Below are 288,358 nucleotides of genomic sequence, written 5' to 3'. Positions count from 1 at the left end.
ATTCTCAAAAATTTTATACTATTGGTAGTTACTTTAAATGGAGTTTCTCTTTGTAACTCTTAACTGTTGGATTTTGTTAGTGATGTATAAAAATGCTGATGATTTATGTAGATTTATTTTGTATTCTGCAAATTTGCTAAAGTTGTAATAGCTTTTTAGTAGATTCTCTGGGGTTCTCTAAGTATACTATCATATCATCTGCAAAGAGTGATAATTTGGTTTCCTTATTACCTACTCTAATTCTTTTAATGTCATTTTCATCTCTTATTGCCAAAGCTAGCATTTCTAATACAATGATTGAATAGTAATGGTGATAGAGGGCAACCTTGTTTCACTCCTGATCTTACTGGGAATGGTTCCAGTTTATTCCCATTACATATGATGCTTACTGATGGTTTTAGATAGCTATTACTATTTTAAGGAAGAATCCATTTATTCCTTAACTTTGTAATGAAAAAAACCTCTACTCTTAAGGAACTAAAAGGTCAGGTAACTGAGAAGTACATTTCTAGTCAGCTAGGTTCTGCAGTAGATGGAATGCTCAGCCTAGAGTTAGGAAAATTCAAGTTCAAATCTAACCTCAGACATTTATAAGCAATGTAATTCTGGACAAATCACCTAACTGCTCCTTGCCTCAGTTTCCTCATCCATAAAATGGGGATCAGAATAAGAATCTTACTGTTGTGAGGATTACATGAAATATTTGTAAAGTACCTGGTATACAGTAAGTGCCATAGAAATTTTAGCTATTATTAATAGTGTCTAATCATCTTTCAGTTGAAAGATAGGTAAAGGAAGCTAACTACCTTACTACTATGGAAACAGGTGAGAGGAGCACAGAGAAGAGTAAGCAACAGTATAGTGTTTGAGTCCTTTGTCTGAAATTTCAATTAGAGAATAGAATCCTGTTACAAACTCTTGATATCTGGGATAAAAATGAGAGTGATCCAGTGGAGAACTTCCTTCTATCAAACAATCAAAGCACTAGTCAATCTGTCAGTCTATAAATAACATTAAAGAATGATTGAGACCTTGCAAAGATGACACAGAGCCCTGAACCTGTTCGTCTCTGGGGATTTAAATAGACTCCTTAATGATTAGAAGAAAAGAAACAATAGAAAAGTTTTAAGTGCATCCTCTGTCCTCAATTTCTTTGTATTATATTTACTGTAGTAGGATTCCCAGGAGACTGTAATTGAAGCCTTCCATACATGTCTTTGCACATATTCATCATTTAATAAATATTTGTTGAATTGAATTATATTGATTTAAAAGATGGAAAAAATAGCATTTAAAAGGGGACAGAATACCAGTTATAAGTGAACCAGATGGTAGACCATATGGAGAGGTTACAGATCATTAGATTAGATGTATCTTCTTGAAGATTAGGAAAGTATACCAAAACTGGCCCAGCTTGAGTAGTACCTCTCTCAAGATGGAAGGAGTTTGAATCCAAAGGTTTCCCCTTTCCTGATTACAGTTTAGTGTGAAAGATCCAAGGGATAAAGGCCATTTCTAGAGTCTGTTTCATAAGAGGTTAAATATAGCAATAGGTATCTTGGGTCACACATAGATTCTTATTGGGTCTGAGGCATGAGGGTAAAAAACTAACAAATCAAGGTTCAACTCCTAAGATTATTCATTCATTGATCACAGTCAAAAAGTGGAGACATTACAAATATAGTCAGATAACCCCATTAATATAATGTATGTCAGTTTTTTTTTGATCAAAAAGCATTTTGACAAAGTACTATGATATGACTAATATGGAAATATGTTTTACATGACTATATGTATATAACCTATATCAAATTTTTACCATTTTAAGGAAGGGCAGAGAAGGGAAGAAAAACAAATAGAATTCAAAATTTTCTTAAAATTAATGTTAAAATTGTTTACATTCAACTGGAAAAAATAAAATACTATCAAAAAAGAAATACTATGGCAAGGAATTGAAAATTGATTGGATGCCCATCAGTTGGGGAATAGCTGAATAAATTATGGTAAATGAATATAATGGAATATTACTGTTCTATAAGAAATGATGAGCAGGATGAACATATTTAGTCTATATCAGATTACTTGCTGTCTTGGGGAAGAGGAAGGTAAGAAAGAGGGGGAGAAAAATTTGAAACACACAGTAATGAAAAACTGTAATGAAAGTTTCCAGAGTTTCTCAGGGAGAGAGTCATTCCACAGAAAAAGTCTGAGTTCAGATACTAGTACTGTCATACATTAGTTATATCCCATGAAGAAGTTTCATGGCCTCTATTAATTGGTGTGTCCTTAAGGGAGACACAATTCTTTTTCTTACTTTTTTCTTCCCCACTACTTAGCACAATACGTGATATATAGTGGGTGCTTAATAAATGTTTGTTGAATTGAATTGAAAGTCTTTGCTTTACAAAAATCTACCCAGAAAATAGGACATCTAGGTGATAAAATGGATGGGCCTGGAGTCAGGAAGTTGTTGCTGTTCTGTTATTCAGTTGTGTCTGATTCTTTAAAATCTGACACTGCTTCTGTTTCTTTTCCCTCTATTTGCCAGGAAATGATGAGACCAGTTGTCAAAATCCTCATTTTTTAAATATTAAGCTTCAAGCCAGCTTTAACATTCTCCCTTTTCACCCTCATTTTCTTAATTCTTCTTCATTTTTTGATGCGAGAGTGGTATTATTTGCATATTTGAGATTGTTGATATTTCTTCATGGCAACCTTAATTACAGTTTTTATTCATTCATTCTGGAATTTGTAATGATGTACTTTACACATAAATTAAATAAATATGGTAACAGTATACAGCTTTGTCATACTCCTTTTCCATTCTTAATCCAATCAATACCTCCATTTAGATTCTATTTCTTCTTGACCCAGCTACAAGTTCTTTAGGAAACAAGGAAGATCATTTGACGCTCCCATTTCTTTTAATACTTGCCACATTTTGTTGTGATCTACACAGTCAAAAGCTTTAGTGTAATCAATGAAGCAGGTGTAGATGTTTTTCTGTCATTCCCTTGATTTCTCCATAATCCAGTGAATATTGGCATTTTGGTCACCAGTTCCTCTGCCTGTTCAAAAACCAGTTGCTCTTCTGGTAATTCTCAGTTCACATATTGCTGAAGTCTAGTTTGTAGAATCCTAAGTATAATTTTTTTTTGGTGTACAAAATGAGTGCAATTGTTAAGTAATTTGGACATTTATTAGCATTATTCCTCGTTAGGATTAGGATGTAAACTGATCTTTTCCAATCCAGTGGTCACTTTTGAATTTTCCAAATTTGTTGATATATTGAATGCAGCACTTAAAAAAAAAAAATCATCTTTAGGATTTTAAATAGTTCAGTTGGAATTCCATCACTTCCACCAGTTTTATTGTTGGTAATGCTCCATTTGACTTCATTCTCCAGCATGTCTGGATCTAGATCAGTAAACACACAGTTGTTGTGATCTTACCTACTGGTGATGTTAAAATCTTTCTTACATAGTCCTTAAGTATATTCTTCTATCTCTTCTTAATCTCTTCTGCTTCTATTAAGTCCTTACCATTTTTTGTCTTTTATCATGACCCTTTTTGCATGAAAATTTCTCTTCATTTCTCTAATTTTCCTGAAAAGATGTCTTGTTTTTCCCCATTCTTTTGTTTTTTTCTATTCCTTTATAAAACCTTCTCAACTTCCTTTCTATTCTCTGGAATTCTGCATTCAGTTGAGTATATCTTTTCCTTTTCTCCATTCTCTTTCCTTTTCCTTCTTTCCTCAGTTTTCTGTAAAGTCTCATTGGATAGCCATTTTGCTTTCTTGCTCTTCTTTTGGGGAGAGGAGGATTTTTTTTGTTGTTGTTGCTGTTGTCTCCTGTATTCTATTGAAAACTTCTGCCCATAGTTCTTCCCGCACTCTATTAGACCTATTCCCTTACATCTACTTATCACTTTTACTTCATACTCACTGACTAAAGGTCATATCTATATAGTCTGATGGTTTTTCATATTTTTCTTCAGTTTGTCTGAATTTTGCAATAAGAAGCTCATGACCTGAGTCACAGTTAGCTACAGGTCTTGCTTTAACTGATTGTACAGAGCTTTCCTACTTTTAGCTGTAAATAATCAATCTGATTTATATATTGACCATCTGTTGATATCCATATGTAGAATTACCTTTTGAATTATTAAAAAAGAATGTTTGCTATGACCATTATGTTATCTTGACAAAACTCTATAAGACTCTTCCCTGCTTTATTTTGTACTCCAATGCCAAACTGCCTGTTATTCCAATTATCTTTTGATTTCTTAATTTGGCGTTCCAATCCCCTATGATGAATGTGACATCTTTTTTTTTGGTGTTATTTGTAGAAGACTGACCAACTTTGATTTCTTTGACATCAGTCTTGATGTTTAAGTATCACAATTTCCTTTTTTCAACAGACATATCTAAAGCTGAGCTTCCTTTCAGCTTTGATCCAGCTACTCTATTAGTATTGAAGTTACTTGTAATTGTCCTCTTTTCTTCCCCAGTATTATTGGGCACTTTCTGACCAGAGGAACTCATTCTCAAATGTCACCTTTTTTTATTATTTTAATACTAGTTTTCCTGACTTTAGGCCCAGCACTCTGTTTGCTAAGCCATCTAGCTGCCTGATGTGATTCATAAGAAACACTTATTAATACTTTTTCATACCTTCATTTGATGGGGGTGAATCCTGAAACTATCCTCTGGAAGAGGCACAAGGGCGGATGACATAAACTGAGATCTTTTGGGGGAAACCAGATGTGTATCCCCTTCAGGGAGCTCCCAGACCCTGGGAAAATTCTTCAAACTCCCAGTTAAGGGGTTTAGTTCAATTGCAGTTCTTGGTCAATCACCCTCCATTGAATTGCCACAAACAAATCTCAGTAGCTCAAAACTTCCAGTTAAGTAATCTCATTCAATTTTAAATTGAATTGAAAATCAGTCTCTCAGAAGTTGGCCCCCATCTCAGGGCCAAAGATCAAAGCAAACCCTAATATATCTAGGGCTACATGCCCAGATATCTTTGCAAAAGTCTGAAACAGGATTCTGCCCTGCCAGGACTTTTGCCCACTTTTGAATATATTGTCTTCTCAGAGCCCATAAATCACTTTTGCCACCCAGATTTTGGGTTTGCAAATTCTTTTGCATTGGGCCTGCAACTCCGACCAAAGGGGATCTCCCTCCCCAGTTCTTGCACCTCTTCACTACGACTAACCTCATCATTTGCACCTCATTTGAAGGAAGGAAGGAAGGAAGGAAGATAAAGAGTTATTATGATGCCAGGGATACCCAAGACTCAAAACCAGAAGAAGAAATAAATTACAAAATATTTGTAAGTAAAGCCTCAAAGAAAATTCCAGCTAGGCCACAAGATCAATTAGAGTAGTAGAAAAAGTAAATAGTAGTAGTTTTTTTTTTTTTTTTTTTTTTTTTTTAAGAATTAAAAATGGAGGCAACTAAGTCATGCAGGAAACAGAGATCAGTCCTGAAAAGAGGAAGATTTGTCCTCAGATATTTACTAGTCATATGACCCTGGACAAATCACTTAATCCAAATTGCCTCTAAAAACAAAAAAGAGATTAAAATTAAATGAGAATGCTGAAAAGAAAGAAATTGAAAAAGAAATAAGAGCTCAGAGGAAAAAGGATTAGGACAAGAGGCATAAAACCTTGCTTAAGTAAAGAAGGCCTTAAAAATTAGAATGGACCAAACTGAAATTAATGACTTCATGAGAAAACAAAAAAATATTAAAAATAAAGTCTAAAGATTGAATAAAGAATAATAAAGTAAAGAAAATATAGGGTAAGAAGAAAGCTTTAGAAAAACTTCAATGCTCATATAAATTTATATGAACTGAGTGAAGTGAGCAGAACAAGGAGAATGATTTGTACTATATCTCTATTTTTAAAATGAACACTTCTGAAAGATTTAAAAACTTTGATCAATACAGTAATCAACCATGATTTCAAAGATCTCTTGATGAAGAATGTTGTCTATCTTATGACAGAAAAGTGATGGACTAATATGAAGAATGAGAAAAACACTTTTGGACATGGCCAATGTGAAAATTTGTTTTACTTTACTGTGCTCATTTCTTTTTCCTTTCTATAAAAAGCAACTGAGGCTAAGTAACTTGTCCATGGTCATATAGCTGAGAAGTGTTAAGTGTTTGAGGCTGCTCAGGTACTCTTGACTCCAGGGCTGATGTTCTATCCACTGAGCCATCTAATTGCCCCTATGCTTATTTCTTATAAGAGTTTTTTTTTTATTTCTTTCTCTCCTTCCTTATGTGAGAGGGAAGTAGAAAAAAAGAAGAAATAAATACTTGATAAGTTTTAAAAAAAACAGTGATGTAAAAAGGTAGGGAGGAATAAGAAAGGAAGGAAGGAAAGATGAAAAGAAGAAAAAAGAAAAGAAAGAGAGAAAAAGAAAGAATGAAGTGATTTCTCAAAATCTGGTATAGAGTTTTTAAATTGCTGTCATTTCTTTGTCCTTTACTCTCCTTTTCAGCTTGGCTGAGAGCCTGTAAGGTCCTTTTATCCTGAATCAACCAGACAATTACACTCACACACTTGAAATTCACTCACGCGTGCTTCAATAGTTTGTTTTGTTTTTTATGATGGATAACTTACATGTTAGTACTGAGCTTGGTATTCAAGGGCATACAAGGTCACTGACTCAAATTCCAATCACATTCCAAATCCATGAGCAAAACCCTTTCGTGGTACTTATTTATGGTTATGACGAAGTTAACTTAAATGTCTGTTTGAAAAAATGTGCTTAGCTTTGTTCAGAATTGTCCATCCTTTGTAAGGTGCATAGTCTTTTCAAGAATATCATTTCTAAAGCAAACTTCAACAACAATACTACATGATAATCAATTCTGATGGACGTGGCCATCTCCAGCAGTGAGATGAACCAAATCACTTCCATTTGTTCAATAATGAAGAGAACCAGCTACACCCAGTGAAAGAACTCTGGGGAATGAGTATGAACCACTATATAGCATTTCCAATCCCTCTGTTTTTGTCTGCCTGCATTTTTAATTTCAATGTACAATATTTCAAAGTCCGATTCTTTTTGTGCAGCAAAATAACTATATGGACATGTATACATATATTGTATTTAACATTACTTTAAGATATTTAACATGTATTGGTCTATCTGCCATCTGGGGGAGGAGGTAGGGGGAAGGAGGGGAAAAATTGGAACAAAAGGTTTGACAATTGTCAATGCTGAAAAATTACTCATGCATATATCTTGTAAAGAAAAAGCTATAATAAAAAAAAAGAAAAAAAATAAAGTAGTGGCAATCAAAACCATTTCGTACTGGATAAGAAACAGAGCAGTTGATCAGTGACATAGGTTAGGGTCACAAGATACAATAGTCAATGACTCTATTAATCAAGTGTTTCATAAATTCAAAGTTCTCCAGATTCTGGTATAAGAACTCAGTATTTGACAAAAGGTGCTAAGAAAATTAGAAAATAGTATGGCAGAAACTAGGTATTGACCCACACCTAATACTCTATACTAAGATTAGGTCAAAATAGGTTCATGATTTAGATATAAAGAATGATGCTATAGGCAAATTAGAAGAACAAAAGATAATCTACCTCTCAGATCTGTGGAGAAGGAAAGAATTTGTGGCCAAAGAAGAACTAGAATACATTATGAAATGCAAAATGGATAATTTTGATTATATTAAATTAAAAAGTTTTTATACAAACAAAATGCAGGCAAGATTTAAAGGGAAGCAATAAACCGGGCAAATTTTTTATGGCTAAGGGTACTGATAAAAGCCTCATTTCTAAAATATATAGAGAATTGACTCAAATTTATAAAAATACAAGCTATTCTCCAATTGATAAATGATCAAAAGATATGAACAATTTTCAGATGAAGAAATTAAAACCATTTCTAGTCATATGAAAAAATGCTCTAAATCACTATCGATCAGAGAAATGCAAATTAAGATAACTGTGAGGTACCATTACATACTGCTCAGATTGGCCAAAATGACAGGAAAATATAATGATGAATGTTGGAAGGGTTGTGGGAAAACTGGGACACTAATGCATTATTGGTGGAGTTGTGAACTGATTCAACCATTCTGCAGAGCAATATAGAATTATGCCCAAAGAATTATCAAATTGTCCATACTCTTTGATCCAGCAGCAACTCTACTGGAACTGAATCTCAAAGAAATATTAAAAAGGGAAAAATATGTACAAAAATGTTTGTAGGAGCCCTTTTTGTAGTGGCAGTAACTGGAGACTAAATAGATGCCCATCAATTGGAGAATAGTTGAATAAATTATGATATATGAATGTTCTAGAATATTATTGTTCTATAAGAAACAATCAGCAGGATGATTTCAGAGAGGCCTGGAGAGACTTATATGAACTGATGCCAAGTGAAATAAGTAGAACTAGGAGAACATTATATGCAGCAACAACAAGATTATGTGATGATCAGTTCTGATGGACTTAGATGTTTTCAATACCAAGATAATTCAGGTCAATTCCAATGGTCTTGTGAGGGAAAGGACCATCTGTACTCTGAGAGGGGACTGTGGGAACTGAGTGTGGATCACAACATAGTATTTTCACTTTTTTATTGTTGTTTGCTTGTTTTCTTTCTCATTTTTTTTTCCATTTTTGATCTGATTTTTCTTGTGCAACATGATAATTGTAGAAATATGTATAGAAGAATTGCACATTTAACATATATTAAATTACTTGTTGTCTAAGGAAAAGGGGAAAGGGAGGGAGAAAAAAATGTGGAACACAAGATTTTGCAAGGATGAAGTTGAAAGCTATGCATGTTTTGAAAATAAAAAGCTTTAAAAAGCCCAAACCAACCAAACAAAAATCTCAAAAAACAAACAAAAAAATTTCTACTTGATTGGGGTTTTTGAAATTTGGCAATATTTCTAGGTGTTTTCCACAAAGGATCTCTTTGTAGTTATGATCTGTGGGATTTTTTTCTATTCTAATTTCCCCTCATGTTCTATTACTCCAGAACAATTTTCTTGGATTATTGTGTCAAGTTTCTTTTTTTTTTTTTTTTGGTCACAGCTTTTAAGCAAGCCAATTATTCTTGTATTTTCTCTTCTTGATCTGTTCTCCAGATCTATCATTTTTCTTCTAAGATGTTTCACATTGTGTTCTATTTTTTCATTCTTTAGAATCTGTTTTGTTATTTCTTGGTCTCTTCATTGGCTTTCCCTTGTCTAATTCTAATTTTCAAAGAGTTTTCATCTTTGAGACTCTATATCCCCTTTTCTAGTTGTTTTAACTTTTTTTTCATAATCTTGTTTTTCTTGAATGGTTTTTAAATTTTTTTTTCCTCAATATCTCTCATTTAATTTTTAAATTCTTTTTTCAGTTCTTCTATAAATTCTTTCTGGGCAGACGGCCATTTCACATTACTCTTTGGGGTAGAAGCTCTTTTTACTTCAGTGTCCTTCTCTGAAGATGAACTCTTGTCTTCCCTGTTCCCGTTATAAGTTTCTGTGGTAAGGTTCTTTCTTCTTTGCAGGTTCATTTTTTAAAAATAAGAAGTATTATTGTAAGAACTTCTAATCATGCCATGGGGAATGATGCCTCAAACTTCATTTCATCTCTCCCCTCAGATCTGGAATCCTGAACCAATAGCTTGCCCCTCCTGCAAGTGCTTGCAGCATCCCTTCCCCACTGCTTCTACATTCATCAGGTGGGCTGGTTCCTTCTTGTGCACCCGTAGCATTTAGCAGGATAGCTGGGTCTTGCATTCCTGGTCATCTGAGATTCCTTCTGTCTTCCTTGATTTAAACCCAGGACTCCACAAACAGTCCAGGAGGTGAAAGTTTCTGTGGTCCCTGCTGAGGCTCCAGCTAAACCCATCTCACCCTAGAGTGTTTCTGTGGAACTAGCCTGGAGGTGTTTGCATTTAACACAGTTAATCCCCAACCCCTAATCTTTCTTCAGATCTTCTCAGGGTTGTACCTTGAGGAAATCTCTTCTGCTCCAAGGCTTCTGTATTTTTCACTAATCTATGTTCACCTTGAGGTGCAAATTTATTCTATTTGTTGGGGAAATTGGAAGAGCTTGAAATTTACCAATTTGTGGAAGAGCATAGGATAGTTTACCTCTCAGACCTGTGGAAGAGGAAGGAATTTATGACCAAAGAAGAACTAGAGATCACTACTGACTACAAAATAGAAAATTTTGATTATGTCAAATTGAAAAGTTTTTGTACAAACAAAACTAATGCAAACAAAATTAGAAGGGAAACAATAAACTGAGAAAACATTTTTACAGTCAAAGCTCTGAGATACCACTACATACCTGTCAGATTGGCTAGAATGACAGGGAAAGATAATGTGGAATGTTGGAGGGGATGTAGGAGAACAGGGATACTAATACATTGTTGGTGGAACTGTGAATACATGCAGCCATTCTGGAGAGCAATTTGGAACTATGCTCAAAAAGTTATCAAACTGTGCATACCCTTTGATCCAGCTGTGTTTCTACTGGGCTTATCCCCCAAAGAGATACTAAAGAAGGGAAAGGGACCTATATGTGCCAAAATGTTTGTGGCAGCCCTGTTTGTAGTGGCTAGAAGCTGGAAAATGAATGGATGCCCATCAATTGGAGAATGGTCAAGTAAATTGTGGTATATGAATGTTATGGAATATTATTGTTCTGTAAGGAATGACCAGCAGGATAAATACAGAGAGGCTTGGAGAGACTTACATGAACTGATGCTGAGTGAAATGAGCAGAACCAGGAGATCATTATATACCTCAACAATGATACTGTATGAGGATGTATTCTGATGGAAGTGGATTTCTTCGACAAAGAGATCTAACTCAGTTTCAATTGATCAACGATGGACAGAAGCAGCTACACCCAAAGAAAGAACATTGGGAAATGAATGTAAACTGTTTGCATTTTTGTTTTTCTTCCCAGGTTATTTATACCTTCTAAATCCAATTCTTCCTGTGCAACAAGAGAACTGTTTGGTTCTGCACACATATATTGTGTCTAGGATACACTGCGACATATTTAACTTGTATAGGACTGCTTGCCGTCTGGGGGAGGAAGTAAAGGGAGGGGGAAAAGTCAGAACAGAAGTGAGTGCAAGGGATAATGTTGTAAAAAAAAAAAAATTACCCAGGCATAGGCTCTGTCAATAAAAAGTTATAATAAAAAAAGAAAGAAAAAAAAAGAAATTTACCAATTTACTCTGCCATCTTCCCAGAATCCCCCCCCCCCCACACACACTGATGTTCTTAAGCAGAAATAATAAAACAATAGCTGAGACATATGAGATACATGTCTCACACTCTTAGCCAAATTGTACATCTAAATTCAGGAAAAATTATCAAATTAATAATGTCCCTCTTCCTCTATGCTACTATTCACCATCCCTGTGATTTCTTAAGTAAAAATACTTGAATGGCCACCATTTTTTTTATCTCTACTCTCCCCCATTAGAAAGTAAAGTCCTTGAGGGTTGTGGTTATCTCATTTCTGTAGTTGATTGGCAAATAGTAAAACACTTAAAAATGATTTTGCTTTCATTCATTCATTCAAGATGCTTTTTTCCCCTCACAATCACTACCCTCTGCTGTAAAGTAAGGGACAGTTAGGTGGATAATGCATCAAGTCTGGAGTCAGAAAAACATCTTTCTGAGTTCAAATTGAGTTTCAGACACTGTATACTTTTAAAAAATCATTTAACTCTATTACCCTCAGTTTCCTCATTTGTAAAGTGACCTAGAGAAGGAAATGGCAAACCACTTCAGCATCTTTGCTAGGAAAACCCCAAATAGGGTTACAAAGAGTCAGATATGATTGAACAATAACAAGCTGTAAGTAGAGAAAGTACTATTATCCCTATTTTATAAACTGAGAAAACTGAAATTCTATACTTGTATATACACTAAAAGATTATGTTCCTCCAGAGGGCAAATGTTAACCCTGAGTACTATGCTATATCTTTAGCACTATATACAAGGGTATGCTGGAACTAGTTCTGACCATATTGAAAAGCAGAGTATTAAATTTTCAAAGTGAGCAGTTATGGCTTGGCAAAATACTATGAATCGGGACTTTATTGATTGTTTTATTGTCTAGATTTAAAACGATGGACCAAATGTTACTGCAGATTATACTTAAAAGTATGTCATACATTTTGGAAGCTAATTGTTAAACATTTACCAGCATACCTCCACTGTTTTCATCATATCAAAGTTTATGGGCCCTCATTGTGTGCTTATCATTGTTAGCCATTAGATCAATTAATTTTTAATATTTACTGAGCAGCCCTGAATGGGCTTGGCAAACTCTCAAAAAAGGTTTGATACCCCAAACCTCCACTTTTGATATCTACCTGTCACCTAGTTTCAAGAAGCTGTAGCTTGTCCAGTAAAACCATCTCCATAGACAGGCTAACTCCAGCTGAGGGTAACCAAAAAGTCTCAAGCCATTTGTGAATTAGGGGAATGTCTACATTAAGCATGTGAAAATTTCTCCTGGTAGAATAGGCAGATAAGAACAATTTTTTCCAATAGCCATGAAGGCTGCTGAAGCAGGAGCTTAATCAGACATCATGGATGCTAAAGTAATCTACTGCATTCTGGGCCATTGCCAATTATCCTGACTTTTGTCTTGCTTTTGGACTTCAAAGATTAGAAGAGAGAGTGAAGCTGATGACTTTGTGCAACTCTGCCCCCTTTGAACCCAATTCATGTGCAAGTCAAGATATCACCCCATGGTGTCATTGGTCCTCATCAAAATGAAGGATAAGTAACAACACCATTTATTAAAATGGAAAACTAAAAATAGTAGCTAAGAACATTTCGTGCCTCCCAACTTGGGGCACAATCGCTAATGTACACAATATCGATGGGAAGAGTGGTTATATCATAGAAGATATGAGTAGTGAGTATATATAGAGGTATTTATAGAGAGAATGGCAATTAAGACTCATGTATAGAAGACACTTTGACCAAGATTTATAGGACCTGGAAATCTTTTTCTCTCCTTGTGGAATCTTCATGAAGTTTCTTTTAGGTATAGAAGCTCTGCTGGAAATGTTACTCAACTGGATTCTCAGGGTCTATCTCTCTTCAATGTTTGAGTCATGATTGTACTCTAATACTCTTTTGAGTAAATAATCAGCTCTCTTCTTGCTGCCATTTATCACAATGGCAATAAAAAGTAATATAAAATATTATTTAATAATAAATAAAAGTAAAATTTTAATTTTTTTTTTTAAGCTAAGTGACACAGTAGGTAGACTTCCAGGTCTGGAGTCAGAAAGACTCATCTTTCTGAGTTAAAACTTGATCTCAGACATTTACTAGCTGTGTGATCTTAGGCAAGTCCCTTAACCCTGTTCGCTGCCATTTCCTCATGTATATAATGAGCTAGAAAAGGAAATGACAAACCACTCCAGTATCACTGTCAAGGAAATCTCAAATGGGGTCATGAAGACCTCAAAATGACTGAAATGACTAGACAACAAAATCTCAACAAGGTCTGATCCATATGGAAACCAATAGAAAACATTTCTTGATTGAAGCATCCAAACATAGATATTAAAGTAATTTCTGAAAAGGACCTTTTATCACTTTAGATGTCTTTGATGACTCAATCATATACTTAAGGATCTTGTACAAAACAGCAGACAAGTTTGGAACTTGGAGGCTTTGAGCACTTGGTAGCTTAGTGGTAACCTCCAGCCAAGGTTCTGAGAGAAAATCACTTAGGGAATGGAAAAGAATAGTCATGGTTTTTGCTTCCACAATATCCTTAACTGGAGAAAGATGTTGAAATTTCAAAAAGTTCTAGGCTGTAACCCTTGTATTGACCTCTAATTACATTTCCATGACAGCATCAGCAGGCAGCAGTGTCTGCACTGGGAACTAAAGAATAGATCACATCTGATAAGGAAAGGATGATTCAGGACTCTACAAGGAGCCCAGAAGAAAAGCTATATAGTATGCCTATGATGAATTTCATAAAAGGGAGAAAAGAACTTCTTGCAATCAAGAATTGTGATTTATCACTTTGTCATATGTTTTTTTTTTTTAAAGTTTAATCCCACTTTTCCCTAAACCATGTAAGTACCAGTGGAAGTGTGTGTGTCATGACTTGGTGATAGTGGAGACAATGTTTTATATTAGTTATACTACCATGGTAATGCCATTTCTAAAAACTAATTAAAATTAGATGACTAATTGATATCAACTTATAATCATAAGGAAAGCATTTTGTTGGAAGGCTGTGAGCTATAGCATTTGGAAAAAAAAAAAACAGCCTCTTCAATTCCTCCTCTTCAAATCCTCTGAGAGGTGAAGAAGCAGTCTTTCTCTGGGAATCTGGGAATCTGACCTAGTCTAAGTGAGGGCTGGGGGAATAAATCCAGAGTCTGTGCTACACTAGAAAAATTGGAAAGGAATTTGGCAGAATTAGATTTATAACAATATCTTTTACCATATGCAAAAATAATGAATGAAAAAATAATTTGCTACATATTAAACAATATGATAAATATTGTGAATGTAGGTATAAAAACAAAGACAGGGCCTGTCCTCAAGGAGCAATACATATAGGGGCAAGTTGTCAAGGGAGAGATATTTTAGTCTGGAAAGTTATAGGGTTGAGGAATAGAGTCATAGCAGATTAAATTAACATATTTTTTTAGGAGCAATGAAAAAGTTGATTTTATTATGGTTCAAAAATTCAAAAAGTGTGTGTGTGTGATAGAGACATGATCTTTATCTTCATGAAAGGTAGTGATGTCCAAAAGAATTAATTGGAATTTCAATTAATTAATTCCCATTCTTTGACAAGAGGAAGAATTCTAACTTGCATAAGTTACAAAAGTGAAGGCAGATTTGGACTGTTAAGAAGAAGACATATTAAATAATTTGAGGTATCCTAAGATTGAGATCCCCATCATGAGAGCTTTTTAAGCATAAACTAGTTAACTACTTCTCATCCATAAAATGATTTGCTCTTCATGTAGGAGTTAGCCTACTTTCTTTCCAACTCTAAAATTTTATGAAAATAGAAGTGAGAAGCTCCTTCCTTTAACAGAGGAGGACATATGCTCAGAGAGGTTAAGAATTGCCCAAATTCATAAATAGTACAGCCAGGAAGCAAATCCAGTTCTTTTGATTCTACATCCTCTGGTCTTTCCATTATATCCCCATTACTGTTGTTCAAATTACGTAAAATCCCTGAAATATTCACATATAGTGCCAAAATTCTATTCCCTGGAAGCATACTCAGAATAGTATTATGACCCATTTTGTAAAGTCTGACTGATATACTAATAAAAAAATGCTGAAATCATGAACCGACTGTCCAGAAAAACCTTTTGTATTGTCACTATTATTGTTGTACTAAGGATAGAGAATGTACATGTGATTTCTTTGGTATATGAAACTCCACTGGAGGTTTTCTTATCAGTGATACTGGAGTGCTTTGTCATTTCCATATCCAGCTCATTTTATAAAGGAGGAAACTGAGGCAAAGAGAATTAAGGGACCTGCCCAGGATCACACATCTACTAAGTGTCTGAGACCAGATTTGAACTCAGAAAGATGAATCTTCGTGGCTCCAGACCTAGCTCTCTATCTGCTGTGCCACCTGTCTGCATGCAGCCTACAGGTTGATACTAAAAGCAGTCACAATACTTCAAAGCATTGATCCAAATCAAAATGTAATTGGAAAGTAGTTAACAAAACAAATATAAATGTAAAAGAACGCAGTTAATGTTTAATACATGGTATTCTAGGTCAATATCCCATCTGTAATAATTTATGTATGGTTTCTATTTGATTCCATTGGCCGAGAGTTTTGAGAAGATAAGTTCACATTGCCACTTGAGGACAGTTACCATATCTCATTTTGTTCCTTGCAAAAAGGGACTGCTCAATACCTTTTTGTTGAATAAATGTTTGGGGCTTTTTCCTCACAAGTTTTCTAGGGAAGAATTTCTTGGAGGCAAGTACTGTTTCACTGTTTCCCTGTTACCTTCGGATCCCAAGCTCTGGTTCATTGTGCATTGTAAGACTGAAACAGGTCTTGGACTGAAAACATGGTTTTTGAGGCTGGATCTATAATCACCATACTCTGCTGCCTTTGGATTTTACGAATCCTCATAAAAGTATCTCATATCCAATGGTCAGCCAAGTAAAACCTGTGTTTAGATGTTTTTGTTTATAAACAATTTTGAAGCATGGCTTAAACATTGGAACTGATCAAGCAAATACTGGAAAGAAAGAGTCATTTTAAAGACCATAAACTAGTTCCATCAAACACAAGAGCTAGTGCTTCTTTTCATCAAGGAAGTCTGTCTCATATGTTATTTTACCTAAATTTTTTTCTATTCTCTAGAAAAGCAAATATATTAAGAGCATACAATCCATTAGGGGGTTATTCTCTGCTTTAGATATAATCCTATCAACAGCAGACTAGAAGAGAAAGCATATAATGTTCTCTTTGAATTATTTTTTTGGCAACCTGAGATTCAAGTTCAAGTTTCTTGGCATACCACTGGGCATTGAATCTGAATTAATTATTGTGTCCAATTTCCTTCATTTGGCCCCTAAGACAGGTACAAACAAGCCAGCCACGGTTAGTTACTGTAGAGATTGTATCAAGGAAAGTGGAGAAGGCTACAATTTCTAGCTGACCTTAACTTTCTGACCAAAAGACAGAGAAGGGTAGAGACAAGTACACATAAACAGGAAATTGTTAGGCACATTTAATACCATGCTGAAGTTTGGTTGAAGCTTTCCTGGCAAGGATTAAAACATTTCCCAATGAAGTCTACTTTCATGATTGAAAGAACTTTGAATCTCAGGGCAGCAGGAGTTAGGCAGGTATGCTTCATAATGGGGAACAGAGGCCCCTCCGTTTATGATGGGGAAGGTAGGCCACAGGCCAGGTTTTGTGTGTGTGCTCATCAGGTTGCCTCCCATTCTGCTGTTAAAAAAAAAAAAAAAGTTCTTTGTGACAGATGTGCGATTCATCACCCACAACAAGTGACTCATTGAAACTGGGACTGTATCTGACCTTTCTTTGGCTCCAGATACTTCAGAAACTTAAGGACTTGGATACCATAACCCCAAATATTTGGATTCCTTTATTCATCCCATCCTATGTATTCTGAGAACTTTGAGCTCAATCACAGGTTGATATTTGTTTCTGTTCTGATTGCACAAAAACTCAATCAAGAAACATTTATTCAGAGTTTATTCAGTGATAGAGTGCAGGGCCTAGAATCAAGAAGGTCCATCTTCTTGAGTTCAAATCTGATCTCACATATTTAATTAGATGTATGATCCAAAGCAACTTACTTAACTCATTTGTAAAATAAGATAGAGAAGAAAATGACAAACCATTCTAATATTTTTGTCAAAAAAAACCAAAGAGGGTCATGAAAAGTTGGACATGACTGAGACAACTGAACAACATGGGCTAGGTACAATGATAGGCATTTGGTATTCAAAAATGATAGTGAAATAATTCTTGCTTATTATCCCATTTGTTTCTTGTGAGAAAAATATTCATTCAACATATTTGCAAGGAACTGAATGACATATATAATACCTGCCCTCAAGGACCTTATAATCTAATGGGATACTTTATCCCAGCCAGGTTTAGATCCTGTATGCATTTCCTATCTTGTATTCTAACCTAAACTTTAGTAATGACCTATAACTACTGTTCCAATTAGCTATGAGGCTGTTCATCAGAATGGTTTACAAGAATGTTAATTAGACATTTTGTATTTCACCCCAGCTTTCCACTATCCAGATAACTTTTGATGCTTCAATTAGTAAAGCCAAGCCTGAATTAATCCTCTTGTCACTATCATTCAGGAAAGAGATAAATTCTCTCTTTTCTTTACAAGCTTATTCCCTCAATTTTTTCTTGCTTTATTGCTATAGTTAACTGCAATGCAGAGTAAAACATGGTGTCATAAGAAGCAAAAGTCAAATACCATGAAGATTTGGAAGAGGTGGAAGAGATCATATAAAGTTTATAGATTACTTTGTTTTATTTTTTATTAATCATGTTGTGAAAGAAAAATCAAAACATAAGCGAAAAAACATTGGAAAGAAAAAATAAACTAAAAAATGAATATATTACGCTTCAATCTGCATTCAGTTTCCATAGTTCTTTCTCTGAATGCAGATGGCATTTTCTATCCTAAGTATATTGGAATTAGTCAGGAGGACCCAAGTTCCAATATAGTCTTGGACATTCACTAGCTGTGTGAACTTGGACAAGTCACTTAATCCCAACTTCCTCAAAAAAAAAAAAAAAAAAAAAAAAAAAGCTAACTCTTGGATCACTGTAATGCTGAGAAGAGCTAAAACCTGTTGTAGTTGTTCACCACACTGGAAAGATCACTTTAGAGACTTCTCTCTCTCTCTCTCTTTTTCAATCTACTAGTCACAAAGAGGCTCTTTTGCTGACACTTGGAATTTTTATGACAGGAGGGAAGTGAACCTATGCCCTAACTCTGATACTAATGGCAACCTCTCAATCGTGGTAGTTCCAGCATGTGCTTGTCTTGATTGAACCTTAATCTGAATCTCAAGGTATGGCATACTTTTTGACTGTTTTCTAGGAACTTCTGACCATCTTACAACATCATAAGTCTGCTTTCAAAACTGGGAAAATCTATGCTGGGGCTGATCTTCAGTCACCTGTGCTAAAGAAAAGAAGCATAAATCAGAAGAATCAACTTAGTAGCTGTTTAATATTCTTTTATATTAAATGATTGATAGTTATTGAACCTTTGTTTCTATATTTGGCTCCCTCAGGCATATAAGCAACAGAGGAATAACCTGGTCAAAAGATATGGATAGAGAGGCAGCTAGGTGGTAAAGTGGATAGAGCACCAGCCCTAAAGTCAGGAAGACCTGAGTTCAAATTTGACCTCAGACACTTAACATTTCCTAGCTGTGTGACCCTGGGCAAGTCACTTAACCCCAAATGCCTCAGGGGGAAAAAAAGGATAGTTTAGTTCCTTGCATAATTAAAAACAAATACAGAAAAATACAAAAAAAAATACAAAAAAACCAAAACAAAACACAGAAATTTAAATTGCTTTAAAGCTCTACCAACAGTGCATCTATATGTCTTTCTTCCTAGAGACCTTCCAAATACTCAAGCTTCCCATCTTTTGTCATTTTTGCAGCTGGTTTATTGTGAGGTAAAATGACTTTAATTTGCATATTTTTGTGTATGTTTTTTGCTGTCATTTATAGCTTGCAAATCTTTTGAAAACATCTTCTATCATTTCATTGCTTCTCTATTGCAGAATACCTCCTGATATCTACATGAAACAATTGCTGATTTATTTCAAATGTCAGATGCAAGCTGATGTAATTTGATGCTACTATTTCCTCTAAACTTCCATTAAAATAATCATTTATTTGATTTGTGCAAAATCTTTAAAATTTCATGTGTTTAAAATGAACTGTTTCATCTTTTGTGATATCCTACGTTCCTTATTAACAATAATTTTTACTACACTATTTTCCCCTTGGAATTGGGAGGGAGGGAAGAGTGATAGAAGAAGTAAAGGAGAAGCAGCGTAGTATGTAATAGTAGACAGAGATTTGTTCTGAAAACATTTAGTCTTGGGTTCAAGGTCCACTTCCTACACATACTGCTGTATGATCCTGGATAAGCCACTTCACCTTTAAGCAACTGAGAATCTCAGTGACAGAAAAGATGCTGAACTGCCTTAGAAGGCAGAAGCTCCCAATACCAGAGAAATTATGGATTGTACTCTGCTGCTAGAGAAAGGTGGCAGGTGATAAAAATTCAAAAAGGAAAAGATGCAGAAGAGTGTCAATGAACCATGAACAATGAATAGAAGAGCACAGAAGGAGCTTCAGGAGAAATGAACAAGGAGAAATGAAATTAACACACTGAATTTATTGAACGCTTTAAGGAAAAAAGGGACAAGTTGCAAGGTTATGTCTTGTCTAATTCTCTTTTTCTGTTCTTTGTATGTAGAAATACTCCTGTTTGCTAGTGTTTCTCAAGTTCGGAATATTTTTTAAAAAAATTTTAAGGAAGAATTCTCCTCCTTCCCCTTCTCATCTTCTAGCTGTTCCTTCAGTTGTCTGTCAGATGCATCAGGAATCCCAAAGATGGAGCCTGCCCTGAACCTGAGTACTTCTAATATTGCTTTGACTCCACCCTGATCTAGACCAGACCAGGACAGAAGAACAGATCCAGTCTGTAGTGTAAAACTTTTAGACCAGAAAGAATATTGAAATTCTTGACTCCCCAGTTCTTAAAGATGAATTCTAGTTGAAGGTGGGGAATGGGCAATGTCTGTGCAAAATAATCTTGGAGGCCTAGTGTTATTCCAAAGCCAATATGTGATGCTGGGTCATCCACTTTTCCCTTAGACATTGTCCTTATTTCAGATATATCAATTTATGTAATTGCTCTGCTATTAAAAAGCTCCTTTATGGAGAGATTCTTTGTATTTGTGTCCTCTACCTAATATAGTGCCTTAAATATGGTAGGTACCTAAAAATACTTATAAATTGACTGAACAGACACCAAAGGTCACTCAGAGATCCATGATTCTGGTATGATGTATTTCCTACGCAGAATCCCATCAAATAAATAGTTTTTCATTATTCTTCATTCTGCAGTCTAATGTGCTATGTAGGGAGCACCAAGGTGTGGGTGCTATAATGTACAGACATGATGGGAGGGCTCCCTTTTTTGTACTTACCCACATACTTTCACCTGTCATGACACCTCCTGGACTGGTTTATTCCTTCCAGCCAAACCAAATATATAACTGACACAGACACTCTCTCTTGAACACCTCCCTGTCCTGAATCTCCTACAAAAGGCATATTCTCTCTCTCTCTTTTTATTTTCATGTTCAAACTGCCAATTAATCATCAGTCTTGAATCTACTTCCTAATGTCCTAGTATTCCAGGTGGAATTGCAAACCCTTCCCATTAACAACAGCTGGTGGCAAAAGGAAGTCTGGGACAGCCATATCTCTTTATCTTTTCCTGCACTCTAAAGCCCTACAATGATCCAAGTTTCTGACAATGTAAATTTTCAGTGTGACATGGTAATCAAAAAACCTAAAAAACTGGAAGTCCCAATATCCAGAATTAGGAAGTGATAGTCCCACTGTTCTCATCCTGGTCAGACCACAATTGGAATCCTGTATTCTCTTGTGGGCATCACATTTTTAGAAGAGATATCATCAAGTTGGAGTGCATCCAGAGGAAGGAAATCAGGTGAGGGAGAGGACTGAAAGCATGTCCAAAAAGAAAACGATCAGTTCGAGGAATTGTGAATTTTTGATCTGAGGAAGTGAAGGTTGGGGGGGTGAGGGGGGAAGGATAGACATGATTACCATGTTCAGATATTTGAAAGCATGAACTTAGAGATTCCGAAGCTGTATATTTAGAAAGATGTCGCAGTTGGGCTCTTCTCTAGGGTTAATGGGAACCTGTATGTAGATAAAATGGGAAAAGCAGAATTAGCTTACCAAACAAAGCTTAAATAATTTTGAAATAATAAAGGAAAACAGGATGCTTAGAATTTTGTGTCTGGCTTTATCTACAGTGTCCTGGTCTTCCGAAAAGACATCTTTAGTTTAGCCATGTTGCATTGAGGGAATATGAAGACTAAGGGTTATATTCAGACTAAGTAAGAGTAAGTCTTCCTCTTTTGCTTCTATAGGTTAATAGAGCTAAATGGCCTTAGCCCTATGGAAAATGGAGAGAGAGCCCTGGACGTTTCTCTGAAGCTACTATTTTTGATGCAACAGTGCACGGTGAAAGGGAAGCAGTGCAGTAGTTACCCAAGTGGGCTTTGGGCAGTGGTATGGTATGGTGGAAAGAGCATTAACTCTGGGCACAAAGGAACTGGGTTTGAGTTTCTCTTCTGATATTTTCTACTTGTGTGATATTGGACTAGTCACTTAATTCTGATACCCCACCACCAGTCTCAGTTTTGTAATCTGACAGGATTACAAGTAAAAAAGTAAAATGACAGGAAAGGGATTTAGAGCTCTGCTCTGTGTATGACCCATTCTTCACTTATCCCCTAAGGGATCTTACCTCTTTCTCCTGCCCTCTTCCCTTCCAAGTCTTATGGTCATAAAAAGAGTTATTTCCACTTATTCATAGTATAAAGTGGAGAAAAAAATCTCTGGCTTCTACAATCGTGATCCTAAAAAGCCAGCTCTGCAAATTAACTGAGATTAAAACCATGAGAAGATTAAAGCTCAGACAAGTGCTTCCTTTCAAAGAAATTGACAAATTAAATCTTCCTGAAATTGTTAGGAAGAAAAGAGTATCATTTGAAAAGGCAACAAAATCCTCCCCCTGTCCTGGCTGACACCTGGGCTTTGTTGCTGTGATATGGCCGCCTCAGTGTCTCTGGTTCAGTGTCATTTTATTTTCAGATGGAGAGGTAATTTGCTGGTATTTGGTTGCAGTTAAGGAACAGAAGCAAAACTGCTCACGAAAGAGGCAGGGTGAGGTGGGGTGGGGGAAGAAGGGGGGAGCAATGACGCATTTTCTTTTCAAGTTAACCACAAATATCCTTTACTGTACAAAGCCTTCCTGCCTAAAACTCTTTCCCACTGCTTTCAGTTTCTGCTGCTTCTGCTTTGTGAAATAAATCTTAAAGGTCAGTGAGGGATTGTTGGTTTCTCCTCATTTGGGCTTTGGGCCACTGGCTTTGATTCTCCCAAAGCACCTGGAAAGTGGACTTCAGTGAGATGTCAGGAAAGGGTGTTGGAGTTGTGGTTATTTTGGATTTGGAGGATTTGGGTTCAAATTTTTACTCTGATGGTGGCTCCAATATTTTATTTTGTTGAAATTCATTTTTCTTAGCTGCCAAGGGAAGAGATTTGGACCTGATATCTTGGATAACTTATTGAATTTAGAGTTAGAAAGAATCTCAAAAATCACTTGGCTCTTGTTTGCCCAACAGAAGAAAGTGAGACAGGTAGGTAGTGAACAGTGGTGATAAAATGACAGCAAAGAGGAGTGTTGGGACACAAAACCAGATCTTCCAAGTGCAGCTCCCCTCTCTTTCTTTCTTTGTTTCTTCCTTCCCTCTATCCCTTCTTTCCTTCTCTCTATCCCTTCCTTCCTTCCTCCCTTCCTTCCCTCTTTCCTTCCATCCTTCCTTCTTTCCTTCCCTCTTTCCTTCCTCCCTTTCTTTCCTCTTTCCTTCCTTCCTTCCTTTCTTCTCTCCTTCCTTCCTCCCTTCCTTCCCTCTTTTTTTCCTTCCTTCCTTTCTTCTTTCCTCTCTTCCTTCCCTCCTTCATTCCTTCCCTTCTCCCTTCCCTTCCTCCCTCCCTCCCTCCTTCCTTTCTTCCTTCCCTTTCTCCTTCCTTCCTTCCCTCCCTCCCTTCTTCCTTCCTTTTGTGAAGGATAGAAAATCCTATCCAAAAGTGATTACTCAGAAACTTCTGGAAGTAAAAAGCAGAAAAGTTGTTTATTTAATTAATTCTCATGAGAATGAGCAATTCCACCTCGAGGAAGGAAAGAGAGAGCTCACGGTAGAAGGACTAAAGAAGGAGATAAGGTATACAGTTTTTATAGGTTTTAGTTACAAAGGATTACATCATGAGTTGGAGAACATTAAGAGATAGGTGCCCCCCTACCCTTAATTGGATGTTATTCGTGCCAAAAACAGCAGATTCCCTAGTTCTGGTAGGAACCATACATCAGGCAACTAGTTGTCTAAACACTGATAATTTGAACAGCTATGTCATCATGATAGGTTAAATACATATATCTAAAATCTAAGTACATATTGGCTACTACTCAACATACTTATGCAGGTCACAGAGACCTAGAGAAACTAAAATATAGAAGAGGAATTTAAACATTCTTGGAAAGTTCTTCACCTTATCTCTACTACACATACACACACACATACACATCCTTCCTTCCTTCCTTTCTTTCTTTCCTTCCTTCCTTCCTTTTAAATTAAAGCTTTTTATTTTCAAAGCATATGCATCAATAATTTTCAACACTGACTCTTGCAAAACCTTGTGTTCCAAATTGTTTTCCCTCCCTTCTCCCCATCCCCTCACCTATATGGCAAGCAATCCAATATATGTTAATTATGTGCAATTTCTTTATACATATTTCCATAATTATCAATGGAATTTTTTCTACTGCACCAAGATATCCCTCAGGGTTCCTGACAGCACTAGATTCTGATATATGTGTTTCCCAATTAATCTTGAGAAACCATTTTAGGGCCAAAGGACATAGGGAACTCTGGTACTCCCTTTTCTCCTTGCTTTGGACCCAATCATGTAGTTGGACCGGGTTGAATCCTGATCCTCTACTTTAATGAAGAGGGTTACATTGCCTTTTCTTTTGCTAACAGAATGACTTAAACAGAATTCAGTAATGATATAATTACTGTTATAATCTGTAGTAAGGCTGATGTTAACCATAGTGTTTCAGAGCATAAAATAGTTTGCCAGTTGGATATTTTACATTTTATCTCAGTTCTTTATTGTCCAAACAATTTATGGCATATGTCTGCTGGTAAAATGACCAGGTCTGACATAATCCTCTTGTCAGTGGCCATTCTTTTCAGGGACACTATAAGGTCATTGTTGGGGGATTTCCTTCTCTGCCACCATTCAATTCTGACTTCATGGGAGCGATATAGATCTTCCTACTCACAAGGTTAGCCAGACCTTTGCAAATAATTCTAACAGTATTTTGCCTAAGAAAGCTGTTTTAGTGTAATAAACCCACTTTTTGCCAAAACCACACCATTTGGGTTTGAGAATTCTTCTGCAAAGCCTGTAACCGGCCAGGGGACCCCACTGCTATCAGGGGATCTCTTAACCCTTACTTCTTACATCTCAACAGTAGCACCCACATTTCAATTGCTTTTGCTCCCTACACAGCCCATAGAAGTACAGAGTGAAGAATAATGAAAAGCTATTTGATGGGATTTTGCCTTTTCTGCTTTTTGTTTTTTTTTTTTCCTAAATAGGTGATTGAGCATAATCTCACACAAAGAGTCAGATATGACTGAAGAGGAACAATAATGCTCGAGGTAAGGATGATATACGTGGGCCTTTTCTTTTCATCAAAAGAAAAAGTAGAAAAGGCAGCCAAACGACTCAGGAACAAAGTCACCTACTTATTAACTCACTACTCCTGGAATGGTGGTGAGATGGGGAAAGTACATAATCCATATATAACCCTCACAGGGTCTGGTTTACTAGAGACAAGCACAATTTACAACACAGTAAAATGAAAGCAAAGAGTTTAAGGTAAAAGATGTCTTTTGGTTTTTGTTGATGTAGTAAGGAAAGAGAAAATAAAGGACTATGGAGTACTTGCTTCATAAAACAAAAAACATCTCCCCAATTAAGGAAATAATCCTACAACTTTCCAAAGAAAAGGCACCATAATTGTGATACAGGAACTAGCAACTCACGTGAGTAAACCAGTAACAGTACAGTATCCTTCCCTATACCTATGGATACCCTCTCCCAATGAAGGTATTTTTATCTGAATATTGTATTCCTGGGTAATAGCAGCAACTGGTTTTGCAGAATTCAAAGTTTGTTGTGTTATATGCTTGCTGTACATTTCCACATTTCCCTAGAGAGAGCTAAAAAACAAACAAACAAATGCAACCATTAATAATAATCTGAGGTCAAATCATGAGGAGGTTTAGCTGGGAAACAGGTCATCTATGAATAAGAATTCCCAGTGCTCTCTTGTGATGATATGACATCACAGGGAGCAAGAATTAGGATTGGAAGATAAAGCTTTTGTCAGACCATTGATTACTTCATAAGCACCCAGTCTATTATAGCACCAAACCACTAAGCTTGGTGTCTGAAGGGTTATAAAACAAACCAAAAAAACAAACAAACCAACAAACTGTAAGATATGGTCCCTCCCCTGGGAAAGTTTATAACTTGAATATTGAATTAAACATCCACATATAAAAAGATTTATTTAAAAAAAATACTTGTTCAGTCATTTCAATTGTGTCCAACTCTCTGTGATCCCATTTGGGATTTTCTTGGCAAAGATGTTGTATAGTTTACCATCTCCTTCTCTGGCTCATTTTACTGAGGCAAATAGGAATAAATGATTTGCCCAGGTCACACAGCTAGGAAGTGTCTGAGGCCAGATTTGAACTTGGGTTTTCTTGATTTCAGATCCAATATGTGCCACCCAGATGCTCTCCACATGCTGAAGTATCTGGTATACCCAAGGCTGCCAAGGAATACTAGAAAAATTGTCAATCTCATTTCTCAAGGACAGACTCTAATAAAGAAAATGCACAATATGATACAAAATAATGTAAGGCAATATCAAATGATTAGTACCATTCAGAAGTAGAAAGTAACTCAGGCTAAGATGGTTAGGCAATATTTCAGGAAAGAACTGAGACTTGAGCTGGATGTTGATAGATGAATAGCATCAAGACATTCCAGGGGAAAGTGTTCCAGATGAAGTGTAAGGCTTGTGTAAAGGTAGGGGATGTAAAATAGCTGACACATAAGCATGTAAGGTATTTTCAAGGCACAATGAGTAAGTGGGTCAGTTTAGCTGAAGCAGGTTTGTGTAGGAGAGCAATGAACAATGATGTTGGAAAAGTGAATTAGGGCAAGATTGTTGACTGCTACATTAAACTTGGATTTTTATTCTGTAACTAATGGGGAAACTGAGGGTCTCAGAATAAGAGATTGCCATCATCAAGTACATGTATTTCAGGCACAAGTGTGGAAGAATTTTGATTTGCATTTGTGGATGGAGTTACTACACTGATGAGATTACACATTCATCTAAGTACTTGTGAAAATTGGCAAAAGTGTGCTACGTGAATTGGAGGCAAGAAGACCATGACCACAGTCCAGGCATTCAGTTCAATTCAACAAATATTTGCTAAATGACTATTGTCTGCAAGGCATTTTATTAGTTTCTAAAAGGAAGCAAGGATTGAATTAACCGTGACCTATTCCCTCATGGAGATTGCAGTATAATCAAGGGCCTGAAAAAGGATACAAAGTAAAGGATAAATTGGAGAGACATTAAGAAAGAAAAATAAATGGGATTTATCAGTTAATTGGATGTGATGGGGTGACTGGATGAGTCAAGGATAAGAATTCAGATTTTAAGATTAGGTGGCTTGGAAATACTAGTTTCTCTCAGGTCAACAAATTAACAACCACCTTCTAAGCACCTAAAATGTTGGGGGGTATAAAGAAAAGAGAAAATACTGCCCTGGAGAGGCTTACAGTTTAATGGGAATCGGGAATGACATGCAAACAACGAAGTACAAACCAGGCTATATAGGATAAACTGGAGATAATCTCAGAACAATTAGAGGCAGTAAAATAGGAAGACCAGGAAAAACTTCTTGCAGAAGGTGGAATTTTAGTTGACACTTGAAGGAATCCAGGAAAGTTTGGAGGCTTAGAGGATCAGAAAGAGAAAGATGAGAGTTCAATTTTAGTTAGCCTGACTTTGAAGTGATGGTAAAACATTCATGTTCATCATGAATTCATCATGTTCATCATTAGCTATTCTATTTATGGAACAGCTACTGGTTCAGGATGCTATGAGTGACTAAAAGGGTCCCATGACCTCCGATGGAGGGAAGGACTCAGAAGGTATTGCTAAAGATGTGGCCATTGCTGACCTTGTGATACAGTCATTATCACCCAGTCTCTTGGGGTAACCTTTGCCCAACATCTTGGGCAGCTTGTCTGGACAGATATAAGATGCATAAGATCTTCTCGGGTCAGTAAAATGGCTCCTTGCATATCAGCTCTCCTCTCAGATATTTCTCTTTAACTGTAACAACTGACTCAGAGATGGTCTTTCTCCACAGTGTAATTGTGGAGACACTTTGGAGACAATGTAATTCCCATATTCTCTTTGAACCATACATTGTTATGGGAGCAACCTGCTAGTGGCTGCTGGATGTTATGGGAGCCACCTGCCAGTGGCTGCTGGGGGATCCAACCCAGACTAGCAGAATGGATCCCTTCCTGTGAGAGGATGATAATGATACCTCTCTCCCCTTCCCTTTTGCCTCCCATTTATTTTATTCCCAATCCACAAGAAACATCTGTGTCAATAAAGGCTGATTTGCAATTCCTTCAGGGGTGTTGTGATTTACAGCTGTGGGGGCTTTGGGAGAACAGACCTGCCCCTTCACACTTATTGTACTTAACAGTACACAATAAAGGAGGCTTTGTGATCCTATGCTTTGCTGCGGCTCCAGCATTGGACAGACCTTCTTTCCACAATGATCAGAATACCTGCTTTATTTTTGCATTGGTGAGTCTCTTTTTCCCTGTTGGTTGCTGTCTGTACCAGAAGACCAGCTGACTTGGTCCTTACAATGGTGACAGAAATCCCATTCAGGCTGGCTCTATCCTAGTTCTCTCTTTTGCCTTCATGCTGCTTCTATTTAGCTGACCTATCCTGTGATCCCAATCCTCTGTGTGGATCTGACTATTTCCATCAGCATTGCCTCTGGTGCCCTCCTTCTGCCCCATGGACTTAGGAAAATAAACCTAGCAGAGACTTCAGTGGCCCACACTAGAGAGAAGAGTTACTGAGCAAACTCTGGGCTCTTATTATTGTGGGTTCTGTCCTAGTGTGCACTATGTGGGTGGCTTGCACATGATAAACCCTCCCCCAGGCATGTGACATATTGCTCACACAGGAGGAGGTCCAGAGAATCTCGTGGTACTGTGGCCTCTCACTTTCTGCCTTCACCTGTTCTCACCTTCCCCACATTAGGCCATGTATAACATGCATGCTAACTACCACCTCGCCACACTCTCAGAATACATAGCAACCTCCAATCCCTCAACACTATACACGTCAGTGCTCTGGCTACTTCCTGTAATTTTAATTAAATGCTTTTAAGTGCTCTTGTGAAATCAAAATATTCTCCTTCCAAGCCTCCACCCCTTATCCCTATAATGGCCAGAGATGGGGAAGAAGTCCCGTGGAAGGGGAAACACATAAGAATTGACCTTTCCTAATAATATAAGGAGTCATCCAATGCAAGATGACCTCTTTCTGTCTGTCCATGGTAAAGGCTATCCTTGCAGATCTTTTACAAAAATCCAAAGTAGGAATTGTGAAGACCAGTTAACAATATAATAGGAAGATCCATCTAATACTCCTGCAGTCTGTTGAACCTCGGTCATGGAATGAGGGAGACTCAGCTCCTCTGAAGAAGCTTTCAAAGACACCTTCATAGGACAAGCCAACCTCTTACATTCTTTCACTCAGCTCTCCTATAATCCCTAACAATTTATAGAGAATGTGGCAGGAAATTAATGTTACTTCCACTGTCCTATAATCACTTCTTTAAGGGGTACTAGCTCATATTTAGAGATTCATCCTCATTTAAGAAACAGATGTGATTATTCTCATTTTGCAGAGAGGAAAACTAAAACTCTGGGAAGTTATGACTTATCGAAAATCTGTCAGTGGGTAAACCTCTGAATTAGGCTTATTAGACTAGATAGAAGCATCACTTAGGATTGCTGGGGGGATGAAAATGGATAACTGAATAAAAGCAAGACTACTCATTCCTTATTTTGTTTCTGTTTTCTATGCCATGGAGAATAATGTTAGGGTTAAAAAAACAGATGAAAATGATTCATAAAGTGTTAAAACTCAAGATAAGTAGGAGATAATAAAAAGGCACCCCACTTCCCTTGATCAGTACAAACTACCAGGTAAATAAGTCCTGTATATCTCAGGATATTGAAAGAATGGTTATAGATGATTATTGAGTCATTGTTAAATGATCTCTGAAAGATTGTGGTGTGGAATTCTTGTTCTTCTTTAAAATAATAATGGTTCTCTCTGGGAGAAAGCAGGTTTCTTGGGGAGGTTTTTCTGGAGCAGCCTTAGTTGCAGTTGAAAGTAATAATCACTCAAAATGCAGCCAGCTGGTAAAAATGCAAATGTTTATTTTCTCCTCCCAAAATAGCCTGGTTAATTGAGGCCTATCTCTCTGCTTGGTTCCAAGAGCTCTTGCAGCTTTGTCCTTCGCTTCTGCTTCTGCTTTCTTCAGCCTCCAGCCAGCACAAAGATGGAATGAATTTCTTGTCTCCTTCACTTGGGGCTCGACTAGCTTTCTGGAGAGCCTTTCAGACCAGCTTGGTCTCAGTGGGGGAAGTGCAGGAGTCCAGCCACCTACCACAGTGGTGTGAGATGAAGATGAATCTGTTTGCACTCCGAGAGAGTGCTTCTCCTCAACTGAACTGATGCTCCCTTCTCAATCTTCAGCTGAACTCCCTGACTGGGCTCACTGAAGTTCTATTTATACTCCTTTTCCGAGAGAGGGATTGTGGGATGTGAGAGAAAGGGATTATGGGTTTCTTTCCAGATTGTTCTCTGGCCCTGAGAGCTTCAAGGGAGGTGTGAATTCACAAAGTTACAAAGTTTACTTTGTGACTTTCCCATACTTGTGAACTCCAATGAGTACTTAAAAACTTCTTGCTTATATAAGCTCTCTAAAGGTGTGAACACAATCATTGTTTCTATTAGTTCTACTTAGTACCTTGTTTCAGGTTCTGGCCCAAAACATCTCTTTGTAAAATCAGATCAATGATACTGAACCATGCTAAATTAGATAATTATTGTCTCTATCAACTCCAATGACTTAACAGTTTGTAAAGATTCCAACATTGTGGAGAATGAAAGAAGTGCTGCTGAAATAGAAAAAGCCAAATTTCATTTTTAAGGTGGAGAGTTGTGTCTTCAAGCAAAATTTTAGAGACCAGATTGATTTTTATTCTTGGAAAAATTTTAGAATATTTCATTAAAAAGATGATTTGTGAATATCTAGAAAAGGAAGCAGTGATAATATGACTCTGACAAAAACAAGACATAAACAAATCTCATTTCTATTTTTTTAAAGGTTACTAGACTGGTTGATTTGTTCTTGTTGTTTAGTCATTTCAATTTCAACCCTTCATGACCCCATTTGGGTTTTTCTTGGCAAAAATATTGGAATGGTTTGCCATTTCTTCCCCTGCACATTTTACAGATAAAAGAAACTGGGGCAAACAGAGTCAAGTGAATTGCTCAAGATCACACAGCTAGTAAGTGTCTGAAGTCAAATTTGAACTCAGGAAGGTGAATCTTCCTAGCTTCAGGTCTAGTGCTCTATCTACTCTGCCAATATCAACTTGAAAGGATGACTCTAGTGAAGTGTTCAAAGGATCTTCTCTCTGCTCCACATTGTTTAACATTTTAATCAATTCCTTGAATAAAACCACAGATGGCATGCTTATCATATCATTGATGGCAGAAAGGTGGGAGAAAGGCCTGTCATGTTGGATGATATCACTGTACCAAATTTAATAAAACTAAACTTAACGTAGATAATGTAAGTTTTATATTTGATTTTAAAAGTCAATTTTACAAGTACAAAGTGGAGGAGGACAGAAAGAGATATTTAGTGGTGGCTTGCTAGGTATAGTATCTAAAAAGAAACAGTAGCTCTGTTCCACTCTGCTCTAATCAGACAACACCTGAAATTAATTCTAGCTCCACATTATATAAAGAACAATGTCTGTTAAGATAAAGGGAGTGAAGGGCTCTCAAACATGACCTACAAGGATGAGCCGAAAAATTTGTTACTGATTTTTCAGTAGTTAATCATGTCCAACTCTTGTGATTCCATTTGTGGTTTTCTTGCCATTGCCTTCTCCAGCTCATTTTATAGATGAGGAAACTGAGGTAAACATAGTAATGACTTCAAAGGTTCCATTAATTTACTTTAGCAACTCCTGCAATAACCATTATTGTTATTGGTTTCTTTAATTAACAAAGGATAGAATTATCTTTTTTTTTTCTTTGCTGAGGCAATTAGAGTTAAGTGTCTTGCCCAGAGTCATACGGCTAGGGAGTATTAAATGTCTGAGGCTGAATTTGAACTCAGGTCCAACTGATTTCAGGTCTGGTGCTCTACCCACTGTGCCATCTAGCTGCTCCAAAGCATAGAATTATTAACAACTACCTTGTTTTGTAGAGTAAGAGAGAGAGAGTCAAAAAACAGAGAGACAGAGAGACAAATAAAAAGTCAGAGAAACAGAGACAAAGAAAAAGAGTGAGAGAAAGAGAGAGAGAGTGAGAGAGAGAGAGAGAGAGAGAGAGACTCCAGTAGGTGTCTGGATAACTGGAATCTCTTATCGGTGTCACATCATGTCACTGTGCTATGATTAAACTTTGTTCCTTTACTCTTCACCCATATGTTCCTTTTATCCAGGTGATTTGTAAAATACTCCGATGATAATATCATTTCTGTTTTTATTTATATTCATCCAAATACTTCTCCCTTCTAATAATATTAACACAAATAACTATCATTTATATAGCACCTATTATTTGCCAGGCCCTGTGCTAATAAGTGGTTTACAAATATTATTTCATTTGATGTTCACAACAAACCTATTAGATCAGTTCTATTAATATCCTTGCCTTTGAGGAAACTGTTTAACTGAGTTGCCCAAAATCACACAAATAGTATCTGAGGTGGGATTTAACTTCAGACTTTCATGATTCTAGACCCAGCACTATGCTCAATGGTACCTCGCTGCCTCTGATTCCTAAGTTTCCTCACTTGATGATACCTTCATATAATATTACTAGCCATTCTGTCCCTTTTGAATAAGATATACCCTTTCCACTTATTCTATCCTATCTATTCCACTATTCTATCCTATATTCCACTTATGGGTCACATGCCATCAATTCTCTGCAACACCTATGAAGTCAAATTTGCTTTGTGTTAGGATCTGTCAACCAGCAGTTACTGATTAAATGCCTACCAGATGCCAGACACAGTGCTAGGCCCTAGGGCTAAATGAGAAGAAATAGTTCCTGCCCTTGAGGAGTTTACATTCATTCAATTGGCAAAATCAAGATGTACATATATAAGTAAACAAGATATATATTTTTGGTTAGAAAGAGACATTAATAGAGGAATCATATTTCACATAGAAAGTTGGCACTTAGCTGAGCTTTGAAGGAAATTAGGTATTCTAAAAGGTAGAAGTATGAGGGAGCACCTGCCCATTATGGGAGGATAGACTGAACAAAGGCGTATAGATGAAAAATAGAGTATCAGGTATGAAAAGCAACAGTGAGAAGGTCAGGAAAGTGCAGGAAAGGGAGCAACATATAAATAAGGATGGAAAAATAGATTGGAACCTGGTTGTGAACAGTATACAGATCAAAGTTTTTATTTTAAAGGTAATAGGGAAACTGGTATTTATTAATCCCAGGATTCTCATCATTTTTAGAAAATCACTAGTCAACTGTATGGAAGATGGATATGAAAAGGAAAGGATTTCTGGAACGAGACTAATATTAGGAAGTTATGGAATAATCCAGAGAAATAATGAAGGCCTGAACTGGGATAGTGTTAATGTGTATACAGGGGAGATTGATGCTAGAAATAGTGTGTAAGTAAAATTAATGAGAATTGGCAATTGATTGGGTAGGTTGGGTGAAAGAGAATGACAAGTTGAGGATAACTTTGAGGCTGTGAATCTGGATTGTGGCATTCTTGACAACAACAAAAAAAGAGATTTCTGATTCACTTTGCTATGCTTTTGAGTGCATGAACATCTGAGTTCATAGATTTTATTGCTGGTTCCTTAATTGTATTTTGTTTTTTGTACATTACTGAGCATTTCTACTGCTTTATCCTAACCCTAATAGTGTAGCTTCTCTCTCTGACTGCTAGATTGGTAGTTGAATGTGAATTCCCTAAAATGGAGCTCTCTCCTCCATTAGTGCTGATGAGGAGAAGGGAGAACTCTAGGCTTTTGATTCTTGCCAGTCTCCTCAGTCTTCAAGTTTTTTGTATCTCTTGGGTTCCTTTGAGCTCTGCAGATGCACTGGGGGGCTTCTGGTTTCTAGCTTTGAGAGAGAAGGTGGACAATGTCCACCCCATTTTAGATTTCGAAAATGAGAATAAGATTCTGAGAACACTGAACTAGCAATTTCTATAACATCTCTATCCTCAGCTTGCTACTCTAGAGAAATTGGGGAGTTTCCCCTTTGGTGAGATCTGAAACTCTTTCTTGACTGAGATGAATTATCTTGTTCCTGAAGGGAGAGCTCTTTCACTCTGTATTGCTTGATATATATTCTTGTATTTATACTTTTTCACTTTCTGTTTTTCTTTGCTTCTTACTATGTTTGTTCATTGTGGAACTTATATAGTAGGAAAGAAGTCAAGCCTTATACGTAGAGCTTGAGGGTCCTCATTGTCCTTGACCTCTCTGCAGCCTTTGACACTATTTTTCCCTTTCTTTTTCTCCATACTCTCTTTTTTCTAGATTTTGGGACACCATTCTCTCCTGGTTCTCTTCCTACCTATTCAATCACTTCTTCTCTTAATCCTCTTCCAGATCACTCTCTTTAACCATTAGTATCCCTCAGGATTCTGTTGTGGATCCTCTTATCTTCTTTCTCTCTTTATTCTTTTTTACTTGGTAATCAAATCAGCTATCATGAATTTAATTGTCATCTCTGTGAAAATGATTCTCAAATATACCTTTCCTATCCCAATCACTCTACTGATCTCCAAAATCTCATTTCCACATGCATTTCAGACCTTTCTAACTGGATGTTCAGTAGACATCTTAAACTCAATATGTCCAAAACAGAACTTATCTTTCTTTTTGAAAAATAGTATTTTATTTTTCTATGCAAAAAGAGCTTTCAACATTTATCTTTGCAAAACTGTATTCCAAAAATTTCTCCCTCCTTTCCCCCATCTTCCTCAAGATAGCAAGCAATTTGATATAGGTTAGATATGTAAAATTCTTCTAAACATATTTTCATATTCATCATGCTGTACAAGAAAAATCAGATCAAAAGAGAAAAAACCATAAGAATGGGGAAAAAGCAAAGAAACAATAACAAAAAGGTGAAAAGGCTATGATTTGATTCACATTCAGTCTCCATAGTTCTCTTTTTGGATGTGGATGGCACTTTTCATCCCAAGTCTAGTGGAATGGCTTTGAAATACTACATTATTGATAAGAGCCAAGTCCATCACAGCTGATCATCACAAAATCTTCTTGTTGAGGACTGGTGAGACTTACATGAACTGATGCTAAGTGAAATGAGCAGAACCAGGAGATCATTATACACTTCGACAACGATATTGTATGAGGACATATTTTGATGGAAGTGGATTTCTTTGACAAAGAGACCTAACTGAGTTTCAATTGATAAATGAAGAACAGAAGCAGCTACACCCAAAGAAAGAACACTGGGAAACGAATGTGAACTATCTGCATTTTTGTTTTTCTTCCCGGATTATTTTTACCTTCTGAATCCAATTCTCCCTGTGCAACAAGAGAACTGTTCAGTTCTGCAAACATATATTGTATCTAGGATATACTGTAACATATCTAACATATATAGGACTGCTTGCCATCTAGGGGAGGGGGTGGAGGGAGGGAGGGGAAAAATCAGAACAGAAATGAGTGCAAGGGATAATGTTGTAAAAAAAAAATTACCCTGGCATGGATTCTGTCAATATTAAGTTATTATTAAATAAAATTTTAAAAAAATCTTCTTGTTGCTATGTACAATGTTCTCTTGCTTCTGCTTACTTCACTTAGCATCAATTCATGTAAGTCTCTCCCAGGCCTTTCTGAAATCATCCCGCTGATCATTTCTTATAGATCAATAATATTCCATTACATTCATATACCATAAATTGATCAGACATTTCCCAACTGATGGGCATCCACTCAGTTTCCAATTCCTTGCCACTATACACAGGGCTGCTACAAATATTTTTGTGCATATGGGTCCTTTTCCTTTTCCTATTTTTTGATCTCTATGGGATACAGATCCAATAGAGACACTGCTGAATCAAAAGTATGCATAGTTTTCCAGTCCTCTGGGCATAAAATTCACATCAACCCTTCCCACCCCCCCCCCCAAAAAAAAAAAAAAAAAAAAACTTCCATCATTCCTGATTTTCCTATTATTGTACAGGGTAATAACATGCTTCTGTCATTCAACTCTTAAGTTGTCCTGAATTCCTCACTATCTTTCATTCCATATTCAAACTGTTTCTAAGGCTTGCTGATTTTTCATTTCATACCTTGATTATGCCATATCTGCTGGTCATTCTATCTACTTCCAGTCTCTCTCCACTCCAATCTATTGTTCATTCAACCACTAAAGTGATTTTTCCTAAAATGTAGGTCCAACAACCATCTCTGCTCCTACATAATAAATTTTAGTGGCTTCCTAGTGTCTTCAAAAGCAAATATAAAATGCTCTGGTAGGTACTCAAAATTCTTCATAGCTACCCTCCTTCTTGTCTTTCCGGTCTTTCCCTTTCCTTACTTTCTACCAAGTACTCTGAGATCCAACTGACATTGGCTTTCTGGCTGTTCCATGAATAAAACATTCCATATCTCAGCTCCAGAAATTTTCTCTGACTGTCCCTCCTCTCTGGAATGCTTTCCCTCCTCTATTTGACTACTGATCTCCCTGTTTTCCTTTAAGTTCCAATTAAAATCCCACCTTCTATAGGAAGCCTTCCCTAATACCTCTTAATTCCAGTGTTCTCCCTCTTTTAATTACTTTCTAATCATCTTATATATAGCTTCTGTTATTTGCATGTTGTCTACTCCAGTAAATTCTGAGCTCCTGTCTTTTGCTTCTTCTGAACTTAGTACAATTGGCACATTATGGTGCTTAATAAATGTTTATTGATTGATTACCATTAATGAATAAGGATCAGAAATTTAGTTTGAACCTGAAAACTGTATCTCCTAGATTAGCAATTTTAAGAGAGTAGATGAATATAATTCTAACCCAGTATCCTTCTCTCTCTAAGAGATGAACAGTCAAACTTTCAGCCCCAACCTCTTCCATCCCTCTTGGAATGAATTAAAATCTCCTTTGGAGAAAATTGGGGGAAGAAGCTAGAGATGTTTATTCTGCCTCCCATCCTCACACTACATATGAAGAACAGCCTTGCTATATACACATAAACAATTTTCTTCGTCTTCTTTTTATGTTCAAATCCTTTATGATTAGATTTAGAAGATTCCAGGAAAATATATTTTTGCCAGTTCTTTAACTGTATATCCTTTCAGAAAACTATTGTTCAGTGAGTAACCTGAGCAAAAAGACATGGAACAAAGAAATCTTTGTAAAAGCATTATTTTATAACTTTGTGCATCTGATTTTCTTTCCAGGATGCTCATCACATAAAAGGGCATATTTATAAACTGTATTGCTAGGATTAATTAATTTTCATAAATATCAACTACCAATTTTGTCTTACCTTTGGCAGAAAAGGGTTCATTTTGTACTTTTTTCTGACTTGTTTTTGAACATCCTTTTTATGCTTTAATTTATGGATCCATGAGGACAAAGAAATTAAAAAAAATATTACCTATATTTTTTCTATATTACCCCAGGTGTTTGGCATTTAAAGCACTTCACAATCTAACTTCAACTTATTTTTTGCAGATTGATTTCCCGTTATTCCTTCTCATGTACTCTGTGTTCCAACCAAACTGATCTACTGAGTGTTCCCACTACCTAATAATCCAGTTTTCATTTATATGGCTTTGAACAAACTGTCCTTCAAGTCTGGAATGCTCTCAACCTATATTTCTACCTCTTGAAATCTTTAGTTTTTTAAAGGGCTCTACTAAACTTCCATTTCCTATACAATTCTGACTCTATCCACTTTAAATTACTTCTGTCTTCATTTTGATTTACCTTGACTGTGTAACACCAGTGGGTGGTTTTAGATTAGTGGGAAGGCACTCTATTATAAACTATTTCTTCCCACTGACAAGGGCAGAATAGATTATATCTATCTCTACCTTGCTCCTCTTCTGTTTTTACTTTGGAGGCTGATGATTTTATTAGCCACATCCGGTTACAACAGCTAGATTATTTTTAGTCTAAGGACAATATAATGACCCTCAACTTCTGAACTCCATTATTTTATGATTTAGGGAATTTACAGCAGATGAAAAATTATTAGTACAATCATGATAGCTCTGAGCCCCCAGTAAAAACTAATATTCAGATAGAACTTTGAGTCTTTTTTAATTTAAATTTTTGTGTTATCACACACAATATATCTCTGGGTTGAAACAAAGTCAGGGTAAAGGAAATACATAGATAAAAGAAGCAAGCAGAAAGCAGTGTCTCTTCCTAGATAGGGATGGGATAAGAGAAGATTAAGGAGATAACTAGAGAATGAGCAGGCTTTTTTTTTTTTTTTTTTTTTGAGACATCCCTTAGTCCTTAAAATCTTTAAGACAGTTAGTTGAAGTGGACAGAGTGCTGGGTCTAGAATCAGGAAGGCTTATTAACTAGCTGTGTAGCTCTAGACAAGTCACAAAAACAGCTAATAACAGTCCCAGTCTCCCAGAAATATTGTGCTGAACAAATGAGGTAATTGTAAGGTATTCAGCATATGGCAGGCATTATGCAAATATTAGTTATTTATTTAAAATTAGCCATTTATTTAATATTAGATTATTATTGAAAAAGTAAATACAATGAGTTGCTTTGATCTCAATTTTCTGGCTAGAGATGCACCTAAGGACCTAATGGCCATTATCTTTTCTTATCAAAAAAATTCAGCTTCCCTCTTCAATTTCTTTTTGTTTGTTGCCACTATCATTTCTTCCCTGCTAGTTTATTCTGGCCTGGGGCATCTCCCCACAATCATTGCTGTTATTGCTGCTGCTGTTCAGCTTTGGTAATCTCTGATAATTTTCTCGGTCTATTCTCTTCTAGACTTTGTGTGTCTGGGGTAGGGAGAGGGATTCATTCATCTGTTTTTCATTTTAAAGATCCTGATAAGCCAAATTGCTCAAGAATATTAAGGAGCTCTTGTTCCTCTTGACTTCAAACCCTAGAATGCCAGTCAGTTTTAAACTCAACTATTAACTGCGCCACCCATATTTATGCATATGTGTCTGTTACAGGTACAGTATAATTTTTTCAGGGCAGAGACTCTTTAGTATTCTTTGAATTTGTATTTTACTTTTTTTTATTCTTGGTGTCTAGTATAGTGTCTGATATGTAGTAAATTCTTTTTTTTTAATTTTATTTTATTTAATAATAACTTTGTATTGACAGAATCCATGCCAGGATAATTTTTATACAACATTATCCCTTGCAATCGCTTATGCTTCATTTTTTTCCCCTCCCTCCCTCCACCCCCCCCCAAGATGGCAAGCAGTCCTATATATGTTAAATATGTTGCAGTATATCCTAGATACAATACATATTTGCAGAACCGAACAGTTCTCCCGCTGCACAGGGAGAATTGGATTCAGAAGGTAAAAATAACTCGGGAAGAAAATCAAAAATGCAAATAGTTCACATTCATTTCCCAGTATTCCTTCTTTGGGTGTAGCTGTTTCTGTCCATCATTTATCCATTGAAACTCAGTTAAGTCTCTTTGTCATAGAAATCCACTTCCATCAGAATACATCCTCATACAATATCGTTGTCGAAGTGTATAATGATCTCCTGGTTCTGCTCATCTCACTTAGCATCAGTCCATGTAGGTCTCTCCAAGCCTCTCTGTATTCATCCTGCTGGTCATTCCTTACAGAGCAATAATATTCCATAACATTCATATACCACAATTTACCCAGCCATTCTCCAATTGATGGGCATCCATTCATTTTCCAGTTTCTAGCCACTTATGTAGTAAATTCTCAACAAATGTTTGTTAAATGAATGAATAAGTACATACATAAGTATTTCTATATACATGTTCACACAAACATATTACCTATTTGTATGCATAATCTATATACATATTGTTATATTCTATGTACACCCAAATAATATTGTTTGCAATATCATATAACACATTATAATCAAATTCTGCTGTGACACTATGAATCTCATTGTAAACTGACTAAACTCCTTGACTACATGGCACTAGAATTAATTTCTGGACTCCCTCTTCTTGTTTCAGCGGCTGCTTCCCCAGTGGTGGTGACTCCATTCTTCATATCTATGTTATTTTGGAACTCCTGCCTAGTAGTGTGACATAAAATAAGATTTGCCAAAAATGTAATGAAACCTTAGAGGATAATCGAGTAAACTAAATCACCCTGTTCAATTTGCAGCTGAGCACAATAAGGCCTAAAAAGTGGAAATGGATTACCCACAGCCACATAGATAGCAATTACCAAAGCTGAGATTCAAACTTAGCTCTGTTAACTCCAAATTGAGTGAATTTTTTTCATATAATTCCCCTATTCTATTTATTAGATTAAAAATTTTTTTCCTTTAAGACAAAAAGAGAAACTGATCCTAGGAAATCATTTTTAAAATCTATGTTTAACTGGGAAATATTTAATGAAATAAATAAAAATGATCTTTTAAAAAGATAGTCCTTGCTCTCACAAGCAAAAATTTACTTTCAAATAGGGAGTATGAGTCAGGCTAGATGTGATAAACTTTCACAGATCAGAAGCAGAGGCTTCCAGAGTTTTCAGTCAGATGTCCTGTTGAAGTCTGAACTTCAAGAGATTATGGACAGAAAACAATATGAAGCTTTTGAACCTGAAAATCCTGATCTGTTAAATGGAAAAGATAATAGCATTTTCTATGACATAATGTATGAAAAATACATTGCAAGTCTTAATGTGTTCTATAAATGTGAGCTTTATTTTCAAAAATAAAGGAACAAAGATGCAAATATATAAGTAGATAAAAATTAAAAATCTATCAAAAAAACTTCCCAAGTTTTTTGGAGAGAAATCTTCATTCAGTCCTATTCTTTGCATCTTCTACCTTTAGAGCACTTATATAGTTTTGTTGTTTTTCATTTTTCAATCATGTCTGATTCTTTGTGATCCTATTTGGGGCTTTCTTGCAAAGATACTGGAGTAGTTTGCCATTTTCTTCTCCAAACTCATTTTATAAACAAGGAAACTCAGGCAAAAAGAATGAAATAACTTGCCCAGGGTCACACAGTTAGTAAGTGGCTGAGGACAGATTTGAATTTATATCTTCCTAACTTCAGGCGTGGTGCTTTATCCACTATGCTACCAAATTGCCCTTTATGTATTGCTCCAAAATGAAATATAACAGTACAACTATGATCCTACACAGGAAGAATTTCAGTCTTTTCAAATTCTCTCAGAAAAACATGTCTGTAATAGTGTGTGTAGGGGGTTTGATTGTTTTTGTGTCATGAACTCTTTTGGAAGCCTGGTGAAGCCTATGGAACCCTTCTCAGAATATTTTTAAGTGTATAAAATAAAATACACAGGTTTATAAAGGTTATACTAAAATTAACCTTTTTTTTTTCCATTTAAGTTCACACATCCCCTGAAACCTATCCAGAGTTAAGAATCCTTATTGTATAGACATAAAGGTAGAGATTTGGGGTTGAACTAAATTGCTTTTGTTGTTGTTGCTGCTGCTGTTCATATTCTGTGTCTATCACCCAGTTCCTTTCCCTGGGCTGTCTGGTCTATTGGATGGGGAACTTGCCTGTCAACGATATCAACTTTGTCCTTTTACCGAGCTGATGTCCTTGGACGTGACCTCTTGACTTACCCAATTTCCCTGGTTTTATAGATTTCTCTGAACTTGATCTCGGGACCACCTGATTTATGCTACCTTTCAATCCTCCTTCTCTCTAGTCTCACTATTACTCCTTGTTCTTCCTTTAGCCCTACCCTGCAATTGTCTGATGCAACACAATGAGAAATAAAATTGGGAATAGTTAATTTCAGGCCTTGAAAGGCCTTAATCATCAAATTAAGATGAAATTGAGCTAATTTTTCTACGATTATGAAAACATGAAAATGGCCTAACATTCAATGATTCTTTTCAGTATCTAACACAACGTTTTTGTGTTTAGTTGGTTTTCTTTAAATGTTGAATGAGCAAATGAACAAATTCTAATGAGCATTTGCTTACAATTGACTACTATTACCAATTAAGGAATTATTGAAGGAGGTAGCATAATTCCCCTTAATTCCCTTCCTTTCTTGATCATCTTCAGTTTACCTTTGCAGCTTGTTTGGATTATTTCTTGTCTCCCCTCATTAGAATTTGTGCTTTCAGGGAGCAGGGAATGTTTTTTGTCTTTTATTGTAAACTCAGCACTTAGTACAATGTCTGGCACATGTTCAGTCCTGTCCAACGCTTTGTGACCCATTATGGGATTTTCTTGGAAAAGATATTGGAGTGGTTTGCTATTTCCTCCTCTGGTGGATCAAGCTAACAGATGTTAAATAACTTGGCCAATGTCATATTTGAACTCAGTACTTCCTGACTCTCGGCCCAGTGCTCTATCCACTGAGCCACCTAGCTGCCTCCTCTATACTTGGCACATTGTAGGTGTTTAATAAATGTTTATTGACTGATGATAACATCATTGTGATTATTACCAGTAATAACAATACCTTCATACCTTACAAAGTATTATAAAAATTAATTTTTCACCATTTTATAATATAAACTGCTTGAAATCAGGAAGTTTCACTTTTACCTTTGAATTCTGAGGGCTTATTTCAGTGCCTTAGCTATAGGATCAGGAGTTTAGTATAGGGAATTCACAGATGAGAAAATTCACTCTCCTGCTGCAGAAAAGTTCAATACCTTCCCGGAAATTTAGAAAGTTTGAGCTTGTGAATTGTTCAGTATGTGTTAAGAGATGAAATTTTGGCTTTGAATGTAGTAGGTAATTAATAAATACTTGTTGATTAATTGGATAGATGACCCCTAAGGTCCCTCCCAGCTCTAGGGTTAATGTTCTAAATGCACCATAGTTACATTTTATGGAATGAAAACATATGCATTGTTAAACAGCATTATTAAAACACATCCCTCACTGTGTTCTCCAGCACATGATATGACCTTGCTTACTCCTATCAGGCCCAGTTCTGCCAAGTGGTCAGAACATTTATGAATTAATGCCTTGAGAGCCAAGCATTAATTTGTTCATGCGTAATCTTACTGAGGAAAAAAATTCCTTCACACCCATATGGCGTAAAGGGAATACTTGTACATTCCAGGTCCCAACCCCTGCCATGTTGTGGAAAAGGTGTTAGTCATTTATCACGTCACATACCAGATCTTAATCACAGGCTTCTATGCTACACCATGGTGCCCTAGTAGTCATTATTAGTGGGCTGATTGGCAAAATGGATTTAAGAAAGACTGTGTTTCCCCTCCCTTCTGCCAAGAAATACAACATTCTGCATACCAGAGCCAGAAAATCTTGTTTTAAAGGAACAATAAGAAACGTGATATAAATATACAGAGTGTCCCAAAAATTGTAGTGCAGTTTTAACTTTCAATACTCTAAATAGAAATTTGTATTTATTAAATTAATAGATTCAATAATAATATAGTAATAGTTATTATTATTAGACACATTTGTTCCAATAAACATATTATTTTCATATTGATATGTATACATAATATTTATTTATTGGAATAGACCTGTAATTGCAAGAATAAAGGGATATCCTAGTGAGGGAACTACCTCTACCAATGCAGATCAGTATCAAACTTTAAATTTAGAGTTTTAGAATCGCCTAGGCCATTGACTTGCTCAGGGCTACAAAATCAGTATGTGTCAAAGGCTGGACTTGAAGTGAGTTTTTTTGGCAAGACTAGCTCTCTATCTACTTTTTTATGCTGCCTCAATATCATGGGTATATATGTATGTGAGTTTAATACAGAAAAATTCAGTCCAGGAGAGTTATTTTCAGTTCATACAGCTATCCAGAATCTTGCCCTTTCAAGGTCAAAGGCAATGCATGGCTGTATTGGGAATAGTAAGTGAACACACCAAAGAGATAGCTGAAAGAAGGGTAGATAAAGAGGAAGGGAAGCAAAATGACAAATGGGGTAAGTAGAGAAAAGCATGCATACTGGTGGACATATTTGTTAGACCACAGCTTTAAAAAAACTTATCTGTAAGGTGGTGAGGGTCAATCAGCCTCTGAAGAAGGAGAACTTCTTCTTGTTCATTGTGAAAACAGAAGAAGAAATCTCCAGTTGTTCTTTTTCAAATCACACATCCTGCTATTATAGGACCCACTTGAAGGAATGAGTTTCATTTTTTCATTTTTGTCTTTATTCTTTACTCTTACTCTGATCCTTTCTCTTGGCTACCTTTTTCTTTCTACTTTTCTACCTTCTTTCCTAGTCCACTGAAAATCACTATCAGCAAAATATTTATTGAGCACCACTTATCATAGAATAATGGGTGTTGGAATTCAAAGTGACCTTAAAGGTGGCTGAGTTTGCCTTCTTATTTTGCATGTGAGAAACCAGAAACTCAGAGAGTTATACAGCTCTCATTTGTTATGGGGGCAAGAGTTGGGTTTTTCCTTGTTTCTAAATCCAGCACTCTTGTAGCTACACAGTGCCAGACCCCCTCAAATGTTCCTAAAAAAGCAGTCTGTACATGGTGTTTCACAAAACTGTGACCAAAAAGTGGTGTGCTGGGAACCAAAAATGATATGCTGGGAACTGACAGAGAATGGCTCCCACAAATCTCCCTGGTGATAGCAGCACTGATGTTTCTCCTATTGCTGATGATGTCTTGTGTTTATGGTTGGTGAATTGTCTTATCTGCCACATTGGAATACTAAAGCCACTCTATTTTCTACTTTGGGATCGGATTACTGCTTCTGGATCCAGGATGGAGATATGAACTACTCCTGCCTCCCCTCATATTCCAGGCTTCAGTGGGAGAAAGCCAGGATAAATAAACTCAGAAAGAGTTGAGTTCAAATCCAACCTCATCTACTTTCTAGCTGTGTGACCCTGAGCAAGTCACTTAAGCAATATTAGTGTCAGTTCCTTTAGCTGTAAATTGGAAATAACATTAGCACCTACTTCTCAGGATTGTTAGGATCAAATGAGATAGTGTTTGTAAAATGTATAGTGCAATACCTGGTACATTGTAGGGGCTATATAAATTTATTCCTTTCCTTCGCCCTCTCCCATCATTGGAGATAAGAGACTGATTCATCTCCAGTGCCCTGTACTAAGAAGCAGGGATGACTGAGAAGAAGCCATCAATTAATTCATCAACAAGCTTTTAATATATTCCAGATACTGTACAAAGTGCTAAGGAGACTAAGATAAAAACCAAAAAGTTTTTTTTAATGTTTTTTTTTTAATTGAAGCTTTTTATTTTCAAAACATGCAAGGAAAATCTATACTTTATAAGCTAAGATAGCATGTACACACATGAAAGTATAAAAGTAAGTATTTGGGAAATATGAAAAATAAATATAAAGTATTTTGTGGGGAGAGATCCAAGAAGCTGGGGAGGGAGAAATTGAGAAAAGCCCCAGGTAGAAGTAGTTTTAAGCTGAGTTTTGAGGGAAAGAAGAGATTCTAAGAGACAGAGGAGAGGAGGATGTGAGACAGGAGATGGAATTGCATATGTTGAGAAAAGCAAGAAGGCCAGTCTGGGGTGGAAGGGACCAAAGAATATACAATGGGTACTGATTTGTGAAACTGGAAGATGCAACCAGATTATGATAGGCTTCAAATGTCAAACAAAAGAGTTTATATTTTATTTTTAGAGTAAGAGAGAGCCAGTGAAGTTTAGTGAATGGGGAGTGACATGGCAGACCTGGATTTAGAAATATCACCTTTTCAGTTCTATGAAGGATGGATTGGAGAGAAAAGTGACGGTAATCTAAGAGATCAATTAGGAAGAAATTGTACTAGTTCCAAGGGAGAGATATGAGGGTCTGAATAAGGGAATAGAATGAGTAGACAAAAGAAAACAGAAGCAAAAGATATTATGGAAGTGTTATAGCAACTGACTCAAGCATTTATTATGCATCTTCTATATCCTGGGCATTTTGCTAAGTGCTAGGGATATAAAGGAAGGCCAAAGAAAAAAACAAAAATAAAAACCACAATATAGTCCCTGCTCTCAAAGAGCTCACAGTCTAATAGAGACAACATGTAAACTACTATGTGCAAATAAGACACAGGCATAAATATGTGGAGTGACAGAGAGTGAGAAGTCAAGGATGACATTGAGGTTGCAAGTCTGGGTGACTAATGAGTTTTGTTTGGATATGTTAAGTTTGAGGTGGCCATGGGACATATAATTCAAAGTGTCTGATGGGGTGGAGGTTACATTTATTAAGTATATACTATGTGCCAGGCATTGTGCTAAAGGCTTTTATAAATATTATCTCATAGGCAGTTGTTGACATAGAATGGTGACTCAGAGAGCTGATAAGGTCAACAAGAGGCAGAGAGTGCAGAGAGAGAGAGAAGAGCTCCCAAAATAGGATTTAGAGATTACATCCACATTTAGGGAATGGGAGATGAGTGATGATCCAGCAAAGGAGGCTGGAGAGAAAAAAACCAGCCAGATAAAAAACAAACCAAGAAACAGTAGTGCCATCCATTAAGACCCACAGGGAAGAGAATAGTAAAGAAGAAAGGGAATTTCAACATGTGAAATGCTGCAGAGAAGAAAAGGATCCTATTGTTCAAAGGGGCCATGGCCCATATCACACAGCCAATAGACAGGAAAATGGCTAAGTGAGGTAAGAGCAATTTTTCTTCCCTCTCTCCCTGCTGAGTGAGCTCCTTCATTTCCTTGAAGGACTGCGCAGCTCAAGCAGAGAAAAGAAATAAAACTTGGTCAGAGAGATGCTGTTCCTACACCCAAGGACCACCAATCTTCCCTCTGTCCCATTTTGAGTTAAACAAGCTACTCATCTATAGCTATAATTTCAATAATATTGAGTAAGAATACATTTTTGCCTCTCCGGATGCTGTGGAGATTGCTGCCTATTTGGTAATTACAGTTTTGTAAAAAGCCATGAATGTCCTAGAAGTATGAGGTTAATAATGAGGTAGCTTTTTGGTTATTGCTACATTTATACATAACCTTTATTTAAAGAGAAGACAGATTGTTGTTCAGTCGTGTCCCACTCTTTGTGACCACATTTGAGGTTTTCTTGGCAAAGGTAATAGAATAGTTTGCCATTTCCTTCTCCAGCTCATTTTACAGATGATTAAATTGAGGTAAACAAGATTAAGTGGTTTGTCCAGGATTACATAGCTAATAAGCTTCTGAGGTTAGATTTGAACTCAGGTCTCTCTGACTTTAAGCCAACCTGCCTGTTAGAGAACAAATAACCACACTAATTAGGAACTACAATGTACTGAAAAACAAACAAGATATATTTACCCATCTTCTTGGTTAGGACAAATAAAATATACCTTAGACAAATAATAATAGTAATAGCTGATATATTTGTGATCCTTTACTGTTATAAAGTGTTTTCTCAGTATATCCTCACAACAATATTAAAATTTAATTTTTCACTACTTTACAGATGAAGAAATTGGGGTTTATAGAAGCTAGATGACTTATCCAAAGTCATACTGCTAGTAAGTAGTGAAGCTTGGTCTGACTTTTAAGTACTTTACTTTTTTTTTTTTTTAAATAGCATTGATTTTAGATTGGTTTTAGAAAATTATGTTTGGACTGAATATGGATCACAATACAGTATTTTCATCTTTTTTGTTGCTGGTTTTTTTCTTGCTTTTTTCTCATTTTTTTTCTCTTTGATTTTATTTTTCTTGTGAAGTATGAAAAATATGGAAATATGTTTAGGACACTTGCACATGTTTAACCTGTATTGGATTACTTGCTGTCTACAGAAGGGCATGCCAGGAAGGAAGGGAGAAAAAACTGAAACAAAAAGTTTTGCAAAGGTGGATATTGAAAATTACATTTTCTTGTATTTTAAAAATAAAAGCATATTATTAAAATTTTAAAAAAGAAAAATATGGTTGGCTTAATTTTTATACAACATGCTTTAATGGGGATGGATTCGCTAATAGAAAAATGAGTAGTTTCTGGTCAACTGGGATGGTACATCCAGTCTCATGCTATTTTACCATATATAACAATTAAAAAGATTAAATAGGATATAGAATTGAGAAATGAAGCTCAAAAGATTATATCCTTGCCTAACTTCTAAGACATATGCAGACTGAGGTCAACTACAACCTCTCCAAGAAAGCAATACAAAGATTCATTAAATGCAATCAGCTTTCAAAATAACCAGCTTCCCCCCATAAGTTTCCTCTTTCCTTTGTTTCATATTTGGCACTAATTCTGTCCACATGATATGTGATCACATAAACAAGGTTAAGTGACCACACAGCTAGTAAATACTTCAAGATGGATTTGAACTCAGATATCTCTCATTTCAGGCCTGACATTTATCCACTGCACCATCTGCCTGACTATTATAATACAGATAACCACACTAATTAAGAAGCATGATATAGTGTGAAATAAAATAAAACAAACAAACAAAAAACCAACCAAGATGTATTTACTCATCTTCTTGGTTAGGGCAAATCAAATGTATCTTAGATTGCAATTAGGGAAGAAGACTCCTCTTTGTTCCCTTTAGCAAAACTTAAATCAAAAAACAGATCTGTTGAAAATCTGTTGTGTAAATCCCTCAACTTCTCTGAGCCTCAGTTTCCTCATCTATAAAATGTGAGTGTTCTATTATATGACCCCTGATATCTATGAAAACTACAACCTAAAATTTTAGGTTTCAAATACGGGCAGATTAAACTACAAAATGTCAGGTGGCACCAGTCTGTTATTGGATCTTGAATGGTGACTTTTCTTATCTTAAGAACACATAGAATTCCTTTTTTGCCTTACTCAATGTCCAAGTCACATGAGAGAATGTGTTGGCTAAAGAATTTTCCAAAAGTCAACTCCAATTACCCTTGCTGGCAACCTTCAGTCTTCTGAGAAGGGGCAAGACTGTGGTTTGCAAGGGGAGAGTGCTCAAGTAATACACATAGTTTTGGCATTTTCATATCTCAGTTATTGTTAGTGGCCATCTTTGCCTAAGTAAAATCACAACCTTTTTCTTGGGGTGGGGGGGAGAAAGAGAGAGAGAGAGAAAGAGAGAGAGAGAGATAGAGGAGGAGAGGAAAGAAAATGAGAGGAGAAACAGAAAGATGGAGAAAAGAAGAACCATGGAGGGGAAAGAAGGGGAAGGGAGAAAGAGAGAAAGAAAGAAAAGGATAAGGAGAGGAAAGAAGATGAGAGGAGAGACAGAGAGAGAGAGACAGATAGAGAAGAGCCATGGAGAGGAGAGACGGACATGGGGGGAGAGAAGGAGAGAGAATCAGGATAAGTTAAGAGCAACAGCAATAAACAAGGCAACAGTCAAGGTCAAACACTGTTCTCTGACTGGGTAAAAAGAACACCATCATTCTTCTGGCAAATACAAGTCAAAGTAAAGGAAAGTAATCAGGGAAGAAGCCAACTAGACTTAAAATGAAACATGGGCAGTTCATCAAGTCCATTGACATCTGAAAATCCAGTGTTTATATAAGGTTGCTTGGAAGAAAGTCCACATCAATTAGGATTGGTCTTATGCTGAGTGTCTTGATGAAAGCATAATAACTAGCTGGCTTGGGATTGGTGTGACATTCTCTTTTCATTCATTTCATAAGAGCTAGAAGCCTATTAGAACTTGTTTACTTCAATCAACCAACAAAGACTATACCATCATATTTTAATCACAGTGTCAAATCATTCCTTTATTGTTGTTTTCAGGGCTGACTGACTACATAGAAAGCTCTTTTCTCATCTGCTGATGTTTAGCCAATGCATGCAAATACATTTTTTCCTTTTTTTTCTTCCTTTTTTTTCAAGGAAGGAAAGGAGAAAGTCTGGCTCTATGATTACAATGAAATAAAATTGGGAAGTAAAATTACCCATAAGGAAGTTCACTCTGATTAAGAGGAAACTCCCTCTATCAATGTAGGTTAGCACCTGACTTTAAGGTTGAATCTTAGAACAGTAGTCACCAAACTTTTAATTGCCCATTCCCATCAATAAAAATGTTTTGAACAAATAGCCCTGCTTAGTGTATATTTCCTTATTTATAAGTAAAATACATGTATGAATGTACTAATAATTAGGGCAAATAGGTAGCACACTGGACAGTGTGATGGACTTGAAGTCAAAAAGATGTGAATTCAAACACTGTCTCAAGTACTTACTAGCTGTATGACCCTGGGCCAATCATTTAATCCTTGTCTGATTCAATTTCCTCAATTGTAAAATGGGGATAGTAATATTTCACCTATCCTACAAGGTTGTGAGTCTCAAATGAGCTAATATTTTAAAACACTTAGCATTGTGCCTAGCATAAGTAGGCATTATATGTTTGTTCTCAACCTCCTCCTAAAATTAAGTACATAACAAAAGAAATTTTAAAAAGATGATCTAGAGATGAAATATTTGTCTCTAGAGACAATAAGAAACTGCTAGAATTATTAAATAGGGGAATGACATGATCATGTTTGTATTTTAGGAAAATTACTTTGGATGGATTGGAGAAGGAAAAAGCATTTTCCATGATCCCATTTAGGATTTTCTTGGCAGAAACACTGAAGTAGCTTGCCATTTCCTTTCTCTGCCTCATTTTGCAAAGGAGGAAATTGAGGTAAACAGTTTTAAGTTAAGCTCAGGATCACACAGTTAAGTATCTGGGACCAGATTTGAATTTAAGACTCCAAATCTGGCACTCTATCCACTGCACAACTTATTTGTTCAGGAGACTAATAAAGAGATAATTATGATAGTTTCAAACAAGACATGATAGAGATCTGAAAGAGGGTAATGGATATATGATTGGTGGGAAGGGGAACAGATGTGAGGGAGGTGGAGGTAAAATGGACAAGTTTTGGCAACTGATTGGAAATATGGATATGGGGGAGCAATCCTATCCAGTTTCAATACCAAAATATGCAAGTAGTCTCACTGGTGGAAAAGTTACTTCCAATGCTGTCAATCAACCCATCTGACCTGTCCCTGACCATGCTGTGAGACTCTAACCCATATCCTCCTAGAAATTGCCTGCTAGGATCCATTCCACATGCCAGATAATGTTGACACTGTATATTTTATCCTGACATCCCAAGGATATAAGATTGAATATATCTTTTCCTTTCCTCTTCCCCACCTCTCGCCTCATAATCAACTTATCTTAAAGCCTACTTCCATTTTCCACTCCCCTAGTATCTGTAATACTCATTTTCAGGTTTTTTTTGAATAATACCAATACTAATACTAATACTAAAAAGAAGGATTTTTGTTTCCAAGAGAAGTTTAGAGACATTAAAGGAACTTGGAAATATCCTACAGTAAATCCAGCTTATTCTTCTCCTTCATTTAATTCTAGATCCAACCCATTGTCCATTGCCACTATTGATCCTGGTATTCTGGGTTAGGCCCAAGTCAGGCTAGTCCAATAATTCAGGCTCAGAATTAGGTGCTCACAGAATATGGAAATGCAATAAAAAGTTCATATAAGTGAGATAATTTTTTTAAAAAATGATATAATCTAGACAAACTGCTCCCCACTTCTACCTTTACATTTAACACAGCAATTCACCATCTTAGTCAGAAGGCGTTTGTGTGGGATAGTGACAATTTCATTAAAACTTGCTGATTTTTGCTGTTATTCAGACATTTTTTCAGTCCTGTCTGACTTTTTGTGACCCCGCTTGGGGTTTTCTTGGCAAAGATATTAAAGTGGTTTTTATTTCTTTCTCCAGCTCATTTTACAGATGAAAAACTGAGGCAAATGGGGTTAAGGAGCTTGCCCAGGGTCACCCAGCTAGGAGGTGTCTAAACCAGATTTGAACTTAAGAAGATTCGAGTCTTCTTGACTCTTATCTATTGTGCCACCTAGCTGCCCCAACTCAATTTCCTCATCTGTAAAAGAGAAGTTTGTGCTAGGTGGTGTCTGAGTTCCCATTCAACTCTAAATTTATGATCTTATGATGCTCAGAACCTGCTAAATATAGAATGGAAACAATCCCTACTTATAAGGAAAGACAAGTACATAGATACCCAAAACATATACAATTAAAAAAACAGAATACATGCAGATAAACACAAGTTAATTAGGAGAAAGGGTACAAGCACTTGAGAGGATCAGGAAAAACTTCATGTGACAGGGGAGCCTTGATCTGTAAATGAAGGCGAGAACTGGATCCTTCGAAGTAGAACTGAGAAGAGAGGGCATTCTATGCAGAGGTTATGGTTAGTGCAAAGGCAGAATGCCATGTGTGAAAAACAAAAAGAAATTAAGTAATATATTATTTGTTCCCAATTGAATATAATGTTTCAATATAATCACAAAGTACATATGAGAAAATATTGTATCATAAGTATGGAAAAAGATTGAGGCAAGGTGATGAAGAGATCTAAAAGCTAATCAGGTATGTTTATATTGAATACCAGAGGGAGCTACTAGATTCTATTGACAACCTGACTTATTATCAGAAACCAGGAGAATATTGTTGGTATAGTTCACTCATATTTGAACAAAATATTTGGCAAAGTCTCTTATGCTATTTTTGTGGATAAGAGACTTATGGGCTAGACAATAGGATCATAGATTAAGAATTTGAAGAGAATTTTATAGGCTGTTAAATGCAACCTCTTTGATTTATAGAAGCACATAAAGGCTAAGTTACTTATCTAAACTCACACAACTAGTAAGTGTCTGAGGAAGGATTTGAATCCAGATGTTCCATATGTGAAGTCCAGTGCCCTTTTCATTATGGCATTCTGTTCTTAGGTAGAAGTATTTGAAAGACTAGACCCAAAGAATAGTCATCAGTGGTTTGATGTCAAGTTAGAAAGATTTGTGTAATAGAATGCTGCCCAGAGTTTTTGATTTTGTTATGATTAACATTTTTGTTAATGATTTAGAGAAAAGCAAAATGATATGCTTATTAAATCTGCAAATGATTCAAAGCTAGAAGAGATAGCTACCAAGTTGGGAAACAAAATGATACAAAAAGGTCTTGAAGTGCCGGAACATTAGGCCAAATTTAATTAGATATGATCATATGAGAGAAATATAAAGTATTATATTAAGATACAGGAAGTTAACTTCATAATACATAGTGGTTTGTTTGAAAAAGACCTGGGGATTTTCAAGGACTCACTATGAGTCAAAGGTGTGATATGACAGCTAAATAAAACAAAACAACACAACAACAACTTAATACACAGAAAACTGCAAATTGTATAACTGTTTTCAGATTACCTGCCTATCTTTCCTAGAACTCCCCCTTCCTCAACTCTTTTGCTTGCACCAAAAAATGCTAAAATAACCTCCTATCTTCCTATCCTTTCAGGAAACTTCCTTTTTCTCCTTTCTTCTCACTTTTATCCCTATAAGAAGTGGTCAAAGGGAAGAATCTTGAATATATTCTCCTTGACTTAAACCTTGTGAGGAAAGTCTGGACTAAGGTTAAGTAATTCTCCAGTGGTTCTCATCAACATCCATGGGCTTGAAACATTATGATTTTCAACATCATCAACCAGATCATCTAAAACAATCAGTGGAATACAGTTTGCTTTCAACTGTCAGGGCTTTTCATGCAGAGAGAAGCTGATAGAACCATTGCCAGAAACTTGATGGAGCTGAACAAAGAAACCAGTGGGTGGGTGTGCACAAGAGAGGAAAAGTTCTGCCTGAGTGGCAAGCAAACACTAGAAAGATTAATTTTATAAGCTCACCTTTTAGATCAGATAAAAGGCAGCTTGACTTTTTAAAGACAATATTCATTTTTATCAGTTTAATAAACAGCTCTTAGAAACATCGATGCTAATCTTTAATGGGCAGAAACAAAAATGCTTTATTAACTGTTTAATCTAAATTGTTTATTAATCTTATTCAGATTTACTACTTAAATTGGACAAGATCTTTTATTAAGTCATTTGAAAATGGAGTTCTTTACAATGTGGCAGAATGAACCAGTTTATAAAATAACTCTTAAGCTCAGACCTAGTTAGTTTTTATCTAAATTGAAACTTCCTGAAACAGCAAATTAATAAGGACAGTCTGCTTTGGACCCTGAAGAGAAACAGATTCCTTAAACAAGATCAATCAGTGAACAAATGTTTATTAAATATTTGCTTTGTACCAAGTTACTGAGCTGGATATTCAAGTACAAAGAATGAATTAACTCATACAGCCAAATAACTTAGCTAGTCTATCAAACAGATGTGGAAGTTATTCAATGTTATCTATGATGTTCTAATAGACATGTAATACTTTCCATTCCAGTGACATATCACAATTTTTCAGTGAATGCTTACTTTAAGCAAGGATCTATGCTGGAAATAGAGTTGAGAACATGGAAGAAAGCAGAAAGATATAAAATGTAGTCTTTGGGAGCAGCCAGTTATCAAAAATGCATAGATGGCCCTGTGATGGATGGTACTGTGTGTAGAAGTGTTTGTGATGAAAAGAAAGATATTACTATCTAAAAATGTTGCTCAAATTTATTCTAGATAAATAATAAATGGGGAAATAGGGGTCTTATTTATGGATTTCAGGGTTTATGTTAAATGGCACAGAAGATAGAGTGTTGGATTTACAATAGGGAAAACCCAGAGTTCAAATCCTGCCTCTGATACTTATTAGCTGTATATGTCTGGGCTAATCATAATTTCTCTGTGCCCTAATTTCTTCATCTGTAAAATAGGGACAACAACAAGTCCTACTTTACAAGTTGTTTTGTGGACTAAATGTGATAATTCTTGTTTTGTTGAATTGTTTCAGTTGCATTCACTTATTCGTGATACCATTGGGCTTTTCTTGGCAGATACCAGAGTGGTTTGTCCTTTCCTTCTCCAGTTCATTTTACAGATATAGAACTGAAGTAAACAGTTAAGTGATTTACCCATTGTAACACAGCTAGTTAGTATATAAGACCAGATTTAACTCCTTCAAGAAGAGTGTTCCTGACTCCAGATTCTGTACTCTATTCATTATGCCATATTAATTTTTAAAAATCCCTTTGCAAACGTAAAAGCCTATATAGAAGCTAGATGTTGTTATTCTAGCTAACCCACTGAATTTCTGGGTACCCTATATTTGAGTCATTTAACCTTTCTATCCATTGTTTATAAAATAGAGGAAATAAAAACTCCACTTCAGTGATGGCACTAGACAATTCTCAAAAGACCTCAAGAAATCCATTTATCTCTGCTTTCTATTTAGAGGCAGGGGTATGGATGCTTAATGTTATATTTGCATTTTCAGTCCTGAGAGCCAGAAGTATGGTGAAAGGACAATAAATTGCTTGTGACCTGGGTTCAAGTCTTGTTTCTGATACATACTCTATGTGTGATCCTGGATAAATCATATAATTTGTCAATGCTCTAAGCAACTTTCTAACTTTGTTGGTTGCTCTGACTCTTAAACTTTGAGTTTAAGAAAGTGTTGAACTGAATTGGTAAAATGGAGTTTCCTCACTTAGGAATTCCTTATAGGAATGAAATTAGTCTTAGTCTCCATTCTCTATTCCAGAAAGAGGGTAGATACTGATTTTAACAACTTTCCCTTTATTAACCAGTAGCATACAAAATGAAGTTTTGTTCATACCTGTCACTTCACTGGTATAGGGAATACTCAATGAAGAAACTTCCACTAATAACATCAATCAGCAAGTAAGAAAATTAGATTGTTAGGGCAGCTAAGTGGCACAGTGGATAGAACACCAGTCTTTTTTTTTTTCTTTTTTTTAATTTAAATTTTATTTTATTTAATAATAACTTTGTATTGACAGAATCCATGCCAGGGTAATTTTTTTTACAACATTATCCCTTGCATTCGCTTATGTTTCGTTTTTTCTCCTCCCTCCCTCCACCCCCCCCCAAGATGGCAAGCAGTCCTATATATGTTAAATATGTTGAAGATATCCTAGATACAATACATATTTGCAGAACCGAACAGTTCTCCCGCTGCACAGGGAGAATTGGATTCAGAAGGTAAAAATAACTCGGGAAGAAAATCAAAAATGCAAATAGTTCACATTCATTTCCCAGTGTTCCTTCTTTGGGTGTAGCTGTTTCTGTCCATCATTTATCCATTGAAACTCAGTTAAGTCTCTTTGTCATAGAAATCCACTTCCATCAGAATACATCCTCATACAATATCATTGTCGAAGTGTATAATGATCTCCTGGTTCTGCTCATCTCACTTAGCATCAGTCCATGTAGGTCTCTCCAAGCCTCTCTGTATTCATCCTGCTGGTCATTTCTTACAGAGCAATAATATTCCATAACATTCATATACCACAATTTACCCAGCCATTCTCCAATTGATGGGCATCCATTCATTTTCCAGTTTCTAGCCACTACAAACAGGGCTGCTACAAACATTTTGGCACATACAGGTCCCTTTCCCTTTTTTAGTATCTCTTTGGGGTATAAGCCCAATAGAAACACTGCTGGATCAAAGGGTATGCACAGTTTGATAACTTTTTGGGCATAATTCCAGATCGCTCTCCAGAATGGCTGGATTCGTTCACAACTCCACCAACAATGCATCAGTGTCCCCGTTTTCCCGCATCCCCTCCAACATTCATCATTATTTTTTCCTGTCATCTTAGCCAATCTGACAGGTGTGTAGTGATATCTCAGAGTTGTCTTAATTTGCATTTCTCGGATCAATAGTGATTTGGAACACTCTTTCATGTGAGTGGTAATAGTTTCAATTTCTTCATCTGAAAATTGTCTGTTCATATCCTTTGAACATTTATCATTGGAGAATTACCATTGGACCATTACCATTGGAGAATGGCTTGATTATAAATTTGAGTCAGTTCTCTATATATTTTGGAAATGAGGCCTTTATCAGAACCTTTAATTGTAAATATGTTTTCCCAGTTTGTTGCTTCCCTACTAATCTTGTTTGCATTCATTCTGTTTGTATAAAGGCTTTTTAATTTGATATAATCAAAATTTTCTATTTTGTGATTGGTAATGGTCTCTAGTTCATCTTTGGTCACAAATTTCTTTCTTCTCCACAAGTCTGAGAGATAAACTATCCTATGTTCCTCTAATTTATTTATAATCTCATTCTTTATGCCTAGGTCATGGACCCATTTTGATCTTATCTTGGTATGTGGTATGCAGTGTGGGTCCTTGCCTAATTTCTGCCATACTAATTTCCAGTTATCCCAGCAGTTTTTATCAAATAATGAAATCTTATCCCAAAAGTTAGAATCTTTGGGTTTGTCATAGAACACCAGTCTTAGTCAAGAAGATCTTGAGTTCAAATTCAGCCTCAGACATTTATTAGCTGTGTGACACTGAGCAAGTTATATAGTTCCAATTGCCTCCCCAGTCCCTACAAAAAGAAAATTAAAAAGGATATTAGAGAGTTGCTGGGGGAACAGAGATTAGATGACTTATCCATGGTCACCTAGCCTATCTGTGTCCATCAGAGGAAGCACTTAAACTCAGGCTTCTTCTAAGCCTGATTTTCCCATGTATGATTCCAAGCTGTTTCTCAGTATAATATTCACAATATTTTAATGGATTGAAATGTAAGTACTTTGAATGATGTTTTTAGTTTTCATTTTTAAAACAATGTACTTTCCCATAGTTGGTCGGTCAGTTGTTGTCCTTCAATTTTGAAGAGGACCAAAATGACAACATTATGTTAGTGTCGGGTTGCAGTGTGTCCAACTGGCTGATCAGATCAATATGGGTCCGGAGTACTCTGCCACAGTCATACACAAATAGTCCATAAGAACATTTGGGATATCTTTTCAAATTTTGCACATCTTGTGTTTCTTTTGGGCTAGGAATTCTTTGAATAATGATCTCAATATTTTTTTTTCTTGTGTCTTCTAGATGCTTTGGGGATACAAAGATACCTAAAACATGATTACTGCTTCCAAGAACCTTACAATCCAGTGGATTTGTTTCCAATCTTTAACCTGATATTAAATGCTAATTTCTAGGGGCAATATGATCACTATTAGCATTTATTTTGTCCCTTTCCTAAAGTTCTACTCTAATGATACTCTAATGATAAAAATGAAGTTGACCTTGAGTTCTTGAAGGCTATGTCAGTAAGAAGGTCTTTGGGTATATGAGGATGTCTTTGAGTATGTGCCCAGATATTCTCTTTGTGTCTTACTATTCAAAGAACATCATGATTTTGTATAGAAAGGCTTAAAATCAGAAAGCTGAGCACCAAATGGTGAATTTTAAAAAATTATAGTTATTGGTATCTACTAGGGATCAGAAGGGTTGTATTCTGTTTGGTGGAGAGAATACCCACATTGATGAGAACACAGATTCTTGAAGTATTTAAATTCTACTACCTTCTTTTTTTTTTTTTTTTGAAAGCCTTGATTTTTTTTTTTTTTTTTGAAAACCATGATTTTGACTCCAATAATGTGCTGGGCTTTAGTGGCAAAAAAAGAGACAAGATTCCCTCTCAATACTTGGCCTTTGAAGTAGTATCCCATAAGTGGGAAAAGGAAACATCTATAATTGGAGTCATTCTGTCCTTTCTCTTTCCATTGAGATCTCTGAAATAGTTCTATTAACCAACCCACTAATCAATCCACAAGCATGTATTAAGCACTAACTAAACTAAACTGAGGTATACAAAAAAAGTCCCCATCTTCAAGGAGTTTACATTCTAGTGGAAGACAACAGCTGCATAAATAGGTACATATTCAATGAGAGTCCATTAAATTCAACAAACATTTACTAAGTGTCTGTTAGTATGTATGTAACACTGTCCTAGGTGCTGTAGATACACACGTAAAGATCAAAATAATCTCTTTCTAATGTATTTATATAATAGCTGGCACAGCTATCATATGAAGTTTTGCAATATTTTATATGCATTTTTTCATCCAATCCTCATAACTCTGAACAAAAAGTACTATATGTATTATTAGCTTTTTTTAATTGATAAGGAAAGAAACTTAAGCAGATTAGTTGACCTGCACAATTAATAAGTTTCAGAATCAGAATTGGAACGTGAGGAAAGGAGAGCCCTGAAATATGGGTAAAACATATTAAATCTGTGAAAACAATTATTTTTCCATTCTTATTGCTTTAAATAATACTACTACTACAAGAGGAAGAATCTGCCTATTTGTAATTCTTTTCCCCAGTGTTTCATATCTGTGAGATCAAATGTCTGAACCTCTCTGGCTATGGTGAAGTGACATGAAAGAGTAAATCATGAGCACTAAGCAGGCTGAGGAACTGAACTCCATTTGGTAGGAATTGTGGTGAAAAGACTATGAACCAAGCACTTCTTGGGACTGGGATAGTCTAAATTGGGTGACAAGAAAGAGATTGCTGAGTGATGGTGATAAGAGAGAGAGTGGCAATGGGGAGCAAGGAATATTCCAACTGCTCCACCTAGACCAATGAGTTATGAGTAAGGAGAATAGCCAGGGATGCATTGTCTTCTGGAGGAAACTAGATCTTAGTGAGGGCCAGAAGATGGACAGAATAACAAAGGAAAGAGTTTAAAATGAAAACAAGTTGGTTAATTTTTGAGCAGAGAATCCAGAGGTCACACATGGTAAAAAGGATGGATAAATCTGAAGGGGGCATTTTGAGGAGATTATTGAAAGGAGGGGAATATGTGGAGGTGCAGAATGAGGTTTATACTTCAGAAGTCTGGAATCAGAAATCACTGGAATGAGGAGAGTGGGAGAAGGTAGGATTATGTTATAACCATGGAAGAATGAGTCTAACCAAAGAATCTGTGATTAAAGAGAATCTGTTGAGGAAGACAGGTTATCAGATTATTTGAGGTCCTTCCTGGATATCTGAACTTGTGGCAAATGGTAAGGTTTTGCCCCATGATACCCCAACTCACAGCATGCAGTAACTAAATTGGAGAAATAGAGTCAAGAGGGAGAAGGTGAAAGGTACCGTGACTGGAAGGAGTAGTTGGAGAAATGGACTCTGGAAAACTAGAGAAGGTCCTAAGGTGAAGATTAGATCCTGACAGAGCTCACTTTTGGAAAGGTCTTGGAAGGAAAAAAGAGGCCAAAGGTCAGGAGCTGGATTCCAGGTTGATGTGGGACTCTCTGTGAGAGATTTCCTGGACATGTCTTGGAGGGAAGACAAAGGGGATTGGGGTAGCAGATACTGCACTGACTGGAATATCAATAAGATCTGGAAGGAAAACAGAAGGTAGGGTATGTGGCCAATTGCCAGGTAACAATAGGTTCATAAGATTACCTGGAAGAATCTGCATGGGAGGCAGGAGTCAGAGAAGTCCTGGAGGAGATCATTTTCCAAATACTGTTATAATGGACAGTGTACTTGTTTTAGAACCAAGCATACCTGAGTCTCAACCTAATAGTACCTTGTATAGACTTGAGCAAGTCATTTGGACTAGATGCCTTCTGAGGTTCACTATATCTCAAGGAATTATTAAGACCCTATGAATGTTTTTGAGATTGTTTCTTGTTATTTTACCATTTGTCTTGATTAAATATTATATTATTTAAATCAGTATACATTGCTTGGTCTGTTAATATGATACAAACTAAATTCACTAGATCAGTTAGCAAGAAACATAGTAAAGGTAGGGAGAGATGATTTCACTAGAATAGATTAATAATAACAAAACATTTATAGAGATTTCAAGGTTTGTAAAGGTCTTCACATACATTATTATATTTAGCCATTTAAAAATCTCACAGTGAATCCTAATTTGTATGAATCTAGAGAAGAATAGTATAAAGGACTGCATGTTGTACTACTATTTCTAATCCAAGAAAGGTTTCAATAGTTTACACTTAAAGAAAAGTTTAAACAAGTGTTTTTTGTTGTTCTTGTTTTTTTTTTTAGCATTTTTTTTCATTTTATCTGGAAAGGTAAGAGTATAGCTTTCCCATTTTGTTTAACAAAGAACAAACCCTGGGAAAGCTCAAAATCTAGTAAAACTAGCAAAAATCAGGCTCTTTCTCCCTGGCAGGGTGTGTGTGTGTGATTGAATATGAATTAGCCACCAATATTCCAGGCAAGTAACCAATATTCCAATCAATGAGTCATCATGAGTCCCCTGGTGCAAGCTTCTCACTCTCTTCTCTAATAAATTTAGATGAGAACTCTATAAAAACCCAACAAACTTTATAAATTGAGATGCCCCATTTCCTCTGGGACTCCACCTGAGTGGGCCTAATTCCATCCAAGGCTCCAATGAGCTTAAACTGTTTTCGCCATTCTTCCTGATTGCCCATCATAATGTAAGTATGTCTTCCCAATAAATCTGGCTTGCCTTACTGTGCTGTGTTCTCTATTTTTCATTTTACTGAATTACTGGATTGCCAAACTTTCCCAAGTCTTCATTAAGAAAAACTTCTATGACAAAGTAGATCATAGGAAAGAAGTCTAAGGAAGTAGCAGGTAATAAAGAAGTTGGACCCTTGCAGCTCCAGTTGATATGCCTTCATGGTATACTTTCATTTTTTTGTTTGAAACATTTATAGAACATCAGACACCACCATATCAAATATTAACACATTACAAAGCCAATTATAAATGTTTTTTGAATAGTTACAGCCAGGTTCCAAACCTTTGGGATTTATCAAGATCCTTAAAAGACTAAAAGACAATTTGAAAAAGCAAGCGTGATTATTTTAGGAAACTATTTTATGAGGGCTTAAGGTGATGCTTTTCTTCCTCCAGTGGGTCCCATGACAATCCCAATATTCAGGGTAATCATCCTATTTTTGATTCCTTAATTGCTGTATAACCTTTTATATAAGTAATATACCCCTGCCCCTTGTCTCTCTTAAAAATATGCTTCAATGGATTATTTTCTCTAAGGAGTTTGTCCCTGAAAGTTTAGATTCTCTTAAAGCTTGAATCTCAATAGATTCAACCCATGTCCTAAACATTCAAGGAAACTAGGATAGCAAGTGCAAAGGGTTTTTCCAAATTAGAAATGAAAAGCCTTGGTATCCAGAGTTTTCTAAATGAAGACTATTCATAATTTGTGATTATTTGCATACCATGGATACTCACTAGTTCAATAGAAATCCATTCAAGCTTTACTTGAAGGTCAAGGTTACACAAAGGTTTACATTGCAAGATCTAAAAAAAGAGTTGTGACATATAGACTTTAATTATGCTATAGCAGAAACAAAAAACACCTCTGTGAATACTTGAACCTTGTATTTCTTGCATCAGCAATCATTTATTATTCTAACCTTTCAAAGCCAATTATTTTCTAGACTTTTCAAAGAACTCTCATTTATCCTCACAGAAAAATGGGCCTACTAGAGTACAGATCAGAGTTTCTCTTTAAAATGCCATTATTACTGCTTAAAAATGAGTTATACTAGAATGGATTTTGTGTGTTTTATTTTGAGAGGAAAAAAAATCGATGAGTTCACAAATGTATATGGTGGCTCACATGGGAACAAATACTAGCCATATAGATCTTTCTGATTCTACAAGCATGTTTACATTTCTATTAAGCCTAAGTAGTTTGGTTTGGAAACATGCCTAGTTTTAGATTTATTTTTTCAAGGCTGATGTAGGCTTGCTGAACCCAATTCTCACATCTTTTACTAAAGGAAATCTCCAGCTCTGGTGTCACTAATGCTTAATTATAATTTCTCTCACACTGCCTGTTCATCCACTAGTGAACACTTTGCAGCTTTACCACCTGGTTACTGTTGTTATGCTCCCTCTTTGTAGCTCGATCAGACATTAAAATCAAATTAATGCAGACAAGTGGAAAATCAGAAGTGAATGGTATTTGTTACCTTTCTCAAATATAAAACGTACAGAATAAAAGTCACCAATGGATTTAACCTTGAAGAATGCTGATTTGGAGGAAATAGACAGTAAGCTTGCTAGTGTTCAAATCAAACTCCTGTTAAACTTTTCAGAAAAATTTCCTGGGACATAAATTATTGTCCTAAGGCTTAGATCAGTAACCAGAGTTGAAATTTGACATTTCCCAGGAGGGCTTATGAAATGACTTCATTGTTTCCCCATAGTATCCTTTGAACATAAGATCTAGTGTGTATCTTTTCCCAGGACATTCCATTTCTTAATTCTCAGTTAGGCAAACAGGAACACCTCAGAACTTTGATTTCCAAAGAGAAAATAATGGTACCTCTAACTAGCATCTATGTTGGGGAATCAGCCCATTCAGTTTTCAGACAATTCTCTTATGAATTTCTTCCTCATATTGAACTGAAATCAGTTTTTTTCCTAAACCATTGGTAAATGTTCTATCAACGGAATCATAAAGCCTTAATGTAATCTCTTTGAAATACTTTTAAAGATCCAATATTTAAAGGGTACAGTGATTGTCTCCAATGAGAAAGTGATAATTTTTCTGGGTCTTACTAGATGGTTCCTCATGAGTCACTGTGAGAAAAATATTCATATAAATCAACAAATAAATTCAATATATCTATTATATATATACACACATGTATATATGTATATATAATATCATTTAATTCTCATGACAACTCTGGGAGATAGATGACATCATTATCCCATTTTACAGATAGGGAAACTGAGACTGGCAGGTTAAGGAACTTTTCCAGGGCCATGAAACAATCTGAAGCTGGATTTGAATTCAGGTCTCCCTGACTTTAGTCCAGCACTCTACCCACCGAACTACCTAACGTGCACAATCTGCTGGACAACCTGATAGTGAGCCTCTCCATGCTCAAGTTCTAACTGTTTCTGCTTAACAGCTCTTTGAGGACAGTTATTTGAGACAGCTATTCCCCTCCCTGCTCTGAAATGCCTACTAATCCAAGACTGCAACCCTCCCTTGTTCCTTTTTTTTTTTTTACTTCCCCACACCCCCAAATACACACAAGGAAAAAGAAACTAAACAAACTCCTATCTGTCATCTCTCTGCTCAGGTTCTTGTAAATACAATAAGTTTCTATGCAGCAATGCAGTGTTCTGGGCTTTTGAGACATTTATAAACAACATGTTAAGCATTAAGTAAATGTTAAGCCAAGATTTATTATAAAGGACATAATTGTGTTTTTCCTGAGTTATCAGCCTGGGGCAGAGTGCTCAGGATAGGACAACCAATTTTTGGTGGCTATTCCCTTCAGTGGGCACACCCTGGTGAATTGGTGGGTGGCCTCTGAGCTATGTTTGCTTAAGTGGCTGTTTACTAAATCCCTTGCAGCATGTGAAAACATGGATAAGGGACTGGGGCAGTTATTTACTTCTTTAATGCTTCCTCCTGGGAATTGCTATGTTTTCTATGGAGGGTTGCTGTTATTTGTTGTTGCTTTTCATTTTGTGGGGTAGCATTGGGTCAGTAAACATTTTCTTAAAACAACTCAGAAAATGAGTCAAAGCACGTTCAAAAATGATGACTTAAAAACAAGCTGTCTTGGTTCATCATGTCCAAAAAGCCACAGATATATTGCTTATAGTTCAACTGACTAGGAATTGATGCCCATTCTTTATAATTATGAGTAGCTTCTTTTAGAAGGAGGCTTTAGTGTGAATTCAGACAGTTCTTTCAAATATTTATTTTTGGTACCTCAGTAAAGGGGTATTTGGGTCTCTTCAAGCTAATATATGACACTGCTGCATTATAGCTGTCTTTGTTCAGTGGGGCAATGTGTATGACATAATGATGCTTCAGAGAAAATAAATCAGGAGATCACAAGGGTTAAATATGTTAGCTAACTTAATGTAAGGCATCATATCACTTATTTATGTTCTTTTTCCCCAACTATCTTCTTTTATTAATAAATTAATATGTCTAGGATCATTCACCCTGAATATCCAATTTTTTCTGATTTTGAAAATTAAGCAAGATATGTCCTGGTTAGTACTGGATATACTGGATGTTTGTAGGCTTAAGAGAGAAATAGTATAGTATAATGAATAGATAATTAAAATCAGAAAAACCTATTTTCAGGTTCTACTTACTAAGTGTGTGATTGCTAGCAAGTCATTCAACCCTGAAGTGCTTCAGTCATCTCTCTAAGAATTTAATTTTATAAAGTTGCTGTTCTGTATTAGTGAAGGGACTTTCCATACTGGGAAATATCTCATTTTGGTGAAATCAAAGATCTAGACCTGCACCTTATCTTCCCATCAAAAAAGCAAAACAAAGCAACTATAAGCACTTGCCTATGGGAAAATTTGTTGAGAATTCCCAAACTTAATTAGGACAAAAGAGAAGAATAAGGTGTACCCATCCTGATTCCTGTTAGAACAAGGGACCATGAGCCAGTATGTATTGCTGTGGCTTATACCTTCTTAGCCTGCTTTTTAATTTTTTTTTTTTTTTTGCTTTGGGGATTGATTTTAGCCAGCAATTTTTGGACATGTGTTTATTAAATACATTATTTTTTTAAAACCCTTAGTCTACTGTATCAGATATAGAATGATAACCTGGGCAGAATTTATGTTAAATAGGATGAAACTTGCTTGGCTGCCATGGAATCTGAGTCACCAATAAGGCTTAGTGAATGAATAGAGAACCAGTCTTGCAATCAACAAGACTTGAGTTCTAGTCTGGCCAATGATACCTGCTGGCTGTGTGACTGAATACAAGCCACTTAAATTCTCAGGACCCAAGGCTATTCTCTAGAACAATCAATACAGAAATATATTGGTCAGGGAATCCATTCACTGGGAGCTTCTTTTACCATTAAAAATGTAGGTCTGGCCTCAAATTAACCCGCAAGTAGGTCTTGTTGTCTCTTCTGCTACAAAACATTTTGTTTATTTTTCTGGTGATTAGGATGAGTCATCTACAACTAGTGAAAAAGGATCATATTCTAAGCAATCAGAAGTATCTCTGCCAGAGAAACTAATGCCTAGTTTTCCCCCCAAAAAACTGCTGGCTAATTGCCATCTTAGATCTGCACTTTGCTTGTGAAGAAATAAATAGACAAGGGAAGGTACATAGAACTGGTCAAAGGAGATCAAAAAAAAAAAAAAAAGGTTTGAGATTGAAGAAGACCCTTATTGAATGGATGGAGAGAAAGGATAAATTATGAAAATTTGCTTCAGTCCTGTGATTTCACTGATATTAGAAACACCCAGTAAAAGAAATTTTCTCTTTCAATGCAGATAAGCAAGCTTTCTTGAAAACAAAAGTTAAATAATTTCTCAGGATTACCTCATCAGGATGTGACTAAGGTGGAACTTGATTTCAGGTCTTCCTGAGTCTCTCCAAAGTTACTAATGATCTCTTGGTTGTTAAATACAATGATTTTTCCTCAGTCCTTATTCTTCTTCACTTCTAATAGGGCCTTTGACACTGTTGATCACTTTCTCCTTAGTGTTTTCTCTAGGTTTTGGGGACACCTCTATCTCCTGGTTCTCTTCCTACCTACCTGATGAATCCTCCTCCAGATCATACCATACCCTCTAATTGTAGGTGTCCTTCAGGTTTCTATCCTGGCTCTTTTTCTCTTTTCCCTTTGTAATACTTCACTTGGTGATTTAATTATTTATCTCTATGTGGATTTAATTATTATCTCTATGATGATGATTCTTAAATCTACTTATTCTTCCCAAACAGTGCTGATTTTCAATCTCACATTTCTAGCCGCATTCCAGACATCCTAAATTAGATGTCCAATGGACATCTTAAACTCCAGCTATTCAGAATGACCCATTATCTTTCCCACTAAGCTTGCTATCTTTCCTATTATTTTACAGGGACTTATGGGGAATTTAAGAAGGACTAGCACCTCTGGTGTTAGAGGTTGTAGAGCCCTTTTCAGGGCTTCTTATTCACCTTTGGTGTCTACTCTGGCACTCAGCTCTCACTTGTGACTCCAAGAAGCTGTAGCATGTACAGTAGCAATAACCAAATACATTGTCTTGGCAAAATCAGTTTGAGGGTAATTAATGGTTCTCAAACCTGTCAGTGAGATAGAAGGGTGAAGACATCCCCCTGGAGAAATGGGAGAATGAGAACCATTTATTCCAATGATCATGAAGGCAGCAGAAACAGACATTATGGAGCACTCAGAGTTTAGCTAGACACCATGGTCATTCACTGCATCCTGGGCATCAGTAGTTGTCTAGACTTTTGTCTTTGGACTTCTATGACTTTGGAGGAGAAGGCGTGGCTGATAACGTTGTAAACTCTACCTCCCTTAAATCTACTTCACACACAATACAAGGCGGCACCCATGGTGCTAGTTCTCTTCAAAAAGGAAGAGCAAAACATTAAGTTTAGAGTGTGGAATTTTAGTTGAGACTTAAAGGAAACCAGGAAGGTTAGTAGTTGAACCAGAAGAAGGAGAGCATCTCGGCTTAGGGGATAGCCAGAGAAAATATCTGAAGCATCCTTTCAGTCCCTCAGGCTTGAGACTTCCTCACTATCTCTCCTCATATCTGATTTGTTGCCAAGGCCTGTGGATTTCATCTTTGCAACATCTCTTGAATATGTCCCTTTATTTTATCTGCCATTTCTAACCCTCAGACGCAGACCTCTCATCACCTCATGTCTGGATTGTTGCAATAGCTTTCTGGTGGGTCTGGCTGTCTCAAATCTTCCTTATTCCAATCCATCCTCCATTTAGCCACTAAAATTATTTTCCTAAAGCATATGTCCAATCATGTCACATGTCCCTCAATTAATAAGCTCCTGTGCTTACAGGAACTTAATAAGCTCCTATTGCTTCCAAGAGCAAATACAAAATGCTTTTTCATTCAAAGCCCTTTATAACCTAGTCCTTTCCTACTTTTCCAGTCTTCTTACACCTTATTCCCCAGAACATGGTCTTTGTCCCAGTGATACCATTCTCTTGACTATTCAACAAACAAGATACTCCATCCATCTACTTCAGGTATTTTCTCTGGCTGTCCCCTAAGCTTGGAATGCTCTCCTTCCCCTGGTTTTATTACTAACCTCTCTGGTTTCCTTTAAGTCTCAACTAAAATTCCATTCTCTAAATGAAGCCTTCCTTATTAGCCCCTCATAATTCTAGCATCTCCCTCTGCTATTATTTATGATCTAAACTATATACAGTTTATTCCATATGAACTGCATATTGTCTCCCCATTAGATTGTAGACTTCTTATGGGCTTATTATCTTTTGCCTCTTCCTGTATCCTCAATATTTAGTGCAATGCCTGGCACATAATAGATGTTTAGTAAATGTTTATTGATTGATTGAATTAAATAAGAAATTAAAATTGAGAAAAGTAGCAAAATAGGTATCAAAAGAGAAAGTATCATGTTAGGAAAAGAATACTGGACTTGGAATCAGATAACTTGGATTCAAGCCAGTAGTTTTGCTACCTCAGATGTGTGACCTTAATCAAGTCACTTTACCTTAAGAAAAATGTTAGGATTTAAACTAGAATCTCTGTAAAATCTCCTCTAATTCTGATAGTCTATGATTCTGAATTTGAACAAAAATGGTAAAATTTCTGTTTCCCTTTTTTTGAGACTTCCAGAACACTATTTTTTGGCATCATAACTATCATTAGTCATTTGGAATTTAACTATCTCTTTTGTATCACAAAGAATTCTGTTTATATATATTTTCTGTGCAATCTGAAGTTTAAGAAAGGAAAAATACTGGATTTTTGTGAAGATGGTTTTTTTTAACCGATAATTCATATACATATTAGAATAAGTAGTTGATACTATCGTAAAACTTTGCTATGTAAGACATCTAATTGTAACTATTCCTTTTCTAATCCAATTCTCCTTCTCACCTTATGCACCATCTCTAGGAGGCCATGTATGCCTTGAGATCAACTCCATGAATGCTCCATGGGATATTAGAGCATCTCAAGGCAGGAAGAGGGGAGAAAGTGTCTATTACTTAGAGACTACATTAGAATTATAGACTCTCAACATTGGAAAGAATGGGTTTTCTTTATAACATCCCTAACAGATGGTTATCAAGTCCCTGCTTAATCATTTCCAGTAATGGGCACTCAGTTCCTGTAGGGCAGCCTATTCCATTTTTCACTATTTTGAACCTTTGTAAAATTCCTTTATGAGAAGATAAAATCTGCCTCCTGGGGTCTTCCACTGTCCTGTGACTCTGGGCTCTTGACTCTGCTCTGTGAAATTAAAGAAAACAAAACAAATCTCTCTTTTATATGTTTGAAGCTTTTCATATGTCTGAAAAGAGCTACTTTGAACTGCCTACATCTTCTGTTGTCTAGGTTTAATATATCCAGTTGCTTCAATCCTCTTTCATGTCAATACATTCTATTATTTATCAATATATTTTATTATTTGTTAGTCAAGCACTGGACTCTTGTAGGTCAGGAACTCTAAGTCCTAGCCAGAGCTTGCTCTGATAATAATCTGTTTGGGAAAAGCTAATTGAACCTCACTATGTTCTTGTTTCTTGTTCATACAATAAACTGTTCTAATGGTCCCTGGCAGGAGACAAATTTGGAAAGATTGACAGATGAGCTACCTACCAAAAAACCACAATGATGAAGTAATTTAGAGAGTTGACTAGTGAATCAATATAGTATATTGGAAAGAAAGTTGGATTTGGGGATCAGATGACCTTAGTCCTAAGCCAGGCTCTGCTGCTAAGTTCTTGGGAGATTTGGGATGAGTTTCTTAACCTGTTAGCCTTGATTCATAAAATAAGGGGTTTGGGGTCTACCAGCACTTAGCTAAGTTCTATCATTCTGTGAGTCAATGTATGACCCTGAGAAGTCCATTGTTTGTGAGGTTCTTGGGAAGGTTTTGAGTGAAAGGGTAACCATGAATGGGAGAGAAGGAAAGGGTAGTTGTTGGTGATTTATACTATTATCCAAACATTAGTAGGAGTTGAAGCCCAATATCTTTGGGGTCTCCATGGGGCCTTCATGAAACCAAGAATTGAACTCTGTGACATCATAATATCCAGAGTATGGCTCTCTCTCTACTCATGAGAAAAGTGGGGTTTAGTAGGAGTTTCAGCTATTGGTAGACTACAGGTGTGACTCTACCAGAGGAAGTTCGAAGGCACTAGCCAGCCATGCCATCCTATGGGGTGAGTGATTTCTATAAGTCCACAACAGAAACTACTGGCATTTAAAGGAAGAGGAGGAAAAAGAGTTAAACATTCAAATAATTCTTTTAAGACTGAGCAACCATTAGAATCATAAGACTCTATTCAACTGGCAATCAAGATGTTTAAATATAACATAAAGTCTTCTGAGTAACTGGGGCAAAAGGGCATGAATCTACATGGAACTATCTACACAAGCCTTTGGAAGGAGATACTCAAAAACATGATTGAGTTGTCCCCCCCAAAGCAAGCCAATCAAATTCACTTTTGCCATTAAGCAAAATTTCCATTAGGCAGGAGGAGCTCTTCTGGTCAAAGAATGGAGAGATATGGTAAAATATAAAATTTTGGTTAGATAGTTATGCAAAAATTACATGTTACTCTAGGGGTCACATTTATATAGCATTTTCATGTTTACAAAGTACAATCCATGCATCACCTCACTTGATCCTTACAAAAGCCCTTTAAACCGGTGTTATGACTATTCCCATTTACAGAGAATGAAACTGAGGCTCAGAGAAGTTAAATGATTTGCCCAGAGTTCTATAGTTAATAAGTGTCTGAAGTAAGTTTCAATCATGGATCTTTCTGAGTATTAATACAGTACTTGAATATCTACAATAGGTTGTCTCTTTGATGCTGAAGTGGTTCTGTTTTGCTACTTAATAGTCACTTTTCTCAGGAGGTTTATATGTATGTGTGGGGTGTGTGTGTGTGTGTGTGTGTGTGTGTGTGTGTTTTAAATAGGCCCTTCCCAGAACAGCTAGAAAGAATAAGATTGGGGGAGGAAGAGGAAAGAAAAAAAGTAACGTAATTATTTAAATGAAATATAATATCAGAAGGTAGCCCGAGAGACACAAAACAAAACATACAGGGTAGAAGAATAAACCTGAATGCATGTTAGCTACAAAGAATGGTTCTAAAGTTATTTAGAAATGACAAGATTAAAAAGCAAAAGGTCACTCCTAGAAACTGTAGAAGAGAGGAACTTAATTGTTAGCTTGTAAGTTAATAAGAACGGGCATTTAGCTGGAACTATCCAGAGTTTCTCCTTTAAGAAATTCCTGCCAATGAAATCATCACTCAGGATGCACACAATTCTGTTTTCTTACCCTGCCTTGGGGTTTTGGCTTCCAAAGTATTTGTTTTTTCCTGGAGTCTTGTGGCACTAAAAGGATCTGAGTGACGACAAAGGGCTGTTCTGTTTACCAAGCAGGGAGGGAATGCTTGGCCTGTGCCAGGTCCTGACTCATCTCTGTTTGGAATCCTTGAGGGTTAAGGTGGACAGCAGTTCTGATGTGCAAGGGCCCCCAGAGGAGGATTGTCAGTCTGCTCCATCACTCATAGATTAGCTCCAAGGATTACTTTTTATTGTAATGTTCACTCACTGGAATACAGACAGCTCCCAACTAGCATTTGACAAGTAGAGATTACTTAGCCCTTGTGGACCCCAAGGGCAGACAGATATAGAAAAAGAGAGAGAGTGCGAAGGTGAGGGGGACAGCAAGAGAGAGTGAGTGAATGACAGAGACAGAGAGAGAGAGAGAGAGAGAGAGAGAGAGAGAGAGAAAGAGAGAGAGAGAATAAGAGAAAGAGAGAGAATAGAAGAGAGAGAGAAAGAATAGGAGAGAGAAAGAGAGAGAATAGGAGAGAATGGGAGAAAGGGAAGAGGAGGAAAAAGAGAAGGACAGAGGGAAGGAGGGAAGACAGACAGATAAAGAGAAAGAGACAGACACACTGGAAGAGAGAAAGATAGAGACAGAGATTGGATTTCCATCTTCAGGAAGAAATTTTTAAAAAGTCTCTGGCCTTAAGAATGCTGTAAACAAATATATCAAGGTAATAAATCCAATATTCTCAAAACAAGTAAATATATCTAGAAGGCTTGACAAAAATAAGATGCACGTATATGTTAGCTTTATACTCTATATTCATCTCTTATTTGAGGAGAAGAATACTATTTTCAGAACTCTCTCAATCTATGTTTCTTCTCCATAGTCCCTGGAAATGGGAATATCATTCAAGAAACAAGCAAAAAACTTTTCAGAATGATTTATTTTTAAATATGATGATTGAAAATTGAACTGACTTCAAATCAGATTTTTTTTTCCAAAGAAAAGATTCTTAAAACATCCTTAATGGAATGTTTTAATTCTATTCTATTTATGTTTACGGACTATATAATTGTTTGTTTGTTGTTGTAAGCTCCTTCATTTACAGTCTCTTCATTTGAAGATGAGGCAACTGCGGTCTCTGGGGGAGGAGGGGATAGTAGTTTGTTTGGGTCACACAGATACCTAGATGCAGCAATAACCCAAATCCAAAGGAGTCAGCAATGCTTTCACTACCCCCCAGGGAGTAGTTATGATGAGATGAATTTGTTGATTCACAATTGATCTAGTGTAATATTTTCAATCCCAAGGGGATTTAAATTTAAGATAAAGGAGATTCACTTATCAGCTATGATGGCGATAAAGAGCAAACAGGTATTCTATGTAGGTCATAAGATCAAAGATTTATGAGCTAGAAGGAATTTTAGAGTTATTGGATTCAACTTCTTTGTTTAATACATTAGAAAAACCAAAACACAAAAATGTTGAGCACCAGCTAGTTAGCTCTGTGACACAGTGGAGAGTGCCAGGCCTAGAGTTAGAAGAATTCATCTTCCTGAGTTCAAATTTGGCCTGAAGTACTTGATAGACCCTAGGTAAGTCAGATCACTCTGCCTCAATTTCCTCAACTGTAAAATGAACTGAAGAAGGAAATGGCATACCACAGATGAATAAAAAAATTATGATACTCAAATGCATCTTCAATCTTATTAATTTGGAAACCCTTTCCAATGATGCAATTTACAACCCAGTTATGCTTATCCATCTTGTCCATCTTTTTCAATAAGTTCATGATGAAGGGTTCACTCAACATATTGGAGGCCTTTCTTGATTTCTAATATTGTGAGAATATTAGCTGAACATGTTGGTTATTCCTCTTTTTTTACATATGACAAATCTATCTTATTTTCCTATCTTGTAATTCCTTGGTAATATCTTTTTTTTTTTCCCCTGAGGCAATTGGGGTTAAGTGACTTGCCCAGAGTCACACAACTAAATGTCTGAGGTCAAATTTGAACTCGGGTCCTCCTGACTTCAGGCTGGTGCTCTATCCACTGTGCCACTTAGCTGCCCCTTGGTAATATCTTTTACTGGTGTTTTTCCACAAAATTCTTCATTGATTATGTGTTGTAGTCTGCTCACAAACATCATGTGCCTCTCCACTGCCCTCTATATGATATTCATTTTAAATTCTTTGGTGATTCCTGTATTCCTAGTCTCATTAACATTTGCTTTTGTGAGAATCTTAGGGTCATTAAAAAAGCCTCGCAATTTTCTGGAGATGATCCAGCTGGGTCTTTTTGTTATGTTCACTTATGAACCAAATTTTCATAATCCACCTATATTGTCAAGTTAACTAAATTCCAGAAACTCTGTAATTGCTAATTATAAATATAAAGCAAAAATAGCAAAAAGCAAACCCTAGATCTAAGCAAAGAATTCATTCTTAGTGGGATGGACAGATTATGGATAGAAAATTCTTGCTGGCAGCTCCCTCATCAATACAATCATAGATTCAGTCCAAATTTTACATACATTCATATGCTTTACATACATCATCTCATTTGAACCTCAACAACCATATAAAGTAGGCATTATGTATTACAGAGGTGGTTACTTCTGCTTTACGGATGAAGAAACTGAAATTCAGGGAAATAAAATATTAATTGAGAGGAGGAAGGGCAGCTAGATGGCACAATGGATAAAGTACCAACTCTGAAGTCAGGAGGACATGAGTTCAAATTTGGCCTTATTATACTTACTAGCAGTTTGACTCTATGTAAGTCACTTAACACCAAATGTGCCACACACAATCAAATAGATAAATGATAGGAGGAATTTGAATGAATCTACCTAGTGTGACATTCTGCCTCTCAGTAGCTCTTTTGCCATAAATGTACAAAAGATAATTCTTTATGAATTTTCAATCATTAAAGTTTTATTAAGTTAAGCATTATTGTGTCCATATACACATGTACATACACAAATATATATATATATATATATATACACACACACACACACATAATATATGAATATGAATAAGTATATGCTCACATTTTAACTAGGCAGGTGTGGGGCTATTACACATAGCAAGTGACCTACCCACATTACCTAACACCTCTTTTATGCTGTTTCCTTGACTAACTCTTCCCTGTTATGGTTTCTTCTTTATTTTGAATTTCTATGTATCCTATGCATGGCTTTAGAAATGTTCCCTAGTATGATGCCATATAGAGAACCATAGCTTCATGTATTTTTAGGGCTTAAAATGATAAAAAGAAAACCTCTCCCTCATTCTAATAAAGTTCAAAAAGTTTAAATCTAAGTTCACTGACAGAGCTCTTGGCAGAGCTGAGATCAGAATTCCTATTTCCTGGTCCTGAGTTCCTTCCATTTTGCCACATTGCTTTCTGAGATTTCTCAGAAGCTTTCTGATAAGGCTTTCCAAACTATTGGTTGCTATATAAAGGGCATGGCAGTGTCTTCAAGTACATCTTGTTTCTATAACTAGTTTTTAAGCTGCTACAAAACAGGTACTGTGTCTTCTGCTATTACCTACATTGCCTAACAAAATCAGAGTTTAACTAATGCTTATTGAATCAGAATAAGAGCAAGCTAGCATGAGCCCCAAAGTTAACAGACCAAAGGAAACCAGGCTTGCTTTATTTATGGTACTAGTCATTTCAAGCTATCACAGAACCTCAGAGATAGAAAAAGCTTCAGTGTTCATCCAATCCAATCTGACCAGAAATGTTCTTGACAACATCTTTGTCAAGTGGTCATCCACTTGATGAGGACCTTCAGTGAAGGGGAACTCACTACTTTCTGAGATAACTCATTTCATTTCTGGCTGGTTCTTATTAATCATTGGTAAGTTTTCCCTTCCATTCATTGCTTTCAGTTCTGCTTTGCAGGGCCAACCAAAAAAATAAAACAAGACAAAACAAAACCCCCAAACAAAAAAACAAAACAAAACAAAAAACTAGTCCCTCTTGTATATCATGGCCCTTTAAATATTTAAGCTAGTCAGAAATATCAAACATTTCCATCTATTTCCTCGTATATATCAATGATTCAGGTGAATCTCTTGCAGGTTGATAGTTTTTTTTAAACCTACTATAAGGCTTTGTAATATATAGTGTATAATGTACACATTGCATGCAACAGAAGGTACTTCCATATGTTTTTGGTTTTCCAGACAGATCCTATTTGGAAAAAAAAAAATACAACATTTTTTCAAAGGTTGCCAAGAACTCTCACTCATGGCACATAGTTTAAACACACTGTTGTAATATTTTTCAGCTTTAGCATTCATTTCAAAAGTTGTGTAATTGGTTGAGCAATTTCTTCACATCCTATGGTATTAAACTGTTGGAATGATTGCGAAAATGGACAAAGATGGAATTTATTTTCAGACTCTGTAGTTGAGGTTGAGAACTTTCAAATCCCTCTCTCCCTCAGGTTAAAGGAGTTTTTCAAAGTTTCTCTTCCACTGGGAAGAGGTAGATCTTGTACAAAACAGCAGTGAAGAGGAAGAAAGAAAAAAAAAAAAAAGATAACCTCTTTTCTCCCTTCCTTCCAAACTACTTTATAGATGTCCTGAGGTTTTTCAGTCATAGTTACTCTAGTGAATTTCTAATTAATCATTTCTGTCCCCTGAGGCCTCTATGATCCTAGCCACAAAAAGTCTTGCCTTCTCATACTCTTCCCTACCTCCACCCAAACGCTCACTCACTCATCCAGAGTTTGTGCAATGGAGCCCAAGTGACAAATGAAGCCTGTGAAGGCTGAAAAGAAGTGGAGAGCCTCAGACTAGCCCATATTATCTGAGGTGGAGCCACCAAGGGCAAAACTGAAATTTTCCTGCTGACCCTTCTATGACTTGTGAGTACCCCTACAAGAAATAAGCTAGTCTCTTTGATTAAAGGGAGCAAGTTCAGCCACAGATACAGTTGGGAAAAAGGAAATGGGAAGTTTTTTCCCTATTTCCCAACATTCAGGATCTTTAATGGGAACTCTTGATTACTTGGAATTCCATCATATAATAGCACAGTCTCATTCAGATATGAATAGTACACTCATCCTACTGATTTTCTTCCTCTGTTAAAATGATTATTCCTGGGCTACATTCTCTCAATATATGTTCTCCATTGATGACAAAGGGGCAATATTAATGTTAGGAATGGCAGACCTTCACTGGTAAGTCATCAGAGTAGGCACTTTATTGTTGTTGAATTGTTTCAGTCATGTCCAACACTTTAAGTGCCCCATTTGGAGTTTTCTATACAAAGATAATGGAATGATTTGCCATTTCCTTCCCTAGCTCATTTTACAAATGAAGAAAGTGAGTTCCTTCACACTTAACAGGATTGTGACTTGTCCAGAGTCACATAACTAGCAAGGCAGGTACAATACTATAATAGCACACACAACTCTACTCTTCTTTAATCATCTTTAGGACTGAGTGGTGAGGGAAAATATTTTTATTGTTTAATCTTTCCCTGTCCAAAAAGAAGAATCCCCCTAATGACATCATGGACAAACGGTCGAGTATATTTTAAATTTAAATGAGATAAGTTGTGGTCCACCAGACAGAATCATCCTCTAACCTGTAGGTAAGCAGCAGCTGAACAGAACAGGTTAGACACAGGAAAGTCATGAATCAAAGAGAAGCTTAATTGCAAAATGAAGACTACAGCTTGCAATCAAGGATGCAAGAGCCCCATTTTCAGTGAGATGATCCATTTCAGGGTAGGAAGATCTCAATATTTATACTTATGACTACGCAGAGCTTCATGACTAAAAACAATTCTGGAATTTTTCTGTGGCTAAGATCATCCTGAGGGGGAGTGAAAAGGACTGGTTTTATGCCAAGCTCAGGACACAGATTGCTTACTGGGACTTAGCTCTGGAAAATAGGTATCTCCTTATATCTTAACATTTCTTCCTTTTGTCAAAAGAAAGGGAGTTTGAAAGAACCCTGCCATTCTAGATGATAAAGGAGAGCCAGATATAAGCCAAAATTCCATGAGAGGCCAATTGAGGACAATGCTTACCTTCAAAAAAGTTGAGAAAGGGGTCTACTTCTCTTGTTCTAAAAGAAGCGATTTCTAGATAATTCTGATGATACCATTTAGTACAATTTAGGAAAGTTTTCTCTCCTATCTTAAAACTTCAGAGAATTTTAGCATATATAGCATTTGCTATTTCTATCCTTATCTAAATACTGTACATTTATGGAGCATTCAACTATAAAATGAACTCTTCTGCCTTTTAAAATTATTAGATACTTTTAAAAATTCACTTTTTTTATCATTATAAATACAATTTATGTGTAAAATACTTAATCCATTTTTCAGAATGTATTACTAAAATATATTCAAAGCCCTGAATTTCCATGATAGTTAAGTTGTGGAAGCCAGTCAAATGCATCTATATATATATATAATTTTTAGAGAAAACAGTCTAATCTTATTGCTTTTCTCAAAATTTACTATTCTATTTAACTAAAAACATTTAACATTACTTTGTCTTATCATGTTGACTATTTCTCCCTTAGGAGGATATCATCCCTATATTTTAATTTGACCACAAATTCAGTTTAAAATTGTAAGATGTCCATTTTTGTATCCTATTATGGCAATTCAGAGATGTTCCAGTATGTCTATTATTTAATAGATTTAGCATTGTATTTACAAAATTTCTTGATTATAGAAATTTGCTCTAAAAAGGAAAAGAGAGAGACATAGTTATAACAATGTCCTGTATCATTACAGAGGGAAAAACTTCCTTGGCTTTGATTTCAGTTATGAGTCAGAAATGACTAATCTGTAGTCACAGGGTGTTAAAGGCAAGGTTCAGGATTAAACAGTGGAAAATATCTTTTTTCAGAAAGGAAATCACATAATGGGGAAATAGAGTCAGGAGGATCCTACTTAGACTATGCCCCAGTTGTTCCTAAACTTTTCCTAGGCACAGACATCTCCCTTTAGCAGTTCCCAGTCTGCATCACATGCCATTTTGTACTGCTGGCTTCATGACAATTTAGTCCCTGTCATCAAAACTCAAATAATAATTCACAATCCCAAGAATTTTTACATAGCAAATTCTCACTAACCACAACTTAAGGCCTGAATATCTCTCCTGATGTTTCCCTAACAATTAACATTTCATTAATCCTTTACTTATAAATTAAAATTACCCATATTCTGGGGTTTTAGACATAAAGCAAATACCTGATAATTGACTCATCATTAATATATTAAAGCAACATCTTTAAACCACTCTATATACTTTCATAATAGCCAAGAATTTTCAAATGAAAAGTTATTATTATGTGTTATTATCTGCTTTATAACAAATTATACCTCATTAAATATTTAACAATATTCAACTATCTATTTATTACATCTTTGAAAAGCCTAATTCATTATAGCAGCATTCAGATTAAAAAATTGTTTTGTCTGACAGCATTTTTATTATAATAGTCTCTCAAATTTCACAAAATAAGAGACTTTAGAAATACAATAATAACACAAATAATATCATATATTAAAACACAAGACAAAACTTCAGATACATCAATTGAATTTCCAAATTATCCCATATAGAAATCATTGATCTTTTTACCTTTGACATTTTATCAGGTATGAAACAATTACATTCGATTAATAAATAATAATAACATGATGCTTAGCTTATGCCTATCACTGTGTTAAGCACTTTATAATCATTTTATTTTTTTTTTTTTTTTGATCTTCACAACAATTCTGGCAAGTGTGTGCCATTATTACTTTTCCCTTTATGGATCAGGAAACTGGACCAAACAGACAAAAGATAACTTGCCTAAGCTTACACTGATAACAGATTTCTGCAAGTAGTATGTAATTTAAATTTCTCATTTTTCCAGCATTTTTCAATATCTATATTTGGGAAATGTGATCTAGTATGAGAGGGTCTTTGGCCTGGGGGAATTACAGGAGTCTCTTTGGTTTAAACAATTGCTAAAGAAGGGTTAACAAAAGGTTGCTATAAGACACAAATCATTTACCTCTTTTTTTTTCTTTCTTCACTCTGGAATTACTCCTAAACCAGCAATCTTCTTTAATTTCCCTAGCCATTAATCTTGCCATTTATTTTTTAAAACTTTTAGAATTTAATTCTTATTTTTTCTTAAATTCTACAGAGTGGTACTCCACAACTTATTAAGATATTTCAAAAGTGAATAAGTTTTCTCCTCTGCAATCTTAAAATCATTAATTTTCAAATTCCTTAATCAGCTAAGATTTTTTTTTTTAGCAGTTCTACAACTTTGATTATCTGACAACTTTATTTCTTTAATTCCAATACAACCAAAGCTGAAATGACAGAGGAAAGTGTCTTGCAGATTTGTTTTCTTTTTTCCCTTTTCTTAAAACCTAATCTCCTGAGGAAAGCCTAAAGTAGAAGCTAGTCTTGCTTACTGGGACAGTAGTTTCAAGTATGAGAGTTCATTAATCTTTCCCGGTGTTCTAAACTCTCTGGCTAGAGCCCTTAGAATTTTTTTTTCTGGCTGGTTACATTTTAAATCTTTCAAGGTAACAGAATCTACACAGACATTTTATATGACAAAGACAAAAAACAAAGCAACAAGATAGATACAAACAGACACAAACAGTTCCTAACAAATTATGCAGTCACAATCCATAATTGGGCATGCATTTACCAGCTTAATAGAGACATGGAGCTAACTAAATACTCTCTTACCCTATGGGATATGTGTGGGTGTGGGGAGAGGGACTGAGGCTAGAAAAGAGTAGAAAAAGCCTCCTGGTATGCAGAAGCTGAGCCAAAAAGAGTAAGAAGGAGCAGTTTGTAAGGGGAACAGAGGGTGCAGATATCTTCATCAAAGAGACCTGAAACAAAATGGAAACCTTAGACAAATCCAGTCACTGAAGGGCCCCAGAGTCCCCCACCAAAAAAAAAAAAAAAAAAATTGGAAAGCTCATCCAAGGCAGCTTCGAAGCTCAGAGATTGGAGCAGGACCCAAGGACAAGAGGACCCTCAGATTTGGGGGTAGTAGGTAGCAGTGTCTCAGGAGAAATAAATCTCTGGGAGTGCCTGGTCCATTCCTCTTAGTACCAAAGAGTCCAATGGTCCAATTCCCTTTCTAATCTCACTTCTGATACTATTTAATATCAACTGAATGAAAATGGCTTCTTGCCTGTGGGTGGTTGCAGCTGAACAGAGCAAGCTAAAAACAGGTGAAACAGGAATCAAATATAAGTTTAAATCAAACTGAAGGAAAGGGTTTGCAAGCAAGGACATGTGTACCAGAACCCTGCTTTTAGTGGGAAGGGGGGACCTGCTTTAGTGTAAGTGTATCTCAATACTTATATTTATGGCTACATAGTGAGCTGTAGCCCTGACAATGAGGGGTAACAACAACAGTGAGACAAGTTTGATTCCTAGCAAAGCTTCATGACCAGAAATAATTCTGGAATTTTGCTGTGGCTAAGATCATCCAAAGGATGAGCACAAAAGATTGTCGTTACGCCAAGTTCAGAGAACAGCTTGCTTGCTGGATCTTAGCTATGGAAAACAGAGTATCTCCTAATATGTTAACACATATTCACAACAAAATTTATATTACCTCATCCAACCACCATTTCATAAACCAAAGGCCTTGATTACATAGTGACCATCCAACAAGAAATGAACACTGGACTCGGTTCAGTGGGCAACTAATTTGATGGTTAGAAAGGATGTATCCAAATTTTTCTTTCAAGTATTTTAATAATTATAGAATTATGGAACCTCAATATTAAAAAGAACCTCAAAGACTAAACCACAGATGAATAAGGATCTCCCAAGCACTATATCTGACAAATTGTAACTCAGCCTTTGAAGACTTCAGTAAAAGAGAGCTTAGTGCTTCCTAAGGTAGCCTATTTCCCTTTTGGTTAATTCTTATAATAGGACATTTTTACTCATGTAAAACCTAAATTTATCTCTTTGAAGCTTTAATCCTTGTTTTTCATTCTTGGGTTCAAGCAAAAAAAAAAAAAAAAGGCCCAATAATCTAATCAAACATTCAATAGATGGTTACTAAACAAAGAAAAATACCATCTCCCAAAATCAAACATAGTGGACTAGTCAGAGAGGTAAATAATGTGTGTTGGTAGATTGTAGCAAATGTCCAAAACTTTAGATTCTATCAGTTTCCTAGAAGTGTATTACCAGAAAAGGAGGTAGGTCAATCAAGTGGCAAAAGAAAAACAGTTTGAAGACCTATGTGCTTCTTATGTATCAATATTATATTAAAAAAACTTAAGAGGAACGTCCTCAGTGGATTAGATGGTGTCCACATGGAGATTTTATAGGAAGATGGTTAAAAGAGTTGCATGGGATGAAAAGGCATCAATTGATTGAATTATGCACTCAAAATAATTACTAAATATAAGAAGAAAAAAGTTCCTATTATGATTCCAGTTCCTATTGTTCCAGTCAAGCTTCATTTCACTCCTTGGCTGAACAGAAACAACTCCCTGGAGTATGTCTGCTTTTTATGCCTAGAATTCCTGCCCTAGGGCCTAGCTATCCAGATTGGTGTTTGCCTCAATCTTACACTAAATCTAGGCCTTGATAGAACCATCCTCACTCAACTCTTGACTAGCCTATTCATGGGGCACCTCCCTCCTTCCATTACAATTTTCAAACCACAATCAAATCATCTCTATTATTGTTCCTGGAAATAATATGACAACTTCCCCCCATATGGCTCTAATCATCATTCTGCAACTTCCCAAACCAAAATATTCCTCTCTGGCTACCACTCCATGATTTGTGAGGCCTTCCCCTATGAGAATATAAACTCCTTGAAGTCAACATTGTCTTTGTTTTTGTACATATGTCCCTGGGATTAGTACAGTCCTTGACACACAGTAAGGAATTAATAAATGCTTTTGCATGCCTACATTCATTTTAAAATGTTCCTTTGTAACTGGTTTTCTGTATTATGCTAATTTTTAACATTATCTCATATTGTAGTTTTCCTTTCAAAATGTGATTATAGGTTCATTGTTTTTGTGAAAATAGATCTGGAGAAACAACAAAGAGCAAACAAATTAAGTTTAAGGTACCTATGGGATATACAGTTCAAGGTATACAAAAGGTACAGTTTAATGTAATATACTCAGGAGAGACCAGAGGTAGATATATTGAACTGCAAATCATTTGCAAAGAGATTTTAATATGGAGTCACACTAAGTGAGACAAAGAGGAACCAGGACAAAGTTTTGGGAGGGAGATACCAATAGTTAATGTACACGATATGGATAAAAAACCAGTAAAGAAAACTGACAAGTAGTTAGAACAAGCAGATGACAGTGTCCCAAAACTCCAAAGAGGAGAGTGAATCTAGGGGGTGAACAATGTGAAATGCTATAGAGAAGTTGAGAGAGACAAGGACTATGAAAAGACTTATCATATTCCTTCATTGAGAAATCATTGGTAACTTTGAAGAGAGTAGTTTCAGTTAAATGGTAGGGTAGGAGCCAATAGCAGATGTTCTTATTTCCTACTTTCCTTGGATTATCTTGAAGATGAGCTGATAAATGTTTAACCTATTTTCTGATTTAAAAAAATTACCCTTGATATACTTTACATTTTTCCTATTACTTTTTCAAGTCTAGATATTTAACAAAATGATATTCAAGCCCGGATGGGTGATTTTTGACAGTGTCCAAGGTATAAATGTTCATAGTGAAAGTTTAGCAATAATTTAAAAACCAATTCTCTAGAGGCAGCAGCACACCCTTGGGATATCCCTACAGATGGACTCATGCTCAACCTGATAAAGGATCAGCAAATATTAATATAGATAAAGCTACCTTCAGCTTGACCTAGTTTTTGGGGGAAGAAGGACCTAATAATTTACTGATATGTAGGAAATAAAGCGACATATCTTCTACTCGTCCTGGTGAAGGTACAGTTAGTATCATAAGGTCATAAACTCATAAAAAGGACCTTAGAGATCATATAGCCCACTTCATAATTTGTTTAATATGAGGAAGCTGAGGCCAAAAGAAGTAAAATGACTGGTCAAAATAGGAAATGAAAAACTGAGGTTCTAATCTTTGTCTTTTGACTTTAAATACAGTTCTTCTTCCATTAGATTATGATTACTTTCTGAACAGATAAAAAAGTTTTACATATAAGAATCTTTGGGTTGGAGATTGCATGATCTTAGCCTCATTCATAGTGGAAACAACATTGGATTTGGAGGAGGAAGGCCCTGGAGTTCAAATCTGAGCCTTGCCACTTAAGACTGGCATGTTCTTATTTCATTGGACTTCAGGCTTGTCATCTGTAAAATGAAGTGCTTGAGCCAAATGTTCTCTAAGATTCCTTCCAGGTAGAAACCTTATAGTTTTCTTAAGATGCCAAAATAAATCTGTTTTTCTCCTGACCTCCTAAGAATAGATTTAACATATATCACTAGGTCAGAGGGAAAATTTAAGTTTATTCTGTAAAAAAATTATTTCCTAAGGCCTTACACATGGATCTTGAGGCTTTGGGGTGATATAAGAATCCTGCCCTTCTCCAAATTTGATCTAGACTACTTATTTAGAGCAAATTGGGTAGTTTTCCCAATATCAGGCCACTGAAGAAAATTCTGGTGAGCGTCCAAAGGGTGAGATTTACAAACAACCTATTTCACCATGTAAAATTGAAAATGTACTTCAAATCAAGCTATTTTTCTGTTTCCCAGGTGATTTAACAATATTTCCAGGGGAAACAATTACAGATTTTTTCCACTGCTTTTTCCTAGCCTCTTAAAATTCTTCTGAGTGTTACTCTTTCCACCTCATCTTGCTATACTGAGACAGTCTAGTTTTCATGGGTGAAACACTAGATTTGCCTTTAGAAGACCTGGTTCTAAAGTGGAGTTCTGCTATTTCAATCAGTAAACCAACAAATATGTACTAATCACCTATAATGTGCCAGGAACTGTGCTAGGCATTGGGGCTATAAGATACAAATGAAATAATTCAGACTCTCCCCTTTTATCAGAAAGACAACATATATAGACATACACAAAATATATTTTAAGTTAGTTTTACAGAAACTTAACACTAAATCAATGCAAACAACTACATTTGTTTAGTAGCTATATTTTAAATATTTTATAAAAGTGTTTTTAGATTCCTTTGTATTGCTCATATTTGTCAAACAATTGCATTATAATATTCAATTATATTTTTATACTACAATTTACCTAACTATTGCTTTGTCACTAAATATTTAGTTTGCTTTTAGTTATTTATCCTTTATTTTATAAAATCTTTTTGCTATGAAAATCCTTTAATGTATAACTCTAAAAATCTGAAAACATTTTTTGTATATTCACATATAAAAGTAATTATTAAATCATTTTTAACTTGTATTAATTCTGCCAGAGCACTTCTAAAAATTTTAATTTCACCAATAATTGATGAATTCACATGTTTTTCTATATTCTTGCTAGCAGAGTTGTGTGGCTTTTAATTATTTTTGCCAGTTTAATGGATTCCAGATAGTTCCTCAAAGCTATGTCAATTTGATTCTCTGATTAATAGTAGAACACTGAATTTTAAATTATTATTAGTAATTGATATTCCTCTTTTGAAAATTGTTCACATTCCCTGAAAAGTTCAGCAGTTTTTTTTATGTATTATTATAGTTATCAAATTTCAAGATCTTCTCTATTCTATTAAAGTGTTCCCCAGTTTTAAATATCTTGAAAAGCAGACCCTGGATCCTTTTTAAATTTAATTTAAATTTAAATTGTGTGATCTCTATCACAAACTTTTATATATGGACTTGGTAAAATCCAGATGTTATTCCTAACTTCATTTTCCTAAATGTTATGTTCACTTTTCATACAGCATCATTGATCAGGTCTGGGACACTATGGTGATTTCACTATAAATATTGATGGGAATTTTAGTGAAATGTTGGCAGATCTGTTGCATTTCGTGATTATTTGTTAACTCCTTTTGATTTCACTTAAGAGTAGTCTCAAAATGACCTGCACTAAATAGTTCTTTTGAAAAGCTTCCCATAAACTTGTTTCTCCCTCTACTGCTTTGTGCTGTTTTGTAAGGCAAAATTGCTAATAGATGATTTCTGAGTTCCTTACAACTCTTCATTTTGAATGTTTTGCAAATGAGTTTGTATTCTAAATCAGGATTGACCTGGGATGTCATTTTTTTCTATTTGGGGATAAGATTTGTATTTGTGAGTGAATGAGTTCTTGATTAATTTGGTTTTTTCATAAATCTATTTGATATCAATTAAAATTCTCTAAAAATGGTAATAATAAATCATTATCTCAGATTTTATCAATTTCCCATTTGCTAGTCAACAATTTACTTAAATAGGTCATGATGGAAATATTGTAATGGCATGTGATGATTTTTCATATTCATTCTTTCTTCTGATCTGTATGTTAATCAAATGATAATGATTATACACAGGTAGCCAAACTGTGCATACCCTTTGATCCAGCAATGTTTCTATTAGGCTTATATCCCAGAGCTCTTAAAGGACGGAAAGAGACCCATATGTGCAAGAATATTTGTGGCAGCCTTTTTTGTAGTGGCAAGAAACTGGAAACTGAGTGGATACCTATCAGTTAGAGAATGAATGAATAAGTTAATATGTGAATGTTATGGATTATTGTTCTGTAAGAAATGGTCAGCAGGATGATTGCAGAGAAATCTGGAGAGACCTACATGAACTGATGCTAAGAGAAATGAGCAGAACCAAGAGATCATTATACACAGCAACAACAATATTAATATGAAGATCAATTCTGATGGACGTGACTCTTTTCAACACTGAGATGACTGGGGCCAGTTTCAATGATCTTGTGATGACGAGAGCCATCTATACCCAAAGAGAGCTCTGTGGGAACTGAATGTAGATCACAATATAACATTCTCACTCTTTTTGTTGATGTTCGTTTGCATTTTGTTTTCTTATTCATTTTCTTTCCTTTTTGATTTGATCTTTCTTGTGCAGCAAGATAATTGTATAAGTATGTTTACATATATTGGACTTAACATATATTTTTAACATGTATAACATGCCATTTAGGGGAGGGGGTGGGAGGAAGGAGAAGAAAATTTGGAACACCAGGTTTTGTAAGGGTCAAAGTTGAAACATTATCAGTGCATTTATTGAAAATAAAAAGCTTTAATTTAAAAAAAGGGGAAAAAATCAGACATTGCTCATCAATCCAACAAACATTTATTAAATATATACTATGTGCCAGACACTGTGCTAAAAGCTGGATTATACTAAGAAGAAAATTCCTGCCCTCAAAGAGTTTATAATTTAAAGGTGGAAATAACACACAAAAGAAAGAAGGGAAGTGAAAAGATCATGGACATCAAAGATTATCTGTCATGGAGCTCTGTTTGGGGGCACTTTGTTCTGTGAAGTTTAATAAGGCAGGGTAGCAGACATAGAGTGGAGTAAACTGAGTCCAGTTTTTGTCCTCTATAAAGGAAGGTATTGGGAGGAATTTGATACTCTATCATTCAGAGGGAAAGAGAGACTCAGGCAAGTGGATGTCAATAAAGGCTAGAGTTAGCAGCATGGTGGTGAGTTTAGAAGCAATGATCTTGTTTAGTGGAATTGAAACTAAAAAGAGCAGTAAGGGAGAGAGAGCTAAATATTAAGATACAGACAATGTCATTTTTTGTTTTAATATGCTGTGTTTACCACGTCTACTTTTTGGACTTTCTTTTTGAAGAAAGAGTAGAAAATATGCATAAGTGCAGAGTTTGTAGCATTAAGTATAGCTGCCTACGTTAGTACAGCTAGAAACCATTTGTTTTGGTACTAACCATGTCAATCAGTGTAATCATGCACATGTATTCTAGACTAGAACTTGAAACTTTGGATGTAGCCAAAGCCACCAGCCTCTATAGTGATGAGAGACCCAACCTGGATCTGAACCTCAACCACTAAAAACCTTGTTTCTGAAACTTTGCCTCCTTCTGAAGTCTTGTAGGAGATAACCTGGAAATCAAGGACATGTTGAAGAGCTGGCTTCTCCTACATGTGTTTAATTTTCAAAGTTTTTTTTCCTCTTATTCTCTAGAATGTCTTCTATCTGCATGTTTCTCTCCCTCAAAAAGCCTCTAGAACCACAAATGTCTACCTCAAGAAACTCTAGCACCAACTGCATTCATTTTGTAGAAATGAAGTATCTATCTGTTCACATCTTAGGCAATCAAGAGTCACTTCTTCTGCAGATATAACCATACACAAAACACTCTAAATTTACATATATACTGAATAATGTGTTTGCATATACATTATGTATAATAAAACCTGGTTACATGACATATTTGATGTATATAATGCAACTTGATATATATGATTTGACTATTTGAAACATCTACCACATTCATCCCTAAATATTTTATTTTCTAAGCTAAATATTCTCAGTTTTCTCAACTCTTCCTTTTTGAGTTTTTTTTTAAAACCGTTATAACTTCTGTAGATTTTCTTCCATTTGTCAAAACCCTTTTAAAATGTGGAACTAAACATAATACTGAAGGCAGTATTCGAGACCCCAGCTTCTTCATGTGGTTCATGATACTATATGGGATTTTGTAACTCAATGTGGGGATTGTAAAATTATGATTTCTTTCAGTAAGTGTTTGATTTGTATGTGTATTTTACATGCCTATATACCTGGGATTACATAAAAATTTCTTGAGTAAAGAGAGATCATGAGTGAAAAAAGTTTAAGAAGTCCTGCTCTAAAATTTGGAACTATGTCCAAAGGACTACAAAACTGTGCATATCCTTTAGTACAACAATCTCACCACTAGGTCCCAAGAAATAATAAAAGAGGGAAAAGGACCCACATAAGTAAAAATGTTTGTGGCAGTCCTTTTTATAATAGCAAGGGATTGAAAACTGAATGGATGCTCATCACTTGAGAAATGGCTGAATAAGTTAAGTTATGGTATATGAATAAAATGGAATATTACTGTCTTATAATAAATTATGAGCAGGCTGATTTCAGACAATCCTGGAAAGACTTACATAAACTGATGCTACAAAGTGGGCAGAACCAAGAGAACATTGTACTCAATTTTGTACAAGATTTTGTGATAATCAACTGTGATGGACTTGGCTCTTATTAACGATGCAGTGATGCAAGGCAATTCCAACGTATGGGATGAAAAATGCCAATCATATTCAGAGAGAGAACTATGAAGACTGAATATGAATCAAAGTATGATGTTTTCACCCTTTTCCATTTGTCTATTTTTTCTTTTTCATTTTTTTTTTCTCCTTTGGTCTAATTTTTCTTTCCTAATATGACAAATATGGAAATATATTTAAACGACATATTTAATTTGTTTTAAATTGCTTCCTATCTTGGTGAGGGGAGAGGCAAGGAGGGAGAAACAAAAATTTGGAACACAAAGTCTTACAAAAATTAATTTTAAAAACTATATCATATATTGTATGAGGATGTATTCTGATGGAAGTGGATTTCTTTGACAAAGAGACCTGAGTTTCAATGGATAAATGATGGACAGAAACAGCTACACCCAAAGAAAGAACACTGGGAAACAAATATGAACTATTTGCATTTTTGATTTTCTTCCCGAGGTATTTTTACCTTCTGAATCCAATTCTCCCTGTGCAACAAGAGAACTGTTCGGTTCTGCACACATATATTGTATCTAGGATATACTGCAACATATCTAACATATATAGGACTGCTTGCCATCTAGGGGAGGGGGTGGAGGGAGGGAGGGGAAAAATCGAAACAGAAGCGAGTGCAAGGGATAATGTTGTAAAAAATTACCCTGGCATGGATTCTGTCAATATAAAGTTAATATTAAATAAAATAAAATTTAAAAAAATAAAAATAAAAATAAATTAAAAAAACTATATCATATTTGAAAAAATAAAATACTATTGAAAATTTAAAAAGAAAAAAAGAAAGAAAAAGATTCCATAGTCGACTTTGTCTCTCAAGTGCAGGATAAAATGGAACTATGACTTCCCTTGATGTGCTATAATAATTCCATTAATACAGACTTAGGTCACATTTTTAGCAACAAATACCATTTAAATTTTTGAATGATGAATACTATTAGTTGTTTGTTATTTTTTTTTAAAACATTACCTGCTGTTAAGCCATTTCTCCTCTACCTTGAATTTGTATAATCAACTTTTTGAAAGTAAATACAATATTTTAGATTTGTTAAATTTTATCTAGTCAGTTTCAAAACATCATTCCATCCTTTTGAGATTTTATTAAATCTATATTCTGTCACCTAATACATAAGCTATTTCTCCTATATTTTTGTATCATCTGCCATTTTGAAGGTCCATATCTGTATCCAAATTGTTGATAAAAATGGTAAGCAAACCAAGGTTAACCTGAAAGTCCTGTGGCATGTCACCATTGACGACCTTTTGCTTGATATCCATGAATATGTCAGCTTTCTTTAAGTAATATATATAGTTACATGAAAAACTAAACAATTATCCAGTTCACATTTCTCCATTTTGTCTCTAAGAATGTCATGAAAAACTTTGCTCAATCACATTGAAATCCAGATATATTGACTGTATCAATGGCATTCCTCTGCCCTTCCAGTCTAGTAATCCTACTTTTTAAGAAAGAAAATAAAATTAATTTGGCATGTCTTGCTCTTATTCAGCTTATGGTGGTTTCTAAGTGATTGCTACTTTCATTTCTAAATGCTCATAAACCATCTGTTTAATAATTTTCACAGAATTTTGTCAAGTACTAATGGCAAGCTACCAGAATATGTTTTTCAGGAATTGCTATTCCTTCTCTTTAGAAACAAGGATAACATTTGCCACTCTCTAGTCTTTTGGTCCCTTGTCTGTTCACCATAATTTTTCAAAGACGGTGGTTTCATGATCACATTTCCCATTCCTATCCATAGTCTTGAGATGAAATTTTTTTATTCTCTTTTAAATTAGCTAATTATTTTCTTACTGTTTCCTTACTAACCTTGGTCTTTAATTCCCTCATAAAATTGAGTTTTTTCTCTTCATTTGAAAATAATTTATTTTGATGGGATAAAAATAGAATTTAAATTCAAGTTAAATAGGTGTCCTTTCTTTTTGTTAGTAATATTCTATCTGAAGTGATCAAAAGAAATAATTTCCAAAAAAATGCAAACTAATAATAGCCATATGAAAGAATTCTCTAAATCTCTACTAGAAGTATGAATCAGAATGACTGAGATTTTACCTAATATTCAGAAAATTGGTAAAGATGGCAAAATATGGGAATACTTAATGTTAGAAAGATATTGAATGAATAAATGAAAAAAATTATGTACAAAGTACAAATTAAAAATTACGACAGTCCCTGGTCTCAAGCTCATATGAGGAGACAATGCATCTATAAGTTTCAACTGCAAATCAAATGGAAAAGTCTCATTCATTAGGGTATGGTGAAAATTTTTTATATAGTTGGTACAACTGTGTTTATTCCATGTTTATTGGTCCAACTATTTTGGAAAACAGTTTGGAAAAATGCTAAGAAAGTGACTAAGATGTCTATAACCCAGAAATCCCACTCACTGTTAAGCATATGGGAAGCTAGGTAGTGCAACAGATAGAATGTGGCTCATCTTTCTGAGTTCAAATCTAGCCTCAAATACTACCAATTATATGGGCAAAACACTTAACCTTGTTTGTGTTAGTTCCTCATCTGTAAAACAAAGTAGAGAATAACATGGCAAACTACTCCAGCATCTTTACCAAGAAACCCAATTGGGTCACAAAGAATTAGACATGATTGAAACCACGGAACAACAAATTAGGTGTATCCTGAGGAGATCAATGATAAACAAATCTCCCATGTACTCCAAAATATTTATAGCAGCAGTTTTTAGTAGTAGAGGAAATGGGGATATAGACATGGAACACTGCTATCTAATGTTGGTCTTTGCTATGGAGAGCATGTTCTTAAATATCCATCTTGAAATCTAGATGTCATCTTTGATTTTTCCATTCTCTCTCATCCTTCAGATCCAATCTGTTGCTGAAGCCTGTTAATTTTATGTTTGTAAAATCTCTTGAATACATCTTTTTCTTTCCTGGAATGCTGCCACCTGATGTAAGTTTTGAGCACAAGTCTATACAATAGTTTGCTCTCACTCTAGTCTTTCCCTACTCCAGTCTACCCTCTTCTCAGCAGTCAAAATATAGGTCTAACCACGTCATCCCCTACTTAATAAATTCTGAAGGCTTCCTTTCCCCTCCTTTGTTTCTTTCTCAAAGCCTTTTATAACCTGCCCTCTTACACATTCTTCTTCTTACACCTATCTTCTCCCCATCCTTTACTCACATACTCTGTGATCCAGTGACACTGATCTCCCTGTTATTTTGGTAGTCCATTTCCTGACTCTGGTCATTTTCTTTCTTTATTTTTAAATATTTTTCTTCTTGCCGCCAAAATTTTTTCTTTAATCTAATATGCCCCTTTTCTGGGTATTTTCAATGATTATCTCCTTTGCCTAGAATGGTGTGTTTTCTTATCTCTGCCTCCTATCTTCCCAGCTTTCTTTAGATCTCCGCTAAAATTTTACTTTCTGCAAAAACCTTCTTTTGATCCCTCTTAATTCTATTGCATTCCCTCTATTGATTATTTCAAACTTATTCTTTATATAATTTATTTGTATATAATTGTTTGCTTGTATGTTTCCTCCATTAGATTGAGCGTCTCTACAGCAAGGACTATCTTTTGCCTTTTTATTACCAGCACTTAGCACAGTACTAGGCATACAGTAGGGACTTAATAAATGATCACTGATAGACTGGTTGAATTTCTTTATTTCTCTTATATTTTGCATCTATACTGGTTTAAATTTTTTTAATAACTATTTCAACATAATTGATCCCCTCTGCAAGCCTATGCCCTTTATTTTATGTGTATTAAACATTATAAATCCTAAATTCTGAATCCTAAAGTCCCATAGATGTCACCAAGACATCAAGCATTTATTATACCAGGTTAAGTCAACAAGCACTTATTAAGAGGCAACTAGATGGCAAGATGAATAAGTGCACTGGCCCTGCAGTCAGAAGAACATTAGTTCAAATTCTGCCTCAGACACTTTAACACTTAACTAACGGTGACCATGGACAAGTCACATAACTCCAATCACCTCACCAAAGGAAAAAAAAAAAAAAAAGAAGGAAAAATAAAGCACTTATTAAACATTTAATATGTGCTGTGTTAAGTGCTCAGGATATGTAGAAAGGAAAAAACAAATAAAAAAAAGTCCCTGCCTCTCAAGAGACTAATTGGGGGAGGGGGTAGAGACAACCAAAAAAAAAAAAAAAAAAAAAACAACTTTGTACAAATATGTGTGTGTATTACTTGTGTATATAGATGATAAATTGGGCACAATCACAGAGGAAGAAGACCAGCATTAAAGAGGTTTGAGAGAGGTTTTTTTATAAGTCAGAGTTTTAACTGGAACCTAAAGGAAGTAAGGAAGTCTAGAGGTAGAAATAAGATAGAAAAGGAGAAGTCAATGACATACACAAAAAAGATTACGGATTCATCCTCTGTCTGGTTGGGCAATCTCTTTTATACTCTCATAACAATATTCTCCCTTTCCCCCTCCCATTAAACAAAATAACTATCCCCCCCAAGTGTGTTCCATTATGCTTTCAACGTTGTGTGCAGTTCCGTATAATTGTAGATCTTTCTTAACATGCAAAGTTGCTTTCCCCTTTCTATTCCATCAAGCTTACTTTGAATAAGATAAACTTTTCCACTGCCACATTGATAGATTCATAAAAATCTCAAAATTAGAGCTTAGCATAATGGAAAAACTGCTGGACTGAAAGTCAGAAACTTAGAGTTAAAATTGTAGCTTTCACTTATTACTTGAGACTGAGTTTTTTCTTCTGGAAGAGTAGGGGTTTGGATTAAATTACCCCAAAGATATTTTCTAACTCTAAATCAATTATTTCTAAGGTCATGTATTGCTAGCTGTAAATTCCCATACAGAAGTTTCCCTTTAACAATCTTCCAAGCTAAAGGTCAACCAACATCTATTTCAACTCCTCCAGTGAAGGAAAACTAGTTCCATTCTACCAAGTCTTGGTGATAACAACTCTGATATTATATTTACTACTTTTTTTGTATTCACCTTTCACTTTACTTTATTACTCATATTCTATGCATTTTAATACAGACATATAAGGTCATATGCTTTGTCTCTGATGTTTTTCCTTGTTATTTTCTCTTTTAGTATCCCCTCCACCATGGTTCTCCTTTCTATGTGTTCCTTTTGTGAAATGAAGAGAATAGAGTCACAATTCAATCACTCTAAGATATCTTGGAGGATGTTAACTCATCTAATAAGAGCAATGGTTTTTTCTGGAAACTGAGTTATATTTAAAGATTGTTACAGCTGTGTAGAGAAGGGGAATTGAGAAAGAATGTCTGATAAGGAAGATACTAAATAGCAATAAAAGGAACTAGAGTCAAGAAATCAAGACATTTAGGAATTAGTCACAGTAGGAATCATGAGACAAGATTCATTACTGACTACTCTTGGATGCCCATGTTGCTTTGTGTTCTTGGGTTCAAGGGCTGCTACTATTGACTGGCACTCCTGAATCTGTTGTAGTCATGAGGTCCAGACGGTTGTTCTCTATAACTTCCTGTTTTGATCTAGAGGCTTTCTTGAACTTCTTTCCTACCATTTTCATCTTCAAAATTCAGTTTAAAACTCTTGATTAGATCAATGCATTTCTTACAAAAATTTTCCCTGTTCTTTAAAAGATACCTTGGCAGATAGCTATTGTTCTTGTATCATAAATTTTAGACCATATATCATATCTTTTTCTTTGATATCATTTGTTTGCTTCCCTTCGCTTTCTTTCTCTCCCAGGATTATGGGAGAGAAACTTCTAAAAAAATAAAAATACCAGCTTTAATAGTGATTCTTTGGCCCCCACTGCTTGGGCATCAGATATGTCATATTTAACCCCTTTCCCAGAGTTTTCTAACATCCTTAAAGTGATTCAGAATGAGTAATCTCTTTCATTAGCTAAAGTTCCCACAAATTGTTCCAATTTTAGGGGTTCCCTAGAATACCAGTTTCATTTAACTATTTAATAGCCAGATTAATTTTTACAAAAGGACTATCTACTTCAAAAGTTTACATTCTCTCCAAACCACTGGAGAGATGGCAATAACCACCTCAGATTATGGGGAAGGGAGGGATATTAGCTTCATAGACTAACTCAGTCCCTTTATAGCACACACCACCAACTTCCAAGTATAAATCACACTCCTTCCTCCCTTCCCCACTGATTGAGTTCTGGCATCCTGACTTTAAGGGATTTTCTCCTGGACTGGCGGTAACTAGTCTAGAATCCTGGCTCCAAAATCACTGTGAGATTTCATTGACTGTGCCTAAAAGCTAGAAGGATAAATGAAACAGACTTGACTCTTAAGTACTAGGACCAAAAATGGCATGGAAGTTGGGGGAAGGAAGGTAGATCTTCTCTCCATACTCAGTCCAGTGCATAGTGAATAGTTAATCCCTGAATACAGTTGAAAAAAAAAAAATGCCCCATACTAGTAGTTTTAAAGATGCAGCATCCAGTGGACAGATGCTTCACCTACTTACATAGTAGGGGAATACAGAATGAATTCTCTCACAAGCAAGTCTCTGCTGACTCCCATATAGATGCCTCTGTCTTAGATTATCTATACAAGCACACAACCTAGTTATACTTCTATGCCTGAAAATTCATCAGTGTTTTACTCAGAACATCCAAGTCAGTAGAAATCCAAATTTCTTCTAGTTGTAACATTTGTTCCCATGTTAATGACAAAAGTGGGGAGAAAACAGTGATTGGCTTGTAGGAGGGAAAGGAAAAGAAAAATGGATGAGAGAGGGAGGAGGCAGGGGGAAAGGGTGGGGGAGGGAGAGAGAAAGAGAAGGAGAGAGAGAGAAGGAGGGAGAGACCGAGACAGAGACAGAGAGAGAGACAGAGACAGAGACAGAGAGACATAGAGACAGAGACAGAGAGACAGACACAGAGAGACAGAGAGAGAGACACAAAGAGAGACAGAGAGACAGAGAGAGACAGAGAGACAGAGAGAGAGAGAGAGAAAGGAGAGACAGAAAAAGAAAGAGAAAATTATTAACCACCACTGGTAATACAACTACAAATAAACAAACAGTTCCTACCCTCAAGGAGTTTACATTCTAATGGCAGAAGGTAACCCAAACATGGAATCTAGAAAAATAAGGGTTGGGGAGGAAAGGGGACTTGATGATCTTCAAAGAGATAAAATAAAGTAAAATATTGTTAAGACCCATCTTGAAACAGTGGTTCTTTCAGAGCAGTCACTTATTAGGATTTCAGGGTTTCAGAGTAGGAGTTTCTGCAGTACAGGATGGTGGCTAGAGAAGATACCCAGAGAGAGAAGGAAGTGAAGAAGATAGCACAGTATCTATTTCTTAGTTCTCCTTGCAGAAAATCAAAAACCATTAATATGATTTCTTCCTCCTGAGATAATAAAATAACTCCTCTAATTGGCCAATGCTTTTGATTCCATCTTGTTATTCTTTGATATATGTTCTTTGGCTCTATTTCTCAATTCCCACCCTAGAAATAACTTTTGTTTGAGTGTTGATGACTCGCTTTGTTTTTGTGTCACATTCTTTAACTTCTCCACCTATTGACTCTGGTTTTAATTTTCCTGTACCCTCAGAATACATTTTTTCCTTCCCTGCTTCTTTTCCAGACTGCTTCTTCCATGGTCTATGGCCTAAGTCTCCATCATTGATTCTTTTCTCTATTTAGCCATCACCTAAGCAGCTAATCTAAATCTCCTTTGCTCTCTTTCAAGCTCCCTATATTAGCCCCCTTTCCACCACCCCACCTTCAACAAAGGATTTCTACTGAGAAATTTACATCTATTCACTAGGAGCTCCTATTTTTCCCATACTGCCCGCTCTAAAATATCATTCCACATTCTCTTCTCCTTTTCTCCAATTTCTGAGAAGAATCTGCCTCTTCTTATCCAATTGTGCTCTTGATCCTAACCCAAACATTCTTATTTCCCTAAAACATTTTTTTTCCATTATTCCTTCTCTTTCTTGCCCATCCTCAACTTATCTACTGGCTCTTTCACCACTGTCTACAAATATGCCCATGTTTTCTTCATCCTTAACAAATCTTCACTTGCTCCTCCATTCCTTCAAGCTATCAATTTATATCTTCTCCCTTTCAGAAATTCCTAGAAAATGTCATCCACATGTGTTGCCTCAACTTACTTAACTTTCTGCTTACTTAACTCCTTGCAGCCTAGCTTCTCACTCTACTATTTGACAGAAACTATTTTCATGAATGATCTCTTAATTTCTAAATCTGCATTTATCCTCCTTATTTCTCTAAATCCTTTTATTCACTCTTTCTTTTTATATCCTCTTTTTTTCCCCTTAGTCTCTTTGACATTGTTTTCCCCTGATTCTCCTCTTACCATATCTGATGATTTCTTATTAGTACCCTTTGATGAATCACCATCATGTTCCAGCCCCATAAGTATGGTTGTACCCCAAAGTTCACTTCTTTCCACATTTTTGATGATCTCATAAACTCCCATGGTTGAAATATCATTTTTCTGAAGATTACTTCTAAATCTATATATCACCTATGTCATTTCTGGCATCGTCAACTGTGTAAGCTATCTGACAGATAAACAACACCAAAATATTTTGTTAACACTTCAAACTCAACATACTAAAACTCAAAATATTTCCCTCAACTTACCCTTTTTTGAAATTTTCCTACTTCTTGGATTTCTTTGACAAAAGAGAAGATCTAACTCAGTTTCAATTGATCAACAATGGAAAGAAGCAGCTACACCCAAAGAAAGAAGACTGGGAAATGAATGTAAACTATTTGCATTTTGGTTTTTCTTCCCAGGTTATTTATACCTTCTGAATCCAATTCTTCCTGTGCAACAAGAAAACTGTTCGGTTCTGCACATATATATTGTATCTAGGATATACTGTGACATAGTTAACATGTATAGGACTGCTTGCCATTTGGGGGAGAGGGTGGAGGGAGGGGAGGGGAAAAGTCGGAACAAAAGTGAGTGCAAGGGATAATGTTGTAAAAAAAATTACCCAGGCAAGGGCTCTGTCAATAAAAAGTTATAATTATTAAAAAAAGAAAAAAGAAATTTTCCTACTTCTACTGAAAACACTATAACTATTCTGGATTCCCTGGAGTATGAGTTTCAGTGACAAAAATAATGAAAGTAGGACAGAAGTTATGTGAAACTTTGATTTTGGATATGTTTAGTTTGACATATTGATAGGATGTGTTTGAGATTTCAGTTTTGAACAGGTTTAGTTTGGTATATTGTTAAGATGTGTAGGTAGAGATGTTAGGCCATTGTATGAAGGAGTTGTTTTCGGAGACAACAGGTAAAACCATGGTAGTAAATCAATCAATCTTAAGTGCCTGTTATGTGACAGGCAGGGACTATGATAAGCATCCAGAATACAGAGAGGCAAAAGACAGCCTCTGCCCTAGAGGAGTTCATAATCTAATGAATTTAATGAGATTGAGAAAGGAGGAAAGTACAGAGAGAGAAAAGAAGAGAATCAATGACAATCTTTTTCGAAAAAAACTACTTTTAAGATATTCAGAAGAGGATGAATACTCAGCAAATAAGATAAAGAGTGATTCTAGAGAGGTATGAAGAAAAATAGAAGAGTGTGGTGTTTTTGAAGCAAATTTGGAATAAGTAGTGAATGAATGAATGAATGAATGAATGAAAAACATACTAAGATGTAATGTTCTGGGGCTAGCTTTCTGGAGGCCCTCTGAACTAAGCCTTGGTCTCAGCAGAATATGATCACTTTGAGACCAGTCAGGAATAAAGTCCAAAGTCTTTATTGTCTCCTTCAGTCTCCTTCAGTGCTGTGGCAGCAGTCTCAATCAGTTAGCAGTCTGCCACTCAGCAGTCTGCACATCTCAGTCTCTGATTTTGTCTGACTGATCTCTTAAATACTATTACAATTACTTCAATTCATCATTCTGAGTATAAGCCAATCATTCTGTCACTAGGGAACCATTATCTCATCAATTCCCCTGAGTTAATATCTTATTGTAAGATTACTTCAATGATACTGAGTCTTAAGTATACCTATTCTGATACAAAATCAAGACAATCCTCAAGAAGTTTGCATTCTAGTGGAGAAGCCAAGTTATATAAAGTGGTTGTGGACATGAAAGGGTGTTTTGGTTTGGGAAGTCACAGGAATGGAAATGAAACTAGAGAAGAGTTGATTTCTTTCTCACTTTCTAGTAGCAGTGGAAGGACTAATCTGAGTAAAATACCAGAGCTCAAACATGGATCCTGGGGAGGGAGAGAAGGAGAAAGATGTGCCTATGGTGGCTATGGAGATGGCAAAGTCCAATAGCTTGGAGTGGGCACATCTAGAATGTGAAACATGGCCTGGGACTGGTGGTCTCACTGTATATGTGTCAAGTTTTGCAGAGTCACACTAATGGTGTCAAGTATTGTACAGATATCAAAGAGAATGAAGACTGAGAAAAAAAGCATTGTATTTGGCAATAAGGAGGTCATGGGTAACCTTAAGGAAGAAGTAGGTAGTGAGGAAGTAGGAATATTGGGTAAAGATTTCCCCTTAATTGTCAAACGCATGTTTAAAAAAAAAAAGTCTTTATCCAATGTTCTCACTTCCTCACCATCCATTTTTACTTCCATTCCTTACGATCTGGCTTCTGCCACCATTTCTCTACTCAAATTGGAGGACAGCTGGATGGAGTAGAAGGATAAATTTCTATTTTTTTTTTAATAAAGACTGAGGAGATGAGTATATTTGTATAGAGATTGGAAGAAGACTATAGAGAAAGAAACATTTAAAATGCATAAAAGACAGAAAATGACTGATAGAACAAAAAAGACTGAGGGGATCAATGACACAGTTGGAGGGATTATCCTTGACAAAGAAAGAGAGCTTTTCTTTGGTAATTCCTTTGCTTTTATGATTTTTTTTTTGATTCCTCCTTCTCTCCCTTCCCCTTCCAACTCTTCTTCTTCCTCCCTCTCTTCTTCTTTCTTCCCCCCTTCCTCCTCCTCCTCTAGGTAGGAAGTCACAGAAGCCCTAATTTGTTTGTTTTATTTCCAAGCTGGGCCTGGCCTATTTGCCTCTATTTAGGCACACACACTTACACATACAGAAGCTTACACACACACACACACACACACACACACACACACACACACACACGGTGTTCAGGAGGATTAGTACATCTGGTGTAAGTCCTTTTCAGAAGTGCTCATCAACCTTTGGTATCCACTTGATTCAACTAACTCTCACCTAGGACTTCAAGAAGCTGTAGCATGCACAACAGCCACACCCCAGGAAACTGTCTCAGTAAGTGTTTTAAACCAGACTGAGGATAACTGACAGGCTTCAGACCTATTGATGAGTTAGGGGAATATCTATCTACCTATCTGTCTGTCTGTCTGTCTGATCTATCTATCTGTCTGTCTGTCTGACCTATCTATCTGTCTGTCTGTCTTATCTATCTATCTATCTGTATTCCTTTCTAATGTCATTATTTGGTCGTATCCAGCTCTTCATGACTCCATTTGGGGTTTTCTTGGCAAAAACACTGAAATGATTTGCCATTTCCTTCTCCAGATCATTTTACAGATAAGGAACTGAGGCAAACAGGAAGTGACTTCCAGTGTAACACAGCTAATAAGTGTCTGTGGTCAAATTTGAACTCAAAAAGATTAATCCAGACCTGCCACTTTATCCTCTGTACCATCTAGCTGCCCATATGCCTAATAATGAATGGATTTTCTAGGTTATAGACATCTAAAGTCACTTTTTTTTAAAGCATTCCTCCATATTGCTTTCCAAAATGGTTGAATCAGCAAACATGGATCGCAAACAATTACCAAATCAGCTGTATGTTAGTGTGCCCATCTTTTCACTATACCTTGAGGACCATGAAACCTTTGCATTTGATTTGTGCTTGAAACTATTATATTATTTAATAGCCCAAAAGGAACTTTTTTAACTAAAGCTTTTGATTTTTAAAACATATGTATGGATACTTTTTCAACATTGACCCTTGGAAAATCATGTGTCCCAAATCTCCCCCTCCCCCTTCTCGCCACCATCTCCCCTAGATGGCAAGTAATCCAATGTATGGTAAACATGGTAAAAAATATGTTATCTCCAATATACAATATATATGTATATACATACTTATACAATTATCTTGCTGCACAAGAAAAATCAGATTAAAAAATGAAAAAAAAAAAAAAAAGGAAAGAAAACAAAATGCAAGCAAACAACAAAATTGCTATGTTATAATCCACACTTAGTTCCCACAGTCCTTTCTCTGGCTCTCTTCATCACAAGATCATTGGAACTAGCCTCAATCATCTCATTGTTGAAAAGAGCCATGAAGGAATTTCTTAATAGGTATATGTGTACACACACACATATTTGGAAATCTCTTTCCCCCACAGGTGTCTCACCTTAGGGTCTTTTCTCTGCTTGTCACCATGTGATCCAAGGGAACAGCAGCAAAATTTGTAATACTGACATCCTTCTAGTAACAAACCTGCAGCTATATTCCCCAAAAGACTACTCTTCAAGAAGGAAAGCTTCAGGGGAGCAGTTACATTGTAGGAATAGCTTTATTGATGGCAATCAATAAATGCTTCTGGATTTGATTGATGGTAAGGAATGAAGTGGAGAGGGTAAGATTCTTATGACTTAATTCTTGCAGATAGCAGCAAAATATTACCCTGTTGGTGGATTGTGTGGGATATGACAAAACTGGTGGATTCTCTATTCTCTTTGTCCTGGAGAATGAGTAACACAAATGAGCAAGCCAGGATGTTGGGGAATTTCAGGGATAGTGGTAGCATGGTCTAGCAAAAAATACTTGGTTTTTAGTTTGAAGGTTCTATATTTGAATCCAATCTCTGCTATTTACTACCTCTGTGTTCTTGGGCAAATCTTGGGTCTAAGATTCCTCATCTGCTAAATGAAGTGTTTGGAAAAGATGTTTTCTTAAATACCTTACAATCCTAAATTCATGATCCTGTGAACCTGATACAGACCGTAGTATAGAACAATGATTACTTTTCCTTTGAGCCAACAAGAATTCCCCAAGATGTTTCATTGAACGAGTTCAATCCTGTCCAACTCCTCCCAAAATTCTGTCTGTAGTAGTTGGCCTAAAACTTACCTCCAGAGGTCATAAATCAAGAGTGCTGCAAGTAGGTGTTGCCTGCTGATTCACCTAGGCAACAAGCTGGGACCTTCCCTTCTTTTGCTTGATCCTTATAGTATGGCAAAGCCACGGCTCCTTATTCCCCATTTCTATCAGCAATCTGAGTAGAGATTAACCTCATGGCAAGCTAGCAACATGTCAAGGTATGGGTACCAGTGATTTAGCACTCCACTTGGTTCCACCTCATCTTTGACTATTGTTTCTAAAGTTTCCTGACTTTAAAATTTGATCCCTAAAGCAAAAGTTCAAAGCTTTTTCTTTTCAGCATATTCTTTTGGAAGCAATTTCATTCATCATGTGCTCAGGGAAGCTACCCTTTTCATGGGTCCACAAGTATTTTAGGAGCTACTGGAGTGATATAATCTAATGTCACCTTCACATTTTACAGATGGGGTAGAGTGACTTGTTTAAGGTGGCCACCCTAATTCATAGAAGACTTCCTGACCACAAATCTTTATTTTTTCCATCATATAACTTACAAGTTATTATACTCTCTAATTCTGGAAGAAGCTGTGCTAGTTTTCTTTTTTAGGAAACTCATTTGTTGTCAATTTAACAATTATTCCTCTTTCTTCCCAATAGAGTCCTCCTTTGTGACAAAATAGAATTAAACAAATCAACATATTGCATATATCTGACAATGTACACATTATTCCATATCTATAGTTCAAGATATCTCTACAGGAAAAGAGGCATTCTTATCACCAATTCTATGAAATTACTATTGGTTACTAAAGTCCTGTGTCTTTCTTTCATTTACATTATCAATATTGAGTAAAATGATTTTCAGATTCTTTTTATCATTTTATTTGAAGAGTAACTAAGTGAAATAGTGGATATAGTAAAGGGTTTGGAGTCAAGATGGTTCATCTTCCTAAATTCAAATCTGACCTCAGATAATTACTAGCTATGTAACCCTGGGCAAGACTTATTGCTATTTGCCTCCGTTTCTTCATCTATAAAATGAGCTGGGGAAGGAAATAACCCACTCCATTATTTTTGCCAAAAAAAAATTCAACAACAAACAACAAACAGGGTCATAAAGACATAACTGAAAAGGACTGCTTGCCATCTGAGGGAGGGAGTGGAAGGAGGGAGGGGAAAAATCGGAACAGAAGTGAGTACAAGGGATAATGCTATAAAAAATTACCCTGGCATGGGTTCTGTCAATAAAAAGTTATTAAAATAATAAATAAATAAAACAGCTGGAAAAAAAAAAGACATAACTGAAAAAAAAAAACCCCAAGAAATCTGAATTTCAAGGTAGTTCATACAGGTGAAAAGTATTTTTGTAGGGAAGGTACCATTAACTATCAAGTCACCTTTAAAAATAGAAGCAACAGGAACTGCTCAGAAACAGGTGTTAAGGGGAAGCCACATACAGTGACAACAGATGCAACAAGGAATGGTAGATAGAAGTCTGCTTCTTCAGTGGTGAGGTATTGTTTGATAAATGAGGTGTGGATGTGTAACTTAGCAAATATTAAGTATCTACTTATGTAGAGTTTGATGAAATAATAAATGAACATACTTTTTATTGACAAAAATAAATTAATAAGCATTATTTATTTTCTAGATTCCAGTTCTAGGTTTTAGGGCTATAGATATATATACACATATACATGCATATATGTATATATGAAACATGTTAATTTGAGAGGAAGCACCTAGAGACATCAAGAAAGGCATCAAGTGGGACTTGAGCTGAGTATGGAAACAATGGGATTCCAAGAGGTAGAGGGGAGGAGAAGTACATTCTAGGTTGGGGACATAGCCAACACAAAACTACCTAGATGGAAAATGAAGTGTTATATGTGAAAAACAGCTAATAGATCACCGTGATTAGAGGGCAGAGTATGACAAGGATAATAATATGTAGGGTTGGACAGCTAAGTTGAGAACAGATTGTGGAAGAATGTAAAGGCCAAACAGTTTATATTTGATCCTAAAGGCAATGAGCTAGAGAGTGACTATTAGAGAGTACTAATGGTGGAAGGTCTTAGGATGACCCCATACATACAAGGATTATTTGAAGGGATTATGGATGTTTGGCCTGTAGAAATGGGGACATGATAACTATCTCCAAATATTCAAAGAGTTGTCATGTGGAAGAGATCTAATAATTTCTGCTTAGCCTGAGAGGGCAGAACCAGGATGGACTAGTTGAAGTTGCAAAGAAGCAGATTCAGCTCACATTTATTTTTATTTTTTAAGTAATATTTTCCCATAGTTACATGTTAAAATAATTATTTTAACTTTTTAAAAAAGTTTTGGGTTTCAAATTTTATCCCTCCCTATCTTTCTCTGCTCCCTCCCTGAGAGAGTAAGCAATTTGACAAAGGTTATATATGTGCAATCATGTAAAAAATTTTCATATTAGTTATTTTGTGCAAGAAGACTCAAGTAAAAAAAGATAAGGTAAAGAATAGCATACTTTTATTTTTTAGGGGCAATACCAATTCTTTCTCTGGAGGCAAATGAGTCCTTTGAGATTGCCTTGGATCACTGCATTGCTGAAAATATTAGTTCTTATTTACATAACATTTTAAGATTAACAAAGCATATTGCATACATTACTTTATTTGGTTTTTATAACACCCTCTTAGGGTTAACTGACTCTCTTCTTTCTTAAAATTAATATAGTCAAATGAAGACATAAATACCCATATCTATAAAGATGCCTTTATTTTCTAATTTCTTTGATGAAAGGGAATACTTTTTTTGAAAATGAAAACTAAATAAGAGTTGAATGGAATATTTTGGAATATAGTGGGCTCTCTTTCACAAGGGGTTCTCAAGAAAAAGGAAGATGACTCCTTTTGGGGCATTAAAACTGAGTTTCTTGTTTAGTTATTGATAGAAGTGAATAGTTCTGTGGTTTTCTATGAGCATTGTTGTTCTGGGAGCTGTTTATTCATTTTTTAATATCTCTTATATACATGAGAAACAGTGCGACAATAAATAGTACATTGGCATTAGGATCAGAAGATCTAGGTTCAAATTAATTTTAAAAAAATCATAGGTCTTTAACATGTGAGAGAACATCTTCTGACATAAAAGACTATGTGAATGCTTCATTTCTCTATGCGGAACATGAATTTCTTCATAGTGGAGTAGGGGAATTCCATGGATGGCAGGCTTCTTTTGACAAATTAAACAAACTGAATTAGAATGGTCAAATGAATTCTAATCTCTAAGTTAAAATTACATATACATTCTCTTAACCTTACTTGCTTTCCCTTCCTTCATCTCCCTATCTTCCCAGAGAGAAAAACATCTCTGATCTTATCAGCAGAGTAGACATGATGATCTCAGAAGAATCCCATATTAAAAGGAAAAATGGACAAGTGAAAGGTGATACAGAGAACCTTTAGAAGTTGACACTGAGTAAGCTTTCCTTACATGTTAGTTAACATGGGGAATCTAGAAACGAATTTTTACATTTGGTTTTTTAAAATTCAGGTTAATATGAATCACAAGCAAATTTCAGAAAGTGCTAAGAATATTGTACAGCTTTTCATTGGGTTTTTAGGGGAAGGATGTGAACTTTGCTTCATATAACTTGTTTACCACAAAACCAGTTCATCCAACAGCTGGAGGGGATTCACATAAGATTGCCTCTAGACACACCTATGTTTGCTAATATTTGTTTTAACTACACTAAGGGAATTTTCCAAATCTAAGACCCCCCTAGAGTGGCTGTCAGTGAGGTAGGTTTTCCCCTGACTTTTGTTTCCTATCCTTTCCCAATTCTAATAAGTTTAGAAGTCTTGGTCCAACCTAAGGCTGATTTAAAAATTTTTTTAATGTTCAAATGGGGTATTTTAAAATCTAAAAAAAAAACCCAGAAATTCAGAAATGCATCAAGCCTTGACGGTGTCCTTTCCCCAATTTTTTCTTTTCTGTTACCCTTTAATTAATAAAAAGAGTCACAAATATAGCTGCTATGATATTGGGAAAAGAAATACAGAGGTGATACTTATTACAAATTTGTTATAGTATTTAAAGAAAAAAACACTCTTCTCCAACTCATCACAGAACTCTTTTAAAACAAATAATTACAGGAAAGCCAAGCAAATCAACTCATTGCTCATATATGAAAATGTATGTGTCAATCTGTATTTCTAATCTACTGTGTTTTTTGTCCCAGAGCTGGAAGGAAATGTTTTACAAAGTCTTGTGAAGTCATAGACTCATTACTAAGAAAATACCACACCCTAGAGGCCGAGCTTGGAATAAGCAACAAAAGAATTGCCTGATGGAGTACAATCTACATTAAACTGAGTCAGGAGGACACTAGTTAGACTAAGTTTGCCACTAATGAGTTCAATGACTATGAGCAGTGATTTCACTATTCGATCTGGGGCTGATTCCTAGAAAGGAGCAGTGATAATAAGCATATGAAGCATCAGATCATGGGATCATGAAGCTGAAAGGAAATTCAGAGACCCTCTTGGAAAACCTCTTTTTCAGAGAAGGAAAATGATGGCTTTCCCAAGATCACAGGATTTTAAAGTAGGCTCCAGAGATACTGCTATTTTGATTTTGTAATTCTTGGAAATTTAGTCTCTAAATTCTGTTTTGTATCATAACATGGGGTACCTAGTCTTCCTAGTACATAGAGAACTGGACCTAGAGTCAGGAAGACCTGAGTTCAAATGCATTCTTAGGCATTTACTAGCTGTGTGACCCTAAGCAAATCACTTTACTCTGCCTCAGTTTCCTTTTCTATAAGATGAGCTAGAGAAAGAAATGGCAAACTACTCCAGTACATTTGCCAAGAAAACACAAAAATGGAATCACAAAGAGTTGGACTGAAACAGCCGAGCAATAGCAAAGCATAGTTAATGGAAACAGGTTCTCATATTGCTTCTGTGATTTATAAATTTTAAATGGAAAGGGACAACTGGAATAATCTTGTCCAATCCTTACCTTATTATAGATGAGGAAATTGAGGTCCAGAAAATATAAGTGATTTTTCCCAAGGCTAGCAATGGAGCTAAATTTCCTGAGGCTCAGTTTATATTTATCATAAAATGAGGAAAAGATCACTTAATTCTCAGGGCTATTTGATGAAATTCAACATCTATGACAATACGAACTGTAAAGTGCTAAATAAATGTAGGGTATTATTATTAAATGAAAAGTATTTTGAATCTGTTAAGCAACACAATTCCTATTTTGTTTTACATAATTTGAATTAGAATTTGTAGCAGTGATCTATGATGGAAAGAGCACTGGTCTGGGAGGTAGGAGTTCTGAGTTCTAAGCCTAGTTCTGCCACTTTCCATCTTCTGAATTTGGATATTACACTATGTTACTCTGATCCTCAATTTCCTCACTTGTAAAATTCAATTCAATATAAGCATTCAATGATTATATTAATATAATATATTAATGTTTACTATGCTAGGACCTAGGGATATAGAGATAAGATTTTTAAAATAGTCCTTGTCCTCCTCCAGGAGCTTCTATTCTCCTGGGGCAAACACGGACTTAGAGAAATATATATATATAAAATGCACATTGAATAAATAAAAAATATTTGAGGGAGGGTTGGGAGAGACCGCTGATATTAGAAATGGGAAAAGTAGTCTATAGGTAATGGTCTCTAAACCATTGATGAAGAAGCTAGAGATTCTATGAGGAAGAAAGGACAACATTATGGGTATGTAGGGTATGCTATGCAAAAGTATGGAGGGGAAATGAACTGTGGTACATGAGGAACATCAAGTAGAACAATATGGCTAGAATATAGAATGTAGAATATAGAATGTCTGAGGAGGATTAATTGTGCAATCAATTTGGAAAAAATAAGTTGAAAGCAGATTGTAAAGAATATTAAAGGCCTGAGGAATTCAAATTTCATTTCTGAGACAACTGGCAGATTTCTTGAGCAAGGGAGCAACAAAGTCAGACCTGCAATTTAAGATATCAATATGGCAGGCATGTAGAGAATGGATTGGACAGAGAAGAGAGTTGGGGCAGGGACACCAATTCAGAGGCTGTGGTAATAACTCAGGTGAAAGATGATGAGAGCCTGACCTATGATCAGAGGTGTGTAAATGGAAAGGAGACAGATAGAAGAGTGGTTGTGAAGATAAAATTAACAGGGCTCTGGAATACTTTCTTCCCAGTTATAATAGTTTATGACTTTATTTTTTTAAGAGTGTTATATTTTTAACCAAAAATCCTGGTACTTCTGTAAACAAAAATCTAAAATCACTCCATAATGTTCCATAATGTCTTGTAAGACTTTAGTGTTACAGAAATAGTATTACAGAAATAACTATGGAACAAAACCAGTTGGGGACAGAGATGGGTGTTTGTGCATGGCGTGGGGTGGAAGAAGCAGTGCACTCAAGCAAAATTCAGCATCCATATGAAATCCAGGAGTCAGGCTCTATGTCTTTTTTCATTTTTTTATATTCATCAATTCACACAAGATCTTGAACATAGTAGGATACAGCTGGACAACTATGGACACAATGACATTGGGAAAGGGAATATAGGACATTGGTTACCTGAACCACAGAAAGGCATAGAGATGAAATTTGGTAATGATATTCTATATGGAGAGACACAAAAACCAGCCCATAACCTGTTAATCTCTGGAAACAAATCTCAAAACATGGCTATTTGCAAGGAAGGCACTCTCTGCTTTTTCTTGGGTCTTTTGCCTTCCTATTTCCTTCATGAAGTCTTCTCTGAGCAATCCAGCTCAAAATTATCTCTCCCTTCTCTGAGCCCCCAAAACATATTAACAATACCATTCATTCAATTATCCTATATTACCTTACATGCTTAAGTATTTTTTAATATATACGTTATTGTCTTCCCAACTAAATTGTAAGGTTTAGAATCACCACCAGAACCTTAGAGATGGAAGAACTTAGAAGATGTCTAATTGAACTTAACAACTAAATTCTGCATGAATGTCATTCTCCACCATTACAAACTGGCATCTGAGTTTCCAACATTGATTGACACAAGATCCCAAACATAGTAAGGGTTTAATAAATGTTTGTTAAATTTAATGGAATGATACTGAATTGAAGGATGTTTAGTCAGAAAAATTGAAAACAAATCTCCTAGATTTAGAATAAGTTTATTTGTGACCACCAGAGGGCAGTGAGATTATATAAAATAGTCAAATCTGCACTGTTCCAGGTCTTAAATCTAAGATTAATTTTTTAAAACAATTTTGATCATGAATATTGAGTTATAATTTAGATGGGATACAGTAAGAAGTAGAGCTCTACTGAACAAGAGAAAGATGTTTGGAGAGAAACAAAAACTAGCTTCTAACTTGTTAACCTCTGAAGAATCTCAAAACATGGGTATTTGCAAGGAAGGCACTCTCCTTTTTCTTAGGTCTTTGCCTTCCTGTTTCTTCTGAGTGACCCAGCTCAAAATTATCTCTCCCTTCATTGACCTCTGAAAACATACTGACAATACCACTCATTAAACCATCTATATGTTACCTTATATGTCTAAGTATTTTTAAAATACATATGTTGTCTTCCCAACTAAATTGTAAAATATAAATTATATCTGTGTAATACAGATTGGTGCCATTAGCTGTGTGATTCTGGACAAGTCACTTAATCCTGCTTGCCTCTGTATCCCCATCTGCAAAATGAGAAGGAGATGGCAAATCATTCCAGTGTCTTTGCCAAGAAAACCTCAAACGCAGTAAGAAGTTAGACCTAACTAAATAACAGATGCAATACAGATTAGAAAAGAAAATAAACTGAAGCCAGTCAGGAAACAGCTATAGTAGCAGTCCAGGCAAAAGGTCCGAATTCAGGGTGGGAGTTGTGAATATGGATAAAAGATTGAGGAGAGCTGGAAAAAAACTTCAATCAAATTGTTATTTTTTAAATGGCAGGAAGTGGGGGTCCTCATAAGGAGGGGACATTGCTCCCCATGCTTCTCCCTTCCTCTTCCTCAATGCATAACCCTCGGAGACGATTCGGTTGGACCTGATTTAATGGCATGAGGGGATTTCAATATCCTATTCTTCAGCCATACTGCTCATCCCCTCCCTGGGGCTGAAAGTTCCTTTGCTCTGTGACACAATCAGTGAGTTGTAATACATTCCTTGGCTGAGTCCTAGAGAGGATCTTTATAAAATCAGATTATCTAAAAGTTGTCCTTGTCTTTTAAAGATTTCCTCTCCCAGTTCCAATGATTTTGGGATGAAGAGAGCCATCTACACCCAGAGAGAGGGCTATGGGAGCTGAGTGTGGATCACAACACAGCATTTTCAGTCTTTTTGTTGTTGTTTGCTTGCGTTTTCTTTCTAATTTTTTTTTTCCTTTTTGATTATTCTTGTGCAGAAAGATAATTGTGTGAATATGTATGCATATATTGGATTTAACATATCTTTTTACCATGTTTAACATATATTGGATTACTTGCCATCTAAGGTAAAGAGTAGGAAGAAGGGGGGGATTGGAACGCAAGGTTTTGCAAGGGTTAATGTTGAAAAATTATCTATGCATATGTTTGGAAAATGAAAAAGCTTTAATTAAAAAAAAATTAAAGATTTCCTCTTTCAATTCTCTTCAGATCACTTGATTTGCTTAAATATCTCTGGTAGACCTTTACTAAAGGATTTCAGGCAGAGACTTCATGACCACTTGCCTGGGGTGTTGTATAAAAGATTCTCCTGTTCAGTTATACCAGAAGACTTAAGAGATCCATAATATATATATACACACACACATATAATATGACTTGGGAAGTCCCTACTAACTGTGAAATTCTAAGGTTTTATGAAACTAATATCATGGTATTCAATTACTTACTATCACCTAATTTCACTATGAGGCTTGGAATTAAAAGATTTGGAAGTTCTCAGGTGAGTTTGAGCTTATGGAAAGTGCTGAATTTTTTCAATAAGTGAATAGAAAAAATAATTTAAGTGCTTATCATACTCAAACTAATGAGGATCCAAATGTAAAAATGAGATAGTCCCTGCTTTCAAGAAATTTACATTCCAACAGGGTGAGAAAAATAGAAGAGTGATGATAGTTTATGGAAGACAATTTCATTTTTTCCTCCTGTTCAGTTCTGAACTCTTTTCTTTGTATATAGCAGTACTTAGTCTATCACAGACTAACTCAAAGAACTATTTATTGAAAATTGTCATAGTTGTAGTAATATACAATCTCCATCTTTTTGGTTCTTTTTATTTGGATTGTTAACGTTGATTTCCTTTGAATGTTCATTAAAGAGATCCCATCATTCTTGGGGGCTTGATATAATTAACACAGAGACAAATTAGACCATTTGGAGGGATTCCACTATCTACATGGACCCTACTTCCATTTGGATATCCACTATGACACTAGTGAATGTTTTATGAAACTAATATCATGACATTCCATTACTTACTACTACATAATGTCATTATAAGGCTTGGAATGAAAAGATTTGGAACGTTCATAAAATATCTCTGTTTTATGCTTCCCTTGATATTGATAATCAAATGAGTACTGAACAAATTTATCTCTGTAGTTGCATCTATTAAGCAATCTTATCTTAAATTATGCATTGGAAAAATTTTATTGGAGGAAAGCCTTTAAGACTATGTTTTTGTTCTACTAAACCAAATACTTAAAAAATAAAAAAAAACCAACAAACAAAAAACATACAACACTCTTGTCTTCTCTATACTTTTCAAGCATTTGTATGAGAATGTGACTTCCTGTAAAAAATTATTCCCTAAAGTAGACTTATTCTTTCTTATATTTCATCAAGGAATCTTATTTTCATAAGTATTTTTATAAAGATGAGAAAGTAGGTATATAAATAGGTAATTAATGATGTTCTCTCACCACATTTTGGTTAAAAAAAAATCTAGCATTCTTTTTTCTTCTTAGTGGTTCATTATATTTCCCTTTTTCAAATACGTTGAAAATCTGTCTCTCAGAGCATCACATTTGTGACACCTCTAGGTATAGATTTCCTCTTCAACATTTCTGGCTATGCTCTGTCTGATTAAACAATTCTTCCAGTCTTCTTTATTAGTACTACTTCTACTCCCTCATATGCCATATGACCATGATGAATGAAGGTATTAAAATCTAGCTATGGTGAATGTAAATTTCATTTGCACCAAATGATGTTTGTTGTTGTTGTTGTTGACAGATTTGTGTCATATTTGTCTGTTTATTTAATTTCATCTATAAATGCCCTTATGAACCAGTGTAGATGGGTCTTAAGTTAAACTTTATGTAGATTTATTTTCCCCCTCCATTGATTTTCTGATTTGTGAGGCAAGACACTACATCTTTCACCCACAGTGTTTTGCAAAAAGCTTTATGTTCAAAGCCAGTCAATAAGCATTTATTAAGCATTTTCTGTGCTTCCCAAGTTGTTAAGTGCCCAGCATACAAAGGAAGGCAAAACTAGCCCCAGCTTTGCCCTTGGTGGCCATGCCAGCCTGCTTGGTAAGAGGAAGTTTTTGTTGATTAAATCAATTTGCTTCTTTGTTGTAATGAAACAGGGAGAGTTCACAGAAAGTCCAGGACAATGTCCAATACTTTGGTAGAAAGAAATACAGATTTCAAATTTAGCATTCTCCTCACAGCATCAGGGGCTTCGATCTGTGCCCAGATATATGGAAACAGGTTAGTTTGAAAAGATGGAAATCACTAACTTTTGTGGAGGTGAGTGCACTTGCAAAGTGCCAGAAGCTAGGGAAACAAATGCAAAAGCAAGATAGTCCCTGCTTTAAGGGACTTAATTTCTACAATCATTATTCTAATGATACTGGTTTTATTCAAAGCCAGAATATTAGAATGTAACATAGTAGGGATTCTAACCCAGTCCTCTTATTCCAAACTCGTTTTTCCGTTTTTATTTGTTTCTCTCCTGGTTTCTGTAATCACAGTTTCAATAATCCATCTTGTGACAAAAGAATAATATTTTAAAAATATTGTAAGTAACCTTTATTACTATTTTAACCACCAATATTATAAATGTGAGTGTTCATCTAAAAAGTGAGTTGACATACTGAAGCAGCTCAATCATATCAATAGTGACATTCTCACTGGAACTAAAATATCAATAGTGACATTTTCACTGGAAATAAAATTAGACATATAGAAGATACAATTCAATGGGAGAATGCTACATTAGGTTCCTCTTGGGGAGACAAATAAAAAACTCATCTCATACCTTGATATATACTCTTTGATCCAATGACAATGATCTCCTTGCTGTCCCATGAACAAGATACTCCATCTCTTGACTCTGAGCATTTTCTCTGGCCTGGAATACTCTCTCTTTCCCACTTCAACTCCTGACCTCCTGGCTTCCTTTAAGTCCCCACCTTCTACAGAAACACTTTCCCAATCCCTTTTAATTCTAGTGTCTTTCCTCTTTTTAATGATTTCCTATTTAGCTAATATATAGCTCACTTTGTATTTATCTATTTGCACATTAGCCATTAGTCTAAAAGCATTTTGCCTCACACTTGCCCAGAGCCCAGCACATAGTGGGTCCTTAATAAATGTTTGTTTGGTTGGCTTCTCGATTATTGTCTCTTCCTTCCCCTTTAGTTCCCACCTGGAGGAGCTTAGTGGAAAGTATTACCATAAAGAACAGATATTGCACATACTTTCTTGCCATCAGCTAAGAAATCAAGTATTTCCTTCTTTCAGGTTTAGTTGACCCAAGCAGACTGTTCCCAATCACCCAGGCCTGAAGATTCTGAGTCATTTTTTACTCCTACCCATCTCCCACATCCAATTAGTCAACAAATCTTTTCAGTTCAACTTCCCCAGTACCTTCTTCCGGTGTCTGCTTTCCTCCTCCCACGACTACCATTCTGATCTACTCCCTCATTACCACTGGCTTAGAGAAAACAGCCTCTAAAATGTTTCTTCAATCTTAGTGTTTTTCTTCCTCCAATTCACTAATAGGTTTATCTCCATTACTTGGGGCTTTGATCATATCACTCCCTGGCTCACGATATTTCCTGTACCAACTTGTTGCCAAGTCAGTGGCTATCTGAGCTCATTATCCTCCCACTGCAAAACTTCCAGAGTCTAACCTTCAACTGCCCTCCCAGTTTTGTCTTATACTTTGCCCAACAATGGACCTCGGTGATTCTCAAACTCTTAAAAATTATTAAGGCTGCTCTCCCAAGAGCTTTTATCTGAGTTATAGTTATTGATATTTACCATATTCCAAATTAAAACATCTTATTATTATGAAAATAATTCTGACCTCAAGGAACCCCTGAAAAAGGGGTCAGTCCCTAGACCATACATTGATAATTTCTAATGTATCTTATTTTCCGGGCAGATTACTTGTTTTCTGGACAATTCATACCATTGATCCCATAGCTCCTTTTGTCTGGAATTTCCCTCTCCCCTTACTCTGTGTGCTAAAAACCTACCCATTCTTTGAAACCTAACTCCAATGCTACCTCCTTTCTAAAAAGTTTTCCCTGATTCCACTCATAGTACACTCAGAAGTGATCTCACCCAAATCTGAACCCTTATAAGATAGGGTCAGCTAAGTTGTTCAGTGGATAAGAGTGTTAGATCTAGAAGCAGGAAAATCTGAGTTCCAAGCTAGCCATCATGCAGTAAATGTGTGACCCTGAGAAAATCACTCCTATCTACCTCAGTTTTCTCATTTGCAAAATAAGGACTGAGCAGCTAGGTGGTACAGTGGATGAGTATTGAGTCAGAAATACTGGTCTTCATGAAGTTAAATCTGACCTCTGACACTTAACTGTGTGATCCTGAGCAAGTCACTTAAACCCTGTTTATGCCTCATCTGTGAAATGAGCTGGGGAAGGAAAGGGCAAAAAAAAATTTCATTATCTTTTCCAAAGAAAAACCTAAGTAGGATCTTGAAGAGTTGGACATGACTTAAAAAGACTAAATAACAAAAATGAGGATAATTATAGTATCTTACCCTCAGGATTGTTTTGAGGATCAAATGATAATTAAGTATTTTAGCACAGGTCTAGCACATAGTAAGTTATACATTTTTTTAAATCAAGTCAAAGAAATTGCCCCTTGAAATAACCAGTTACTTTCTATCACATATTCACAAAATGCACTGGAAAACTTTAAATAAAAATTTTAAATTAAAAACCAGACTGAGCATTTGTCAACCAAATAGGATTCTGTGGTTGAAAGTTTCTCCTTTCCTTATACTATTTTAGCCATTGATAAGAGTATCTTGTAGTTTCCCTGTAGGAGGGAATAGTACATAGTTTTTATGACCTAGGCTAATCCTATAATGTCATTAGTCCAGGAAAGGAGTCTTTACAGTTTTGTCTGTCAACCTTTAAGAATACAATTCAGTTCTTCAAATTAAGTCCAAGAGTACCTATCTTTGGAGAATCAGAGGACAAATAAATGAAGTATGATTTTACACAGATGTATATGAATATATTTGTGTATGATTATAGATATATATGTATATGTATATGTGTATATGTATATATAAATATATCTGGGTTTATTTGTAGTTGCTGTGAGAGGAGGAAAGGGGAAAAAAGAATAAAGCAAAAAGTGAACAATAAAGGATAAAAGAAAACCTACAAGAAACCAAAAACAAGATAGACAGCTTTGAATACAATAGATAATAATAATTATTAGGCTTTCTTGAAATGGAAATTTATTATTTTACATTTGAATACTTTTATGTTCTTCTGTATACATGACAGATTTTTCTTTTTCTCTTTTGTACTTGTTTTAAATTAAGAAAATATTTTTTAAAATTTTTAAAAGGAAAAATTTAAGCCCAGAGAAGAGCTTTCTTTGCATAAGCTTTAATGAAAGGGTACAATATAATTTTCTCATCTGGGAAGTGGAGAGTGATACAAGGAGGCGATCTCGAATGGTGTAATGAGTTGCAAGTGGCTCTCCTTGATAAGGAAAAAGACAATAAAATGAGAAAGACTACAGATCTAAGAATAAGGGAACTAAGCAAGTTGTTATCATAAATGAAAAAGAAATTTATATCCTTGATTTAGGACCTCCCCCCAAAAGACAAGACAAAGATGTGTCTTTTCTAAATTGAGGTTCATTTAGCATGTGAAAAATTGCTTTTTCCCGCAATAGTATTTTATTTTTCTGAATACATGTAAAGATAGTTTTCAGCATTCATTTTTGCAAGATTTTGTGTTCCAAATTTTTTCTCCCTCCTTCCCTTACTTTCCCCCCTCTCCAAGATAGCAAGCAATCTGATATAAGTTAAATGTGTGCAATTCTTTCAAACATATTTCCATATTTGTCATATTGTACCAGAAAAATCAGACCATAAGGGGAAAAAATGCAAGAAAGAAAAAACTAAAAACAAAAAAGTTGAAAATAGTATGCTTCAATCTATATTCAGTCTCCACAGTTCTCTCTGGATGCGGATGGCATTTTCCATCCCAAGTATATATTGGAATTGTCTTGGATGACTGTATTGCTGAGAAGAGCCAAGTTCATCACAGTTGATCATCACAAAATCTTGCTGTTACTATGTACAATGTTCTCCTGGTTCTGCTCACTTCACTCAGCATCAGTTCATGTAAGTCTGTCCAGGCTTTTCTGAAATCAGCCTGCTCTTCATTTCTTATAGAACAATAATATTCGATTACATTCATATACCATAACTTATTCAGCCATTCCCCAATTGATGGGCATCCACTCAATGATAAATTGCTTTTTAACAGAAGAGGCTTGGTATAGTTTCTTTATTCTCAATGGTTGAGTCCATTAATTGATCTGACAGATACCTTGCTATCAGATTATTTAAAACCCATTTGATTTGTTTGGCTTTTATTTATAATAATAAAATCTAATATTTACATAGTACTCCATAATTTCCAGAATGGTTAGTTCATCTGACTCTCACTATGACTTTATGCTTTAAGTGTGTACAGATACAATTTCCATTTTACATACAAGGATATTGAGGCTTAAAGAAATCAAACCATTTCTCCAAAGTTACCCAGCTTCTTTTGACTAGTGCTCCATTACCTCTCTAGTATTGAAGTAGAAGTGAGGGAGACACTAACCAATGAGAATCCAGTCCTTAGAAGATGTGCAATACACCTTGCCTGTTATGGTGGAAGTTTGGCGACCTTATTTCTGGGCCTGAGTATTGGAGGGAGCTCTTTCCACCATTTCACACTAGTCTTGCTGCCTTTTTCCCCAACTCTTATATCAGTTCTTGCCTTTTTGGTTACTAAGGAAGAGAGTTCTGTTAATTTATACCTTTTCTATACATATTCAATTTCCTAGTCATTTGAAGGACCAGAATTTAAGAATACTTTGTAGGGGCAACCTGTGCCAATAGATGAATTTGCACATACTGGAGAATAATATAAGAAAAAATTTTATTTCAAAGTAAAATTACAATATCTGCTTATAATTGTTATATTTAAAGTATATTTGCATAGATGAGAAAATTATGGTAAAATTATTTTTTAAATTGTGTCAGTAGATGTGATTGATGCAAGTTCTCCAAATAATTAAAATATTTAATTATCACCCAGTAAGCAAATAGAAAAAATAGTCAGGATATCTGCTCATGCTCTGATGTAAGGAAAGAGCCTCTTCAATTATATACATGTCCAGAAATAAGTTTACCAAGCCTTCTGGTATATAACTTTCCAATGACTTGTTAGTTTCCTGTTAATATAATGATAGTATGAAACAGCTTAATCTGCCCTTCTGGTTTTTTGGACCAATACAGATAGTAGACAGAGAGGGGTGATGGCAAATACCATATTGTAAACAAGACTTTTAAGATGAGATAGATAATAATAATCGTCATCACAATAATAATAACTTTCATGTATATAGAACTTTAAGAGTTTCACTTGAATCCTCATTTGATCCTCCAGACAACTCTGAGGGGTAGATCCAATTGTTTTCATCATTTGACAGATAAAGAATTTGGGATTTGCCATGGGTCACAGGGTCACATAGCTAAGGAAATATCTGCAGCTGGATTTGAACTCAGGGTTTCCTGCCTCCAAGTCTAGTACTCTATCCTATGTACCATCTAACAACTTTAAAGGGACACAATGGCAGCCTAAGCTGCGCCTTTCCCATGATCATTTTTTTTTGTGTTCAAGCTGTGAAATGAAGGAATGTTTTATGGCTATGACCATCTGAATACATTTAAGCCACGCTGGGATTGGTGCTATGTACTTCATCAGCTCATCTAACAATCTCTAATGCTGATTCATGTATGCAATCTGATAAAGCACACAGAGATGGAAGTATTATTGTCTCATACTATTCCTGGGTATTGATAATTGTGAGAGAGTTTGACATTTGTATTTCCTTGAATGATCTCTGTTATTACCAATAAACAAAAAAAGAAAACTGAATTTAATCTTGATATTATCTTTTCAATTTTCACAAGCCATTATAGTACACTAGCTATTTTTATCTAAAATAAATGGCAACTAAAAGTTATTTAGATGACTACCCTGAGTGTTGCCTTCTACTTTAAAAAGGTCTTTTATAAAAGACTTTTCTTAATTAAAAAGAAATTACAATAATAGCTGCCATTAATACACTGCTTTATATATATTCTCTCATTTGATTCCCAAAACAACCTTTGTGAGATAGTTTACGGATAAGTAAACTGAAACTCAGAGGTAAAGAAACCTGCTTCAAGATCACATAGTTAAGTGTTTGAGAGAGAATTTGAACTCAGGTCTTCCTGACTCCAAGACCAGCTATACTAATAATTACCTTAGGATCACATCATTTGCAGGATGATGACTATATTTTCACTGGAATATATAAGAATATATGTACATAGTTCTACATTATTTACATCTATATGTAAATTTACATAATTTTTTATGAGAATGATCCATACACATTGAGGGCATCTTTGGTGAAAGTGTGTAGTATAGGAAGCCTTCACAAGTGATATCTCACAGGTGAATACTTTTTTATTTTTGTGGGCTTTACCACCCACCACATATCTGATTTAAAATGAAGACAATACAAGAACATAGTACATTTATTTTTTGTTTACTTTAAAATGCATTTGATTTAGAAGAACAAAACATTACCTGAATAACTCTTCCCTAATAAATTGTCTTCCATGAATATGTCAAAATTATACAAAATGCCTGGGAAAATGTAGCTTTTTAAGGCATTCTCCTAATTAGTTTTTTTTTCTGTTTCCTTTTGCGCCACTCTCATTTCTCTTCCCAATTTTTCCTGTATCTCTCTTACTTTATTTTCAAATCCCTTTTGAGCTTTTACATGGCCTGAGACCAATTCTTATTTTTTTCTAGAAGCTTTGGATGTAGGAGCTTTGACTTTGTTATCATCATCTGAATATGTGCTTTGATCTTCCTCGTGACCATATTAACTTTCTATGGTCAGAAACTTTTTCTGTTGTCTATTCATTTCCCCAGCCTATTAATTGGCTTTTACCTCTTTGTTAAAGTAGAGCTTTATTTCCAGAGTGGCAGGTATAATGTTCCAGGCTTCAGGGGTTTTATGCAGCTGCTTTCAGAGATCCTTCCAGGAGCCAGGAAGGAGCTCTTCCAAAGTGATATGATGTAAGGAGATTTATGTTTGATTGACCACAAGCAATCTTTTCTGCCTGGAATTATGAGAAAAGTCCCTACTCTACTATGGCTTTAAGTTCTGGTGTGCTAAAGCAACAGAATCTTTCCTCAACTGTATAACTCTGCTATCCCTTAGTCTGTGGACTGAGGCCTCCTGGAAAAGCATAGAATACCTTGTGCAGTAAGACTCTTTTCATTAATATCAAAGGAAGCATTAAAAAAGGGGGAGATGTATACTTGCCAAAGGTATTTATCACTCTCAGCAATGAGATCCAACCCAGAGTACAAGTTGAAGTAGGTGAGTTTCTTGAGATACTCTTATTTATGAATTAGCTTGTGTTGATTGCCTTAAACACTGGAACATTGCAGACACACTCCTAAATAAAGACTCACAATCATGATGAAGTATTTGGCTTAACTCTTTATTCAGGAAAAACTTAAGTAGATGAAACTTGACAATTGTAGGGGCTATGATACAAAGTTGGATAGACATCCTATAAAACTCATCCATCAATATATATCTTGCACAGATATTGCAAATAAATGTGAATGGGTTTAAAATTGAACAAAAAAATAAACTACATTGCCTTTGGCAAATAGCAAAGTTACTGAAATGAATATAAGCTTTTCCAACTCAAAGGCATGTATTCATTTCAATAACTGCTATTTCTTCAAGTAGTGTCATATAGCTGTAAGTCATAGGACCTTAGGACATTACATTTGCCAAGAATTGAAATTAAGAATAGCCATAAAGACCATGGAGATGTACATAATGAGCATCAGTGGGCTCCAACATATTATTAAAAAAATTATTAAGATGTCACCAAAGAAATGTTTCGGTGAAAATGATCAAGTGCTGAAAGCAATGAATGAATAGTACTTGTATGCTGTGGATATCTACATGGTATTAAGAAAGAAAACAAATAAGAAAATCTCTGAAACATTGCATAGACTTAATAATCTGAACTTGGGTTTAATAATTAGGCATGGATTGGAGGGAATTCCTACATCAGTGCAATCTCAAGAGCATTCATATATTAGAGTAAGTGTATTTATTTATTTATTGCATGCTGTTTACATTGTAAAGTCTTCAGAAGCAGAAATTGTATTTTCTCCTGCCTTTGTAATGTTACAGGGCCTACCACAGCTCAATGTCCCTAACCAGAGTGTAATACTTTTCATGATTTTAATATACAACCGATTTCAGGAGCACCATGACAATAATAGTTGAATTCAGTGATACCTGAAATAATAGTTTTACCCTAAAGCAGAATTTAGGAATACTTAAACAGATCTTAATTGACTTCTTTAAAAGAATAAAGATGATTTTCTGTGGTTTGCAAACAAGCAGTTAAGTATAAACCTGAATTTCTAAAGCAGACAAATTAAAGGATGGCTATTTCCTATGTGAGACAAGGCTCAGTGGATGGATTACTGAGTCTAGAGTCAGGAAGACCTAAGTTCAAATGTGGCCTCAGAACTTACTGTGTGACCCTGAGCAAGTCACTTAACACTGTTTGCCTCAGTTTCCTCATCTATAAAATGAACTGAAGAGGGAAATGGCAAATCACTTCAGTTTTTTGGCCAAATATTGGTATTCTATAGTTCATGGGGTCACAAAGAATAGAATAGTACTGAACAACTGAACAATTTGCTTTGTAGGAATCCTACAAAGAAAAATGGGTCAAGGGAAGGATTCATCACAGAATCCTTCAAATAAACCAACTCTCTTAGTGTATTTTTAAAATAGGGTTTACAAAAACTGAATGCAAAAACAGACACTCATTTGTTTGCAATGGAAAGAGTGGTTGATTTTGAATCAGAGAACTTTTGGCTGTGTCATCTACTGGTATGTGACCTGAGGCAAATCACTTAAACACTTTGAACCTCAGTTTGGTAATTAAGGGGTTGAATTAGATTACCCATAAGATCTCTGCAAGCTCCAAATGTATGATCCTATCTGTTGGAAACAGCATCTTCTGCTTTTGTTATCTTCTTACAAAAAGGAAGGAAAAACCAACCTGATGCCTCCTGATGGCCTTGGTACCCTGACAACTGAACAGATTCCCTGCAGCCTTTGCAGCCAGATTCCATCAGCAGAAGGTATCATTCAGGAGTAGCAGGAGAATTTTTCATAATAAAACTTTGGCTTCCATTTGGATCATAAAATTTAAAGCTGCAAGGAACCTCAGAGATTAGATAACTGGTCCAATGCACCTATTTTCCAGATAAGGAAACTGAAACCCTGATATGTGAAATGATTTGACCAAGATCCTTCTGTGTGTGTGGCAGTAGCAGAGTGAGGTCTGAGTTTAAGTTTTCTATTTCCAAAGCCTGGGCACCTGCAGAATCTATTTAAGTGTTTTGAAAAGAGGTTGAATGTATATTTTTAAATAAAAAACCCCTATTTTTCAAATATAAACAATATAAAATCCAGCATATTTTGGTGTTTGAACCAATGGAGAAAATCTGACCAACTCTATAATCACTAGCAGCAGAACTATGTAAAACAATGGTCTGAACATTCATGAACACTAGAAATAATATACAGTTTGGTGTCACTGGGTGTCCTGTAATAGCAACCATTATGGTCTTGCATGTTTTATTCAGACTCTTAGGTTTTCCAGAGGGATAACCAATTGGCTGCTAGGGTAACAAATGAAAAGTAACCTGATTCCACTGACCTGCTTAACCCTGCACAGGAAGGATGGAAAAGAGCAGCCATTTGTTTTGAAACTGAGCAACAGGTATGGAAAGTCTTTCTTCCATCATCCTTGTCCCACATTTCTTTGGCATAGTTATTTCCATACCAGCATAAAACTCAGCAATACTTGACGGCCTGGATTACCGGTTTAAGGTCCTCCATCAGTATTTAGGAACAGGTACTGTGGATCTCTGTTGACACCTTAGCATGTTTGTCTTTGCAATTTGTTTACCTGAGTGTATATGCAATTCTGGAAAAATTAAATGACTGCAGAGAAGATAGAAATAATACTGTTCTATGGTAAAGTAATTTTTTTTTAGCAAAAAATTAGCAGTTTTTATCTGATCTTAGTTGTGAGGTGCAATGTTATTTAAATGTGAGAATTTTGTTCATTAGAAAAGATGGAGACAGATGAAACCAAATGTGACTTTCTGTCCTGGGAAAGACTCCAAGAGTGAGGGGTCTTGGTTCTTCCAAGAGTAACTACATAAAGGGAAAAGTTAATTTAGTTTTTTTTAAAGGGAACTAGAAATGTTTTATTCATTATTTCTCCCCTCCCCCAACCTTTTTTTTTCTTTTTAAGTTGTGAAAGGAATCTGTCGTGAGAAACTGGGTTTGAGCCTTTTTATATTTCAGATAGATTGAAGAAATGGACTCTCTTGCTTTGTAAGAAAACTTTTGGTTTCTCCTTAAAGAAACATTAGGAAGATTTGTTATAATCATTAGGGCTTTTGAAGTGACAACTCTTTTACTATCCAGAGCTTAAAAATTATGATTTAAGCAGAAGCAGCTAACTCTCAGGGCACTCTGCCTTTTTCCAATTATATTACCCTCTAGAGACAGACTGGTGTGATCTGGTTTGGAAGTGAGCGTTAACATCAACAATTATATCATCAAGGCATAGAATTCATTAATAGCATGGCAACACAGATGGCAAATTATTTAAAAGAAGACCTTAAGTATTTCAAAGTGGCTTTTATGGATGTTTCCATTAAACAAAATTGTGTTCCATTATAGGAAGAGGTGATTTTGCATTACGACATTTTATTTTGGCTAGATGGCTTCTGGATAACTGATGATGAATAAATGATAAAGGTTTTAATTTTGCATTGGATTGCTAGGATTAGACAGACCAAAAAGAAAGAATTCATGAAAAATACATTTTACTTAAGGAATTAAAAATGAGTATGATTACATTTTTAGTTCAATAGACATCCATCCAGGTATGGTTTTTGTGGATTCTTTCAACTATGATTGAATAGTACCTGTGTCCTCACAGAGATGCTATTCCTCTCTCCTATAACTTAATGAAACAACTATAGCATTCTAATGTATTACTCTATTGAATCTGAATAAAATGTAATCTAAATCAATAATAGATGAAGGGTCTGGTTTCCAGTGCAGCACCAAGGAGACAGAAGATAGCAGACATTTAACTTTATTCAACTCACAAGACAGCCCTTTAGTTTTTAAATATGTCTTTCCTTGGAGATAACTCATTGCTTATCTCACTATTCCCTCTCAGTTGTATTCCTCTTTGGAGAACTAATCTGAATAAAAAGAAATATATTTTAGGAACCAGAGCAAAAAAAAAAAACCCCTGAGATATGAGCAGCAAACAGAATTTCTAATGACTCTAAGATAATTCAGGTTTTCAGCCCGTCTGCAGGTCAAGAAGCATTTATTAAGTGACTACTATAAACCAAATCTTTGCCACTCACTGGAGATCTAAAGAAAGACAAAAGGCACTCCTATTCTCAAAGTGCTCACAGTCTAATGGAGGAGACAACATACAAACAGCTACATACAAACAAACTATATCCAAGACAAGTTGGAAATAATCAAGGCTTCCAACTGAAGGTAGGATGTATTAAGTAGGTCTTGAAGGATGCCTTGGAAGCCAAGAGAAACAATGAAGAGGGAGAGCAATCCCAGAATGGGGGATAGCTAGAAAAAATGCCCAGAAAATGGAGTATATTATTTAAAGAACAACAAGGAAGCCAGTGTCCATTGGATCAAAAAATACCATGGGAAAGGAGGAGTAAGGAATAAAGAGGATATAGGGATAGGGAGGCAGATTGTGTTTTATATTTGATAAGGAGCCACTGCAGTTTATTGAATGGGAGAGGAGGGATGACATGGTCTGATTTATACTTAAAGAAGTGTAATAACAGATGGACAGATACTTTAATGGCTCCCTGAATTCATTGGTATAGTTACTCTGTCCACTGACACAGATTGAAATACTTCCATATCTACTTGTTCTTTGTGATTCTTGCCCATGTTTTTCCATAGATCTTCCAAAAAGATTTCCTGTAGAAGAGTTATCCAATGTACCAATCTGTCATTATCTATCTATCTATCTATCTATATTAGGAACTCAGGATTACTGTTAGAAATAAACACTATAAAACAACAATTAATTTCTAAGTTCAGTTTAGCAGAACTGCCTCATCATCTAAGATGGTTTTAAAATGAAGAAAAAGCTTTAGGAATTGAAGAAAAAAAGGAACTAGCTGCTTAGTGTATCTCTCTGAAGATGAAAATGTACACAAATCAATAGCATATTAATTAGAATATTAGTAGCTCAGCATTATCAATATAATTAAATAGTATCTGAGAAATTAGAACAGCCCTACTTTCCCCAGAATCAATAGGATTAGTGTATCATAAAGAAAGAGTCAGTGTGTATTTATGTAGGGAAGGACATTTCCACACAGGACAGATATATAGGAACTATTCTGCCACATCAATGGTTCAAAGCCCCAAGCAAAAGGAGGGTCAAGCTAAGGAATAGAAAGAAACCAGAGAAACTCTAATGTGCTATTCTCCATGATTAATCCATATTCCAGTAGGAGATGGGAAGGTAGTAAGATTCTATTAATCAGTGTTCAGTTAACTAATGCCCTTGTTATCTAGTAGCCACTTGGCTTGCAAAAACTAGGAAGACCAGAGAGAATCATATAGATGCTATGATATTTTCATCTCTTTTCAGCCACAAAGAAGAGAATAGAACTGTGTGATTATTTCTTTAGTATCTTACCTGATTCTATGGCCCATTCTTGATGATTAATTTTTTGTGGAGCATATTTAGGAATTCATCCCTTTTTTTCTTCATTCAGCTGTCTTTGGATTATCAATAGTAGCGCCAAAATAGGAAGGATGTGTGTGGAAAGACTTATGTATGATCATATTAAAAATAATTTTAGTATCTCTGATTATTTTCTGATACCATTCCTCTATCATTCAACAACTGATAAAAAAAATTCCTTCTTAATTCTAAACTGGTTCAAATAATGCTTTTTTGATTTTTGCTACAGAATGGTTTGTATAGCATTTTACTTTGGATCAACAAAATAGGATCCTAAAAAAATTAGTGTAGGGGTGAGTGGTGGGACAGTTTCAGTCAACTCATCTTCACAATAATCTGAGCTCAGAATTTACGCCTGGAATATGGAGCACAAACCAACATAATAGTTGCAAAGTACAAGATGGGTGAAACCAGACTAATAGCAATTCATATAAAAGACATTCAAATACAAATATAAAAGAGATAATATGGTTTTTAGTCCTTGGTACTAACTTAGCATCATGTGATCTTGTTGGAATCATTTAATCTTCTCTGAGACTTAGCTTTCTAAAATATACAAAGTAGAAAATAGTATTTTATTTTTCCTAATCCAGATAAATAGATTTTGATGTTTATTTTTGTAAAACTTTATGTTCCAAATTTTTTCCCTCCCTCTCTTATCTCCCCTCTCCTTAAAACAACAAGCAAACTGATAAAGGTTATACATGTACAATCCTATTAAATATATTTTCATATTTGTCATGTTGTGCAAAAAAAAAAAAAAGACCAAAAGAAAAAAAAAAAAGAGAAATAAATAACAAACAAAAGCAAAAATACTATGCTTTGATTCACATTCAATCTACATAGTTCTCTCTCTCTGAAAGTGGATGGCATTTATCAAGTCTGCTGGAATTGTCTTAAATCAGCATATTGTTAAGAAGGGCTAAGTCTATCATATCTAATCATCACATAAACTTGTTCTCCTAGTTTTGCTCACTTCACCAGCATCAGTTCATATAAACCTTTCCAGACTTCTGGAATCAGCCTGCTCATCATTTCTTATGGAATAATAATAATTCAGTATATTCATATACCATAACTTATTCAGACATTACACATTCAAGGAAAATAATATTTGAACTACAAATCCCGTAAAGTAGTTAAAAAAACTTTAAAAAATGTAAAGTGACATATAATCATGTAATATCTATATACCATTAGTAACTATTAGGAGGTTAATCAATCAAAAACTTATTTCAAGCCAATATTGTGATAAATTCTTTTAAAAAGCTAACAATTTTTAAATGCATTTAGATAAAGCATTCAAATTAAGGTTAGTCCCACTCAATCTGGTGTATGGTCAGACTAGAGTATTGTATTAATTCAGGGTGCCACATTTTTTTTAAAAAATTGATAAATTGGAATACCTCAAAATAAGGTCCAGAAACTATCATTCTTATAAGGAACAATTCTGTTACTATTTATATAACCTTAGACAAAGTGGATGCCTTCTCTGAGACTTGGTTTCCTCATTTGAAAAATTTAGAATTTGACTTGGATGACCTCTAAGGTCCCTTTCAGGGCAGTAGATAGAGTAATAGGCCTGGACTCAGGAAGAGTCTTACTACTGAGTTCAAATCTGGTTTCAGACACATAGTAACTCTGTGATCCAGGACAAATCACTTAATCCTGTTTGCTTCAGTTTCTTCATCTGTAAAATGATCTGGAGAAGGAAATGGCAATTTCTTTGCCAAAGAAACCCCAAATGGGATCACAAAGCATCAAACATGACTAAAATGACTGAACAATACACATTCTGATAATACTTCAAATATCTGAATACAGGTCTCATATCAAATAATCCCTAGTTATTTCTACTCTACTTTAATTTCACAGAAACATAGCAAGTTAGAGTTGAAAGACACCTTGTTACTGTTGTGCAGTCATGTCAGATGCTTTGTGGTCTCATATGGGATTTTCTTGACAAATAACAGCAATAGTTAACTGGATATAAAATAACTCATTTTACAGATGAGGAAACTGAGGCACACAGGATTAAGTGACTTGCCTAGAGTCACACAGTTAATGTCTGAGGCCAGATTGAAAATAGTAAACATCCCAAAAATGTGAAAATACTAGGCTTCAACCTACATTCTCTCTGGAGGTGGATGGCATTTTCCATCCCAGATCTTTTGAAATTGTTTTGAATCATTGTAATACTGACAAGAGCTAAGCTATCACAATTGATCATCACATAATCTTGTTACTGTGTACAATGTTTTCCTAGTTCGACTCATTTCACTCCAGCATCAGTTCATTAAGTCTCCCAGGTTCAGGAAGATGAGTTCTCCTGACTTCACTCTCTCTACTGTTTACCTAGCTGTCCCATTATCAGAGTAATGGAACTTAAAAGATGAACTAGACTGTGGAGATCATTGTGTTCAACTTCATTTTACAGATGAGGAAGAAGAGACCTAATATCATGTTCAAAGGACTAGTTATGTTTATTATTATTCCAAAAGGCAAAACTAGCACCATGAACCACCAATTCCTTAAATACCTACTAGATGCAAAATATTTTGATTGAAGAGCTTAGAAAACTGGCACAGGTCCTTCCCTAATGGAGCTTACAATCTAATAGATTTTTGTTTCAACATAAGAAGTTGCCTGCAATTATATTTATCCAGCAGTGGAATGAAATGTCTTGATGAGCTCCCTGTCACTGGAAGTCTCTCGGAGTCAGGATGATTCCCCCCCCAAACAAGGCTGTTGTAGAGGGGACCCCTGACCTCTGAGGGACCCTTCCATCTCTAAGTTTTCTGATTCTGTATTCCTAGGACTAGAACCTCATTGTAAAGAACAGGAAAACGGAGGCAGAAAGAAAAGAAGTTAAACAGCTTATCCTGAGCTCACAAGGGGAATCCTGAAGACATGGAGGCACGGTAACATTGCTGTGGCTGTAATTAGCCATGGTGTCCAGTGGCTTGGGGGAGCCCCAATATTTGTATGACCTTAAGATACTGAAACATAATATAGCAAGAAAGAGCTCAGGAACTAAAAATCAAAGAACCTGAGATTGAATCTTAGCTCCATTAATTCCTACTTGTGTAGCAATGGGTAAAATCACAAATTCTCTGAGACTCAGTTTGTAATGTTAACAGTTCAAACATTTTTTTCAATTATACCCAATTCTTCATGACACCCTCCCTCCCAGAGTGATTTGCCATTTCCTTTTCCTGCTGACTTTAGAGCTGAGGAAACCAAGGCAACAAGGGTAAGTGATTTGTGTGGGGTCAAACATCTAGGAAACATCTGAGGTTGAATTTTGAACTCAGTTCTTCCTGACTCTAGGCCCAGCACTCTACCCACTGAGCCTTATTTTACTCATCTGTAAAATGAAGGGAGGTAGACTAGATCTGAGTTTCTTAATTGAGGTCTATGAACTTAATTTTTAAAAAAACTTTGGTACTGTAAAACAATATAATTAGTTGGGGCAGCTAGGTGGGGCAGTGGATAGAATACCAGCTCTGAAGTCAGTTCAAATTTGGTCTCATACACTTAACACTTCCTAGCTGTGTGACCCTGGGCAAGTCACTTAACCCCAATTGAAAAAACAAAAAACAATATAATTGGTTTCCTTTGTGAGTCTATTTTATATATTTAAAAACATTCTTCTGAGAAAGGAACCATACATAGGCTTCAGCAGACTGCCATGAATAAGAAAAAGATAAGAGTCTCTAGACTAGAAAATCTGAGATCTCTTCCAGTTTTAAATCCTTAATTCAGAAGTCTTCTTTCCTGGATCCTCAGAGAAATCCTTGGTTTTCCATTGCAGGATCTCAGATGCCCCAAGATGACTATTGCCTGCACACCAGGGAACTCCATAGCTCCAGCATCTGCTGAAGCTGCTGGGGCTCATTAAAGATAGAGTTGTTGATATTAAAACTCCTTATGTAGTGGAAAGAGCCCTTTTTTTTCAAAGGACCTGTGTCTGAATCTTAGCTCTGCTAATTCCTACGTATGTGGCACTGGGCAAAATTATGTAAACTGTCTGAGATGCAGTTTACTGGAGAGCCCTGGGAACTGCAGTGGGAACAGGGATAGAGGGTGAAAATGGGAACATAGGCATTTTTGTTCCTAAAACAGCATGGTGCAGCCAGTAAGAGCCCTGGACTTGCAGTCCAAGAAACCTGGTTTTGAATACTGCCTCAAATGACCTGAGAACATGTTGGGGCCTCAGTTTCCTCATTTGTAAAATGGAAGGGTTGGACTTGATAGCTTCCCCTCCAGCTCCCAGGAGAATGGAGTAACAGCTCCAGTGCCCCAATCCCAGGGCTATGAGAAAAGGATGGACCCAAGGCTCCTCTAGCCAACAGGGAGGGGTTGGCTCTCAAAGGTGCAATTGAGATGGCAACCTCCAACATGCCTAAGACTGTATCGCAGGTTTGTCTTCAAATCCTCCCAAAAAATTGGTAGGAAGGGCCCTTCCTCATGGCAAGAATCCCCAGATAGCCAGGGTTCCCCCCTTCCTCTACCCTGTTCCCCAGGGATCACAAGCATCAAGCATTGAGATCCTCACCAGATACCCAAAATCAAAGTTGCACAGCAAGGTTGTCAGCACCTCCCCTGCCAGAATCTGGTCTCACCTGATATCTGTAATCCCAGAAAAGCTGTTCTGGTATCCCACCCCCAAGAGGGCTCTGCTTCCATTCTCCTTTCTGTGCCTTCCAAGGTCATTCCTCTCTGTCATTTCTTCACCTGGCAGAGCTGGCTTAGAGTAGCATCAAGAAGCACTAGGTTCAAATCCTATCTCAGAAAGTTACTATTGTGTGACCTCTGAGGCAATCACTTCTCTGGCCCTCAGCTTCCTCATCTGTAAAATGGAGAAGGGAGTGGGGAGATGGACTCAGCTTGAAATTCCATGTGCAACTTGGGCAAGTATTGTAATTATAATCCATGCATGGGACAAGGGGGCAAAAGCTTGCCTTCAGTAGGGAGGGGACAGAGAAAAAATTTGGATAAGATTTGGAAGGAGACAGAAATTCCCGGTATCCCCAGAATAAATCACAAAGAGGCAGGATGTAAAGGGCAGTGCAAAGTGGTGAAGAAGTTCACTGCTAACTTGTCATTTCTATTTTAACTAACTTCTAGCTAGCTCTCTGTCATTTTATACTGCTGACTACTATAAGTGCTATCCTATTAAATATATGAATTAAATATTCACCTTCTAAATTCAGCAACCTGGGGCAAAGCTTCAGTCACCCTAATGTAGTTATGGCTATGATGTTCAGATTACAAACCTCTAGAGAAAATCTGACCTGGCTCCCTAGTGGGTCTCTACTAAATGATATTTTCTCTCCTTGTTATCTAAGGAAGAATAGATTTTTTTTTAAGTGATCCCTTTATTAATGACTACATCTCTAAAGCCACAGACAAAATAAGGTAGAGGATTAATTAACACCTGATTAATTTGGAGTTGTCTCAATGTCCAGTAAAAACAAATTTGGAACAACAACAATGAATCTACTTTTACCTAATTTATTAGGAATGACTTTTTATAATCTGTGCTCACTAGGCCTTTATTTGCACATATGGAGTCTCTTACTTTATCTATATGCAGTCTCAGGCTGATGAAATTTGCAGAGCCACATGTTTCATTTAATGCACTGTTTCAAGGTTCCCGCCAGCCTTTTTGGCCAACTGCTTTGCAACTGGCACACAAAATCCATTCCAAGGGATTTTGCAAAGGGATTTTAAAAAACCAAACATCCCTGTTCAGAACATAGAATCTGGTGTGTGTAACTCTTGTGGTTATTTTTTCTCCGGTTTTGCAGTCTGGGCAATACACAAGTCAGATGGCTGACCAAAGACAGCGGACTTTGTCGACATCTGGAGAAGCTTTATATGAAATTCTTGGTCTACAGAAGGGGGCATCACAAGAAGAAATTAAGAAAACCTACAGGTACAGATGAGGTGCAGTGATGGCATTTCCTATGGGGCTAGTGACTCCTATTTTGTGATTGATTTGGTGCCACTGATGAAAAAAAATGCATCTCCAGCCAATACCAGATCATTTGAATTTAGGACCTCATGACTTATCTGTTCTAAGACATTTGGCAACATAGGTCTTGGAGATTGAACATAAACTCCTTAAGAGTAGGACCGTTTATTTCATTTTATTAATATTTGCATCCTTAGGATCTAGTAGAATATCTGCTGCTCTGGGCATTTAATGAAGTACTCCTTGATTGACTGATTGATTGATTCAGAAGAACTGGCCTCATACTGGAATTCTGTTATAATCTCAAGTTTAGAGGACAATGATAATAATATAGGTATCTTAAATTTTCAGTATAACAATGAAACAAAAAGACTCTATGGTATGCTGGGGAATCATGATTTGATCTGTTGCATATGGCAGAGGAAGGCACAGAACCGATAGAAGGCCTTGTTTGACATTGTGAGCTGAGAACAAAATATTCCTGAATAAAAGTAATTTAGGAAGAATTTGTTAAGTCACCCAATGGAGAGGAGAGCTGAAATAGGTGCTTGTTGTACCCAAATCAAGTTGCATATTATATAGCATACCATAAAGGAGAAAAGAAAGTAGCTGATTGGTTAAAACATAATAAGTTTTCCAAATAAGGCACTTAGGTTGATTAAACTTCACAAGTTAATTTAAAATGTACTTCTCAAAAAACCAAAATTTAGTGAACTTTCCAAACATCAATCTTTGGATTTGTTGAAGTTTTCTGGGGTAATTATGAACCGGGGCCCAGTTAAGCATTGTTACCTAAGCAATACGTATATGGTTTCTTGTCATGCAAAGTTAGAGTCAAACAATGAAATAGTTAACAATCTTTCCTGTACTTAATAATTTAATCTAAGAATTGGTAATTAATAATTTTTACCTATATCTTATAGCAGAGCTCTTCTTAAGCTTTAAAAGCTCTATCTTCTCTATCTGCCTGGTTTTCTTGTTAGTTCTATCCTAAGCAAAGAATGCAATATGCTGTGTTTGGGAGCTCTAGGACTCAATTCTATATTGAGGAAGAAGCAATGGAGTCAGGGTCACAAGACCCAAGTTCAAGGTCTCTTTGTGTGACTCTTGTAAACTTTGTGAAAATGGGACAAGCCCTTCCTCTATAAAGAAGGGTTCACTCTCATGTTCTTTCTAGCACCAACATTTTATTTTTCTCTTAAATACTTATTAGAAAGGTTATTTTCAAATTAAAACAATTCATGCTTATTATTAAATGTTGTAAAGCATTTTAAAACATTTTCAGTTTTTTTGTTTTTTAAATGAACTTGATGATGTCTAAGGTACCTAACAATTCTGTGATGGTGTTAATTTCTTTCTTCCAGTCAGAAAGAACTTTCTCTACAACTCTCATGTTGGCAGTTACTGATTTATTTACCAAGTAACAATTCAGTATTTGATTCACATTAATTACTTTATCCTAATTTTAAATTTATTTTTCTTCAGTTTATTTAAAAGGAGGGACCTAAAGTAAATAACAAAGAATCTAGTCTGTTTAGCTAAAGGAGATCTAGGAAGCTTCATTTCTGAGGGGAAAAGTCTGTCTACTGTTAAAAAATAATTCTTGCAGTATGGTTCTGCTGACCTGCTGTGTGGGCATAAGCGAGGAACTTAGCCCATTTATATCTTGCTTTCTCCACTTCTAAGAAAGAAGGATCATAGTGCAATAGTTGGAATGGACCTAAAAAAGCCATCTGTTCTGGCCCCATTTTATAGCAGAGAAAACTGAAACAAACAGGAAAATTAAATGAGTTACTGAAGGCTGCACAGAGAGTGAGATGTAGAATTAGACTTGGAACCCAGGACCTTTTGACTCTCAAACCAGTATTCTTTCCACTACACCATATTGCCTTAAATAGGAAATTCTACCTTCCAGGCGATTTTTATATGTCTTAAAAGGAAGGAACAATCTGTTGATTTGGTCTGACCAATTCAAAGGGGAAAATAAACAAACAAAAAACTTTTATCTTAGCCAAAAGGCCAAAAAACCAATGAATTAGGCTGTAACCATATGGGATAAATGACTCAAACAAGAAACCAACATATAATACAATTTAGAAACTCCTTCCAAAGAGGCTCTGGTCTAAATTGCATGTTTCAGCCCACCATCACAAATGGTGCAAACTGAGATTTCCACTGTGATATGGAAGTGCCAATTTGGTTATAGAAAATTCTGTTATGATAGCAATGATGGTCCAAATGACAAGGGATTTTCATCTCCTGTTCCACGTGGGTGTCTAATGTAGACAAAACTTTTGTGTCTTTGTGTTTTGCTACATTTTTCCAAAGCAAATATTCCCTTAAGCTGCAAGAAGAGGGTGAACAGAGAGGGAAGTATTGTTATCTCTCTGATATGGATCTCCTATCTTGACTCATTAAAAATGACTCCCAAATCCCTGGTTTTGCCCACCCTTCCATATCAACAAATCACTCCTACCCAAAGGAGCAACATTATGTAGGTGACAATGCTTCAACAACAGCCCCCATCTTGCTTCAAACAGCAAATACTTCTATCGAACAATATCTTTTAAAAATCTATCTTGTTCAAGTGAATGTGACTTATAATAGCTTTTCTTACTGTTTTTTAATCAAAAAATTATGGATCATTTCCTAATTAAGGTTCTAATTGTGCTGGGTTGTTTACAAGTTTTATTAATTATAATATAAAGCCTTTTCATGTAATTCACATCTTGCTATTAATTTTGTTTTAATATCACACAAATATTATTTTTTCCACTGATTGGGATAATAGTATGCTGCCAAAGGCATTCACATCTGCCTAAGTGACACATTTGTATTCTATCAAGTATTCATAATGTATGAGGGGGTTGAAAAATCCACTGAGAATATCAGTCTTACATTCAGGGATCTGGATTGAAGCAGTTGCAATATAGTAAAATTAAATGTCAGGCAAATAGAATAGAACTGCCAACTGTTTGATCCATAGATTATCCCTTACAACTCTGTTTGGGCTTCTGAAAAGTAGAAAATGGAGAAGTAGAAGAAATTCAAAAGGAGATTCAGATTTCTAACTGAAAGAAGTTTGTTGTAGTAGAAAGGATCCATATATTGGATGTTCCTGTCCAAATCTAAATTCTACAATTCTTTATATCTCATAATCCCTCTTTGATATACTTTTAAGATAAAGTTTTATGGGAAGTCTGAAATGTTTTTTAGGTAATATCGCATGTGTTTTATTCTCTGAAAGACTGTTATGTCCTTGAATCCAAATATTCTAGTTTTCCCTACTTTAAGAAATTATTCCATAGGTCTTTTACTTTTCCCTCAACTTCTAAAGGCCTTTTCTCCATAAACTGTTTTCAGAGAGCTAGAAAATGGTTTGTCTATTCTTTCTTCAGGAAATTTACCTACCTAGAGAACGATGTCACCACCCTTTATTATAGGGAGCTAGCCTATCTACTCAAGAAATTCTTACAGGCCCATAGAATTGGAGGGAAAGGTAATATTAGATGTTATCAGTTTACAGATGATGAAACTAAAGCACAGAAATACCAAGATCACACAGCTGGTAAAGAACCTGATCTAGAATTCAAACTCAAACCTTCCTATTGTCAAAGAATCTTCTAGGGGAGTAAAAACTCTTCTGTTCCACCTCACCTAAAACAAGATTAAATTGATGAGCCATCTAATGCACATGGATCTCTTCCCTTCCCACAGATGGTTTAGCTTATAGACATGAACATATCAAGCTTGTAATGCATCAGTTCTTGGGGCATTATTTTAAAGGTCTGCCTGCTTGTCTCCACAAAAGAGAACAAAGGGATAATAAAAAGAATGAGAGAATGTTTTTAAAGCGCTTTGAGCCTTTATGTGGATGAAAGGCACAAGACACCTATAATATAATGAAAGGATTTGTATAATATTACCATGATCTCTTGTGGTTTTGCAACATTGCAAATGCAGTAAGGCTGCATTTGCACTCAATGTCATGTGCTTTCTGATGGTTGGGTAGTTCATAGTCTAGAAGACTTAATTATGAAATAAATTCCTCATCTATATTTCCAAGACTCAAGTCCATTGTTAATATGATCCCCAATATCTCATTATTAGCATCATCTCATTTAATCTTCTTAACAGTGGAATTAGTTGGAAGTGATGTGATATATGGGGACACAGAAATTCCTTTAAGTCTCTCTGATTGAAATTCTTCACTTGACACTTGATAGTTTAAGACTTTATCAAATAGCAATTCATTTTGGTTAATGAATCTTAATGTACAAATATTTCATAAGACAAACACCCCTGAGAGAATGAAGGCCCACTAGTCATTCACACTTTTTACTTGGTTTAACTAGATTGTTCTTCTATAATTATTGAGTTGAAATTTATGGTTCAGATCTTTGATTGGTGAGACAATAGAAGAGAGAAAAGTTATGTTGGCTCCTGAGACACCCTGAAGGAGAGGAAAAGCCTAGAAGATAGAATGTTAAAATGAGAGACTTTGGGCACACCAGGTGTCCAGGAGGTTGGGGGACAGAAAGCACAGTGGATGAGAAAAGAACAAGAAAAGGAAAGTGGGAAAGCACCAAAGATAATTTTACTTATGTCTCAATTTTGTTTAGCCCCTTTCCCTGTCATATTGAGACAAAAACTAAAGCACCAAAGAATTGTGACTTGATTGCTTTTAATTTTCAACATGCCTTTGAGCTAATCACAGTGATTAGATAGTACAATGCATACAAAATTTGGAATTCATTTTATTTATGTGATTAATATTCAAACATATGACTTGATTCAGGATAAGAAGTTGATCTGATTCCACATTTTCCTTAGTAACCTGAATTTGGTAAATATTCTTGGCCAAGCTAGTATCAGCTGGCAAGTCTTTAGGCAATATATGGATCACCGGACTGACTGCATTTGATTAAATGGTTATTATACTTGTTAAATGACAGGACATATGGAGAGGAATGCTGTGCTTTCATTCCAAAGTTAGTAAGTTGTTAATATATACCACCTGCTGCTACCTAATTATAGCCGAAGCTGGTTAGGCAGATCTGAATACCTAGCAGTCACTAGGTTTGTCCCAGTTTCTCTAAGAAAGAATCTGAGTACCTAGCAATCACTAGATTTGTCCTAGTTTCTCTAAGAATATCACAATTTCAAAGCAAAAATCTTGTTTCCAATCTCTTGCTGGGTTGTACATAGTGATAGGGCAATGATGATACCCCTTTGCTACTGTTTAGTCCAAGACAGTTCAGGATATTCAGTGAATGGCAAGAAAAACTGCATTATTTTTCAAGAATCTGGGATTTTCTCTGTATAGGTATCTTGTCTATCTTTTCCTGTCCCTCCTCCCTTTCAGTTTCTTTTGCATGTAAGACCACAGTTCTTAAGCAGGAAAAGTCCTCTCAAACAATCTAATCCAATTCTCTCATTATACAGATAAGACAAGTGAGGCTCAAGGAGCCAAGGTAATTAGTGTCAGAGGCAGGATTTTAACCCAGATCTGATAACTAAAAGCAAGGCTTTTTCCCCTTTTGACTCATGGTCTCCCATATCACTCTAAGCTTATTGTTTCTTAGGAAATATTGTATAAGGGGACCAAGGGAGAATCTTTATTTCATTTTTACTTGAGATAATGACATAATGTTATGATGTATGACATAATGTTAGGACCTTTGATGTTGGTCCTGGGTAAGCTAGGAGGTAAGCCTGTCTGCTGCTCTTCCCATAGAAAGGATGGTTTGAAATGCTACTTGACTTTAAGCCCTTTTACCTCACCAGGTTTCATCTATAAAATAAAGGGATTCAATTAGGTCAGCATAGGATAGTAGATAGAAAAATGGATTTAGAAACAGAAGACCAGCGTTCAAATTCTGCTTCTATTACCAGGAGAATCTTGAAGCAAGTCACTTTCCTTTCCTGGATCCTAGTTTCCTCATTTGTAAAGCTCCTTTCCTGTTCTAAATCTTGGCCCTTTCCTGTCTGGTATCAGGATATTGAAAAGGTGTATAGAGAGTTACCTTGCTTTATGAGGCTAATTTTTTTCCATTAAAAATTTTTTAAATTGTGATTTATTTTTTATTGTTTTTAATTTTTAATAGTTTTTTTTATTTTTCCAAATTCAAGCAAAAATAGTTTCAAAATTCACCTTTGCAAAATCTTGTTTTTTAAATTTTTCTCCTTCACCCTTCCCCGCCTTCCCTAAATACCAAGCAATTTGATAATAGGTTAACCTATATCATGTTCAATTCTTCTAAGGATATTTCCATATTCATCATGCTGTGCAAGAAAAATCAGATCAATAGGGGGGGAAAATCCATGAGAAAGAAAAAGCAAGCAAAAAAAGACCCCCCCCAAAAATGGTGAAAATACTATTCTGCTTCCCTTTTTTATCTAAAGCAGCAAGTGTAGTTTTCTAAGGTTTCAAACTCATTTCATCACTCTTTACTGTTTCATGTTGAATTTTCTGGAAACAACAAAACAAAACTTCTCTGAAGTGCCTCCAAACCATGCAAAGTGAAGAAAATTCTGCTTCCATCCTGAGCAGGAAGAAATTCAATTACCACAATACCTTCCCTCCCCTGCCCCCAAATAAATGTAGTCTGAGGTGTTTTTATCCATATTTATCAGTCATTACAGGTAAAGACAGAGGCTGTTCATGAATAAAATAGAAGTGTCAGAAGGACTGATATCCAGTGGGAAAAGGGTAAATATTTGCAAGATCAAATGATGACTCAAACTCAGAGATTAATTTTAATTCATCCTTTATCAAGCACTAATTTGTTTCCTGAATCTTAAATATTCCTATTAAGAAAGGAAGGATGATACGACATGCTCATTCCTGTTGAGTTCAAGTCCTTGATTCTGTCAATGCCTCTCTCATACCTTTTTATCAGTTAAGCACAGTTATGATTTATAGCATATATATATCATTGTAAGATTATAGCATATATACATATTCAATGATTTTTTTTATATTTATTCATTCAAATTATATTTATTTAACCCCTACTATGTCTGTCACACACACACACATGCATGCATATATCCCTCAATAAACTTCAAAGGTTCCCTATTACCTTCAAGAGCAAAAATAAAATTCTATTTTTGGTTTTTAAAGTTTCTTACAACCTATCTTTTCTCTAACTTTTCCAGGTTCCTTATACTTTACTTTCTTCTACAATTCACTGGTCTTCTTGCAGTTTCCCAAACACACATGGCTTCTGACTCCAATACTGGCTGTTCCTATTTCTAGAATACTCCTCTTCTTCCCCCTCTGCCTCTTGGGTTTCTCCCTTAAGATTTAATTCAAATTCCACTCTTTCCAAAAAGACCTACTCCATTTTCCCACATCGTCCATGACTAGTATGTTTCCTGTGAGACTATATTCTAATTGCCACATATGTATCTTGTATGCATGTCTTCCCTCTTGCCAGAGTTTTGCTGTCGGGGCTGGATGATCACTTGTCCTTGACTTTGTAGGAAGGATTCTGTCTGGACAAGATAGGCTTTGAAGTCTTAATGAAGATTCTATAATTCTGACTCAAAGTTCAGAAGTCCAAGTTGGGCAAGACTAGGATATACTCACATTGTAAAGGCATGGGTCAAATTCAAATTACACACACACAACAACAACAGCAACAACAACGACAATAACAACAACAAAGAAATGGATCAGAATCCTAGAAACAATGTTTAAGGATCCCCAGTGTGAGGGACTTGCATCTACAAAATAGCATCCTGGGTAGGTGACTGTCACTTCTTTAGAGGATTTTAAGCATCCTTCTGTGTCTGGAAGAATAGAGGCTGGCAGATGTGGGTTACTCCATGTATAAAACAGAATTCTCTACTTGTTGGTAATTTTACTGGACAATGTATTAAGTCATCTTGGTCATAATTCTAATATAACTTCTAAGTTGCTTCTGCTAGCCATCAGTATAACTTGTATTCGTGGTTGTTATAGAAGTTATATATGTCCTGGTCAATTAATACTTGAATTAACATCTTTAGATACAGAATTGGAATTGAATCTATTAGATTATTAAAAAAACAAAACAAAACAAACAAAAAAAAAAACCTTGTTTGATTTGTAGCATTTTGAAACAAAATTTTAGTCAAAATATACATCGAATCAAACCAGCATGCCTTCTTAAGACTTTTTGACAGCTAGGTGATACAGTGAATAGAATACTTGACTACAAGTCCAGAAAACCTGAGTTCAAATCCTGCTTCAGACATTTATTAGTTGTGTGACTGAACAAATCTTTTAACTTCTTAGCCTGAGTTTCTTCATATTTAAAATAGGAATAATAATTAATGGCACATATTTCCAGATTTGTTGTGAGGATAAATGATAATTATATCTGTAGAGTGCTTTGCAGACCATATATTATATAAATGCAATTTATTATATCACTATAATTGTCATTGTTATTGTGATGAAATTTATTCCACATGTATATGTGTTTGTGTGTTTTATGTGGCAAAATAGCTCAGTCCATAATCTTAAAACCAAATGGTCATGATATATATGACATTAAGTATTGTTATATTCATATTTTGAAAGAATGGGGCTATGGATATTCCTTTCTTTGGTATATATTGTGGCTTCTCCAAGTTTCATGAGTTACCACAATTTAAAAAAAATAATTAATACATGGCCAACCAATCCTCTGGTGGTAAAGCCTCTCTATCCTTAGCAAGACTGGTCCTTACATAACAGGTACAGAATCTGCTATCAGCCCCATACTTGAAACATTTCACTTTTAAAACATACCAGATCTTGAATTCAGGCGGCATAGCACCTGAGAGCCCAGCAACACCTCCATATTACAGTAAAATAGCAGAACGGGGCCAAAAGCTGTCTCCTTAATCACACAGAGTGACACCTGATATGCATCACTTTATTCCTGAATGAAGCTTTATAGCTGGACAAATCCCCAGTAACACAGATTTTTAAGAGCAGCTAAAAGGCTTTGTTAAAGGATAGCTATGGTAGATCAGTGTCACAACTCATAAATCCCAATCATCCTCATGAACAAAAGAGATAAAAAAGACTTTGCTTGGTTTTAGAGAGGCAATGAGGAGACATTAAAAGGAGCCCAATTTCAGCTCGATACCAGGTACAAATTCCCTATCAATTAGACTTTGGATATATTCTATCTGAAAATGGAATAGGTCATCTTGTGAGGAAAAAAGGATCCCACTACTCAAAATGGGAAAACAAAATGTGAACATACTATAGAGAGGATTCATTTATAAGGTGTGGAAAAGATAGAACAGGCAACCTCTTCATGGTCTTTTCAACTCTAGGATTCCATCCCCCATTGAATTAAAATTATGTTTCTAATATTAAGTATAGCATCCATTATATTTCTACAAATAAATAATCTTCATTGGTTTGGGGAGTTTTACAACATATTTTTTGTTATATAATTAATTATATTTCATTGAAATATTAATGGGCATTTTAATGACGTAAATCATGCATTATGCTTCTATATGTCCATTTTTTCAGAGAACTTCATAGCTCCCTCTTATAATTCTATGGAATGCTGAATAAAACCTAGGATAGGACATTCCCAAAAGGAATAGTTGGTGACTATTGGTAAAAACTACTTGAAATCAATCTCCATCACTGGCATTTAAGATTTTCAAAATTTGGAATTGATTTTGTCTACACAAAGTCCACTTCAAAAGATCTTGACATGGAGTTGGTTCTGGCTTCTCAAAAGTTGTATATATAGAATATAAGGTTTGGCAGAATTCATCAGGCTGATGTTTTTAAACACAGTCCTGGCAGCAGCTTGTGTCTATTTTTGAGACAGTTAAGTAACATAGTGAATAGAATCTTGGATTTAACCTTCCTTAGTAACCTCAGTTTCCTCAAGTGTATAATGGGGGTAATATTACCGACCTTGCCAAGATGTTGTGAGGATAAAATGAGATACTACTTGCAAAGTGATTTGCAAATCTTAGAGTACAAGTAAATGCTAGCTATTGTTAAAGTAATTCCTGTCTTAAGGGCCATAAATATGTGACTTCCTTGCTGGAGATAAAAGCCCTGGCCCTTGTAAAAAGCAAAACAGATTTGTTGGTAGAAAAATTTCAGTTCTCAGTCATTTCCCCTTTGGAGATTCAAGAGGAAATTCCCTTTTGGGACTCCCCCAAGTGAAAATCTTCAAGTGTGGAGTCAGCTTCCAACTTTGAGAGAGAAAATGGAGTAATTAATCCCACTTGAAGTTGCTAAAGGAAAGAATCTGGGAAGACATGAAAGGAATTTGAAGTCTCCATCATGTCCCTATTTCCAACTTGCTAGTCTAGAGACTTTGGGGAGTTTTCCTTGGGTGGGATCAACGACAATCTTTCTTGGTTAAGTTGAGTAATCCTGCCCCCAATGGGAGAGCTTCTTTGTTTTGTATTGTCTGGTGTATAATTTCTATGCATATATTCCCTGATTTCTTGTTTTGATATGATTTGAGTAAATGGGCTTCTTTGCTATATGTGTTCATGAAGGAATTGGTATTTGGTCAGCTTGGAATCATCCTACCTACCACTCAAAATGACAAAGAAATTAAAAGTTAGTTGGAAATCAGTCATATTTCATAGATGAAAAACATTTGAGAAAGCAGATAGAAATACTGCTAGCCAATAATCCTTATCTCTGAGAACGAGTGATGCTCTCCAGGGCCAGCCTCCACTTTCCTTTCCTGGCAGGAATATATCTCCATTGGAGAAAACTGGAAAGGGTATGGGGTAGGGAGAAAAGAGTAGAGATGCTTATTCTTCCTCCCTTTAAACCACACATGTGGTCTCCTTCCCTATATGTGAGGCACTCTTTTTTCATACATTATTATAATTGTTAATACTTTCTGAAGATAAGCATAGGTGAGTGCAGAAATACTCATCATCAGGAAGTATCTGTTGACTAATTCCTTGATTATGACAAATACAAATACAAATACAAACTGTTCCTCAGACCTAGGTGACCCTCTTTCGATTTATGGTGGCAAATGGCACAAAATGGCAGAAAAGTGGGCAAAAAAAAGGTGATAAGAATCACTATTCCTGACAATCTATGAGCTTTAACTTAGCTGTTGGTTCTCTTTAAGTGTGAAATCTTTGCCCAGTGGACATAACATTAGAGGAATTGAGTCACATGGATGCTGACATTCTTACTGTAAGAAAACAATGAAAGCTATAGCTAAATGGAAATATAGCTCTCCAATTTTCCTTAGAGAGGCAAATCAAGGAGTTTGTGGAGTTGGTTTTATCCAAAGGCATTAAGAAACATCCTTTCTGGTCAATTGTAAAAGACTTAGTTATACTGATCAAGACAATGATGCAAGACAATTCCTAAAGATCCATGATGAAAAATGAGAGCCATCTTCAAAGAGAAAATTGATAAACTCTAAATGCAGATTAAAACATACTTTTAAATTTCTTCATTTTTCTTGGGAGTTTTTTTCTATGTTTTTTTTGGGTTTTTTGCAGCATGACTAATATGAAATATGTTTTACATGACTTCACATGTATAATTGATATCAATTGCTTGCCTTCTCAAAGGAGGGGAGAAGGGCAGGATGAAAGAAGATAATTTGGAACCAATTTTTAAAAAATGAATGTTAACATCTTTTGCATTTAATTGGGAAAATTTAACAAAATAAATATAAATATGTTGGAAAAAAGAAGCATCTTTCATGGGATACTTGGTTTCCTTACACTGTAGTACTTATATATTTGTAAAAAGACCACCTTGAAAATAATTGTGGCTATTACACCAACATCTGTTGCATAGACTAATAAGGTAGAGAAATTCTACAGGAAATTCAGCAAAAATATTTAAATTAAATCAATCAATGGACTTAAATGTTTGATGATTTCAATATAGATGTGAATATTTCACTGAGAGTATAGTGAAAGATCTGCTGAAAATCATAATTCAAAGAGAAGAAATGAGGAATGCCAAATGCTTATAAACTAAGCAGAAATCTTATATTTATTATGAATACTTTCTTTGAGAAGAGAATTGGGAGTCAATGGATATGATAAATATTGTACAAAAATCACAAATAAAAATGAAAATGATTACATTTGAAGAAATTAAAAATGCCTACTTATGAATGTGAGATCATTTCTGACAGCTGTTTTGTATAGATTGTAGTCAAGATTATAGACTTGTTAAAGCAAAATCAATGCCAAATGATAAGACTAAAAATGAGAATGTATACTATATCTAATTAAGGCAACTTCAACTTGTTCTATTTAAACAAGTTGCAGATGCTCTTGCCCAAAAGGAAGTCAATAAAAAAGACACATTGATTTGGAATAGCCCCAATTTTTAAGGAAGTTAACTAATGTAGATCAATTCCTACAATAAGACTAAAAATGTCTAGAAATTGCTCATCAGTCAATCAACAAACTTCTTTAAAGTGCCTAATATGTGCTAGAAACTTGATCTCCTTGCTAAGTGGAAAGATATAGCAATTAAGAGAAATAGTACCTTTGAATACAAATTCATTTGTAAAATCCCATGAAGAAAAGTGGTAAAAGAATATGAGAAGCATCATCACCTTATAAAAAAGTATGGATGTGGCATGGAAGGGAAATTTTATAGAAAGCTTAGTGAAATTTTGGTCAATTAAGCCAACTATCACAAAGATTTTTAAGGATAAAACACAAAGTAAAACAATGAGGAGACAAAAAAATGAAAAAAGATGTGCAAAAATTTTTACAACAATTTTTCTCATAAATGACAATGGAAATAAAATATTTAGTCCCTAACATTTCAGTGTTATATAAAGAAGGAGAAGATATTCAAGAAAGAAAGAAAGAAAGAAGGAAAGAAAGAAAAAAAGAAGGAAAGAAAGAAAGAAGGAAGGAAAGAAAAGAAAGAAAAGAAATGAACAAAGCTGAACTAGGTCAAGTATATAAAAATAAAAATCTGTACTAGAGATAATGCAATTTTGAAAGTTTCAAGGAAATGATTCTCAAGAAACCTGAAAGGAGGGAAAATGTAAGAGATTTAGAATAAAACCTTCAACCTTAGTATTACTCAAAAGAAAAGGAACCAAGGAAATATCATCACCTATTCATTTATCTACTTTCCTAGTTTTACAACATGTTAAAAAGATCAGTATATGTACTTATTAAGGTCATTCTTGATGAATGGGAATAATTGGGATTTTTTTTTCAAATGGCATTCAATAACATTACAGACACACAAATGACCAAAAGCTTTGAAAAATGTATGATCCCACTCTAGTTATCATTAATTATTAAAAAACCATTTGTTTAGAAGGAACAGTGCCTTAAGGTATTTCTTATACACACAGTAAAATAATTTATGATTCACTGGAAGTTGTAGCAACAAGGATAAGTTTGATGACCCTTTGATTATAAATAACAAGGCAAAAAATAGTGATTTTCTCTAGCTTAATAGATGTTTAGTACAGGATCCATATCATAGTGAGATTCTTGATAGATGGTTAAGATTTTCTCTCTCTCTCTTTCTCTTTCTCTTTTGGCGAGGCAATTAGAATTAAGTGACTTGCCCAGGGTCACAAAGCTACTAAGTGTTAAGTGTCTGAGGTCACATTTGAACTTAAATCCTCCTGACTTGAGGGCTGGTGCTCTATCCACTACTGTCCCCTAGTTTCTCATTTTTACAGATGAGATGGTACTGATTTTATCAAAGGTTGGAATAATACATACATAGCTGGCTAAGAGACTCATTCAAAGGAGTTTGGCTTATCTACACTTGAAAAACTCATTGGATGTAGAATGCCTACCATCCAAAAATCAATATTCTTCAAGGGATGTTGAATGGCTACTGTAATATAGACTTTTGACCATGGAAAATCATTGACTTGAGCCAAATGACAGAGAAGAACTTTTTAATGTCCTTGGGGAACTACAGATAACCCCTAGTGGGAATAAAATATAACAGACCTAGCCCTAAGGAAGTAGAAACAGAATCAGTTTGTTATACTGTGATTCATGTATCAGTCTCTAAAGACTCAAAATTGAAGATCATCCAAAAGGAAGTAAAAAGGTACATGCTGATGAGCATTAGTAGACTACAAAATATTACTCACTAAAAAACTGCTTAGAAAAGACTAAAAAAATTCCATGAGGAATATATCTATTCAGACAAGAAGATGTACCAATCATGTAGCATGATCAAGGTTAGCCTATGTGTTCTAATGCAGTGTCAAGACTTCTAGAAGAATACCTCTAGCATACTGGGTAAACCCGTTCTGGAAGATTTACAGAAGGACAAAGCAAGAGTCATTAAAGTTGAGAAATCATTTGAGGGAATACCTACTCAATGAAATCACAAGATAGTCAAGCATCAAAGTACAATTTGTTTTTTTTAAATGGTGATTACATTAGATACTATTATATGGTAATCTACATTTTTAAACAAAGTGACTTTTTAAGAGGATTATATAGATTTCTGGGAAAGTGGAGATATAAAATTAATGGAATTAAGAATTGTCATCTTCATTGCCACTAGGGGTCAGTAGTTGATACTAAATACAGCTGGAAAAAAGATTAATTTTTCAAAAGACAGAATTGTTTGTTGTGCAAATTTAACTCATCTGACTGAAATCATAAATATATGGATACCCAGAGAAGATATTAATCATCACTGGGCATGATACTGTTGAAGGATTCTACTTGCAAATGTGATGAAATAAGTGGGCAGTATGGATCTCATGGAGTATGTTTTACATGCTGCATGATGATTCTCAATTTATAGATTATGTGGCAAATGCTAATAGGAAAATATTTGTCATGTAATATCATAATTATGATGTGCTTCCAATCAGATTTTAGAAGTAGACAGTTTACTAGTCTAAGACTCATTAAGAATTCTTCCCTTTTTAGTACTTCTCCCAGGTCCCTATCCCTACTCAGGACTTGACTGGGATCCTTGTGATTTTCAGATATATTTAGAATTTAAAATGATAAAATGTTAACTCCCTGAGGAAAGAGATTTTTTTCTTTGGTATCTCTAAATTATTGAAAATAAGTAGTTGTTTTAAAAATATTTCTTGAATTGGCATGTCTATTTTAACTCTGATATCCTTCTGATATCAAAAGAGTTTCTATCACTCTCAAAAAGTGGGTGGTATAGCAAGGTATGAAAAAATGCGTATTCATTGGTCGGGAAATAGTTGAAAAAATGATGACATATGAATGTAATGGAATGTGTTCAGTAAGAAATGATACCTATATTCTGTAGAATACAGAAAGGCAAAAGAAGAGTTATATGACTCAAGGTGAAATAAGTGAAATGTGTATAACTAAGAAGAATCAATGTTAATATTTACTGCATTGTAAATATTGTCCTTCAGTCATTTTCAGTTGTGTCTGACTCTTCCCGATCCCATTTGGGGTTTTCTTAGAAAAGATACTGGAGTCTTTTAGTATTTTCTTCTCCAGGTCACTTTTCAGATGAAGAAACTGAGGCAAATTGGCTTAAGTAATTTGCCCAAAGTCATACAGCTACTTAATGTCTGAGGTTGTTTTTGAATTCAGGTCTTCTTGACTCCAGGCTTGGCATTCTATCCACCTGTATCTCCTAGCTGTCCAGTATAAATGTAAATATCATTATTAAGAGGAAGAACTCTTGAGTGACTTAAAAAAAAAAAAAAAAAAAAAAAAAAAAAAAAAAAAAAGGTGGCCCTGGAGAACAGCAATGAAATATTGCTTCTTCACGAGGAATGAGAGATGGAGAGGTAGAGAACAAACTATGCCATATACAATATTCATTAAATCAAGTGGGAAGTAGTCTTCTATCATAGTGATCAAGCAAAAACTAAAGGTAGTTTCATAGAGAGAAGAGGATGGAATTTGTTTTGTATTGCGCTATGAGTTTGACCTTAGTAATATCCCTTCATAACTTGTTGAGAGCGCCATGTGAGAATGAGACCAAAGGTCAGGTTGCTTTAGCCAATAGTTTGCTATTCCTTTTATGGCAGATTAGGAGAATCTCAGGATCAGATTTCTATCCTCTGTAGCCTGACCTTTCTGTACTGTGTGGTGTTTTTACATCTTTGTATGGAGTTGCTAGTTAAAATAAAACATTTTGTAAAATCCAATTCCTTTTTGTAGGTAAGCAAAGGGAAAGTAGGGAGTATTGATACTAAGAACAAGGCATGATCTAGCGGCAGCAATAGAGAAATGCAAAGCGTTTAACCCTAAGAGTTTTATGGGGTACAGTGGTTAAAGCTTATAAGATTATCATTGAATAAAGAGATCATAAAATTAGAACTGGAGATTATATAGTGCAATCCCCTTACCTTAATAATTATAATGACACAACAATATTCGTAACAAATATTTAGAGAGTATTTAAGTTTAAAAAGTAGTTTTTATAGATTATCTCAATAATAGCTCTGTGAAGTAGAGATTATAACTATAATAATTCTCAGTTTTACAGATCAATAAACTGAGTCTCAGAAAGATTAAGTGAAAGATTCACAGTTACCCAGTTAGTATCAGTTTACCAGAGAGGTAATATAGTTTATTCAAGATCAGAGATAATAAGTATGAGAGTTAGGAGACTGAATTTTGGAATAACATACTATAAAGGTAAGAGAGGGAGTAGACCAGAACTCCTCCCAGCGCAGCTAGAATTAGATCCCGGTCTGATTGTAGTTTGGCTGGTATTTTTTTCCCCAGTTTGGGCTAACCATTTCTTTATAAGCTCCCTTCCCAGGCCTTCTATCTTCATCACCACTGATGTTATTAAGTGTCTGCTCTGTGTAGAGGATGGAATTATAAAAAAAGCTAGAAAACCTGCTCTTCAGGAGCAGGAGGGAAGGCAGGCCACATGGGCAAAAGTTAATCCAAGATAGGCTACATTAATGCTAGGTTAGTGGTATGGACAATATTTGATAAAGGAGCTCAGGGGAAGTGATCAAATAGATAGATAGTTTGGATAGAAAGGGGAATTTTCATAAGAGTCTAGTAAAAAATGGAAGTTTTCACCCCAGCTCTGTCACTAGCTGAATTATGTGGGCAAGTCATGTCACCTATGTGGGCAAGTCATTGGACTCCCAATTTTCTCTTCATATTATGCTCCTGGGTTAGTTTTTTTTCCGCTCTTATAATTATCTTGCATTTACTTATCTGAGTAAATGTTGTATATTATCAGTGGTCTCAAGTTCCTACAGGGTAGGGCAGGATTTTTTTTTTACTTCTGTTTTTGTGTCCCTAATACTTAGTACTTGAAGATGCTGAAAAAAATGCTATTTGAATACAGTTATCCCTTCCATATAACCTCCCTCTCAGTCTTCCACACTCTCCCCAAAAAGCCATGTGAAATTTTTTGCCCTTCCCTTTGTGCCAGAGAAGTCTGAATTATTATAATGCTAAAAGGTTAAAATATGTTCATATTATATACTATCTTATGTAAACTTCTTAGTTTCTAAACTTGTTTTTATGTTGTCCACTGATCTTCACATATTGTCTGTAGCATCTTGCAAAATTCCTCAAAAATTCCCATTTAATTTCTTTTGCTAATTGGCTGAAACCAACCATGGGGAAAGTTGTTATAAGGAAGGACTAATTGTAAATACATAAGTCTCTTGGGCTTCTTCCAAACTCTCAGTTTTGATAATTTTTAATGGTAGAACTTCAATTTACTCTTGAAAGAACAAAACCTTTGTAAGATGCAAAGGGGAGGAGTAACAGTGAGCAAAGACTAAACATTGGATTTGCTCATGGATTAAGAGATATTTTCTAGCAAACTACCTCCTGGTTACTCAAGGCCCAAAGTTAGTCCTATAATTACCTCACATTGAAGCTTTCCTATGTTCTGTTTTATCCTTAAAATGAAGGAAATATGGATCTATACCAAAGAGAAAAGACTAGAAAGAGATGTCCAGGGTCCTTTTCTCTTCCTCACTTTCCTCTAAGACAATGTGAATTTTTAGTAACAGTTTTCTATTGAGGAATTCAGAGGAGCTCCCAAATGATTAAACTGCACTGTGGGGAAAACTGGTTCTTAAATAGGTTGTCCCTACTCTGAACTCCATCCCTAATCCCAAGAATAAATTGCAAGATAGAATATTAGAGACAGTAATCATAGTAGCAGAAAAATCACTGAATTTGGACTCATCAGATAAGGGTTCAAAAGCCAGTTTCTTATTAGCTTTGTGATATTGGACAAGTCACCTCAAAAGTAATGGGAGAAAGTCAGACTAAATCTCTTAAGCATCCTTCACAGTCCAATCCTAGACCTTTATTATCTGTAAAATGAAAAGATTGAATTGGATGGTCCTTAAGGTTCCTTTCCCATTCTATTAATTTATATTAATTTATAAACTGATTTCACCAGTTGTTGAAGGGAAGCTCATCTTTTTGTGGTAGCAAAGAATTGAAAAATGAGTTGATGCCCATCAGTTGGGGAATGGCTAAACATGAAGATAATGAAATATTTTTGTTCTATAAAAATTATGAACAACCTTTAGAAAGGTCTGGGAAGATTTAGATGAACTAATGTTAAGGAAAACAAACAGAACCAGAAATATATTGTACAATAACAGCCAGAATACATGATGATCAGCAATGAAAGAAAGACTTGGCTCTTCTCAGTGGTTCAATGATCCAAAACAATCCCAATAGATTTTGGACATAAAATGCCATCTGCATCCAGAAAAAAGAACTATGGAGACTGAATATAAACCAACACATGCTATATTCACTTCTTTTTTGCTTTCTTTTTTTTTTTTTATCTTTCCCATGGTTTTTTCCCTTTTGTTGTTGTTGTTTTTCTCTCACAACATGATTCATAAATCAATGTGTATTAAAAATAAAGACTAGACACCAGTATATATATATATATATATACACATACATATATGTATATGTATCTATATACATACATTCACATTTTGATTCATCACTATTAAGCACTTCATGGTACAGGTCTTTTTCTTTTGGGGGAGAGGTGGTTTTTTTGACGAGTTATTGGAGTGGTTTACTATTTCTTTCTTCAGCTCATTTTACAAATGAGGAACTGAGGTAAACAAGTAAGTGACTTGCCTAGGACCACACTTCTAGTATGTGTCTAAGGCTGAATTTGAATTCATTTAGATGAGTTCCTTATTACAAGTCCACCTAACTACCTTTCATCGGCTTAAGAGTTTGTTTAAATGATTTAACGTGTCTTTGTATCTTCAATACTTAGTACAGTATCTGGCTTTTAATTAAATATTTGTTGATTGATTGACTAATGAATGAATTGAATAAGGAATACCAGACACTGATTTTAATCAAGTGATTATGTGTGATCAGAAGCACTGAGGGAATGTGTTGGTCTCCAGGTGGTGGTCTCCATTCTTACCATCTTCCTCACTGACCACCATAGAAACAAATGGAAGATGAATGAAGATTTCTCACAAGGACAAGAATATAAATGGATTAGACTATAAATAACACAGGATTTGTATTCTAATAGAAACATAGAAATAGTTATGAAATGCATAAAGAAGAAGGAACTGGGTGGGGAACCTTCAGTAATATTATGATTCTAGCTCCTTCTTTTGTAAGCTTCATATTCTGGAGATTGACTGCTAAACCCAAGGATTGAAGTAAATTAATTCCCCCAAACCTCTAATATTGGGAATTAACCACTAGATTCCTTTGCTCAATATTCAAAATATTGTTGCTAGTTCTTCAGTGCTTTTTCATGTTTCCCGAAGGCACAGGTAAACCTGGAATGCCATGTTCATTTTTAGTTTCATCTGCTTCAGCCTGCTGTTAGCATTACCTGTTAAGTATCATAAGCACTGAATTACAGGCCAGTACCTCCAACTCGGCAACCAATACTTTGCTTTCAACATCTCTCAATTACTTTGTTACCTAGCTTTACATATTAGTAATGATCTTCATGGTCCTTCAATGTTAAATGTTACAAACCCCAGGGGTCTTTCAGTTATATAAAACAGAGGTATTCTCCAGAGAGGCAGACTGGAATAATGTATAGAGAGCTGATCTTGGAGCCATGAAGCCCTGGGTTCAAGTCCTGACTCTGATATATACTGGCTGTATGACCCCTGGACAAGACCTTAGCTTCTCCAGGAAACTTTAAGACTCTATATGGTAGAGAAGGCATATTATATATTGCAATAGGAGTGACTTTAGTAGCTGCCAGGGTGCTTATTGGCATAATGGACAGAATACTAGTCCTGGAGTCAAGAGGACCCAAATTCAAATTTAGCCACAGATACTTATTACTAACTGTGTGACTCTGAACAAGTCACTTAACCCTATTTGCTGGACCCGAGTTCGAATTCAGTCATAGACACTAACTGTGTGACTCTGGACAAGTCACTTAACTCTCTTTGCCTCAGTTTCCTCATCTGTAAAATGAGCTGGAGAAGGAAATGGCAAACCATTCTAGTATCCTAATCAAGAAAACACAACTAAAACTGAATAACAATTGGTAGAGGAAGTTTCTCCTTTAGGAGTTCCATTTAACAATGAAATCAAAAGTCCAGTCTTGATCCCTTATTGGCAGCAGCTACCATGTTCCTTTCTCCCTACTTCCTGAAATCACAGAGGCCATGACCAGTGGGATAGACATTCTGACTGAGCTCCCTCATAGGTTCTCCATATAAGGCCCTGAAACTTCAGACCTTGGAAGAAGGTCAGAGAGGGATTTTCCTGAGACAATAGCAGAGTAACTTTGAGTAAGAGAAGAACTTTTTAGTTTTTTTGTTGTTTTTAATTTTTTATAAGTTGTTAATTTTCAGAATATATGCAAAAATAGTTTTTAGCATTCACCCTTGCAAAACTTCATGTTTTAAGTTTTTTTCCTCTCTTCTCTCCCTCTCACCCCTCTCCCCAGATAGCAAGTAATCCAGTATGTTAAACGTGCAATTCTTTTATACATATTTCCACAATTATCATGCTGCACAAAAAAAATCTGATCAAAAAGGGAAAAAATGAGAAATAAAGAAAAAAAGCAAGCCAATAGCAACAAAAAAGGTGCAAATACTATGTTGTGATCCAGCCTCAATCCCCATAGTCTTCTCTCTGGGTGCAGATGGCTCTCTCCATTACAAATCCATTGAAAGTGGCCTGAAGTTGACATCAAAACTTTTCTGTTGCCTTATACAATGATGTCCTGGTTCTACTCACTTTATTTAGCATCAGTTCATGTAAATCTCTCCAGGCCTCTCTGAAATCATCCTGCTGATTGTTTCTTACAGAACAATAATATTCCATAACATTCATATTCTATAACTTGTTGAGCCATTCCAAGTGCTGGGCATCCACTGAGTTTCCAGTTCCTTGCCACTACAAAAAAGAATGCTAGAAACATGTTTGCACATGTGGGTCCTTTTCCCTTTTTTATAATTTTTTGGGGGATATAGCCCCAATAGAGACACTGCTGGATCAAAGAAAATGCACAGTTTGATACCCCTTTGGGCATAGTTCCAAATTGCTAAGAGAGAAATTTTGAGAAAAATCGAGTTTTAGCAGAAAATAACAGGCTTTTTGAAGCAACCAAATAGAAATAAAGATCCTCATAGCATATGAACAGAAATGGGGACTTTATTTAGGGAAGAAGATGTAGGAATTGTCAAAGAACCTCATAAAATAGCATAATCAGGACATGGCAAACAGAGATCTTGTTTCTGTCACTTTTGTTTCAAGGGGAAAATAATATGACCTAGGTTGGAGAGAAGCACAATTCAGAGTTGAATCAGTGAGAATGGAGATATGAATTCAGAAAACTAGCACTCTTAACAGTTGTCTACAGCAGAAAAATAGTCACAACGGTGCCTTCAATACAATATTGAGCTCCACATCAATAATTACCACACATAAACTCATAGTATCTCTGGATTTTGGAAGGAGAAATAAGAATAGTAGTATGTAGTGAAGGCAGATAAGATGCCAGTTTTAGCCAGCCCAGATCAGTGCAGTAGTTAAGGTCATAAACACTTAAAATCTGGACATAAAAATTGTCTTTAGTCTCAGCATTTTCCCGCTGCTGATTTGACTACAAGGGAACCATCAGGGGCAGCTAGGTGATGCAATAGATAGAGAAACATTCCTGAAGTCAGGGAGGCCTGAGTTCAAATCTGATTTCAGACACTAAATACTTCCTAGCTGTGACCTGGACAAGTCCCTTAACCCCAATTGCCTCAGGAAAAAAAGATCTTTAACATTCAATGGCAATTTGTCAGTTTAGAGTTTGACTCAAAACATTTTTTCTCACTAAATATATCCACTTATTTTCCAACTTCACAGATAGGCACAGATATGATGATCTAGGCAACTCTCACTGCCCCCTCCTCACATACCCTGCTCCCCCAGTAATTCTCTAAGACTTTAAGTTACAGATTGGCATTGGTGAAGGGAGTTTCCACATCAGAAACTCCTCATACAAAGGAAATTGTTGACCTGAACTTAAAAAAAATAAAAAGACAGGGATCTTCAACATGGATTTCTGTTAGAATGATTTTCTCTGAGAAAATTTTCTGAAGGTCCCAAAGTCAGAATGTTAGCCAAGTTTCAGAGTGCTAATCAGTTCCTCTATTCCAATTCTTTATTTAGAAGAAATAAGAAAAAAAATTGAATTTTCTTTGCATTTTGAGTTGGTAGAAATCCAAACTATTTAAAAGTGAAGGAAAGCCAATGCTCTATTAAATTTTGGAATTACATGTCAGCCTATAGCAGAGGAATAAGAAGGAAACGCATATATACATCAAAAAGTTGGATAGGGATTTATATTTTTTCAAGAACAGGCCCTATGCTTTGTATTTGTCTTGTTTGTTCTACAGATCCCTAAAACTGGTTAGATAGAAATACTACCATTAATATACCAGAAGTGGCCAGTTCAATAAGGCAGCTAATGTTTTGAGGAAAATAATCAAGGAAGGTGGAAACACTAATTTATTTTAATGTTCATGAAACAGGTTTACTCTGGGAAATGCCTTCTAGAATTTACATTTCTAAGAAAGAAAAAACCTCAACCTGGATTTAAAGTGTCTAAAGATCACCTAATACTTTTATTAGGAGGTAATGAAGAAGGGGGTTTTAAATTAAAACTGATGTTTATCTGCCTTAAAATCCTTACTTTGAAAGGTTACAATACCAATCCCTTCCAGTTCTTGGGCAGATAAATAAGGAAGTATGGTCTAATGCTGCTTTTCAAGAATGGTTTTCTTTATTTTAGCCCATCTATTGAAAAAATATTGCAACAATAACACTTTTATTTTAAAGCACTATTGCTTTTAGATAATGCCTCAGGTCATCGAACTATACTTGATGCACTGTCAGAAGGTAAATATTTAAATTTGCTGGGATGTAGATAAAGCTATCTTTAACCTATATGTAAAGATTTAAAGAAAGAGAAGACAATTTGATTTATACTATTAAACTATTTTAAATGACAAAAGCAATATTTCCTTTATATTATCAGTATAATAATTATATATTTGTAATATAATAATATATAATTATATAATCAGTATAATAATCATCTTTAAGTATATTTAGTCATTTAAATTTTTTTAAATGTTATTACTTTTGTAATTAAGCTTGAATCAGAAATGTGCATATATATGTATATATTTAATCCTTTGATGTTGTTGCATAAATAAAAAAGCTTTTAAAATGTATTTTTAAAAAATTTTAGTGCATATTTCCATTTGGCTGAAACCAATTGTAAAAATATATATGTGTTATATATAAGGATCAAATAAGATAATATATAAAGCACTTTTTACATTATGTTTTTATAGCTTTTTATAGTACACATGCTTATGTATTTGAAAAGTACAAAACTGAATAATGCAGCTTTCCAGTAGGATTCATTATTAGCACTAATCAAGACTTAGAGGACAATCATAAAAGAGATTCTTATTTAGGTCTAGGTTGAACTAAATGGGTCTTGAAGTGCCTTCTTATTCTGTGATTCTGAGTATAATTAATGCTCTGCAAGTGCAGTATGACAAGCTACTAATAGCATATGGGTTGCTGCTTGGTTCCAAGGAGCAACAATGTATTCAGGATTAAGTGGTCAAATGCCATTAATTACATTTGCTCCCTTGGATGACTTACTTTACTTCCATGTAATGTACATATTATTTTACATTATTGTTATCTGTGTCTATGTCATTTCCATGCTAAACTGTAAGCTCCATGAAGGCAGGGACTTTGTCTTTTCTAAACTTTGCATTTCTCCCTGCTTCTAGCACAGGTTATGCTCATAGCAGATTATTAATAAATGTGTGTTGTATTGAATAGAATAGAATTGGAGTAATTAAGGACACAGGGATAATTGGATCCAATATGTGTTTTTCAAAGAATTATAATCAATTCAAATGCAGGAAAATCACTGCAAAATTCTACAAATTCAATTTCAACAGAAATTGATTGAGTAGCTTGCCATGAGCACAACAGCAGTGCTCTCAAGAGTGGAAAGGTAAAAGGAAGCCCTATTGCTCACCCCAGCTGTTTGCCAGCTGGAAAGCATTTTTCATCATGAGTAAAGTAGAAGATTGTTTTATAGTGTAACCAAAATGATGCATTTCAAGCAATAGGCCCCCTCAACCAGCCCTGTTCATTCTGTGTTTTGCATTTATAAATAAATGTTATCTTTGATTCTATTCACATTTATAAATTTTTAAGAACAAAAAATCATAGGATTGTGCCTCATGTTGAATATCAGGAACCAGTATGGTACCAGTGACCGTGCTGCCAGTAAAAGAAAAGGAGAAATAAAAGTCACTCATTTGACCTTCTTGAGAAAGCATCTGAATTCATAGGAAAACAAGAATCTGGAGATCTGCTAATCTGTAGGAGTGGTTGCGGAATAAAAGGTGATGTTTTTGTTTATCCTGACTGACATCAGGGAGATAATAGCATGACATGGAAGTAGACTGGATTTAAGTGACAGAAAGCAGTGCAAAATCACCAGTCTCACTTTTTCCTCCAGAGACATATAGGTCCAGTGACAAGATGGTGGGAGGTTGGGCAAAAGTCTAAGCAGAGACCCTAGTTTGACAGATGTATTTTCCCCTCAAATTAACTGATGGTTGAATCAGCTGTCTGTATGATATTGTTGGGACGCCACTTCATTTCAGATATCCTCCAACATAAACCTAACTTCAGCTGTGCTAGATGAATAGCAGAAGGATCTTTTGTTAGGCTGCTGCTTAATCTTTTAGAAAATACTTTAGAAAAAAAAGGGGAGCATATGGGGAGATAGCAAGAGAAATGTGCTCTCAACCATCCTTAGAATTTAGGAGACCCTGAGCATCAGAGGAGAAGTCATTGTATAAGAAGTGAGAAGAGAGAGCCAAAAGACTTGAATTTTATCCTTCACTTCTTTAATCCCCTATAAATCTGATATCTGTTCTTGCTAAGACAGCTGGCTAGGTAGTGGATAGTCAGCCTTAAATATTAGCTCTGTGACTGGAAATTTCCTCACTTGTAAAATCAGAATGATAATTTACTACCTTACAAAATTTATTTGTTAGGATGCAGAACACAGAGTAAGCCTTTAATAAATACTTGTTCTCTTCTCTCTCTATCCCTGTAATACAGAGAATCATGGATATAGAGCTGGAAGGGACACTGAGGTCCAAGGAAGGTTGAGTGACTGGTTTAGAAGTTTTTGGGAAGAGTATGAACCCAAGAGGTCTAGGTTTAGAGGTAACATTCTGGACATGTATCATGCTGCCTCCCCCAGGCTTTTTGTGGTCCAAAGCAGGATAATGACTCCTGTCTTGGAGAATCATTAACTCCTTCCTTTTAAGAGAAAAATCTTGGTAAAGTGATAAAGCATTAGAATTAGGAATCAGCAAGACGTAAGTGAAAATTTCATCTTAGACACCTCTTAGTCATGTAATCCTGGGAAAGATTGTAGAATAGTAGAAAGAATGCTGATAGGGGACAATAAGGTGATGCAATGGAAGGAGCACCCTTCCTGGCATCAAGAGGACCTGAGTTCAAATTTCACCTCAGATATTTACTAGATATGTGATTCTGGACAGTCAGCCCAAATGTTCTCCCCATACCTTCCCTATTAAAAAAAACAACAACAAAGACAGGATCTGAGTTCAAATTTCAGCTCTGTCACTTATTACCTATATGACTTCAAGCAAGTCCACTCCCTGGGCCTCAGTTTTCCTGGATGTAAAGTGAGGAGTTGTACTAAATGACCTTCTAAGATGGTTTCTAGCTCTATGATTATTCAGTTATTTAAATTCCCTCAGCTCTGTTTCCTTATTTGTAAAATGGGAATAATAATAGAACCTTCCTTAAAAGATTGCTATAAGGTTCAAATTAGATAATATGTAAAATATTTTATAAACATTATGTCAATAGTAGTACTGTATTGTCTTGACTATATAGTTATCTACAAATTTGGAACAGATTGTTTAAATTTATTTTTCTTAATAAAATGGGTTCCCCCCCAATTACATATTTTAAAAATTAATTACATTTTTAAAAAAGTTTTGAGTTCCAAGTTCTATCCCTTCCTTCTTTCCTTCCTCCTTTCTTGACATGGCAAGCAATCTAATATAGGTTATATATGTGTTAATTATGTAAAACATTTCCATTAAATAAACCATTTACAACTTGATTCATCAAATAAAACCTTTATTCTTTCTTTTTTTTATTTTTAAGAAAATTGGCTCTGAAACACCATCCGGATAAGAACCCTGATAATCCAGAGGCAGCTGAAAAGTTTAAAGAGATCAACAATGCTCACACTATATTGACAGATTTGACAAAGAGAAATATTTATGATAAATATGGGTCCCTGGGACTCTATGTGGCAGAACAGTTTGGAGAGGAAAATGTTAACACTTACTTCATGCTATCCAGCTGGTGGGCAAAGGTGAGACATAACTATTTCTTTTCTTTGAAGAGTTTTCTTGAAAAATCTTGGATGTGTATAGTTTTTTTGATTTCTAAATCTTTTTGCTTAACTATATTGTCATTCAAGTTTTAAAAACATACATAGGTATCACTTTCCTGAAAAGGTGCTATTTGAGGAATTTTCCTTTCTGCTTTAATTGATCAAACAATTAAAATACACAGCATGTCTTGTAACACTTCAAGATATTAATTATATTTGAAGTTGGAGCTTTGGGTTAATTGAGACTCTCCCTTCCCCTCCAGTAATGACTAAATAAAAAGTGAATCATTGCTCAAAGGCAAAAAAAAAAAAAAAAAAAAAAAAATTTCCATTTGTGTGACAACTGCTTAATAAATTATTTTAGAACAAATTTAGCTGTGTACTTTGCTATATATAGCATAGGCTACAGAAACAACAATAATCAAAGAGATGGTATGTGGTAATTGTGTCATATACGTTCACCTTGAGCCCTCTTTGAGAGAGTGGGAGAAAGGAAGTGAAGGAAAGGTGAGAATTAAGAAGCAGAGAAAAACAGGGAAGTGAAAGATATTTATATGTGTATAGTGAGAACTAAAATGACAGGTAGATAGTAGGAGGAGGGGGAATCTGCATTTTAAGAACCTTCTGTCATTAGGATCTACATGTATACACAGCCACCAAGTTTGATTTCCAAAGTATTCTTAATATAAGTATCATGGTTGCTTTGGGTCATTATATACTTGTGTATGTATATGATTCTCTATCTAGGTATAGACTAAAGTCATGATAGGCATATTTATATGTAGGCTTAACTATTATTAGTCAAGTCCTTGATGGCTTTTATCCACCCAGGGATCAAGTCTAATTGATATGAGTCTTAACAAATTTCACATCCTGGATGCTTTTCCCATTCCTATCTTCATCTACAAATCTTGCACAAATGAATAAAAGGCTAATTTGAAGAAATTCAAACAGCCCTCAATTTTAGGAATGCCTAAGTATAGTTCTTACAGTAAAGGAATTGCATCATTTTGGTCTTTTCATCTCCAGTACTTAGCATATTGCCTGGCATATAAGCAGGGACTTATTAAACTCTCACTAAACTGAATATTTTTACACCCTAGGAAGGGCTATACTCTAGGTACCAGAGAGGCAGTATAACATAGTGGAAGGAACAAAATATGGAGTCTCAAAACACCTGGCCTCTTACACTTACTAGTTGTATGACCATATGTGAGGTATGGTCCATGAACATTTAGGAAATCTATTTTTTCCTCTATAAAAAGGAAGGGATATTAATAATATCCACAATACTTAGTATATGAGATTGCTATGAGAAAATAATGAGATAATTGTAAAATGCTTCACAAATCTCCAAGTGTTATATAAATGTCAGTTATTATGCCTTTCCCAATGCTTCTGGATCTCAGACCCCTTACTGTCTTAGTTGGAGAATACCCGGAACTCTCCCCTTCTGCTGCAAGTGAAACCTGTTGAGTCCCAATAAGAAGATACAGTTTGAAGATGAGAGGATAGGTTAGTATACACATATGGAATTGCATCAGAGGGACATATACTGTATATTCTTAACATCTGTTATCAGACCTTTAAATTCATTTTTATACAGCAATAATTTTATAAAGTTTCATATAGAACAATGTTACAAAGTCTGTACTATTCTGGTTCTATTAAATTATAATTTAAATGGATTTGTAGAGGATAATAATAAAAACATTTATTTGGATCTTTAAAGTGTTTGAAAGGCATTACATACATTATTTCATTACCAAATTACTCGTTTTAACATTTTTTCTTGTGAATGGAAACATGCCAAACAACTTGATTTATAAATGAAAACTTGAAACACAACTGTTTTGTAAATTAGGGACTAACTATATAGTTTAATGAAGAAAATGGGTTAATTTTGCTGCTTAATCTAATGAGATCGAGATTGGGGCCATTCAGTATGCTTTTAATTTCCTTCTCTGCCTCAAGATGTTGTTTCTTTGTCTTTCCCTTCTTCCTTTCTGCCTCAGAAAGAGGCAAGGCTAATCTGTATTCCTGATCCCATTCTCTCAAGATTGCTATGGGAACTTTTCCATCATGTTTCCCTCCCTTGCATCTTTAATTGTTTTCTTTCTTCTAATTGTTTTTCCTTGGTCTAAAAACATAGGATTACAGATTTAGAGATGGAATTCTAACCCCAACCTCTGAGGTCATTAAGTCCAATCCCCTCATTATTTGAGAGTCAGGAAAGTGATATATACTCAAGTCTCACAGACAAGTTGGCTGAAAAGGGATTTGAATCCAGTTGATATCCCTATAAAGAACTTTCCCTAATGCATCAAGAAGGCATTTTTAAAATAAACAAAGACTTGTTTATGCTCAAGCAACTAATATGTATAGCAAATAGGCTAAGGACTCAAGTTTTTACAGACTCCAGTTCTGTTGCCTCAAGACCATACCATCCTTCTATACACTTGATGGCAAATAGGTTATCTTTTGTATTTCAGTGAGTACATGGCTGATGCATTCTAAAAGATTCATTAAATATTTAAAACCTAATCTGATATCTGTAGTATCTCTTCTAAGTTATCACAAAAGTTAGGTAAGTGTAGCCTTTCACTAAAAGGGGAAAAATAAATCTTGCACTGCTGTAAAACAGTGTTGTGGAATACTATTAAAATTGTTGCTGTTCTTATTGTGTTTATTTGCAAGGGACCTTAGAGGCCAATCTTCCTAGCTTGGGTCTGAACAGGAATCTACAGCATCTTTGGCAAATAGTTATCCGGCCTTGGCTTGAAAGACCTCCAGTGATGAGGAATTGAATATTTTCTAAGGCAGATCATTTTATTTTGGGGCAGTCCTAATTTTTCCCCATAAAGCTATCTTCATTGTTGCCAGTTCTGCCTTACATATAAGTTTATTCTCTTTTCATAAACCAGTTCTTCACCACTGTGTTCATTCTACCTCTTATCTTTCTTTAGAAAAGGAATCTTAACAACCCCTTTCCATACTTCAAAAGACTCTAGGGCTAAGGGAGGGAAAAGAGGCTTATAAAATTAGAAAAAACAATTGTCAATTAAAGATGGTTCAATTGTAGAATGTATCATCATTTAGGAAAGATTCCCAAAGTAGTAATTATAATAAAACTAAGACAACAGGTCAGATCTATAGTGGATAAGCCTGTCTCAGTTTTTTCAGCCGTAAAGTGGGAATAATCATAACATCTACTTTCTAGGGCTCTTGTGAGGATCAATCAAAATAACATTTATAAAGTGCTATTTTTATAGTGTCTTTAAAGATAATATTCAATAAATGCTTTTTCCTGATCCCATTTCTTCTCTTCTCTACCCTCTCCCTGCCCCACTTCCTTTCAACCCTTTGGAGTCAGGAAATTCTTATTTCAAGTCCAATACTAATGAAAACATATTAGTTGGGGCTTGGGTGTGAAGGAAAGAGTCACAATCTATTGGCATTTCAGCCAATTCTCCAACAATCACAGGGATTCTCTATTTGCATGGAGAAGAAGTTTGAACAACAAAGGTTCCCAATACAGGTGTAATCACAAGTCTGGAACAAAGAGAAGAAAAATATTAAGTAATCTTAAGGTCTTAGGATGGGCTGGTTGACTCATTTTAGCTTATGGTTTTTTGTAATGACTAAGACATACTTAAAAAAATTTTTTAATGGGCTTTTTGATTTTCTCTATGATTACATTGTTAAAAATTCAAATTTACTTATGACAAAACAAATTAGGAATTATATAAATAAAATTATAAAAAAAAAAAAACTTTTTATCCAAATAAAATCAGATTTAAATGATTGAAGAAATATTCATTGTTCATGGGTAGGCAGGACCAAAATAAAAAAAATGACAATTTAACCTAAATTAATTTATATATTCAATGCCATACCAATTTACCAAAAAAAATTTACTGAATTAGAAAAAATAATAATGGCATTCATTTTAAAGAATAAAAAATCAAGAATATCAAAAGAACTAATGAAAAAATGTAAGGGAAAGAGGCTTAGCTGTACCAGAACTATATTATAGGGCAATAAATAACAAAACTTTTTGGTAGTGGCTAAGAAACAAAAAAAGTAGACTAGTGGAACAGAACAAATGTACATTTTATAGCAGCAAGTAAATATAAAAACTTGTATTTGGCAAGTGTAAAGGCTTAAGATTTAGGGATAAAAATGCATTATTTGGTTTAAAAAATTGTTGGGATAACTGGAAAACAGTACAGCAGAAACCTGGACATAAACCAATACTACCTACCAAGACAATGTCAAAATTGATACATGATCAAAGAAAGAGATTACAAGAAAATGTGAAGAACATGGAACCGATTACATTGTTTTTAGAATAAATAAATGTCTGCAACTTCTCTTACTATCTGGGTTAGGAAAGTATGTTAGGAAAGAGGAGAACAACAATTTTGTTACTTTGGAAAAAAATATTAAATGCCCACCCTAGGGAACAGACTAGGCATTGGAGAGCATAAAAAAGCAACATTGTCCTCTCACGTCCTCTTATCTTAAAAGGAGGAAATTATCTGTGTATCAATGAATAAGTGTAAAATGAGGCAGAATGTGATAAGTTAGGGCAAAGGAGATATTCACACTAAATTATTTTATGTTTTAAAGGAAATCTGAGATCATTTTCAGCTGGAAATGAAAGGTTTTGAGGTCCAGAAAGGCTTCTTCTGGTAGTTGGAACCTGAGCTGGAACCTAAAGGCACAGAAAGATTTTTAGTAGGTAGAGCTCAAGGTCCAGTCAAGGTCCAATCATAGGGGGAATAGCCTGTGTGAAAATTATAGTGGAATATATGTACATATGTGCAAATGAACTACAGATGTTTACTAACACATTTCTAAGGAGATTCAGATATCTCAGTTCAGAGGTATTTGAATACTGATAATTATATAATGAGAAATACATGTTTGCAAAGGATGCTAGTATTTATGATTTCTTTTTCTGGATGAAAGGGGAAGGCTAAAGTGGTATGGGAGGTGAGTGATCTGGAACAACAAACTTATGATATACAAACTGCGAATATATCAATCTCTGGAACCTTTCCCCAGCTCAAGAGGACTCTGGCATCAGAGTGAATATATGCTGAATTTGGAATCTCAAGATGAGTTAAGCTGACTCTGCAGCTTACTACTCATGTAACTTTGAGAGTCACATAACTTTCCTAGGTCTCAGTTTTATCATCTGTACAATGAAGAACTTAGACTCAATGGTATCTGAAGTCCCTTCTACTTTGAAATCCATGAGGGGCAAGTCATTTGATCTTAGTCTGTTTCCTTAACTGTAAAATGCAAAGAATAATTAGAGTACATTTGGATAACATGTAAAGGACTTTGCAGACCTTAAAATGCTCTACAGCAGTGGTTCTCAAAGTATGATCTAGAGAATCCTAGGGATCTCTGAAATACCCTTTTAGAGGGTCTACAAATTCAAAAATAGTTTTTATTTCCAATATGGTAAATGTCTATAAATATAATCCAGATAAAAATGCTTTGGAGAGATGCTCAATAATTTTTAATAGGATAAAGATACTGAAAACAAAAGTTTGAGAATCATTACTCTATAGGATGTCTCAAGCTTTTGTAGCGTCCTGTGTAAATACTAACTACTACATTTATCTCATTCACATTGTGACTTTTCCCATTGTGGTTTCACTATATCACAGGTAAGCATGAAAAAATTAAATGGGAATTTTGGGGGAGTTTTGTGGAAGCCAAAGATGAGCAGACAATACAGAGAAAGTTTAGAAACTCAGAAATACATAAAATGTGTGTATAGTATTCTACAATATCAATATATTTTATCTTTTAATACCATAATGATTCAGACTTCTTCTCTGACATGAAGGGAGGCCAAAAATTATATGCGGATTTTCCAGATTCAAGGGGATCTCAAGGTGGAAGGAATAATTGTGACTAGTCACTTAACCTATGTCTGCCCCAGTTTCCTCCACTGTAAAATGGGGATAATAACAGCATCTATCTTAGGGTTTTGGGGAAGATGAGATGAGAGAATATTTGTAAAGTACTTAGCACAATATCTTTCCCATAGCATGTGCTACACCAATGATTATTATCTAGATCTCATTTTTCTTATTTATAAAGTCAAGGGATTGAACTAGATGACTTCTGAGTTCTGAGTTCCTACTCTAAATTTATTCCTTATGACCCTGTGGCTCTCATCAGTGATCTTTGGGGGAATTTTTCCTTCTCTCTTTTTATCTCATTCAGACTCTGTTTGTGGTCTTTGGCATTTTGACGGGCTGCTACTTTTGCTGCTGCCTCTGCTGCTGTTGTAACTGCTGCTGTGGACGCTGTCGGCCCAAGTCCCCAAGGGGAGGAGAAGGAGAAGTCTATGTGTCCCCGGAGGACCTGGAAGAGCAGATCAGGAGTGACATGGAAAAAGGTACCATAAGCCTTGATGGAGGTGTTTCCAGTTTGGGGTTCTGTCTAAGTCCCTGGCCATGGAAGACAGTAAGTGCTGTAAAAATATTAGGGCATCTGTCTAGATCTCAGAAGCCAAACCATATGGGACCTCATGGAATCCCAGATTTTAGCACTTTCTTTTGAATAAATTGAAGGAAGTGAGCTCTCAGGTGGCAAAGGCGGGGAAAAGGGGAGATGATCCTTTAATCAGAAAAAAAAAAGACATTAAACCTTTATTGTCTCCTATGTGCTAGGCTTGAGTAACTAGGTGCACAGTGGATAGGAAGAAGAGGGGTGAGAGAGGGAGGAGGATAGACCTTGCTTTGAAATTCCTCAGGGAAAACCATTTCAAACTTTAGCAGTACAAAATAGAAAGATATTGAAGTTCTCTATATCACCTAGACACCATGCTTTTTCTCTACTGTATTCTTTACAGTCTGGTGTTCAGGAGATGAAAACTCTAGAAGAATATATTGAAAGAGAGAGGAGGAGGCTCAGAGAGCTTATTTCCTAGGGTAATCCATGAGAGGGCAAGATTTCTTAGAAGCTGGACTCCTCCCCTGGACCTTTCTCAATCTGGATCCACACTCCTGGAGCTAGCCCAGTATTAAATTAGAAAACTCATATTATATAAATGTATATAATATGTTATATAAATATATAATGAATGTATATTTAATTTTAAATTGCTTTGTTAAACCACCTCTCCCTGCATGTATCAATAACCTGATCATTCAGGTCCCTCCCAGTTAGATTTTTCAGTATCAAAGCATTCAAATTTAGGTAGGATCTCAAAAAACTCAAGCTAAGAAAACCTGACATATCCCAAATAATCCCCATTGAATGAACAATATGAGCTTAATTTTTCATCATCCCTGCTTTTCTTAAAGTTACAATACTGCTATAATTAGGACTTTTTATCCTTTCAATAAGAATAGAGATCACAGCTTGGAGTCAGGAAAACCTAAGTCCAAATCCAGCCTTAGACACTAAACTAGCTGTGTGATCCTGAGCAAGTCACTTAATACTATTTGACTGTTTCTTTAGATGTAAAATGAGCTACAGAAGGAAACAGAAACCACTCTAGTATTTTTGCCAAGAAAATCCCCAATGGGGTCAAAGAATTGGATACTATTAAATAACGACAACCACAAAACAAATCATAGCTTAGAGTTGGGAGCACTTGGCAGCAAGGATCCAATGCATCAGTGTTTTCTGAGGGCCTGAGCTTTAAGGTCTCATTTTTAAAGATTTTGGTGGGGAGAGAAACAGACCAAATTCCATCTGTGTCACCTTGGAGTTAGCTTATTAATATACTCAAATCGATCTCAAGATTATCAATAAAACTTCAAAATTCCATCTATAAATTTATCAGTATCTTTCGATGTTCTGTTGCCTTGGAACTGGGGAGGTCTTGATTTTGTCTGGAATTCACATATTACAAGATCAGATCCTTGACAAGTAATACCTAAATGGCTTCTGTTGATTCAGTACATATTACCAGGATATGAATTTTGACCAATATATATTACAATTTGTAAGTTATGTTTCTTTGATTTTTGTTTTCCTTATTTTCTGCTACTGCTCCTTTCTATTGGCTAATTATAACCTTATTATACTTAAGTGGAAGGAAGCAAGCATATAATTTTAACATACCCTGCCTAACTCAATTTCTTCAACTGTAAGATGGGGACAATAACAATACCACTTGAGGGCTATTATGAGGATCAAATTATCATTTTTTTAAAGTGCAGAATATAGTGCTTGGCATATGGTGGGACTTCATAAATGTTTGGTTCCTCCTTTTCTTTTTTTCCTTCTTTCTTTTATTCTTTCCCTTCATTCCTTTCCTCTCTTTATCCTTCTTTTCTTTCCTTCCTTCTTTCATTTTTCTCCTTTCCTTCCCTCTTCCCCTTCCTTCCTTTCCTCCTTCCCTCCATTTTATCTTCCTTCCCTGCCTCTTCCCTTCCTTCTTTCTTCCCTACTCCTTTCCTTTTCATCCTTCTTCCTTCCCTCTTTTCCTCCCTCCCGTCCTTCATTTCTTCTTCCCCTCTTCCTTCCCTTGCTTCTTTCCAACATGATTACCTCATGACCTAAAATATGTCCAAACATAAGAAATGCCTAAGTCAGCACTCTCAGATCATTTGCCTATCTGGCTCCATATTCAGCCTTTGATTCATATTTAAGATAGTTTCTAGAAGAATAAGGTGGTTGCCATCCACTAGTAAACCCCACCTTAAACTCCCCTCTAGTAGTAGGGATAATAAAGTCAAAGAATCTAACTTCCATATTGTAAATGATGTAGTACAGAATTCTCTGAAAAGCCAAGTTCTTTCATTTTGTTCAATTTCTTCTTGTTGTGGGTTTGTTTGTTTTTTAAGTTTCCACTAGGTTATTGAATGGCCCCTGCTGTAAGTGTCCTGTGGCAGATTTCTTCCTGGAACAGGTATTCATAGCAGGAGCCAAATTCATTGCAGGTTTCCTGCCTCCAGGGTGACTGGAAAGACTAGTCATTAATCTGTGTACCCCTCACTGTTCTCCGACCTAGCATAATTATGCTCACAATTTTGTTTCAGAGGTCAGATTATAGACTGAAAAAGCAACCAGGAATCATTTGTCTGTTGTTATTTTTGCCCATAAGGAAAAGATCATTCCCTTTTCTAAGTATTTTAAAATGGACATTTTATTGACAATATCTAAGTTATATAATTTGAATGACTTTTATTTTATCTTTAGTTAAGATTTTCCCCTCTTGTTTACTAGAGACAATCCATTTAGGTGAGATATTAAGGATGAATAGAACAGATTAAAAAATGAACTCATTAGAAAGTGCTTGTGGACACACACCAGTAATCCTGGTTACTAAGGATCCTGAGATTCGTGGATCACAGGAGCTCAGGAGTTCTGAAATGTAGTGGGGTTTAATGTCCATTGATTATCTGCAGTAAGTTTAACACTAATAAGGCGAGCTTTTGGTTGCGAAGGGTCAGCTTAGGTCCTCCTAAGGAGGAAATATTCACGAATAAGAGGACATCTATAAGGGACAACCAAGGTGGCAAAGGACCCTGAAGAGAAGGGTTATCATATAGAGAGAATGTAAGAAAAGAGAAGGGTTAATATATAAAAGAGATTTATTTCCTTTGGTCCTACAGACCAAAAACAAAAATAATGAATAAATATTACAAAAAGGCAATTAAAAAAAATCTTAATGTTGGGAAAACCTAAGAAAGTTGAACTTTCTTCAAGTAAAACTGGAAGGGTTAATAGTTTCTTCTTCACTAGAATACTGAAAACAGAAGGTAGATGACCACACTGTTAAACAGTTTCAGTCATATCCAACTAACTATTCATGAGCCCATTTGGGGTTTTCTTGGCAAAGATATTGGATTGGTTGTCCATCTCTCCTTCTCATTTTACAGTTGAGGAAACTGAGGCAAACAGAGTTAAGTGACTTCCTCAGGATCACATTATAGAAATAGTATCAGATGAATGCTGCCAGATGGCATTTAGGGGACTGTGAAAAGGGACAATCAGGAATACAACTTTCATGTTACCTGATTGATGATGAGTAGAATAGATTAAAAAAGTGAATCCATTAGAAAGTTCTTGGGGGCACACACACTCTGTAGTCCTGGTTACTAAGGAGCCTGAGATTCTTGGATCACAGGAGCTCAGTAGTTCTTAGTTGCAGTGGAGCTAAAGTCCATTGGGTATCTGCAACTAATAAGGTGAGTCCCTGGTTGCAGAAGGCCAGCAGGCTACCTAGGGAGGAACAAATTGACTCAATTTGGAAAACAGCACATTAAAGCTTCACTACCAGTCAGTAGTTCAGTAGAGGGGTGGTTAGACCTATGAATAGCTACTGATTTTCCAGCCTCATGAGATAGGGAGCAATAGTTCTTACTCCTTCCCTTCAAAAAAGTTGACATTCTGACATTGAGAACTTTACTTTAGTAACTCTGAAAGGAAAGGGGGAAAAAAAAGGCAGGAAACATGAATTTCCTATTTAGTATTCCTTTTCATTTCATTTTGGGCTAAACATAGACTCTCAAGCATTGGCAGGAATTTAGATGGCATATAGTCTAAACTCTCACCAACTACAGAAGTTTCTTCTACAATACATCTGTCTAGTCAATCAGCTCCTACATATATATTCTGAGATCATATATTTAGTGATGAAAGGGACTTTTGAGGTCACCTACTCAATCAGCAAGCATTTATTAAGTAACTAGTATATGTGCCAAGCATTGTACTACACAAAGTGCATATAAAGACAAAAACAAGTATCCTTTACATATGGACAAAACTGAGGCCTAAAAAGTTGGTGTGAACTTTCCAAGTTCCTACAGGTAATAAGTGGCAGGGCTAGTGCCTCCAAACCTAGCAGTCTCTCCACTGTATGATTTTGGTGGCTGTAATTGTTTTTTCTTTTTTTTTGTTTAAACGACATCTAGATGGTCATTTGGAGGTTCTGAATAGAGAAATTTCTCCAGATGGGCTATTATTTGAAATTTATTACTTTAAATTCATTTCTTTTTCTCCCTTCAAACTACTCCTTTATAATATACATTAGGTGAGGATGTTACAAGAACAGAATAATCAATGTCTATTACCAGAGAAAAGAGACTTCCATCAGGAATACAGAGTGTTCCTAAGGGAGGTCTGGAATGCTTTTATGTGATTTATCTGGCTCATTACTTCAAATGAAACCTGGGATTTTGTCTTGAGTACATATAACAATCACAAATCACACTTTGCTTATGCTGTGGAAATGTTACCTGCCTGTAATGACCATGGATAATTTCATTTCTGTACTTTGCAATAATTTTGGGGAAAAAAAAAAACAACCAATGTATATATTTGTGTGTGTGTATGTGTGTGTGTGTGTTCAGCTTATCTTATTCAGAACTCCAATCTACAAAAGTAAAGTCCAAAAAGGGTGAGTTCATGTTTCCCCATGCCATACAAGGCTGAATAGGAGCTAACTATAGATATGTGCTTCTAATTTGAATTCTGATGTTTGACATCTCCCTGCTAAAGACATAATGGAATATACTATAATACACACTTCTCAATCCATACAAATCAATGTTTGGATATCAAATTCTATTTTTCCTCCATTGACTTACATAAAACAACTGGAAATATTTTCCAGCTTCCTTAAGACTTCTAATTTTAATTGATTTACAATTTTTTTTCCTGAAGGGAAGGAAGACATGCTATTTGTTGTTATTCAGTTTTATCTGACTCTTTGTGATCCCAGTTGGGATTTTCTTGGCAAAGATACTGGCGTGGTTTACCATTCGCTTTTCCAGTTCACTTTACAGATGAGGCAGGGTTAAGTGACTTGCCGAGGGTCACACATCCTCTATGTCACCTGCAGATAATGTAATGTAATGCTCTCTTAACAAAAGTATCTTCAAGTGTTTCCTGCAGTCTCTTTAAATACCTCAGTGAATCTGGTCAGTAGGGGAGACTAGCCTGGTAATTTTAGGATTCATAAGCAGTCCTGAGAGCTGATTCTACTTAAGCTTTCACATTTATTATAATAGAAAGAGTGCTGGAATGGGAATCAGGAGTCCTGTGTCTATGCTACCAGCCTGCATGCATTTTTGTGATTGATTTTGTGGGGAAGACTATGGCAAAGTCCCAGGACTAAGCACAGTGAGGAACTCCTTCCAGCAAACACACATTATATCCTTTATCTTGGCCAGCCATGTTGAAGTCATGCTGTTGAATAGAAAGGGACCGAGGGATAATAAGTGGATGATTTAGAGATGATCCACCCCCATTACTGAAGGAAAGTAGACTGAGCTAAGTGTTTTGTCAATAGTCACTCAACTAGAAGTGTCTGAGAAGAAATTTGAGTCTAGATTATCCTGGATACAACAGATATACAAAGAAGGTTTAGGAGCAGTCATCTTGTACCCTGCTATCATAAAAATGAATCCTGTTGATTCAGAATCAATGGAATACATCTTAAAACATTGTTAAAGTGGGGATAAACTGCTCCACAGGCTTGTTATGAGATTCAAGAGATCTTGCATGTAAAGTGATTTGCAAACCTCAAAATCAACCTGAGCTGCTATTATCATTTTTTCTTCTTTTTTCTCCTTGAACCTCCAATATCCAGAACTGTCTTTATCACATAGTAGGTATTTAATAAATGTAGATTTTAATTGAACTTTCAAAGGGGAAAGAATCAGACAACAAAAATGCTCCAAGTTCAATAAAATACTGGGGTTTTTTGGAGTCATCACCCTCCACTCTCTAGTTTACTCCCTCTTTCCCTACTTTTTAGATATGGTCTCTAATGGAGAAGCAGTTGTAGTGTGACCTTGTACCCAAGATGTCAGCTGTAGCACACACAGAAATATGTTAACAGCTTACTCACTCTTGCCTTTCCCCCTGGAAAGAACCCAAACTGAGGTCATGCCGTATGCTGTGTAATTAGACTCCTGCTCTTGGCCAAGATACTAAGTTCTCTCTATATTTTATATTTGAGGCTCACCCTGACATTTTAGTGCTCTGAAAATAAGGTAGAAGGAGTCTGAACTTGTCCCCCCATTAACTCAGAATTCAGAGAAAGTAATGATTTTTATGCTTAAGGAAGCATTTCCCAAAACACTGGAAAGAAGACCTGAAGATCTGTCTTCTTATTGTTGATCACAGTTCAAATGTGCTATATATTCTTGGCTTACTAGGAGAGCAGTGCATATTCAAAGACAGAAGATACCTTGGCTAGAAAATCCTTTTCCATCCCCATTCTGCCAATTATTCCCTTTCTATTGTCATATCCATATCTATCCAAAATTTTCACACTTTAGGAAAGTCTTGGCAAAAATTCCAACATTATTAGCATTATAGAATCAATCATAGGTCATAAATAAGAGGACTTAGAGCTAGAATTTTAGGAACTTCAAAGATCACCTAGTCCAATCCTTTATTCTGCAGAAACAAAAACTGATGTCCATAGAAACAAAATTATTTCTCCAACATCATATACCTGGGAAGTTTCAAAGTCAAAATTAAAATTCAGATCCAAATGTAGTGTTCTTTTTCTTATACCTCTCCAGAGTCCTCTATTATTTGGCCTTGGAAACTAAACTAAGAGGACAAAGAGTTATTCAATTCCAAGTAATTGTAAAAAGAAAAAACTGAGAACTGCTAATAAAATGACAAAATCAGAACTCCGGTCTGGTTCTTGAAGGCTCAAATGGGTCAGAAATGGAAAGGGCCTCACGTTGACTTTCAGCTGTTTGGGGGAACATCTGTGAGGCCTTAACAGCTCATGAAAATCTAGTAAAAGCTATATTGAGCAAACTGATTCACTGCTCTCACCTAGTGTCTTAGCCACACTTAGCTGACATTCTCACAAAGACAAAGGTGATCAGCAGCAGGAGAAGTCAGGAGGGCTTGGTGGGTCACTTATTCATATGGTCTTCCCAACTTTGCAGGAAAAACTTCCCCAAAAGATTCCAGTTTAAAAGAGCACAAAGAAACCTATCTCTGTTTCTTTAAGTCTTTATCAATACTTTAAATTGTTACTACTATCATTCACCCCAATCAATGAAGGACCTGAGAGCAGGATTATAGATCTAGAGCTGAATGTCAGTGGTAATATTCAATTCCAAGTAATTGTAAAAAGAAAAAACTGAGAACTGCTAATAAAATGACAAAATCAGAACTCCGGTCTGGTTCTTGAAGGCTCAAATGGGTCAGAAATGGAAAGGGCCTCACGTTGACTTTCAGCTGTTTGGGCTGAAACACCAACCCATCCATCAGAGACCATCAAGTCAATTCCCTCATTTTACAAATAAAGAAACTTATTATTTCCTTAGGAAAGGGTAAGTAATCTTTCCAAGGTCACACAGCAATCCAAGGACAGGATTTGACTCCAGGTCTTCTGATTCCAAAGCTAGTATGCTTTTCATTGTACCAAATTAAAGGGGAGAGGGAAAAAATTCTGGGTGCTAGAAAACAGGGTTGAAATATCAACAGAAGGTAGAGAGGTTTAAAAAAAAAAGGGTGTGTTTGTTATGTATGTGTGTGATCACACATATATAAATTTCAATTCTTTAACAGTTTTGTCTAGGGCTAATCCCTTGTATCCAATGGACTTGTAGTTGTAACCACTAAGAACTATTTCTTTTGTGGCTCTTGCTGCTTCCTCCTCTTATTGTTGCATGAAGAGGAGAGAGCTGTTAGCAATATTACCACTGACATTCAGCATAGACATAAATGAACAAGATCCTTGCCAGCAAAAGAAAAACTAATCATTTAAAAAATGTTATCATTTTAATTCCCCACTCAATTACATGTTAAAAAAAACAATTTTAATAGTTTTTTAAAGTTCTGAGTTCCAAAGTTTATTCTTCCCTCCTCCTTGAAATATTATATAAGTGCAATCATGTAAAACATTTCCATTTTGTACAAGACTCCTCAAATAAAAAAGTGAAAAACAGCATGCTTCAATCTCTACTCAAGCAATAACAGTTCTTTCTCTGGAGCTGATGATATGCTTCATCATGAGTCCTTTGGGATTTTCACAGATCATTGTATTGCTAAAAATAGCTAAGTCATTCTGTTCTTCAAAGCACAATATTGCTGTTATTGTACACTATGTTCTGGTTCTGTTTACTTCACTTTGCATCAGTTCATGTAAGTCTTTTCAGGTTTTTATGAAATCATCCTGCTTATCATTTCTTATAGCATAATATTCCACTACAATCATATACCACAGCTTATTTAACCATTTCCCAATGGATGGGCATCTCTTTGATTTCTAATTCTTAGCCAGCACAAAAAGAGCTGCTATAAGTATTTTTGTACAAATAGGCCTTTCCCCTGCCTTTTTGATGTCTTTAGGATATAGACCAGACTTAGAGTAGTATTGCTGGATCAAAGTTTGACTCCCTTTCAAAAAACCAGTTATTACAATTGTTTGGTACATCGTTTACATGAAGATAGAGGCAGTGTGCATAAGCATAAATTGGGGGGGGGTGTTTCACAAAGAGTCTAATCCAACTAAACAACTCTATGTCACCTCTCATGTTAGCTATGCTCACTCCCTCTTTCCCCAGATTTAGCATTCTCCTCTTGTCCTCAAGACCAACCATGCCCCAGTTAAAAAGAGGGCAGCATAAATATGAGGCTCTCCCTAATGAGGAGGGAACTAGACTCTGAGAAGTAAACAGCTGGAATAATAATTCCAAAGAATAACCCTCATTTGAGAAATCATACAGTAAAATTTGAGATAATAGTTGCTAATCTTGTCTGGTTAAACCTATGGTCCTCAAAATGATGTTTTCAATTGCATAAAATAAAATGTAAAGGAAAATAAAGAAAAGCAATTTTAAGTAAAATATGTTTACTTTACTAAAAAATATTCGTGGATCTCAGGTTAAGAATCCTCAGTTAAGGGGGAAAAGAAATAAATACTGGGTCATTGCTGATTCCTCATTTAAGGGTACTGAGTCAGTTATTGTTGATTAACAATACGGAAGTGGGCTGTCTTCTCAAGCAATCTACACAGGATGTGACAGGGCTTCCCAAGACTTGTCAAACCTGATGACTAATATCAACTTTTGGTGAGTCACACACTTGATGATATTGCCAGAAGAAATCTAGAAAACACAGTTAGGGATTATGAAATCTTAGGCAAAAAGACTGAAGGCTTTAGGGACACAGGTGGTATTTTCATCACAGCTGCTATTCAAAAACAAATGTTTCAAAAGTCAAAGGCAGATTTGAGAAGCAGTTGGTTGAGAAAATGGCATCCTAGAACATAATTTGGATTTTTGGACCAGGAACTAAAATATATATATACATGGCAGATTTTTGGCAAGGATAGAGTATACTTAATAAGGGCAGGTAAAATTGTGTTTGTCCTGCAGTTTCACAAATTCAATCAAAAAGGCTTTAAAAGGAAAATAATATCTGCACATCAACCATGTGCAACCACCATGGAGAGTGGCCAAAAGGTTGGAAGAAGAGCAGAAGGGATAAAACTCTACCCCAAGTGAGAATGCTGATGACAGGGGTGAAGTTCTTTAGTAAATTGTGTTAAAAATCTAAAAAGATAATATGTATAGCTCAGGACAAATTTCCTTCCAAACTTGGTTCTACTTGGTGACTTTTTGCTGGTTCTTGAAGAGGACACTCCATATCTAGACTCCATTCTTTTTCTTCGACTTATCTTCTGTCCCCCATTCCTGGTTTGTTCTTCCTACTCATCTCTGCCTCCTGACTTTCCCAGCTCTTCTCAAAATTTAACTCACACTTTTTAGGAAGAAGTTTTTCTCAGTTCTCCTCTCCCATCCCATCCCATTGCTAGTACCTTTCCTCAAGAATTCCTCAATTTATCCTACAGCTCTTGTATGTACAGGATTATTTGCATGTTATCTGTCATTACAATGGGAGCTCTTTAAGGGCAGAGACTACTTCTACCTTTCTTTATATTTCCAGGGTTTAGTAAAATATCTGGCACATAGTAAGTTCTTAATTGATACTTGTTCACATGACTCTAACCACCCTACAGAGGTCCTCAAACTTTTTAAATAGGGGGCCAGTTCACTGTCTCTCAGACTGTTGGAGGGCTGGACTACAGTAAAAACAAAAACTTTGTTTTGTGGGCCTTTAAATAAAGAAACTTCATAGCCCTGGGTGAGGAGGATAATCATCCTCAGCTGCCACATCTGGCCCCATAGTTTGAGGACCCCAAACCTAGAATGAGTCATTTTTCTACGAATCTGTTTTCTCATCAGTAACATGAAAGGGTGAACATGGGGAACGGACTACATAGTCATTTCTAACACTCTGTGAGCTTTAAGGTTAGAGAATGAGAACAACAGGAAAACATAGGGCTGTATACTTGAACAAATTGTCAGTAAATACTGTCTTTCCCATAGGAAGTTAACAAATAGAAGAAAATCCAGAATTTATTTTAAATAGATGGATAGTATAAAATACATGCATTTTATATAAAATAAATAAATAATATGATATTTTACATATATATAATGTGTTGTGGACTCTTTATGACTTCTTTTTTGAGATTTTCTTAGCAAAGAAACTAGGATGGATAAGAAACTATTGGAATTTTCTAGTTTGGCATTTTCTTCTCCAGCTTATTTTACAGTGAGGAAATTTAAAAGAAACAGGATTAAGTGATTTGCCCAGTCACACAGCTAGTAGATGTCAGATTTGAATTCAGATTTTTTTGACTCCAGTCCCATTGCACCTCCCAGCTACCCCTATATATAATGTACGTGTGTCTGTGTGTGTATGTATTTGCATATGTCTGTGTTATCTATTATATGTTTTTATATGTGTTTATATATATGTGTGTGTGCTTGTATATAGCTAATGATATATCTACTTGATTTTTCTTGAAGTGCATCTATCATTTGTTCTTAAAAGACAATATAATGAAGAGGATGTTATTTTGTTTCTTTCAGAGGCAGACTTCCCCATCACTCTCCAGCCTACCAGTGCAAATGAGAAAACCCAACTAATCAGAGAATCCCGCAGCTATACTACAGACTCCTAGATGACCAGCAAGCTCAAGTTCATGGATCCTTCTGGAAATAGCAGCAATGCGCCTGGCAAGTGGAGGGATACCTGAAGGAAAGAGCCCCAATGATGTTGCAAAACCCCAGGAATCCCTTTCCTATTTACACTTTATTTTGAGGTTAGGCACAGGTGGTTGCAATGTAATTTTCTGAGCATGCAGACTCTCTTTGAGTAGACTTTCTAATGAAAGAGATTCGATTAGACAAATTAAGATCTGCAGAATATACCTTGTGTTCCCCTTCACTTTTCCCCTCTCCCCAGATACTATAGGGGCCCAGCAGATTTTAAGGACCAATGTGCCCTTATGGGCCAGTCCCAATACTAAAAATGGGAATCGATGATGGGAGCATTTCTCTTTTCCTCTAATAACTAAAAGAAGTCACAAGAACAGTCACTGATGTTTAAAAAAAAGAAACAATCCCCGCCCCCCACATATTTAGGGGAGAATTTAAGAAACATTTATCAAGAGGGAGAGTTTTCCCATGACCTCTTGCAGCCAGAGAGATTTCCCAACTCACTCCTAGTGGGTTTGGGTTGCATCATGTTAACAACATCACTGCAGATTGTTGACGGGTGGGAAACAACTTATGCTCATACATAAACGTTGGCTTTCACAGACTTTCCAGCAGCAGAAGAATATAAGGAAAAGGTTAAAGGGCACTTCACAAAGCATCCTCTTAAAATTAGAATTTGAAAGGTCTAAATCACCATTCAAAAAATTGGGATTTGCAAAACATTTCTTTGCTACTAGATTTCTCCTCTCTTTCCTTCCTCACTCCTTCAATTATTTTGCTACATTAGATCTTACAATGAGTTGAGGTAATTATTTTGAGCCATGACTCAGAATTTGCTGTAAAGTCATTACCTGCTACTGGCCATGTTGCAGGGGCTTTGCATCTTAGATTAGCTGGATTAGAAATAAGAAAGACATGCCAGAAACACTAACTTTCAGTCCTTAAATTTCACAGACCTCTTTTTTTTGGAACTGGTTTCATTCTGAAGAAAAAAAGCTCAGCTATATACATTAGAGGAGGGTGTATCTATCTAGAAGAGGGAGGTGAAATTTGGTCCATTTTCTGATTCAATTACTTCATTCATGTTTCAGTAAAAGAGGAGGGATGGAAGTAATGAGTAGGGGACAAAAATATCTCAAAAAATTGTACAGGAATAAAAATGTATTGTTTTAAAAGAGTTTCATTCTTTTTCCTCTCAAAAAAAATTGTTCCTTTAAACATTAAATATCTCTCCTGCTATCATTTCTCATTTCCCAATAGAACTACATTCAATTGCTAAATACATATTGTTATATTTCTAGGCTCATAAGTTCTGGGAAATGTTTCAGTTCAGGTAAGGTATATAATAAAAAAAGCCTTTGGGCTTGGGAGTCAAAAGATCTCTACCCACTTGCAGAATTAAGTGAGGATTTGATAATAGATAAGATAGAAATAGCTCACTTTTATATGGTGTTTTGCAGTTTGCAAAGCAGTGTTAACAATTATCCTGTTAGGTAGGCAAGGCAAACAGGAGGGTTTAACATTATAAATATGAAAAACTGGCCCTACTAAGCTAATTGACTTATGTAAGGTCAATAGTTACTAAATGGCCAAGCCTAAACTCAAATCCAAATATTCTCAGTCCTTCTCTGTCTTTCCATCAGAATGCATTGCCCCTCTGGTGTCTGAGAAAATTAATGGTGTTAACCTCATTTTTTCCAAGTCAAGACGCTTTTCCCCTCACTTAATAGTATTTGTTACTGACATGAAAAGATAGCTTTTAACATTCATTTTTATAAGATTTTGAATTTCAAATTTTTTTTATCCCTCCCTCTCTCCCTTCCCCAAGATGGCAAGCAATCTGATGTAGGTTGTACATGTACAATTATATGAAATATATTTCCACATTAGTCATGTTGAGAAAGAAGAATCAGAACAAAAGGGAAAATTAGTGGTCTTATCTAAGCCAAGCATATCATCTTATATCTGTATATATAGCTACTATGCATAAATGTAATGAGATTTTATAAACACATACTTCTTGTGTAACATGAAATCTACCCGGAAAAATACAAAAATCTCACATTATACCCTTAAATTATACTGCTTTCACAGCTCCAGCAAGTCCATCAGAGGTACAATTCATTGCTGACTTTCCAAGTAACTAAGTGGCTAGTTCCTCCTGATGTTGGCTCACAAGACTATATGCTGCCTAATCCACCTGTCATTTCAGCTACTCGCAGCCCTCCCACTTTGTCTCTAGGGAAAGAATAAAGACTAGTTAGCAGTTTAGTTACATATTGCCCCCTGCTGGTAAATGTAACTCAAGCTCTTGGGTTTCCAACCTCATCTGGGTATCTCTGCTGTAGACAGATCCTTCTCTCTATCTGGGCACAGAGTAGGAAGATGGAATGGTAGGAGGAGAGGAAAATTGTGGCCCACAAATTACGATGTAAAGGCGGTCATGCTTCCAAGAATGAGGTAAACCATGATTTCTACTTGCTGGTTTTAGTCATTTTTTTAGTTGTGACCGACTCTCCCTGACCCCATTTGGGGGTTTTTTGGCAAAGATACAGTGGTTTGCCATTTCCTTCTCCAGCTTATTTTGCAGGCGAGGAGCCAGAGAAAAACAGGGTTAATTGACTTGGCTAGGGTCACACAGCCTAATTTCAGAGGCCAAATTTGAAATCAGGAAGATTTCTGACTCCAGGCCAAAGTTGCCCTAGCTTCCACTTAAGTTTATTTCTGGTGTGCAATCAAGTCAGTCAGTCAGACATCAAACATCTGGTCTATCCCAGGCATTATACTAAATGCTAGGGATACAAAGAAAGGGAAAAGACAATTCCTACCCTCAAGAAACTCACAATCTAATAGACAAGATATTGTCTACATAATAGACAATATACAATTATGTACAAACAAATAATGTGCATAATAATCAACAGAGGACTGGCACCAGAATTGAGAAGGCTCAGGAAAGACCGCCTGTCAAAAAAAAATTTTTTTTTTTAAATGGAACTTGAAGGAAGCCAGAGAAGTTTAAAAGCAGAGAAGGAAAAATATGCCATGTGTGGAGAATGGCCAGTAAAAATGGCCAGATAACAGAACTAGCTTGCATATAGTAGATTTCAATAAATGTGCAGTTGAATGATCACATTGTAGACTCCACAAAGATAATCTGGAGCTTCCCTTCACACCCTATGACGTGTCTGCCTGTATTTTTGAAGTTTATAATCACAGGAAAGGGGTTCCTGCTGAAAGTATAAGCAATTTAACAAAATATAATTACAGAAATTGTGTGCGACCACTTAAATAATCCCTTTAGCCCTAGCTATATTAAAACAAAACAAAACAAAACAAAACCTTTAAGTGTTCTCTATAATTGGCCCATAATATCTTTTGCTCTGGAAATACAAGGACAAATAGTCTTAATACAGAATGGATTTTTTTTTTTTTTTTTTTTTTTGCCTAAAGTCTTAATTGGTGTTTTGAGAAACTAAGACAAAACTGGAAGAAAATCTTTTTAAAAAGAATTAACATTTAACATAATTATTTTATCTTAAGGTAATAAAACTCTAAATCCTGAATAGTACAAATGCTAAAAGGAAATTTAGAAATTTTATGTGGCCTGAACTTAGTCAATTTAAATGGTAATGATCTCCTTGACTTGCTGGCCCACATATAAACTGATTTAAAGGAAACTGACTTAATGGAAGTAGTGTCAGACTGGAGTATGAAAAGGATTCTCATTGCGACTCTGTTGATAACCAACTTTTTGGCCTAAGGCACGCACACACATTTTATTTGTCACAAAGGTGACAAGAAAGATACTGAAATAAATGGTATCTTGGGTACCTCCCAACTCTAAAATTCTGTCATATTCTCAGGTTGACAGATTATTAAAATATAGTCCAGGAGGTTCCTCTGTATTTCTTCTTAGATTCCATCTCTAAAAGAGGGGGGAAAACACACACACGCATTCTTCTGAAGTTCTATTGCCTTATGGAACTAGTCTAATTCTGGAAGGCTTTCGTAGACTTATACAGAAATAGGTAAGAAGGTAAGGTACTATGTAAAACTTAAATTATTATTTAAATATAAATTAATCTGATTTTAATTTCCTAAATTTGAAGATGGAATAGTAATTCTTTTTCTTTCCTGTAGATTCTGCAGGCCTAGCTGGGAATTCTGCTAGGGTGGAGGTGGGATGAAGAAATTCTCCCAGCCACAGTGTCAGCTAAGGGATAAAGACTTTGCCTGGAGAAGCGTGGTGGTGATGGTGATGGTTTTGTAGTTTAGGGGAGGGAGACTGTAAGAAGGATGCCAGTTCAGCTGAAATTGTAGTGTTAAATATCCGATTTAAACATTTTTCAAAATTTTTTTCATCTCATCAAATGTTGCTGAAGGCCTTCTGTATGTTTTAAATATACTTGAATATCTTAAGTTCATTATTATTGATAAATACTGCTAATAAAGGCTGCCTCTGTGTAAGAACTCCAGTTCTTTTCTCTGTCTTTGTATATTCCACTAAGTCCACTCAGGGAATAACCAAGCAGTCAAATGGCCAGTCTTTGAGGCAACAGACCGATTTCCATGTCTGGCTGTGTACTAGGCTGTTCATTTGCTTGAACTATTGGATGAAGTTAAAGAGAGTTATTCATTAACACATATGAGTAATACTCAAATAACACCCTTGGATTGTGACATTTAATAACTACTAATTAGTGGTGAGGATGATGATGACAGAGTGAGAAGCCTCTTTCCCTCCAGCTTACTGTCAACTTATTTACCTTAGATTAGATGATGAAATCAGAAAAGTAGATGTCTATTTTCCCACAACTTGCCATGAATCCTTGCTTTCTCTCTTTACACCTACAAATGGTATTTCAGTAAATCCATGATTTAATTAATATTTAAGCTACTAATTCAGATAACAATACTGTCACACTTTCTCATGCTGTATGATTTTTATCCACATTTTCCCATAACTGTTTCATAAAAAATGTATTCAATGTACTAGAAAATTAACCTTTTTGGAGGGGTGAGGAGCAGTACCCAGTTCAGATTGTTCATCCATTATCTTTCCTTTTTCCTAAATGACTTGTCTTTTTAAGACATTCTTGTTCAAGGGTACCGAATTTATTGTCAGAGGACTAATATCTCTCAAAGAAGAGGACATAAGCCCATGAAAGAAGAACAAAATGGTATTGATTATAATAATTATGAATCTTAAAAACAACTACTATTTTTGGTTAAAAAGGTAAAAGGTCATGGAGGAACCTGGCTTTCCCACTATACAAAAGATACTACAGCATTATATGCAATGGAGATGAACTAGAAGCTTTTCTAATAAAAGATGAGGAAAGCAAGGATGTTCATTATCACCACCAGTATTTTATATTGTGATAGAAATGTGAATTACAGCAATAAGACAAGAAAAAGAAACTGAAAGAATGAGCATAGGCAAAGACAAAATAAAAGTATTGCTTTCTGCAGATGAAATGATTGTTTACTTAAGAAAATCCTAGAGAGTCAACTAAAAATTAATTGAAACGATAATTTCAGCAGAGTTGCAGGATAAAAATAATCTATATAAATCATCAGTACTAATGCATATTAGCAACAAAACTCAGCAGGCAGAGATGGAGAAATTACATTTAAAATAATAATGTAAAAAACACAGGAATCTACTCATTATGACACACATAAGAAATATATGAATATAACCATAAAACAGTTTATGTTTTATGTAAAAGCTGATCTAAATAATTGGATGGGTAGACTAGCCAAAATAATAAAATTATTACCAAAATTAATTTACTTATCCAGTACTGTATCAATTAAAATACCAAAGGATTACTTTATAGAACTAGAAAATAAAACACTACTCAATGTAGAAGAACAAAAGATTAAGAATCTAAAAAAGGAAGAAATAGGCCCAGCAGAATTAAGTCTCAAACTGTATTATAAAGCAGTGGTCATCAAAATTTTATATTGGTTAAAAAGCAGATGGGTCTATAGAATAGATTAGTAATACAATATATAGAAGCAAATAAATCGGCCTTTATTTTTTTGCTTCCTATTCTTTTAGTTTAGTTTCAAAGATAAGATTTGCTTAGCTTTCTGACTGATGACAACTCTGGATGGGTAGGCATATCTAATTTTTGACTACAATGTACTTTCCAAAGTGAATCCACTGTCTTTGATCCTAACTAAATTAGAGCTTTGTGATTCAAACTCTTCTCTCTTTTTGGAACTTAACGCTTGAAGATATACCTGGTCTTATTTTTCATCACTTACTCACTGCTATATCTAAAGACATCAACAAATTCAGCAAAAACTGCTGGAAAAACTAGGAAAAAATCTGGCTTAAATTTGGTATAGACCAACCAAGATTAATTCCAAATGGATATATGATAAATATAAAAGGATATATCATAATAAAAAATAAGAACAAAAAAATTTCCTTTCAGACCTATGAACATGGAAAGTTTTTTTTATCAAAGAGTAACAATCCAGAAGATAAAATGAACAATTTTGATTATAACAAAATAGACATCTTTCCAATAAAGTAAAATGAAAAGGGAAGAATTAAACTTGGTATTAAGACAAGTCTGACTCAAGCTGAAACCTTCTTAGTTAAGTTGGAATGAAATTAAATCCTCAAAGGTCATCCACAGAATAAATACTTAGCAATAGCATAGAAAAGATATTTAATAGAGATGCCCCACAATTAAGGTTGATATGACTCCCTTCCCTTTGTCTCCATATAGAAAGACAATTGGTCAATACAATATTTGGGAAGATCTATCAAGTCTGAAAGGGCCGCACTCCATGCATATGGGCCTTTTTATGGCCTTGATAGACTAGGAAGTCACTTCAATATGATCAAAGGCTACCAGAAAATTATATGAAGTACAGCTTGAAACTAAAACAATCTTAAACAAGGGTTTGATAATGGCTTATCTTCTTTTAGGAAGAAAAAGCTGGCTTAATCCATTTTGAGGAGGACTAGAGGAACTTTTGTAGATTTATCACAATAGAGGGGTGAGGGGAGGGGGGGTTAATCCTTGCAACAAGTTTCTCTGTTAAAAATCTCATTTCCAAGATATAAGAACCATTCCTAAATTGCCTCAAAAGGAGAGAAAATAAATGCTTGCTATTTGAAAAAGGAAATAAAATGAGAAATAAACTAGGAGAAAAAATAAAGAAAAAGGGCACCAGATGTTCAAGATATTAAAAAAAAAACCCAATAATAACTATGTACTTAGATTGATGATACAAATAAACAAGAAGACATGATGCCCAAGAGGTAAGCACAAAATAAGAGAGTAATTTTTCTATAAGTATAAGCAAAATTTCAGGAAGTAAAAAGTTCTGTGGACACAAGGAATAGAAAATAAGGAATAATGCAAAATGTAAATTACATTTTAAGTAGATATTCTGTAAAAAAAAAAAAATTGGATAAAACAGAAGGTAGAAAACCTTACCTAAGTAGTAGACTCTCCAAAAAATAGAATGAAGCAAACAGATCCTGGGGACAACAAAAAATATAAGTTGACAAAAGTCAAAAGATTGAGAGAAATTAAAAATGTAAAGTATCTATTAACAAGTTGTCCCTAGCTTGATATGGAAAATGAGTTGAGAGGGAAAACCTAAGAATCATTAGGCTCTCCGAAATGACAACCAAACAACAACAACAAAAACTGTAATATATATTTCAAAATAATCACAGGAGAAAAATGTCCTGGTCTATTAGAATTAGAGGACAAAGTGAAAATCCACTGATCACTTCCTGAGAAAAATTTCAAATTAAAAATAGACAGGAATGTTATAGCCCAAATCTAAAACTTCCATGTCAAAGACAAAAATATTGCAAAGCATCCAGAAAAAGTTCACGTACCAAGGAATCAGTACTACAATCAAGGTCACATAAGACTTAGCACTAACTGCTATAAAGAAGATTAAATCTTGAACTATAATATTCTACAAAAGGCAAAAGATAAAGCTTTATATAACCAAGAATAACTTATTCTGCAAGATTGGATATGATTTTAGAGTGAAAAAATTGACTTGTAATAAAGGACTTTAAGCATCCTTATGAAAAGGCCAGAGCTGAATAAAACCCTTGAAATGAGATCAATAGTGTGGTATAAATACATGTGATCAATTGGCTAGAACTAAATAGCAAATAGAAGTGGGGAGGGGAAGAAGGAGGGAGGAAAATAGGAAGCACAAGGATAGTCATTTCATTACATCTTAATTGATTATCTGTAAGGGTCCTTTAAATGGGTGGCCACAGTGCAACAAGAGATTTGAGTGGCCGGGAAGTAATCTCTGTGGGTAAGGACTGCCCCTTGGGTGGGATTCTGTCCATATTGAAGATAGCTTCTTAATGGGAGACAGCTCCCTCTCTGATTGGCTGTGTGTGATCCTCTATAAGCCCACTGGGGGCAGCAAGTCTTGCTCTTTCTCCTGGAGTATCTGAGGCGAGTGGATGGATAGCTAAGAGAGGTAAGGAGGTTGATAGTGAACACTTGGGGCTTGGGACCAGGTGTTCACTAGGGAGTTAACAAGTCAGGGCATTATGTGAGGAGGTATAGCAAAGGCTTTAAGTTTGCACATGACTGGATGTTCTTGAGCGCCCTAAAGTACGAGTGGCTGAGGTCTCTGAAAGCCTCAGAGGAGGCGAGTTGGTAAAATTAGTTGACACTGCAAAGCTGAGTGGCCAGAAGTATCCTGAGGGCCTAGGAATCAGGAGAGACTGGTAATGGTAACTGCTATAAGAGCAAGTTACAACTAACAATATAGAAATCTCCCAATTACTATGTGGCCTAATATTATAAAGCCTTAAAATTCCATGCAAGATATAAAGCAGATGGACTCATTCACTACTGTAACAAGGACTTGCTGTCCTTGCACTGAAGTTTTGTCTAAAACTAGTGCTTTATTTTAATGATATAATGAAACCCTAGTCCTAAAATCCACTGGCATGGAGCTCTCTCCTTATTGGAAGAGTTCAGGGGTGGGCTAGAGTTACCAAGATTAGAGAGCAATCTCTTCAATCTTATTAAAACTTCCTTTGAGTCACTGTGTCTCTTCAGATTTTGGAGGGAAGATTCAGTTGATAGAAAAGAATTTCCTGGTGGGTAAGATCTAGGACACTCTTGGTTGTGCTGAGGGAGCTTGCTTCCAATGAGCGTCTTCATTTTGTATTTTCTGATATGTATTCTATGTGCATACTTCCTCCAATTTCTTCACTGCTATGATTTTGGAGAGATGTGTTTCTTGGCTAATTGCTATATGAGTGTTCATTGTGGAAGGGGTACTTGGCTGGAAAGGGATCAAGTTTAGGATGTGAAGCTTGGGGGTTCCAGCTTCTCCCAATAATGAAAGTGACCAGAAGTTAGACTGAACCTGAAAACTTTGCTCCTTTAGACAAATAATATTTAAGGGAGTAGATATAATTCTAGCCTGGTACTATGTCATATATTTATACATGATATAAACATATCATATACATTTATATGTAAATGTGATATACATATATTTATGATATAATTTATTATATAATTCTAGCCGGGTACTCCCTTTGATTGAGGAAAGCAGGGTGACCAGCTTCAGCCTTCCACCTTCTCCTCCTGGAAGGAATGAGATTCTCCCTTGGAGGGTGGAGAGAAAGAAAAGGCTAGAGATGTCCATTTTGTCTCCCTTAGAGCCATAAAATGACACCCCCATGTTGCAGTGGGGGACAGCCCTAGCCACAATACTACTTTAGTAAGAAAAAAAGTCTACTTGTTTCATTGTTTTTAAGTTCAGTGCTATTTAACATAAATGGGAATTTACCATAAGTGAAAGCAGTTTCCTAACTGTAAAACTATCTGGTATCTCCTTGTTTCTTTTTCAGATAATAAAGCATACCCCTGGCATTTCAAGTACTCTCATTTCCTACCTTGGATTATCCCCCTTTCTTTCTTAAGAAATGTTTTACTCTTTAGTCTTAAATTGTTGCAAAATGCTTCTAATGGCTTGTGGGCTCCATGCAGGCCTAAAAGGTTATGAAAATCCTATCTGTCCACCAGGAATCTGAATTTGCTAATTAGCAGATCTCTTAGCATGCTAATAAAGTCCTATTTTGAGTTTGACTTTATTTAGTCCAGTCAGTAGGTACACCTCTCCAAAGGGGATGGGGGAAAATTATCCCACAATGAAGTGATTATATTCTACTAGTGAGGGAAATGACAAATTTATCTTCACAATCCTAAAATCCTCAAGGATCAGAGGAATTAAGAAAAACGCTTTTTGTTTTGTGTTAAGTAAGGAAAGAAAAGGGAAGGGGGAAAAGGAACACTAGGAAAATGTGAGAAAGAAGGAACTTGCCCTCAAAAAAATGCAGTGTGTGAGAAAAACATGAAAAAATGGAAGAGAATTTATAATGAAATGAAGAAATTACTAGAAAATACTTCACCCTATTAATGTGCCAACTCAACTATCTTTTAAATGGATGGAAACTTAGAAAAATGCACAACACTCAGGTTAATATAATTAATAAAAAAAATTTAGACAAGATAATCTCAAAAAATCAAATTATTTTAATATTGTAACCCAATATAATTATATATTTATGTATACATAAACACAGTATATGCATAATATTAAACTGTTTGCAAAAATAGGAAAAGGGATATTATTAGTCAGGGAGAAACAAAATAAAAACTTTAGAGCAATATCATTAATGAATATCAGTGCAAAAAAAAAAAAACAGTAAAATATTAGCAAAAACCCTGAAGAAACATCTTAAAATATAATAAAACATAATTTGGTTGGATTTATATGATAAGTTGGTTTAATATTTTTAAAATATAAATATAACATAATAGGCTAAATTAATAACAAAGACAGGAATTACATGAATTGATAGATGCTAAAGAGGTTTTTGTCAAAGAAATCCTATTTAAAAAGCACATAATGCACATAATGCATCAGAAAAAAATGGACCTTTCCTTACTATAATTACTATAATTATAATCTAACTAAAATGAAGCACTAGCATTTTCTGTGGGGAATGCTAGAAGCCTTTCCAAAAGGATAAAAAGCAAGATAAGAAATATAAATTGAGGGAATAAATACAAGCAAAGAAGAAACAAACTTATTGTTCTTTGTAAATGATGTGATAGTCTACTTAGAGAATCTTAAGAGATTCAACTAAAATTAATTAAAACAATTAAGAACCTCAAATAGCAATACACAAAATAAACCCACATAAATTTTAATCTTTTTATATCATCAATTAAATCTGGCAAGAAGAGGGAGAAGCAATATTATCATATGGAATATATAAAATATTTGAGAGAACAGTCAATAAGGCAAGTTTTAAAAATATACTTATAAAAACAGACCTAAATAATTGGAGAAATATTAATTGCTCATGGTTGGATTGTAACAATTTAATGGCAATAACATGACAATAATAACTAAATGTATTACACTACTAATCAGCTTATCAAAGATTATTTTATAAAGCTAAAAAAATAACAAAATTCAAGATTCTTAAAAGAAATAATGTAAAAAATTGAAAAGGAAGGTTAAAAAAAAAAAAAGGGAAGCTTTTATGATTATAGCAGTACCAGATGTCAAACTATATACCACAAAATAGGAATCATCAAAAAGCAGTTGACATTGTTTAAAAAAAATTGATAATAAATAATACATATTTATAATATTTATAAAATAATAAATAAAAAAATAAAGTGAAAAAAATAGCATAAATTAATAGACCCTAAGGGCTCATTATTGAATAAAAACTATTGCAAAAATTCTAAAAGCAGTTGAAATTGGACTTAGACCAATATTCCAAACAATACTACACAGTAAGTTCCAAATGGATCCATGACCCAGGTGTTTAAAAAGTATATCATAAACAAATTAGAAGAGATGTAAGGTCAACTGAAGGTTTGGGAAAGGAGAAACCTAGTAATGTTTTTAGGCAGTGGAAAGCAGCCAGGAAATATTGAAAATAAGAAAAAGTAAAGATAAAATCATAGAGAAGATTTTTTTTTTTTTTAAATGATGAGACCACAGACATGAGGCCTTGGCAAATAAGCCAATTTTTTCTTGGATTGAACCAAAGTAGCCAAGGAATAACATAGTGAATTATGTAGAGAGGTTTCAAGGGAAGGAATAAGGAAGAGCTCATGACAGGTGACTTTCATTTTGTCAGGAGATGGATGTTTCCTTCTAAAAAGGAGGGGAAGGGGATGTGATGGGAAGGATTTATGAGAAGTTCTCTTCTTTAGTTTAGTTTAGAATAGCCATTTCACAGAGTGTGATAATCCATCAAGGAAGAAAAAAACTTATTGCTCCATAGCAATGAAGACCAAATTTAGCTTATATAATATAAAACTGAAGTGGAGCCAGTCTGTACAGAAGAATGTGACTTCTAGCCTCCTTGGCAGCCAATGGTGGAGGGTGTGGGTAATTCAAGGTTAGGATTTGGCAAGGCATGAATGAATGGGATGGAATATCAGAGCAAAGGATTCAAAGGTCAAGTTCAGTGACCTAGTCAACTATGAGTCAGGACAATGGCAGGAAGAAAATGATGCTAAAACAGAAAACCAAAATGGTGAAAGGTCTGGAGTCTATGACATAAGAAGATCAGTTGAAGTTTAGTGAAGTTTTGTCTGGAAAAGAGAAGCCTGATTTACCAATTCTGCTTTATAAAAATCGAAGACAATGTTAATTAGGATCAATTTACAGAAAAATGGAAAATTTTAAATTGTGATTTTAATAGACAAAATTAAAATAAAAAAACCTTATTTTTAAATATTTTAAAACATTTTAAACACATGGAAGATTTCATTCCAAATTCAGAATTTAATAATTGCCCCCCCCAAAAAAAAAAAAGATTTCAGGAAAAGGAACTTAGCCTTAACATAAAATTCATGTCACTTATTACAAAATTAAGATAAAATGCATAAAGTAGAAAAATTCAGAAATAGTAGTCATAAATGTATATATCATGTGAACCATTGCCAAGATTGTTAGTAAACACAGTCTATGCTTTAATATACTACGTTTTAAAATTACTTTAGTCAAAAAGTAAATTCAAGCATGGATTGATTATATTTGAGGACCCAAAAACCTTTAAGTCAAGCAAAAGGGTTTTGAATAAGAGACAATTAGATCTGTCTTTGGCCTGAAAGGGCAAAATTAGGGATAATAGGGGGAAAGGGGGAAAAGGTTAAGTTTAGGTTGACTATCACCAAAAACACTGTTAACTAGTACTCTCCCAAAGGAGGGATGGGCTGCTCCACTTGATTTAGGGGACCTGGTCTGAGTTTACAGAATTGGGGTCTATTGTACAAGATACTGATTGCTGATTGGACCAAACAGAATCCAAGGTTGTCTGCTGCGCAAATGTTTACAAAACGCCTACTATGCACCAGGCACTGTAAGGAACGCTTTATAATGACCACTGCGCATTGCTATTAGTATGGTTTTGTGTCATAATGGTAGCATGGTGTGTGTATTTTAATTGTTCTCTGTGATTAGAAACAGAAGCAAAAAAGTAGATTCTCCGATTTTACAATCCATCCTACTCTATTCCATAGAAATAATTAAAATTTCAAAAATTCCATCCTTGGTGAAAAGAAACGAGCCAGGTAGGAGTCGAACCTACAATCTTCTGATCCGTAGTCAGACGCGTTATCCATTGCGCCACTGGCCCTTCGCAAATCGGGCGGGGGAGGGTGTCTACACAAAGTCTAGAAGGGCGGTGGCGCGCCCTATTTACCAATAGATTTGTCGCGTGGGTGGGGCGTGCAGGTGTGCCAAGCTGCCGCCATTGCCGCAGGGGGCTGAGGTAGGATTGGAGCGAGGACCGGACTAAGAACTTTTAGCGTGCTCCCTTGGACCTTTGCTTAGGTAGGTCTTTTGAATCCAAAGAGCAGGTAAGTAGTTGGGTATGCGCAGGCGCAAAAAAAAAAAAAAAAAAAAAATCCTTCTGCATACAAGGAACTTGTCAACCCCCGCTGTTAGCTGTTGAATCTCACGGGGGCGCACGCACGAACCGTGTCCCTTCGATAGCTCAGCTGGTAGAGCGGAGGACTGTAGTGTGAAACACGTGTGAGACATCCTTAGGTCGCTGGTTCGACTCCGGCTCGAAGGAGACTAATTTTTGGTTTTTTGTTTTCTTTTTTACCCCACTTCTACACCATGCAAGTGTAGACTTCTTATACGAAATAAAAGTAAAAGATTTCTTTCCTTTCCTGACTTACAATTTTCAACTTACATATTCTTCAAATGACCTTACATTTAATTGTATTTATATACTTCCCCCGTAAAATAAAAGCACCCTGAAGGCAGGGAGATTTTCCGGTTTGTAGGTCACTCAAGTCTTGGGTGCGCTTCCTACCCTTTCTCCCTTTTGTTTCCGGGGGATGGAATGGGGGAAAATGAATGATTGCTCATTCAAAACATTAATTTATAAAAGGATGATTAGGGTCACCTCTCCAACGACTGAGGCAGAAACAAAAGAGAGACAGCATAGAAAAGACGCTACGAAAAGCGGATAAAAATAGGGAGAGGCAGGGACAGAAAGACAGGGAAAGACACAGAAAGGAGAGTGAGCAAGTGACAGAGAGAAGAACAGCAACGAGACAAACCTAGAAACGGAAAGAAGCTGAGAGATCCGAGGAAAGGAGATAGAAACAGAAAACGCACATACGCGTCCACCCCCACCCCCACCCCGGAAAAGAGACAGAGATAGGAGGAGGCATGGAACAGAATAAAGAAACAAAAGGCAAAGATTAAGAGAAAAGGCAGAAAGAGAGGAGACAGAAATAGAAATTGGGAGAGACCAAGAGAGGGGAGAGACAAAGAAGAAATAGAAGATACAAGAAAGGGAAGGGGAAAAAAGAATGATCAGAGAGAAAAAGGCAATGATAGGAGAAAAGAGGTAGGGACAGATAAAAAGGAGAAAAAGGGACAAACATGAGATGGAGAGAGTGAAAAATGAGAGGCAGAAGTAGACAAACGGCACAAAGACAGCGAAAAGAATAGAAAGAAGAGAGAAGAAACAGAAGATGGCAATGATAGAAGAAAGACAAAAGAGGCAGGGACATATAGGGGAGAAAGGGAAGAAAGAAGGATAAAAAGAAGACGACAAACGGAAAACAAAAAGAGCAAAAAAAAAAAGAGCTAAAGAGTCAAAAGATAAAAGTAGATCATAAAGTCAGACACGGTGAGAAAAGAGACAGAAAGACAGGAAACCGTGGAGAGGAGAGGAGAGAAGAGAAGAGACAGGTGTCGGGGACTGGAGAGAAAGTACAACCCTTAAACCCGATGTGGAGATTGGGGCCCACAAGCAGCCCTTTTAAAATCCAATCCATTTCCTTAAAACTCCCGAGTAGGAAAACCACACCCTCCAGAACAAGAGACTTTTCCAAATTAAAAGACCCTTCCCTTAACAGCCTCCGCTCCCACCTTCCCAAATTTTAGTCGGCGATCAACTCGACCTAGCCTAAGGGAAGTTTGTGAAAAGCTACCCCGGGATCTTTCTTATCTTCAGGGAGGTGGAAGAGGAAAAGAGCTCCAAGAAGTGAAGGGAGGAGAGAGAAATAGGAACCGCTTTTTCTCTCCCGGAACATAAGGGGGTACAGCTAGACTAACGGGAGAAAGCGAGAAGCTGCTTTATAGAGCCGTCCTGGGCCCATCCCTGCAGCTTCCTTCGATAGCTCAGCTGGTAGAGCGGAGGACTGTAGAGGCGAGCGCTCCTTAGCGATCCTTAGGTCGCTGGTTCGATTCCGGCTCGAAGGAAAGGCTCAGATTTTTTTTGCTTTCCTTTTTTTTTTTTTTTTTTTTTTAAGTTTTTTAAAAGTTTGATGAGACCCAGTTGCATAGGGAAAAGAAAAAGGAGGTGTAGTTTAGCGGTGGAAGTCTGCCAATTCGAGCAGTTGTTCATGCTCCCTAGGGGAAGTGCTAAAAAGCACTCCTCCAGTAGGGGAATTAGCTCAAATGGTAGAGCGCTCGCTTAGCATGCGAGAGGTAGCGGGATCGATGCCCGCATTCTCCAGCTCCAGCTCTTTTCGCTGACTTTTAATAAACCTCCCCAATCTTTCAGCGGTACAGACAATACCGCTTTATTTTGTGTTTCAAAAACTTTGCAATCTACATTGTCCCTACTTTTTTGTTGCAAGATAAATTCAAGGGACTTATAAATTTAATTAACATTTATTAAGTACTTACTCTGTGCTAGGCACTGTGCTAAGCATTGAAGATACAAAAAGGCAAAAGACAGTACCCTGCCCTCAATATATTGGGGGAGGAGGCGTACAAATAAACATACAAAACAAGTCAAGCACAGAATAAATAGGAAATAATTAACGGAGCGGGAGGAAGGTAGCATCTAATGGCAACTGGTGGCCAGTGATAGGAAAAATTTCCAGGTACAAATACACTTCCCCCTTTCCCTCCCTTCTCCGTAGCTCAGGCTCCTTTTTTTTTTTTTTTTTTTTTGGATGACCGGTGGCTGGTCTTGGAGGCTCAGGTGGCCCCGCGTTGGAGTCCTACCATCCCAAAGCCAAGTGATGTTCTAGCAACTAAGTAACTTTCCACTCAGCACAATATCTGGCCCTAATAAATATTTATTGAGTGAATTAAATTAATAAGAGGAAGAGATGGATGGGGAACTTTAAAAACAAATCTGTGACTCAAGGGCTATTGAAGTAAAAAATAACTGAATATAGTTTTACATTTTATTTTCTCTAACAGAAATATTCTGCCTCTTCTCATTACTTGGCCGCTTGAGCCTGACTCCTCATCAGTGAAGGAGTGGGATGAAACAATATCTGAGTTTCTTTCCAACCGTAGACCCAAAACTGTATGAAAATTTAAAGAACTAAAATATATACTTCAGTTCTATATCGGGGTCAGTTAAGAGAAAGAAAATAAGGAAGAAAGGAGAAAAATCCAGAAAGAAGACAGACCAATCAGGGAGAAAACATGTAACTCCCAGAAGGAGACCTAAGTAACAAAAGTATGGTGGGAAAGATTGATTGTATATGAAGCCAAAAGAGGCGTCACTTCGAGTTCTGTTCTGGGTCCTTTCGCCTCTCTTCTCGCTCCCTCCTCCCCACCCCATGATTGGTGATCTCATCAGCTCCCATAGATTCATATGTCATCTCTATGTGAATGATTCTTAAATCTATTTTTCCTGCTGACCTCCAATCTTGCCTCTCCAAATATCTTTCAGACATCTCAAATCGGGATGTCTAGCAGGCGACTGAAATACAATTTGTCCAAAAATGATCTTTCTCTTTAAAGCCTTGAACTCAAAACCTAGGAGTCAACCTTTACTCTTTATCTCTCGGCGCCCTTCCATCACTATCCCATCCAGTCTTCGGCTTAGGGAGGCATTTCAATGCTGCAGCATCCCCTTCTCCCCCGTGACACAGCCACCGCTCTGGGAAAGGCCTTTATCACCTCATACCTGGATGGCAACAAGACCCACTGAAAATCTGTGGCCTCCAGTCTGATCCCATTCCAATACCCTCAGTTCAGCCACTAAAGAGATTTTCCTAAAATGCAAAGTCAGAATATGCACTTACCCTACCTGTCCCAATAAACTCCAGTGGTTTCCTGTTGCGTCCAGGAGCCAATATAAAATGTTGCAGTGTTCAAAGCCCATAACCTATGGTCCCCTCCTACCTTTCAAGTCTTCTTACACACACTCCAACTCTGCAATCCAGTGGATATTGGCCCTGGGGTTGGTCAAGAACAAGACACCATTCCTAGGCTCTGGTCATTTTCTCTGCTTATCTCTCCATACCTAGAAAGCTCTGATCCAGACTAGGGACTTCCCGGCTTCCTTTAAACCTGTTCCTGTAAGCTTTCCCCAATCCCTCAGAATCCTCATTTTAAATACTTCCTATTTATATTATAAGTAGCTCCTTTAGTAAGGGCTTGTTTGTTTATTATCTCCCCTACTAGACTGTAAACTCCCTGAGGGAAGGGATTGTCTCTTTTTTATTGCAATATCCCCAGGGCTTAGCCTCCTACCTAATATGCTACTTCCTGTTTGTGGAATTGATTTTAGAATCTCAGTTTGGCTATTTATTATCTGTGTGATCTTGGAAAATTTCATTTAACCTTTCCCAGTTATTATGAAATTCCTTCATTTAAAGAAAGTGTTTATTATTTTATTATTATTATTATGAATAAGAGAGGCCAGTGAAAGTGAATTAGTTATATAATATGTAAATTGGGTTGTTGAAATACAAGCAATTTACCCACAACCAGAGGTAAATCCCAAATGAATTTGTGATGATTTGCTAGAAGGGCAGAAGGAGAACTCTATAGGGTGAGGAGAAGGAATTTTCTGGTCAGGACAAATAGATAAAGGAGGGGATAGGTAAAGTAGTCACAAACTAAAATTTTTAGTAAAACTGCTTTAGTAAAACTTCAGAGAGGAGGCTATGTAAAGTAAGACATTGTTTTTGAATGGAATGATCTGCTAGGAAAACAAACGCTTTAACAATAGGATTTCAGGAAACAAGGAGCTGAAGGAAATGGACTTTAGTATGGATGGACATACATTGACCCTGCTTTGATGATAAAGTAAAAGAATTTTATTAATTAAGTGATTAATCATGGAATGGGCATTGCCTCATTTAAACAGAGACCTGAGAAAGATCTTAGCTTAAAAAAGCCAAGGTCTCCCTTCAGAGTCATCTCTAGTCATCCTGATCTATATCTCTGACCCAAACAACTCAGGAGGAGAAAGTGAGGCAGATAACTTTGCACAACCCTCCCTCCCATACATCCAATTCACTGGCAAGTTTTGTCATTATCTCCTTAAAGTCGTGGTCTCTTCAAGAACAAAGGACAAAAAAACACAGGTCAAACGAGCCCTGGGCCTGAAATCAGAAAGATCTGAGTTCAAATGCAGTCATGATGAGGTGTGGGAATAAGGGGGAGAGATCCCCTCTGCTCTGAGCTGCAGGTCCAAAATGGGAAAGAATTCCACAAACCTCGAAATCTGTGGCAAAAGGAAGTCTTATTGTTCTTTAAGAGGGAATTCTTTTAATGGGTAAATTCTTAATGAAGAGATTTGCAAAGAGTGTGTAAACAGAAACCTATTTTATTAGCAAATCTTGGCAGTGGGGGGCTGGGGGAGCTGGGGGCAGTTTGAGCTGATTATCAGACCAAGATTTCCAATTGAATGAAGTCATTTTGAAGGCTTCTGGAATTTCCTGAAGAGGATCGGCACCCCCAAAAGATCAATGGAGATTGATTTGACCAAGATCTCCAATTGAATTACACTGCTTAATTTGGAAGAGGCTTGTCTGGGAAAGTCTTTTCCATCATTAATTTTAAAACCCCTTTCCTTGCTAACTATAATGTTGAAGTTCAGAAAGAGACCCCAAAAGATTGGGGTCACAGGCCAGTGTTTCGAGATACATCAAAAAATTTTGCAAACTTGAACCCAATTCCAAGTGCAGGGCAAAGTTTATTGTAATTGTATTTGCCAATAGAAGCAGGCTAAATTCTAAAAGGATGTAGCAAAGAACCAGGAGCAAGAAGATAAATTTAGAGGAAAAGAATAGAGAGAACTGGTTCTTCATATCACTGATATGCTAATTTTATGGCCCAGCGGTAGAACTGAGGAGTAGTCTGATGTGTACCTCCCCATTTGTCTCAGAAACCCTGTTATCACACTCCAACAAATTGGTATTTGGCAGCCAGGGTTATCTGTAGAACTGCAGCACTGTCGAGATCCGCTAGCCACTGCCACATTTCCCCAAGAAGCTGTTTCCCATCAATATGCTCTCCCAATTTTATTTCATATTATCACTCCTGGTGTCTAATGTATCTCTTCATTTTGTCTGTAATCTCTTCTCCTAAATAAACGTACCTTTTGCCAAAGAGAAGGGCCATTGTAAATTCTTCACATTACCAAAGCCCAGCATTTGGTGCCTCATTACTATGCTAATGTTTTTTCCCAATGAGCCTGGGACTACATTTAAGTGTTTTACAATTAAGATCTCATTTGATCCCAACAACAACTCTTCCTATATTTATTTAGCATCACATTGTCACTGCTATATAATTGTAAAAGTGGTTAAAATTGGGTCTGGATTCAGGAAGAGGAGCTAAAATTTGGCCATAGGCACTTATTAGCAGTGTAATTTTGGGCCAATCCACTTAATCTTGCTTTGTTTCAATTATCTCATCTATAAAATAGGACTAGTGATGTGGTACAATCTTCAGGAAGGATATAGCAATAACCCTAAGGCCACTTAGCCCTGGGAGTGACTGTATTTCTTCCCCTAGGTTATCCTGCCCCAGGAAACTCTATATGACCAGTGTGCTTTAGAAAACAACCAGTTGGTCAGTGATAACAGAGTTTCTGAGACTAATGAAAAACAATAATGAGGTACTTAAAGTTGACATAGGTGCAGAATAAAATTGGGTGCTTCCCACTTGATCTAGTGACATTTCAGGCCTAAAATACATTTCTTGGAGGTTCCTCATGAGCTCTGCCCAGAGAACTATGGGTACTGCATCTATGCACAGTGAGAAGCACACCACCCCTCAACTCCATCCCTAAGCCATAAAATGAGCATATCAGTGACATTGATGAGAAACTACAGCAGTAACCCTGAACCCCCCAGACCTTGGGAGTGTTATTGCTCTAACAATCTGTTTGATAATGATCCTAAAGTTTCCTGGCTTTAAGAATACTAATAGTATAGGCCTAGAAACTTTGCTAACTGCCAGATAACAATCTGTTGGTCAGTGATAACGGGGTTTCTAAGCAGCAGACCAGAGTACTCCTCAGTTCTACCTCTGGGCCATAAAATTAGCATATTAGTGACAAGAAGAACCAGATCTGTCTTTTCCTATAAATTTGTGTTCTTGCTCCCGATTCTTTGCTAAGAGATTTAGCAAAGAATTTTAGTCTGCTTCAATTGGTGTTAGAATTTCAATAAACTTTGCCCCTTGACTTGGAGATGGGTTCAAGCCTGCAAATTCTTTTGAAATACCTCGAGACAGCGATTTGGAACCCCAACTTTTGGGGGTCCACTTGAACCCCAACATTAGTAATAGCACTTACTTGGGTTGAGTGAAATAGGGAAACTGAGAACTTCTCAGAATAATGACCTTGGGTAGCATAAACTCAGCATTAAGGATTTGTTTAATTATTAAGGCCTTGGGAGAAGAGCAAAGATGAAAATAACTGAGGTAATCCCTTTTGACCCTTGTTCAACTGCTTAAAGAAGGGAAAAACCTGACCAACTGTTTAATGGCCCAGACATATCTGAGAAGTCTCCAAAATGGTTATCTCTGTTGATTGAGAAAAGCCTAAAGTAAAATAACCAAATCTCCTTAGTTATTAGCTCAGTAATATAAAAACCTTTAACCCCTCTTGCTCAATTGATTATTAACTTTGAAGCAAAACAGATCTCTTTTTCTTAATAACATTTTGAAACATTTATTGCTTAACCAAGACCCTGGTACCAAAAAAGGCAACCTGTATTCCAAAGACAAGAAATAAAGATTGAGTTTGCCAATGATTTTAACAGGAGATGGGTGGGTGAATAGTTTCTGTAAACCTTGACTATATAACTATATTCCTTACTACTGTAAAATTGGATTTCCTGCTCCAGACTTTCTGGTGAGGAGACTGCCCTGTCTCGAGAATCAAAATAAAGAAACTTTTCTGTTTGTATCTGGAGAGGCCTTTGAGTAGTGAATTTTGAGTTAGGATCTTTGCATCCCACACAGGGTTGTTGTAAGGATGGAGTGAGATAAAAATTGCTAAGCCCTTAGCACAGTACCTAGAACATAGTTGTTTTTTGTCCTTTGTTCTAGAAGAGGACCATGACATCTGGGAGATGATGCCATGACATGCAAATGAATTGTATTTAAGTGAGAGGTTTGGGCAAGGTCACCTTGGGAGTCAGCCCTCTTTCTCCTCTGGAGTCATCTATATCCAATGGCCAGACAAAGATCAGGATGACTAAAGAAGACCTTGGATGCAATGGGAGACCTCTGCCTTTTTAAGCAATGGTCTTCAATAGGTCTTAGTTTGACTTAGGCCATACTCTTCTTTCTCTTCTTAAAAAAAATCCAAATGAATAAATAATAAATCTGGGAGGGGAAGGCCCTCAGAGTTTCTGGTCTGATTGTTGCTTACATTCCATCTGAGTCAATCAGGACCCAAACAATGATTTGGCATACAGTATTATTATTTAAGGAATAGACTTTATTCAACTTCACAAAATGGCATAGAAAGGACCCAAAGTCATAGGTAGTTTAAAATTATGACAATGATTTTTCTAGTAATGATATCATCTTCTCTAAGGAATTATATAGACTATATGACTCATAGTATCAGTGATTGATCAAGCAACCAATAAACATTTACTAAACACCTGTTATGTGGCAACACTGCTACAAGTTAATAGAAAGGCAAAGAAAGGCAAAAAATAGCTCCTGCCTTCAAGGAGCTTGAGATCCAATGAAGGAAGATAACACATAAAAGAAACTGAAAAGGAACATAGAAGCTGGTATTTAGTGGGACTTGGTGAAGTTGTTGTGATGGAGAAAGAAATGGCTTTAAAGTCAATAAGTTATGAATTCAAGTCCCACTGATAAAATATATCTTCTAGGGGACACAGCAATAATTCTAAGGTTCCCTGACTTTAGGGGGTTTCTGTTCCAACAATAAGTCAGTGATTCTAAATTTTCTGGCTTTGGAATCTATGATCCTGAGGCCCTCTGATCTAAGAATGCTATTGTTCTGTCAATGCTTATAAAAGTCCTCTGGCCTAGGAATATAATAATGTTTCTTCCCTTAGACTTTAGGGAAGATATAATAATGATCCTGAGATTATTGTTCTAACAATCTACCAATGATTTCAAGACTTTTGACCTTAGAATAGGTCTACAAACATTACTGTCTATTGGTCAATGATAACAAAATTATTGAAACCACTCCTTGGTTCTCACCCTAGGCCATAAAATTAGCATGTCTATAACATGAAGAACTAGATAAATGTGTCTCTTTGCTTCTGTTTCTTTGTGAAATTCTCTTGGAATTTAGACTGCTTCAAATGGAGTTAACAATTACCATAAACTTTGCCTCTTAACTTGGAAATATGTTCAAGCCTGCAAATTCTTTTGAGACACTTCATGAACTAATAGACAAAGTTAAGAGTTGGTTTTAAGAAAAAAAAACTATCAATACATACACCTGTCTGTGACCCCAACTTTTTGGGGTTCCTTCCCAACCTCAACACCACCTCAAACTCATGCTAGACACATGAATCTGGGCAGAAATCTAGCTTTTCTGCATATTAGAGCACAAGCTCCAACCTGCATCATGCTGGAATTATTTATACCATCAGTTCTCAAAGTGTGATCTGGGAATTCCTGAGACTCTTTGGGGAAGTCTGTGAGGTCAAAACTTTTCACAACGATACTAAGATATTTTAATTTCTAATATGAAAACTACCCATAGATTATAACCTGTAATGCCGGAGAAACTGAGCCAGGAGAGAGATTAGAGTTTTTAATATTTTATTAATGGGAGAGTATAATTGCCTGGACAGGACTCTCGTCTCAGATTATCCAGTCAGACAGAGATAAAGATATACTGGGACCAAGGAATCCATGCTGGTCCCAGGGCTGGAGGAGACTGTCATCCCAAAGAATCCATGGACAGCATCCAACAATGAATGAAGGAACCCCAACTTCTTAAATACCTTTTCTCTAAACAAAGGAAGGGGTAAGAAACGGGGGAGGGGGAAAGGGGGACTTCTGTCAGGATTGGGGAGGCCATAAATCCTAAAAACCCAGAGACAGGATGTCTGAATACACAGAAATAAAGATATCAGTCAAGTATCTTGGAATATTTTAGAGAGATATTGTAAATTCTTGAGGACTCTCTTGTTTATCTTGCTAACAATTTATAACCTTAGAGCAAATGGTCCTCAGTTTTAATGGCCCAGAGGGGGAGTTTACTTAGGGGATTGAAATAAAACAGTTAAAGAAACTGAGACAAGGGAAACTTGTACAGGGAAACTGAGTCAGGAAAGTTAAAGAGAACTGTGGCATAACATTTCAACATAAACAAAAACTCTATGGAGGGTTGTCAGTAATTTTTGAGTGTAAAGGGAGTCCTGATGAAGAGGTGTGAGAAAATGGCAAGGTCTGAGAAACTCAAAGGCTAGCCAGCCTTGGGAGTGCCACAAACAATGTTGGCCAGTAGCAGTAATTTATTACTAATTCTGTTAGTCAGTAAATTGTAGAACTCAATGATGAGAACTACCGCACCCCTACCATTCATCAATTGTACTTTTAAACTATAATATTATACTGTAACTCATTCAACATGTAAAGGACTGCTTGCCATCTGGGGGAAGGGGTGGAGAGAGGGAGGGGAAAAATTGGACAGAAGTGAATGCAAGGAACAATGCTGTAAAAAATTACCCTGGCATGGGTTCTATCAATAAAAAGTTATTTAAAAAAAAAGGAAAAAAAAATAAACTGTAATATTAGCATGTCAATAAAAACTGAGATCTTGGGGTGGGGAAGGGTGGTCCTGGGTTAGAAATCTCAACCCCCTCTGGGAGGGGCCCATCCTCCCGTTCATAGGGAATACTCCCAGATTTCAGAGGGAATATGGGAGGGCTTTGAGAGCAGCGCAAAAAGACCATCCAGAGGTCTAAGAAGAGAAAATTGGGTCCCCAGTTTCACCATTAAATCACACCCCAATAAGGGAGCAGGATAGGAGGGAAAAATAAGAAACAAGTTTAAATAATAGGTCACCAAAGTGGCAAGGCAGAGGGAAAGTCTCCAAACAATTCTTAAGTTTCCCTTCAATCCGCATTCTATGGGGGAAGGGCAAGAGAGACCAGAGTGCCAGAGCAAGAGGGAAGGAGAAATCCCCATAGCAAAAAGGGATTCACTGGTCTTACCAGCCACATCCAGGTGTTAGGCTGTCATTGTGGAGTGCAGCGGAGGGCAGGGCATTGTGGGGGTGGGAGGAGGGGGCAGCTTGTCCCCTGTAGGCAGTCTTTCCTCCAGTACCCTTCCTGGTTGCACTCAGGGCAATGGGAAGTTTCCTCAGTGGATAGTTTCAGGCCCGATGGCCCTGTGCATAAGACCTGAAGCATGAACCCTTAAGTTTCCCAGAAGTGTCACTAGCCAAAATATGGGACTGTTTTCCATTTCTCACTTTAATTCTGCGGACTTTTTCCTCTGCTGCAGTTTGTTCCCTATTATTAAAGACTCCAACAGCTGTTTCTAACAGCTGAGTGGGAGAAGTTTGAGGGCCTAAAACTGGCTTCTGCAGCTTCCTCCGTATTTCTGAGGCAGATTGTTTAATATTAACATCTCCCCAGGAAAAATCAAGGAGGACATTATTAGCCTTAGACCCCTCAATAAACTGGGTGGGGTCTGAGGACCCCAGGTTTGCTCTGAGTATCTCTCTCTGAGAGTCTGCTGCTTCTCTCAGGGGGCAGAGGTTAGAATCAGCCTCCTGAGGAGGAGTAAAAGGGATCCCACTCCTTGTATCAGAAGAATTGAGGAATGGGGGCTGGGAAGTCTCAGGATCTGGTTCAGATGAGGGGGACACAGTTAAAAAAATATGGTCAGACATAAGGTCCTGTCTTTGGTAAGGAGGTGGTTTTGAAAGGGATCCTGTGTCCCTAGAGGAGTGAAAAGGAGGAAGTTATTTAAAAGATTAGTATCTAATTTCGATTTTCCTCCAACAAATTTAAGCAGCATCCTGCAATGCTATTTTAATTTAAGCTTTTTAGTTTTAAAATCTTTTAAGCTGAATTTGTGTTTAAGAAACAGCCTAAGGGAGAATCCTTAGGAATAGAGACAGAGGTAGATTGTCCCATTTTGCCACAAGTCTTAGATTTCCCAGATTCTATAGTGCCCAGTCCTCCTAGGTGTCCCTAGAGGGGAGAGAGAGGTGACAGAAGTTCCCTGATTAAGGAGACTCTTGTCAGAAACTCAGGAATTCCGAGAGTCCAGGTGTTCCCAGCCAGAAATTTTGCTGGAGCATGGAACACCTGATTGCCCAAATCTTCCTGGGTATTTGGGTGTCCCAGCTATAGAACAGACAACAGCAAGAGAAGGCTTACCTCGGCCAGAATTTCAGGTTTCCCTGTACTGGGCCACTCAATGTTGAGGCGTGAGAAAGGAAGGTTGAGAGATCCCCTGACAACAATGGGGTCCCCTGGCTGGTCCAGAGGCTTTGTGAAAGAATTCACAAACCCCAATGAATACAAGGTCGAGGTATGTGGCAAAAAATGGGTTTATTACACTGATAAATATTTTTCTCTGCGAGCAAAATCCTGTTAGGATTTTTACAAAAGGTCTGGGCACATGGAGCGGTGGGGGGATGGGGGGAAGGGAGCAGAGGGAGGGGAAGGGATATATTGGGCTTCTTTGTCCTCAGTCAAGGGGCCAATTTTTAGATGAATTTGAGGGATTAATTTTCAACTCAATAGAGGATATTGACCATGTCCCAGGTTGAGATTTCCAATTGAATGAGATTACTTATCTGGGAGTTTCCCCTAAGAACTGGACAGTGAGTGGGGCCCTTTCCCAGAGGAGGTTGAGATTTCTAACCCAGGACCCCCCACCCACCCACCCAAGATCTCAGTTTATATCATGTCAACCTAATATTTGTTTCTATTTCCCATAAAGTTATCTTCTGGATTCTGACTCTTTGCTAGATTCCCTTGGAACATTAGCTGGATTCAATTATCTCCCTAATTCTGTCTCTTTGCTAAAAACGCCTTTGGAACTTTTAGCCCAAACAACTTAATTAAGTCTTTGTCCCTTACCGGTATGTGCCAAAATGTTTGTAGCAGCCCTGTTTGTAGTGGCTAGAAACTGGAAAATGAATGGATGCCCATTAATTGGAGAATGGCTGGGTAAATTGTGGTCTATGAATGTTATGGAATATTATTGCTCTGTAAGGAATGACCAGCAGGATGAATACAGAGAGGCTTGGAGAGACCTACATGGACTGATGCTGAGTGAGATGAGCAGAACCAGGAGATCATTATACACTTCGACAACAATATTGTATGAGGATGTATTCTGATGGAAGTGGATTTCTATGACAAAGAGACTTAACTGAGTTTCAATGGATAAATGATGGACAGAAACAGCTACACCCAAAGAAGGAATACTGGGAAATGAATGTGAACTATTTGCATTTTTGATTTTCTTCCCGAGTTATTTTTACCTTCTGAATCCAATTCTCCCTGTGCAGCGGGAGAACTGTTCGGTTCTGCAAATATGTATTGTATCTAGGATATACTGCAACATATTTAACATATATAGGACTGCTTGCCATCTTGGGGGGGGGGTGGAGGGAGGGAGGGGAAAAAACGAAACATAAGCGATTGCAAGGGATAATGTTGTATAAAAATTATCCTGGCATGGATTCTGTCAATACAAAGTTATTATTAAATAAAATAAAATTTAAAAAAAAATAAAAAAAGTCTTTGTTCCTTACCTTGGAGACAAACTCTGTGAATTCTTTCACCAAACCCAATACACTGATTGGGGGACCTAATTTTGTTGAGGTGTCTTTCCTCTCAACAATGGGACCAAAATTTTGAGAAGCATTGACTCGGACTAATGGAATCACATTTCGTTATTTATTATTTATTTCTATTTTACTTATTTTTTATTACAGAGAAGCACATATACCTGAGAGTGCTAGACTTGGAGTCAATCCAATCCATTTAACATTTATAAAGCACCTACTATATCCCAGATTCAGTACTAAGTTTTAGATACAGAAAGAGGACTTAATATAGGGCCTGGAACATAATGGAAAGAGAGTCCCAGACTTCAAAGAAGTTGCAATCTAAATGGGGAGTTTCTAAGGTGGGAAAGACAACATCTGAAAGGAGATGGGAAATGATAGGGAAATGAGACACCACGGAGTATCTGGCTTGGAGGCATTTTGTTCCTTAAATTTGAAACCAGGCTGGATGGCAGCAGATACAAACTACAATAAAAGTCTGCCCCCCATAAAAAAAAAAAAAAAGTCATTGAGAGGAGTTTAATAGTCCACCCTCAGTGCCAAAAACAAAGGGGAGAGGTTATCAAAGGACTCCATGGAACTCAGCAGGATAGGGGAATAAGCCTAGGAAGAGCTGTTGCTACCTACTGCTTGCCCAGTTGTAAACTAATCCAGGACCAGAGTTACAAACAGTGCTCTTTAGAGTGAGAGAATATGTTATTCAGCGATTCTCATGAGAAGCAGATGTATTCATAAATGAGACAAAATTTTATTCTGGTAACTTGGTTCTTTACCCCTCCCTTCAAGGTTTAGACTGGTCAGCTTTTCAGTCAGGATTGGTTATATAATTGGTTGAATTTACTATCCCGAATAGCAGTTAGTTTAGATTATAATCAAAGTTAGAATTGGTTGGATTCACCATCCTAATAGAAATTAGGTTGGTTTACACTTCCCTCAAAAAGTTTTATGTTTACACTGATCATAGCTGATTTGGATGGGATTAACCCTAAACTCCCTTTGTTAGGAATTTAGTTGTCTAACTAGTTCCTTAACTCACAGGTGATTGGAGATATCTTAACAAGCTATTTCACCTCCACCTCCTCCCCTTTATCCTGTTCTAACAATATCTGTGGAAACCCTACTTCTCATACTCCTCACAGAGAGTAAGCAGAGAGAAGTGATACCAATCAAGGCTTAAGTGAGCAGACAGGTAGTGAGATTAGTAATGATGAGCCTATCCTGGGAGGAGCATCTTGTGTGGAGTTGAAACCATGGCTTTGAATACACTTTAGATACCTTAGTTTCTTCATGGAAAATGAAAGAGGCTGGACTCAGTGATCTCCCAGGTCCCTTCCAGCTTCCAGTCTATGATTCTACAACCCTTTCAAAGGCCCAACTCAACTAGCTGGGCAATTACTTTCTTGCACTTGCTTATTGATAAATAAAACGAATCCTTTACTAGCTAGATGGCACAGTGAATAGAGAGCTGGATGTGGAGTCAGGGAAACTCATCTTGATGAGTTCAAATCTGGCTTTAGCCACTTACTAGCTGTGTGATCCTGAGCATGACGTGTAACCTTTTTTTAAAAAAATTAATTATTATTTTTTGACATGTAATCTTTTCGCCTCAATTTCTCATCTGGGCTAAAGAAGGAAATGGGAAAATATTCCTTCTTTGCCTAAAAAGACCAGAATGGGGCACAATTGAAACTCAACAACATCTCAAATGGTAACCAGAGCAAATGAACTGGAAGCAGTAAGAAGTAAGGTTGGATAGAAATTTGGGGTAAAAAGAGGACATGGCAGAGTCCTTTTGGCCCTTAAAACCAAGCAAAAGAGTCAATATAAGAATCTTTTGGGTTTAGACCCTTAAACCTATTCTTTTGCTGCTTTTTGGACTCATTTTGATGAGGTCTTGAAAGATGTTTTAAACAGAGAAAAACTTAAGAACTGATCCCTGAAGCAAGCAGGGAGAAGGCACTGATAGAAATCAGTTTTCTTCCATGGTCCCACCCTTTGGGGAGGTGGTCCAAGCTGAAGTCAAAATTATGTCAAACTCCTGCGACCTACCCTCTCTAGAGGTCTCAAACAGTCTTCCTTTGCCATGCCCTGACAGAAATCCCAGTCATGTTCCTGAGATTAAAATTTCCCCAGAAAATTTACTTAAGGGCCATCCCATGGCAGCTGCCTTCCTTTGGGTCAGTTGGCCAAGACACTTTCCTTTTCCCCTTCCCCTGTGCCACATGGTCTCTCTCCTAGCTCCATTATGCTTTCCAACCCCACTTCTCCTCCTTACAGCTAATTCTTTTAGCTAAGACTCTTTCAGGATTTAGTCTCCCAGCTAAGGGCATATCTCTCCCTCTCTACTGGGCAATTGCGAATTCCACTGAGGAACTTGTCTTTCATACGCTCTCCCACTTTATTTCATATTTACCATTCCCAGTGTCTATTTGTGTCCCTTCATGTTATCTGTAAGCTCTTCCCTAAATAAATTTGCCTTTTGCCAAAGAGAATGGCCACTGTGAATTCTTCACATGACTGAACCCCAACTCTGGGTGCCTCCCATCATCTGGTGTCTCCATCACCCACATCATTTGCTGCCAAACTTCACATCACAGATAACACCAACGTGATTGAAGGTTGGCCTGAAGCCAGTGAAGAAAATTTATGGCCTATTACTCTCCCAGGGATGAGTGGGGGAAGCGGGGAGTGCCTGCTATTTCAAGAGTTGGCTGCCCAAGGCCAGGATTAGAACTGCCAGTCAAGAGAGAGGGCATGTTGGGGGAGGGGAGACTCCCATTTACTGAGCTAATTGGCTGGCCATTTTGGAGGGAATCACAGTTTTTGGCAGGTACTCCTGCTACTATAGATAGCTTTTACTGGGATGATAAATGTTCAGACTCACGTTAAGGACACCTTACTGTAGCCCTCAGGTGCCTTCTTTGACCCAAACCCATACCACTTTTCCTCTTCCCTTCTCTATTCCCAAAAGATACTATTTTTCTCCACCAACAAAGGTTGTAACCAACTCCTCTACTTCTTAGCAGAAAGTCTTGGAAAATGGTTATAAACAAAAATGTCATCACCCTTGAGTCAACTTGGTGATAATAGCTAACATTTATACCATAGAGTAACTTTAAATTTGGCAATGTGTTTTAGGTTCAAAGTGTTCCAAAATTCTTAGTGCATTTTAAAGTTACTATACCTCAGATGAGCCCAAAATAACTCTACCACTATTATCCCCAAATCACAAATAAGGAAACTGAGGCTGTATGAGCAACCTGTAGAATATATATTTCGTATAAGGACAGAGACTTAGAGAAAGACCACATCAGCTGATCTAGTTAGTTGTACAAAACAGGATATTAAGCCACTGAACTGATAAAAACTACCAGAACAAGAAGTGGGTGAAAGATAATTGCAAGCATGGAGTCCTTATGCTTCATAAGTTAATTAATATTAACTTCTCCTCTCCAGGGGAGTTTTCCACCATTTTTTAACATGGGATATAGGAAGAGGGAAAAGGAGCAGAACAAGAAGGAACATACAATGGGTAAACTGGAAAGCCTGCACACTTTATCAATCTCAGCCAATGAGGCAATGAGGGAGGAACTTTGCCCTTTTGGATAGGAAATAAAAGACACGTTCTTGTGTCTATAAGGGCACATCTGTTCAGGGGATTGGCTTTGGAAAGATTGCCTACTTTTTGCAAGAACCTTAAATAAATTGACTTGCTTCATGCACTCCTGATCATTTCGTTCCTATAGCATGTTTCTAACAGGCCCAGTATCACATAGATTTTTAGTGTCTGAAACAGGATTTGAATTCAGGTTTATATTGATTCCTACTTCTATACCCCATCTAAGTGCCCCTAGCTGCCTAAATAAACATTCAAATATCTTCAAATGCATCAAAATCTATGATTCTATCGGAAGCATGTGATAATCTTTTTGCTTTAGGAGAAAACGTCATGGGTAGCTGTGGCTGAAAATCATTATGGTGGTCACCCTCAGATATATAGTCCATCTGTTACCAGTCCTATATTTGGAAGTCTTTCCAGCTTCAGTAAGGCTTGCAGGCTCTTATGTTCTATTCCTATAGCCTTCAAGAACCCAGGCTCATTCATCTGCACAGCAGGACCCCAAAGCAGGGTGTTAAGTTCAAGTTCTCTCCAGAGAACAACAATAAATGGGGGGACCCCAACAATATGAAGAATTGTCTCTTGAGTTTTGTGATTTCTCTTTTTTCCCCCCAGCTCTGAAATAGATTTTGATTTAGCCTAATTTCAACTCAGATTTTAGTTTAAAGTTGAGAAGGCTCCAATCATTTCATACTATGGTTCTTTCCTGGGTCAACTATTGTTCATTTTTAGCATATGAATTGGCTCAAGTAATATGGAATGCTTATATTTTAAATTTCCCAGGATTTCTTTAGAATGCTTTCTCCTGAACTGAACATTATTAAATTTGCAGATGGAGTAATTATCAAGTGAAAGAAAGCTTTCAGCCAGAGTTTTGGCAAACTATCTAATGAAATACCATGATGTGGCTCCTAGATTTATTAAAGATGGGAAAATTCCCCCCTTTTTTTCTTTTACTTGTTTATTTTTGGAGCCTTGGACCTGGAATCAAGAAGGACCTGGACCTCCAAAGTGGTATCTACAAATTTCTATCATTCCTTTCAACATCTATGCTGAAGCAAAATAATTGTTTTTTAATTTTTAATTATACATTAATAATTTAATACTTTACTTCTTTTAATTACCCAACTAAAGCAATTAATCATTCATATTATGTTTGATACATAGTGTCAAAGACAATATATTAGATACCTCTTAAAAGATGTAGGCTTTATTATCTTCATTTACTAGTTATGTGATCCTGGGCAAGTCATTTTAACTGCTCTGTGCTTCAGGTTTCTCATCTATAAAATGTTTGTGGGTGGGTAAAGTAGTAGAGTCGAATTTTACGGCCTCTAAGGTCCCTTGCAGCCCTAAATATATGCTCCTACAGTTCTTTTTCATTAAAGGTAAATATCAGGATGGTGAAAATGATAGCCTTCATAAGAAAAAAATTTTTTCCTTGTAATACCTACCATTGGACCTGCTACATAGTAGGTGCTTAATAAAAGTGAATAATTGAATGTTTTTAATCAGATTTCACAAACATTATTTATGTATTTTATTTGTTAAATTATCTTCATATGTGCTATGGTCCCTTAGAAGAATATTAGCTCCCTGAGGGGAGATTGTCTTGTTCATCTTCTGTCAGCTCCAACACCAGATATGATGCCTGCCACAAAATAAGCTTTTGATAAATGCCTATTGGATGGATGGAGGGATGGATAGCTGGATGGCTGTGCTACATGTAGTGTACTGTTAATTTGAATTATTTTGCACTGGTTGACAGCTCTTGGAAGATAAAGACTACATCTTCTCTGGAGGGTATCTAACATGCCATCTTTGGCATTGCACACCAAATATAATGAATGTGGCTCGTTAACTGCCTTAGTTGGGTAATTAGAAGAATTGTCCAAAAAACTAGACCTTTACTGGGCTGCAACATAGGTGTTCAAAACAACAATAGAAATTTCCAGAGGCCATTTCTTATAGTTAATATATATTAATAGATTTTAACTTCAATGCTAGCAGTCTTAAATCAGCAAATAAGGATAAAGGGAAGGCCATTGGCCATCCTGGGTTATCAGTTATTAAGTGAATGCAGGCTTATTTTAGTAAATGCCCCTCTTGATAAATTCCTATGGCTCATTTTATTTTTAGAGCCGAGGAGAAAGGCAGTGATAAACTGGTCACTGTTATCCACAGACACAAACTTTTTTTCTCCCTTTTCTTTCATGGTGGTTCTGAGTCTGAAGTTTTTAGTTGAAATGTTTACTGCTTATACATTGTTTTGCAAAATGCTAGCAAATACCAGCACAGATGGCTTTGACCTGAGAGTAGACATCGCATGTCAGAAGTAATCTGGGAAACAGTCATTTTAAAAATAACCCTAAAAGAAATGTCTAGTTCAAAGGATTGTATGTGTCTCAAAAACAGCTATCAACACAGGGAGGGCTGGAAGCTGAGATATTTTTGGGTTACATTCAATTTAGGAGAACTGTACTCCCATTATTACTGACCAATAACATTGAAATCTCTTGCCAGCAGTACAGCAAGGAGAAAATAACCTTCTTCTTAGCTTACATGCATGCCAGTTGGAAACTTACTGCCAACCTCAAACCCTGTGACAGCGAGTTCCAAGGGACTGTCCAGGACCTTTTTTTTTTTTTTTTCTTCTTTTGATTGTCGTTTTGTCATCTTGAATATTTTTAAAATAAATGGTCCATCTTGGCCCTTTTCAACAACGAGATGATTCAGGCCAATTCCAATAGATCTGTGATGGAGAGTGCCATCTGCATCCAGAAAGAGGATTATAGAGACTGAATGTGGATCACAACATAGCATTTTTATCTTTTTTATTGTTGTTTCTTTAATTTTTTTCTCATTTTTTCCCTTTTTTGATCTAATTTTTTTGGGGGGTAGATACAGGATAAATGTGGAAATATGTTTAGAAGAATTGCACATGTTTAACTTATAGTGGATTACTTGTTGTCTAAGAGAGGGGGGAAAGAGAAAAAGTTGGAACACAAGGTTTTGCAAGGGTGAAAGATGAAAACTATCTTTCCATGTATTTTGAAAATAAAAAGCTATTATCAGAATAAAAAAGGGCCATTGACTAGAGTTTAGTGATTTTTTACTTTAATAGAGATTTTTCTTGGGTTGCCATCTGATATGATAATTTTGTAATCAATTGAAAGCTAAAGATCATAATGAGTATGTAAGCATCTATAATAAAGCTGTCTTAGATGACCTGGGTCAGCTATTGTTCATTTTTAGCTGTCTTAGATGACCACAATTATGAAACTAGAATGATTCTTTTCTTTTTTTTTCTTGTTAAATTCTCCTCCCTCAGAAAAAAAGGGTATTATTATGTGCCATTTGATAACTCTCTTACTTCACTTTGGAAAGGGAGACACATCAAACAGTATTTATTGTACCCTGGCTACTCCAGGAAGGTCAATTCAGTCATTCAACAAGTAGTCACAGACCACTCATTTCATTACTAGGCAGTGCCTCATACTTGCTTTTGTTGGGGACAACTGTCAGCTTCTCTTTCCCTTCTCTTCGAGTCTGTCACTCTCCTTCCTGCCTCCTCCCTTCTTCAGCAGGCCAGGAATGTTGGTCTCTGTGATCCATCACCTGTCTGAATCCATCTCCTGTCACTGGCATATATGGACAAGCCGGCCTGACAACATGTGATGAAGGGCTGCTAAAAACAGCCTCAGCCCCCACTCTGAACCAGCCTGGCTTGAAACAATGTCCTCTCGCCAAAGAAACCTAAAGGACACTTGAGCACATAACCCTTGGAATTCTGTCAAGGAAATAGGCTCTTAGATTTACCCCTCCATCCATTTGGATCACCCTTTCGCTGACACCGTATGCCCCAGGGCCGGCGAGGAGATGAGTACATCTCTAAATTACAAGTCTTTTTCCAAGGAACAGCAGACGATGGACACCCTGGAGAAGCAGCTTATCTGTCCCATCTGTTTGGAGATGTTCACAAAACCTGTGGTGATTCTTCCATGTCAGCACAACCTGTGTAGAAAGTGCGCCAGTGACATTTTCCAGGTAGGTTTGTTTGCTTCTTCAGGGAGGAGGGTATGTGAAGTAGAAGAAACAGCCCAGAAGTGAGCTCTTCCAGTGGAGGCGAGATCCTGCTGGGAATTTCACACAGCTGAATTTGTTCTGGGGCAGGAGAGCAAGTTTGTCCATTTTTGTTATTGGTGTTTTCTGTTTTGTAACCCCCTCTGCCACTTCCTATGATGGAGTATTGTTTCAAAAACCAAGAGCCAGCACCCCTTAGAAAGGAGGAAAATAAATCCATCTTTCAGTGTTTTCAGTGAATTATCTATCACATAGAGCACCTCTCACTGGGGGAATTACCTAAGTGCTTTGAGCTGTTTTCATATTTAGGCTTTTTGTTCTTTATGATAAAGTTGAGTTCCCCTTTGGGATATGAATATCTTAGGTTGGGGAACCCAAGCCCTCTGGCCAGTTTATAGTCCCACCCCCTTCCAAGTCACATAACAACTCTGCCTCGGTTCTGTGGTCCCTGGGACATAATAAGCACCAAATCAGTACTGTTTAACTTAATATTTGTAACCAAATTGACAAGTTTTTGTGAAGAGAAAGAAAGATTTAGGTAGAAATACACATAGGTTTGTGATGTAAACTTATACGTCATTTAAATATAAAGTGAGGAAAGAAACTTTGATGCCAGGAATAATTCCATAGTTTGGATTAATATTGGCTCTTTTATATGTTAGAGGGTCCCTGAGGTACTATTATGTACTGGAACTTTAAGTTGAGGTTGTTTGAGCAATTTATAAAGTAGAAATTTAGGCTTAGGAAGACTGAAAAATTATCTGCGTCATAATTGAATTTTTTTTTGTTGGGCAAGAACAGGCCTCAAATCCATACTTGCCAACGAGAGGAGGCACTACAGTGGCATCGGGTGGTCGATTCAGGTGCCCTTCCTGCAGGCATGAAGTGGTTCTGGATAGACATGGGGTATATGGACTTCAGAGGAACTTACTAGTGGAGAACATCATTGACATATACAAGCAGGAGTCCACCAGGTAACAGTCCAATGCATCATTTCTTTTTATCCAAAGATTATTCTGTGGGTGGGCAGGAAGATGATACGTGGACAGAGCACTGGTCCTAGAATCAGGAAAATCTGAGTTCAAATATCGACCTCAGATATTTAGTAGCCATGTGATTCTGGGTTAGACAATTTTTGATTTATCTCAGTTCCTCATCGTAAAATGAAGACAAACTGGAGAATTAGATGGAAGACCCCTCCAGTATCTTTGTCAAGAAAACCTCGAGTCACATAATCGGGCATAACTGAACAGCAATATCAGCACTCCACATGTGGGTGTTTGCTGATAGGATACAGACCTCTGCTTTACCAACTCAAAAATATATGTAATCGATGGCACAAACTTTGGATTTACAAGCACCAAGATCAATTTCCGGGGTCTCAGAGAAATCTCTATGGTCTTGTTTTGCCTTCAACAATGATTAACCCTTGGATAATCAGGATTTGCCTCATGTTCAAGTACTAGTTTGTAAGTGCAAAATACATTGACTATAGGACAGGCATTGTTTAAACTGACCAAAAAATCATAAAACAACAGACTCAAACCCAAGCCCATGATCTATCCTCTCCAGTAGACTAATCCATTCTAATAGGATTGTTCTCATAGGACCCTATGTTGAGTCTCTTCCATAAGAATGAAGCACTTGGAATGGTTAAAGTCATGCCTTTGCCCCTAGGCCCTGAATGTACACATGATTTTTAGTATCCATGAAGGGAAGAGTCCCAGTTTGATCCTTCACATTGTAACTTTGATCCTAGCTGTTCCTTAGATTTGTCTCTTGCTTGATATAAAAACCTTTCTGCTTAGTCCAGCAAGTTGGTGTTGTCCAAAAACTCTTTTATTTCTATGAAGTCTGGCCCAAAAATGATGTCTTGTCTAGCAACTAGTCTTCTTTGTTCAGGAGACTTGATCCCAGAATTCCTATTAGTCCAAGAAGTCTTCAATTGCTCCATTCTTGACCATCTCCTGCTACTGGCTCTAGTTTCAGAAGCTCCAGGTTTGACCCGGAAATCCTTCCCCACTCTATCACTGCCTCTGTCTGCTGCCATGATTAGGGCTGTGTGGTTCCCTACTTTCTTTTGGCTACACAATTCCTAAAAGGATTTCCCTTTAAAGGAAATGGAACCTGTAGATCCTTGATCAATTTCTTTCTAGCCATCTGAGTTCTGATTCTCTCCATACTTCTCTCCCTAGCCCTCTAGACTAATTTTTAAAGGTTTAAATGTGTGATTGCGTATGTTTTAATAAGTTAATCCTTAAAGTGCTCTTAATATAGCCAGGTAAATTGGAACATTTTCCAGAAGACATTATCAATGTGAGAACAAAAACCCCCTTAACCTTGATGAGGAGTTAATCTTGAGAAAGGATTATCACCTTACAAAGCAGTCACAAAAATAAATTTCTTAAAAATATTTTCCCATGTTAGTCTTGTCTGGTAAGAGTGGGTACTGCTCCGAAAAGAATAAAGGAAATTAGTGAACATATAGAATCTCCATTATTTTTCTGAAAGTATTTCAGAGAGTGTCTCATCTAACCTGAATAAAAATTCATGCTACAACTTATTCAACAAGTGGCCATCTAGTCTTCTTTGTATTTATTTTTAAATTTTCATTTTTCCCCAATGACATGTAAAAAAATTTCGAATATATATATTTTTAATTCCAAATTCCCTGTTTTCCTGCCTCCCCACCTCATTGAGAAGACAAGTAATTTGATTTAGGTTATATATGTGTAGTTAAGCAAAACATTTCCATATTAATTATGTTGCAAAAGAAAATAGACCAAAAACCCCCCCAAGAATATAAAGTTTTAAAAGTATGCTTTTACCTGTATTCAGACTCTATCAATTTTTTCCCTCTGAGTCTAGATAGCATTTTTTTCATAGATCTTAGCTAAGTTATTCATTGTTGATCATCTTACAATATTGTTGTTAGTGGTTATGGTGTTTCCCTGAGTCTACTCATTTCACTTTGCATCAGTTCACATAAGTTTTTCCAGGTTTTTCTGGGAGCATCCTGCTCATCATTTCCTATAGCCCAGTAGTATTCCATCACAATCCCCATTTGATGGGCATCCTCACAATTTTCAATTTTTTGTCACCAGAAAAGAGCTGCTATAAATATTTTTGTACATATGGGTCCATTTAGTCTTTTAGAGGAAAGGAAAGAAGGAATAAAAGTCATCAAGTAACAATAGCTAACATTTATTTGGTACTTATCTTGTGCTGGTACAATGCTAAGTGCTTTACAACAAACCTAAGAGGTAGGTGCTATTGTTATCCCCATCTTACAGGTGAGAAAACTGAGGCAAAGAGAGATTAAGGGACTTCTCCAGGGTCATATAGCCAGTTGATATCTGAGGCTGGATTTGAACTCAGGCATTTCCAACTTCAGGCCCAGTGTGTTTCATTGCATCAACTACCCCTCCTTTTACTAAAGATATCTGAGGTGGGGGTAGGAGAGCAGGGCTGGGCAAGGAACAATTTAATCTCTCCTGACTATTCTACTTCTGAGTAACTTTAATTGATGAAAAACTTTATTCTGCACCAGACTGAAATATCCCCTTTTCAACCTCCACCAACTGTCCCTAGTATTGCCCTTGGAGTCCAAGTAACAAGGTCTACTCTGTCTTCCATAAGACAACTTTTCAGATACTTGGAGACTCCCATAAACCTTCCATTCTTCAGCTTAAGCATTGCCAGTTCCCTCAAATTTTTTTTGAATGGCATATTCTCCAGTTCTCTAGCCATCTGATTTGCCCTCTTTTGGACAAGTTAGCTTGCATATATTATTCCTAAGATGTAGTGCCCAATAGCGAAGATGGGGCAGACCACTAGGGCAAAGTACAGCAGAACTCTTACCTCTCTCATTTGGGACATTATCTCTCTAGACCATTAGAGTAGGGGGAGAGAGGGGAAGCAGTGAAGGAAGTTACCTCATTAAAGTTGTAGTCATTAAAATCTCAAGATCTTTTTACTTAGGACCTTTAGCCTACTCTGGCTTCTCCATGTTCTACTTTTTCTTTCTTTCTTTCTTTCTTTTTTTCTTTTAAGTTGACTGTTGGAACCCAACTATAGAACTTGCTTTATCCCTATGAAATTCCATTTAATTTGATCTATCTCACTTCTCATCCTATGGGTTAGCTCCCCGGCCCCAAGCTTTGTGTTATTTGCAAAACTTGACATTGATGCTATTGTGTTGCTTGAGAATGAATTGACTTATTAATTATACTCTGTTTTGGAGGAAATTACTAAAGAATTATAAACTCCTTCACTATACGAAACTTCAGTTTTCATCTTAATGATCTGTATCCTTAGGACAGTTCATGCCACAAAGGAAGCACATAATTAATGTTGATGGAATTGAATTAAAAAGTATCATAAACTTGGGGCCTTCCAGCCCTCACTCTTAAGATTTTAAACCAATAGAAGCAGGTGCCATTATTTTAAAAAATAGTAAAGATTAGTATAGAAGAGATATTTTCAAATCATCTCCTCTTTCCATCTTTAAATATAGAGATAGAAGGGAGAACAGAGATAATTCACTCCAATTCCTCCATTTTACAAATAAAGAAACTGAGGCCTGAAGAACCTAAATGTCATGCCTGAGGTCATACTGCTAGTAAATGGCAAAGCCTTGTTTCTAACCCAGATCCAGTGAGTTTTCCATTGAAATTTCATATACAGATTTGCCTGTATATATATACTATATATAAATACAAAAAAATATGTATTCTATACATATGTATTCATATATAAACATACATAAACATGACTTGTCATTCTATTTCTTTATATATACATACATATATACACACATAAACATGACTTGTCATTCTATTTCCTTATACATATATATTAACATAAATATAAGTGTTATATATGTATATGTTTCTCTATATAAGCATTAAATATATATAGCTTCTTAGTTTCCTCATTTTTAGAATAGGGAGAACAAGACTAGTACTAATTGGTTCATTGTGAAAGAAGTGCTTTGTGAACCTTAAAGTATTAAAGTGTAAGTTGTTATTATCACTTAGTTCAGTTCGATTGAACCAACATTTACTGAATTACTTATTAGATATGTATGACTCTGGACAAGTAACTGAATTTTAGTTGTAAATCCACATTGGTAAAAGAAATTTAGTCTCCAGAGTTAACTCCTCCAGTAAAGTCACAGACCTCTCAAAAGAGAGCAGTGTTTTTAATGTAAAAACTTGTAAAAACTTACCCCATACATTAAGGAATTAAGTGACTTATCTAGGGTCACACAGCTAGAGACAGGACCTGAGCATTAAAGAACTTTGAAGACCTGGGACAAAATTATTTGCTCATTATTGTTCTTAGATAATATGGCCAGGGGAGGCAAGGTTTTTAATAATTAACTAGGCATTAATTACAACCTTGACATGTACTCAGTGGGCCAATAAACATTTATTAAGCACCTGCTTTGTGTCAGGCCCTGTGCCAAGCATTGAGAATACAATAAAAGACAAGATAGTCCCTCTCTCAAGGAGCTTATAATTTAATGGGACAAAACAGCACACAAAAAAGCAGGGGCTGACAGAAAGGTACCTAGAAAAGGAGACAATGATGGCAAGGTTCAGAGCAGTATAGCTGGGTGGGAAATTAGTCTGGTTCTGAAATTGTTTTTTTTTTTTTTTTTGAAATTCTAGTCCCCTTTTGACCTAGCATTTAAGAGATCCATCCTTAGGGTTAGAAGAAGTCCTCATCTTTAATGCTAGCTAGTCCTTGGAATTTGACATTTAAAATGATAAAATCAATTATCTGATTATCTATATAATTAGGGAAAAGGTAAGAAATTCATGAGACTAAAACACTAATGTGTAAGGGTGATGTTTCATCTTAGCTAAGCAGTTCCACTAGAAAATGCCAAGAAAAGCAATTTGGGGGAAAATTAATTGTGAAAGGGGAATGAAGGAACTTTTTACATTGAGGTGGGTGAATTATATATTGGTTTACTGAGTTCTTTTTATCATTTTGTTTTCAAAGAGTTGCCTTTGAGGTATCTTTATAGAGTAGCAAGACCAAAAATTACTCTCTATGCTGATGACTGATAATGAATGACTCTCATGAACTGTACAGAAGCAGGCTAACTCAACCAGCACACTCTGAGCCTTAGAATGGCACTGGTAGGGCCCTAGAATATACACAAATAATAAAGTTAGAGTTGGATGTCATCTAGTCCATCTCCTTCATTTTGAAGACATTACAGAGCCTGGAAGACATTAAGTTATGGCCCAAGGTCTTAACAGATAAGTCACAGAAAAAGGATTTCATCCAAAGTCTTTTGCCCCAAAACTTATACTCTTCCTACCATACAATATTGCCTCTGTGGGTTAAAATGGACCTGCTCAGGAAACCCCTTAGATGATATACTCTGGTGCTAGGTTAGCATCATAGGGGATCTTCAAGGCTAGGTCAGTTCTGGACTCCTACAAAAGTCCAGGTGCAAGCAGATCTTCCCAGGATATAAGAATAGCTCCAAACTATGCATGAACTCTTCACAGATTAGTAGCCAATCCCCAAAAAATCTATAGGTGGGCCTAGAGAATCATGGAATAGGTCAAAGTGATCTTTTAGACTAGCATCATAACACCTCAATAGCTGGGGACTTCCATCTCCCTGCCAACATGTGAATGTGGCTAAGACTATTAGAATCTCAATTCTGGGGTCAAACTACCCTAGGCCATTACATTTGTACACTCCTACTTTATTTGTTTTATTTAAACATACCGTCAAAAAAAGTATTTTACTAAGCCTTTAATTCGAAGGAAGTTGGTACTATTTGAAAAGACAAAATCTGCTATATGGTGCCGTATCACCAAGGTCAATTAAAAACATCAATAAGGGGAAAAATTTTCATTGTACCTTCTAAATTAAATTAAATAGGGCAAATTGCACATAAAAATATAGCTACTTATATTTATTATGGTTTTTAGTAATACCTATCAACATGCTGGAAATTTTGCAAGAAATGCATTGATGTAATATAGTAGAGACAGTGTCAGACTTTGGAGTGAGTCAGAAGAGAACTAGATTTGAATCTTCTTTTGGATAATTTGTTATTTGAGCACAGAATTGTTAATGTTTCTGAAATTCAAGCTTCCTCATCTGTAAAATGAGGATAATGATAATAATAGTTGCTCCCTTCATAAGTATGTGGTAAAGTTCTAATGAAGTGATGTATGTAAAAGTACTTTATAACTGTCAGGAGAGGAAAAGGAAAGAAAAGAAAATCCCAGAGGGCAGTTATTAATTACTGATTGAGTTTAACAGACAACTGTAGTTCAGTGGGAAAAGCACTGAGTTTATTGCTGTGGGATCTGAATTGAAGTTCTGATGCTGATATGTGGGTAACTTTGATCAAATCATTTAGATTCTCTGAACCTCCATTTATTGATCTGAAAAATGGGTCATGGATAGAGTACCAGCCCTGAAGTCAGGAGGACCTGAGTTCAAATCCAGCCTTGGACTCTTAACACTTCCTAGTTGTGTGACCCTGGGCAAGTCACCTCAGGGGAAAAAAGGGTCAAGATAAGGCTCAAATGATAGAGTAGTAAATCTGTTTATGGATCTTCAAGTGATCTATTGTAAGCTATTGTCTAAATGTCAGCAATTAATATTAACACTGCATCTAGATCTTAAGATTGTAAAGCAAAGTATAAGCATTTATTAAGTGCCTATTATGTGTCAGGCATTGTGCTAAACACTTTATGAACATTATTTCAACAACTTTGTGAGAGTATTTTCCCCATTTTACACATGGGGAAATTGAGGTATACAAAGGATAAATGACTTTCCCAGCCAGAGTCACACAGCTAGCAAGTGTTGATTTGAATTCAAGTCTTCTGAGTTCAGTCCCATTACTCTATCTACTGAACCTGTAGCTTCCCGAGCTCTTCCAGGTAAATGTTCTTTGGAGATCAATGGCTCACAGGAGCATTGCCTCATTTATTTAACCTTTCTTCTGTTTCAATCATTTCCCCACCTTTGACAGTTGCTTTGTTAGGGAGGGAAAAAAGAGGATCAGGAAGTAGATAAAGATAATAAGAACATGTTACTTTATGCTGTTGCCTAAAGGTGAATATACCCATCTCTCTTGGGTTTAATTTCAAGGTTACTTATGGGTAATTCCATTCTTATAAATACAAACTTTGGATTGTGTTTTAATGTCCTTTTTGCTGCTTTTGCCTTTGCCTTTGAACAGCCAATAGATGGACTGCTTTGAAGGACAAATGAAGACAACTCACAGAAATTGTCATGCTTCTCTCCACTTTGGGGAATCCCTTTTTTGGCCTTTTGGTTTGTAAATGCTTGACAAGCATTTAATCAGGAAATTCTCAGCTTTTTTAGGTGTGTGTATTTATATTCCTATAATTTCATATGGGAATCAGTAACAACAACAACAACAACAATAATGATGAGACTCAGTAGGTCAGTGAATAAAGTGCCTGGACAGGAGTCAGGAAGACCTGACACTCACTATGTGACCCTAAATAAGTCACTTCTCCCCTATTTGCCTTAATTCAGTGGAGAAAGAAAAGGCAAACCACTCCAGTAACTTTGCTTAGAAAATCCCAGATAGGGTCACAAAATGTTGGATATGACTGAATACAACAAGCCATAATAACAGTAATTTGTCTTCATTAGAATCCTGTGCTTACAAATATCACCTATTCACAACATCTTCTGAACAGTAAGTAGTGCTTCCATTTTATAGATGAGATAACTGAGACTCAAAGGCTTAGTACTCCGAGGCAGTTTCCTAAGTCTGTAAGTCAAAGAAAAGTGGCTCTTCTATAGGGGCAGAAAGACTTCTTCACAGGAACCCCTTATACTAATGGAATTCAAACAAAAAAGAGAAGAGAAGAAAATAGGAGAGGAAGTGGAGAAAAAAGAGAAGAAATAGAAGAGAGGAGAGAGAAGAGAATAGAGAAGAGGAGAAAAGAGAGAAGAGAATAGAAGAAAGGAGAGAGATGAGAATAGAGGATAGAGCAGAAAATAGAGGAGAAGAGAAATAATTATAGAAGTAATTACAGAGGTAATACTCATTGATCCTTTTCCACTTGGGTTCCTAGTCTTTTGGTTATTACATTGTTTGTTGAGTCTTAATCAGGGATCAAAGTCATAAAGTATAAATTCATTACCTGCCATCTTACTCTGATATTTCCAAAAGCCAGGAGGCAGCTAAGAGGCATGTTGGATAGAATTCTGAAACTGGAAGCAGGAAGAGCTGAGTTCAGATCCAGCTTCAGATTCTTAGTTAAGTGATGCTGGGAAAGTCACTTTACCTCTGTCTACCTTAGTTTCCTCAATTGTATATTGGGGCTAATATGAGCACCTAAATCCCAGGGTTATTGGGATGTTCAAATAAGATAATATTTGTAAAGCACTTAGCATAATACCTTGCACATAGTAGTTCCTTAATAAATGCTTATTCCCTTCCACCCAAAGATCCATAATTTTACTTGCAGCCATATTCCCCTCCATAGCACCAGATTGTAAGCCCTCCATTCTTTACTAGATTCATCATCATCTGGTAGCTGATCTTCTGGTGATGAACCTCTCCAGACTTAGTTGGACTAGTCATTTGATGACAAATACACAGGTCATTACTAAGCCCTCCCTTCAAGCCTTTCCAGATTTGGAATTTGTCTTCTGTTGTCATGGGCTTGGAAGCCCAAGGTCACTGCACCTTAATGAAATAGCACAGTAGGACTTCAGTCAACAAAAGTGTCAGCAATCTTGGGAAAATCTTTGTTTCTAAAATTGTTGGCTAAACTGAAGTCTGGGGGTGATAAGGATGATGGTGTTAATTGGCATTAATATAGCACTTAGCAATTTCCAAGACTTTTTACATAGGACCATAGATTATCTCATTTAATCCTCACAGCCTCCCTGTGAGGTACATGTTATTGTTATCCTCTCTTTACTGATAAAGAAATCAGTCAAGATAGATTATCCCAGGTTGCTCAGCTAAGAAAGTGCCTGAAAAGAGGCAAGAGACTGGGGATCAGGAAAGGTTCCACTTTTATTAATGCAATAACTAACTGTGATTCCAGAGAATGAAGAGAAAAAGTAGGTTCCCCACCTCTTGCCACAGAGGTGATAAATTAAAAGACACACAGTTTTGGACATGGGCAATAATAGAATTGGCTTCACTTAACTATATAGATTATGATAATTTTCTTTTGCTTTTTTTTTTTTTTTTTGGTTCATTGGGAAGAGGAAGTGAGAGGAAAAAAGAATAAATAAAACTTAAAAAACCCTTCTACTTAAGAAACAAGGAATCAAAACTCACAATGCTGACTTTGCTAAGCCCTCTTAATTTTTAGTGCCTTCTCTCTGTTAATTATTTTCCATTTATCCTGTATATGACTTTTAAAATATATGTTTATTTATTGTCTTTTGTCTCTTTTTATATTCTCAGCACTTAGAACAGGGTTTGCATATATTATGAACTTAATAAATCTTTATTAATTTGTTGACTTTGCTTTCTTATTAATTATTTCCCATTTATCCTGTATATGACTTTATATATACATACATACATATATATATATATATACATATTAGTAACTTAATAAATCTTTATTAATTTATTGACTTCTTTTTCTTAGCACTGACCACAATAAGGTAAGTAATTCTGGAAGGAAATCAGTGAGAAAGTGCTCTGCAACTATAAAAAGGACTCTAGAATATTCCTGAGTTTGGTAGTACAGGTGGATAGAGCACTGACCTTGGAAATAGGAAGGCCTGAGTTCCAATTCTACTTCAGACACTTACTAATTATGATTCAGGGGAAAATTACTTAGTCTCTAGTTTCCTCAAGTATATATTGGAGATGACCACAGCATCTATTGTAATGCTCAAATGAGATAATATTTGTAAAGCATTTGGCTTTAGTAGATACAATACTAATGACAGCTATTAGACAAGTCATAGAAATATACAGACAGGTGGGGCTAACCTATCTGCATTGTCCCAATTTATCCCTGGCAAAGTGGAAATCAAGGGCATATTTATTTTGAATGTTTCTTTCACAGGCCAGAAAGAAAGTCAGAGCAGCCCATGTGTGAAGAGCATGAAGATGAACGAATCAACATTTACTGTCTGAACTGTGAAGTACCTACCTGCTCCATGTGCAAAGTCTTTGGGGCTCACAAAGACTGTCAGGTGGCTCCCCTTACGCATGTTTTCCAGAGGCAGAAAGTAAGTGAGGACATCCTTGGCTCCATCTCATCTCTACCCATTGTAACTTCACCTTGTACCTTCTACTGCCTACTAGTGCAGGTCAGGAGGACCATGAAAGAAAGCAGGTTCAGGAAGCCGGGCTTTGCTATGGGCCAAGTTTCCTGAGGGCTGGTTGAGATAGCATGATGTAGTTATCTGGGCTAGAAAGTTTCTAGGAACTAACTGCTTCACAGCTGGGAAAAGCCAGGCTCTCCTTCAGGGCAGACACTGAGGAAAGAAAAAAAAATGATATTTCTGCTTTCCTCCAAGTGTGTGTCTTATTTCTGTCACAAGTGAAAGATGCTTTCCCTTCTTCAAAAGGGCTCTTTGGTGTAGCAGCACAAAGACTTGGGTTCAGATTCTGGCTTTACTGCTTACTATCTGGGAATTTGGTTGATCTCTCAGTTCCTCAGTAGCCTGTTCTCTGAAATGATGAGAGGCTAGAAAAATGAATGAATGAAAAAGTACTAACTAAAGAATTGCTATTTAATCAATCACTGTGCTAAATTTTGGTGATACAAAGGGAAAAAATACAAGACAATTTCATCTCTCCAGAAATTTAGATCATTCTCATTTGGGGAAGACAATACATAATATCAGCTACGGTGGTTGTTCTTCATCCTCAAAGAGGACCAAAATGTTATCACTATGTTAGAGTTGAGTTATAGTGTGTCTGACTATAGCTGATCAGACCAATACGAATTCAGAATGCCCTGCCACAGATTAGACACAAATTGTCCCTATGGACATGTGGGCTGGCTTCTTTAGCTTTGCACATCCCTCACGGGTCTTCTGAGCTAATTCAATTCTGCTTTGCTCATAAAGCACAGCGCCTTCTCTGATGGGGGCACTGCATGGAGGGCGGTTCTCTGTCTCCCATGTCATATACTCAATTCTCAAGTTCTTAAGAGAGAGCTCAAGAGTATCTGTGTATAGCTTTTCCTGACCACTTTGTGAGTGCTTGCCTTATATGAATTCTCCATAAAATAGTCTTTTTGGTAAGCATTCATTTGGCATTTGAACAATGTGGCCAGCCCAAGAGTTGTGCTCTCTTCAGTAAAGTTGAAATGCTTGGAAGAGGGCAAGAGAGGCCCTCAGTATCTGGTTTCTTATCCTGACAGGTGATCTTCAGAATCTCTCTAAGACAATTCAAATGGAAGCAATTCAGTTTCCTGACATGGCGCAGGTATACTGTCCAGGTTTGATAGCAGATAATAGTCAGCTTTAGGGCAAATGGAAAGACTCAGAAGCCTGAAGCCTTATGAAGTGAGCCTTAAGAGTCAGGCCCTCAGTCTTTCCTCATTGGCTATGACGGCATGGTAGGTACCAGGTATGAGTCCAGGTGCTGATTCCCATAGAACAATATGAGTTTCATATGAGACATTAAATCCTAAACTTGCCTCTTTAATAAACTCAGCAGGTCCTCTGTAATTTAGAGCAGAGGTGTCAAACACGAAGCCTGCAGGAAACATTCTCTGAGACACCAGAAACATTAAAATGTAATTGGGAAATATATAATATGATAAAAATATAATAGAAAGAACATATATATAATCTCAGTACGCAGTACTCTAAGCTGATATGCAGGCTTCAGAAATCCTTATGCACAATTTAGTGGCTAGTGATTCTTATTTGGCACTGATTAGAGTCTCAGTCAGTTCCCCAGAGCATTGGGAAATTTAAGGATTTATCAATAGACTTGGTCATTTACCCACATGTTGTCTATGGTCATTGACTCATATGTGTCAGAGGCAAGTCTTTTTGACTCCAAGGTTAGTCCACAAGGAATGTTGCCTCTTTCATGACTAATCATGGAATTATGGAATTTGGGGCTGGAGGGGTTTCCTCATAGTATATAGATAAGAAAACTGAGACCCAAGTTTACCCAAGATTTACCCAAGAGGGTTTGTACAAAAAAAGAGTACTGGATTTGGAGTCCTGGGGGACTCTTGGAAAAGCCATTTTGTCTTGGTGGGTCTCAGTTTCCTTATTTGTAAAATGAAGGTGTTGGATTAAGATGACCTCTGATAGTCTATGATTTTATCTTTAAATCTATGATTTTATCAATCCATTAATGGTAAAAACAAGACTAGAACCTGTGAATTCTGACCTGCTCTTGGGAATCCAGTCCTGAGAAATGGAGACACAACAAATGCTATACAAATATAGCTAGTGATAAAACTAGAGTTTTATTCTATCCCTGAAGCATGGCTTTCTTGTATACCAGGTCAAAAAAGGAAAACAGAATTTGAAAGACAAAGCTATTTCAGAACCAGACTAACAGCACTACACAAACCTATTTCAGGAGTAACACCACAGTTTCAAATTGGTAATTTATGCCTAAATCATTATGAATGTTTTTTTTTAAATAACTTTTTTCCTGAGTTCTATTGCCCAACAACTGAACTAAGTAAATAATTCTAAGTCAGTATTTTTAGAATTGTAGATAAAGTTTAGTCAACAAGTATTTTTTGCTTACTATATGCCAAGAACTGCTAAGCACTGGGTAAACAAAGGCAAAAAAACATCTCCTGCCCTTGAGGAATTTACAATGTAATGAACAACATTAGATCACTATGTACAGACAACCTACATATAGGATAAGTAGGAAGTGATCAAAAAGAGAGAAGGCACTGGAAATAAGAAGTCTATGGAGAGGTTTCCTGCAAAAGGTGGGATTTCTAGCTGAGATTTAAAGGAAACGAAGAGGCAGAGATGAGGGGGGAGAGAATTCCAGGCCTGGGGGACAGTTAGGGAAAATGCTAGTTAGAAGATGGAGCATCATTTAATCCAACCCTCTCATTTTATAGGGTAGGAGACTGAAAATTATTTGCTAAGAGTTACCCCGGCATCATGAAAAATGAGATTTAACTCATCCCAAATCTGGCCTTTTCTTCTAACTCCACCCCAGGTTACTACTATTGCATATACCTCTCTAATTATCTCAGCAGCAACTCTGGGATTTATTGTCTCAGAGAAGTACTTAGTACTGAGAGATAACACAACTTGTATGGGTCAGAGGCAAGACTCACATTCAGGTCTTTGTGCGTCCATGTATTTGGCATTTATTCACTCTACCACACCTCACAGATATTTTCTTGTCCCTTTCCTTTCTAAAAGTGTGACTTTTGTTAGCTTTACAATTGTATGTTGTACAGTGATCCTTTCCATGTCACCAGGGTTAGGAGTACAGCTGGAAAATCTGCATTAAAATTTTTGGCCCGCCCTTTGTACCAGAAAAAAATCTGAATTTTTTTGTTTTCTTTTATACCTTACTGTAAAATTTGGGTTAAGTATTTGCTCATAGGCTCTGTGTCATCTGTTGGCTTTTGTATATCGTCTGTGGCTTCTGTAAAACTGCCTGCCCCACCCGAATTCTTATTTAATTTTTTATATTGATCTGTGAAAGTTGCAATGTGGAAGATATTACTGTATAAAAAATAACCATCATTAGGATTTGATTTCCTCAGGAGCATGACTGCTCTCTTGTCCAGGGCTCCCTCCTTGTGATCAGGCAATCCCCACTGGAGATGTGACTGCCTAGACTTGGACCATCAGTCAGAGAATGGTTAACTAGACCATGGGAAGATTTGGCCATGCCCTTATTCATACCTTTCTCTAACCAACTGATCTCGATCGCAAAATATTTCTCAGTATGTTCTAACCAGACCACTGACTTCATGAGTAGGAATATAAAAGGACCCTCTTTACTACTCACTCTACAAAAATGGTCTCATCCTGGAATTAAAAATGACTAGGCTACATGAATAATTATGAAAGACAGATTACTTATAATTGAACAATGGAGATAGAGATAGCCTCCTGATTAAATTTCTTTTTTTCCCTCCCACTCTCTGTCTCTCTCTGTCCTTCCTCTCTCCTTCTTTCCCTCTTTCCCTCCTTCTTTCTTTCCCACTTCCTTCCTTCCTTCTTCCATCCTTCTTTCCTTCCTTCCTTCCTTCCTCCTTCCTTTTTTCCTTCCATCTTTCTTAACTTCCCTCCCTCCTTCTCTTCCTTCCTTCCTTTCTTCTTTCCTCCCTTCCCTTCTTCCTTCCTTCCTTCTTTCTTCCCTTCTTCCTTTCCTCTCTTCATTCCTTCCCTCCTCCCTTCCTTGCCTCTTTCTTTATCTCCCTCCCTTTTTCTTTTCCTTCTTTCCTTCCTCCTTCCTTCCTTCCTTCTTCACTCCTTTTTTCATTCCCTCCTTCCCTCCTCCCTTCCCTTCATTCCTTCCTTTTTTCTCCCCTCCCTCCTTTTCTCATTCCCTCCCTCCATCCTTCCCTCCCTTTCTTCCCTCCTTGGAGTAACTAGGTGATGAAATGGAATCAGGAAGACTCACCTTCATGAGTTAAAATCTGGTCTCACTTAGTAACATTATGATCCAATCACTTAACTGTGTTTGCCTCAGTTTCATCATCTGTAAAAACAAATTGGAGAAGAAAATGGCAAAGCACTCCACTATTTGCCAAGAAAACCCAAAATGGGGTCACCAGAGTCAGACACGACTGAACAACCACTTCCTGATTCCAGGCCGGTGCTCTATCCACCAGGCCATCTAGCTACCTGCAGCAAATAGGAGGAGGAGCTATCCATCTTCAGGGAGCTTGTATGGAACCTTCTTTACTCTCCTTGGGGATAGAAAGCAAGCCATATGATGCACTTGTGTGCTCAGCTAGCATCTCCATGCCTGGCTCCTGTTTCATGCCCCATATGAACATCAAGCATGGGATAGGGGTCAGTGACATTGTACTGGAATCAATCACTGTTGTCTCTCTCCCCAGACCGAGCTCAGTGATGGTATTGCGGTCCTTGTGGGAAGCAATGACCGAGTCCAAGGAATAATCAGTCAGCTGGAAGAGACTTGCAGAACTGTAGAGGTAAGTCTTGAGACTCCCCGCCTTTGTCCACAACCAGCATGGGAAACTCCCAAAGTGAGGTTGGCTGCCCAGCAACCCTGCTGGGAATCTGATGATGGACACTTTTCTCAAACCCCCTACCTCCACCTCTTTTTCCTCCTACCACATCTCTGAAAGATGTACCAAATGGGAAGAGAAGAAAGGATTAGTCATTTCTCTGGGATAATTTGGAGAGGCAAAATTCCCCATATTTCCTATAGCTGTTTTTGGCCTCAATATTCGGTGTTTCTTGGTCAGCTTAAATGGAGAAATTAGGTGGCAGGGAATAATTTTCAACTGATGACTGAATTGAGGATACAAATAGTCAGGTGGAAGAAACACTGGATTTGGAATTCTAATTCTCAACTGTGATTTGTTAAGAGTATGGCAAATAAGGTCTCATGTGCTTCAATTCCTTTTCTGTAAAATGGGATCATAATCGTTACACTGCCTACACCACAGTTATGGTAGGAAAAATTTTTGCAAACTGTAATGCACTAGACAAACATAAGCTATTATTATTATTATTATTATTATTATAGAAAATGGTTCTCTTCTTATTTAGTTAAGGTAGAAATAGTCCTGGGACAAGTTATTATGCTACTATTATTCTCTTATATTTATTTATTCTTCATTCTATTGCCCAGGTTGATAAAATGACTTTTTGTGGTTGAAAAATGTATTAAGATGTAAATGCATCTACAATGGGCTCACTGAGAGCATATTCAGTATAATTCTAGTAGCAAATAGGATGATGGGAATGTTATGTGCCTCTTTATCTTCCGACATGATTTTGATTTCTTCTTTGAGATTTGTTGATGTATTTTAAAGGCTTTTCCCTCCAGTCTGGTTAAAGGCTACATTTTCTTTATGTACATATATTAAATTTTAAAAATTATGCATCAATATTACATTCATGTAATTTTGGACATTTTAAAATACTCCAGTTCCAGTGTAGTTTATTGTGTGAATTTGCAAGATATTTGAGGTTTGTAACTATAACATGGGACTTTGACATCTCAGTCCATGAAAGAGAGTGAATTTCTAATGCATACTTTTAGCCATCATGTTCATGATCATGAGTTCATGTTTTAGTAGATATTTGGTTAGGCATGAAATTTTTCCCACCTGTAGTGATGTGTTGTGAAGTTTTGACTTCTATAAACAAACCTCACTCCTCCTTCTCCTTTTCTTCCTCCTCCTCCTCCTATTCCTCTTCCTTCTCTCCTTCTCCACTACTTCCTTCTCTTCTTCCTCTTTCTTCTCCCATTCTTCTTCTCTCTTCTCCTCTTTCTAGCTCCCACCTTTTCGTCTCACTCTCTTTCTTTCTCTCTTCTACTCTCTCTCCCTCTTCCATCTCCTTTCTTTCTCCCCTCCCCCTCTTCCTTTTTCTCTCCTTCATCTCTGATAATGAGAACTCCAGAAAATTAAAACTGAAAATTTTAACTGTATTTAAAGATTAATAATTAATGCTTTACAAAATCACTTCATATTTGAAACTGTGTTATATAAACCTAAACAATATACTCTGAGTCTGAATAATTTGTATGGAGATGAGAAGAGGAAACATTCTTCTCCTTTCTTCTCCCTTTCTTTTCCCCTCTCCCGCTCCCTTTTTTCTTCTCATTATCTTTTGGTAATGAAAAATTCCAGAAAAATTAGACTGAATGCATAGTCAATGGGCTAACTGAGAGCATATTCAACATAATTCTAGTAATAGATAGGATATAGGAATGCTATGTGTCTCATTATATTCCTACTTGATTTTGACTTCTTCTTTGAGATCTGTTTATGTATTTTGAAGGATCTTCCATTCCATTGAAAGATTTTAAAAGTTAGAATTAATAGTTTTCAGAATCACTAGATATTTGAAAGTGTAGTATAAGCCTAAGCAATATACTCTGATTCTGGACAATTTGACTATGGAAAGAAGAAGAGGGGACATTCTGTTTGACTTTGCCTACAAAAGACATGGCTCCTGGGCTATCTTGACTGTTTTGCTCACATTTCTGGAAGCTCTTAGTAAAAGAAATACTTGGAAAGTTCATTGCTTTTCAGAACCAATTGTAAATTATGTTATTATTTGGATACATGAAAGGAAGATTGTAAGGGAGTGGAGCACACTGAAAAGAATGTTGAATTTCAGAAGTTGAATCTGGACTTCAAATGTCAGACCTACCACTTACCTATACGGATTTGAACAAATCACCTAACCTCTCCAGGTCTCAGTTTTTTCATCTGTATAATGAGTTTGAAATAGATGCAGTGCTGTGCTTGGAACCAGCTTTCACAGGCTTCCAAGAGGCAATCATTAAAATTTCAGTGTGAACGTTTATACCTTGGAAATCTGTAAACTATAAATCAGGTCTTGATTTATTGTTTTGTTGATTGTCTAGATTTTAAAAGTGATGGAGAAAATGTTAATAATGCACATTAAACTTAAAAATGTGTCCTAAATCCTTTTCTCTTTCTCTTTTTTCGAAATAGTTATTAATCATTTCTCAGCACATGCTTGACTAGATAGCTTTTAAGGTCCTATCCAACTTGAATCTGTATCGTATAAACGTAAAAATGTGGAATTTAAAAATAAATTTTATAGTAGATATTTTTGCCTTAATCTTGAGAATAGGATCAGGGCCAAAGTATTAAAATCAAAGGCTATTGAGCAAAAGATTTAAGTTGGAAGATCTAAGGCCATCTAGTCCAATTCCCTTATTTTTTAAAATAAGGAAATTCAAAGGAAAATCAATGAAAGCCAACTGGGATTCAAATAATCTCCTTACTTGAATGAAGACCAAATGGAAATTTGTAATTTTGTACAAAGTAAAAGAAAAGTCTCAAGGTCTATAGCAGATTCTAGATCACAGGAAATATGAGTTGGCACTTTAGTAATGTAATTTAAAGATAAATATAGTGCTGGGAGAATGTAAATTTCCTAGGGATTAGGGGCTGTCTTTTTTTTTTTTTTTTTTGCATTTATATTTCTAGTGCCGGCACTGTCTGATACATAGTTCAGTCATTTTTTAGTCACATCTAACTCTTTGTGACCTCATTTGGCATTTTCTTGGCAAAGCTACTGGAGTGGTTTACCATTTCCTTCTCTAGCTTATTTTACAGACGCAGAACTAAGGAAACAGGGTGAAGTGCCTTGCCCAGAGTCATACAGCTAGTAAGTGGCTGAGGTCAGATTTTGACCTCAGGAAGATGAGTCTTCTATCCTCTGAATCACCTAGTTGCCCCTGATAGGTATAGATAATTTAATAAATGCTTATTGATTGAAAAAATAATAGTGCAATATATAATTAGGTATAAACCATATAGGTTTGATTGATTGATTTAATTGATCAAGATTTAATTGAAGCATTCCTTTTAGGGCACTGTCCTTTAAATATGCTATATTATAGTGTTATCTTCAATACATTGGAAGTATTAAAGGAAGTTACCTAGCACAGTGATATCCAACTCAGAAAGGGGGGCCACTAGTCTGTACATAAGAACCCCTGAGGAATATAATGGTTGAGTTTTAAAATGAAATTAATTTTGTTAAATATTTCCCAATACCATAAGCAAATTAGGAGAGCAGGGAATAGTTTATCTGTCAAATCTATTGAGAAGGAAAGACTTTGTAATCAAACAAGAACATTATGAAATGCAAAATGGATCATTTTTATTCCATTAAATTAAAAAGATAATGTACAAACAAAGCCAAGGCAACCAAGGTTAGAAAGGAAACAGAAAGCTGGGAAATAATTTTTATAGACAGTATTTCTGATAAAAGCTTCATTTCTAAAATATATAGAGAACTGAGTCAAATTTATAAAAATACAAGTCATTTCCCAATTGATAAATGGTCAAAGGATATGAACAGGAAGTGTTCAGGTGAAATTAAAGTTATCTACAGTCATATGAAAATATGCTCTAAATCACTATTGATTGGAAAGATGAAAATTGAAACAATTCTGAGGTCTATCTGAGGTACACTCATATCTATTAGATCGACTAATATGACAGAAAAAGGAAAATGATAAATGTTGGAGAGGATGTGAGAAAATTGGGACACTAATGCATTATTAGTAGAATTGTGAACTGATCCAACTATTCTGGAGAGTAATTTGGAACTCTGTCCAAAGATTATAAAACTGTGCATGCTCTTTTTTTTTTTTGTATTCATGCTACTTTTTATTTTTTAACAGCACAGTAATATTTCATTCAGTTCACATAGCACAATTTGTTTTCACATTCCCCAATTAGTGGGCATCTACTTTGTTTTCAATTCTTTGCTGAAAAAGTGTTGTAAATAGCACTTTAAGATTGCAGCTTACTTTATATCTTTTATCTCATTTAATCTTTTTTTTTAATTTTATTTTATTTAATAATAACTTTATATTGACAGAATCCATGCCAGGGTAATTTTTTGCAACATTATCCCTTTGTGCATGCTCTTTGATCTAGCAATACCACTACTGGCTCTGAATCCCAAAGAGATCACAAAAAAGGAAAAAGGACTGACTTTTGTACAGCTCTCTTTGGCAAATCAAGGGGATGCCCATCATCTCCTTTGGGGAATGGCTGAATAAATTATGGTATATGAATATTATGGAAAAGTATTATTCCATAAAAAATGAACATGAACTTTTGCTGAGTGAATTGAGCAGAACCAAAAGAACATTGCACACAGTGAAGCAACATAGTGCTCTTTCATAGACTTTTCTCAGCAATACAATGATCTAAGACAATTCCAAAAGACTGATAATGGAAAATGCTATCCATATTCAGAGAAAGAGCTATGGAGTCTGAATGCAGATTGAAGAATACTATTTTCAATTTTTTTGCTTTATCTTTCTCATAGTTTTTCCTTTTTGTTCTGATTCTTTTTTTTTTTTTTTACAATATGATTAATGTGGGAATATGTTTAATAGGAGTACATATATATAACCTCTATCAGATTGTTTACCACATTAGGGAATAAAGGAGAGAGAGGAAAATGGAAATTAAAATCTTATAAAATTAATATTGAAAGCTATCTTTACATGTAATTAGAAAAAATAAAATACTAGTAAGTGGAATTTTTTTAAAAGAAAGTATAATTTAAAAATTAAGTGAATATTTTTCAATTATACTTTAATTTGATTTGAGCCACACTGAGGAATGTCAGGGGTTGCATATGGCCATTGGCCATTTGTTTGATGCCTTTGGTTTAGCATATTGAATGCCTTGCTTCTATAAAAGATTTACAGAAGGAAATAGAAAAGAATTTTATAAGATGGGAAGGCATGGTGAGATTTTAAAAAGCCAGCACTAATGGATAAATTGCAGATCCAAATATGGAAAGACATGAGAAGGTCTAGAGGAGAATAAGCAAAATAGTGAAATTTGGGAAAATATAGCCTTTCTAGAAAAGAATAAGAAAACTGACTTGTTAGGTCAGAAATAAGAGGAAGACTGAGGGGAGCTGGGAAAAAAAGACAGTTTTCTAGCTAATGAAAAAAAAAACATAAAAGGGATAGAGAACAGTTAGTTATTTTCTGTTCCAGGGAAGAACAAGTTTGAGTTTTGTTCAGGAATTTAGATTAACTAGAATGAAAACTTTTCTTATGGTGAAATTGGGAACAATGGATGGAGTTGAGAAAGAGGCCGATTTTGTTTGGACATAAGGGAAAATTCCTTAATAATTAGTGCTGTCCAAAAATGGGCTGTCTTGGGGATTTCCTGTCACTTAAGGACCTCAAATTCAGTAACTACTTGCCAAGGATTTTGTAAGAGATAATTCTTGCTCAGTATAATGTGTACTTGGTGACCTCCAGGACTCTTCCAGTTCTGAGATTCTATGTCAATAATAAATTACTTCAGCAGAGCACTCTATTCATGTAATAGTGGTATCAAAATTTACTAAGAATTTTTTTAAAAATTCAAAGAATATGGAACTCTGTCTTTGAAGATCTTAAAGATTATTCTGCCTAGAGTGGCTTAAAATGATTTGCCTAGAGTTAGGAGAGGGATTGAGTGATGGCTAAAGATACTTCATCACTCTTTGATCTCCCAAGAAACACGACATTGGGGAACTATGGGAGATGAATTTCTGTCAACTGTCATCCTTGTTAACTGGACTGAACTGGCCTCTAACCTGTGGATGGCTGGAGCTGAACAGAACAGGAGAGTCAGGATTCAAACAGAAGCTTAATTTCGAAGTGAGGGAAATGGCTTGCAAGCAAGAGGAGCTCTAGACACATGTACCAGTCCCGTTGGGCAGGGGAACAGGAGGCAACAGGGCCGAATCTTGATTTATCTATTTGTGGTTGGATAATCAAGCTGTCTGGTGTAGCAACAGAAGGGAGGAACAATAGCAACAGAGAAAGTTAGCACAAGGGACTTGTGGTATGGCAAGCTTAGAGCACAGATTGCTTGCTTAACTCTGAAAAACAAGGTGTCTCCTAGTATTTTGACATTCTCAAGGTGATTGGGGGGGGTAAAGTTTGGGGATTGTAGGTAGATTATCCTACACAGGAGTCAATCTCTTTAGCTATCAGGCCATGAACGTTGGGACTAAATCCCATCTGAGCATATGAATGTAAGAAAGCATCCTATCTCCTGATCTATCTTTTCTTTATTCAGAGGCCAAAGTTGCACTGTGGGCAGTGGTACTGTGATTTCCATTCTCTGTCTCTCTCTCCACCTAGTTGAGAGCACTTCTTTAAGATGTAACTGGCTTCTTTATGGTGTGGGGGTGTCAGTAAACATTTATTAAGCGCCCACCATATGCCCTGGGGTCATACATATACAAAAAAGAAGAGGAAAAAATAACTGCCTTCAAGGAACTCAAAATCTAATAGGGGAGACAACTAAAAAACAAATATGTACAAACAAGCTACATAAAGGAGAAACAGGAAATAATTAAGAGAGGGAAAGCCTAAAATAAGAGACCTTTGGAAAGGTTTCCTGTAGAAGATGGCATTTTAATTGGTACTTAAAGGAAGCCAGAAGGCCGAGGTGAGAAGAGAAAGCATAAAAGAGGTGGGGATGTTGTTATTGCAAATTTCTCTTCTCTGATTGGCCGAGCATCCCTTAGGGATGGGAAAAAGAGAATCCTCTGGTGTAGGGTGGATACATTTCTCAGCTAAAGTCTTCTGGTCTTATTTCTTTGGACCCTGATCTAATCATTCTCTGGAGATCATTAGTTGCACTTGTCTAATTATGGCACTGATTAATGTTATTCTGGGTTGTCCTTGTGAGGTGGGCTTGGCAGGGGAAACTGTCCAGAGAAAATCATACCATAGTTTCTCCTCCCTTATAAGCACAAAATTATTATGAGACTAAAATAAGATGAAAATTAATAAGGAAAACATTGGTAGGAAAATTTTTACCTTAAAGAATGGAGACTCAAGCTGTAATTTCATCTGTCTAGGAAACCCCCTCTTCCAGGGCTAATCAGTACCTTTGTTGCAATTTCAAATCTTAGAGAGTTGTCTCAAGTAGTTGACCCTTGCTAAGGATTACTTTACCAATATGTAACAGGTAATACTTGAATTCATGATTTCCTGGTCCAAAGGCTAGTTCTCTATTGATTATACCACACTGACTTTTCAACTGTGGGAAAATTTATGTGTGGATTGTATGTATGTGTGTGGGTATTCTCTGGGGAATTTGGGGTATCAGCTAAAGGAGCCACCTCTTTCTCCTGGGACCCTCCTTTGGTCCTTCCAACAACAAATTCAGGGCCCAGACTCTCAAACTTCTACACTACAATAAGCCATATGGAGATGTTTCATTGAAAAAGCAAGTGATCCCAGTCATCTAGTTAGAGGAGTATGGGTAAGCAATAGGTATCCTGCATGCTCTACTGAGATCACACTATGTCAAGAGTTCTGATTGAGACCTCTGAGAAGGTTGGGTACACTTGCCTGTGAAGAAATCATGACACTACATCAACAGTAGTCATATAAATAGGTTAGCATGGATGGGGTATAGTATGTTTTATTGGAGAGGATACACATTTTTAAATATCAAAGTGTAGAATGTCATGTAGAAAACTTTAGTTTAAAAAATCACTTTTAAAATGTTTTAGCCATGAATAAGGAAATTGATTCTCAAAACAAAAGTTACTCTGCATGAATGAATATACATTTTTACTATAACAGTTAATACAAGAACAGATTTTTTCATTTAAATCAAAGAATACATTTTTTTCTATTATCTTACTATGTTTAAAAACGGTTAATGTGGTTCATAAACCACAGCAAGTAGATAGAGCAGTGGTCCTGAAGTCATAAAGATCTAAGTTCAATTCAAGCCTTAGACACTTACTAGCTATGTGACTCTGGATAAGTCATTTAACCTTTGTTTCCCTCAGTTTTCTCATCTGTAAAATGGCGATAATAGAAGTACCAACCTCCCAGAGTTGTTGTTAGGATCAAAGGAGATAATATTTATAAAGGGCTTCATAAATCTTAAGGTGCTATGTAAATGCTAGCTATAATTATTATTATAAAATTAGCACTAAAGGCAATTCCCCAGAAATGGATTCTAGAAATATTTAGAGCTATGACAGAATTATTAGAATTTCTTAAAAATATGTCATTTTTTTTCAGAGATCAGATAAGCTTCTCATCAAATGTTTGTGATTCAACTTGTAAACAGCTTCTTTTCAATATTCAAGAGAAACAAATATATTCGGTTTATTTATATACTTCCCTTTGGGAGGAATAATATTAATAGTCCAACTCCCTTCTGTTGCCTTTTATACCTACTGTCATAGGATGAACTGAAGTCTGTGTTGAAATACTATCCTAAGGAAAAATCAGGTTTTCTAGGGATGAGGAACCTCAAGTGTGGTGAGGCAATCCTACCTGTGACCCATTCTATGCTTGACTTCAGCCTGGCTCTAAGTCATCTTAACCCAATGGATACAAAGTCAGGGCCAATTGCTTCTTGGAGATTTAGATCATGGTTGCCTCACTTTATAATGACCTATCAATTTCTTGATCAAAGAAACTAGTAATAGAGGACATATAAGACATTCTGGGACTGACTGGACTAAAGGTTTTCTGGACCAATTTAGAGGACCACTAACTGTCCTAGTGGATAGAATACTGCAGTTGGTGTCAGGAAAACTGATTAAAATCCTGCTTCAAATCCTTACTAAAGATATGACCTTAAATAAGTCATTTCATAATGCCCAAGTTTCCATCCTGAAAGCATTCCATAATGCACAATGGGAATAATTAGAACCTATTTTACAGTATTGTTGCTTGTGTCAAGCAATAGGTTTTGCAAACTTTCAAGTACTATGTAAATATTAGGTAGTAGTAATTGGAGGCATTGCCACCTGATCTCAGGCAGATTAGTTGACCCCAAACTCAGAACACCTATAAGAATGCAGAAAATTAGATAGTGATTCTATTCATTGGTTTCAGCTCCAGATGGAACATGATACTTAGATTCATGTGGCTATCAAATATACCAATACGAACTAGATATTGGGCTTCTAAATGTGGAATAAAGTCTTGGTATCTAGTATGTTAGTATTTATTTATCTTTTTTTCCTAAAGAGAACTGATATTTTATAGGTCTGCTCTGTAATCAATATCTTGTTTAGATTATTTCCTTTTAGCCTCACAACAAATCTGCTAGATTGATATCATAAGTATCATTTTTTAGCATATTGAAGATTTTGTTTGTTATAGCTTTAGAACCTCTGACATTTAAAAAATTTCTGGAGCCTCTCCTGCATTGTACCCGGTCTCACTAGGAACATATGAATAGGACAGTCACATTTTTGTAATATGATTTATATAGGTAGGCTTTTGAAATATAGAATCAAGGAATACAAACTCTCTCAGAGACAAATGGTTGCACAGTGGATAAAATGTCAGGCTTAGAGTTAGAAAGATCTCGTTCAAATCCAATTTTAGACATTTCCTAGCTGAATAATCCTGGGCAAATCACTTAAGCTATGTCTGCCTCAGTTTCCTCATCTGTAAAATAGAGATAACAATAGCATCTACCTCTGTTGTTGTAAGGATAAAATAAGATAATATTTATTTTTTAAAAGGCTTTTAATAATGTCTAGCATTTTAAAAATATTTATTTCTTCCCTTCCTTCTTCTTCCAGATTTCTGGAAAGGGAAAAGCTATGTGTAGAAATCTGGAATTCTTGGTGGGATTTGGAAATCAGCTTACTTCCCTTTAGTGAGTTCGTAATATATTAACAGTTTTGGCAGGATCCTGAAAGTTGTTTTTTTTTTTTTTTTCTTCAGCAATTGACATGTAACTGCTCAGTATTTCAGAGTTCAGGAGAATATTCATGGGATCCAGAATCTAATTAGTAAACTGCTTTCAATTATACATGAAGAAAAGTCACCAAACATAATCTCCAAAGTCCCTTCCTACTCTAAAATTCTGTGGCCTATGACCTATATTACCTCCCAGCCCACACAGAACCCCCAAGTGACATTTGTACTTCTTGGAAGTCAACTGTCAACAGTCTAAAATAGTTTAATTTTTTTTCACACTTACTAAGCAGTCAGTCACTCCTATATTGACAACATGGCCAAATGAACAATTTCAGTGACCTGGAAGTGGCATTGTTCTAAAATAAATCTTATCTCAGCAGTCTTTTCTTTCTTTACTTCCTTTTTTTCTTTAGGGGATGCTATGGGGTCAGTAGGAAGAACAGAAAGTAGATGTCTATATTTACCTATTCTGTTGAGATATAGAATTAGATAATGTGGATAGATTTCCTATTAAAACCTAAGTGGTAGAAATTAAAAAAAAAGATTATCAACCCAATTTTGATATTCTAACAAAACAGTTTTAAGCAAAACCCTTTTTGCAAGGTTAATAAGCCACTGTCGCTGACATTTCTCTTAGGCTCCCTAAGTTTATTGCTTTTATTGTCTAAAGAAGCTAACTTAGTGTGGCCTCGTGAAAGAAAACGAATTTGTATTATAAATGAAGATACATATTCAAGTAATTTACACATTGACTAAATCTGTGTTCTTTGTCACCCAGAGCTTTCTAGAATCAAAACCAGATTGCTGCATGATGCTCAGAACAACTGTGTGGGGATCAAGGGTGAAGGAAAATGAGATAGATATGGGTGGGTCTTGTTTAATTGCAGCTGCTCAGTTGTGAGTGAATTATTTGAATCCTTTTCAACTCTATTTTGGTTAATGATGCATCTGTCCCTTATGTGGTCATAGCAACAGAGGCAATTTTCTTAGGTTTTAACTGTGGTTTCTCCCCATTCTCAAGTCTGTCTTCTCAGCTGTGAAAGTGATCTTCCATAACCTCAGATATATCCATCTCTCTCTCCCTTTCTGTCTCTGCTGTCTGTCTCTCTCTGTCTATATCTCTCTCTTTTTCTCTGTGTCTTCTCAGTTATCAAAGTGACCCTTGAAAAGTGCAAATCTGTCCATCTTTCTCTCTCCCTTTCTCTCTCTCTCGTTCTCTCGTTCTCTCTCTCTCTCTCTTCTCTCTCCCTTTCTCTCTTTTTCTTTCTCTCTCCCTTTCTCTCTCTCTTCTCTCTCCCCCTTTCTCTCTCTCTCTCTCTCCCTTTCTCTCTTCTCTCTTTTTTTTCTTTCTTTCTTTCTTTTTTCTTTCTTTCTTTCTTTCTTTTTTCTTTCTCTCTCTCTCTCTCTTTCTCCCCCCTTTCTCTCTTCTCTCTCTTTTTCTTTCTTTCTTTCTTTCTTTCTTTCTTTCTTTCTTTCTTTCTTTCTTTCTTTCTTTCTTTCTTTCTTTCTATATTTCTCTCTCTCTCTCTCTCTCTCTCTTCTCTCTCTCTCTCTCTCTCTCTCATACACACATGCACACAGATACACCTGACCAACTCAATAAACATCAGTGACTCCCTATCACCTACAAGATTAAATAGAAAATCTTCTGTTTGACATTCAAAGCCCTTCCTAACCTGCTGCCTGTCCCACCTTTCATCCTCCTAAATCTTACATCCTCTGTGGAGCCAGTGACACTGGCCTCTTTGAAGTTTCTCAAAAAAGACATTGTTTCCCAACCTTGTATATTTTCATTAGCTCTTCTCCATGTACAGAATTCTGTCTATCTCTGCCTACTGACTTCCCTCACTTCCTTCAGGTCCCAGAAGTTTACATTCTCTGGGAAGACTTTCCAGATCTTTTTTTAATTATTATGTCTTTCCTTTGTTGATTATTTTCAATTTATACTGAAATCTTGTTCATACATAATTGTTTGGAAATTGTTTCCCTATTAGATTGAGATCCTTAAGAACAGGGGATATTTTAATGGCTTTCTTTATATCACTTATGCTTATCAAAGTGCCTGGTACATAAGAGGAGCTTAATGTTTATTGGGTGATTGAAAATAGCCCTGAACCAGTACCTTGAACTCTTTAGAGTTGAAAGGAGATATATTAAAACAAAACAAAAAAAAAAACAAAAAAAGAAGGATGGTATAGTAGAAAAAATATGTTTCCTCTAAAAGCCCCTCATCCTCCATAGCAACCAGCAGGGGAGAGGTATTCATTGTCTCTCCTTTAGGAGAGAAATCAACCTACACTTAGAATACAGATAATAGTCACTCAACCATGGCAGAAACATAAGTATCATAAACATCTCATACTTTCTGTGAATCATTGCACTATTCTCAATATTGGTTGATAAAAGATGAGCCCTGTTTTCAGCCAATGATCACTTCATACTAACTGGACATCTCAGTTGAATTCCTTTCATTTTTCTCAACAACCCCTCATTAGCCAAAGCCATACTCACTGGGTCTCCTTCAGTCTGGTACCAATTCCCTGTCTCTTTCTGACCAATTTGCTCAATCTACCAATGTACTCCATCAATTTGCTTAACCTACTAATTGTTTCACTTACTGTGCTTCATATCACCACCTGACTTTTTCTGATCTTTCTTGGGTTCATCTTTTTGGCTTTTGCTTCCTAAACTTATTGATCTTCTTGAATCTGATAAGTCTTCTTAAATGCCCCCAAACCTCTTTGTTTCTCTTATAAATGGGAAGTAGAATCTGAACCAGTACCTGGGCTTAAAGCTTATTCTTCAAAATTTCCAATATTATTCTCCTAAGTTTTGTCAAATTTTTCCTCCTCTATTCAATCTCTGATTTACTTCATAGTCCAAACCTATCTAAGTCATCTATAAGGTTTTTCTTTCCTCTTTCTTTATTTAAATTCTTTTTTCTCCCATAGAAACTAAAGCACAAATAGGGAGGTAATAATCCCAGTTTACTCTGCCCTCAATATATCTCATCTGGAATATTATGTTCATTTCTAGACTGCACAGTGACAGAAGGACATTGATAAGTATCCAAAGGAGGGTAGCCAGAATAGTTGTCATTAAGCATTTATTAAGCACTTCATATATACCAGGCATTATTTTAACTACTGAGTAATAAAGGGACTTAAGTTCATGCCATTTTAACAAGTTGAAGAAAATCGAGGGTTTTTTTCAGGAGAAAAGAAGACTGGAGGACAGAAGATGGGATAGAACATGAGAGCTATGCTCAGATATCCAAAAAAAAAGAGGAATTAGACTTATTCTATTTGAACAGAACTGAGGACAATAAGTAGAATTTATAAAGAAAAAAATGTTGGCTTGATATCCAGAAAAAAAGATCAGAGCTGCCTTGGCTCCAAAATGAAATGAGTTGCCTTGAGAGATAGGGCTTCCCCATCCTTTGTAGTGTTCAAGCAGAGCTGGGACAACCACTCATCAGATATTTTGTACTTTTATTGCCTTTATTGTATAAGTTGGATTAGATGGCTCTTGCTCAACTCTCAAATTCTAAGATTCTTTAGCTTTTTATCAGAGGATCTTAGTTTCAATCCCAGCTCTGCAGTTTACTAATTGCATGATCTTGGACAAATAATTTATCCTCTGCAAGGCTTAGTTTCCTGCTTTATAAAATAAAATCTAGGATCTGTTAATATCAGAGAGTCTGGTTCTCTCTGGTTTGTTCAAAGAGCACTAGTCTTCTAGTTAGAAGACTCCATTCATTCATTTATTTAGTATCCACTATGTACTGGGCATGGTCCTGGTACCTGGGAATATACAAAACTGGTGTACTATCCATTGTACCATCTAGCTGCCCTATAAATATTTTTGTACATATAGGTCCTTTTCCTTTTTCTTTGATCTCTTTGGGATATAGGCTTAGTAGTATTGGTGGGTCAAAAGATATATACCATTTTACAGCACTTTGGACATACTTTCAAATTGTTCTACAGAATGGCTGGACCAGTTCACTACCGAGCATTCATTAGTGTACCTTTTTCCCCCATTCCCTCCACCATTTGTCATTTTTGATTGTGAGTTAGTATTTAGAGTTGTATAATTTGCCTTTTAAAAAAACCCCAATAATGGTTTAGAGCATTTTTCCACATATGACTATAGATAGTTTTGATATCTTCTTCTGAAAACTGCCTATTCCCCCAATTTTTTTTTTTTAAAGATTAGGAAACTGTGGCCCAGAGAGTTTGTTATTTGCAAAAGGTCAGGTTTGAAGTTTCTGGCATAAAATCCAATGTGCCTTCTAATATATCTCCCTGCATATGGTGTTTTGAAGTTTAGAAAAGGCTCTGTCTTCTGCAATAAACCTAAGAAAAGGGTAAAGCTAAAGCATAGCACTTGAAACATTGGTTTCTGAGAAAACATTCTGATCAGAGATTTAATTTTTTACTTTGCATGCAGATGTCTTGGCCTTCTAGAGACACAATCAGCTCATAGCTCGCTGTTAGACTATACATAATTAAAGGCCTCCCTGCCCCTCAGATAATTAATTTTGGGCAATGCTCTAGAACTTTTATTTCTTAACAGATAGCAATATGTTCATTTCTGACAGGAACTTTGCAGACAACTTTTGTTTAGCTCTTCTAGGACATTGAAAGCCAGCAGGGAAAAATGGCGTGGCTGCACAGTATAAAGGTCAGGTTGAGATCTGAGGCCTTCCAGCTGAATCAGTCTGGAGGCCAACACCAAGGGCAACAGTGATGGAGTGTTTTCCTCTCTTACTTTTGCAGTGTAGGACAAAATTTAAAAACATAGTTCCATAGACTGAAGGATAGGTGAAATATTAAAGAGAAAATTAATAGTTAGAAAATAATCTTATGGTCTCATTTAACAATTTAAAAATAATAGCTTTTTATTTTAAAAATATATGTAAAGATAGTTTTCCATATTCATCCTTGCAAAACCTTGTGTTCCAAATTTTCTCCCTTCTTTCCCTCTACCCTTTTCCCTAGACAAATAATCCAGTGTATGTTAAACATGTGCAATTCTTCTATACATAGTTCCACGTTTATCATGCTGCACATTAAAAGTCAGATCAAAAAGAAAAAAAAAACAAGAAAACTCATTTAACAGCTTAAAAGACAATGTATAGCCTTTCAAAAGAATTGTGTTTGTGTGTGTGTTTGTGTGTGTGTGTGTGTGTGTGTGTGTGTGTGTGTGTGTGTGTGGACTTGGGTTCAAAGAACTTTTCACTCAAATGAAAAGTCTGTTAAGAACAAAGAGAATTTTTTTTTTTTTGGGGGGAGAGCAGGAAGTTGTGGCAGAACAGAGATAAAGCTGGTTGCAATGAAGAATTTGCAGACAGCAAGGTGCCTTTGATGCATGCTAACTATAGATATTTCCATGATGCAAAAGCTTACATTCCTTTCTGATTATATTTTTCAGGTTACTATAAAATCAACACTGACAGCATTTTAGGTAACATTTATAAAGGTATTTTGTGGTACTAACTGGCAAAGCGATCACTACTGATAACTTTGTCCTTTCCCCTGACTAATTTCCTCTTTGGTAGCACATACCTGCTGAACATTGTTCTTTAGAGAAGAAATGAACAAGTCAGGAAAAGAATCAGTTCTAAATTCACTAACTTCCACAGTACTTGGTTGAACCTCTGTCTTCAAATGAAAAGTTAAAAGGATGCTTCCAGTTAAAGCTATTCCACATTGCACCCATCTCCACAGGGAATATGCATACCTTTTTTTTCCCCCTATAATGTCTGGTGTTATCTCATACTGGAAATTAATATTCATTCTACCTTGCAACAACATTAGCTGGCTTCTAAGAATTCATTGGAAGTGACTGGCTTGGAAACTCAAATGAAGAACCATCATTTCCTTATTTTAGAAACAAGTTTGCTTCCTCTTATTCTGTCTAGCATATGCATCTATCGAAGTTATGCAATATCTGTTCAGCAAAACAAAAAAAAAAAAAAGAAAAGAAAAAATAAACAAAAAACAAAGACATGTAAGGAGGGTGGTTATAGGTTTTTTGATATGGATAAGTCAGGACCTATAAACATTTATCCATCCTTGTCCTCTAAAAGATAAAGACATCATTTCAAACCATCCTGAAAATAAATAAGATGAGACTTCCAGCTTCATTCCACCATACTTTAAGCATGATAGCGATTAAAAAAAATAGAGAATGATTGCTTTATTAGTAGTTATCCAAAGAGCAACAATAAAATCTCCCAATATTTTCAGTTACTCAACTAGAAAGTAAGTATAGTTTATGTCCAGTGAAAGCACTTTGTGCCAGAGATACCGAAGATATCTAGAAAGGCCATATTAGAAATAATCGTTAGAGAAAAAGCTTTAAAATTAAGAGGGACAAGGAAGGGTTTTCTGTAGAAGGTGAGATTTTCTCTGGGACTTGAAGGAAACCAGAAAGCAGAATGGGAGAGCTCTACACATAGGAGACAAGAAATAAAAAGATCCTTGTCACTGGATCTGTGTATGTGGGAGTGAGTAAGATGTAAGAAGACCAGAAATGATCTTCTTACTAGTAAAATAATAAATAAGGAGTCTGAAGAGCTTTGAATGTCAATGAAAGAGAGAGAATGTCAAGAGAGACAAATAGGGAGCCATTGGAATTGATTAAATGAAAAGGGTTACATAGTCAGATTGACACTTTAGGGAGAGCAATTGGACAGCAGAGTGATAGATGGAGTGGAGTGGAGGAGAGACTTGAGGCAGGGAAATCAGCCAGCAGGTTATTGCAGCAGTCCAAGAGTTAGATGATGAAGACCTATGCCAAGGTGGTAGCAATGTCAGAGGAGTACAAGGACATATCTGAAAGATGTTACAAAGATAGAAACTACAGGACTTAGTAAATGATTGCATATGACAGAGGAGTGAGGAAAAGTGAGCAATTGAGGAGGATGCTTAAGTTTAAAGCTCAGGGGACATGGGGGATGGTTTAATGTCAACAATAATTGAGAAGTGAGTAAGCAGGGAGGATATGGAAAAGAATGATAATGAGTCCAGTTTGGGTCCCATTGAGTTTAAGATATCTGTGGGACATCTGGTTTGAAATGTCTAGTAGGATATGAGAGACAAAAGACGGCAGAGAGAGGATAGGACTGGACAAATAGACCTGAGAATTATCTCCACAAAGATAATAGTTGAATTCAAGGAAATTAATAAGACGAATGAAATCAGTTAGAGAACCAAAGAGGGTCCAGGTAGAATTTTGGGAGACATCCACTATTGTGGGCATGACCTAGATAAAATTCCAGCAACAAAGACTGAGGGCATGTCAGGGAAGAGGAAAAGTAGAAGTTTTAGTGTTACTAAAACTTAGAGAGAAGAGACTATCAAGAAAAGAGTGATGGATAGTGTGTCAAAGGATGCATAGGACTGGACAAATAGACCTGAGAATTATCTCCACAAAGATAATAGTTGAATTCAAGGAAATTAATAAGACGAAATCAGTTAGAGAACCAAAGAGGGTCCAGGTAGAATTTTGGGAGACATCCACTATTGTGGGCATGACCTAGATAAATTCCAGCAAAAAAGACTGAGGGCATGTCACGGAAGAGGAAAAGCAGAAATTTTAGTGTTACTAAAACTTAGAGAGAAGAGACTATCAAGAAAAGAGTGATGGGTAGTGTGTCAAAGGATGCAGAGAAGTTAAGAAAAAAAAAGGATTGAGGAAATAGTTGACAATTATGAAATCATTGACCACTTTGGAAAAAGAAGTTTCAGTTGAATGATGAGGTCTGAAGCCAGACTATAAGAATTAAGAAAACAGTCAAAGGAAGGGAAGTGAAGACATCAATATAGACAAATTTCTCAATGAGTCATAAAAGGAGGAGAAATACAGTGTAATAGCTAGTAGAGATATGAATAGATCAGTGAGGATTTTTTGAATGGTGGAGACATGAATGTGGTTTTAATAGGTAGGCTGTATAGTAGGGAAGCGGCCAGCAGACAGGAAGAAAAGATAAATGAGAAAGGGAGGATGATAAAAAGGGCAATTTATTAGAGGAGCTGAAATGGAGTGGGATCACTTGTGCGTGGAGAGGGATTTGTTTTAGCAACAAGAAGGACTACCTCTTCATATTATACCGGAAAGAAGGAAAAGATAGTGACAGAAGGATACTCTTTATTTCAGATTAGGTGTCATCACATAATTTGATAAAAGACGAAAAACTAAATCTGTAAAATACCAAAGGTTATCACCAAAACCCTGTATGTTCCCAAGTATAGGGAAAGTCAATTATTTTTTAAGAAGAATTTCTCCAAAAACCTTTTTAGATTATCACAAAAATAGGTGGCACTTTACCAGCCTAATATGAGCAAGGCGGAAGTAAAAAGGCCATTATCACCATTTTTATTCAATGCTGTACAAGAAATGCTAGCCCTAGCAATAAGAGAAGAAAAAGAAATTGGAGGAATTAGAATAAGCAGTGAGGAAAAAAACTATCATCATTTGCAGATGATATGATGGCATACTTAAAGAATCCTAGAGAATCAACTAAAAAATTAGTTGAAATAATAAACAACCTTAGCAAATTTCCAGATTATAAAATAAGCCGACACAAATTATCAGCATTTCTATAAAGTAACAACAAAGTCCAGCAGGAAGCGAAAGAAAGGGATATACATTTAAAATAACGCTAGATAATATAAAATATTTGGGAATCTACCTGCCAAGACAAACCCAGGGTCCAGGATAGAATTTTGGGAGACATCCACTGTTGTGGGCATGACCTAGATAAAATGAATACAATGAATACAATTACAAAACAGTTTTCATGCTAATAAAGTCAGATCTGACCAATTAGAAAAATGTTAATTGCTTATGGGTAGGCAGAGCTAATATAATAAAATGACAATTCTTCCTAAATTAAGTTACTTATTCAGTGTCTCAAACTATCAAAAATTATTTTATAGAGCTAGAAAAAATAACAAAAGGTAAAGAATATCAAGAGAATCAACAAAAAATGTAAAGGAAGATGGTCTAGCAATATCAAATCTCAAACTATTATAAAGTAGTAATCATTTTTCAAAAATCTGTTGTGGCTAAGAAACAGAATGGTGACTCAGTGGAATAGATTAAATGTACACCATCTATTCTACCATAGTGGTACCATAGTAAACAGCTGTAGTAATCTAGTATTTAATAAACCCAAAGATCCAAGCTTTGGGGATAAGAATCAACATTTGACAAAAATTGCTGGGAAAATTGGAAAATTGGCAAAAATAAGGTAAAGACTAACATCTCATACCATTTACCAAGACAAAATCAAAATGAATACATGGTTTTGACATAAAGGATGTTATCATAAGCAAATTAAGGGACCTGGAAATTTTTGCCTGTCAGATCTATGGAAGGATTTATGACCAAACAAAAGATAGAGAATATTATAGGATATAAAAGGGACAATTTTAATAACATTAAATTAAAAAGGATTTTCACAAATTAATGCAGCCAAGTAGAAAGAAAGTAGGAAATGAGGAAAACAATTTTTATACCAAATGTCTCTGAAAAAGCCTCATTTCTTAAACATATAGAGAATTGAGTCAACATAAGAATATGTCATTTCCCAATTGACAAATGGTCAGAGAATATAAATAGGCAGTTTTCAGATAAAGAAATCAAAGCTATCAAAAGTGCTATTTTTAAAAATGCTCTAAATCACTATTAAGCAAATACTAAGTAAAACAACTCTGAGGTATCATCTTATACCTACAATTTGGCTGACATGACAGAGAAAGAAAATGAGAAATGTTGGAGGGAATGTGGAAAAATTGGGATATAAATGCATTGTTGGTGGATTGTGAACAACTCCAATCATTCTAAAAAGCATTTTGGAACAAAACTCCCAGGACCATAAAACTGTGCATAGTTTTTGACCCAGCAATATTACCACTGGGTCTGTATTCCAAAAAAAGCAAAGAAGAAGGAAAAGGATTTGTGTGTACAATAGTATTTATAATAACTCATTTTGTAATGGCAAAAAATTGGAATAAACAATAATAAACATTATTGTTATTGGGATAAACATTAATTAGGGAAAGGCTGAACAAGTTAGGGTGTATGATTTTGCTGAAATAATACTGTGCTTAAAAGTGATGAGCAGGATGGTTTCAGAAAAACCTGAGAAGATATATATGTATTTATGCAGATGAAGTATGCAGAACATCATTCCCAGTAACAGCAATATTATATGATGATCAACTGTGAATTACTTAACTGTTCTGAGTATTATTATGATCTAAGATCTTGAAAAATGCTTTCTATTTCCAGAGACTGATGAAGTCTAAATGCAGATTGAAGAAAGTACTTTTTTGCTTTCTTTCTTTCTTTTTTGGTTTTGTGTTTTGTTTTACAAAATGGCCAATATGAAAATGTTTTACATGACTTTTTGCATGTGTTTAATCAATATCAATTTGCTTGTCTTTTCAATGTGGAGGGAATTTGGAACTTGAAAATTTTTAAAACCAAGGTTAAAATGTTTTTACATGTAATTGAAGGGGAAAACAAGACTTGGTGTTATATTCCAAGTTGGAGACAGGATATCTCATGGCAGTAAAATTCTCCATACCAAGACCCATTATTGGGTCCACTGACTGTTTTATTAGGAATATGCTAGCTGTGGCCAAAGAAACTGGAGGTCTCTGGAAAGATAAAGACTGCCTGCCCAGACAGAGAAAAAGTTCTAAGTCCACCTTTCTTGAGCTCATTCTCTTTGATGTGTGACCCTGGCCCTCAGTTCCTCCAAAGCGTCAAATGACGAAGCATTCTGGATATGAATCTGGCATTAAGTTTTGAATGATGTAGTTGTGTTTGTACTCAGTTTCTGATTAAAGGAAGACCAAACTGCACTTTTCCTAAAGGACTTGTTTTCAAATCAGCCTTAATGTTCATGACTTCACAGATTTAGGAAAGTGGTAGGTTCATAGCCATTTGGGGGATGTTTTGTCATTATGCATAATTTTTCTATAATTTTGCTTTATCTGTTAGTTTATCATTTCTTTGCTGAATAAAACAACTGTAGGCAATAACTAAGAAAAAATAGATGCGCTTTAAAATCTTTCTAATTTGAGTCAACTCAACTGACAGGAATGTTGCAGAAGACAGAAACAGGAACTATGTGAAAAATTTGATTATCTCTATGGCATCCTGGAGGAAAGAAAGAATGAGATGACACAAATCATTACAAGAAGCCAAGAGGAAAAACTGGAGCGTGTCCGGGCACTGATTAAAAAGTATGCAGATCATCTGGAGACAGTATCCAAGTTGGTTGAGTCAGGAATTCAGTTCATGGATGAGCCAGAAATGGCAGTCTTCTTACAGGTATGGTTCAATGTGGTCAAAGAATCTAAAGACATTTACCAGGCCGACAGGTTAGATACAAAAAGTTATTTGTTGTAGTCAGAGAATAGGAAAATATCTCTCTCTCACAGCATATTTTCTGCATTTATGTCAGTTTTATTATATTGAACAATTTTGACCAGAACAAAATATTATTTCATTCTGTGCCTGGTTTTTAATCTGATTATGTTACTCAATAAAATGTATTTAAAAGGTCATAGTGTTTAAATGCAAAAAGAGAGATTGTGATTTGAATTTGATCAGATGTATTATGCTTTGATATTCTAAGAGGTGGAGAGAATTAAAGTTCTGAATATAAAGTATCTTTGACAAAAAGAAAGAATTAAACAGCCTTTTCTTGCTTTTACAGAATGCCAAAACGCTGTTACAAAAGTAAGTAACTTTTTCATTTGATGAAGAGTTCAGGTTTTCTATTTTTACCCAAGACCATCTCACCAAACAGTGATTGCAACTGCCACATTGTCTTGATTTCAGAATTTCTGAAGCATCCAAGGCATTTCAGATGGAGAAAATAGAACAAGGCTATGACAACATGGACCATTTTACAGTCAACCTCAATCGAGAAGAAAAGATAATAAGAGAAATTGACTTTTACAAAGGTATATCACCCAGGTGACCAAAAATGGCTGTCTTAAACTGCAGGTGTGTGCAAGCTGCTGGAGGTTGGGGTGTAAAGGGTCACACTCCAGTATTGCTGCCAAAATAGAACCTGACAACTTTACAGGGACCATAATTGAAAATGAGGCTTCGTTTCACAGCAGAATCGTGCAGCTTGTTGACAAGGGTTATTCTGACTTTGTCCATCACAGGGCCTCTTACACCATGATGCACTTTGTTGACAGTCAAGTGCCTCTGATGACGACAGCACTTTTAAAACATCATCCATGATCACATAAAATGTCACTTGGTGCTAGTTTGAGAACCAATGAGAAAAGAGAAGGCATCTGGTTGGGAAATTGTAGAGTGTTTGTTTAATTAAATCTGACAATTCACAAATCAGAGTGTCAGATGGTATTGGGAGGGAGGTGAGAAAGGTTGGGATAAGCTTTTTTTAAGTCCTTCCATAATAAAATGAAGTGGTCATGATACATAATCTATTACAATATGCTTAGGGGAGGAGAGGTCCTACAATCACAGATCTAGATTTACAAATAAAAAAAACAAAGATCACATAGGACGTAACCATTAGGGTCCTTTGACTTGGGGACAATCAGTTGCCATTATACCATGATGGGTAATATAATCCACACCATATATGAACACTACACTTGTATTTTTAGAGCTAAATCTCTTAATAGAGAATTTCCTTAACTACCATACTGATGGTTCACCAGCCTTGGAAAATATTAGAGGGAGAAAAAGGGAGATGTCTTTCTACTCGGAGTGTGCTGGTAAATGTTTAACAATCAGACTTTCGAAAATGTATGACATAATTTTAAGTTTAATCTGCATTATTAACATCTTATCCATCATTTTCTTAAGTCTAGAAAATCAAAAGAAATCTCTTTTTAGGACTGAATGTCTTTCTTCAGCAGTTAGGAGAAGAGATGATATTCTCTTTGGAACTACTTGTTCCAAACAAACTGGATGTTGGGATGCCTTGGGGAGTTAAGAAATGAATAAGGATTAATTTAGGGGCAGTGGACTAGTTTAGAGATTGTGTTGATAGAGATTACAAATATTTATGTAGGATAGAAATGAAAAGAAAAAAGAAGAGAAAGGTACTCATTGCCAAGTTAAATGGTTATGTTTGTCTTGTCCACACAGAATACAAAATTATAGGGTACAGCATTGAATGTATCTAGGAATTTTCCTAGGTACCACATTGATCTGAGTTCAGCAAACTTGAAAAATATTAGAGGGAGGTGGAGGGTGATGTCTTTCTTACTCCGAAGTATGCTGATAAATATTTAATAACCAGCCTTTTAAAAAAACTTTACAATATTTAAAGTTTAATCTGCATTATTAACATTTTCTCCATCATTTTCTTAAATCTAGAAAATTAAGAAAACAATAAATCAAGACATGATTAATAATGTTTACTGATTGTCAAGCTATAAATGCTCACACTGAAAATTTAATAATTGGTTTTCCCAAGGTGTTGAACTGGTTCCAGTATCCCTGACTCTACTTTATGGCTAAGAGAATTTTCTTGTTTGTATTTTTTTCAATAGTATTATTTGGATAAGTCCCGTAATTGTATTTTTGTACAGAACTTTTTCAGTGCAGTCACATCTGTTTTGGCTTAGAGACGGACCTGGGAGTATTGAGATGTTGAGATGTTAGATGGTAGAGGTGGACCTTAAACCCAGGCTTTTCTGATTTGAAAGGTAACTGTGTTCACTACCATACACCACCTCTTTAGTCTCTTATACTGCCTTTAATTCAGAGGTGACCTGGTATATTTTTATAAGTATAGTTTTTTTGCAGGGCTGCTAAGTGGCACAGTGAATAAAGTACTAGGCTGTAGTCAGGAAAACCTGAGTTCAAATTGTAAAAGCTTGGACATTTACTTGCTGTGTGACCCCAGACAAGTTAATTCACCCCCTTGGTCTCTGTTTCCTCAAATGAGCTAGAGAAGGAAATGGCAAATTACTCCAAATATCTTCTAATAAAAACCCAAAAGGGGTCACAAAGAATTCATTGCATCCAATTAGATGCAACTGAAATGAATGAACAGCAACAAAACAGTCTGTTTACTCCACAGAAACAAAGTGAAATGAGAGCTAACTTTTCCTGGGTATAAGTTGAAAGAACAAACACAAGGCCTGGATAGTCTGGGTGACAAATGTCTGCCTCTTATACAGTCTTCATAAAGAGAGTATGGAGCACAAGGGACAGATGTTGACCTGGACACCAGATTTCCTGTATCTCCTGTAAGTAGAAGGGAATTTGAAATGTAGGGAGCCTTTAAAGCCTGCCTACTCATTGAGAGAAGTAGCCAGACTCTATTTAGGTATTTTCCAGATCAGATTTGTTCCAGTTTAGCTCAGTGTAAAAAAATCTGAATTTATAAAACAGATAGACTAAGGAACAATTATCCATGTTACTAAAATATTCTTACTTTATGAAAGAATTCATTTAAACAGTCGCTCCTCTGGTATTTTTCCTGCTTAAACATCATTAGATTCTTTACTGAGGGGATTAGAAAGGTGAGTCACAGAGGAAGTGAGCAGCTGTAGGGGGCTCTAGACCTACACAAATACACCTGAACATTGAGAGATTGGACCAGCTCAAATACAGAGAGAGAAAAACAACAACCAGGAAATCTGAATTTAGAGCCTTAAAAAACAATAGTTATATTAAAAAAAAACTTATTAAATTATAAAACTGTCTTCAACAACAAGATAACTTCTAGTTAGCTTTGAAAGTTAATCCTAAGATAAATATATTTTTTAAAAAACCCAATATATTTTAATAAAATAGAAAAACCTATAGGAAAGACAGCATCACACATTGGAAATGAGGGTAGATCTGAAATCATGGGGTCTGGTTTTGAATTCCACACCTTTCTGTGTGATTCTGGATAAATAACTTTTGGGGGTCTTTTCAGTTTCTTCATTGTTAATAGCTAAGATTAACATAATGCTTTAAGATCTACAGAGAGCTTTGTATGTGTTGTCTATTTCACCCTCACAACAACCCTGGGAGGTTGTTATAGATATTAAATTACCCCAATTTACAAATGGGGAAACTGAGGCATAGAGAGATTTTTTTTTTAAGTGACTTTCTTAAGTTCATAACTGGTATCTGAGATGGGATTTGAATTTAAGTTTTCCTCATTCCAAGTCCACTGTACTATCCAATGAGAAGTTTAGATTAGATGACTATAGGTAATGACTATACCATCTTTAGTCTACAAAGTAAATATTTAAATCTTGCTATTTGTAAGCTCAGCATGTTATAATTATTACTATTTAGTAATAATAAAAACAAATAAAATTCATTATTTTAAAATTACTGAATCTATTATTTCTTGGTACTTGAAAGGAATAGATCCCAATTGCTAATTTGTTTTGCATATTTACTTTTAAAAGAATAATAAAAGAAATACAGTACAAATAACAGCCAGCATATCTATAGTGCTCTAAAATTTGCAAAGCACTTTATATATATTATCTCATTTGATTCTTGCAAGAACCCTGTGAGGTAGATGCTATTATTATCCTCAATTTACAGATGAGGCAACTGAGGCTCAGAGGTGGTTGATTGACTTGCCCAAGGTCACATAGTAAGTGTTTAAATCAGACTCCCAATTCTAATGCTCTGTCCACTTTGCCACTCTGCCCACTGCACCACCTATTTTTGCCTGTACTTTACTTGGTAGTTATATTCATGAAGATAGCACTTTTAATGATTAAAAAGTAGCTTTCTTTACGTATCAGAGGAGGAGGAGGAGGAGGAGGAGGAGGAAGTGGCTGAAGAAACATTGGAAGATGTCTGTACAGAATCATCAGGGGAAGAAGAAACTCCTGAGATAATATCCCCACTCTCTCCACCCAATGCTGAGCACCAGTCCATACCTGAAGCACTTCCTGTTGCATCTGTAGAACTACCACCTACCCCACCAACTGCTGCAGAGGATCCTGTAACTCAGGTAAGCTTCTGCCAGAGTTCTCCTCACCATGGGACAGATAAGGATGGATCATTATTGAGCAATATGAGCAGCTTATTCTGACTCAAAGCAAAATGAGTAGCAGGTATTCCTACACAATCCAAGGAAGAAAAGCTTATAGGATGTTACATTGTCAGGGAAGAAAGCTCTCAGGATGAATCATGAAAGAATTGTTAGCTGTCATTTGATTAAGAGAATTTCTTCCTCTTTATAAGCTCAGTATTTCCGCAAGGAATTTCCTCAAATCCACTTAGTACATTTTCTCAGTCAAGAGTCATTTTGCCTATAAGCTATAATTTGTAAGTGCCTGAAAATGTAAAAATCACTGAAAACTGTTACCAAGAGATTCATGTCTATATTATGTTCATTAGTGAAAATATAGAAATTCTCTTTATAGTCAAGACAGGAATTAAGAGAATCATTATTATTTGAGAACTTCAATTTTTAATTCAACCAGCAAAAAAGAAATTATATAAGTCATACTAATTCACTTCTTTTTGATTGACTCTGAAGTATAATCTCATCTCTTGTCCTTTTTCAATTATGCAACAAATGAAATCTGGTTTCCTCTGTATCTATTTGTTTTGTTAGCTGGATTATTTAAGTATTTTCTTAGGAAGAGCAGGCTACTGCTGTGGCTGTCTTCTACATGTTTCACGGCTGTCAATTGTCTAGATTTCACACTTAGTATGTTCCTAGTACTACTGACTTCATGATACACTCAGTGGATGAGATCTTTACTTATTAAATTGATAGACATTATGCAAACATCAATGGAGGAGGCTCCTGTGGGCCCTCTCTTTGCCTATCATAGATAACTGAAATTATTCATGTCAACCAAAATTATCAAAGGAACATGGATAGAGTTGTTAAAAATTATCCTAGCTGGGCATGGGGGCATAAGAGACTCTGAGAGTGGAGGATTGCTTGAAATCAGGAGTTCTGAGCTGCAGTAGGATCAAAGTTGATTGGCTATCTGCACTAAGTCCAAAATCATGAGCCCATAGGAGTGGGGGCCCTCAGGCTGCTCTAAAAAGGGTTCACCTAGTCCAGATCAAAAAGGAGCAGGTCAAAACCCCTAAAATGCTTAATAGTGGGCCTAAGTGGTTGCTACTCTTCAGTTTAGGTGCCATAGAGAGAAACAGAAAAAGAAATTAAAAGAATTCTAATTTGGCAACTTAAGCAAGACATCATTAAAAAAAATTACTTATAATTTTAAGGAGAGAAGCATTTCAGTCATGGGCACAGAGTCTTGGTGCTATGAATAAGCCCTTCTCTGAGTTAGAACAAGTCTGAATTTTTTAATGATTTTTTTGAGAATACAGAAAAATATCTTAGGGAGGGAGATAGGAACTTGTTGAAGGCTTACAACATTGGGAGATAAGTGAAGACATACAAAATGGAAGCAGTGTTTTGTTTGAACCTTCATAGCAAAAATCTGATATTTTAATATATACCTGATTACAATTAATTTGAGTAGGCCTATCATTGTTCAGCTAGAAGCATTGAGCTTTCCAATGGAAAAGACGATTTTGTCATAGGCTGTAATGTCAGCCTATCCATAACCCTTTGCAATAATGCCAAGTTTTTTAGAAGTTTAAACTAAGTCAATCAGCATTTTATTAAGTGTTTTTTATATGCCGGGCAGTGGGCTAAATGTCAGAAATATAAAGAAAGGCAAAAACAGTCCCTGCCCTCAAGGATCTCCTAGTCTAGTAGAACAGACAACATGCAAACTATGGACATACAAGATATATACAAAATAAGTTGGTCATCTTCATCTGAGACAGCAGGGCCAGGGGGAGAACTGAGGTGTGAGTGATAGCAGCAAGTCTCTCAATTTCAGCTGCCCTAGCTCAGCAGGTGTCACCTGGGCCTGGACCCCATCTCCAGATGAAAGAAAGCACACTGCCTTAACAAACTACCTAGACTGGGCCAAGCTTGAGTTTTGTCCTTGTCTCCACCTGCAGGAGAAGAGGACCCTTAGCTCTAACAGAAGCATAACCAGGTAAAACAGGTCAAGCTTCCACAAGGTGATTGACTAAATCTTTTGTCCATAGGAAAACAGAAAGCTCTGTTCATAATTCTTTGGAAGCTCTTTATGTCCATAGAAAAATAGTGTGTAAAACTGCATTTCTTCTTTTTATTAATACAACCAATTCTCAGTTTTAGAGAGGAAGGATTGAAAGCATTTTTGAAAAACATGGAAAATGCAAAAACAGAGAAAAACACACCTTCATTTTGGCTGACAGGTTTAACTTTCTCTCCCAGTGCTGGGCACATATTTAATAAATTCCTTTTCTCCATTCATTCATTTGTACTGAATAAAACAGGGAGTGTCACTGATTCTGGTTTTCATGTCTTCTCCCTGCTCTTCCCTGCCCTTCAGTAGATTTTGTTCAGAGGCAATTGAATAAAGCATATTATATACATTTTATTAATTAATAAATCCTTATTAATTAAAGGTAAAAAGTTGGTTCTGAATAAAAATTAAAGTACAACTTCTAGACTAGGGGTACTTAACCTTAGATCTGTAAAATTGCCTTAAATTTTAAAAAAATATACATTTTGACAATTGTATTTCAATGTCATTCATTTCTTTTGTAATCTCATAATTAACTTTATGCATTTAAAACAAATATACAAGTGACAAGAGAGAAGAAGAGAAAGGAGGGGTTCTGTCAATTAGCTCTGGAATAATTGAAATTTCAGAATCCAAGGCATAGGGGCATGAGACAAGGAATCACAGATTTTCTGGGTGACTCTTTTGGGAGAAGGGGAAAGAATAAAGAAGATCTGAAACAAATTCATCAAATCAGCTCATAATGAGAAGCTGCCAGCCAGAATAATTAAAGCCCATTGCTTTTTTTTTTTTTTTTTTTTTTTTACTTTCACTTTGTTTGTCCCAATGAAGGGGGAGGTGGTGCCAAGTGGTGCTCAGCAGACTCCACAGTCTGAAACTCAAGTACCGTCAACAGCATCGGAAACCCTGGATCCCTTGTTTTATCCTAGTTGGTATAAGGCCCCCAAACGGCAAGACACCAACCCAACTCCCACCCAAGTGAGTGAAGGTTCGGGTCAAGTAGGGCCTTCAGTTTCTGTGGATGCCAGTGGGCAGAAGGCAGAAGAAGCAGAAGCCACCCCGGCATCCACTGAGAGGGCTGCAGTGAGTGGTAAGGAAAGTAGTACAGCGGCAGCTACTTCTCAGGTCAGTGGCCACCCCCATTGTGTCTGAATGCCTTTATGCATCCATCACTCCAGCTCCCAGCAGAGGATCATAGGACAAGCAAAAGGCTTTCAAAATGGAGCAACAGCTACAAATAAAACTAATTGCAAGGTTGCCTTTTAAAAGTACCTTTCATTCTGATCTGGCCCCCTTACAACTGGCTTCCCAATGGGGGATGTATGAAGACTCAGGCCCACGGCCCGCAGTTAAAGCTGCAGCGAAGAGCCGCCATGTCTGTAGCAATCAGTTGGTTTTCCAAGTTGCCCATGTGGAATGGCCACTTGTCCTTGCATGGCCTTTTCTGTGTCCTCCCAGAGCTTTCTAAGCTTAACTACTGGCTTTTGTGTCATTCACAGCAAGGCCTAAGAAAGCATGATTAATTGAAATTTAATTCCGCACTGGAAATAACTCCTCTGATTCATGACTTCTGGTAGTGTTTCAGCTATGCTAGACAAAGATAGTCTCCACTTAATTATACCTGTGCTTTCCTGGGCATAGATTCCTGATAGGGGCTGAGAATGATGTTCCAGTACGGACTCTGCCCCCTTTTCTTAAAGAGATACTCTATGTTCCTAAAGAGGGAGATGTGAACATTTTGTTTTTGTGTAATGAGTGTTTGAAACCCATGTCATGGATTGGATGCTTGCATGGCGATGGTGTTTCACAGAAGATACCCACCTATCTTCTTCTGTGGCAGGAATGCTGAGGGAGAGTCGGCTCTCCTCGGCATTCTTGCCCTGGGGTGTGGGCTTTGGTGTTGCTCTGATAAAGGAAGGGTTTCACAAAAAAAAAAAAAAAAAAAAAAAGCTATCTCAGCCCATGAAAAACAGACAGAATCTTTTCCAAATAGCAAGAATTGGTATAAAGAAGAGGTATGTTGCAGACTGAGTAAGCTATTGAAAGTTTCAAGAGGAAAATAACTAAGTGTTGTATTAAGAGTCAAAAAGAAAAAAAAACAATTCTAAGAGATAAGTAGTTAGTGAATATTTGCTATGTGGATTTTTTGGGTTTTTTTGAAAAAAAACTTTCTGTAGTGGCTATATGTAAATACTGAGAGCAAGCTCTTACTCATTTTGGTGAATGGAAAGAGAGTGATAACTCTCTTTACCTGGGGGAGAAGGACCTATTTTCTGAAAGGAATATTAAATACATAGTAATTACTCAATAAATCCTTATTAATTAAAGGTAAAAAGTTGATTTTGAATAAAAATTAAAGTACAACTTCTAGACTAGGGGTACTTAACCTTAGATCTGTGAACTTGCCTTAAATTTAAAAAAATATATATTTTGACAATTGTATTTCAATGTCATTCATTTCTTTATGCACTTAAAAACATTATTCTAAGAAGAAATCCCTAAGCTTCACCAGACTGCCAAAGGCGACCATGGTATAAAAAGGTTAAAATCTCTTGCTCCAGACAATGTTGAAAACTAAAGTTATTTCTGATCATAACAGTGAAGCATTCTTCTTATTTCCTCACAGGAGTTAGCACTCTGCCTATCACTTTTGGCTTTTGTTATCATACTTCACTACATCTGGAGTCAGATTCATACTTGATTTTTATCTTGATGGGTAGGACATATTTTATTTATCATTGACTAACATTATCAGTATTTCTTTCCATAATGTTCCCCTTCCAGATACTCATAGGTTTGTTTCACCCCATGCCTGGAACCTGAATTATCATAAAAGAATCATGCTGTCAGATCATATTTGCTGCCTAAATCTCCCTACTGCTCAAGCTCCTCCATCCCCTCTCCCAGGAAAAATGCTCCATTATCTAATCTTGCATGGTGGAATCTCCTTTCTCCCTGGAAAAAGGGGAGGTCTGACTCAGAACAATGACTCGATGGGTAATTATTCAGCAATCCAGTATAGTTATCCTAACCAAATGATGTAAAAGTTTTAGGAAGCCTGATTCCACACAAAACAATCTCTTGAGGTATGACAAAGTACTCACTGACCTCAAGTACTAGTTTTAGTAATAGTTCTTTACTACGTTACAATCTAGATTTTCCTGGATTAAATTTTGAGGGTTTATCTCCCCATCCCTCCATCTCTCTAATGAGAAGACTCTGCAAAACAATGATACTATAAATTTGAACTTGAGTGGAGGGACTTACTTCCCATTCTCCTATTGTTTGGATGTATCTGAGCTGGTTGGCAGCAGGTACCTATGGAGAAGTACCTCAACAATTATGACCATGAGCAAAAAAGCATTTTTTTAAAGTAGAGGATTATTGAATAAGTGGCTATCTTCCAGCCAAAGGAAACCAGGAGAAAAATCAGGGCATCAAAAATAGCTCTTAAATAATGTTTGTAAATTATTTTCCAGCTTTAATCCTTTTAACAAGCTTTTTAAAATTTAATTCATTTATGAAGGTTTCTTTTGGTGCCGGTATATTTCTATTTTAACTTCTCTTTAAGGTGATTGTTATCATATTAATACATACTATTTTAAAAATCTAAGCCTGACAGCCTTGTAAGTAACTGACCCTACTGAGCCTGCTTCTCAGCTCTATGGGCCTGTGTCTCCAAAGGCCTTCAGGGTGACTGGCAACATGCAGTCCCAGCTATTTCTGGTTCGTTGACTTTTCCTTTGGTTGACATTTGGCTGGTCTGAGAGCTCCCCATCACAGAATTCAATTTCTTTCATCTCATTAGTTTTTCTGTTGTCTGTCTTCCAATGGCAGTGCCTGCTTGTCAGCCCCCTTTCAGTCTTGGATCCATCAAACTGTGTAAGGGATGGTGGGATGGTAGAGATGGCAGCTCTCTCTCCTCCTAGTGGTACCCTCGTAAATGAAGTAATTGTAGTGATACCCTAAATCTTTTTGACTCTTGTCTTGTTAGCAACTCTTCAAGTCTGAGATATAGTGACTTGTTTGATAATCTCTTCTTAATGATAAGTATAATTTGAATTTGTATAGCTTTACAAAGTGCTTTACAAATATTCTCATTTGATTTTTACAACAGAAGGAGGTAGGTGCTATTTTTGTCCCATTTTACAGAAGAAGAAATTCAGGCAGACAGAGGTTAAGTGATTCTTGATTCAAGTCTTGTGCTCTATCACCACTTTGCTGCCTCCTTTTCTAACCATTCATCAAATAGAAAGGAATGGGAACCGCATCGACTGTGAGTTTAGTGGGGGTTAATGAGGAGGAAGAAAGGATTCTATTTTACAGCTTCCTTATGGATCTGAATGATTGGCTAAGAGTTCAGCCTGTGTTCTGAGTGTCAAGGAAGTTGGTGCCACCATAATTTTGGCTAAATGTGTCTGAGGCTGCAGAGGGAATGTTGAGCTTTGTGGCTGCCCATTCATTTATCCCATTTCATATCTGCTAAAATTCATTGTCTGTTCATTGGAATTGCGGTAGGAGAATTGAAAGGTAAAGAAGACAGAGGAAAATGCATGTTCATTATAGTTGAAAACCTAGTACTATTTACATTATGCAGGAAAGAGGTTTTTTTGGGGGAGGGGAATCAGAGTAGGATGGGAAGAAAAAGCTTAAGTGCAAATGATAAAGTAACTTGGAACAATTTTCCATTGGCCCAGATTCATAAAATCCAAATGAATCGGTGTTAAGCAGTCACTCAACCAACATGGAAAATGCAGGTAGGCATCAATTTTTAGAGAGGATTGACTATTTGTCAATTAATTTGATGACTGAGGCATCCCACAATTTAATGGGAGTTTTTTTCCCCATCCAGCTCTTCAGATGCTGAAATCCCAATATTATAATAATAATAATAGTACTCTTTTTTTTCCCCCAGACCAGGATCCAATCAGCCTCTAGGTGCCTCAAAATTTAACACTAGACTATTTCTGTAATTTGAAAGCTGGAGGGTGCCCCCTAATTCAGTATATTGAGGATTAAAAACAAAATTTCTATTTACCTCTTTATAGACCTGCCTTTTTCTCCTTTTTGACTCTTTACTCCTTTCTTTTTGTCCAGTTAAACATATTTCCTAACATATCTTTTAATATGTCATATTTCTTTTGTCATCTTCTTTGTTTGGGTCCTCTCATGTAACTGAGTGATGTCTCTCCCTTAGCTAAGAGCTTTAATTTCTGCTGGAAAGTTTATTCAGTGACTTATTTCAAGCTCAGTTCCTTATATACCAACCTATCAAACAATCAGCACTTTTTCCCCCCTTAGGAATTTCCTCATATTTATTCACTTGGTGAAATCCCATCATGGTTTTCCTACATCCAAATGCTATCCTTTCTAATGCAATCCCTGTATCCAAGCTATAAAAACCATCTGCTTTTTCAAATTCTTTTTTGTAGAAAACTAGATAAGGATTTATTTGATTCTACTGAGCTTGCAACTGATGAGGGAAAAAAGCCCCCAAATCTCTGGTTTCTCTATCATAAGTGAAATGTATTTGTGTTTTACCAAAGGCACATTAATATTTAGCTTCCTCTGTTCTACAGAAAAAGAATATATCCCAGGAAAGTTTAAATTCAGTTTGGGGTTAGCCTTTAAAACTTGGGGCATATTGAAATGAATAAATGTTATTGGTTACTTGTCTTTAGGACATATTCTGAATTCATTGCTTTGAATTTCTGAAATTGGCTGATCTCAGTTTCCTCATGTGTAAAATGAAATGCTTAGACTAGTTGGTCTTCCTACTAATTTCAAATGATTGTGATTCTGTGAATTGCATGATGGATCCACTTACACTGGCTAGGTGGTACAGACCCTGCACTTCCTTCATTTCTCCTGAAATATTGTGGAAGGAGGACAAAAAGTCTATTTCTTAATGTCTTTGTTTGATAAAGGAGTATTAAATTTATGAATTCTTGGAGAGTTGACCTTGAAATTTCCAATCACCTAGATAATAGCAGTTTGCTGTGTCAGTTGAAAAAGATTTGGATGGAAATAACAATTTTATGTACTTACTGATTAAAAAAACAAACAAACAAACCTGAAATGCTATGTCTTTTCCTAGAACAAGCAGAAGAGCTGTGGAGAAAGGAGCTCATTAGAATTGGGAATAGGAGGAAGAGATGAGATGTCAAAGGACTTGCTAAAATAGCTAACAGAAACTCAACCAAAAACATTCGAAAGATTCATGTTTGCTGCCCTTGGAAAGCAAAGTCTTTGAGGCTACATTTTCAACTGGCTGTGGGTCTCTGGGCAAATCAATCACTTAATTCTTCAGCCCTCCTGGCAACTGTCTAAGACTATTTTTGCAGAGAAGATACTGAGTTGTACCAGTGGAGGGAGATCCTCGCTGGGAGCTCCCTAACACCAATGCAATCATAGATTCAGTCCTTAGCCCTAATATAATACCTCTAGTTTATTGAATTTCTTCGGGAGATCTTCTTAGAGGGTAGCCTTATACTATTTCATTCTATCCACTTTTAGAAATACTACCAACTCATTTTTAAATAAGTCTAAATTTCACCTGCGTCTAAATCTCAAATGACACCGATTTCTAGTTTTGTTTCTTTAAACCCTGCAAATGCCAGTGAACAGTGAATGCTGCTTAGAGGGTATAGGGGCTTTTTCAATGTGATCTTTAAGGGGATTTATATTTTTTCTGAAATGGAAAGAAGTAATAGTGGCCTTCTGCTCCCTGGAAGCTGCTTATTGCTCTGACCTTGGGGATTTTTGTTAGCCCTCTTTAATGGATCCTTATATTGGATCAATGGATCATTAACTTCTTGTTCTTTAAAAGAATATAGAGAGCATGATAGCAAGATCACTGGATGGGGCCTCTAGTCCTTATTTGCCATGAATTGCCATATGACATTGGGAAGATTACTTAGCCTCTCTCTGCTTCATTTTCCTCAGCTGAAAAATAAAGCAGCTGTATTAGATTACAGAATTTTAGGACTGAAAGGAACTTGGTGGATTCAGCCCCCTCATTTTACAGATAAGAGAACTTCAACCTAAAGAGGTAAGGTGACTTTTCAAAGGTCTCACAATGGAATGGCAGCTGAGCTCTCAAGGAAGCAAAGCAAATATTTCTATGGAGATTCTTTCCTATTCATGGCAGCTGCTGGATTAATCTAGCAGCTGTTCTGACCAAATCCCATGTGGACATGGTTTTCTCACAGTTCAGCTATTAACAAGAAGTGAAGATGTGCCATTCAAAGATTAATTTTGGAAAGATAGCTGTACCTACCAAAAAGCTCTGCAGTCAGTCGTTTTTGTCAGTTGACAACTTAATCATCAGTAGAACAACAGGTGGTCAAGATAACATAATTCACTGGAAGTTGGATTTGCAGGAACAAGAATAAAAATCCCTCAATTTTAAAGAAGGTCTTAGTTTAAGTGTGTATCCATATTGTGTATCACATTTATTTAGGCTGAAAGTGGTTAAAAATAGAATTGTATCCAAATTATACCCATAACAATAGAGAAGTAACCTCTGGTGGAGACAAAACAAAATTATGTCTCTGATTTTTGTCTGGTAATATTTTATTGTAGAAGATTGATGATTTAGATCCTGGGTAAAGGTCCTAAGAGTAACATTGCTAATGATACTTTCCCTGTGAAGCAAGATGGCTCTTCTCCCTCTCACCCAACTTTTCCATCCATATTGGTGTTTTTTTCCTTTAAAATAACATAAAAGTTCTCTTTGGGAGAAAGCAGGTGTCTCAGGGAGGTTTTCTGGAGGCAGCCTTAGTATCAGTTGAAAGTAATAATCATCCAAAATGCAACCAGGTGATAAAAGTTCAGATCTTTTATTGTCTCCAATATAGCCTGGTTAGCTTTTCTTAGAGGCCTCTCTCTCTCTCTCCTTGGTTCTAAGAGCTCTTGCAGCTTTGTCCTTTGCTTCTGCCTCTGCCTCCAGCCAGCACTAAGGTAAAAGTTGTAATGAATCTTTCTTGCCTCTGAGAGAGGGTTTCTGGCTCTCAATCTCCCAGAGTGCTCTGTGTCTGCACCAGAGTGCTCCTCTCCAATCTAATTCAGCTGAACTCTCCTGACTGGGCTCACTGAAGCTCTATTTATGCTCCTTCGAGAGAGAGGGATTATGGGTTTCTTCCCAGAGTGCTCTCTGGCCCTAAGAGCTTCAAGAGAGGTGTGAATTCCGAAAGTTACACAGTTAACTTTGTGAAGCTCCTATACTTGTGAACTCCAATGAGTACTTAGATACTTCTTGCTTATATGAGCTCTCTAAAAGTGTGAACACAAGCATTATTGTCTGTCAGTTCTACTTAGTACCTTGTTTCTTCTGGCCCATAACATCTTCTTATAAGAGTAGATCAATCATACTGAACCATGCTAAATTAGATAATACACATAAATCCATCCATATGGGCCAGAACTTGAAACAGATATACATGGTATACATAAATCCATCTTTAATATGGGAGGCATTACACATAATGGCATAAGCACATAGCAATATAACACAGGCTAATAGTAATGTAACAAATAACATGAATCAACCTGAGAATTTTCACATGTCCATAAGTCCTAGAAATAGTCCAAAAATAATCCATTGTCCATTAGTTCATGTGTCAGGAATCCAACAGTTCCCGTAAGCTCTGAAGTACTGCAATAGTCTCATCAACAATTTTTCATCTCAGGGAATCCAATGATTCTTTCTGGTTTTTCAAGAGCTAAAACAGTTTCATCTTGTGTTAGGAAATCCAATGATTCCTGAAGATTTTAAAAGTTCTTTTAACAGTCTCATTGTCAGCCATACTCTTTCAGTGTCAGATGTTTCTTAAATCTCCTTTGTTTTGAGGTTTTTCTCTTTTTCTGTTTCATCTCAGAGAATCCAATGATTGTTGCTGGTTTTTCAGGAACTGAAAGCTGAAGATTTTAAAGTTCTTTTAACAGTCTCATTGTTAGCCATGCTCTTTCAGTGACAGATGTTTCTTAAATCTTCTCCTTTGTTTTGAGGTTTTTCTCTTTTTCTGTTTCTCTCTGATGGACAAGGTGAATACAGCTCATTGGCACCCATCTGATTCCTTCTCCACCTGTGGAGATAAAAGCAAACCCTCTTCCCCAAGCAGTTAACCTTCCCTTATCTCCCAGAGAAAACCATTATTATTTATAAAGAAGAACAAGAACTCCACATTTAGAACTCCACAGGAAACAATAGCTATAGATTAATAAAATAATTAACTGTGACCAAGTTTATTTTGTACCAGAGATTCAGAACTGATTCTATATTAGGAAAGTAATTGGCACAATTGATTGTATAAACAACAAAAATAAAATTTATAAGATTGTTTTAATTGATGTAGAAAAAGATAGTGACATTAGGTTCATTCATGAAAAAAAAAACCCCAACAATAACTAAAAAGCCTACATGGGCTCATCTTTGATATCATAGTTTTATTTAAAACTAAGAGCTGCATTATTTACAATTGATAAGCACTAAAGATTTTCTTAATGCAAAGAAAGATAAAGTAAATATGTCCCATTTCTCCATCTTTACTTAAAACAATTCCAAAACATCTCCTTGTAAGATCAGATCAATAATCTATCAACTCTAATGAGTTAGCAGTTTGTAAAGATTCCAACACATCCATGTCTTGGCCCACACTCTTGTCTATATACAAAAAGCCTTTCCTTTCTTTTTTATCTTTTGATTTCCTGTCCTTCCACTAAAGTCAGTCTTAATCATCTCTAATGGGAGTTCTTTCATCTTCTTTTGCACTCCTGAGAGAGGAAGAATACATCTTGTCACCTTAAAGTATGTTTCTCATCTTAAGTATCTTAATTAAATTTTTTTTCTTAAACATTTACTAATTCCTTCATAGACATCTATCTAGTGTTGATATTTACAAAGCATTTGACATTGTAATAATCCTACAAAAAGGTGTTTAGACAAGGGGGCCTTATTTTAGGCTGATGTAAGGCCAATTGGAAAAAAATAAAATACTCCCACCTTGCCTCACTTATGATCTCCATAATGGCCTTAATCTAAATTCCATTAAATGTATTTATTATCATGGCTTTCTTATCACCAGCTATAAAATAAACCTTTATTATAGTAAGCATTCAATTAATCTCTATTGATTATTTATTCAATGAATGGATGGCTTTTCATTAGTGACTTAATGGAAGATCAGTGCTCATCTCTTTTTTTTTCACTGTATCTACCATTTGTAGTATTGAAAAAAAAATCTCATGAGGCTATTTTAGTTAGCCAGTGAGCATTATGAAATACTTACTATATGCCAGTCCCTGGGCCTAGTGATAGAGACCCCAAAAAAGGCAAAATATGTTTCCTGCATTCAAAGAGTTCACATTATAATTAAGGTTGCAATGTTTTAAAAATTGCACATATATCAAAGGCATGGTCATGGAAAGGGTCAGGAAAGTCCTCCTATAGAAGGTGAGAGTTGAGTTGAGTTTTGAAGAAAGCCAGAAGATGGAGGAGAGGAAGGAGAGCTGTCTAGATAGCCAGGGAAATGGCAAGGAATGAAGAGCATGTCATCATGTGCCAGAAATAACATGGAGGTCATTGTCACACCACTAAAGTTGGGATCCCAGTTGATTGACTCCTGGGTATAGGGGAAAATGTATTGAAATTATGTAAGTGGGTCTTGAGGGCAAGCTATTTTGTTTTTCCCTATAGATTATACAGATCCTAGTTGAATGTTGAATTAATGTGAAGTTTTCTGAAGATGATGTAGGAAGCCTTCACATTTCTTCTTCCATTAGCACCCAAGATTCCTTGAAGTTGTAATGTCAATAGAGAGGAACCTAAAAGGCATGTTCTGTCACCCATGTAGCCCTTAGCTAGAAATACCTCTAGGTGAAAGGGAGCCATTGTAGTAATGACTACAACCTGAAGATGACTGAATAGATTTTCCACATCAATTGATTCCATGAAGTCACATGATATAAAAAGAGAGCACTGGATTTGGAATTAAGATAATCTGTATTTAAATCATAGCTTTGCTAATTAATAGCTATATGGCTTGGATAAATTGCTTAACTTCCCTGGGCCTCATCAGGGAACTGCATTAGATTGTCCTTATGGATTCCTGTCAAATCTAAAACTATTGGGGATCCTAGGCTCAGGAATTTGGTTTAGTTCAATTGTTTTATGAATGGATATCTCCAAGAATCTCTATCAATTTGAGTTTTCATATTATCTCTATGCCCTGATTCATTTTCATTTTGTACATGGTTTTTATTGGAATGATTTTGTCCCTGTTTGGACAAGATCTTAATTTGAACAAGTTTCTATTAGCTTAGTCTCCGCAAATTCTGTAAGAAGGTCTGTAATTTATGCTCATTGCTCCCATGTAGGTAGGAGATTTGTATTGACTATTGCGTCAACCTGATGGGAAGCCAAGAATTGGTAGGCATTAATATTCTAAATGCCTAAGAAAATGATTCCATATACCATCTTTGGCACATATATCCTAAATTGACCAACCTTTGTTTTACTTAATTTTACTTGATGAATTTTTAATGGATTAACAAAGTCATGCATAGTTTAAAAATAACTTTACACATTGATATTTTAATGTATCTATGGCTTTATCTATGTGGACATTTCCACCCTATCCTTCACCCTTACCCCCACCAATGAAGCTCTCAACCTACATGCCCTCTAAAGCCTTTGTAATTCTTGTCCATATCTTCTCATAAATTTCTAAGAGGACTGATCCAATATACCTATTAGGTCTTTAGATATTTCATGGATATCAACATAACAATGGCTAACTGTGTTTCTGTTTTATACCTTCCTTCTACCCTAGTTTATTTCCTTTTCCAGTAGAATGTGTCCTTAATGCTGTCTTTATAGCATTTTTTGTATGCAAGTCATGGGAGCATTAAGATGTAGCATGCTTATATTTACCATGGGTCTTTATATTATTCTTTAGGTCATTTGCCATTTAGATTTCTTTGAAAACTAATAGAAATTCTTTAGAGAGCATCAATGTGGAGAATATCAATTTTAAAAACATGGGTGCTTTCAGAAAAGCATTGGAAGTCTTATGAGAATTGATGCAGAGTGAAGGCAACAAAACTTGAAAAACAATCTACCTAGTGAGTGTAATAATAGAAATGAAAAGAACAACAATAAAAACCAATCCTTGAATTCTATGTTATTATAACAATGAAGTTAGATCATGGAGAAGAAATAAGAATTATACTTCCCTTTCTTCCCTGGCAAGTAAGTGTTGTTGTTCTTCGTTCTTGAAGAGGACCATGACATCAGGGAGGGGATGCCATGACATGCAAATGAATTTGATTAAAGTTGAGGAGGACTGTGCAAGGTTACCTGCCTCAGTTTCTCCTCTACAGCCAGTTGAGTCAGTCCACTGGCCAGATATAGATCAGGATGACTGGATACAATGGGAAACCTTGGCCTTTCTAAGCTAAGGTCTTCAACAGGTCAGTTTGACTGAGGCGACACCCATTCAATGATTAAGGCTAGGCAGAAACTGAAGCAAAAAAATCTCCTCTTTTGTCTAAACCAAATAAAATCTATAGAACATCTCTTATGCTCTCAGACTTGCTTTGTGTGTTGATTAGTTTTGCTGAATTGCTTCCTTCTCTTTTACTTTTTTATTTTTATTTTTTAAATATAGGATTATTTAGTAAGGGAATAGGGAAGGAATATTCAGAAATAAAAGTGATATAAAAACAAAAGATATCAATTAAAATCATAAAAGATATGATGGAGGACTTTAGCAGTTAAAAATAAAAAGATATCAAAGCCTTAATAGGAACCAAAGGTTCCTTTCTAGGCCTCTTTCCTCATACCTAGCAAACAGATAAGTTTCTTAAAATTAAAATAAGTTTAAGATATTAAGGAATTTCCCTTACTGTTTTCCTTCAGTCACATACTTTTATGATGAAGATTAAATAAGTTTTCCATTTATAGAGCTGATAAACAGAGCAATCCATAAAAGTTTCAGCTGGTCATAGAAAGCAGTTGAATTATCTTTCCCTCAGGTGTTACATATAGAGAATAAAATTATTTTCATTCAAATAGCCCTTGGGATGGAAACAACCTTCCCTGTTTCATGATCAAAGGTAAACTCCAGATGCCTCTAGAGACCTAGAAGTAAGAGATGTCAAAGGCTGGAGGTGCAACCACTCATATTTCCTGAGCCGGTTTAATTTCAAAGTTATTATGGAGCATTAAAAAAAAATAAGAGAGAACAAAGAGCATGGTGTTATTCTAGTGCCTGATTTCCCATGAGTATGAATGCTTCCTATGTTCTTTGAAACGGTATATTTAATTTTCCAAAACAAATAGAAATGAATGAGAATTAAACTGTGTTCTCTCAATTTAATTGAGGGATTCAGGATGTCAAATTATTTTCAAACATAAATCTCGACCACAGAGAGAGCACATTGTGTTTCACAAATTAAGTCTTACCAAGCTTATAAATCATTACCTCCCTTATGCTGGAAGATGTGCTAGAATTCTATTATGACAAAAATAAAGGGACAACAGATCCATGCTCTACTGGCCTGCCACGTTCTCAATTTCACATTTAACAGAACAGGAAGTTGTGGATGGTAAGAAAGCAAAAAGGCAAGTATCTTTGTATTTTAGTTCACAGTTTCACTAAACAGTGTGCATGACCAGGTTAGCTCTAAATAGGAAAATAATGAGACCACTGCAACTAATGTGATTCATTTGTGTCTTAAGGTTACATATTTTGGTTCCTTTTACTCTCTGGGGAAGTCATATTCTAATACTTGTTGATTCTTGAGTTTTACTAAGAAGCCAAAAGGCCAATTATAAGTGTCACAGCAGACCACACGAAGTCAGCCAGAAGCCTAAATAAATATAGTAATAATAGAAAAGCAAATGTAGCTAGCCCCTTAAACAGGAAGGGAAAAAAAAATCAGTTCTACAAAAATGTTATACAGGTTCTAGATTAATTTCTCCTAACAAATTACATTTTTAGCTCTCCCATACCAAGAGAACCATAAACCAGAGATATTTGTGGTATTGTAATTAAATAGCTAATGTTAATCTTGCTTCCCATGTTTCCAAATTTTTTATTAGTTTGCTTTTAACCCGTGCTACTTATTAAAGGTGGGTATGCTGTAGATATTACTGTTGGAACTCATGAATCTCAGTAATTGAGGAGTTATTTGGTTGAGGCAGCTAGATAGCTCAGTAGATAGAAAATTAAGTCTGGAGTCAGGGAGAACTGAGTTCAAATCTTGCCTGAGATACTGTGTGACTCTAAGTAAGTCACTGAACCTTTGTCTCAGTCTCACTAACTATAAAATGGGAATAATAATAATACCAGGTGTTGTGAAGAGCCAATGATCTATTTGTAAACCACATTGTATTATCCAGTGTGTTCATATAACTTAAAAAATGATTAATATGGAGTTGAAGAAAAGAAATGAATGCACTGACTTTACCTGTCTTGATAAGTCTGTAATAAAATCATAATGACTCCTACGATCCAGATGATCTAAATACCTGGTCCAACATCAGAAACCTTGAAACAGCAAATCTCAGCTTCTAGTAATTATACAGATTCTTTTAAAAAGTAGCAAGATAAGCTCTTTAAGAGTAAAGAGACTGTTTAGATTAAATATATATGTATATTTGGATCCTCAGGACCAAGTCAGTCAATTAGTCAACAAATCTTTATTCAGTACTTACTATGTGTCAGCCAGTATACTCTGGGCATAGTAAGTGCTAGTTGGATTATATTAGATTGTAAGAATTTGTCTACTTGTGATGGATTGGTCTATAAGTGATTTTGCTTCTGAGAACTAGTCCTGTTTACTTTTTACATGTTTTGGGTTTTCTGCTACTTGGGGGGGGAGAAGGAATATCATTCTTAAAGGGAAAGAAGTGCCTTGATTTTCCCAGGGTTATAGTTTGTATTTTTCCTTCAAATTCACAGTGGCCACGTGTGTTATTCTTTAGAATAGTAGGGGCCAGTCACAAATCTGGGCAGGGCTCAGGCCCCATTAGGGTTTGGGATGTTAGCCTATACTCATATATTTCATAGGATGGTTACCATTACACTAGAAAAATCAATGAGTGGGGCAGTGGATAAATTGTAGACCCTGGAGTCAGGAAGATTCATCTTCATGAGTTCCAATCTGTCTTCAGATACTTGTTAGCTGTGTGACCCTGGACAATCGTTTAACCCCTACTCGCCTCTGTTTCTCATCTGTAAAATAAACTGAAGAAACCATTCCAGCATCTTTGCCAAGAAAACCCCCAAATTTGGTAATTTAGAGTCAGACATGACTGAAAAGGACTGAACAATAAAAGTAGAGCTTCCATTTATGGGATGATATAAAGCATGTCATGGACAATGACCACATTTTATCCTACTTGGGGCAAAATAATGTTGAATTCATGGCTATGTGTAGCTATGTGTAGTAAGGTGGTGCTTCTATTTCTCCATTCACTCATTCCCATAGCCCTGATGATTTCCAATACCAGTTACTCTAATTTCACCTTGATCATTATGTACCATTTTGGAGCACTTTTCTCCTGACCAGTGCAAAAATATCACCTGCTCAAGCTTCATCATGGTTCTTGAAAGAAATGATGGACAGTAGTAGTGTTAAACTCATATAGGAAGGAATTCCCAAAGGCTACATGTTGAGTTAGAAAATCATAAATTAACCTCTATATCAAATTATTAAAAATTTGTTGTATTAGCATTTTCTAATTATATTTTAAAATCTGATTTATAATGTACTATACATTATATAATATATAAATACTATGGAATAGTATATTACATATATATATACATAATATACTGGCATAGAAAAACACATCTGGCATAGAAAAGAAAAAGCATTAGATTTGGGGTCATTAAACCTGGACTAAAATCCAGATCCTGCTATTGGTAATAATACCCCAAGTGACCATTAGGAAATTAATTCATCTCTCTGGGCTTTACTTTCTTCATCTACATGTGGTATAGAGCTACATGGCTAGGGAAATACAGCTAGTATCAAAGGAGGGATCTGAACCCCAGCTTTTTAAAATTTCAATTCAGAGCTCCATCCATTACTCCCTGCAATTTCAAGTCCTGAATCTGGCATGAGAAAATTTGACTTCAAGTCCAGGCTATTATTTACTTGCTGTGTGACCTTAGGAAAGTTGCTTTCTTTTTCTGAGCCTTAGATTTCTCATCTGAAAAGAGATTACATTTGATAACTTTTTTACATTAAGAAAAATATTTCATTTATTTTCTTCACTTTTTCCAAGCATATCCTTCCTCTTCCTCTATGGAGAGAGCCATACCTTGTAATAAAGAATAAAGAGGAAAAGAAGGAAAAGAAAGGAAAAAGAAAGAAAGAAAGGGAAAGGAAGAAAGAAGGAAGGAAGAAAAAAGGAAAGAAGGAAAGAAGAAAGGGAGAAAGAAAAAAGGACTGAAGGAGGAAAAGAGAAATATAAAGAAAAGAAGGAAGGAAAGAAGAAAAGGAGGGAGGAAAGAAAGAAGGAAGAAAGGAAAGACAAAAGAAAGAAAGGAAAAAAAAAGAACTGTGGGGACAAGGATTTAGGAATGGGCATTTCTGCAAAATTAATCAATCAACAGAGCCCTTGATGACATCCAAGGTCACTTCCTTTCTGGACATTTTATGATCTCAGAAGAAATAGTATCCTCTTGATATAATTGGCTTATCAGGAAACTGTTTCCCTTTGGGGCCTTGTTAGGTAAATGGCTGTGCTGATTTGTTTTTCTCCATTCATAGGGCTAGTATTTTCACAGTGGGATGTCCCATTCCTAACATACTTCGGTTACTTAGCCGCCGTGCCTGAGCTTGCTCCTGGGTGACAAACATGGCCATCAGAACTCTCTGACATCGTTGCCAGAACCCAGCTTCTCTACTTGGAGATGAGTCACAGACTGCCTCTCATCCACTGAGTTTCCCACTGTGCTCTCTAGTTGCATTTTTTCCCTCTGGTCTGGAATTCGTGATCTAATACTCAGGAATGTTAAGTGGGGGACCAGGCCACTGACCAGGCTTTCTGTCTTTCTTACAAGAGATCTAAAAATGTCCAGACATTCCCATTTGCACCTGTTTCCAGCATTTGATTTTATGAGTAACAGTGTGATAGACAATAGAAGAAGCCCTGGCTTAAGAATCCCAGAAAATCTAGATCCTCGCCTTGACTCTGCCAAACCACTAATTTTGTTTAGTTTTCTGTGAGTGATTTTACTTCCCTAGGTCTCCATTTCTTATTTGTAAACTAAGGATGCTAAACTAGATCATCCAACAAAGTTTCTCTGGCTATAAAATTCAGTTTTAAAAAAAAACAAAACGGAGTGGGTAATATTTTGACTAATAGTGGATTTTTCCATTTTAGTTCAATTAGGTTTCATTGTTGTTCATTCATTTCAGTCACAATCAGTTCTTTATCACCCCATTTGGGGTTTTCTTGCCATTTCCTTCTCCAGCTCATTTTACAGATGAGGAAATGGAGATAAACAGAGTTATGTGACTTTCCCAGTGTCACACAGCTAATAAGTGTCTGAAATTGCATTTGAACTCATGAAGATAAATCATCCTATTTCCATGTCCATTGCTCTATCCATTGCACCACCTAGCTGCCTCCATTTTGTGAAGAAAATGTTTTATTTAACTGAGTTAGATAGACTCATTATCCATGCTGGATTCCCAAATGTTATTTGAAACAGTGCCAGATCCACAACTTATAGCAATTGATCAATCAAACAAACAAACATCTTTAAGTACCTACTATATGGTTCTCACAAAGTTACTGTTTTGGGGAAAATATCTCCTTTTTGAGTTCATGTGCTAGGTTATTGCTGCCAAATAAATCTACCACAACACTGAAATTCTAGACATAGAAACCTAGGTTTTATTATTCTCAAGCACATATTCAGGAGGTAGAAAAATAAACCTCAACCAGAGATTGGTTTTCATTTACAGAAGAAATTATTTCAAAGGTTTTTTTTTAAATATAGGCCATAACAATAGGTTACATAAACCTAGTCAAACAGATTGATTAATTTATGCTTCCTTTGACTAAAATTGAAGAAATTAAGTTGATCAGAATCATGATTTCATGTATCCCTGAAGGAAACAGATAGTGTTAAACATACTTTATATATAAACTGTCACATTACAAATTAATCTATCTTTAGAGGGTTCACAATGGGGAGGATTAAGAGGAAAAGATACCCATGGCACAAAGATAACCAGAAGTCTTGGACCCAGAAAAATCTCAATCATAAAGGGTGAACTAAATCACGATGGGAAGCGCAGAACTCTCCTTTACATTCTTACCTGAGATACATAAAAAAAGGTCTTCATTTAATATTATCATTCCATAAGTCAAGTTTTGGTCAGGTAAGACCAAATGTTAATATTAATAGGAAACAGACTTCAGTTAGCCAAAATGAAGGAATAGTATGATAAAATCAAATAAAAGAAAATTTAAAAAATTTATAACGTGCAGATTATTGCAGCAGCCTCCTTCCTAATCAGCACCAATGGAAGTGATTAGCACATAAAAATTGCTTAATGGATATTTGTTGATTGGCTGGATTGGTTGATTGATTGATAGATTGCCAGTCCCTGAGCATTAATTGTTGGGCACAAAGACAAAATTGAACAGTTGCAGCTCTCTAGAAACTCACGTTTTAGCTAAGGAGGTGACATGTACACATATACACATATGGCAGGTAGGTATTGTAGTGACAGAATACCAAATCTGGAGTCAGGAGGACCTGAGTTCAAATCTGACTGTAGATTCTTACTACCTGTGTGATCTCAGACAAAAAACTTCATCTCTGTTTGCCTCAGTTTTTTCAAGTGTGAAAATGAGACTAATTATAGCACCTACCTCCCAGGGTCATTGTGGAAGTTAAATGAAATAATAATTGCGAAGAGTTTAGCATAATACCTAGAATATACTAAGCGTCATCTGCATGTTATTTATTATTATTATATTTATTATTTATTATTATCATTACATGATATAAATAGATAAAATAGAGAGTTAATATAAGTCAAATCTTATTTCTATATTTCAATCTCTTCCCTGCACTCCTATTTCTGCTACCATACATAGTTCAGGCCCTCATCACCTGTAGCCTACATTATTGCAAAAGTCTCCTAGTTGATACCCCTGCCTTAAATCTTTTCTCTCTATAATCCATGCTATAAGAGATGGCAAATTGCTTCCCCTCAAGTGAAAATCTAACCAGCTCGATCTTCTGACCTTGAACCTGAAAAATCAATCAAATTCTAATATCTCTGTTAACAGAGGGGAGGAGGCACTATACTCCAGCTGTAGTAGAAGGGAAAATCTGGTCAAGCACTTGGCAAACATCAAAATAGCATATAAACATTAGCTATTAGCTGAGGCCCTTATTATCTCTGGTCTAGATTATCGCAATGGCCTCCTACTTCTCCTGCCTGCTTCAAGGTTCTTCTCTCTTCGGTCCTCCACTCAACTGTCAAAGCAATATTCCTAAAACATAGTTCTCATCATGTCACACCTCTGCTCAATAAGCTTTTGTAGCTCCCTGTTTTCTTTGAGATACAGACTGCTTGATTTGGAACTGTCTTAAACTTGGACCACCAAATCACACATTACTATAATTCAGTCAAATTAGCCTACTTGTTGTCCCTCACATGATAGACTATCTCCTGTCCCAATTTTTTGACCAGATTATTGAAATAAAAAAATTAGAAAAAGGAGAGAAGATGGGGAAAGGAGGGAAATGAGATACTGAGTTCAATTTTTAGTAGCTATGGATAAGACTTGAGTCAGGGATGGGGGCATCTGTTATCTGAGGACCAACCTAGCTGTTGAAGAAGCTTGTTATCAAAAAGTTTAACTCATCAGTGCCTACTACAGATCAGGTGTCTGGGATACGAAAGCAGAAATAAAGAATTCCCGGTTCTTAAAGTGCTCAAGGTGTAAGTGGAGGCAATATACACACATATTAGAATATACAAAATAATTTAAAATATTGACAAAGCAATGGAGGGTTCCAAACCTAGCATCAGGAAGACTTGAATTCAAGTGCAGTCTCAAATACTTACTAGCTATGTGATGGTAGACAACTCATTTAACTGCTGCCTCATTTACAAAATGGGGTTAATGTTAGCAATTGTCTCCCAGAATTGTGAGGATAAAATTAAATAACATTTGGAAAGCATTTTGTAAAATTCTAAGGGGATTTATGGTGATACAGTGGATAGAACACTGGGTCTTCTTTCTGAGTTCCAATCTGGCCTTAAATGCTATTAGCTGTGTGATCCTGGGTAAGTCACATAATTCTGTTTACTTCAGTTTCCTCATGTATAAAATGAGCAGGAGAAGGAAATAGCAACCACTCCAGTATCTGCTCTAAAACCTCCAAATGGGTAAAAAAAAGAGTCAGACATGATTGAAAAAATGACAACAACAGCAACAACAATAAAGTGATATATAGATGTTAACTATTATAACTAATAGCAATAATAAAATAAATGCAAGGTAATTTTGAATGGCAATTCAAATTGAATAGCAAAAAAGAGGAATTGGGAAAGGCCTCGTGTAAGAGGGGATTTGAGAGGAATGAGGAATCGTAATAGTTTGAGGAGATGAGAGGAAGAATACATTCTGGTTAGCCTGTTCAGTGGTATCAAAGTAGGGAGATAGATTGTCATGTCTGTGCAACAATGAGAAAGCCAGTCTGGTAGGACTGAAGAGTATAAGAACTGAGAGTAAAATATAATGAGATAAAGGTAGATTGAAGCTAGTTTGTGAAAGGCTTTTAATGTCAAGCAGAGAAATTTGTATTTGATCCTGGAGGTAACAGAAAGAATAGAGTTCATTGAGTTCATGAGAAGAATGTTTTTTGGCTAAAGCACCCCATTGATTCATTAAGACCACCTATTAAAGAATGTAGGAATCTGCATTTGTGAATGATCCATACAGATGGAATATTTTGAAAAATTAAAATAATAGCTTAATCTCCCAACCTTCATAGCTGACACAGTTGTATTTTATTAGAGCCCTTCAGTGTCTTTATCAAAAAGATAAAGCTGGACCTGGGTTTTCATTGGTAAAAGAAAGTCCTGGGTGAGGAGACTTCCTCTACTGAAGCAGGTGGATACCTTCTTAATTGCTTAGAACCCTGGGGTTCAATGATTCTTGTTAAGAGTCCCATAGCTATTATATGCCCGAGGTGAGATTTCAACCTAGGCTTTTTTTGGCTTTAGTGTCAGTTTTCTGTACACTACCCTATGCTATCTCTAACTTTAATCCAAAGAAATGACTAATGGCAGAATTTCAGCTATAATGTCAACATAAATCCAACCTGACTTCTTGTACTTTGTGATTTATTTGTGTGAGTATAGCATGGCTCATCTCCGGCTCATCTTAGAGACAGAATGTCAGTACTGATGCTAATTGAGCTATCAGGTCAGTCAGTTAAACTCATGGTTTTCCTAGTTCCACTCTGAGCAAATGATAAGAAAAATAAAGGAAATGCACAGAGGTCCTCCATGGGAACACCAAACAACTAACCAGTCGTTCATTGGAATATGAATCAACATTCTCTAGCACAATCTTCTATGATAGGAATATTTTAATTGACACAAGATGCTAAAGTCAGATACTGGAAATGGAATTCCAAGAGTGATTTCCTAATCACAAGTGAGTCAGGCTGTTGTCATTTCAATGATAAGGATAATAAGAATATTTATGTTGAGTGAGGTTGAGATTTGATATAATTGATGTGGGAGCAACTTTTTTTCAGGTTAAAAGAACAATTCCGGATAGGAATGGAATATTTTGTGTAACTTCTGGAACAGTGTTTTACACAGAGTTGATGCTATAGAAAGATTTATTCCCCTACTTAAAGACCTAGTGTTTTCTTTCTCCTCAAAATGATGGAATTTTAGTTAAATCTCTCATTTTTTTATTCTTTCAATCTATCATGTGTTATAAATTTCTTTATGTGCCTAATGCCCTTAATTAAATCATAAGCTCCTGAAGGGTAGGTACTGTGTCTTGTTCCATCTCTATTAACTATACTCAACATACTCTATATATTCTCCCATGTATACATTCTCTGATTTCTGTTTTGCTATGTTTTAGATAAATAGCTTTCTTTGCTATTTGCTATGTGTGTTTATTATGGAACTGGTATTAGATGGGAAAATCTTGGTATAAAGCTTGGAGTGCCTTTTCCAATCATAAAGGGCAAATAGACCAAAAGTTATTGAAATTTGAACATATCCCCTAGATGAATAATATTTAAGAGAACACATAGATATACTTCTAGTCCAGTTCTCCCATCTCTCTGGGGACAGTAGAGAATGGATTTTGGCCTCTACCTCCTGCTTCCCCTCCTAGTGGGAGAGAAAGTCTCCTTTGGAGAAGAGGCTAGAGTTAGTTGTCTGCTCTGCTTTCCTTCAAGCCATACTCAAGAACAGTTCTTGCTATATATGGGCTTGTGGCCTACTACTACTACATTCACTTTGACATTTGAGTTTCACCTCCTGCCCAAAGCTTGTACCTTATTCCACCTGTGAAATGGGATTTAATAAACTCCCAGAAGGAACCTTTGGATTTAAGTTCTAAGCTTGAAAGTTAAGATCTGATTCTCAAGTTTTTATTTTTGTTTTAATTTCTAAAGAGCCAGTGAATCTGTAGTGAATATAGTGACCATCAGCTGCAAAAAAAGAATGGAAGTAAATAATTAAATAATGGAACTTAAATAATCAAATTAAATATTTAAATAATCAAGTCACAGGCAATGATCTAAAGAAAGTTTTACAACATTTTTGCCAAGTAACATGGAAAGCAGGGGGGCTGCCCCCAATAAAAGGTGAATGTACCAGACTTGCTGTTCTAGCTTTCAGTGGATTAAAAAGCTGTTTCATTTATCACCTTTCTTCCTTATACCCAATCTCAATTAAGTCCATGTTGTATGTGTTTTACTGAAGTAGTAAGGTTCTTTTACAATATAAAAATTACCTCTGTGAACAAGGAGACTTTCAAAGAGCAGCAGACAGGAGGGAGTGGAAGGCAGTAGGAGAAAGGAGCAGTGTTGAAAAATGATTTGGAAAGGGGAATGGATAATTGATACCTGAAAAGGAAAAAGAATTGCTTGAAAGGAATCTTTTTTCAAATGACCTGAATTTGTATTATCTCACTTTTAGATTTATATCCCTGTGCCTAGTGTAATTTCCAGCACACAGTAGCTGCTTAACAAATACTTATCAATAAAACTTTGCTACTGTTTTTAGATACAACAAATGCTTTATTTTCAAAATTCTAAGTTTATAAATATTTTCAGATTAGAAAATTCATGTCAGGGATATATGTGTTCATATTTGTTTCTTATTCTCGATTGAATTATTTCTATTTAGTTTGTTGAAGGGACTTCAGGTGTTGGGTTTTGGATTACAGAAGAGGAATGGAGTATAAGCTCCTTGAGAGCAGAGACTGTCTCATTTTAGCATTTGTACCCATGACACATAGCATAGTATTTGGCATATACTAAGCACTAACTAAATGCTTGTTGATTGATTGAAACACTTGGAAGTGGCACATGACATCTCTTCTTTGTTTCTTCTACCCTCCCTCCTCCTTTTCTTCTACCCTCCCTCCTCTTTTCCTTCCACTACTTCCTTTTCTCCCATCCTATCTCTCTTTCTTTCACTTCTCCCCTTTCCCTTCTACTCCTCCCTAACCCAAGCAGAACAAAGTATAAAATTCAGAAATAACCAATGTCTGATACCTACTGTTCATTTTCCCCTAGGTCCCAAATTAAACTCTACAATAATATATACCCTCAGTAGTATAAATAATAAACAATAAGTGATCCATATTTATCTTCCTGAAGTTTGCAACAGACCCAGCTCCTCAGCTTAAGAAAATAGGGAAAATCCAAAAGCACTTTGCTAATAGCCAGCAATATGGACAGGGGAGGGGAAGGGAAAGGCAATTGTGTGTGTGTGTGTGTGTGTGTGTGTGTGTGTGTGTGTGTGTGTTTGTATGAGATGCACCCTATAAAGACTGAATTTAATTTAAAAATAAAACAAGAGTAAATTTTGGTAATATTTCAGAAAGATACTTGCATCTGACTTGATTTGCAAGGAAAAAAGGAAAAAAGAAGTTTCTAAAAAGTCTTTATTTTAAGTAATATTTTATGACTCTCTAGAGATCAATACAGAAGCCCATCTTGGAAAAAATCTTGATTTTACTCAGAAACAGAGTACAACTGGGCAGATAATAATGGGAATAGGATTAGGGAATTGAATCCCTGAATGGAATTTTTTCTATAAAGATAAGCAAAACAAATACTATTTTCTCAAGTTTACTTTGTTACAATGAAGTATACCTAAGTAGTGTCCTGAATGGTAAAAAGGAGGTCCTGAGGATCAGTTTATTTTGCAATTTTAAAATATTAAGAAAGGGGATACTCACATTTGTACTTTTATTTTTGATTGAGTCAAGGAGGCTTAAACTAGCCTTGTCCTGTAAACAGGACAATTCAGCTGTAGGTCCCAGAATGATCTGTCCAAATATTAAGGACTAAGGACATTGAGATATTAGGATTTTTAAAAGGGTTTTGACATCTAGTACAGAGACAAGTTTTTTTTAACAGTGCTTTTTTCACAAAAACTCTGTGAAAAGTGATCAAGTATCATTGTCCTCATTTTACAGCAAATAATGAGCCAGGGTCCCACAATTAGGGTCAGAGCAAAGACTAAAAACCAGGTCTCCTGGGTGCATGTGTCATTTTCTTCCTACCTTAAATGTTTCCTGGTTCAAAGAGAAGCTCAAGGGTAATAGTTTTCTCCTCTCCCACACTCAAGACTCTATTCTTCCATTTTGGGTTTTCCAAGAAGTTCTTTCCTCCACTATTCTCAGATTAATTTATTTCAGAATAACTTCCATAGAAATTCTTTCTAGTCAGGAGCTTCCTGGGAAAAAAAGAGATTACAAATTTGATCTTGTTCCATTGTAGACAGAATTTAGTATATATTCAGAAAAGATTAGTTGAATTACTATTTCACATCATTTGGTCTTGCCTGTAAGAGGAATGGAGCAGCTAGGTAGCAGAGTAAATAGAGTACCAGGCCTGGAGTCAGGAAAACTCATCTTTCTGAGTTCAAATCTCACCTTAGATACTTATGAGCAATATGACTCTGGGCAAATCACTATACCCTGTTTGCCTCAGTTTCCTCAATCTGTAAAAAATGGCATATCACTCCATTCTCTCTGCTAAGAAAATCCCAAATGGGGTCATAAAGAGTAAACATAACTGAACAACCACAAATCAGATGAATGATAGTGAGGCAATTTTAGTAAAGATATTAGAGTGGAGTGGAATAATTATGTGAATAATAATAATCATAGATGACAGATACTGTATTAGCTAGTATTTATATAGTACTTTAAGGCTTAAAAAGTGCTTTACATATGTTATATCACTGGATCCTCACAACAATCCAATGAAATAAATATTATTATTAAATTCATTTTACAGATGAGGAATTTGAGGTTAGTGATTTGCCCAGGACTACACAATTAGCAATCTGAGACTGGACTTGAACTCAGAACTTCTGTAGTCTAAGTTCAGCATGCTATCTATTGTGCTCGACTTTCCTTTCCTTTATACTTTTCTTTATACTCAGAATTGCCTAGAATAGAGATGCTAAAAAGATTAAGTAAATTATTGAGAATCTTACAGCCAGTTTGGATCATGGGTGAGACTTCAGCCCAGGTCTTATCCATTGACTTGGAGATGAATTATCTTTCTACTCTTTTGTGTTGCCTTATATATATGTGTGTGTGTGTGTGTGTGTGTGTGTTTATATATATATTTAAACACATACACATATATACACACACATATGTGTGTATGTGCATGTGTATATAATATAATTATATATAGAATATATGCAATATATTTTATATATGCACACTTATACATACATATACTGTTGAGCACATCAGATATTCTGCTAAACAAACATATATGTGTGTTTATGTATTTTGTTGTTGTTTAGTCATTTTTGTCATGTTCAACTCTCTGTGACCACTTTTGAGATTTTCTTGGTAAAAATACATGAGTGGTTTGCCATTTCCTTCTCCAGCTCATTTTATACCTGAGGAAACTGAGGTAAGCAGGAGTAAGTGATTTGCTTAGGGTCACACAAAGAGTAAATATCTGAGGCCAGATTAAACTTGGGAAGATGAGTCTTCTTTACTCCGGATCTGAAATTCTATATATCTATATAAATGTACATATACATGTGTATATATATATATATATGTATGTATGTATATACACATATATATACATATAGATATATTGTTCTAAAGTTACAAATTGTTTGCAAAGAACATTGAATTTAGGGTATGAGAACCTGGGGTGGAATTTCAATTCTGCCATTTAATAATTGTAATTTGGGGGAAAATTACTTAAGTTTCCTGTTACTTTGTTTCTTCATTTTTCAGAGGAGGGCAATTGGGCCAGGTGAACTTTATGGTCCATTACAACTTAAAGTCTTGTGTATGATCTTATATCTTTAAAAAAGTTGAATGGAAAGAAGTGATTTATACTTTATAGTCAGGCACTGAATTCATGGGACTGTCATTAACAGAAGATTAATTGAACATTGAGTTCTTAGAAGTAGATTGAGATATACAAATATATATATATATATATATATATATAAATCCACAATAACTTGGTAACATGCTTTTTAAGCCCAGTGCTCCTCAGTGATATGTTGACTAGTAGGACTTTCCTGGGGTCTTCCTCATTTATGATCAAGGAGCAACTTTATTATTAGGAAGACTCTTGCTTAATAAATTCTTAAACATGTGGAACTTTCTCTGTGCACCATCCAAAAGTATTTGTTTAGACTAGAGCATCTAATAAAGAGCATGCCAAACTTTCCCATTTTGTTCCAGTCCATCTTAAAAAAAACAATGACATATTCAACAAAGGGGTTTTGCATGTATGGGTGTTGCAGCTTCTTGGCTGGGGCATTACAATTGTTGAATGCATGTATTTATTTCATTCATTGTTTGGCTACCGTGTTGTTCTGAATTAATAGAACAGCTTTCAGTAATCTGGGATGTAAAATTTTAAAATGCTGCTATCTCTCACTCCCTGTTCCCTCTTTTTTTTTTCCTGGTTTCTACAATAAGAATTGTGTTTATTAATACAGCTTTTAATTCAAGGAGATAATCAACTTTAATATAATGAAAATTTTTAATAAAAATCTCCCATTACATTCAATAATACTTTTAAAAAATCTTGTAAAAAAATAGCAAAACTCCTATGTGATCTCTAAAAATTTCAATGAAAACCTTATTCCCTAGAAAACACCACCAAGTTTAATTATACTTGATTACTACAAATTAGCTTGTAGCGATCATAAACTTGAAAATAAAACCTTGTGAATGTCAGATTATCTTTGAACTTTTTTGTTTTCCATGACCTGTTAAAAAATCAACCCTGAGCTTTTGAAAGACATCTAGTCTTGATTTTAACACATGGGGAAAAGTACCTACCCACCTGAGAGTTTGGAGTATTCATCATTGCTAAGGCTGCTTAATTCTGTTATGTTTTCTTAGTTAACACTCCTATCAATTTCAGACTGACCTGTAAAAACCCAATGTGATCAGTAAAACCTGTGGAACTGATGTTTCTCTAAAACAAACCAATTAGGAAAAAAAGCATTCTGGACTCCTTCCATAAGTCTCAAGACATTCCCTCCACTGCTTGCAGTAACTAGTGCTGTGTTACTGCTGGCTCTTCTTTGGCTTATAAACATATTAACTTTTACAGACCAAATTAGTTGGGCCCCTTTTCTGAGCATTTCATAGATTTTTGTCATTTTAATAATAAAAATTGTCATCATCATTATTATTACATTCTATATAATTATTGATGTCTTCTAAATAACCTTTATTTAAAAGAAAAAAACTGGACCAACTTAAATAGGTCCTGTCTCCTCTTCTTCCTTCTATACAGATTTTCTTCTTTTACAGGTCAGGACTGACTCTTCTGCCCCCCAGGGACAAGTGGAAGGTGCTTCAGGAAGCAGTGATGGAGCTGAAAATGAACCAGCTCGCCATGTCTTCTCTTTTTCTTGGTTAAACTCCTTGAGTGAATGATGTTCATTCCAGCTGCTACCTCTATGTCTGCTTGACTAAGGAGCAAACACAGAGGCAGCAGGTGACCTAGATGAAATGAATTTGAAGTAGTGAATGAATGGGACCTCTCAATGAGTTTTTTGCAAAAAGCTTTGATTCCATGTTAATTACCTGACTAGAGTAGGGAATAAGGGGAATGGGGAGAAGAATACTTTGGAGAATTTGCTGCCACAAGGAGAAAATGAAATGATCTTGTTATAATGTGGTATAAGGATACCTTATAAAGATATGTGTGTGTGTTTGTGTGTGTCTGTGTGCATGCATGCACATGTAACCAGAACCCTCAATGGGAAAAAGAAGCAAAACTTGTTATTTTGTTATAATCATAATATGTGGTATGTAACTTTTTCTTTCTAATGATGTCATTGGTCAATGAACATGTATTTTGTGTTTAAATTAACAAGTGATTGATTTAGCAATTTATTTCCAAAATGCAAATATCATTGACCAAAGTTATGAAATGCTTACTTTAAAAATCTTCTTTTTTAGTGCTAGATACATATTTTTGCTTCCTTATCCTTGCAGAATGTCCACTGAATTAAGGACATTTTTTTAATAACTCAAAAGAATATAGGGTTGAGATATATATATCAGGGCTAGCATACCTCTTTCAGCATTATTCCAATCTCAGGTTTAGGCATTCAAATAATCTATTCCTTGGGTAAAGGAGACCTTTTAGAAGAAACTGTCTACTTTCTTACATAACTATATAGGAGCCAAGGTAATATATAGTATAAAATGCTGCATGGATTTAAACATACTTTTCAAGTCACATTTTGTTTGACACACCATAATGACTCCTTTGGAGCATAGCTGTAATTCTACTATGTATGAAATATTAAATAAATGTGAATTTTTTTAAACTTATAGTCTTATAATGACTTATTCAGTGCTGCATCCCTCAGTTTGTTTTATGAAGTCATTAAGCAAATGTATTTACAAAAAAAGGAGAATATGCTTCTTCACATAAACAAAAATTAGCTTTTAACCATTAAGAAGTTAATTTTTTTCATTTTTGTTAGTTATTTAATTTTACCTAGGCAGATTAATTAATTGTGAAACTAAATTCTTTGGAAATATTCCATCTCAGGAATGAAGAGAAGTGGTTTATGTTCCTGTGAACTAGGATGATAAGACTTGGGATATTTATGAAAATGGAAACATTTTGGAGTTTTAGAATCTAAAGTCCTTACATAAACTATTTCACCCAAAAATAATTTCAGCAAGTGTCAATTTACATATTACTTTCTTTAATAGCTTTGGGTAGCATCATGTTGCCAGTTTTCTAATACTAGGAATAAATATGATTTTACCTAACACCTTAGAAAAAGAGATCACTTTAGGCTAAAAAATCTCGATGAAACAGAAATGAATATACTTTTTTGTTTTGCTAAATTAAACCATGTTATTTTACAGTGATTTTTGGAGATGTACATCTTTTTATTTTCCTCTTTCTTCATCTCACTCCCCCCACACACTCTTCTTTTTCTCTCTCACCCCCACACAAAACTATCTTAAATATAATAGGCGGTAGGTTTTAAAAGCATTGTCATTATGAACCAGTTTTCATCTCAGCTGCATTTCATAGAACCATGGACTGCAAGAGCTAGAAAATACCTTCAAAATCTAAAAGAAACTGAGGACCCTACGCTTATCCTAAGGCCATTGTAGACACTGTCTTAAACTCCTCCATTTTCTATAGAAATGAAAAATCAGAAACAAGTTTCTCTCTGTTTTCTTTGTGATAAAGAGTTGGGTGGGGAAGAAAGGGAAAAACTCTTTTCTTCATGTGTAAAAATACAAGAGAAAATATAGGTGAATGCAGTTAGCCAATACCCTTTGCATTATTGTAGAAGCCCCTTCTAATCAATGTATTTTGTATAGAAATGAAAACTCAGCAACACTTTTTCCCTTGGTTTTCTTTATGATAAATAAAATGGGATGGGGAAATAAGATAAACTCTTTACTTCATGTGTAAAAACACAAGAGAAAATATAGATGAACCCATCAAGACCTTTGCAGCTTTTATTAAAAATATAAATATTCAACATTCTTTTACACAACCAAATTGACTGAGGGCTGGAAAGATGTTTTATTAGACAATGTTTACAAGAAAAAAAATTGATTCAGAAGAACTTACAGGGTTTCCCCAACCAACCACCCTTAGCCCAAGGAGAAAAGCTTTCTCCTTGACTTTAGAACACAGCAATCGAAAGTAGGTGACTTTTCTCTACTCCTTCAAAATGTTTCCTCAGAGGTCTACACCTGTGCTAATCATATCACTACCACAACTTGGAGATGGGAAATAAAATTACAAAGTACAATTTTCTTGTTACTGCACATAAATACACTTCGTGCATGCTAATTAAGGGATAATAGGCTCTCTCAGTTTACATCTTCTATGTTTCAAGCTATATAAAAATAAACAAATGATATCAGAGCAGCACTATGGTACAGAATACTGTATTTTTTTCTTTTTTTTTTTCTTTTTTGTGCTAAATGCAAAATCTCTTTGGCAAAACGGGATGTCTCACTTTCCAATAATCTCCATCAATTTCCTGTTGCTGTGAGCTTGCTGAGCTAACTGTTCGGCCCGGGCCATTTCTAAGACTTCTCGGAGGAGGTGGAAAGTCAGATCTAGAGAGATGGGAGGTTCTTCCGATCTCTTCTCTCTCTCCATCGCCTCCCGTTGCTCTCCGTAGGTACTCTCAGCTCCTCCCTCCCCTAGACCTGCCTGACTGTCTAAGGAACGCTGCGGGAGTTGCAGGTGTTGGAGCCTTTGGACTGCCCCCCGGAAAAAGTTGGAGACGGAGACCTCGGGGGAGAAGGGGCTACTAGGGTTGCTTCCAGGGGAGGAGGAGGAGGAGGAAGAGGACGAGGACAAGGAGGAGAGGGAAGCAGCGGGGCTCTTGTTGAGGTTGCCCAGGCGCAGGAAGTATTCTTCTCCCATGCGGAGCAGAAGAGGCAGGGGCTGCTGCTGATTCGGCGGCGGCGGCGGCGGCTGGAAGAAGTCCAGGGGCTGAGCTGCGGACCCCATGGACGAAGCGGAACCCTTGCTGATGAGAGCTCTGCATTCTTGGCAAGGCAAGAGCGTAACCAGCAGGATCCCCGTAGACACAAGAAGCTGGAGCTTCATGGTCTAGGACCTGATCTGCAGCACAAAGGGTGGGAGATAAGAGGGAAGAAAGGAATCAAAAAGGGGATCAAGGGGGAAAAAAAGAAAAAAAGAAGAGGAAAGGAAAGAAAAGAAAGAGACAAGGTATGGAGTTTAACTGAGCTGGGAGAAGGCACTCCATCTCCGCTTCAGTGACTTTCTATACACTTACACAACATAACATAATATAGCACAACTCAACGCTGCGCATTGCAACACATTCAATTCCTTCATTAGCTATAGCTAGAAGCTGGGGCTGGGCATCTCTAGGCTCTAGATGGGCGCTGTCCTCGGTACTGAAGCTTTTACCCAACCAAATGCACCTGGACTCCAGCGGGCTCCAAACCTACTGAATTGGTTTTTTCTATGTCAGATGCCCGGAGGTGCGACCTCAGAGTGTTTTACCCACTGCATATAACTCCTAAGACTGTAAACAGTGAACACAACTGCTGGGCTGAGCGCGACCAAAGAGGCGCTACGTGCTCTGTTTTTCTGGATGTAATAGAAAGAGGGAACTTTTTGCTAAAACTATGTAGTTTAGTAGCGGCAGGCTCTCACTCTTCCTTCTCCTTTCCAAACTGGTTTCTGTTTCATCCTCCCGGCCCTCAAACAGGGGCTCCTTTGCTAAAAAGTGAGTGAAAAGAATTTGGGACATTTTGGTGATGAAAAACACCTTTTTGGTTTGTGGGTTATTGTTTTGGGGATGGTGTTCTTTGTCAGATAGCAGGAACTATCAGAAATATAAAAATACACTTAGAGACATAACCTGCATAAACACAAGCACACACAAACACACTTTCCATCAAAGGAGGGCTCACAGAGCACAGAAACATACCTAAAGCAGGGGAAAGTTTTTAGTGAATCTGAAACCGAGTTATCAGGTTTCTCCCTACCTTCAGAGTCGCTTCTGCAAATGAGCGGAGTAGCTCCGAGAGGGAGGAGACTGAAGCTTTTCAGGTGCTTCTTCTGTGTCTCTGAGACGTCTCTTCCCCGAACTTGGGATCAGATTTTCTTCTAATCAGGGCTTGGTTGCGGGATTTTTATAGCTTAGACCCTCTTATGGAATCACGCAGTACTTGCCTAATAAGCTGACGCTTTCTTGACAGCTAGATTGCGTGCTCGATCTGCTCCTGAATAAATCATAGGGTCCTTCCAAACAGCAATGGGCAAAGTTTTGCTATCATAACACAGAATCTCACATCCAATTATATCAACAGATATTTATCGCCTCCTTGGTGACGTCAACCATCCCTAAATTGGAAGAGCTGCTCATGACTTGCCCATTGACAAAAAAACTTGAATGAGATTTCCCAAGTGTGAAAAGATATTGACCTTTTACTATGAATGGCTAACCTGGGGATAGGAGAGCATTTGGAATGTTGGAAGTTAAGAAAGAGTTGGGGAGGGTTAGCAATCAAACTACAATGTTCAGGCTTTATTCCCTTCCCCTTT

At 36.0% G+C, this 288,358-nt stretch overlaps 3 protein-coding genes and 4 non-coding genes across 12 annotated transcripts; 5 read left to right on the top strand and 2 right to left on the bottom strand.

Annotated features, from left to right (window-relative positions):
• The first annotated feature begins 69,883 nt into the window (after positions 1 to 69,883).
• DNAJC5B (DnaJ heat shock protein family (Hsp40) member C5 beta) lies at positions 69,884 to 176,951 on the top strand. 5 transcript variants are annotated; one of them, XM_051970117.1, is made up of 6 exons: positions 69,884 to 69,969; positions 104,755 to 104,843; positions 130,670 to 130,797; positions 157,510 to 157,723; positions 163,994 to 164,168; positions 175,648 to 176,951. In XM_051970117.1, the coding sequence occupies exons 3-6, from the start codon at positions 130,691 to 130,693 to the stop codon at positions 175,737 to 175,739; spliced, it is 588 nt and encodes a 195-aa protein (XP_051826077.1). In that variant the 5' UTR covers positions 69,884 to 69,969; positions 104,755 to 104,843; positions 130,670 to 130,690; the 3' UTR covers positions 175,740 to 176,951. The 5 variants fall into 5 exon arrangements, with proteins under 5 accessions (XP_051826077.1, XP_051826078.1, XP_051826076.1 ...); XM_051970118.1 differs by having other exon boundaries at positions 104,755 to 104,876; XM_051970116.1 differs by lacking the exon at positions 104,755 to 104,843 and having other exon boundaries at positions 69,887 to 69,969.
• Positions 176,952 to 189,408: 12,457 nt separating this feature from the next.
• On the bottom strand, positions 189,409 to 189,481 carry TRNAR-ACG (transfer RNA arginine (anticodon ACG)). Its single transcript has one exon. It is a non-coding gene; the product is annotated as a tRNA-Arg (tRNA).
• A 349-nt stretch (positions 189,482 to 189,830) lies between these two features.
• TRNAY-GUA (transfer RNA tyrosine (anticodon GUA)) lies at positions 189,831 to 189,922 on the top strand. Its single transcript is given in 2 exon segments — positions 189,831 to 189,867; positions 189,887 to 189,922. It is a non-coding gene; the product is annotated as a tRNA-Tyr (tRNA).
• A 1,557-nt stretch (positions 189,923 to 191,479) lies between these two features.
• Positions 191,480 to 191,571, top strand: TRNAY-GUA (transfer RNA tyrosine (anticodon GUA)). Its single transcript is given in 2 exon segments — positions 191,480 to 191,516; positions 191,536 to 191,571. It is a non-coding gene; the product is annotated as a tRNA-Tyr (tRNA).
• A 183-nt stretch (positions 191,572 to 191,754) lies between these two features.
• On the top strand, positions 191,755 to 191,827 carry TRNAA-AGC (transfer RNA alanine (anticodon AGC)). Its single transcript has one exon. It is a non-coding gene; the product is annotated as a tRNA-Ala (tRNA).
• Positions 191,828 to 210,595: 18,768 nt separating this feature from the next.
• Positions 210,596 to 284,619, top strand: TRIM55 (tripartite motif containing 55). Of its 2 annotated transcripts, XM_051970105.1 has the most exons (10): positions 210,603 to 211,004; positions 211,842 to 212,014; positions 222,110 to 222,275; positions 227,075 to 227,170; positions 248,539 to 248,772; positions 249,161 to 249,183; positions 249,286 to 249,410; positions 253,197 to 253,408; positions 256,341 to 256,634; positions 283,588 to 284,619. In XM_051970105.1, exons 1-10 carry the CDS (start codon positions 210,837 to 210,839, stop codon positions 283,711 to 283,713), a joined length of 1,617 nt encoding a protein of 538 aa, XP_051826065.1. In that variant the 5' UTR covers positions 210,603 to 210,836; the 3' UTR covers positions 283,714 to 284,619. The 2 variants fall into 2 exon arrangements, with proteins under 2 accessions (XP_051826066.1, XP_051826065.1); XM_051970106.1 differs by lacking the exon at positions 256,341 to 256,634 and having other exon boundaries at positions 210,596 to 211,004.
• A 1,144-nt stretch (positions 284,620 to 285,763) lies between these two features.
• CRH (corticotropin releasing hormone) lies at positions 285,764 to 288,102 on the bottom strand. Its single transcript, XM_051970122.1, has 2 exons — positions 287,800 to 288,102; positions 285,764 to 286,903 (listed from the first exon to the last, which is right to left on the bottom strand). The coding sequence occupies exon 2, from the start codon at positions 286,886 to 286,888 to the stop codon at positions 286,283 to 286,285; it is 606 nt and encodes a 201-aa protein (XP_051826082.1). The 5' UTR covers positions 286,889 to 286,903; positions 287,800 to 288,102; the 3' UTR covers positions 285,764 to 286,282.
• Positions 288,103 to 288,358: the final 256 nt, after the last annotated feature.

This window comes from Antechinus flavipes, chromosome 1 (assembly GCF_016432865.1).
Source record: "Antechinus flavipes isolate AdamAnt ecotype Samford, QLD, Australia chromosome 1, AdamAnt_v2, whole genome shotgun sequence".
NCBI lineage: Eukaryota > Metazoa > Chordata > Mammalia > Dasyuromorphia > Dasyuridae > Antechinus > Antechinus flavipes.
Note: the sequence above shows the minus strand (reverse complement) of the source record. Positions and strands in the feature narration are given on the sequence as shown.

Excerpts from the sequence above, each read along its gene's own strand:
- TRIM55 (XM_051970105.1), top strand. The coding sequence starts at position 210,837 with ATGAGTACATCTCTAAATTACAAGTCTTTTTCCAAGGAACAGCAGACG. Across the intron at positions 211,005-211,841 it reads GCGCCAGTGACATTTTCCAG|GCCTCAAATCCATACTTGCC; the intron begins GTAGGTTTGTTT and ends GGGCAAGAACAG. Across the intron at positions 256,635-283,587 it reads CAGCGGCAGCTACTTCTCAG|GTCAGGACTGACTCTTCTGC; the intron begins GTCAGTGGCCAC and ends CTTCTTTTACAG.
- CRH (XM_051970122.1), bottom strand. The coding sequence starts at position 286,888 with ATGAAGCTCCAGCTTCTTGTGTCTACGGGGATCCTGCTGGTTACGCTC.
- DNAJC5B (XM_051970116.1), top strand. Across the intron at positions 130,798-157,509 it reads GAAATTAAGAAAACCTACAG|AAAATTGGCTCTGAAACACC; the intron begins GTACAGATGAGG and ends TTTATTTTTAAG. Across the intron at positions 157,724-163,993 it reads TATCCAGCTGGTGGGCAAAG|ACTCTGTTTGTGGTCTTTGG; the intron begins GTGAGACATAAC and ends TATCTCATTCAG.